Source organism: Diabrotica virgifera, chromosome 10 (genome assembly GCF_917563875.1).
Source record: "Diabrotica virgifera virgifera chromosome 10, PGI_DIABVI_V3a".
In the NCBI taxonomy this organism is placed as follows: domain Eukaryota; kingdom Metazoa; phylum Arthropoda; class Insecta; order Coleoptera; family Chrysomelidae; genus Diabrotica; species Diabrotica virgifera.
This window is the reverse complement of record NC_065452.1, coordinates 33,553,409-33,815,360: the sequence shown is the minus strand read 5'-3', so window position 1 is coordinate 33,815,360 and position 261,952 is coordinate 33,553,409. Positions and strand designations below refer to the sequence as shown.

Here is a 261,952-nt window from a genome sequence, read left to right as displayed (position 1 = left end):
TTTTATTGAGAAAAATGGTAATATTTGTAGGGCTGTGGATTATGTTTCCAAAATAATAAAAATTTAAGTGGTAGGTCAAAATTTTTATAATATAGTATCATTTTTAAATAATGTAATATCTTTTAATTATAGCCATAAAATATACAGTGTGATCACTATTTGCAAATACAAAATTTTCTCATTTTTTTTTAATGGAACACCCTGTATATTAGTATTGCATTTTGTAGTAAATATTACAACCTTTCTTTTGGTATAAGGTTTTATGTACACAGCATGTTTGGTTTTGTAAATATTTAAAAAAGAACTATAGATTTTACGTTTTGCGGATATTTTATATCCGCGATAATTTTAATTAAATTTTTTGGAAAAAAAAAGTATAATCTGATTTTAGAAACATACACTAAAATATCAAAGATGAAAATAAAAACGTAATTAAAGGTTAAAATAAAACGTATGCAAGTGCAACTTAATTGAATTTAATAACTTTAAAATTATGTTACAAACAATATTTTACCATACTAATAAGTAATTAATATGGATAAATTAATTATTAAATTAAATAACCAATTTTAAAATCTACCCTAGAAATTTTTCTACCCTAGTAACTTTATTGTACCCAATTTTGATAGTTAAATTGTATTTACGAGTAAGATCAGTTAATAACTTTTTAATTTACCTACATCTTGAGAACGTATAAAGTATGCTTTGAAACAAATGAACGTTATAGAAGTATAATATTATGAAGTAAATAATATCTTTGTAGTCGTGTCACAAAAGCTGGTAATAATTTCTAATGGTTTCGCCCAAAACAAATGTCATATTCACCAATTGTTCGGATGAAAAATTAAAATTTAAAATATAAAAAAGTGTTACAAAAATTTCAACTATAAAAGTATTACCAGCTTTTGTGACACCAGTTAATACTATTTATATTAATAATTTGGCTGATACATTTAACATTCATTTGTTTCAAAGCATACTTTATAATTATATTCTCAAGATGTAAGTAAATTTAAAAGGTAAATTAAAAGTTTAACTGATCTTACTCGTAAATACAATATAACTAACAATTAATTTGGTACAAGAAAGTTGCTGTGGTAGACAAATTACTAGGTTACATATCAAATTTGGTTGTTTATTTAATTTAGTAACTAATTTATGCATTCATTGGTATGGTAAAATATTTTTTGTAAAATAATTTTAAGATATTAAATTCAATTGAATTGTACTAGTATACGATTTATTTTAATCTTTAATTACGTTTATATTTTCATATTTAATATTTTAATGTATGTTTCTAAAACAAGATTATAATTATTCTTTTTGCAAAAAAATTTTTTAATAAGAAATCCGCAAAAAGGTAAAGTCTATAGTTTTCTTTAAATATCTACAAAACGAAACATGCTAGGTACATACATACCAAAAGAAAGGTTGTAATATTTACTACAAAAGGCAATACTAATATATACGGTGTCCCATTTAAAACAAATGAGAAAATTTTATATTTGCAAATAGTGATCACACTGTATATTTTATGGATATATGTCAAATATGTTAGTTTATTTAAAAATAACAGTATACTAAAAAAACTTTGACATGTCATAAAAATTTTTATTACCTTGAAAGCCTAATTCACAGCCCTTTGAATATTACCATTTTTCTCAATAAAAGTGTAAATATTTGGAAAATTTTTAACTTTAGGCCTATAATACCTTATATAAATTCTTAATATTTTTAAAAAATATATTAAAAAATGATTTAATATATAGGGTGTTCCATTTAAAAAAACAAAACTTTGGTTCCTACCGTCGTTCTGACTCACCCTGTATAATCTAAAATAATTTTAAATTATAGACGGCGTCGATGTACATTAATTTTGTTGAAAACATTTTTTGTATATCCCATAATTTAGCCATAATCAAAGAAAACCAGAGGTTTGGCGCACCCTGTATATAAATTGTGTAAAAGTGTTTTAATTTAAAATAAATGTAACACCTATTTTTGGATAGGGAAAAAGGATATTGATTCCGCGACTGTCATCGCTTCGACGAAATAAATTTTTGAAGTGAAAACTTCTTTAGGGACGTTGTGCACTTTTTGGATGGGGAAAAATATTAAATTAGCGACCATCATCGCTTCGGCGAAATAAATTTTTGACGCGAAAACTTTTTTAGGGACTTTAGTGTACTTTTTGGATGGGGAAAAAGTATTTAATTAGCGACCGTCATTACTTCGGAGAAATAAATTTTTTAAGTGAAAACTTCTTTGGGGATCTTGTGCACTTTTTGGATGGGGAAAAAGTATTAAATTAGCGACCGTCATCGCTTCGGCGAAATAAATTTTTGAAGTGAAAACTTCTTTAGGGACGTTGTGCACTTTTTGGATGGGGAAAAAGTATTAAATTAGCGACCGTCATAGCTTCGACGAAATAAATTTTTGAAGTAAAAACTTCTTTAGGGACGTTATGCACTTTTTATATGGGGAAAAAGTATTGCATTTGCGACCGTCATCACCTCGCCGAAATAAATTTTGTACGTATATATTTATATGTGTATGTATACATAAATAGCATACAACGTACGAAACGCGTATATAATATAGGTATATCACTTCTTTTTGGATGGAGAAAAGCATTGAGCTCGTAATTGATATACTATAAGTAGTTTTCATTTCTGTCGGCACTCCCACGAGTGCCCTAATTTTTTTTATTTCATCTTTTTCAAAATCGTAAAAGTCCTAATAAGTGTTATCTTCTTCTTCCTGTGGCTCATCATTTGAGGACATTGGCGATCATCATGGCCCATTTCACTCTATTTACAGCGGTTCTGAAGAGTTCTATTGTTGTTTTTCCACGCCACTGCTTTAAATTTTTCAACCCTTACGTGCGTCGTCTCCTCGGTCCTCTGCCCTCTTTTTCCTTAAAATTTCCCTTGTAAAACCAAAAGCATCAACTCATATTTTTCATTTCTTGGTATGTGACCAAATTAGCTCATTTTTCTTGTCTTCATAGTGTTTCTTTTTCTTTTTTCGTCTTTAATTTTCCGTGTTTGTTAGGTGTTTTGTCCATGATATTTTCCACATTATTCGATAATACCACATCTCAAAGCTAGCAAGCCTTTCTTTAATTTCGTCCGTAACCGTCCATGCTTCAACTGCATATAAAAGGACAGAGAATATGTAACATCTCAATACTCTAGTTCTAATTTCTATTCCCAATTTTCCATTGCATAATAATGTTTCATCTTATTGAAAGCGCTTCTGGCTATTAGTGATGTTGAAAAAGTAACTATTCGTTACAAAGTAATCGTTACTTACGAATACCGAAAGTAACGATTACTATACAGAGAGGCAAATCGTTACTTTGATTACTCTGATTACTTCGTACCAATCGTATCAGAGCGAGTAACGACTATTGTATCTACTTTGATTACTCTGATTACTTCGTACTTCGTGAAGGTCGTTATTATATCGGAATACGTATACAAAATACCTACCTATTGAGAAATATAATTTTCGATATGATTACTGGTACTCAAATACAAAAGTAATCATAGTAATCAAAGTAACGAATACTGTAAATGATTACTTTATACAAAAGTAACGATTTGTAACGAATACTCGAAAGTAACTATAATCAACATCACTACTGGCTATCTCAATGTGTCGTTTTATTTCAAGGCTGAAGTCCCATTGTTTATTTAGCTCACATCCCAAATAATTGTATCTGGGTACTTTGTTTAAAGCAGTTCCTTTAACGTTGATTGTTTCGTCTTCAATCTTGTTCTTACTGACAATCATAATTTTTGTTTTTTTTATGCTCAGAGGCATTCCATACCTCTCGCAGTACTGCGTAGTGCGATCAACCCAAATCTGCAGCCCTTCTCTGCTGTCCGTAAGGAGTATTCTATACTTTTTCTCAGAGGCTTCTTTCAGTGCGTCACAGTTTTTTGACTTCTTTCTAACGCAATAAGTTGGAAGTGACAGAAAAAAAAACGTCCGTGATTATACTCATTTATACATTTATTCTAGTTGTTGATAGATGGCGCTAAAATAAAAAAAATGATTTACGTATTCGCGAACTCAATCGACTATAGGTGGCAGTGCAGTTGCATGAAACTTGGTCCATAATAAACGATCTTCGTAATAAAACTCACACAGCTCAAACATTTTCCCTTCCAGACCCAGAAAATCTAAATGAATACTTTGTTAATGTGAGTAAAAATATAACATCAACTATTGTGTCACAACAAGATCCCATTTCCTATCTCCCTAATTCAGGAAAGGTCTCGAATTCATTCTTTATAAGACCGGTTGATAAATCTGAACTGATTCAGACAATCAATAATATCAAAAGCAAATCTTCCTGTAGTACCGATGGACTATCCATAAAAATTTTCTCAAATCTCCCAGACAGCGTGTTGGCAGTCCTTATCTCTCTAATTAATGATTCTTTTGAGAAAGGTAAATTTCCAGAGTGCCTAAAGACGGCCATCATTATTCCTCTTCATAAGGGTGGTGAAAAATCAAATGCCTGCAATTATAGACCTATTGCATTACTACCGGTACTCTCCAAAATTATTGAGAGACTCATAAAAGCCCGACTTATGTCCTTTCTCGTTGATAACAATATTTTATCACAAAATCAGTTCGGCTTTTTAAATAATAAATGTACCACAGATGCCATGTTTTCTGTACTGCATGAGGTTTATCAAGCATTAAACAATAATCTGCACACTGCCACTGTTTTTTGTGATTATGCCAAAGCTTTTGATTGTGTGAATCACGATATTTTGATAAAAAAACTAGATTTCTACGGAATTCGAGGTATTTCTTCGAACTGGTTTCAATCTTACTTGGATAATAGGAAACAACTGGTTAGAGCAAATGATACAGACTCTAGTCTCAAAAATGTTGTATGTGGGGTACCACAAGGTTCAGTATTGGGTCCTCTACTTTTCCTTATCTTTATTAATGACATTACTAGCTTAAAAATCGATGGAAAAGTTTTTCTTTTTGCTGATGATACCAGTATCACTTGGAGCAACTCAAATATCGCAACTCTTCATGCTACTATAACTTCTGATCTACTTACAATAAAATCTTGGTCCGATTCAAATTTACTCTCTTTTAACGTAGATAAAACAGTAGCATTGTCCTATAAAGGAGCTCTTCAACCCTTACCTCTTCATAACAGCCAGATCAGTATCGTTGATTCTGTAAAGTTTCTTGGTATTTTTTTAGATAGCAATCTGAAATGGTCCCTTCATATTGATGTGTTAAGCAAGAAACTATCCTCAGCTTGCTTTGCAATAAGATCTGTTTCGAAGGAAATGGATTTAGCCTCTTCCAAAATAACATATTTTTCTTTGTTCGAGTCACATCTTCGATATGGTCTCCCTTTTTGGGGTTCTGGTACGGCTGCCCAAACTGATGTTATTTTTAAATTACAAAAAAGAGCAATAAGATATCTGTTTGGCCTCAGAAGAACAACACATTGCAGAAGCTACTTCAAAGATCACAGGATTCTAACACTACCTTCTTTATATATTTTAGAAACTGTTTGCTTAATTCGTAAACATCTACATGTCTTTCCAGCAAGACCTAGACATGACTATTCCACCAGAAATTCTACCTTTGACATCTATTTACCGATCCCGTCCAGTGAGTTAGTAAAGAAATCTATATTATATTCTGCAAAAAAACTTTACAACCATCTCCCTCTACAACTTAAATCTGCAACATCTTTCCCCAAGTTCCGTAAAATGACTAAAGCCTATTTATCTGAAAGACCATATTATTCAACAGCAGAGTTTCTTTACCAATAACTAAGAAAGTACAGTATTCTTATTTATAAGTATAATCTTAATCTATATTTGAGTGTCATATGCAGCAGCTTAACTTAACTTATTAAATTTCTTAAGGTAGAATATGCAATTTGCAAATTTTTTTTTAAATTTTGCAATAGATTGTTACTGTTTTTTTTTTGTTTCTCTTTATTATTTTTATTTATATAGACGATTTATATCATTTTAGTAAATTGTATTTGTTATTTGTTATTGTTCTTATTTATGATTCTTGTAAGCTTTGTCTATAAAATTGTTAAATTTTTCATGACAATAAAGCATATTTCTATGAAAATGGTCGATGTAATTGGGATAACGTATTTTTCTATAATTAATATTGTTATTGATGTAATTAATTAATACAAATAAATTATTAATTAAATGAACACATCCGACAATCTTTCAAACGACGTTCATACATAGGTTAACGGATGATTGGTTTATATTTTCATCCCAATTTCTCTAGTTCCAAATAAGCGGCAGCACCCTCGCTTGAGTTCGCGAATAATCTATATGACCATAATCTGTACAATTTATATACGACTATACAAATCAAAGAACGTACCTTTTTATAAATGCAATAAAAACAATTGATTTGTTTCTATATTATACCAAATTGCAAATAAAAGGGTTATACGGCAATATCCTTTCCATATTTGGCTAATTACGATTCTGATAACTGTCAGATTTAACTAAAATGTCATGCATTGATCTCTACATTCTTAAAATCAAAATTAATGACACATTGAAAGACAAAAGAACTTTAGATTTTAGTCGTATATGTAATAGATAAATAATTTTTTTCCGATTATAACGCCAACTATCAACAACTAGAATAAATATTATAAATGTGTATAATCACGGACATACCTTTTTTGCTGTCACTTGTGACGCACTGAAAAAAGCCTCTGAGAAGCACCATATCGTCTGCATATCTGAGATTCACGGGCGGCATCTAAACATTCTGTGGAAGTATTTGGCACCTAGGACTTTTCTATTGGTTCTTTGCAGCGAGCGGTCATATTTCAACCAATAGGCGGCGAGGTGCCAAACGCGTATACGGAATGTTATTTGGTGCGAAATTCATATACGGGATGTTAAATATTCATAGACCGAAAAAAACAACTTTTTATTAGAGTCAGTTAAAAGGAGATTTATTAAAATACTTGTTAATGTATTATATTAAATAAAAATAAAACAATTATAGTACAGTAGAACCCCGATTATCCGTGTGCGGAATATCCGGGCAGCGGATTATCCGTGCTATGATTTTCTACTACTTAAATTGCATTTTTGAGGTTTTATCAAAATAGCGTCACCGTAAATCACTCGACGGAAACTTAATACGCGGAGTGGGAGACTCATAATGAAAGATTTATTTTTTCAGTCATTTTTTTATGGTAGGTACATAGGTATGTATGGATATACGTACATATGTGTTATAATAAGAAATAAATGTTCGGATTATCCGTGCTTTTCAATTATCCGTGCCAACGTCCGGTCCCGAGGAGCACGGATAATCGGGGTTCTACTGTATTTGGAATGTTATTTGGTGCGAAATTCAAATGCGGAATGTTAAATATTCGTAGACTAAAAAAGACGACTTTTTATTAAGGGCCGGTACTTTATATGTCCCGGTTAAACCTCAGTTAGCTAACCGGGGTTTAATCGGGACAGAAATATATGCATAATAATAAGTATAATTGCGTTTATGTCTATGTTATCCATATATTTCTGTCCCGATTAAACCCCGGTTATCTAACATACCTACATAGACATAAACGCAATTATACTTATTATTATAATCATATTCGCTCCGAGCGTTAACAAAGTGGCAAAGCAAAATTGACCGACCTGCTCATGGTGGCTGTTGCTTGAATCTTTGTAAGGACGCTTTATTTTATGTTTAAATGGGACATTTAAAAAAATGCTATATCACGCTATTTGTTGTGTTGTTCACTGTAAAAATACATGAAAAAATAGTGATGTGAAATACTTTTATTTTCCTCTTTCCCAAAAAAAAATTAGATCAAAGAATAAAATTAATTAACGCTGTTATAAGGATAAAGTGAGGTTAACTTTTTCTATATATACAAAAGATGTGGCAATATACACATGACATAAAAATATTATTTACGTTTTTATAAATTTTGTACATATTACATACACTTTTTAGCTCTGATAAATCCGAATTGACTCAAAAAGTACGGATACGGTATGTCCTATATAACCGCACTATCGCAAATTATGTCAATAAATCTTCATTAACGACAAAAATATTGTTGTTGAACTATAAATAACATTATAAAAGAATAACTAATGAATTCTAACAATTTATATTCGTTTATCACTAAAAAATAAAATATTCAAGTTAAACAAAATAATCCCATAAGAGTCAATACTAAAACGTCCTTACAAAACTGACAGCGTGTCACGTGTACTGTAAATTTCTGTAAATAAAGGGGAGACGCACGGAGCCATTGCATTTATTACAACGCAAAAGGCCCTAAAGCAGGAAACCCATTATGAACGCCCGGCACGGCACAGCAAGTACGGGACAGCACAGGCCGGCACGTCCAAAAACCCATTTGTAACGGCCGGCACGGCACGGCACCGGAAAAATGATCATTTGCCATGAAGACCTCGTCAGAAATTTGAAAATTTGTGAAAGGTGAAATTTGTGCTGAAATTGAAACAGACGAAAATGCAAAATTACGACGGAAACATCGGTTTTGGGTTCAGCAAATATTAAAAAAAGAAGAGAACATGGCGATTTTCATCATCTTTTCCCGCATAAAGATGATCCAAAATTTCTCAAATATTTTCGAATGTCTCAAACCAAATTTTATATTTCCATATTTCAAAACAAACAACGCGCTTTCAATTAAAAAGTCAACAATATATCTGCTTACTACCAACAATTATGACGCACTGGCGCCGACTGGCCGTTCAGGCTGTTCGACTTCAACGGATTTTATTCTCCTCGGAGAATTTTGGCCGTTCCGTTTGCGTGCTGGACTGTGCCGGGCCGAGCTGGCCGCTCATAATGGGTTACGTTGCATTTAAAACTATACAAATGAATTTGGACTGTCCTGTGCCGTGCCGGGCGGTGCCGGGCTGTGCCGTGCCGGGCGTTCATAATGGGTTTCTTGCTTAAAGCAAGAAACCCATTATGAACGGCCAGCACGGCACAGCCCGGCACGGCACAGCACAGGCCGGCCCGTCCAAAAACCCATTTGTAACGGCCAGCGCGGCACGGCACCGGAAAAATGATCATTTGCCATAAATGATAATGTATTTTTATTAATAAAATATATACAGAGAGGGGCTAAATTATCGAATAAATTCATTTTCTCTAAAATGGACGGCTTTGGAAGAAAATACCAAAACAGGTCTATTTTTACTTTTAAATTACAATTTTTTGGCATATACAGTGGAACCTCGATTATCCGTCACCTCTGTTAACCGTCAGGGTCCATTAAGTTATATTGTATACACAAGTAAAAATTGAGTCATCAATTCATTTTGTTTGAGCATTGCGATAAGCCAAACGAAATTCATTGAAATGTACACGTGCAGTTATGCCAACACCGCATTTTTTTATGTAAATAATTTTTGTTCTTATTCAGGGCTCTGGATTAAATTTATTTCAATTTAAATAGGTAATGATAAATGATACCATACTTTTAGAGTTCTATTTTTAGAATCGCAAGCCGAAAATAAAAATGTACATCACACAAATTATTAGTTAATATCTGTGTGTCACCATAACAGTATGATTTTTATTTTTTTAATGTTCTGTTAACCGTCTTCTCGATTATCCGTCATACCCTTGGTCCGGTGCCCTGACGGATAATCGAGGTTCCACTGTATTTCATACTAGAGACGTCATTCATCTGAGCTTAATGATGTAATCGATGATTTTTTTAAATGGGAATAGGGGTTGTGTGGCATCTCATTTGAAAGGGTGTTCAATCCTCTATTCAGTAATATAAACAATAATATCATTATTTATACAGGGTGGCCAAAACAATAATTTTTAAATTACATTAATTGACGCAAAAAGAAGAATGTATGTAATTTATTTAACTCAAAATACATTGTACTGCTGTCAGTAAATAGAAAAAAATGTTTATTTCACAAATAAACATTTCGTTTCACTTAAATTAAATCACAAACAGCCTCCCACCTACCTCTTGACAGTTTGAACATTTAATTTAAGCGAAAAGCAATGTTTTTTGCCAAATAAACATTTTTTTCTATTTTCTGACATCATTAGAAAGTATTTTGAGTTAAATAAATTGCATACATTCTTCTTTTTTCGTCAATTAATTTAATTAAAAAAGTATTTTTTGGCCACAAATGAGATGCCACACGACCCATATTCCCATTTAAAATAATCATAGATTACGTCATCACGCTCAGATGGATAACGTCACTAGTATGAAATATATGCCAAAAAATTGTAATTTAAAAATAAAAATCGACGTGTTTCGGGATTTTTCTCCAAAGCCGTCCATTTTAGAGAAAATGAATTTATTCCATAATTTAGCCCATCTCTATAATATATAGGAGAAAAATGTTATGTATTGTTTTAATTTTATTTTAGAAACGCATCATGTCATTTATGATATATTTTAAAAACTATCGTAAAATAAAAGTTTTTAAAAGACATAAACTACACAATTTTAATGAATATATCATGTTAAAAAAACGAATTCATGGTTAAAAGATAATGTACGTACCTGTCCATTGATCAGAATGTTCGGATATTTGTACCTATGCATTGTCCTTTTTCTTGCTATCGTGATAACCTGGGTCCGATGCATCATACAAAAATGGGTATTCTCTGACACTCTCAATTAAAAGTTCGTCCGTATTATTTCAAAAGAAACAATGCGCTTTCAATTAAAAAATCAACAATATAATATTTTATAACAATTATGACACACTGGCGCCGACTGGCCGTTCCTGGCCGTTCGACTCCAACGGATTTTATTCTACTCGGAGAATTTCGGCCGTTCCGTTTGCGTGCTGGCCTGTGCCGGGCCGGGCTGGCTGTTCATAATGGGTTACGTTGCATTTAAAACTATACAAATGAATTTGGTCTGTCCTGTGCCGTGCCGGGCTGTGCCGGGCTGTGCCGTGCTGGCTGTTCATAATGGGTTTCTTGCTTAAAGGTACTTTTTTGTCCCGATTAAACCCCGGTTAGCTAACTGAGGTTTAACCGGGACATAAAGTACTGGTCCTAAGTCAGTCAAAGAAGACTGATTTTAAAATATTTTGTTAACATATTATTAAATAAAAGTAAAACAATTATTACCTATATGGAATGCTATTTGGTGCGAAATTCATAAATGGAATGGTATAGATTTGAGAGACATTATTATTTCTTTATTTAACTAAGGTTTCGCTTTCGCAGAACTTTTAATGACCGTGTTGTTTAGTATGTTTCGATATGTTTCAGCTATTCAATTCTGTTGAAGTTTAGTGCTGTGCGCTACGAGACGAAAATAGTCGTCTTTTTTTATCTACGAACATTTAACATTCCGTATATGAATTTCCCACCAAATAACATTACATATGCTCTAACTGTTTTACTTTTATTTAATAATATGTTAACAAAATATTTTAAAATCAGTCTTCTTTAACTGACTTTAAGGTCGTCTTTTTTGGTCTACGAATATTTAACATTCCACATATGAATTTCGACCCAATTAACATTCCAAATACTATAATTGTTTTATTTTTATTTAATAATACATTAACAAGTATTTTAAAATCAATCTCCTTCTAACTGACTCTAATAAAAAGTAGTCTTTTTCCGTCTACGAATATTTAACATTCCGTATATGTATATGAATTTCGCACCGAATATCAATCCGTAAACGTGTTTGGCACCTCGCCGCCTATTGGTTGAAATATGGCCGCGTGCCGCAAGGAACCAATAGAAAACTCCTAGGTGCCAAATACATATACGGAATGTTTAGAAGCTCATGGGTGCCCATATAAAAATTTTTAGGGGGGGCAGACGTGAAAATGTTGCACATTATATTTTGTATACTTTGGATAACCATATATAATTTAAAGCATTCGAAAAGCCAGGGGGCACGCCCCCCGCCCATGCTGAGATTATTAACTATTCTAATTGGGAAATAAGCCACAATTTACTTGAAAAAATAATGTTATTAAGGTTTCTACTTCCACATCGGACGTCATTGTCAAAATACAAAATATTATTTATTTATTTAAATATTTAATATTTATTTTATTATTTATCCATATTATTACCTGTAAACAATATTTCTTCTGATTGTTAATTGTAAAGGATGGAAAAATTACCATTTATTTTAATTTTTTTTAGAATCAGCTGAGAGAAGTGGTCTACAAAAAAACCAGGAAGGAAACGGAATATGTGGCTACGAAAGGCAAAAGAAAGGTTTACAAAGCAAATGTGACACATTTTTTATAGGAATATCAGTAAATTACATTAAAAAAATGTATTAAAATATTTTGTGCAATAAAAATGTTTATATTTATCAAGGATGCATTATATGGTATGGCCACATATCGTCAGTGATGTGACAATAGCTCCTATCTGTTTTTTCATGAGATTTGTAAGAGAGACTAAACACTTGTTTGGGCCACCTCCTGTTTTCATATATTTTTTTACTTGTTTTGTAGTAAATTCAACTATCTATTTACTACAAAGCAAGTCAAAACTTACGTATGAAAACAGGAGGTGGCCTTAAAAAATGTTTCTCGTCTCCTGCAAAACTCATGAAAAAACATATAGGAGGTATTGTCACATCACTGACGATATATTTCAGAGAATGTCTAAAAAATATACTGTGAATGTCCTACGAACATTCGTGGACATTCATGGAATGTTCCAACAAGACATTCAGTCTAAAAAATATACTGTGAATGTCCAAAGAACATTCGTAGACATTCATGGAATGTTCCAACAAGACATTCAAGGAATGTTTAAAATGCTGACACAGCACTTTCCTGGGACTTTCCAAGGACATTCGTGTGCTTTTGGAGACATTCCAGGGATGTTTTCAATGTCCTGTGTGTACCTTCTAGGAACATTCCTGGAATGTTTTGTGTTATTAGGGGAGAGTACAGCAATGCTGTATTACTAGCATTATTTTTTATTAAATTTATTTTTATATAACTTAGGTATACTGATTTAATTAATTTAACTTTAATCTTTCTATTTGACGTTTCTTATTCAAAATTTAAAGAATATCATTTATTTTATCAAAAAAAAAACAAAACTTGAAAATAATGATTCGTTTTTTATTATATCGCTAGCTCTATGCCTATAATTTTGATTCGTCCCTGTTGCTGTTACGAGTTTGTATGTTCTGTGTACTATATGTATTCTGTGATAATAATAATAAATATTATATTTTATCTCTCTCTGTGACATCAAAACTGAATATCTTCTTTTTTAAGCAAAAACTAAAAATATAAGCTGTCATTTGTCACTGACAACTGACATGACATGAGTGTCACTGTCACCGTCACCGTGTCGCGTGTCACTACATTTGACAGAAAACATTTATTTACATTTATTTTTCAATTATAATTTTTAGACCAGATAAATAGAGAAGGAACAAACAGGTGAAACAGGTCAAATAATAATAACAGTATTAAAATATGCACACAGACTTATCTCCCCATTTGCATAGCGAAAATTGCAATGAGTTAATTAAACTTCTAAAGCAGTGCCATAATGAGGTAAGGTATTTAGACGAGTTTTAGCAAAAAAGTGTCTTATGTGGTTTTAAGTAATCTTCCATTCTACCGACTCCTAATTTTCAAAAATTTACAAATCTTTATAATATCAGGTTTATAAATACAATATCGCATTTCATAAATGCATTATTGCAGAAAGATTGCCTAAAAAAACATGGGAAAGAAACTAAAGGATCATGAATAATGAATAACTACTTTTAAGAAAAAAACAAATACTGGAAGCTAACGGCTCTTAAAATTAAAAGATATCTACATGGCTACACCAAAAGGTATTTTGTCCACAATTCTAGATCTCTAGAAAAGAAGATGCATATAGGGAACTCTTGCTGCATGAGATTTTCTAGATTCTTGCTCCACAGAAACATTCAGTTACACATGTAAAACGACCTCACTTTTCAAGAAACAAAACTGATAACCATCTGTGTTTGGCTGATAACTAAACTGTGCAAATTTTACCAATTAATGATTACACTTAAGGGGGGGGGGGCTATAGTTAATTCTGCGTTTTTTTGCATAATTTTAAAACGTTTTCCCTTGAAAGTGGTAGGGTTAAATTAAATGGGTAAAAGGATATCTTAAAGAACACCACTTGAAGATTATTCAGTTAAATTTTTATTGAAAAATATTAAAAAATGAAGCAGTGGCGTCATTTTTAAGTAGTAGATGATCCAAAAAAGAAGGTGATTTGCGGTGTACACAATAAGTTTGTTCCTACAGCAGGCGGATCACGAAACTCGATTATCGACTTTAGTCGATCGAGTTAACTCGATAATCGGGAACTTTGTTTCACGACACTCGATAAATCGACTCGACTCTACCAAAATCTCTCGACAACCCTAAAGGTGTCGAGTTAACCAGTTTTGAAGGTTATGCTAGTAATTATTAGTGTGTTTTATACGAAATGAAATTTTTATTTTATATAAAAACTCTATATTTGTAATTATTTTCTATAAAAACTTAATCTTATATAAAATCACAAGTGCTTTGGACCAAATTTGTTAATTTCTTAATTAAAATAACAAGTATGCTGCCAATTGTTCGAGAACATTTACTGAAAATTCAAAGAAGGCAAGAAAATCTTGCATTGGTTCGTAAACGTGGATAACTCAGACAAACTGCATTTGAACTGCCTGAAAATAGATTTATAGAGTTATTCAGACTCTCTAAGGACTTAGCATCAATACTCATCCAATTTGTAAGCCATCATGTAGCAGAGAGAAGAGTAGCTAGAGGAATAACTGTAGAAAGTATAGTTCTGTGTATGTAGTTTACGTTTTTACGCAACAGGGTCATATCAAAGGTGTTTGGGAGAGGAATTTAATTTTGGTATAGCCCAGAAAAAATGAATCTAATAAAATTTCCCACTGTTTTGGGGTTGGTCTAGTTGACATTGTTATTTCAATTTAAATCAACCGTAACAACAATAACGACAATTATTTTAACCTTAAACAACGAAAATAAACGTTTTGAACGAGTCTTCGGTTGCCTACATAAACTGAACAGAAGTTAGGTACAATCGAGAAACTCGATTTTCTACTCGTTCGAGGTTCGTGAACAACTCAATAGACTCGATAACGAGTTAAGTCGATTTAGTCGAGTCGAGTTTCGTGATCCGCCTGCAGAAGTTTCCAACTGTCACTGACTGTCAGACGCATGCGCAATAATAATTTCGCCGTTCCAACAAGATTTCTCTGATTACTAGTCAACAAAGTACACTGTTCCATGAAATATTTAATCAGTTTGAGATTAGTTTCTGACAGTTTGAAAAGTTTCCAAACTTTCTGCAAACTGGTAATCACGGACATGCGCAATTAGTCTAATTTTGATTCATTCACATGCTCACACTAAATAACTATTTATATTTATATCAAAGAGGTACCTTTACCTTTGTTTTGGTTATTTTGTTGATTTAAGTACATATTGTATTTTAGTGTTTTATACTTTTGTTATAATTTACGAAACAATGATTGACAGCAAATACTATGGACTGTCCATAGTATTTGTTAAAGGTGTGCTCGTTGCTCGTGTTGTGGTGTAAAGTAGTAAGGTTAAAGTTTCTGTTTTCCAGAATGCTTTCTTCTTGTTTCTTTTCTTTTCTCTGGGCACTGCTCTTAGGCAACTTGCCAGCTCGGTAGAATATTGTTACAACAAAAATCACAAACTAGTTCGCGGCTGGTTGAATTCGCACATGCGTATTGTGCAGCAGTCAGAAACTGTCATGAACTAGTTTGTGATTCTTTGTAGGAACAAACCTCATATCTTCGGACAGAATCATTTGAAACATATAAACCAAAAAGATTATTTTAATTTAAGAGTTTTTTGAGGTAGTGACGTCGAGTTTTTATAATTATATTGATTTTTAAATTCATGCTATAACTTTAAAGTGAAAAAATCGAAAAAAACAAAAAAAAAGTGTGTTCGGTAAAGAGAAAAATGGTAATATAAACAAAAAGAATATTAAAATAAGCAAAAACTCGACGTCACTACCTAGTAAAATATCTAAAAAAGAAGTGTGCAAAAGGACATCGCACACATCTTATGGAAAATATAATGTCACTCAAATTCAATAAAATTTATACCAATAGATTCGTTTTAAATTAACGATCAAATCTTATCATTGCGCCAACTCTCTATTTTCAAAAATAAGAGCAGAAATTGATATAAATAAATCTGAAATCAAATGGGTAGGTACATAAGTTAGAGAGAGAAAAAATATTTTAAAATACCCAGATTTTCGGTACTCCATAAATCAGCGGATTAGTTTCACTAATCCGCTTAGGCCCAGCGGGATTTAAGCTGTTATGAATAGCACTCAGAGCAATAATGATTGTAAACTAACATTTTATGGACTCCAAAAATGTGATTTCGATAAACTTTAATTGCAATTTGCGCCGTAATTAATCATAATTAAGAGTTGGCGCAATGATAAGAATTGATCGTTATATTAAAACGAATCTAATCGTATAAATTTTATTGAATTTGAGTGACATTATATTTTCCATAAGATGTGTGCGATGTCCTTTTCGAAAGATCGGTGCATTACTTTTTGAGTTATGATGTACACCGCCTCAAAAAAACATGTTTTTCAGAAAATGCGGTTAAAAAAATGTAGTTTTGTCAATATAATACTAAGAACATTTTTGTATATATCCATATCTCCGTCAATTTTGCTCGGATTAACTTGAAATTTTAATGGTATACTCTTGAAAATATTTACAATCAAATAAGCCAATAAAAAAAAAATAATCAAAAATACTATACCCCCCTTAATTGATTACGCAGAGAATAAGTAATAATACAAACATCTTGTATAAATAAAAATAGATTAGTAAGTGGTTCATTTTGTGGACCACTGTGCAACATGTAGCAAAAATTTGGTGGTTCAAATTTCAATCCGGTGTGCAGAAAAGAGTTAAAATAGCCAATTAACAAGCTTTGCAAACTTCTTCTTCTGACATAATAACCCTGAATGGGTCTTTGCTTATCTGACTATGCCCTTCAATTCAGATCTCTCTTATGACCTTTTTCTCCATAGTCTTACATTAATAATTTTCAGGTCATCGTCCATATCATCCAACCTTCTCGTGCTGAGCTTTCTTTTTTTGTCTTCATATTGGCTTCCATTGTTATATTTTCAATATCTTCTTGCTTTCAAACATGTTCCAGCCATGACAGTCATTGACTTTTCAAAAATCTTAAAACAGTTTTACATTATGCCATTTTCATGCTAGGCAAGAGCCATGCAAGACAGACCATGCAACTGCGCACGCCCACACGCTATTCAATTCTTTTCAATGCAATTCCTGTGCTAGACGAACAATTAAAATATCGAGGGGTTCGAGCGAAAACCCGATAACTAACAAAACCATTGTTTCGAGAGAATCACGATTAAAGATTTTAGGAAGTTTGAAGAAGATTTAAAATCGTCATAGGAAGTTTTATCAAATATTTGTTATAGCCAAATGGTAGAGAATTTAATATTTAGTTAGAATAATTTATTTTAAGTTTAATTTATAAAAACGTATTTACAAAAAAAAATAAAACGTGATATTTATCGGGTTTTACCTCGTTGAATGAGTATAACATTTGACTTTATTGGTTTTTATTTTGAATTTTTGTAATTATAAAATAAAAGTTAATTGTATATTATTCCAACAAAAATAAATTAATCTGCATTCTTTTTAGAAAATTAAAAGGTAAAATGTGTCTTCTTCCGATTTTTCTCACATCATTACGTCTGGAATTCGATCTACGATATAATTACCGGTTTTTAAATTTGTGATTCAAGCATGCACCTCCTCTGGAAAATATTTTCTTGGCACATCTTTATCAAATCCGTTTTCTCTGCTTCACTTATTGGAAAGATACTTTTATATAACTTTGGTAAATTGCCCGGAGTTGGTAAGTAAGTCTATGGTTGCTTTTTGGGTGAAATTTGTTTTAGCCTTTTAGGGCGTAGAGTAGGAGTTTTTTTTTTAATTCAAACCAATATCTTCTGATATTTTTATTAACTGGTTACCGTTTTCAGCTATTGTCTTCTTTAGAATATCATCCAGTAGAATCACTGTTAGCCACAACATTTATTATATAATCTGAGAATGTAGGTACACATACACAGCGTTTTTTTTAAAAACTTTTGACACACTAGAATTCATTCATGGTAAGCTATTGGAAAGAAACATTTCTTACTAAATGTTAGTTCCTTTCTTTGGGAAGTTTTAGGGTTTATGGAAGTCTAGTCCTAATTAGTTTGACAGTTATATTGTACAAAATAAAAATTTTTCTATACTATACTACTACTACTACTAGACTCCAGTAATTTCTACAGTTTCAATAGTCTTCAGACAACTTTTCAGTACACTTAAATTTAAATTTACTACAATTGATTTGCTCTGGTACCTTGGAAGCTATGAGTTTGTTTTTCATTATAAATATGGGCCCCATTCTAACCGCTTTTTTGTTTTCATAATATTCAATTGTCAATTTACGCCATCTTTTACTGGGTTTTCGCAGGAAAAAAGTGTGCTGAAATTCAATAAACTATCATAGTCTAAAATTCTTTATCGGATTTTCGCATGAATATATTTTGTCAAAATGAACAATTTTGTAATCTTCATCTCCGATAAAATTAATTATCAGTTTTTAACTTAGAAATATTTCTAATAAAATTAGTAACTTTACACAGGAAAAAGAAGATAAATGATTCTACCGGATTCTCATATTATAAATATGTTTACAACAAAGTATTTTTATCAGTAAAGTTATATATCTGGTTGGTGTTATTTAAAAATATGAGTTACCGGTTTTTACCATGTTTGGTTTTTATTAGTTATTGTGCTTAAAAATGTTAATATCAAATAATAACATTTACCAGTGGTAGGAGACGTGTTTTTACTACAGCAGAAATAAAAATACCGGATTTCATAATTTTGGTATTTATCGGGTTTTCGCTAGAACCCCTCGATATGTTCTATTTTTCATGCTATTTTGATAGTAAGTAAGTAAGTAAGTAAGTAAGTAAGTAAGTAAGTAAGTAGTATTTGATGTAAGTTGTCAAATTTCATGTTGCCAATATAACAAAATTTACAGTTTAGAATAAAACAACCTTATTTTGTAAATTTAAATGTTATTTATTGGAAGTAATAATAATTTGTGATTTATACTTGAATATATTTAATGTTAATTAACTAGTTTTTATGGGAAATAAGCCACAATTTTACTAAATAAATGATTTTATTAACGTTTCGACGCCCAAATCGGGTGTCGTTGTCAAAATACAAAAAATATTAATGAATTAAACAAAAATGTTGTTGCTTAGTAAAACAATTCTTCTAATAATTTATTTTATCGCCAACCGTCACTAAAGTCATTCATTATTGTACTCATTTGCGGCAGTAAAGTAACACTTTATTGTACTGAAAGAAGAATTTTACTTTACCTGCCGCGATTAATCAAATTAACTGAGATTGAATGTAATTGGTCGATGGCAGTAATAGATTATTTATTTGAGTGACCTTAAAATTTATTTACTTTAATTATTAAAAATATTGTACAAAATTTACGTTATTATTAATTAAATTTATGTCAGAAAATGAAATTCTGTAGTATTTTGCAATTATATTTATAAAACATAAATCAAAACTTTACAGATTTAGTAATTAGGTATTCAATATTGATACCTAACAACTATCGATTAAACATCAAAATCAGCCATCATGCAAGAGCCTACTGTCATTACTGTCACTGTCATACGAAATATTTATTTCGTGTAAAAGTAAAAGAATTCTTAAATCTTTTAAGTTTCGTATTAATGCAAATATATATAGTAATAAATGGTGTTTTTGTTAATTCGATTATATATAGGACGGTGATAAATATGTAGGTACTGATAATTTGTTAGCAAATATATTTATTTAGATTGTCTACTATTCATCACGGGAAACGCAACTTCGCTGCGGGAAGCTACATTTCATAAACAATGACGTAACTATTAAGGATATTTTTAATTTTTGGTATTTTACTTTAAGTATTAAAATTAGTATTATTTAAATATAAATACGATAAAACTGTTTAAAATATATTTATTTCATTGAAATCATGATAACAGAAATATAACTTCTTTGGTGCGTACAAAGTACACACACTTTTTGTCATTAAAAGGATGTAATTAAGTAAGTGTTAATGTTTTTTATGATTGGCGATAAAATTTTGTATGCACCACGTCAGTAAAGACTCTTTATCGAACTCGTCTGTTATTCGCCTTGCTTGCTACGCTCGCTCGGCTCATAATATCAGACTCTTTCGATAAAGAGTCACTTTACTGACTTGGTACATAAATAACTATAATCTGACTCATTTATATATCGGCAATTCAGACATATATTATACATTTTAAAGTAGAAGACTAAAATGATATTGCCAATATTTATGAGTTATTTATAAATATTGGCAACAAAGGAACAAAGCAGTCCCATTACATTAGACAATGGGGTAGAAATTAAACACTGCGATGAATACAAGTACCTGGGCATGAAGATAACTCAAGATGGAACACTCGATGCTGCTGTAAAAGACAGAAACATACAGGGTAGAAAAGCCATATCCATGATGAACGGCATTCTGTGGGACCAGACAATATCTAAAGCAAACAAACAGCTCATATACAATAATAGCATACTTAAAAGTATAATCACATATGGCAGTGAAGTTTGGCCACTGAAACAAAGAACGGAGAAAATGCTACTAGTAACAGAAATGGACTTCTGGAGAAGAGCAGCAGGCAAATTAAGAAGAGATCGGATACCAAATGAGAGAATACGAGAAATGATGGGAGTCACACATACAATAATTGATGACATAAAAACAAAACAACTAATATGGTACGGCCATGTACAGAGAATGCCAGATGACAGGATCCCTAAGCAGATTTTGGCATGGACACCACAAGGAAGAAGAAAAAGAGGAAGGCCGAGAAGAAGCTGGAGGGAGGGAATTGAAAAAGAACTAGAGGAAAGAGAAATTCCTCCAGGTCTATGGTTAAACAGAGAAGAATGGCGGTTAGGAGTCGGAAGGCGTCGCAGAACGCTGTAAACCGATAGTAGTAGTATAGTAGTATAAATAAATTATTAGAAGAATTTTTTTACTAAGCAACAACATTTTTGTTTAATGCATTAATATTTTTTGCATTCTGACAATGACACCCGATTTGGGCGTTGAAACGTTAATAAAATCATTTATTTAGTAAAATTGTGGCATATTTCCCATAAAAACTAGTTAATTGCAAAATTCCACAAGAAAATAGCTTCAGAACAATATTTAATGTTGGACTGAAATATCTAAAGTTAATATTTTGGTATATTTCTGTTGTTGGCAACAATGAAAGTTATATCAAAAATTGCACAGAAATAGCTCTGATGTAAAAAAGTCAGGTAAGGCAAGAGATATGCTATGCAAGACGGACTTGCATAGCATGAGACTTGCATAGCATTGATGTGAAGCTGCTTTTACAATATTGTACCCTTCATTTAATTAATTAGTTGCGTAGTTTCTCCTGATTCTGCCGTCTTCCTCTTGCACAAGGTTGTATACTTTTCTGAGTATCTTTCTCTTAAATTTCTTGAGTGGGCTTCATCTTTTTTTGTTATTACCCAGATTTCACAACCGTAGGTTACTACGGGTCTAATTAATATTCTGTGTATAGTCATTTGGTTCTTTGGAGAATCAAATACCTACCATCTGAATAGAAAGGAAGCTACCTCTCAGCTATTTTTTAAAATTACACAAATAAATGTGAAAACTATTGAGGCATCACAGTGAATAATACACTAGGTAAAGTATATGGAAAAAATTATTTATAGAAAACAAATTAGCCTATGATCAAGAACTTTTACATTTTCTATTTGTAGACCTAAAGATAGCCTGTGATAGTGTCCCCTTGACTACTATAGGGTTAATCCAAGCCAAGTGGCCAAAGGTGGTTGCTTGACTATTTTTAATATTTTTTATTTTTCTACCTTTTAAACTGCAGTCTGTAGAGAGTACAAAATTGCATTCATTTTATTTTAAAAAAATTTAGTTTGCCGATGACAGCCATTTTTGTTAAAGCGTGGCTTCGCTCTTTAGCCAATATTTTTACTGAGGTTTGTCCTAGACCAATAAATCAAAAACCAAACTTTTTAGAAAAGTATGCTCTAAAAAAATTAAAGGGCCTTAAATCAACCTCAGAGTTTGAAAAGGTAAACTGAAACTGATAAAATTCCATTTTCAGCATTTTTTTAACAGCATAAGGCAAGCCGATAATGGTTTGTAATTTTTTTCTGGAAAAGACAAACGTACATACTTTAAATAAAAAAAGTTTAAGCTTTGAGACTTAAGTAAATTTTTTTCAAAAAGAAATCTCAAAAATGTAATTTTTTGAAAAATCTCAAAATTTGACCCCTTATATCCCTGATGGGCACGGATGAAAAAATTTGAAATTTGGCTGAATGTTAGCCCCTAGCAAGTAGAATAAGAAGTAAAAATTTGGAGTTGCAGACTTAGGCCATATAGGAGTTACAGGCCTGAAAAGATGGTCAAAAATCAAAATGTTCAAAATTTGAGAGTTTGCGAGCAGGGTAATTAAAATTCAAATAAACTGTCTAATGAAATAAAAATTAATGTATTTTCACCAGATTTCACAATGAATACAAATTTATACAGGGTGGGCCAAAGAAAAGAGTCCACCTCGATATTTCACAATAGTTACCTATTAGATTTTAAGGAAATGCCGAAATAGGTTAATTTTTATTTTTATTATATTGCAACTCTTTGGGATATATTTCATACTATGTGACGTCATCCATCAGAGCGTGATGACGTAATCGATGATTTTTTTAAATGGGAATAGGGGTCTTGTGGAAACTAAAAATACATTGTACTGCTGTCAGAAAATAGAAAAAATGTTTATTTCACAAATAAACATTTCTTTTCGGTTAAATTAAATCACAAACAGCCTCCCACCTACCTCGTGATAGTTTGAACATTTAATTTAAGCGAAAAGCAATGTTTATTTGCCAAATAATATTTTTTTCTTCTATTTTATGACAGCAATAAAATGTATTTTGAGTTAAATAAATTACATACATTCTTCTTTTTGTGTCAATTAATTTAATTCAAAAATTATTTTTTGGCCATCTTGTATAAATAATTATATTATTGTTTATGCTACTGAACAGAGAATTGAACACTCTTTCAAATGAGATAACATATGACCCCTATTCCCATTTAAAAAATCATCGATTACGTAATCACGCCCAGATGGATGACGTCACTGAAGATGACACGTCATGGAGACGTATGAAATATATATATAAAAAAAAAATTAATTCAAAAATAAAAATTGTAAATAATCTAAAAAAATGTTTCGGCATTCCCTTAAAATCTAATAACTGACAAATATCAAGGTGAACTCTTTTCTTTGGCCCACCCTGTATACATTTTTATTCATTGTAAAATCTATTGAAAATAGATTAATTTTTATTTCATTAGACAGTTTATTTGAATTTGAATTACCCTGCCAGCAAACGCTCAAATTTTGACCATTTTTTCAGGCCTGTAACTCCTATATGAGGTAAGTCTGGAACTCCAAATTTTTACTCCTTATTCTACTTGCTAGGGGCTAACATTCAGCCAAATTTCAAATTTTTTCATCCGTGCCCATCAGAGATATAAGGGGTCAAACTTTCAGATTTTTCAAAAAATTACATTTTTGAGATTTTTTTTGAAAAAATTTACTCAAGTCTCAAAGCTCAAACTTTCTTTATTTAAGGTATGTACGTATGTCTTTTGGAGAAAAAAATTACAAACCAGTATCGGCTTGCCTTATGTTGCTAAAAAAATGCTGAAAATGGAATTTTATCAGTTTCCCTTTTCAAACTTTGAGGTTCATTTAAGACATTAAGGGTAGTTTGAAATTAAATTATGCTACAGGCGGATTTTTAGAGCATACTTTTCTAAAAAGTTTGGTTTTTGATTTATTGTTCTAGGACAAACCTCAGTGAAAATATTGGCTAAGGAGCGAAGCCATGTTTTCTATGAAAATGATAATACGCTTTAACAAAAACGGCCGTCATCGGCAAACTAAATTTTTTAAAAATAAAATAAATGGAATTCTGTAGTCTCCACAGACAGAAGTTTAAAAGGTAGAAAAATAAAAAATATTAAAAATAGTCAAGCAACCAACTTAATTTATATTGGACCACTTGGCATGGATTGACCCTATGGAAAGTGATGAAAAAACCATCATAACTATAAAACTAATAAACATTGTTGAAACAATTAATAACTACACAACAATAAACATTAACAGGAAAACATAAGGTAAGCAAATGCTTTATAACAATAAAAAGTCTTAAACAAGGTTGCTGGTTTTCTTCCACACTGTTTAACATATTTTTATAACAGTAAAAGAAATGCAGAAGTAGGGGGTGTTTGAATTTAATCAACCATCTGATCTTGGGAACAACGCTCATACCTCTTTCCCCTCGTAGCGCCACTATCTTGACCTGTTTTGGCCAACCTTTTTGAACCTACGAGTTTCCTGCACACCCAAAACTAGATCTCTTACACCTTCAACCGCCGACCGAACTGGTCGATCCAGAGCACACACACGATGTCAAAACTGTAAGTTGTACGTTTTCATTACGATTCAGAGCAAATAAATGATTTCAACCATTGTTAACATCGACATACCATTCGAATAATGTTTTGGTAGTAATATAATACATTCATATTGAAGTACTAGCAGTGTTTTGACTCATTACATAATAAAATTGAACCTTTACCTATGGAAATACACCACTATCGAAGAACCACACATCATCTGAGAAACAGCTACAACGGTTGTTTCTGTACCCTGGCTCCAGAAGTATAGCCACACTTGGACGATTAGAAGCCCTACTCGTTCAGGGGTCTCTCACTTAATAACTGCACTCTATAAACTTAATTTTATACACAACCAGGTAATAATTGCGCAAGAGTATGATAACCTTCAGAGTATATGATAAAGCTTGTAGAAAAAGTGGGGATTAGAAGGAAATTAAAAATCACAGTATAGAAGAAGAAGACAACAAATAAATCTTATACTCATTAAATGTAAAAGAAGTACAAAATTGTAGGAAATATAAAAATCTGGGAATAAAACTTATCTATAACTGAACATTAGATGGAACAATTAGAGAGAGGAATATTCAAGGAAAAAGAGCAATGGCACTATTGAAGAGTATTATGGGATAAAAATAAAACCAAAGAAAAAAATCAGCAGGGTCTATCAGATATTGTGTGTACCGGGTGTCCCAATAAGAATGGCTCTCGGCCATATCTCAGGAACCGTTTATAGTACAGCTTTGAGAAAAAAATATTTATAACAAAAGTTGCCTCGAGAAAAGTCTGGAAATTATTTTCATAATTATAGGTCCACCGCTAGAGGGCGTAATTGAATATCAAAAATTAAAAAATCAAAATTTTACAAAATTTACCTAATGAAAGGGCACTGGAAATCCAATCATCGTATTCTTCATAAAATTCTGCGCATATTTGATTTCACAAGTTTAAGTCTACCTTTGCAAATAAGAGGTGGGGGTGAGTGGGAACCTTCTTATGAAAAAATGGGTGTAAGTCCGGTTCTGCTAAATCGAATTTTGCATACTTAGTCTTGTTGAAAACAGCTCTTTTTCAAATAATAATATCTTCTTAATAAGTAATATGCCAGCTAGTAGGCGTTATTTAATTATTTTCGGAAATCTAGTTTTCTTTGAAGAATATTAAATACAAGCATGCATTTTTAATCCTGTATTGCAAAATTAGCAGCATAATACCGAAAACCGCATGTCGATACCTCTTTGCTATCTCGAGATATCTTAAGAAACATGTAAATTTTAAACAACTGTTAATGTCACCAGTAAACGAAGTTAAGGAAAAGTAGTGTGCTATGGAAAAAACAAAGAAACATTTTCCAGATGTAAACGTATATGATTAATTAAAACAACAATAAGACAAACAACACTATAAAATATAACAAAGAAATAAAAGCAACTGCTTACTTAGTGACGACCTAAATGTTTAAATTGTGGCTCATCATTTTCGATGCAAGCATTTACTCTTCGTTGCTTTTATTTCTTTGTTATATTTTGTAGTATTGTTTGTCTTATTGTTGTTTTAATTAATTATATACGTTTACATCTGGAAAATGTTTATTTGTTTTTTTCCATAGTTTCCTTACCTTTCCTTTTTAAAATTTACACATTTCTTAAGATATCTCGAGATAGAAAAACTGTATCGACATGCGGTTTTCGGTTTTATGTTGCTAATTTAGTCTAATTTTGTAATACAGGATAAAAAATGCATACTTGTATTAAATATTTTCCAAAGAAAATTAGATTTCTGAAAATAATTAAATAACGCCTCCTAGCTTGCATATTACTTATTAGGCTATTTCGAAAATAAGACAGTTACATAGACGAAAAAGAGCTGTTTTCAAAAAGACCAAGTATGCAAAATTCGATTTAGCAGAACCGGACTTACAGCCATTTTTTCATAAGAAGGTTCCCACTCACCACCACCTCTTATTTGCAAAGGTAGACTTAAACTTGTGAAATCAAATATGCGCAGAATATTATGAAGAATACGGTGATTGGATTTCCAGTGCCCTTTCATTAGGTAAATTTTGTAAAATTTTGATTTTTTAATTTTTGAGATTCAATTACGCCCTCTAGCGGTGGACCTACAATTATGAAAATAATTTCCAGGCTTTTCCCGAGGAAACTTTTGTTATAAATATTATTTTCTCAAAACTGTACTATAAACGGTTCCTGAGATATGGCCGAGAGCCATTCTTATTGGGACACCCGGTACACTGCTACTTCATCTTCTCACTGTCGAAGTCTTTGAAATTTAACCAATTCTAAGATCAGTGTCTCTTTGAACAGTTGGTAGAGTTCATGCATCTCCATATTCTGTTTTCGTTAATAGGTCCAAATATCTTCCTTAGGACTTTCTTTCAAAAACTTCCAGCTTTATTTTTGTGTTGTCTGTCATCACTTATGTCTCGCATCTGTAACATACTATTGGTCTGATCATAGTTTTGTAGACCCTGATTTTCAATATCCAGTGTATGTTTTGGGAGCAAAAGACATGGGCGAGTGAAAAATAAGCTTTGTTTCCCTTTACCATTCTCATTTGAATTACTGGTTCTTCTGTTTCATGCGTGTTTAACCTTTCCGTTACTTATTTGAGTGCTTTATTATATAACTTCCAAACAATAATGTATAATTTAAATGAATTATTGTAGTATTTTAGTGGGGTACCATAGTTACCCCGCACGGCCTGAAGCGTAAGTTTTTATGGCACGGTTCCGGAAAGGTTAATGCAACTCCCAAATATTTTTCCCCCTATTTTTAATTGTGAATATATTTCTGTCACCTCTTCTGTTCTGCAAGACATAACTGATGTCATCTGGATAGGCGGCAATCTGTATTGATTTATTTGTTAGGAGATTAACTCTTTCTATATAGCGCTTTTCATTCACAGTCATTTGTTTCGAGCTTCTGTCATATGTCGTATAATCCGTGTATATTAATATTATACACAGATTATACAATAAATGACAGAAGCTCGAAACAAATGACAATCGATGAAAAGCCCTATTTAACTGTCTTATCACATATTCCAGATTCAGTTTGAACAGTGTAGGAGGTGCCAGCCCGTCTCCTTGCTTTAATCCTCTGACTATTGAAAAGTTCTCAGTGAAATAACACCACACTGAAATTTTATATGCCGTGTAGTTTACTGTATATGGATTTTGTTGTGAAATGTCATATGATGTAGAAGTCAATAAATACTGTATTATTATACAGTGTGTCTGCGTAACTTAAAACCATATGGGAAACTTTTTCATTATCAATTTTACAAAAAAAAGTTATTCTTCATAAACTGCTCTGCATAGTTTAAAATCTAAGATGCAATCATCAGATATCAAATTTATCAACAGTATATGAGGTATGTCAAAAATATGAATTTCGCTGAAGAGTCTACAGAGTTTTAGTTCCTTTATATTTCACAATATCGAAAATTGTTATTAAGGAAAGTTGTTGGAAATTAAAAATTATATTATAATTTGCAATTACATTTCTATATTTAAAAAAATAATTTTGAAAATTTTCTTCAAATTACGGATAGGTACCCAACATCATTTTGATTTATGATAACTCCGTTATTATAAATTTTACTAAAATAAGTTATTCTTTATAAAAATGTCTGAATGGTCTAAAAACTAGAATGCAATCATAAGGTATCAAATTTATCAATTTTATACTAGGTATGTCAACAAATATGAATTTCACTCAAGAGTATAGTACAATATTTCAATTAGAATGATGTAGCTGCATATTGAAACAGAGTTTTTATTTGCGAACAACTTTTTATAATCACAATTTTAAATATTATGAAAAATAAAGGTACTTTACTCTTTAGCGAAATTTATATTTTTTGACATACCTCGTATAAAATTGATAAAACGTGATATCTTATAATTGAATCTTTTTTGTTAGACTATACAGAACTTTTTATAAAGAACAACTTTTTTCCTAAAATTAATAATAACTGGAGTTATAAAAAAATAATGTTGGGTATCCGTAATTTGAGAAAAATTTTTAATTTTTTTTTTTATTAGAAGAATGTACATAATTGCATATTATAACATAATTTTTAATCACAGACAACTTTTATTAATAACAATTTTTGATATTGTGAAATATAAAGGCACTTTACTCTTGACTGACATTCATATTTTTTGACATATTACGTATACCTACTGTTGATAAAAGACATCTGATGATTGCAGAGAGACTATGCAGAGCAGTTTATCAAGAATAACTTTTTTTCGTAAATTGATATTAAAAAAGTTTCCCATATGGCTCAAAGTTACGCAGACACACTGTATATAAATTTTCCTTTAATTGTCACTCCATATAATCATTGGAGTATATAAACAAAAACTGAATATTATCAGAAATACAATGTATTAATGTGTAATAATTTTTTAGCACCCATTTTTAAGAATTTTTGGGATATGTAATTCAGAGGATCATCAAATGATAAAATGTCTAAAGCAAGAAAGGCTCCAAAGGAGAAAAAGAAATTTCCAAAAATCGTTAGAGACCAAAGAAAAATTGAAAAATATGTTTAAAGATGATAGACAACAAAAAGAACAGTTGTAATGTTTTATTTTTATAATGTGTTATAGTATTTGTATATAGTTTCTTGTACAATAAAATATTTATTAGAAAATTATTAATTTCAATGAATATTGCATATGTGTTTATCAGGGTGGAAACAAAAGTTGGCATATGAAATCTATTGTGTACTTCCTTGATTTTTATTCGGGGTAAGACCAACGTGTATTTTGTTACTGCAAACAGCATGAACTGGGGTTTGTCTCACTGCGCAGCTGCGTGTGTGTGTCTCTGGCGCATACTGTTGCACGTCATTAGGTTTGTTCCAACTCGATACAAAATCGTTCTTGAATCGTTACGCGCATGCGCAATAACGAATAATTATGCGCAGTAACACATCTTTCATTACTGCGCATACTCGTAACGGTTCAAAAACGGTTTTGTATCGAGTTGGAACAAACCTAAATCTACATCAGAGATCTAAGTTGACATTGTTGCCCAATTACAAAAAAATCTTAGAATTCATTTTAAATCAAATATATCATAATTATTGCGGAAGTAGATTATACAACAAAACAAATTAATATTCAATGTAAATAAATAAAAACATTAGAAATAAAAAACAAGAATTAAGTTAGAATCTTACGTTAGTAAATAATAAAAACAATAAATATAATAAAACAAATTGCAAACTATCTCATCTGTTGAACTCAACTGACGCAGGTTTTAACATAAAAAATAACAACAATGCGGTGGTGAAGCTTCATCATCTGTTGTATGTATATGGATGATTTGAAATTAATGGCTTCCACTCGAAAACAACTAGATGATATTCTAAAAACTGTAGAATCATTTTCTAATGATATTAGTATGCACTTCGGACTAGACAAGTGCCGTGTTTTAAATATAGTCAGAGGAAAAGTACAGCCAGGAGGATTCTATATGCAAAATGGTCAGAATATCGAGGCCATGGGTGAAAATTATATGTATAAATATCTTGGAGTAAAGCAAGCGCGGAAAATTGACCATAAACAAATGAAAACAGAGATAACTACGGAGTTTATACGAAGGGCAAAACAGCTGCTTCGCTCACACCTTGACAGTAGAAATTTGTTTAAGGCACTAAACACCTACGCATGTTCCGCGCTTAGCTATTCATTTGGCATTGTTAAGTGGACAAAAACGGACATAGAAAATCTTAAGCGAAAAGTAAAAACACACCAAAGGCACAAAAACACCATTCTCGAAGTGCAGTAGAAAGAACGACATTACCACGGTATTTAGGAGTAAGAGGACTTACGGATATAGGTGAGCAATTAGATAAACAAATGCTAATTTAAGAACTTATTTTCAGATGCAGGCTGAGACATCTACTCTACATCGCGCTATCTGCGCAGTAGATGACACAATATCGATCAAACTGAGAGAACCTAGAAAATAGAAGACAAAAAGTAAAGATAACATCTAATGGACTTGTAAACGAATCAAACACATTGGGTATCCATTATGGTGTCCCTCAGGGTAGTGTATTGGGTCCTCTACTTTTTATAATATATATTAATGATATAGCTTTGGTAACTAATTCACTGAGTGTAGTTAACATCATCAGTTATGCGAATGATACCAAGATTCTAGTCACAGCAACATCCGATCAAAATTTGCAAAATAAAACTACACAGATACTATCCACCATCAACAGTTATTTCTTATCCAACAAACTAGTTTTAAATGAAGAGAAATCAAAGTATATGATTTTCACGTCAAATAATTTATTAAACCATCAAGCCACTATACAAGCAGCAATAGATAAAACAGACTGCACGAAGTTGCTGGGGGTCCTGTTAGACGGTAATTGTAAATGGTCAAACCACATTTCTAATTTGAAATCCAGATTAAGTAGCGAATGTTATGCATTGAGAATTCTTTCACGTCTCTTTAATACATCAATATTAAAAACAGTATACTTTGCCCATTTTTACTCAATAGCCAAATATGGCATTGAAGTCTGGGGTTGTACCTCTGAATTAGAGCAGATATTCGTACTTCAGAAAAGAGCTACTAGGATAATGTATAAAATGAAATTTAGAGATTCTTGTAGAGGCATATTTAGACAAAACAATATTCTTACAATTCCTGGTCTGTATATATTTTCGTGTATAATATATTTACATTGCAAAATTTATGAATTTAATAAATTTCAATTTAACCATGTTTATTTCAACAAGATTCAGAGACGATCACTTTATGCTTCCACAACATCGTTCTGTTTTGTTGGAAGGTAGCACACATTATGCAGCCATAAGTTTCTTTAACAAACTGCCAATAGATATACGAATGAATTTACATCAGCCAATATTTCGGAGGTGTGTACATCAATACATTTGTGAGCTAGAGCCATATTCTAAAAATAACTTTTAAGTATGTTTTGTCGTATTTATTAATTTATATACTTTAAGATGTATGTCTGTATCTTTGACTTGTCTCATACATATACTTTGTATAATGTCGCATGTGATGAATAAATTTGACTTGACAATTTATTGGGACCTAATTTGAGACAATGGTATATGGAGAATAAGGTTCAACCACGAGTTATACCAATATTACAAAGAATCTTCTATAGCAAATTATGCAAAAATACAAAGACTGCACTGGGCAGGTCACCTTATAATGGATAATGACAGAACACCTAGTAGAACACTAGCGGAACTATGGCTAAGTGTTCGGCCAGGAGGAATACCAAGGAAGACGTGGATAGACGAAGTGAGAAGCGATACTAAAGAGATATTGAGGGTGGATAACTGGAGGAGATGAGCAGCTAGGGACAGATGAGATAGTTGGAGGCGGATGCTGTGGGAGGCTAGGGTCCGACTTGGGTTGTAGCGCCGTGAGAGAGAGAGAGAGAGAGAGATCTTGTAGATATATAAAAATTAACGTAAGACGTTAAATACTTTACATGATTTAAGACAACTTGATGTCCGATACCATCTTAAGCCTCTTGGGCAATATTACAATCTTTCTAGCATTGTTTTCGACATTTTAAAAAACTGTCATATCTATCGTTGGCGTTTTATTGCTATTCAAACAAAATCGGATAATATAATATGTCTGATAAACATACATATCGTTTATTTGTGTAAGTATTAAGAGATATAATTGTTATCAAAATTTTGTGGTTGAAAGTAAACGAATTACAATCAATATTTTTAAAATCATAATTAAATATTGTGTTTTAAGTTTATTTTTTTTATGAATGATATGCTTTTGCCATGATGGTATTTTTATTTAGGTATATTTTTACACCAGGGCATTTCTCACTAAAAACACCGGAATCAGTGGCGTAGCGTGAGTGTCAGCCGCCCGGGGCGGAAGACAATTTTGCCGCCCTCTTATTTAGGTATTTTAATTTATTGTGTAACATTACATACATTAATTTATTATAGAGAACTTTTCGACGAGAACAGTCATAATTATTTTGTATTATACAGATTGGATTTTAAATAAAAAAGTTGATCTAAGTTTTACAATCACCAACCAATTAGATACGTTGATGTAACTTAGGTACCTATCACTTAAGATTAGGTACACCTTGATGATCGACAAAATTAAATAAAATCAATTTTTAATTAGAACTAGAACGGTACTATGTTAGATTTTTATTTTTAGTGAAAAGTAATATGAGTATTTGTTAGAATTAAAAACAAAACTTACGTCTTCAATTAAAAATTTATACGTCTACTTTTTTTAAGAGCAAAGTCTTTTATTGCACCATCAATGTCTATCGCACCACACACCTTTTGCATACATTGTCAATCTTAAATGATTGTTAATTATTTTCAATTTTGAAAAACTCCTCTCACAGCTGGCATTGCTTATAGCAACTGTGAAAAATATTCGGAACAATATTAAAATATTAGATAGAGTATCTTCCAGCTTGGATTTAACAATACATTTAAATGTTTAAAGTGAGTCTGCATTAATCAATTTCGTTGGCTGTAGCAGCAACGAAAGTCTGCAGTCGAAGTTTTTCCAGCTTGAAACCCTGCTCATCAATTTCGTCGGATGCGTAGTCTAGATTACATTCAGTGTTGTCTGGATCTAATAATTAGATAAACAAACTTATTCGTTAAATTCTGTTGCTTTTGAAAATGCTCACGAATTGCTACAATAACTCTATCTAACGAAGAAAACACCTTTCGTCTCAACTCATTTTTCCGTCATCGAAAATAAGCTTTCTTGTTATGCGCCTCCGAGGTTTTCTGGAAATTCCAAGTTCTTCACACATATTTTTCCATAACCTACAGCGCCATTTGCTCATTTCTCTGTCAATATCATCTGCAAAGCATTTACTTTCTGAGCGCACAATCTTATGTTAAGTCCCCTTGGTTGTAAATATTTTTGTGCATCATTCACTTCATGTAGCACCGGTTGCCCACAGGCCTAAAAAACAAAGAAAGGAAAAGGACTGCATCGAAACTAGTAAAGCACCTGCATCTGTCCTAGTGTTTAAGCTTTCACCTGCCTCTGTCAGTTTTTTCAAAGTGACGAGAATGTTTTTGTAATGATGTCATGTCACATTTACGGCATCTCCTCTGACACTCCACCGCGTGTCTTGAATCCTTCTTTGGCCTGTAGCTGCTATCAGAACTTCCCAACGATGTGTCGATGAGAAAAAAAAAAAAGAATAGCAACGTTCTCAAATGCCGAAAAACGTTCGTTGTGCTGATTGTTTGTTAGTCCTAAACGGGGAATTCCCACAAGTCAGTATAGACGTTGTTGCCAGTGGCTACAAAATATCATTCAAAGAAAAGGAATTCCCCGAATTCGTCACAAAATAAGTAATTAAAAATTCCGTGCTGCTTTCAATCAGTCCGAATTTGTAGTTGCGATAAAAATATAAAATGATTCAAATATTTACAAAATATTTTTATTATTTATTGTTAAATTTTGCCGCCCCCTAAAAAGTGCCGCCCCTGCCGCCCCCACTACGCTACGCCACTGACCGGAATAAATCGATTTTTAAATACAGCACCTAGAGACTTACAACTTTTTGAATTGTGCTCAGGATGACGTCAGGAAAAAAATTGACAATAGAAAAAGGGGTGGAAATGTACCTACAATTGCATTTTAAAGTGTACAACCTGTGTCCAAAAATACATACCTAAACATGTCAAAATCAGTATATTAGGGACTAGATTTTGTTTTTCGGGAGGTTTTGGGGTCACTAAACACTAATAACGCAATCCGCTAGCGTACTGATAGATCAGCGGACACTGGTTCCAGTTGGTATGCGGGCCCCCGCCCAAAACATTAAATATATAAATCATCATATTTATATCATAAAAACTCAAGCTAATTTATAGTCCATTTACTCACGTTTTTTCCTGTACCTTTTAAAGAACTGCTCGGATTGAGATGAAATTTGGCATAGTAGACCAGGGTAGAAAAGTAAATATGAGCGATTTCAGGGTAAAAATCAATACAGGTATTTGAAGGTGCTAAATGGTAGGATGGATATAGTTATTTAAAAATACATACAGAGGTACTCGTAAATCAACCTCATTTTTTTGTAAAAAAAGGCCAAAGTCAGAAAATATGGTTTTTTGCCTATAGCATTTTTAGTATCATATTTACAGCATAATTTGTTTTACAAAAGTTGTGTATCATGAAAAAACGATTAATTTGAATTTTAATAAGTTAAAATCCATAAAGAATTAACCGAGATAATTGCAAAAAACCACGTTTTTTGCACTATTTTGTAACTGTTAATAACTTTTAACAAGAAGGCCGTAAGGAACTTATTGTACCTTGATCACGAGGCAATTAAGTGCCTTTATTAGTGTACAAAATTTCAAGAAGATCTATTTGTTAGTTTACGAGTTATGTTAAATGTTTATCCCAGACATCGAATGTTTAAACAATCATTGTTGCCCTAGGAGTATTTTCAGGGCTTTTTGGCAAAGTGCAATGAGTTCTTAAAGACTCATAATGTACAAAGAAAGTTAAAAAAAGAATATATTTGTTTTTGAAATGTTGTTAAACAAGTCGCTAAAAAATGTTGAGTTTTTTTCTTATAAACAATTAGAATATCTTTGTATTTTTTCTGATAAATAATTATAATTGATTGTATCAAAAAGCTGGTAAAAAACACACATTAAAAAAGAAATACCAACTTTCTAGGACAAATAATAGTCAAGTTATACATTTTTTTTGAAAAATCACATCTCTATTGTTTATACCTAAATATTAAAAGTTGACATTTTTACAGAATGATAATAAATATCTATATTTTATATTTCAATTGATAAGTACGGAATATCTTTTATTTAAAACGAGTAATAACCCTTTAATTTAAAGTGAAGTTACACACGCTGACTGATCTGGAACCGTGTGATGGGGAAGATTGTCGGAGTCCAGTTTCGCGCGTCAAAATTTTGCTATAGAAAGTTCAATTTGGAGCGCTTGAAAATTTTTACAATATCTCAGCTTCCAGAGAACGTAGAGCCTTCATTTTTTTTTAATTGGAGTAACTCGACGAAAGAATAGCAACTAGCTAATTTTCATTTACCGGAAAAATCGGAAAATTCTGGAAAATGCACGTTTTTATTCAACATGCATTTACAACGTTAACACATATAATTTCATAAATATTGTCATAAAATATAAATTTGTGAATAATTATTAAAATAAAATTATAGTATATATCTATTTATATACAGGGTGGTTCATTTTATTGGCCTCGGTGTCTGTACGGAAAACAACTTGATTAAAAAAAATTTCTTCATAGAAATATACCGGGCCATTAACACTGCAATCTAAAAATAATGTGAATTATACAGGGTGCTTCAAAAAAGAGTGGTATATCAAAGACATATTTTTTTATGGAACACCCTACACCTGATGAAATTTTTAAATTGCCCTTAAAAAAGAAGCTAGACTATACCTAAGTACAGGGTGTTTTGATTTATTTCAATTTTTAGAAAAATGTAAAGATTTAGAAAAAAATAAATATTTACAAATCTAAGAATCGGTGACCATTTTTTTCTTGAATCTTCATAATAGACTATTCAGCATATTTAAACAGATGTTTATTGTAACAAAATTTATAATTACTTAATCGTACATTTTACATTCATAGATTTAAAAATTAATTGAAAACAAAAACGTTCTCAAATTAAAAAAAATTATGTATAGAATATAATTATTCATCTTCGTTAATTCTACACAGTTTTTGTACAGGTTCATTAATTTCTTCCACATTATCCATAATTTCTTGAAATAAATCAATTGTACCGAGCTTTGCATAAATTGCAAATATGACACTGGCGAAAAAAAGTGCTACAACTTTTTCGCAGTTATTATAGATGACGAAAGTGGAAGTTGAAGATTTGTTTCAAAAAATTAGGGATAATGTTGAAGAAGTAAGAAATTAATGAACCTCTACATAAACTGTGCAGAATTAACTAAGATCAATAATTATAATCTATACACACATTTTTTTTCAATGTTAGAAGGTTTTTGTTTTCAATTAGTTTTTAAATCTAAAAATGTACTATTAAGTAATTATAAATTTTTTTACAATAAACATTTGTTTAAAAATGCTGAATAGTCTATTATGAAGATTTAAGAAAAAATTTGCCACCGACTCTTAGATTGGTAAATATTTATTTTTTTCTAAAATTTCATATTTTTGTAAAAATTTAAATGAATCAAAATGCCCTGTACTTAGGTATAGTCTAGCTTATTTTTTAAGGGCAATTTAAAAATTTCATCAGTTGTAGAATGTTCCATAAAAAAATATATCTTTGATATACTTTTTTGTAGCACCCTGTATAATTCACATTACTTTTAGATTGTAGTATTAATTGCCCTGTATATGTCTATGAAGAATTTTTTTTAAATCAAGTCGTTTTCCGTACAGACACCGAGGCGAATAAAATGAATCACCCTGTATATAAATAGATATATACTATAATTATATTTTAATATTTATTTACAAATTTATAATATTTTATGAAAATATGTATCAAAATATATTAGTGTTAACATTGTAAATGAATGTTGAATAAAAATGTCCATTTTCCAGAATTTTCCGATTTTTTCGGTAAATGAAAATTAGCTAGTTGTTATTCTTTCGTCGAGTTACCCAAATTTAAAAAAAAAATGAAGCCTCTACGTTCTCTGGAAGCTGAGATATTATAAAAATTTTCAAACGCTCCAAATTGAACTTTCTATAGCAAAATCTCGACGCGCGAAACGACTCCGACAATCTTCCCCATCACATGGTCCCAGCTCAGTCAGCGTGAGTAACTTCACTTTAAAGGGTTATTACTCGTTTTAAAGAGAAGATATTTCGTACTTATCAATTGCAATATAAAATATAGATATTTAATATCATTCTGTAAAAATTTCAACTCTTAATAGGTACTTATAAACAATCGAGATGTGATTTTTCAAAAAAAAGTATAACTTGGCTATTATTGGTCCTAGAAAGTTGTTTTTTATTTTTTATTGGGTGTTTTTTTACCAGCTTTTTGATACAACCAATTATAATTATTTCTCAGAAAAAATAACAAAGATATTCTAATTGTTTATAAGGAAAAACTCACCATTTTTTCATCGACCTGTTCAACGACAATTAAGAAACAAATATATTCTTTTTTTTAACTTTCTTAGTAGGTACTTTTAGTCTTTAAGAACTCATTGCACTTTACCAAAAAGCTCTGAAAATACTCCTAGGGCAACAATGACTGTTTAAACATTCGATGTCTGGGATAAACATTTAACATAACTCAAAAACTGACAAACAGATCGTCTTGAAATTTTGTACACTAATAAAGGTAGGTACTTAATTGCCTCATGATCAAGGTATAATAAGTTCCTTACGACCTATTTGGTGAAAGTTACTAACATTTACAAAATAGTGCAAGAAACGTGGTTTTTTGCAATTATCTCGGTTAATTCTTTATGGATTTTAACTTGGTAAAAATTCAAAATAATCGTTTTTTCATAATACACAACTTTCATAAAATAACTTTTGCTGTAGATATGATAATAAAAATTCTATAGACAAGAAACAATATTTTCTGACTTTGGCCTTTGTTTAAAAAAAAATGAGGTCGATTTACGAGTACCTCTGTATGTATTTTTAATTAACTATATCCCCCCTACGATTTAGCACCTTCAAATACCTGTATTGCTTTTTTTCCCTTTTTTATTTTTCGGCCCTGGACTATAGGTACCTTCACATAGCTAACATGTCAAACAAAAAAAGTGATACCTATTGTGCCGATGTGCACTTCTGCCCTAGGTATGTTTTAGCCCTTCTCGGGTGAAAAACATACGTTCAAGATAAGTCCGGAATTGGATAAACTGACTAATTCTAAGTAACCTTTAAGTTCTATAGAGTTTTTTCACTAAGTCAATAATTTTCGAATTATTTGTGAGTGAATATGTTCATTTTTCAAAAAAAAACACGTTTTGAGACGGTTTTTCGCAAATACCCTCAAAAAGTAAGTAAGTATGTTTTTGAAAAAAATATTCTTAGTAAACATATAGCTTATAAAAAAGTGAAAAATATGGTGTATATACGAAGTCATTAAACCCAGTAGGTCGTGAAATGTAGGTTCTTATTCGGCAAATTCCAAATCGAATAATTCAACGTGAAATAATTAAAAATTAATCAATTTTCGAGAAAAAGTCATCACAACTTTTTTAATACATTTTTGGCATTTTTTAGTTTCCAGCATCAATATTAACTATATAACGATCAACACAAAGTTGGACATTTTTTTTGGTAAACAAGTCGTAAAAATCACCCCCTAATATTAGCATCCCAAATGAAATTACTCGTTACCGCTTCACAAGTTACTTGACTTATGTATTGCTTATGATCTGTAAGTTTTACCGCTTCAAAGTGCTCATTTTTGAAAACAATTTGGTTTAAAAAAAATTATAATTGTGAAAAAATTTTGTTTTTTCAAACGCTTTTATTTAGTTCAATCGTTTGCGTCAAATCTTTAGACGTTAATTTGACTGCCTTCTCTTCAATGGAAATGAATGCAATTTTGCAGACATATGGATTCGCGGGAACAATACACGAATAGTCGATCAAATTTTGTTTATTTATGAATTGTTTAAATAAAAAAACGATAAATGCTTAAATTCTCTTGTTTTTTACAATGTAGAAACTTGAAACTTTTACAGATTGTAGCTAATTATATGAACTATACAGAATTTCACTTTTTACGTTATTTGTTTACGTTATGCTTCATATATAAACAATAAAGTTTAAAGTTTATCCATTTTCTGTCCAATTTCTATCCAGATTTCAGCAAAAAAAGTTATGGCACCGCAGAGGGACGAATGCTGCCCTTAGTATTGTCGTGGGCTTCGACTGTTCATAAAACGCAAGGTTCGACTGTTGACTACGCTGCGCTGTCGTGAACTTGGGCCCGAAAATGTTTGCGTAAGGACAGGCTTAAAAGCCTGCATTGAGCCTGCAAAGCTTACGTTTCATTGAGCCGAGTGCGATCATTAAGGTACGTATCCACACAAGAGTGAACCCCGCTCGGTGTACTGCTCAAATGGATACAGCATGCGCTCCCTTACATATTAACCGCAAACCGGTTGAAACGAAGAGTGTACGCGCCAAGCGGCGATCACCGACGTATCCACTAAGTGGAGCTACTACACTGAGCGAGGTTTACCCTTGTATGGATACGTACCTTTAGACGGCTTGCGTATCGAAGAACTGCATTGCGAGAAATTAACAGCGTCTACACCGTGCAATAGTAAAGTATTACAAGAGATGGAAATACTGCGAACTAGTCGTAAATAATGATTTTGATTTAAGAAATGTATGAAGAAATTACAGAAAATGTACAATGTATGTATCAAAAGTTAAAATAAATGCAAAGAAGGTATCTGTCATATACCTACATGCTTTTTTTTAAACATGACGATATATTTTAGTGTTTGAAAAGTGCAAGACTAAAGAGTAAAAAATAAAACAATATGAAAAACATTTTTTTAAGAAACGCTTTTATTTAGTTACGAGTGACTAAAATTTGAAATATAAAAAAATCAACTAGAAAGCAAAAAATAAAAAAATCAAACTCGACGGATTATTCGAAAAAAACGTTCGTTAAAAAAATGAAAAAATCTAACACATTCGTTAAGGAAAAGCGTGGGGCGCGTCTTCATCGAATAAACGGTTTTTGTCCCATGCTTTTCTTTAACGAATGTGTTAGATTTTTTCATTTTTTTAACGAACGTTTTTTTCGAATAATCCGTCGAGTGTGATTTTTTTTATTTTTTGCTTTTTAGTTGATTTTTTTATATTTCAAATTTTAGTCACTCATAACTAAATAAAAGCGTTTCTTAAAAAAAAATTTTCATATTGTTTTATTTTCAAAATAACTTTATTAATTATTGGTTATACCAAAAATCTTAACTAGTATAAAAATATAGGTTTTGCTATTGTGAATATTTTGGACTTTTTGTTTTTCTGAAGACAAAAATTGGTTATAAGATATGTCTGTTCAAATTTTGCATACACTCGTGATTAGTGACTCGTTTAAGCCAATTTGACTACAGCCTTTTCAAAAATAGACATTTTGAACCAACGAATCTTACATATCTTATACACAATAAGCAAAGTAATTTGTGAAGCGGTAACATCATTTCGGATGCTAATTAGAAAGTGATTCTCACGACTTTTTTACCAACAGAAAAAGTTTCCAACATTTTTAGATCGAAATTTACTTATCTAATACCTATTCCTCAAAAAATTTGAAAACAAAATTTACTGAAATACAGGGAACCCTGTTGTAAGGTTCCTTACACGTTTTACCTGCTTTCCAAAGCCCATGTTTTAACATTTGTAAAGACTAACCGACAGGCCTTGCCTACACGTGATAACTCAAACACTTGTATATTAGCAAGATTCATGAATAAGATGTAGGTAAACTACAAAGTTGTAATATTATGCATTGCAAGTTTTATACGGCCATAAAAATAATCCCAATAGAATAGGCTCGATACTCGTGTTTATTGAACCGTCATCATTCAGCCTGTTCTTTTATAGGGGTAGGTAATTCTTAAAAATTGAAATTAAATTCTAAATATAGACACTAATTTCTTTTTAAGAAAATCTCATAGTGTGATAAAAGATATCAACCCCACCGATATACAGGGGTTTTTTTGATATATTTTTTAAGCGTTTTATCTCCCTAGAGGTTTGTATGTAATTATTTAACTTATTTATAAATGAATCATATTATGCAATTTCAGAATCTATTTTGTTGATATACATTTTATTCCAATGCTAATTTTTTAAAAGCTGTGTTAGTTTTCCGATATTAATGAGGTTTTTAATCATAAGGTTTTTAATTATGACTGGAATTTTGGATGTAGAAAATTTTTGAGTTTCATTATTTATGAAAACGGCTAGCGTAAAGTGATCAATCATGTGAGTATGAAAAACGATAGGATAAATATTAGTTTACTGTTTTAATAGTCTATTGTTTTTTTAAAAGTTTCTAACGTCAACAGTATCTACCTATTTGCGTGTGCTAATTTCATTGAATTCAGTATTTTGTACATTTCATGCAGTTATAATAATCGCCACTTATGAAGAACAGACGCCGAGGAGCAGTTAATAAGTGATTAATTAACTAATATTGACACGTGTTAACACAATTTTAGTAGGAACGACACGAAAATAAGAATTTGCGTTGTTTTTTTTCAGCGCGTCCAATGCGTCCATTATATTTATGATGATAGTATTCGTCAATTGGAAGACACAACTTCGTTTCATCACAGGAACAATGCAGTTTTTTAGGATTCTTAAATTAGTCCAATAAAATAAAATAAAATCAAAATGTAATTCCGTACAGGTTGGAATTTTTTTTTTAACTTTAGGTCAAGACAAGATATTTTCAAGAAAGTATATGATTCATATGACGGGATCATTGTTTAAATAATTAAAAATTAGTAATTTTTGCAGAAAATTTACTTTTTTAACTGCTGCGGCAATTCTTGTTTTTATTAAGCATTTTACAATATTTTTCTGCAAAGATGAAGAAACAGTCTTTTATATGAGACATACTTAAATAAATTTGACCCGTAATTTATTAAAATAATTTTAAATGAAAATTGAAAAACAAATTTCCAAAAAAATATTATTTGCAATATAAATAAGCACTATAAAATATTTTGTTTTGCAGAAAAAGTGGCGCTATGATATCACTATAAATTGACAAAAAATTTGGTTGATAAATATTGAGTAGTTTATGAGAGATTTAATTTGTTTATAAAAAATTACCATTTCTTCAATTGCAAAAACGCGGTTGTTGCCGATAGAGTATACAAGTTTTTAAGGCCTCATTTTTTTTGCTTTAATGTATATTTTCGATAAATGTATTGACAAATTAAAATTTTAATTAAGCACCCCTTCAAAATGGCGTTTGAAAATTGGTGTAATTTGTTTAAAACTTGTTTTTTTAAGAACATATAACCGGGACTAAAAATTTTGAATTTTTTTGATGTTCGTGTTCCTGGTAGTTTTTGACACACTTACAAAAGAAAAAAAAAATCTAGATCCCTTTTTTGCCGAGATAGCTTTTCCAAGTTTAAAAATTCGTAATTTATTTATTTATCAATATTAACATTTTAAAGTTCGTGAGTACATCTATTAACCCTACTACTTAACAATGCCATTTATACATAGTTTAAAATTTTAGAATATTTTAAAAAAAATTAGAATATTCGTAGCGACATGAACTGAAAACTTTTTGCATGAAGAGTGGTGCAGTAGTACTTTGCACTATCTTCGTTAAAATGGACCAATTTCAATGCTTTTTTTTATTTTATGGTAGCCTTTAAAAATAGTAACATCTAAATGACACTTTTAACAATAAATATTCGTCAATTTGTTATAAACATTGTTTTCAAATTTTTTTTCTCTAGATGTGATAAATAAATAAAAATTGACACAAAAGATTTTTTTATAAAAAATTAACAAAACAATACTGAAATTAGCATTAAAAATTTGTTAAAGAGTTTTTGCTTTGTACAATATTAAAATATACAGTGAGCACGTAAAGGTTGGAATAAATTAATTTTCTCGAGAATGGACAATTTAGGAAAAAATCCCGAAAGAAGACAATTTTTATTTTTAAATTACGACTTTTTGGCATATATATCATACTAGTGACGTCACCCACCTGTGCGTGATGACGTCATCGATGATTTTTTTAAATGAGAATAGGTGTTGTGTGATAGCTCATTTGAAAGGTAATTCAATTCTCTATTCAGTAGTATAAACATTAACATAATTATTTATACAGGGTGTCCAAAAATATTTTTGAATTAAATTTAATGAGATAAAAGAGGAATGTCTGTAATTTATTTACTTCTAAATACATTTTACCGCTCCCAGAAAACAAAAAAAAATGTTCATTTAACAAATATATATTGTTTTTTGCTTAAATTCAATATGAATGCAGCTACCCACCTGCCTCTTGACAGTTTAAACATTTAATTTAAGCGAAAAGCGATGATCATTTTTCAAATAAACAGGGTTTTCTGTTATCTGAGAGCAGTAAAATGTATTTTCAATTAAATAAATTACATACATTCCTCTTTTTATGTCAATAAATTTAATGCAAAAAAATTTTTTTTGGACGCCCTCTATAAATAATTATGTTTTTCTTTGTATTTATTGTATGTATTTCTTTTTGCACAATTATGTTAATGTTTATACTACTGAATAGAGGATTGAATTTTCTTTCAAATGAGCTTTCGCACGACCCCCATTCTGATTTAAAAAATCATCGATGGGTGACGTCACCAGTACCTATGATATATATGCCAAAAAGTCGTAATTCAAAAATAAAAATTGAACTGTTTCGGGATTTTTTTCCAAAATTGTCCATTCTCGAGAAAATGAATTAATTCCAACCCTTATGTGCTCACTGTATATGTATTTTACATTTAATTTTATAATCTTTTTAACAGGTAATATACTAAGAATTGTGTAGATGTTTGTCAATTTTTATTCACTTATATACATATATTTATGTAGAGGTTGTCCTCCATTTTTTATATATACCTATTATATTTTGTACCTATTCACATTATCTTTGCGAGATTTTGCCAATTATTTGTACAAAGAAAAAGTTTTTATGATTCTTTAAGAAAAATTTACTATTTTCTTAAATTTTTAAAATAAAAATTTGTTTTAATACTCTTTTGTGATTATCTTTGTTGCCAACTTTTGTTTATCACAATACTAGAGAAAAAAATTGTTTATAACTAATCATTGATTATTTATGGCAAAAAGGGTCATGCAGATGCTATTATGTTTATATGCTACCCCAAATTAAAAGAAAACATTGAAATTGGCCTATTATTAACAAAAATATTGAAAAGTACTCCTCCGCCAATTTTCAGACAAAATGTTTTCATTTAAGGTACAACGAAAATCATAATTTTCAAAATATTCTACAATTTTGAATATATGTATAAATGACCTTGTTAAGTAGTAGGGTTGATAGATGTCCTCACGAACTTTAAAATGTTAATATTGATAAATAAACAAATTATGAATTTTTAAACTGAGAAAAGCTATCTCGGCCAAAAATGCTTCTAGAAAATTTTTATTCTTTTGTGGATATGTCAAAAATTACCAACAATACGAATATCGAAAAATAATTTCAAAATTTTTAATCCCGGCGATGTTATTAAAAAAATAAGTTTTAAACAAATTACACCAATTTTCAAACGCCATTTTGGAAGGGTGTCTAATTGAAATTTTGATTTGTCAATACATTTATCAAAAACATACATAAAAGCAAAAGAAATGAGACCTTAAAAACTTGTGTACTTGTGTGGTTGTATCGGAAACAACCGCGTTTTTGCAATTGAAAAAATGCTAATTTTTTTATAAACAAATTAAGTATCTCATAAACTACTCAATATTTTTCGACCAATTTTTTTGTAAATTTATAGTGATATTATAGCGCAACTTTTTCTGTAAAACAAAATATTTTATAGAGCTTATTTATATTGCAAATAATATTTTTTTGGAAATTTGTTTTTCAATTTTAATTTACAATTATTTAAATAAATTAAGGGTCAAATTTAATTTAGTAAGTCTTATATAAAAAACTGATTCTTCATCTTTGCAGAAAAAAAATTGTAAAATCCTTAATAAAAACACGAATTACCGCAGCAGTTAAAAAAGTAAATTTCTTGCAAAAATTACCAATTTTTAATTATTTAAACAATGATCCCCTCATATGAATAATATACTTTATTGAAACTATCTTTTGTTTAGACCTAAACTTTGATAAAAAATGTATTCCAACCTGTACGGAATTACATTTTGATTTACATGTACTGTAATTTTATTTGATCGGTCTAAATACCTAATACCTATATAGAGCAGCCCAATAGATGTGGCATTTCACAAACCATATTGCTAAGTTTTTGTTTGCAACCTACCAAAGATATTTTAAATTTCAATCATCATCATTTAACCCGGATCTATCCACTGCTGGATATAGGTCTCCCTCAGTATTTCCCATGTATTTCTAATTTGTGCTGTTTGCATCCAATTTTTGTCGATCAGTTTTATGTCATCAGACCATCTTGTTATCGGAAGACCTCTACTTCAATATGCTTCTTGTCTTGGTCTCCCTCCAGTGTATTATTCGCTGTGTCCATCTGTTATCCGACATTCTAGCTATGTGTCCGGCCCAGTTCCACTTTAGGGTCATAATTCTTTCAATGGTATCTGTCGTCTGTTACTCCTGTTCTTCGTCTTATTTCCTTGTTCGTAATTCGATCCCTACGAGAAATGCCTAACATTGAGCGTTCCATGGCTCTTTGGGTAACGCCAATTTTATTTCTTACTTCCTTGGTTATGGTTAAAGTTTCTGCACTATATGTAAGTACTGGCAACATACACTGATCAAAGACTTTTCTTTTGAGACACATAGATATACTAAATTTCAATAGCATCATAGATATAAACGTTTTCTTTGATACTTAGGTACCACTTCATATAGTATATTTTAAGTTTTGTGATCCGTCATTACACCTTCCATTTTTATTGTATAGAGTATAGGTCATACAAAATTTCATGAACCTGACTCACTCATTTAGTACCCTTTCAGACTAAGTGAGCGCTCACAACGAGGCGCCGACCCTCGTTCCCTATACTATTGCTCGTACCATAGTATCGATCGCCAGGTAAAATAAATGCAATATTTTAAACTCGAGCGTTCACTAAAATGAAGAGTACGATACTTTGCTCTAGGGTAGGGGTTCCCAACTAAATTTTTCCAAGGACCCCTTCATCAAGGTACTACAATGACGAGGACCCCCCACTATTTCCTAAAGACCTAAACAAACCTAAAGTTACCTGAAAACAGCCAAAATATGTGACAACATAAATAAAACTAATGCTATTTAGTATGTGTGAAAATACAGAGTACCTACACAAGTACATTATTGGTTTTAATTTTCACTCCTCAATTAATGAGATACGTTGAATTTAACCTTAGAATCCATTATTTCTGTAATGTTAGGTTCCAAACTTGAAACTTTCACACCGATAGGTTGTTGCTAATGGAAGGATTTTTTTCATGGCCTTGTCTCCATGTTTTTTGTAATCCTTGCATGCTGTTGCCCAGAAGTCTTCTATTTTCTCGCCATTAAAAATGTCCTTCATCGTACAACTCGACGAATCCAAAAGCTTATCTTGTTCTTCTTCCTTCAGGCCTTGGATTTGTTCAATTGCTTGACAGCTGAAAGGATTTCGAATCCCACCATCGTCAGGGTCAGGTTCAGGGAAGTATATCCTAAAAGTCGTGGCTAGGCTGCGTAGGTGCTCGGCTGCGTTGATCTTTATCGGGTCAGGTAAACTCTGCTCTGCAGACTCCAAGAACTGTTTCAAATTAAGAAAGTTAGTGAACGACTCGTTTTCAATCCTTGCCGCCTACAGCTGGCACTTTTTTACCATAGCACTGATCTTATCTTCAACTTCGAACATGTCTACATTTTCCCTTGCAAACTTAAGTTTAATACATTCAAGTGTTCAAACACATCAGCTAAGTAGGCAGTTGAGCAAAGCTAAGAAAAGTCAGTGAGAACATCTGCGTACTTGGTGTCAAGAAGAAAAACACGAACTTAAATTCATCTCTAAGTTCAAAAAATCTTGTCAATATCCTCCCTCGAGAGAGCCACCTTACTTCCGTATGAATAAGAAGGTATTCATGCTCACTGCCAATCTCTTTGCACAACAAAGAAAATAATCTGGATTGCAGAGGTCGAGTTTTAATGTACTTAACGATTTGAACTACTTCGTTAAGTATCTTCTGCAAAGGTTCAGGCAATGTTTTGGCTACCAAGGCTTCACGATGAATACAACAGTGTGTTCATTTCACCTCAGGAGCTACTGATTTGACACGAGCTTGAAGTCCTGCTTTGTGGCCAGCCATTGATTTTGCTCCATCCGTAGACAAGCCCACACATTTTGTCCATGTGACGTCATGTTTATTGAAAAAATCATTCAATGCAGTAAAAATATCTGCTGCTGTTGTGTGAAGTAGTTCGCATGAAAAAAGAAAATCTTCCAATATCTGGTCCTCCCACAAAAATCGAACAAAACACAACATTATTGCTTTTTTTGATATGTCGGTGCTTTCGTCCAATTGAAGAGTAAACATGTCGCTCATGCTAAGTCTGACCAGCAATGTATCTTCAATGTTATTGGCCATTTCTGAAATTCGTCTTTGGACAGTATTGTTAGAGAGCGGAACAGTACTTATTATCTTAACAGCCGCATCACCCAACATTCTCTTGCATAGAATTATTGCTGATGGTAGTATAAGTTCTTCAGCAATTGTATGGTTTTTTCCACATTTAGCGACAAGCTGAGATACCTCATAAGATGCAAGGGTTGCATTTTCATTTACATTTGCACCATAGTGTTTAGTAATGTTTTTACGAGCTCTCCTAGTTTGTTTTAAAAAAAATCGAATGACTTACTCTTGTACTCTGGATGTTTTGTCTCAAGATGCCGACGGAGTTTTGCTGGCTTCATACACTCATTCGAAAGGCTTTCGTAGCAAATTACACATTGAGGTTTAGGCTGCTGCTCAGGGCCAGTGAACGTGAAACCCATTTCCAAGTAATCAGAGTTGTATTTTCTAATTTTTGCAACACTGATCTTGGTCGAATTAGGTTTAAGAGACGCCGACGAGTTGGGTTCAAGAGACACTGACAAGTTCGGTTCGAGAGTCATTGACTTTTTAACTTAAACATTTAATGCATTTTCTCCCTCTTCGTCTGTAGGTCTATCCCGTTTTAACGATCCACATTTTAACCAACGGTCCATAACGTATGCGTAATGTAACTTTCCGTGAAAAACAAAGCTTTAAAATGTTGCACAAAATCACACGTTTCAACACGGTCAGGGACCGCACTAGCAATGAACTAACTAACTTACTAACAATAGCCGATTGACATCTCTGAAATGCGAATTGGCTGTGTAACTGTAGACAGCGACAGCGACGCATTTTAACGGCATGAAGCCAAAGTAGGGTCCCATCTAGTTCCAGTGCCAGTGGTGGTGAAGAGGGGAGGCCGAATCTGTCTTACACGAAAATATTTTTTTAGGTATATAAACAAAATTATAGTTAACAATCTAAAATTTGATATAACTTTAAGTTTGCGCGATATATAGGGTGAGTCATGAGGAACTGTACATACTCCTACCTCTATAGAGGCCCCTATGGGGAATAACAAATGACCATTAAAAAGTGTCTGCTCCCATTGTTTAATAATATACAGGGCGAGTTTCGCATTTTGACAGAAATTTTTATTCGTCATAATTTTTGAACGGTCCGATCGATGTGTCTCTTATTTTGGTCAATCGTTACACTATTGCCACCTAATCAACTGATTTATTCAAACTAGAAAAAAATCAGGTCCCGCTTTAAAAAAATTAGTTCGTTTTGGTCTTAGAAAAAATTTCACCCTGTATAAGCTTTTTCAAAACTCTAATATGAATTTTACAAATTAGACAAATAGGCAATTAAAATAACATATTTATTTTTTTTCCGCACACGATTGCTTAATTTTTTATAAAAAAATCAAATTTGATTATGAATTAAAAGTGTGGTAAAGTGAACCATATATTTAACAAAATTAACTCTTACTAACAATAGCCGATTGACATCTCTGAAATGCGAATTGGCTGTGTAACTGTAGACAGCGACAGCGACGCATTTTAACGGCATGAAGCCAAAGTAGGGTCCCATCTAGTTCCAGTGCCAGTGGTGGTGAAGAGGGGAGGCCGAATCTGTCTTACACGAAAATATTTTTTTAGGTATATAAACAAAATTATAGTTAACAATCTAAAATTTGATATAACTTTAAGTTTGCGCGATATATAGGGTGAGTCATGAGGAACTGTACATACTCCTACCTCTATAGAGGCCCCTATGGGGAATAACAAATGACCATTAAAAAGTGTCTGCTCCCATTGTTTAATAATATACAGGGCGAGTTTCGCATTTTGACAGAAATTTTTATTCGTCATAATTTTTGAACGGTCCGATCGATGTGTCTCTTATTTTGGTCAATCGTTACACTATTGCCACCTAATCAACTGATTTATTCAAACTAGAAAAAAATCAGGTCCCGCTTTAAAAAAATTAGTTCGTTTTGGTCTTAGAAAAAATTTCACCCTGTATAAGCTTTTTCAAAACTCTAATATGAATTTTACAAATTAGACAAATAGGCATTTAAAATAACATATTTATTTTTTTTCCGCACACGATTGCTTAATTTTTTATAAAAAAATCAAATTTGATTATGAATTAAAAGTGTGGTAAAGTGAACCATATATTTAACAAAATTAACTTTTATTACCAAAATTAGTTTTTTTTAACAAATATTTAATTTATGTTACCACCAATCAACTGATTTATTCAAACAAGAAAAAATCAGGCCCGGATTTAAAAAATAAGTTCGTTTTTTCCTTAGAAAAAATTTCACCCTGTATACGCTTTTTGAAAACTCTAATATGATTTTACAAATTTGACAAATAGGCAATTAAAATGGCATATTTATTTTTTTCCCTACACGATTACTTAATTTTTTATAAAAAAAAATCAAATTTGACTATGAATAATTAAAAGTTTCGTAAAGTGAACCATAGATTAAAATAAAAATAACTTTTATTACAAAAATAATTTTTTTTTGAACAAATATTTAATTTATGTTATCACCCAATCAACTGATTTATTCAAACTAGAAAAAAATCAGGCCCGGATTTAAAAAATTAGTTTGTTTGGGTCTTAGGAAAAATTTCACCTCGTATACGTTTTTTGAAAACTCTAATATGAATTTTACAAATAAGACAAATAGGCAATTAAAATGGCATATTTATTTTTTCCCCACACGATTACTTATTTTTTTATTAAAAAATCAAATTTGACTATGCATAAAAAGTTTGGCAAAGTTTTTGCATAGATTAAAAAAAATTAATTTTTTTTACAAAAATTAATTTACAAAAACAACGTTTTTCTTAAAATTAAAAGTTTTATCATTTTTTTTTTCTATATCACGTCTACATCTAAAACTTCCCATAACACTTCTTTTGGACTCTATAGTTTAACATAGACGTGATCAAATTGATAAATTTTAAATTTTTCCACCTAATTTTTGCGATTTACAAGTTTGCAACTTTTACAAGAAGAAGACTGAAAGTCTACAACAATTTTCATAGTCTTCACAATGGTAAGAGGTATGTGCTGTAAAAATTTCAGAAAAAAAATATTAAAATGGAACAGAGTTGTAGCGAGTTAAACCGTGAGTTCATTTTTTTTCATTTTTAGGTTAAAATTCCGATTTTGACAAATTTGATTTTTTAATAAAAAATTAAGTAATCGTGTGGGGAAAAAAATAAATAGGTATGCCATTTTAATTGCCTATTTGTCTTATTTGTAAAATTCATATTAGAGTTTTCAAAAAGCGTATACAGGGTGAAATTTTTTCTAAGACCAAAACGAACTAATTTTTTAAATCTGGACCTGATTTTTCCCTAGTTTGAATAAATCAGTTGATTGGATGGTAAGTATGTAGGTGATGTAAGTAAGTAGGTCGCGGTAGATGCCACTAGTTAAGTCGCGGTCGATGTCGACAGCACATAGCAAGGAGGTCACCTGCGCTGCAGTCGAGCTAGAACCACTGTCAAGTGAAGTAGTTTAATGAAATTTGAATGACAAAAATACTGTGCTTTTGCGATGTTGTGTCAGTCAAGTGATGATAGTGATGAAATGTCAGCTGTAAATAATCAGATCCTCCTTGATATTTCAAAAATTTACTGAGTTTAATTACTTTAGAAATTCAAAAATAAACTGAATACAAAAAAGAGATTATATTATAAAAAGTATCAACTCAGATAGAGCAGTTAATGACAACTTGGCTTCGAACGGAACAATCACAGAAAAGCATCCTTGTAGGCCGCGCAGTAGACATCCATGGATCCATGTAAAACAAACTCATTTTATTTTCAAAAACATCGATGTAAACCTCCTAGATGGCATCGCGCTAAACCTCCACCGCGACTTACTTGCTCTGTTCTCTTTCATTCAGTACAATGTGTTTGTTTTACATGGATGTCGACATCGACCGCGACCTCCACCTCGACTTACTTGTTATGTTCTTACCCTAGGGTAAGCAGAGAACAAGTAAGTCGCGGTGGAGCTGTAGCTGTCGGTCGCGGTCGATGTCGACATCCATGTAAAACAAACACATTGTAATTAATGGAAGCGAACAGAGCAGGTAAGTCGCGGTGGAGGTTTAGCGCGATGCCATCCAGGAGGTTTACATCGATGCTTTTGAGTTTGTTTTACATGGATGTCTACTGCGCGGCCCTGTGATGCTTTCCTGTGATTGATTCGTTGTTAGAAGCCAAGTTGTTATTACCTGCGCTATCTGAGTTGATACTTTTTATATAATCCCTTTTTTGTATTTAGTTTATTTTTGAATTTCTAAAGTAATTAAATTCAGTAAATTTTTGAAATATGAAGGAGGATCTGATTATTTACAGCCAATTGATAGTGGTTCTAGCTCGACTGACAGCGCAGGTAACCTCCTTGCTATGTGCTGTCGATATCGACCGCGACTTAACTAGTGGCATCTACCGCGACCTACACATCCACCTCGACTTACTTGTTATGTCCTATGTTTTACATGGATGTCTACTGCGCGGCCTACAAGGATGATATGAGTTGATACTTTTTATATAATCCCTTTTTTGTATTCAGTTTATTTTTGAATTTCTAAAGTAATTAAATTCAGTAAATTTTTGAAACATGAAGGAGGATCTGATTATTTACAGCCAATTGATAGTGGTTCTAGCTCGACTGACAGCGCAGGTGACCTCCTTGCTATGTGCTGTCGACATCGACCGCGACTTAACTAGTAGCATCTACCGCGACCTACACCTCCACCGCGACTTACTTGTTCTGTGCTTACCCTAAGGGTGTGCTCATTACGGAGACCAAAGGATGGTATCCTAGCCTAGAGCATGGTATCGTACTCTTCATATTTGTGAAGTCTAGCATTTAAAATAATTCATTTATTTTACATAGCGATCGATATTATAGTTTCGATCGCCAGGTAAAATAATACATTATTTTAAATGCGAGAATTCACGAATATGAAGAGTAGGATACTATGCTATAGGCTAGGATACCATCCTTTGGTCTCCGTAGTGAGCACACGCTTAGACACCGGTGTTCAATTGCAGATTGCAGCAAAGCATTGTTGAGCCACTAAAATCAGCCAGACACTCAAAGTGGCTCGTCTGCACTGTAGTCGTTCAATGCTTTATTGCAGGTGGCGGACACCGGTGTCAGACAACAGTGTCTTAATCTGAAGGGTACTTATAGTAACGTCAATCTATGAACGAAACTATGAAATCCGATATTACCGAAAGACGGAGTCGAACTAGTGTGTTAATTAGTAAAATAGTTGTTTGTTTTTCTGCCAAGTCGTTTTTAGTACCTTATAGTGAATTCAGTATGAAATTAAAATAGTGAACGCTTTTAGAACTCATTTTTTTCAGGCAGCCGTATTTGGTCGGATACCTACCTGCAGTTTCCCTTTTATTTATGTATTCCAATAAATTTGTGACACTTCATTTATTTATTGTATTGTCCACTTATTACACTTTCAGCCATCCTGTAGGTACTGACATTATGAAGTAAAAAGAATTTCTGTTTCATAGGGTTTTGTATTAAATGTAAACTTCAAGGTCTGACGTTCACATTTACAGAAAATAAATCAGGAAGTCCATCCCACACACCTAGTTTTTTAAACTGACCGAGAAATCATACAGAAAATTAGTTAGTTTAAGGAAAATAAATTGTTATAAACGAGACAAAAGTAGGCTTTACACTCGTATGCAGGTCCACATACTTCGTCTTACTTCTTATAATCGCCTTACAGATGACTCTTGTTTCTCTTGGTAGAGATGGGCACACATATCAGTTAATAACCTAATTTTCATCCAAATATACAACCTATTGTATCGTTTTAAGTCTGAGTTATTGTTCCACCACCGGTTACTTTCTATTTTGTTTCCAAAACTATTGGCAATACATTGTAATTATTCTTTGTAAGTTACGTCATTAATACATTTAGTTATGCCAAATTTGCAAAACACAAAAAATAAAACAACTGTACCTAACTATACTGAAGAATTGGGAATTAATAAAGGAAGAGAATAATATAATAAACAGCATCATAGAAACTGCAGAACAAATAATATGACCAAAAAAAATCGAAAGCATAGATTGATGAAGAATGTCACACAACAATCAAATTAAAAACTTCGCGAGGAATATCTGGCTAGAGAATGGAAGGCAGGAACAACAAAAACAACACCAAACAGAAAAGCAAGAAGAAGCTCATAGACGAGAGAAATGGATTGAAAGAGACATGGATCTCCGAACAATAAATGCAACAGTTAGAAATAAATATAATAAGGACAACAAGAGACTTCGAATATACAGGGTGTAACACAAATGCAGGTCATAAATTAAATCACATATTCTGGGACCAAAAATATTTCCATTAAACCTAACTTACCTTGGTACAAATGTGCACATAAAAAAAGTTACAGCCCATTGAAGTTTCAAAATGAAAATCAATTTTTTCCAATATATCGAAAACTATGAGAGATTATTTATTGAAAATGGACATGTGGTCAGGGCTGCTTTATCCATTAGGCAATATAGGCAGTTGCCTAGGGCGGTACATTATGAGAGGGCGGCAAAAATACTGTACAAAAGATATTTTTACATTTGTACCTATATAAAAATTATGGATCTGGGTTCTGTCATTAAAGAGTATGAAGCTCTTTCAAATTACTTTACCGCAAGGAAGCCAAAAAATTGTGCACAAATAAAACATATAAAGAAATAAGAAAAAAACAAAGAAAAATTTAATTTGAAGAGGGGGTCGATGATGAACTAAACTTTTCAGCTAGTGATGAGATGAAAATCCACACATTCTATATTATAATCGACACTCTGATAAGAAACCTGAATAGACGTCTGGAATCTTATCGACTTATTTATCAACGTTTTCGTGTTTTTAAGAGATTTGGCAAAATTAAGTAATGAAGAAATTATTAAAGAAGCTGAAAATCTGATACAAAATAAAGACGATGAAGATACATCATGCATACATGAATGCATTCACTTAAAGGGTCATTTGGATACCAAAATAAAATCACCAATTGACATACGTATCTTAATATTTAAAGAAGAGTTAATGCAGTCACTGAAGGTGGATAGGAGCTATTAAAATTCTAAGCAAAATATGTTATATAAAGTTTTTAGATTTTTCATAAATAACTCAAAGACTTTACAAAAAGGTTATTACCAAAATTGAAGCTAATAAAAAATGAAATAAACTCCTTACTGGAAAAACCTTTTAATGTTAACTAAAAGTGAGTTATAGGTAATTGAATGTATACTTTTTTCGGCGAGTACCCAAATCTAAGTATTCAAGCTTAAGTAACGGGAAAATGATGCATTTTATAACATACTTTATTAAACATTTGTCAAAGTACTTGGAACTATCTATCAAGTGAGCCCCCGAACAAGTTGATAGCATTAAAATTTAAGCACCAAATATTTTTCAAAATTTATCTTTTCAAAATTTTTCCAAAAAGTTATTGTTTTTTTTTAATAACTGCGTTAATTTTTATGATATCAGATTTGCCTAAAAACCATTTGAAAATTAATTTTAATGGCTAATAAATCGCGCTGAATTTAATATTTTAAACCCCTTACTTTTTTAAAAATAAAAGTAGTTGAAAGACTGATAAGTTTGTACACACTTGAATGAATAAGGGAAAATGAAAATGTAGTATGTCAAAGTGTGTAAATAATTTTATTTCCTTAGCTGAGCGCTTTCGACATAAACGTCATCATCGGAGCTAATGCTAAAATAAAAAAAGAGATCTTGTAAGAACAAGAAGTACAAAACTCTTTTTTTACTTACGTCAAATACTAAAAAAGTACCGCTACATAGAGGTGTAAACAAGTGCATCTTAGGAATGTTAAAAATCAAATGTACATTCCTAAGATGCACTTGTTTACAGCTCTATGTAGCGGTACTTTTTTAGTATTTGACGTAAGTAAAAAAGAGTTTTGTACTTCTTGTTCTTACAAGATCTCTTTTTTTATTTTAGCATTAGCTCCGATGATGACGTTTATGTCGAAAGCGCTCAGCTAAGGAAATAAAATTATTTACACACTTTGACATACTACATTTTCATTTTCCCTTAAAAATAAAAGGTTAAATGGCCCCGGTTACATGATTCTCGCAGCAAAATTTAAGCTTTAAACGTTTCTATCTCGGTTATATTTTAGCCTACAGAAATAGTAAAAAGGTAAAATATTTGATACAGAAAAAACTAAAATTTTGTTATAAATATATCACTTTTTACATATATTGAATATTTTTGGAGTTATTATCAAAAGAAAACGAAAATTACGATAATTTTAGAAATTCTGATTTTTATAAATTATACCTTTTTTTCAAAAATATGCATTCTTAACCGGTAAAAATTGTTGAAATCATTACTTATGCTAATATAAAGAAATTCTTCTAAAGATTACTATAAATTTTAATTTTTGTGGAAATGGCGTATGTTTTATTTATCAATTTTTCCTAAAAAGTTCTAAAGGGTTCTTTTATTTTCATCATAACTTGCTTAATTATGATGCTATTAACTTCTACTGGAGCTCATTTGATAGGTACTCCGAAGTACTTTGACAAGTGCTAAGCAGGTATATTTTATAAAATGCATCGTTTTTCCGTTATTTAGCTTGAATACTCAGATTTGAGTACTCGTCGAAAAAAATATACATTCAATTACCCATAACTCACTATAAATTAAGATCAGTTTGGTTCTTTAAGTAAGGAGTGTATTCAGCTTTTTATTATCTTCAATTTTGGTAATATTAACTTTTTTGTAAAAGCTTACAGTTTTCGAGCTATACGTGAAAAACAGCTTTAAAACATGCATTTTTTACGAAAAAATAAAATCTGTGATCTCTAATAACTCAAAAAGTATTGATTTATATTAATAACTTTATATAACAAATTTTGCTTAGGATTTCTCTCTATATCGATTTATGGTATTATTAAAAATAATAATTTTCACCCCCGAGAAGGGGTGGCATCCACCACCACGGTAAAAGCGCAAGTTGGCATCATATCACCTTTGTTCCTTGAGGTATTCTCTAACTATTCACCGATTTTCATAAAAATTCAAGGTTCACCGAAATCGGAAGTGAAAACCTTCAGTGACTGCACTAAGTGGACTGAAAGTTATTTTCCCTAATTTTGACATTCCTTTGTACATTTATTTGTGCATCCCAGCTGCCAACGTGTCCGCTGAAAGGTCATTTTCGCAAATGTCAAGAATTAGGTAAAAATAATTTCTCATCCAGTATGACGCAAGAACGTGTTAACCAGTGGCGGCTCGTGATTTTTACCATAGGGGAGGCTATACCTAACTGTAAGCAAAAAAATCCGCCAAAAAAATCTAATTTAAGGCCCCATTTTTTGACCATTTTTTATTTTCATTTTATAATATCATCATAATTCATAATTTCATAATATCATATCATTTTAAAAATAGTTTGTGAAATTGTAAAAGTGTATTACCAAAGTTTGTGTCGTTTATTTGTTAACAATTCGATCTATAAGTAGATATGCATATCAAAATAAATACAGATTTGAACTTTTGCAGTCCATACAGGCTGAAGGTTCACATTTTTTAAGATACTCAACTGAATTTTTTTAATTCTAAAAGCGGCCTACTGCGAATCCAAAAACACGGTAAATTACTGATATTTTGCTTTGCATTACAGATATAGGAAAACGTTATTTGAACAAGTTGTTCCAAATATTATTATAACCCCACATACCAAATTTCATCACAAAATTCGCACTTTTAGTTTTTTCATTATTTGTAGCCAGGATCCTAAAATTGCAGAAGAGGCTGCTGGCCGATCAGCCGCCTTGCCCAATCTCCGGGCAGCGTGTGCGTTAAACTATAATGCAGCTCTATGGAGACCGGGTCTCCGTAAACGCTGCTGGGCTGCGCGGAGCAGCGGAGCATTAGACGGCATTAGCAAGTGAGATTTTCCGGCCAGGAGCCTCCTCTCCAGTTTTAGGATCCTGACTACAAATAATGAAAAAACTAAAAGTGCGAATTTTGTGATGAAATTTGGTATATGGGGTTAGAACATTATTTGGAACAACTTGTTCAAATAACTTTTTCCGATATCTCTAACGCAAAGCAAAATAGCAAAGTAAACAAAACCGTGTAGCATGTGTAAAAAATTTATGGGGAGGCTAAGCCTCCCTTGCCTCCTCTGACCAGCCGCCACTGGTGTTAACAGTTTGTCTATTTTGTCATGAAAAAAATTCCTATATTCCTATTTAAATAAAATTTTCTGCAATTTTTTTGGCAAAAATGGTACATGTTTTAAGGGCGGCTACTAGAGAATTGCCTAGGGCGTCAATTGACCTAAACGCGGCCCTGCATGTGGTATTCTTATGGTAGGGACATCTCAAAAAAAATAATAACATTAAAATTTGTGCACCCCATAAAAAATTTATGTGGGTTTTGTTCTCTTAAACCCCCCCAAACTTTTGTGTACGTTTCAATTAAATTATAACTGCGGTAACATTAGTTAAACACAATGTTTTAAAAAAAATTTTTTCTCTTATTATTTTTTCGATAAGCCAGTTTTTATCGAGATGCGGCTTCTTTTTTAATATGTTTACATACAATTTTTATGGGGGTTTTGTTCCTTTAACCGCCCCAAATTTTTGTGTACGTTCCAATTAAATTATTATTGTGGTACCATTAGTTAAACACAATGTTTTTAAAATTTTTTTGCCTCGTAGTATTTTTTCGATACACGATTTTTTAACGAGATATTAATATGTTTCAAAATATACCTAAAAAATGTAAATTCACAAATTTTCATATTATGTTTTATCAGGTCTCTATAATATTACTTACCATGTGAAATTTGTGTTGTAATTTACAAATGTTCAAAATATCTCGATAAAAACTGGCTTATCGAAAAATTATAAAGAGACAAAAAAGTTTTAAAAACATCTTGTTTACCTAATGTTACCATAATAATTTAATTGGAACGTACACAAATATTTGAGGGGTTTAAGGGAACGAAACCCCTACAATATTTTTATTGGGTGCAAAAATTTCACTTTTATTTACTTTTAAAGATGTTCCTGCCATAAGAATACCACATGTCCATTTTCAGTAAAAAATCTCCAATAGTTTTAAATATATTGGAAAAAATCGATTTTCATTTTGTAACTTCCAGGGGCTATAACTTTTTTTATGAGCACATTTGTACTAAGGTAAGTTAGGTTCAATCGAACTATTTTTGGTTCCAGAACATGTGATTTAATTTATGATCTGTTTTTTGTTACACCCTGTATAAAACAATATAGTACCAAAAAATATCTAAAAACAAAAAAAAATGGGGATAAACATTTTACAGCACTGTACAAAACCAGCCAAGAGACATAATATGCAAAAGGAATAAACAGATAATACACCTACACACACACCCAAACTTATATGGAATCACCATCTATTTCAAAGTAATATTTATTTCTTTTGAAAAAACTTGTTATTGTTGCGAAGAATAAAGGTTTTTATTGAAAATAAAGAAATATAAATATAAGACAATCGGACAGTTTATTTATTACAGCTCGGTACCTTACGGTATGTATAGGTTATTTGCTCGAGTTGCAAATTGAACGAAAATAAATAAACTAACTTTTGCGCCCAAAAACGAAAATATGCCTGATGTGGGGTTATAGAACTTACAACGAGGAAACATTATTGGTCTTGTGGAGAAAGTAATGTTCTCAGAGGGACATAGCTGTAGAGCTAAGCGTAATACAGGGCGTTCTGTCCAAAACCTAAGCTAGATAACAGGAACTAGGAAAGCTCGAAAATAAAGCAAGGAAAAGTCGCCAAAAGTAATAACGGCTCTCCAAGATCGTTTAATTGTCCAATCTGCTGGAAGACACCTAACCATTTCTCACCTGCAGCTCCAAAGGCAGTTTTTGGAAGCTACAGGTGTAACTGTTTCAGTTGAAACGATAAGAAGAGTTCGTACCAAGAAGTATACAGCAGGATACAGTTATGGGTTCCCGAGTTATTCAGGCAGCACAAGATTGATCGCCTAAATTGGTGTCTTCACCACCAAAATTGGAACATTTTGAATTGACAAAATGTGCTATTTTCAAAAAAAGTCAGGATTTGTGTAAAATCAGATGACCCATGAAATCGTGTACTTAGAGGTCGAGGAAGACAAGCAAGAACGAAAACTGTCAGATCTATTCACAAATATACAAGTGGAAGTGTAATGTTCTGGAGAGGAATTGTGATCCGTAAAAAACTCCTTTAATTTTCATCCAATCAACTTTAACTGCTCACAGGTATATTGATAACTGTAGTCAGGCTCTGGAGAGGTGCAATAGGAGAACATTTAATTTTATTGCATGATAATGGACCTCTACATACCATTAGAGTGACTACAGACATCATTGAAGCAGAAGGTATCCCTTGTTTGGAGTGGCCTGCTTGCTCACCCGAGCTTAATCCTATAGAGTATTTGTGGGATATGCTTAAAAGAAAAATTAGAGCTCGCCGGGATAATCCACAAAACACTGCACAATGTTGATAATTTGATTAGGGATAAGGACTAGAGATGATAACACTGACTACCACAAAATACAAAAAAATAAATAAAAAAAGAATGTGTGTGTACTTTGTACGCACGTAAGAAGTTATACTTCTATTATATGATTTCAACGAAATAAATATACTTTCAACAGGTTATTTGTATTTAAAGATTAAACTAATTTTTACTTACTAATTTCCAAAAATTTTTATTAAAACAATAATAAAAATAAAAAAAGTTAGATAACACATGGATTTGAACCGGGGAGCTATATTCCCTTTGCTTTGACAGGTTACAAGATTTCTCATACATACTGACAAATTTAATAGACCAACTGAAGTATAAAAATACTTTAAAATTTAAAGTAAATATACTTACTATTATTATAAAATATTTTATTCCCGAGGAAGACAAATCCAAAGACACAAAAATTATAATAAATAATACATTTACTAAAAACACTAATATATTCTTTTAATGACTTATTTGCGCCGATACATACATAATTTGAAAGATTAGCAACGAACTACATACTGTCTGTCTGCGCATGCGCCAGGGAATTACAAAATTTCACCGTCGATCGTAAAGAAGTATAACTTCAAAAACAATTTAAACATTATTCGCTTTACAGCGAAATTTTTGATGCTATTGACTTTAAAACAACTACTTTCAATTTGTTTGTTAAATACTTTATTGTTTTATTTAATTGTTATGTAGGTATTTGTTATTAAATTGCTTTAAAATAAATATTGTTTGACTTCGTGTGTTTGTTTTTTTAAATTCGCACGAAATAGTAAGAAATATCGGATGATTCCATGAAAGTTTGGGTGTGTGTACTTATCAAGAATTCATAGATGTCCTATACAGGGTGTTTCATTAATAATTGTCCATATAGTAACTGGAGAAACCTTAGCACAAAATACGAAGATTTAACCTAAAACACTTCAATAAAAATGTGGTCCCTTACTGAGTTACAGGGTGTTTTATCTAAAAATTTAAAAATTATTTTTGCACAGAATTTTAAAACTATTCGACGTATCCTTTTCATACTTGGCAGAAAGTGTGACTACTATACACCCTACCAAATTATGATAAACAAACGTTTCTAGCTACTACCAGAGGCGTACGACAGGGGATAGTGAATGGTTGACCCTTCTCAAATTCTACGCCACTGGAGGAATTACTATTTTAGTGCCCTTTTTAGATTCTCCAATACTTTCTATGTAAATCATATACTCTTCATTGGTAACGATAAAGTTATTAGTTTTCGAGATATTTGAAGTTAAATATGAAACGGCACAGTTATTTTGATTAATTTATGATATGATTCATATGATTAAAATTTAAAAATTATTTTTGTACCTAGTACTTTAATTCTATTTGTCGTATCCTTATCATACTTGGCAGAAAGTGTAGGTATTTGTATACCCTACTAAATTAAGATAAATAAACGTTTCTAGCTACTACCAGAGGCGTACGATAGTGGCTGGTTGGCCCTTCCCAAATTCTACGCCACTGACGAAATTGCTATTTTAGTGTATTTTTTTGATTTTTCAGTACTTTTTATTTAAATAATATATTCTTCATTCGGAACGATAAAATGATTAGTTTTCGAGATATTTGAAATTAAAAATGAAGCGACACAATACATTAATCAAAATAACCGTGTCGTTTCATTTTTAACTTCAAAGATCTCAAAAACTAATGACGTTATCGTTACGAATGAAGAGTATATTATTTTCAGAGAAAGTATTGGAGAATCCAATAATTGAACTAAAATAGCAATTCCGCCAGTGGCGTAGAATTTGAAAAGGGTCAGCCGTTCACTTTCCCCCGCTGTACGCCTCTGGTAATAGCCAGAAACGTTTGTTTAACATAATTTAGTAATTTGTAGAGTACCTATACTTCCTACCAAATATGAAAAGGATACGTCGAATAGTTTTAAAATGCTGAGCAAAAATAGTTTTTATATTTTTAGATAAAACACCCTGTAACTCAGTAAGGAACCACATTTTATTTAAGAGTTTTAGGTTAAATCTTCGTATTTTGAGCTAAGGTTTCTCCAGTTACTATATGGACAATTATTAATGAAACACCCTGTATATCAACATATAAGATCCTGACGACTACACAATTATAAAAAACCGACTAAATTATTGTATAGAAAAAATATAGAACACTATCAACACAAGAGTGGTAAGTGAAAGGGATTTAGAAGAGAGAGATCAACAATAGACGCGATACATGTTTTAATGAAAACCATCGAAAAAAAAACTATGAACATGACATATAAACTATACATATTGTTCATCGACTCATAACAGGCCTTAGACAGCATGTACAGACAACAATTATTAAAAGAAATGAAAAGGATGGAAATACCAGCAAAATTAATAAGACTGAGTAGAATAACAATGAAGGATTCATCAGCAAGAATTCAAACAACCAAAGGAGATATAGATGACATCCATATAGAACGTGGCGCAAGCCAAGGAGATACTCTGTCATCGGCTCTAGACTGGTGATAGCATATGAAGCTGAAGTAATCTGTCTTACACATAAAGATGAAGAAAAACTAAAAGAATAATTGAAGCAACATTTATGAGTACAATAAACGGAATAATACAGAACAAGGAGAAAATAGAGAACCATGAAATAATACATAAACTGAAGGGGAAAAATAGTCAAATTTATTAACACAGTAAACGCCACGTGAGTTGTATTTAACTCACACCCTGTTTGGACCAGGCGTTCTGTGAGTTAAATATAATTCACATTAACACTGAGATTCTGAATGTGGAGCCTGAAAGCAAAAACAAAAAATTTTAATGTGGCCGTTAATTTGTTAAAGCACAAAGACTAAGAGAGTTTGGATACATTCAAAGAATAGGAGAAGACAAACTAATTAGGAGCTTAAAGAACTAGAAACCAGTATACTGGTTATTATAATAGCCAGACTAAGTACTCCAGGGAAATAAGGCAAAAATATACCATGTTCGGGACACTTGAGCAGCCAGGTTTCAAATGGGTTTTTTGGGTACTATATACCTAATACATTATACATACAAAAATGCCCGTCACAGTTCGGACGAGAAATTTAGTTATTAAAAAATAAGTGTCAAAAATGGCAGTTTTTTCGTTTAAATCGCTACGGGTAAAAATAGGGTAATTAAATATCTTATTTATACTATTATTCTCATAGTAGATGAGCCAAGGTTTAAAACGGCAGTTTTTGAATTTCGGTTCTATCATTTGTTGCTTCAGAAATTGCAAAATAAGACTAAAATTTCGAAGATAAAAAATTGCTATAACTTTTGTGAAAACGACTGTAAGACTTTCATTTTGCACTAAAAGTTGAGACAAACAGTCCATATAATGCACAAAAAATTTTAAGTCGATTCGTCAATTAATTTAAATTTTATTCAATTTGTTTATCCCAATGAGCTTTTTTTTCGCAATATTATTGTTCAGAAAATAGTAATGTAATAGCAATTCTGTGAAAACCACAGGAAAGAACAAAAGTCATGATTTCAAAGTATTTAAAAAAAATCATCAAAAAGTCATTTTTATCATTCCGAAAACATTTTACTAAAGTAGGGTCATTTTTAGTTCATAAACAATTTGAATAACTTTGTTAATATTAACTGCAGATTAAAAATACTTTGGAATTTGAAAAGCTGGTATTTTTATACGAATTTTCAAAAAAACACTTTTTGCCTAGGTTAATTACAGTCAAAGTTCGTCACTTTTTTTATTTAATTGACAGCTACTTTGTTTATAACAATTAAGCAACCCAACTAGCGCCATTTCGAAGTTGAAGGTATATAGTTTATGTGTAAAAGTTTGAGTAAACTTTAAACTTCAACAGAGTTGTTAATAAAGCTTTAAAAATAACGTTCTAACGAAATCGATTTGTGGTCGGTGGAAATGAATTATTAAAATCCGTCCACTCAAAAAATGAAACTGATTCTTCAAAAATATGCTGCGAATAATATATCCAGAGCTTGTTGATGGATTTTGATCATAATTTTTTTAAATTGTATGTACTCGTAGTCTTGTAGATTACGTTAGGTACGTAAATCCCCACCTAACATTTCAAAATGTTAGGGGGAGTTCCCCTTATCACTCAGGGATATGAAAAACAGATTACAACCGATTCTAAGACCTACCGAATATACATATATAATTTCATAAAAATCGGTCAAACGGTCTCGGAGGAGTATGACAACTAACACTGTGACAGGAGAATTTTATAGATGTAAATATATAGATGGGTATTAACAAATAGGGGTTGGTGATGGAAAAGTGTAAATTAAGGGTTGTATGTATTTTTTAATCCTACATCATAAAAAATTAAGATAGACAATTTTGTCCAAAAAAATTAAAAAAATATCAGCGGGGCAACCCCCCTTATAACATATGGGTATGAAAAATAGATTAAAACGTATTCTCAGTCCCATGGGATACACTTGTAAAATTTCATAAAAATCGGCCAAGCCGTTTCGGAGTAATATGGTAACTAACACTGTTACAGGAGAATTTTATGTATATTAAAATAAATGTGAATTAAATAATAAAAGTGGCTAACTTTGACCGTAATTAACATAGCCGAAAAGTTTTTTTTTGAAAATTTGTGTAAAAATACCAGCTTTTGAAATTCCAAGGTAAATTTACTCTACAGTCAATATTAACAAAGATATTCAAATTGTTTTCAAGCCAAAAATGAGTCTACTTCAGTAAAATGTTTTCGTAGTGACAAAAATAACTTTTTAATGATTTTCTTCAATAATTAGAAAACAAGACAATTGTTCTTTCATGTGGTTTTCATAGAATTTCTATATAATTATTATTTTCTGAACAATAACATTACAAAGAAAAATCTGTTTGGGATAAACAAATTCAATAAAATTTAAACTAATTGACGAATCGTCTTATAATTTTTTGTTCAGTATATGGACTCTTTGACTCAACTTTTTGTGAAATATAAAAGTCGTAAGGTCACTTTCGCGAAAGTTATTAGCAAATTTTTTATTTTCGAAATTTTAGTTTTATTTTGCAATTTTCGAAGCAACAAATGATCGGCCCAAAATTAAAAAAGTGCCGTTTTAAACATTGGCTCATCTAATAAAAGAAGAGTACTATAAATAAGATATTTAATTATCCTATTTTTACCTGTAGCGATTTAAACGAAAAAACTGCCATTTTTGACCCTTATTTGTTAATAACTAAAATTCTCGTCCGAACTGTGACGGGCATTTTTGTATGTATAATGTATTAGGTATATAGTACCCAAAAAACCCATTTGCAACCTGGCTACTCAAGTGTCATGACAAAAACCTTATTTCCCTGGAGTAAAGAGAAAGATCCAAAATAAGATGGAAAGACCAACTAAAACAGAAAAAATATGATCTTTGAAAAATAGCCTAGAGGACATAATATGCAGTCTAATACATTGTGTTAAACAGATTACAAGAGCTCACAGAATATTGAGTGACCTATTCTTCTTCTTCTTCAGATGTCAATCCACGAATGGATGTTAGCGATCGCATTTTCCATTGCCTTATGTTTCGGAGTCAGGACATTTTCTTGCGTCCTATTCCTCTATTGCCTTCAATTTTACCCTCGATTTCAAGTTGAAGGAACTGGTATTTTCGTTTGGCACGATGTGACCCAGATCCGCCATTTTCCCTTTCTTGATGGTTTTGAAAAGTTGGCATTCTTGGTTAATTCTTTTAAGGACATCTACATTTGTGACTTCCGCCGTCCATGGTATCATAAGGATACGGCGATAAAGCCACATTTCAAAGGCTTTAAATCTGTTTATATTACTCGTTTTGACCTATTACTTTAGGTCATTTTGTCTATGTACAAATTTATTAGACTCACTAAGATTTTATAAAAAATTTTAATTATGAGGTGATACTAAATAGGTTTTTTGTATGTACATATGTTGTTCGGTTGTTCATTTAATTGTCTATATTTTATCACAAACGAAATATTATTATTAATGAACAAATATGTATTTATTGACCCTCGAAAGAAAACAGAAATAACGACAATTAAATACACTACTCCAAGAAATTAACAGATCATCTTAAAAATGGGTCATTTTTTATGTCTCGAATTTCCTAAACTTGTGATCCGATTTAAGTGATTTTTTTAAATGTTATAGCCTTATTCTTTAACAATATCGCTGTAATAAAATTTTTGCTAGACAGGTAAATTGTCACTGTATACCGGGTGTACCAATCAAACTGTTTTTTTCTCAAAGTTCAGCACACCCTGTGGAATATTCTACCATTTATAAAATACTGAAATTAAAACCCAACTATAGCCTCAGGTTTTCTTAACATTCTGTTTTTTTTTTTCATTCATTCGCTTATGTTGGATAATAAAAAAGTTAGGTACTTTAACAACTAGCCATGTTCTTCATCAATACAGGGTGTTTCTAAATATCTAAGTGCGGCAAACTTCAAGGGGCAATTCTTTTCCAAATTTCAAATATTTTACCAAATTTCATTTGCATAATATCTCAACCGGTTTTAGAGCAATAAGTAAATCGTCAGTTTTTAAGAAAAATTTCCACACCCCGTATTTCCGATATGAAACATTTGAGGACATAAGTTTATAAAGCAAAATGTCATTTTTTTTCATGTAGAATTACCCTTTAAAGTTAGTTGCACACCATGTATTGATGAAAAACATGCTTAATTGTTAAAGTACCCAACTTTTTTATCATCCAACATAAGCGATTGAATCAAAAACAGAATGTTAAGAAAACCTGAGGCTATATTTGGGTTTTAATTTCAGTATTTTATAAATGCTAGTTGTGACAATTTACTTGTCTAGCAACAATATTATTACAGCGATATTGTTAAAGAATAAGGCTAAAACATATTAAAAAAATCACTTAAATCGGACCACAAGTTTAGGAAATTCGAGACATAAAAATGACCCATTTTTAAGCTGTTGCGTTGATTTCTTGAAGTAATTTATTAATATTTTGTTGAGCCACTTTTGGGCGTTATTAGAGCTTGATTTTAACATGGGATAGCTACATGTTCTAATTAAAGCTCTAATAGCGGCCAAAAGGTGGCTAAACAAAATATAAATATTAATTAAAATAAACTCCTGGACAAAATTAACGCACCACTCCTATTTTTCTCAATAATATTTATTTATTGATAATTTACTGTACGACAAGTTGCCTATGGACCTTGTTTGACAGTGACAGTTGTTATGTAAGCTAATAATAGTCTTGTTTTAACAATAATTTGTATTAAACTTCGTTTTAGACCAAAAGTGTGTTAAACTTTTCATAAAAAGTGCCGATTAAAGCAAAGTGCTAGTGAGACACAAGCTTTTTATTGTGATATTTTTCATCACATGCATATTTGGAAGTTCATTTGCATAAAAATCAAATAAAAAATGAACCGCCAAAGAAATTTGTCAATGGAGGAGGCAGTGCGAGCATCGACTCTCCTAGATGAAGGATATTCAATGTGATACGTTGCAGGTTTATTAGGAAGACATCATTCCAGCATCAGTCGCAAGGTGAGGCGATATAATGAAACAGGGTCGTACCATCGAAGACCAGGGCAAGGGCGAAAACGTTGCACTAATCAAATTGATGATCGTTTTTTGAAACAAAGTGCTCTCAGAGAGAGGAGAGTCACCAACAATTTGCTAAAAACTGAACTAACAGATGTTCGAAATGTCGCGATATCGTCTCGAACAGTTAGAAGACGTTTACATGAAGCAGAATTGAGCAATAGGAAACCGGCCAAAAAACCCTTGCTTACCAGAGAACACAGGGTTCAGAGATTAAATTTTGCAAGATTGCATCAAAATTGGACCATCGATGATTGGAAACGAGTTCTTTTCTCCGATGAGACTAGAGTAAGCCTAAAAGCTCCAGAGGGTCGTGATAATGTCTGGCGAAAGCGAGGAGAAAGGTTTGCCAGCTGCAATATCTCTCCTAAAATACCTTTTAGTGGTGGCTCTGAAATGTTTTGGCGGGGAATTTGTTTTGAAGCTCGTACGGAGTTGGTCCCCATACGTACGAGGTCTATGAATGCCCATTATTACTTAGACAACATTATTGTCGAACTTGTAATGCATTTTGCTCCGTTTCTTGGACCTAATTTTTTATTCATGCAAGACAACGCTCGTCCTCATGTGGCTCGACAGGTTATTGGCTACCTAAATGATGTTGATACTCCATTATTAGAGTGGCCACCTAACATTCCGGACATAAATCTTATAGAGCATCTATGGGACTATCTAAAAAAAAAAGATTCGAAGTCGTAGACCCCTTATTGCCAATCACAACCAACTCATTGAGGCCGTTATTGAAGAATGGGAGAATATTCCGCAAGCTTTTGTTGAACATTTGACATCAAGCATGCCTCGACGCATAAATGCAGTCATAAGAAGTAGAGGAGGGCCTACACCGTATTAGTGTTGACCAAGATGCATTTTATTGTGTTACTTTACTGATTTTCTTCTTTTTGCAATTTGGAGTTATGCTAGCTTATTTACGCATTTCCAACAAAAACAATTTTTTAAAGAAACAATAAGGCAAATTAAGGTCATGATAAAGTCATGTTGGACTTATTTGTAGGTGTTTATTATTATTTCAATGTAACTTAGTTTTATTTTGTGTTCATATTGTAAATATTTAGATTAATTAAAAGTGGTGCGTTAATTTTGTCCAGGAGTTTATTAATATAATATTAGTCATTATGTCTGTTTTCTTTAAAGAGTCCATAATATTTGTTCATTCATAATAATGTTTTATTTGTGATAAAATATAGACAATTAAACACATGTACATTGTGTCTGGTACCTACAAAAACCTATTTAGTACCACCTGATAAATAACATTGTTTACAAAATCCTATAGTGTGACTAATAATTTGGCCAGGGACTGTACATACATGAAATATCTAGATAGTGAGCAATTAAAATAAAATGTCCTAAAGGAAAGTATTGATGATATGAAAATATGTGTGTACATATACTAAAAAAACTCATATAGACATTTAGGTTTATTATATGTATGACATTTATCTAAACATAGAAAGTTAAATTAACACTAATACAAATACTTAAAAAATGTGAAGTTGGAAACATATTTTCAGTGTACTATAAATTTTGTAACAAATTAATTATGTATTGATAATTATTCCATCTTGCCACATGCCATTTCACTGCTAATGTATAAAGAACGGTGCTCAAATTAAAATATCAATATTTTTGCAATGTAAAAATAAATTACAGCAAAGACAGAACAAAAATATATTTAATTTGTAGTAAAGCAATAACCATAATGCAAAGAAACTGCTCAAGAACTGTTTCATAAAAACATCTCTTCAACATAATTATGAATCAATATAATATAATATAAATTTTATATATACAACATTATCAGCTGCTACATGATGTTTGCAGAACACTTTGAAATTAATTATTAGTTTTTTAGGGAATATTTTTTAGAGAATCTTTGTTTAGATAATATTCGTCTAGAGCATGTAAGTGACAGACTATCACAGTTTATACAAATAATTAATTGAAAGGGCCAGTTAACATTATGGTATATGCTAATAAATATTGTTAAGTTTGCAGGCAACCTTGAAAATAACAGCAATTTAAAAATGTATCTATGTATTATGAATATTTTATTAAAAAATATTTTTTTGGAATACTGACAATACTAGTCTTTTAACTAAAACTTTTGTTTAATTCAGTAAATTTAGATATGTAGTCTAGAATCTAGCAAATATAGAGATAAGCACCACAAATAAATATGTATTATGTGATGATTGATTGTTTTTGAATTTTGATATTTAAACAGAACATATAAAAAATTTAATCATATGCATTATATACAGCACTATAGTATTTATAAATTAATTATTTGGAGCATACAGTCTCCAAAAGACTCAACATAAAAAATCAGTTAAGAAATTCCATCAGTTTTTATCACAAAACTGATAATTTGATATATCTATAGTATAGATTGAAGCTGTAAGCTTCAGTGATCTTTTTGAGTAACATACCATTGCTAGTATAGTTTTTAACAATATCTTCTAAATGTTAGCCAGTATTGAAATTTATTGTTTCAGAATTATCCTCACAAGTTCTTCCATATAGAAATCATTATAAAGAAATAAAGACTGACTTGTTAAAAACAGTAATGTTTATTTTGTCATATTAGTATCACACTATCTGGTAGCATACTAAAGTACTTTATCACATCTTCTATAAGGTAGCTTACAAGGACAGATTGTAATACAAACAGTAGGTTACTTTTTACAAAAAAATACTGATATAACTAACAATAATGGCTATTCCATGAATATACGACTGTTTTGGATTATCGCGACAACGAATATTTTAGTGGCCAACATAAGTATGAAAGTAAATTGGTTGTTCTAATTATTATTCCAATAAACAACAATGTAATTTGAAAATTACTTTCGGTATTCATATTTTTCACAGTGAAATATTGGTTTTCGCCCTAATTCAAGACAGTCATATATTCATGGAATAGGGTATATATAATTTGTTTACTATATTACTGTATAGAGTTAAAATATGGACTAGAAGTGTCAGCAGCACAATAAAACAAGATGTCTGTGATGAAATGATGATCATAGGCTAAAGATCTATTATATTAAAAATAATAAGTAATGCAAAACAGGATTCTAATAATAATAACACAATAAAAAATTCTTGGGGACTATAACATTGCACAAGGACCAGGACTTATCGATACAAAAGAAGAATTTGTTATGTTTTATAATGAAAGGATAAACTGAAAGTAAAGGTGAGGTTGCCACTGAGTAGAGCACTTAATAGTTACTATTAAATAACTGAAGACAATGTACGAAGATGTATTTTATGGTTTTTAAGTATACTGTAAAATTAAATAAGGTGTTTTCAATTAGTGATATAGGTGAACCAGAGAACTAAGAAAGTCATTAATATTCAGCTGAACGGGGTAGCTCAGCGAGTGAAATTCCACAAACAAGCGACCTACCTGTTTCATGAAATAATCCTTTGTTTGTATAATTTCACAAATCAAACAATAGCATTCCGCTGAACTGAATATTAAATGCGTCCTCTAGTGCTCTTGTTTAGGTATACCAAAATCTAATAATCTAAAAAGGGACTACCCTATTTTCAAGGTTACCTACAAATCTAAAACTCTAAATTAGATAATATGTTGTAAAATTACTCAATAATTCTAAACCTAACAAAAATTTACAAAATAAAAAGTTCAATATATATATATTCAAGGAAAAGTGTTATTTGGTAATCCTTTACCAAATAACATCCACCGAATTTTTAAATACATAATTTTTGAGGTACAGTATTTTCTTTATTTAAAAGTTGATCAATACTTTTCAGTAAGAGCAAATAACACGAGAGAATCAAGACTAAAATGTTGTTTCGTCTATATGATTATTAAAAAAATATATAATCCAATATTTACTTCAAAGAATCAAAATTATCACATCTCAATCAAAATCCTAGTCTTCCAGTACTGCTAAGCTTCCACGATTACTAGAGCATCTCTGTAATCTGGACAAGATTGAATACAGACTCAGACTGGAATAATTCTGGATCAAAGTTATATTCCCAAATGTTCCAAATAAAACCTGGAATACTGTTTAATAAAAAAGCTTATAACAATGTTGATACAAAAAAGACGAGGAATATACATATTTAAAAAAATGTAGAGAAAATTAAAGAAAAAGGATATTTTGAAGGAAAAAAGTTATTTCAAGAAATGAAATGACCATCTAGGGTCCAGTGTTAATAAAATTTGCTTGTGTACAAAGAAATGTCCCATAGTAAAAAAAACTACCCATAAAGAAATTAATATCCATGGTTTTGGAATCGAAAAATGCTCCTACTCAGTCAACAAGTTCATAAAACAACACTATTAACTGATATAGAAATTTAGAAAAATCAATTGGTTTAAATAACATGATACTAGCACTCTTTGTTCTCAGATTGATTTTTGAAGCTATATATTATATACTTTAAAATTTGTATTTAATAGTGATATTTCATAGACGTTATATTTTTGAAGGAATCTCAAAAATTATGCTATGTTAAATATGAAAATAAATATGTATAGTGGAACCAGCGAACTAAGAGTCATTAGTATTCAGCTGAGTGGTACTATTTTACAAGGTGTGAAAATCCATAAACAAGGGATCTAACTGTTTCATAAAATGATCCATTGTTTATATATAATTTCACAAATTGAGTAATAGCATCCCGCTGAACTGAATATTAATAAGTCTCTTAGTTCTCTTGTTTAGATATAAAGGTCCTAAAAGATGTGATACTTAGTAAAAAAATATAAAATACGAATGTTTTGCAAATGGGATGAAACTTTTATAGCAATTTTAATTTCCTCTAAGTCAAATGAGGCTTTACAGTAATGTCCCAAATATAGATTTTGGAAATAATACTTTATTTACCTGAGAACAAAGAGTTTTATAAAAAGCGGAGACATATATTGGACTATACGACCAGAAAATACATGAGAACAATATGTAGTTGTATAAGTACTTCAGCGTCCTAATGTTATTTCTAATCGTATCGTTAGTATGTAAACAATTATGAATACTATAAAAGTTACCTGTAAACCATCAAATAAACTTATAAGGTTTTAATTCTATACCTCAAAAGATCTAAAATTAGTTTCGATTTTGAGGTATTGGTCATTTGGCAAAAAATAACCATACTTGTTACACTTTTTATTTAGTAAAAGCAGCGAAAACAGCCCACAACACATCAGATGTGTTTGGTTTGTTGGCTTCTTCTTCGAAATTCAAATCTAGGAGTTTTCTTACTCGTTTAGTTGCTAATTCATAATCATCATCGTTGAGAGGTGCAAAAGCATTCTCGAGTACATCACTTGCGTGTGCTAGGAATATCAGAGCTAGCATCCGTTTATCCATCTGTTGAGGATTATTTACCCATTTGGAGAGAACGGCATCTTGAATTTTCTTGATTAATCGACTTTTTGTGACATTGTCTGTTAGGGGATGTGTGGTCATATCAAAAAATAAAAAATTTTGTTTTTCAGTGGTAAGCACACCTTTTTCAACTAAATTTTTTGCCAAACGTTCTCTAACATTCTTTAACTGATATCGCAGTTTCAATGGATTCCAGGTTTCTCCACTTAAGTATTCAATCCAACTTTGAACTGTTTCTGGTGGTTCCGTCTCCTTAAGATGTTTTAAAGCCTCGTCCAGAAGTACGTCTCCAATGGGGGTGTCACTTTTAATAATTAGTTTCCTCGCAAGAAGGCCTCTTCTTCTCATACCAGTTTTCTCCAGTTCGACCCGCCCTCGAAGCCCCAATTCGATTAGAATACATCCTCTTAAGCCACTGGAAATGCAGTCGTTCCAAAAAGACGTGTAACCCTCTTTATCTTTGAGACCAAGGAGCAAGACCTCTTCCATCAACGTCAACCTTGTTTCTTTAGAATCACCATCGTCGATATCTTCGTCGCGGCTCGATTTCTTATCATTATTTTGTTCTTCTTTGTTTAAACCCTCACTATTTTCCCTTGTTACATTCCTTCTTTTAACAAAACCCTCACTACGATTCATTTTCAGGGTACATATCTAAATAATGTTGACGTTTACTGATGTTGGTTGAAAGGATCCCCTCCCACATCACCTGTCAAAAGTCATTGCCAGTCAACAATTTTTCGCGATCACATACTTTCATTTTCAGAACGTCATAAAAAAATTTACGATATTTAAAATAATTATTTCTTCGCTGTGTCTAGGTACACGCTAACGTGTACGCAAATAAAAAAGTTAGGTACACGCTAAACGTCATCAATTTAGTGACGTCACTATTTAGCGTGCTCTGTTACTTGTTTCTTGCATACACGCTAACTTAAGCCGCGTTTATGCTGTGGTAAGTAGAGTGAGGCATGGATTTGTCTAATCGCGTTGTGTTTACACTTTAATATTGATTAGTAAAGAGATTTCTTATTTTTTATTTTAGTATTTGTTTTTAAATTAACTATATTAATTAAAATAAAATAAAAGGAAGACCTAAAGCTTCCACAATAATAATTAACTTAGGTATAAAAATTATTTTAACAATATTTTGTACATGTAATATCAACTAAATACATTATTTTGCTAACCTAAATATACAGGGTGTAACAAAAATACAGGTCATAAATTAAATCACATATTCTGAGTCTAAAAATAGTTCTATTGAACCTAACTTACTTTAGTACAAATTTGCACACAAAAAAAGTTACAGCCCTTTGAAGTTACAAAATGAAAATCGATTTTTTCCAATATATCGAAAACTATTAGCGATTTTTTATTGAAAATAGATATGTGCTATTCTTATGGTAGGGACGTCCCAAAAAAATAATAACAGTGAAATTTGTACACCCCATAAAAATTTTATGGGGGTTTTGTACCTCTAAACCCCCCAAACTTTTGTGTACGTTCTAATTAAATTATTACTGCAGTACCATTAGGTAAAGACGATGTTTTTAAAACTTTTTGCTTCTCAGTATTTTTTCGATAAGCCAGTTTTTATCGAGATGCGGCTTCTTTTTTAATATGTTTACATAAAAAAATTATGGGACTTTTGTTCCCTTAAACGCCCCAAATGTTTGTGTTCGTTCTAATTAAATTATTATTGTAGTACCATTAGTTAAACATAATGTTTCCAAAACTTTTTGCCTCTTTGTATTTTTTCGATAAACGATCTTTTATCGAGATATTAATATGTTTCAAAATATACCTAAAAAATGTAAATTCACAATAAATTTACATATTATTACCAGGTCTCTATAATCTCATTTACCATGTAAAAATTTGTGTTGGGTTTTACAAATGTTCAAAATATCTCGATAAAAACTGACTTAAACATTACAAAGAGACAAAAAAGTTTTAAAAATATTTTGTTTAACTAATGGTGCCACAATAATTGAATTGGAACGCAATTCAATTCAATTGGGAGGGGGCTTTAAGGGAACAAAACCCCCATAATTTTTTTATGGAGTGCACAAATTTCACTTTTATTCTTTTTTAAGATATTACTGCCATAAGAATGCCACATGTCCATTTTTAATAAAAAAATCTTTAATAGTTTTCAATATATTGGACAAAATCAATTTTTATTTTGTAACTTCAAGCGGCTATAACTTCTTTATGTGCACAATAATTGTACTAAGGTAAGTTAGGTTCAATGGAACTATTTTTGGTCCCAGAATGTTTGATTTAATTTATGACCTGTATTTTTGTTACACCCTGTATACTTTTATATTATATACACATTGATTTATTACAATTAAGTAGTGTGAAACATCTAAAGAGTTCTGCTAACCTTCCCTTTCCCTTAATAACAAATATTTTTCTATCAAACAAACACTTACGCCCGATTTCATATTTCATAATAAAGTTAAAGGAGACTTTAAATTAAAGCAGGCTTTAATCAATATAATATAATGAATTATTTAAAGCCTCCTTTAATTTAAAGTCTCCTTTAACTTTATTATTATGAAATTGGGCGTAAATAACATATCAAAATAGTATAGCGTGTATGTAAAAAACCAGTAACAGTGCACGCTAAATAGTGACGTCACTGACTTGATGACGTTTAGCGTGTAGGTACCTAACTTTTTTATTTGCGTACACGTTAGCGTGTACCTAGACACAGCGTTTTTAAAAAATATTTAGAAATTATGAATTATTCTTATCCAATAAAAACGAGGCAAAAGTATAAAAAGCAGGAATTTTAAAGTAAAAATAGAATGCAGATTAAAGTAATAAGAAATGTAAAACTAATAAAAGCATTGAAATTCAATAAAGGCTACTATAAAACTAACTAGAATATTAACGAAAAATCTTATGAGAAAAGTATAAAAAATCAAGAGATATGAGAAACGAAGATTGTATAATAGAACAAGCAATAAGAGAACAGAATAAGGGCCCTAATAGAGAAAATAGTTAAAACAAAGTAATGAACGATTTGTACCAAAGCTCCAAAGAAGAAATGTTATCGTCTTTCAAATAGCAGACTGATTCTTGCATGAGAGTTTAATGAAAGGGTAACAAATAAATTGGAAGTTATGTCCGACTCAACAGTATTATTATTATTTTAATGTGTCCTGATATAATGGTTAGCGGTTAGGTACTTATAACCGGCTGTCGATTTCCTCGATATACTCCAGGGAAGAGAGTAAGAAAATTACCATGTTCGGAACACACTGGCCCAACCAGGCTGCAAATGGGTTTTTGAGTGGGTTCTACCTACTACCCACATAACATGATGTTCGCATCATGTTCAAAGCATATACTACCAACCATGATACTATAAATAAAGAGATAGTATTTTCCCGTAGCTCAAATACGTCCGAGTTCGCGCATTGGTGACGTAACTGGAGACCGGAAGTTGAATTTGAATTCTTGTTAAAGTTAAATGGGATTTGTATGCATTATGTGATGAAATTATTCAATTAGCAAAATAACATTAAACTTCAATGTATTCGAAAAGAATTAAGTGTCGAGATTCCAGTCAAAATAACTGTCAAAGATAAAATATAAAATACAACCGCGAACAATTCAAAGTAATCGGACATTACGAATGATTACGAACCATTACGAACTTGCCGGTCTCCAGCTACGTCACGACTTCCGTATGTGCAATATATTATCTTGTTATTTATAGTATCATGGTACAAGCATAGCGTGTACCTTAAAAAACATTCTAAATTTCATGTTCTTTGCATATACTTCAAAGTATATTCTCGTACCGTATACTGAGTACATTCGTGTACGTAGGATCTCGGAATATTCGTAAAAGTTTATTCTTAGAATATACCTTTATCGAATATTATCAACACATACTTATAAGTACATTCTTAACACATACTTATAAGTAGATACTTTTAAAATATCTTAAAAATAAGATGTATGTATAGGAAGTATAATATTAAAAAAATCTAAACGGGAACTGGTGTATGTTTTCAAAAGACTGACTTATAGGTGTAAAAACCTCAAAAGAAGAGAAAACTTCGAACAAACACATTCTATAGTTTAAAATAAACCCAGGGATATAACCACTGGTTAGGGTAAAAACCCTTAAATGTTTAAAAAATCACATTTAATGTGTTTTTATAAAATGGCTACCATTCTTACAAACAGCTGTTACTGACTGACTGACTGTTACTGACTGTAAGAATGGTAGCCATTTTATAAAAACACATTAAATGTGATTTTTTAAACATTTAAGGGTTTTTACCCTAACCATTGGTTATATCCCTGGGTTTATTTTAAACTATAGAATGTGTTTGTTCGAAGTTTTCTCTTCTTTTGAGGTTTTTACACCTATAAGACGATAGCTCTGATGATGGCATTAATATGCTGAAAGTACTTAGCTGATTTAATAAATTTATTTACACACTATCAGTCTTTTGAAAACATACACCAGTTCCCGTTTAGATTTATATAGAAGTGTGTACAAGTCAAACAGTCTTTTTCTATTTAGTATAATATTAGCCTTATCGATTATCAACTTCGTTATTTTTTAGAATAATTAATAAAATTTATTTATGTAGGTAGTATATTGGACGAATTTCATTTCAAAATTGTTGTATGGTAAAAAAGTTTAAACATTAATTGTGTAAACGTTTACATACTATTAAAAAATCGTTTTCATAATTGAAATGACTTAATTCAATATGGGCCATTTCGCAGAACCAAAACGTGCCAAACCCCACAACCAAAGGCTTTGGTGTTGCCAACCGTCGCGTAAGCTTTTTCCGTCAACTTACCTTAAAAATTCCCACTTTTATAAAAAAACTTCCCTCTTGTTTACAAAATCTGAGAAGATATGCTTAATTAATTTCAAATATTTTGATTTTTTCTTAATATGTTACAATTTGGACTGGAACAAAAATTCCCTTTTGAGTTAACTTTTTCTCTTTATCACCGTTTATGTTGAAAATTCCCGCAAAAAGGGAAATTTCCCTCCGTTTGGCAACACTAACCACCGATGTTGTTATTCCACAATACTATCCCCCGTCTTATTCTGACCATTTCTTACCTGAATGCTGAATGGATCAGGGATAGGAAACAATCGTAAAATATGAAAACGAAAACAGAAAACAGGCATTATTTGTATCTGTGCAGTGTTAAGGGTGAAGACGAATGATGTAGTACTAGGACTAAAGAACACACATAATCTCTTTATTTTGTTTGCGGTACTTCAAGATACATATAATCTATTTTGGTAACTCAATATTACTTAAATAGTATTGTAACAAAATAATTAATGACCGACCCTCGTATAACAGATCCCATCTCCACATACACGGGACGGAAGACGAGAAATTCTCCGAATGTCTGGACAATAACTAGAGATGAGCGTCGATTGTTCCAGAATAACGACTGGGCTATAAATACGGATAAATTTTGTAAATAGAGTTAGTGTATAATATAAATCCGTCTCTAACTTGTATAAATAAATTCGTATAAACGAACCGAGAGTATTATTTTAAACCGTAATCACGCTACAGTTTGGTATCGGTGTGGAGTGTAAATAATTTTAAAAAGACTTTTGAACTTTATTCGGCGGGAATAATCGGAGTGCGTTAATTGTTCGGTATTCGGAAAGACTTTTAAAAGACTTTTGGGCTTTATTCGTCGGGAAGAATTAAAGTGCGTTAATTGTTCGGTATTCGGTAAGACTTTTAAAAGACATTTTGGAAAGTACGTGTGTGCCGACCAAGGATGTTGCTACAAGAACTTTCCGTAAAACAGCTCCGTGAACAACTAGAGGAACGGGATGAAGACAGCAGTGGGTCCAAGAAAGTCTTACAAGCACGACTCGAGGAAGTACTCACGAAGAAAGGAGATGATCCAGAGACGTTCCACTTCCAGTCAGCAGAACAAGCAATCTTATCGAAATTAAAAACTGTTTCTCAAACGATTGATGAGTCTCCTCAAAAGATCAATGGAACCTCTAGAAAAAGCGATGAGAAATTCGAAAACGTTGCTAAAAAATTCGACGAGACTTCTCAAATAATTAAAGACGTTTCTCAAAAGATCGATGAAACTTCTATAAAGAACAACGAAAAACTTGAAGAAGTTTGTAGACAGAACAACGAGAAACTTGAAGAAGTTAGTAGAAAAAGCGACGAGAAATTCGAAAACGTTGCTAAAAAATTTGACGAGACTTTTAAAGTAATTAAAGAGGTTTGTAGACAGAACAACGAAAAACTTGAAGAAGTTTGTAGACAGAACAACGAGAAATTCGAAGAAGTTTCTAGAACATTCGATAAGATGCAGAAAGGTGTAGACGACAATAAAGAAATGCTAGAAAAGAAGATCAAAGAATTAGAGAGCATGATAACCGTTACAAAATTATAACCGTCAGTTAATACAGTAGCTTTAGATCCTGTAGTGAAAGATGAACTACCGAGAGACGAAACGTCGCATAATATGAGATTCAAATTACCACCATTTGATGGAAAGTCCTCTTGGTCCATATACCTGAGGCAATTCGAAGCTATTGCGACCGCCAATCATTGGACCGAACAAGAAAAGGCTGTTTCCTTGACTGCTGCTCTACGAGGTGATGCTACAGACATATTAAGGTCAATTCCTAAGGGCCACGAAAAATGTTACCAGACCTTGTTCACTCGTCTAGAAAAACGCTATGGAGATGCCCATCTACAACAAGTATACAAAGCACAACTGCGAAGTAGAAGTCAACGAGCAAGTGAGAATCTGCAAGAATTTGAAGCAGATGTGGCTCTTGTGGTGAGGTTGGCTTATTCAGAGGTGCCAGATAGCATTTTAGAAGAAATTGCGGTAGATACCTTCGTCAATGGGCTAAAAGATAGTGAACTACAGAAAGCTTTACGACTAGCAAGACCGAAAGTTTTAGATGAAGCACTTGCTATTGCCTTGGAACACGAAGCAGCTAGCCAAGCTTCACGAAACAATCAAGTACTAACCGTGGAAAAAGGCGATAAGAGAAAAGATGAACGTTTGGTGGAAATGGTACGGAGGGTGATTCGTGACACGATGCCGAAGAGACGCGTGAAGAGGGCTGGAAGAGTTCGTTCAAATACAGATGCTTCCTCGATACGGCCATCCGGTAAAAGTTGTAATCACCAGCTTAAAGTAGAGGAACAGCTTTGCCCTGTAAGACGAACCACCGTCGTTAATGAGCAATGGCAGCCCCAACAGTTACAAGACGCCCAAGAAGATGATCCATGTATAAAAAAGAGTATTGGATTGGATGCGGCAAGGTGAGAGACCTAGTTGGCAAAACATTAGTGCATGTAGTCAGGAAGTCAAGGCCTACTGGAGCCAATGGAATTGCCTGGTACTAAAGGATGATCTTCTGTACAAGAGTGATGATGGTACAGAATCCAGGCTTCAGTTGATTGCAACTAAAAGTAAAGTGTCAGAAGTATTGCTTCAGTTGCATGACGCTGCATCAGGTGGACACTTTGGTATTACGAAGACTCTACAAAAGGTTCGAGAACGGTTCTATTGGGTGAACTGTAAAGATGATGTACGAAGATGGTGCCGGAAATGTGAACTGTGTGCATCCAGTAATTGTCCAGTTGGTAAAAAAAAAGCACCCATGAGACAGTACAACGTTGGCAGTCCTATGGAAAGAGTAGCAATCGACATTACAGGTCAATTTCCAGAAACCGATGCTTGAAATAAATACATCCTGGTAGCCATGGATTATTTTACGAAATGGACCGAGGCCTAGGCATTACCGAATCAAGAAGCTGCTACCGTTGCAGAGGTACTTGTTAAAGAATTCTTCAGCCGATTTGGTGTTCCCTTTGAGATCCACTCCGACCAAGAGCGAAACTTTGAGTCAGCTCTTTTCCAAAACGTTTGTAAATTGATTGGTGTCAATAAGACCAGAACAACACGCCTGCATCCTCAATCAGATGGGATGGCCGAGAGGATGAACCGAACGATGGGTAAACACTTGTCCAAAGTTGTATCTGAACATCAGCAAGATTGGGACCAACACATTCATTTATTCCTGATGGCCTACCGCTCGGCCGTGAATGAAACTACAGGTCGAACACCAACCTGCCTGATGTTGGGTCGTGAAGTTCGTTTGCCCTGCGACCTAGAGTTTGGCTGCAGACCTTCCGAGGAACATGTTGCAGGCGAAGAATACGTCGACCGCCTGAAGTTTCGAATGAACAACATTCATGAACTTGCCCGACAACACATCCAGATAGCCAGTGACAGAATGAAAGATCAATATGATTCTCGATGCAAGAATGAAAGCTTCGAAGTAGGTGATCTTGTCTGGCTGTATAATCCACAACGTCGTCGAGGCTTGTGTCCTAAACTGCAAAAACAATGGGAAGGTCCGTATGAAGTTAAGAAGAAAATAAATGACGTAATATACAGAATTAATAAGTTGCCAAACGGTAAACCAAAAGTTATTCACATAAATCGTCTTGCACCATATGCTGGCTCAAACCCAGATAGCAATATAAACTTGTTTCAAACTTGCAACAAGTTTGATACATCAAACATGAAAGCTTGCCATGGCAACTTTCCAAACTTGCAGCAAGTTTAAATCAAACTTGCTAGTTGGAGTGTGACAAACTTGCATGAAGTTTGTTTTTTCAAACTTGATACAAACTTGATATAATAAACTTGCTGAAGGTTTGTTTTTGTTTTGTTGCATGAAGTTTGTTTTTTCAAACTTGATACAAACTTGCTTAAGGTTTGTTTTGACATACTAGCCACAATTTGAATAAAACAATGTGAATAAAAAATACAATACCATTTTATATAACTATTTATTCAGTAATCACTCAACTAAAATACAATCTATTGTCTAAAATTATTTATTGGAACTTACATTAAACCCGTTAGCTTCAGATTCCGATGCTCAGTTTTGTCTATCAGCTCTAAAACAAATAAAAGAAATTGTTATAAACTCTTGCTGTGTGAACAGAATTAATATTTGCTATTAAAAGAGATAAAAAGATGTTAAAGTAACAATTTTACAATAAAACCTAAAACTTATTTACATATAATATTATTATAAATATAATTTATTTTAGATAGTAAATAGCTAGATAGTAATACAGCTAGAAGCTAAGAAAAATATAAAAAAACTTACCTACCTCAATTTCACCAAAGTAAAAAGAATACCAATCTGTACCTAATCACCACAACCAGGTGGGTCTATGAAAAACTGAAGAAAAGAAGCTTCGGCTTAGTAATTAAAGTAATAGTCTCGGAGAATTGTACGGTAAATGTTGTAAAAAACTAAAGAAATGTAAAGAAAAATATCCAATATCAACATAGGATAGGACAGGACATAACCACAAATTATCACCGCTTGGCACGGGCAGGTTACTTTTCCCGTGTTGCCAGCTGTCGAATAAGCTTTTTCCCTCAACGTAGGTACCTTAAAAATTCCCACTTTTCTGATAAAATTCCGTCCTATGCTCCTATTTAAAAAATCTGTGAAAATATGTTGAATTATTTTCAAATATTTTGATTTTTTTAAATATATTTTACAATTTGGACTGGATCAAAGATTCCCTTATAAGTTAACTTTTTCCCTTTTACATAAAAGCTTTATGTTGAAAATTCTCTCCGGCGGTGGCAACGCTTTCGTTTTCGTGGGCTGTGGACTGTAAGCTTGCAGCAAAGTTGCTACAAACTTGAATCATCATCTTTGTCATAACAATATTGCAGCAAACTTGACACAAACTTGCCTCGTCATATTTGACGCAGCAATTTAAAATCAAAGAAGAATCAAACTTGCCACAAGTTTACATGCTATCTTGGAGGCTATCTAATGAAACAGAAGAAGCCCGAGTCCTCCAACAGGAAATAAGAGATGCCGCACAGTCAAGTTTTAAGGAATTTATGTCAAATTACGCAGAGAGAAAGAGTGCTAGATTCGGCGTGACCACAGAAGTTCAGTAAGATCTGTTTGGTGTTCTAGAAAACGTCTCTCTAGCCCACTGTGTTGCCCAAGACCTCGAGATGACTAAAGGAATCTCGTCCGTATTCAATAGAAAGTTCGGCCGCCTGGACGAGTTAAGAAATCAGCAGCCTAAAATTGGAAGAGTACTGCGATTGGAAGATGGTCCTCGATCTTTGCTGTATATGGTGACCAGGAAGTCTTATACGGACACTCCAAGCTACGAGAACATATGGCGTGCTCTAACTAATTTGAAGAAAATCATGTGTACTTGAACTGAAGTAGCTTCAGCTATGTATTCAGCTTCTGTAGTTGAACGAGCAACACCGTTATGTTTCTGGGATAATCACGAACCTGGATTGCCACAATAAAATACAATACGGCCTGTAACACTTTTTATGTCAATTTTATTTGATCCTCAAGTTGAATCTGAATCACAAATGAAAGCCAGCGGTTTCTTTTTATATGCCAATGAAAAATTTTGTGTCTTTTTCGAATAGAGCCTTACTTTGGGCTATCATAATATGAGATTTCCATTTTCTATTGATATTGTCATTCCTAAAAGTTTTTTCACTGCACCCAGGTCCTTGGCATACACATTATTTTTAATATATATATATATATATATATATATATATATATATATATATATATATATATATATATATGTTGTTTTTTGATGGAATGTGTCTAAAGATATTCAACCTCTCATCTTTATTGATAAGCCCAGAGATGTTGAAGAGGGCGAAACACATTTCTAAGAACAGGTGTTTGGATCTTTGATTCTATTCAAGAAATTTTTCCCAACCTGAAATGGTGGATGTGTGAATTGTTCGTAAGGGGATTTTTCCACATTCTCTATTTCATTTGTTTGATATATATATATATATATATATATATATATATATATATACATGTATATATATATATATATATATATATATATATATATATATGTATATATATATATATATATATATATATATATATATATATATATATATATATATATATATATATATATATTGTTATATTTCTATTTGATATGAAAATCAAATTTTGATAATTATAAGCAGAATTCAATTTAATATAAAATATTTTCAATTTTCTCAACCACGGGCATATAAATTTAGAACAACCTGTATACAACAAATTGTTATATTTAATTTTAAGAAGTGATTAAACGAAACTCGGGAAAATGCGCTTAGAATAAACAAAGTGAATGGCGCGTACCATTATCGTTGTTCGCGGAAGGTTCGATCATTAGCCTATGCTAAATAAGACTCAGTTGGAATCGATAATAGGTCATTATCGTTGTTCGCGGAAGGTTCGATCATTAGCCGATGCTAAATAAGACTCAGTTGAAATAGAGAATAGGTCATTAAATTTTGTAAATAGTAGAAAGTAATTTTAGAATGGGAATTAACTATTTCTTTTTCGAAATCCATTAAGCATATTTAGAAAGATTAAAAATTGGTTTTGAGGAATACTGCGAATGAGAGTCGGTGGTGGAAGGTTGATTTGTGAATCTGGAAGGGATATTTAGAAAGTAGGGGAATGAATGAAAAGATAGATCAGAATGTTTTGAGCTGTCGAGAAGGGAAGTCCAGTAGTAGACGGTAGTGTACGGAGAGTGAGAAAGCCGGTGTAGTTCCGTGAGTGTGGAGTATCTATCGTGGAACGAGAGGTAGGCCAGGTTGAGAGTAAAAGAACCTCCTTGAGCCAAGAGTGTCCCGGTAGCTGATTGCAGTTTCGAAAAAGGTAGAATACAGCATCACGACAGAAGCAGGAACGAGAGCTATACGAGCTAGTTTTCAAAGGAGAACATTACTGAAAGCCAGGACGAGGTTTTGATCACAGCCAAGGATAGCAGGAAACGGGTCTTGTGTGAAGACATTCTCAGTTCACCAGAAAAAGGTCAGTCTCATTTGTTTGGACATGAATGTATGGGTTTTTCGTATTAAATACCAAATTATAAATTGAAGAACATAATAAATAATATCAGAAAAGCTTCATCAAACTTAAATAGAATTGTTGCTAATAAATCCTAATAGTTAAATGTTAATAAAAACTTTCAATTGGAAACCAAAAGGAAATAAGATTCCCATTTGTAAATGTTATGTTTAAGAATAATAAGATCTAGCAAATATTAAGCAGTGATTGCCATTTAAATAAAATAAACAATATTTTGATTATAATTGTAACCCATATGTGTGTATTATTTTACTCTTTTCTTTCCTATCCCGATTAGGAACCATTGAGAAATACTTAGAAACCACGAGAGTAAGTAATTAATTTTATAATTCGCCCTGAGATTGAAAACATATTGATATGTGATCTGGTAAATTAATTAGATTATGATTAATGCATTGATTAAATTAAATGACATATAAGAATATTATCTCATATCAATAATCAAGATCTCATCAACTGTCGTCCAACGTGGAAAGCATTGAAAAGTATTTCTAGTGGCAAATTTGAAGGATAGAAAGAGTAAAGCCGGTATTTGAAAATTTATATGCCTGTGGTAAAAAGTGAGATACTTACATTTGATAACATAAAATTTTAGATCTCTTTAGGTACAAATTTTACATAACTGATTTAATATTTTATTTTTACGATATTTACATTTCATATATTTATTGACAATTTATAATATTTGGGTGAGAAAAAGTCGTCTTGGTAACATAATAGTAAAATTTCATATTTGGCGGGGACAGTACTTCTTGAAAACAAATGTCTGTGACAAGAAGCCAAAGCAAAGACAACAAAAAACAAAAAGAACATTCAAATCAAGAGAATAATTCAGACCAAGAAGATATTTTAAACACAACAATCATGGAAACAGGAAAAAAATAATTGTCAGAATTAGAAAAGATATTACAACTTATGCAACTCCAGTCAAAAAAAATGGATGAAGCAAAACGAACAATGGATGACAATCAAAGAGAAACAAAACAAGCAATGGATGAAGCAAAAAGGACAATGGATAAAAATCAGGAGGAAACAAAACTAGCAATGGATGAAGCATCAAAGAAAATGGATAAAGTGGATCAAAAAATGGATGAAACACAACAAAAAATGGATGAAACACAACAAAAATTGGATCAAAAAATGGATGAAACACAACAAAAAATGAAACAAGCAATAGAAGAGAACAACAAGAAAATGGAGGAACGCATAGAAAAGTATGAAATGAAAATTAAAGACCACATGCAAGAACAAGAAATGAGAATGAAGGACCACATGAAAGAACAAGAAATGAAAATTCAAAATAAAATGAAGGAGTTAACGAATTGCCAGAAAAAAGAAATGGAAAGTTTGGAAAACAAGTTTGAAAACGCTATTCAAGCAATCAGAGAAGAAATGGAAAGAAAGATTGCGGAAATCAATATTCAACAAAATGTAGGAGAAAGAAGAGAAATGGTTATACATAGCACAGATGACGTGAAGATAAGGTTTGGCGGGGATGTAAGAAGATTACACCCAGTGCCGTTCATAAATAGCCTGAAAAAGAAAATACAGCACATCGGAAATTTCGAAACAGCAAAAGAAACTATCAGAAACCATCTAAAATATGAAGCAAGCCTATGGTTCGATTGCAAAGAAGAAGAATTTGACAGTTGGCAACAATTTGAACAAAAATTTTTGAATTATTTCTGGGGAAAAGTCCAACAATTGGAAATTAACAAGGAATTGCAAAATGGGAAATACAATGATAGGATGGGTATATCAGAAAGGACATATGCATTACAAATTTACTATAACGCAAAACATTTACAATATAATTACTCATCGGAACAATTAGTCGAACTGATTGCAAGACATTTCGAAGAAACGCTGGAAGACCATATCACATTGCAAAACTACAAAGACATAGATAGTTTATGCCAATTCCTACAAATAAGAGAATCACGTTTAAGAGAAAGAAAATCAAGAAGGTCGCGAGAAGATTACAGGCCCCGAGAAACACAGGATTACAGAGATAGAAATCAAAATAGGAGGGACTATACAAGACGAGATTTTAATCCCAGAAGGGAAAACGAAAATAGAGACAACGGAAGAGGAAATTATGAACAAAGAAATAGGCAATGGAATGAGGACAGAAATCGAGAATACCAGAATAGAAACACCACACGCTCAAATCAAGAAAACAGAAATAATGGTAGACAAAATGAACAGGGATATCGAGAAAACCGAAACAGATCCGACAGACCAAGAGAAAATAGAAGAGAAGTAAATAATACCCAGACAGATGAATATGACGGAGAGAGACATTATGACGAAAATATAAACAACGATGAGCAACCGGCGTCTTTTCACGACGGCGCTCACTAAAAACCAAAAATCAAACAGGAATCTTTTGTAACCCCAAGGAGTTTATTAAATTGGCAAGAAACAACGACAAGAAAAATGGAGTTAATTTAAAATTTGTGGATGGATTTATCAACGAGAAACCAATTAAAATTATGATAGACACTGGATCTGAAATAACATTGGTCAACAGAAAACTAATAGAAGAAGTTAACTTAACAAATTTAATTTACAAAATACCTAGGGTAAATTTAGTGGGCGCAAACAAACGGACATTGGCAACTATAAATGAAGGCATACGAGTAATGGTACGACTGGGTAAGAAGATGTATGCACTACAATGTGTAATAATGCCAAACATGTCACATGACATGATAGTAGGAGTTGACGAATTGGCAGAAAAACATGTAGTGATAGATTTTAAAAATAATACGATGAATCTAACAGAAGAAAAAGAAGAAGAACAGGACAAGGAACAGGAGAAACAAAATACGGACGAATCAGGTAAAGAACAAACAGTGGAAATGAATTTGGCAACGAAGCAAGGACAAAGAAGAAAAGGGAAAAAAAGTCAGAAAAAGACAAAAGAAAATTAAACCTGTGGCTCCTCAAAAGAAGAGTTGAGCCCAGAAGAAGAAAAATTGAGAGTATCAAAAGCAAAAGAAAACTGGGATTCCTCAAAAGAAGAGATGAGCTCAGGAGAAGAAGAAATAAAGCTAACAAATGAAAGCGAAAAAGATATGATCGAAACAGTGGCATTTGAAAAGGAGGCATATGAAAACGAGGATGCAGAATACACGGTAAAAGTATGTGAAAAATCTGAGGAAAAAGACAGAAGATTGATATGGGAAAAAGGGAAAGACAACACAGGATGAGGACACTGAAAATAAGGAAACAATTACTCTACAGGTGGGACTAATTAGAGTAATACAAGAAGAAGGGGTATAAGACGTAAATTAAAGTAAGGAAATATACAGGGAGTTGGTTTTGCCTCGAGAAAATTTATTTAAAAATGCAGATAAATTTTATCGAATACAAGGCGGGGATTTGTTATATTTCTATTTGATATGAAAATCAAATTTTGATAATTATAAGCAGAATTCAATTTAATATAAAATATTTTCAATTTTCTCAACCACGGGCATATAAATTTAGAACAACCTGTATACAACAAATTGTTATATTTAATTTTAAGAAGTGATTAAACGAAACTCGGGAAAATGCGCTTAGAATAAACAAAGTGAATGGCGCGTACCATTATCGTTGTTCGCGGAAGGTTCGATCATTAGCCTATGCTAAATAAGACTCAGTTGGAATCGATAATAGGTCATTATCGTTGTTCGCGGAAGGTTCGATCATTAGCCGATGCTAAATAAGACTCAGTTGAAATAGAGAATAGGTCATTAAATTTTGTAAATAGTAGAAAGTAATTTTAGAATGGGAATTAACTATTTCTTTTTCGAAATCCATTAAGCATATTTAGAAAGATTAAAAATTGGTTTTGAGGAATACTGCGAATGAGAGTCGGTGGTGGAAGGTTGATTTGTGAATCTGGAAGGGATATTTAGAAAGTAGGGGAATGAATGAAAAGATAGATCAGAATGTTTTGAGCTGTCGAGAAGGGAAGTCCAGTAGTAGACGGTAGTGTACGGAGAGTGAGAAAGCCGGTGTAGTTCCGTGAGTGTGGAGTATCTATCGTGGAACGAGAGGTAGGCCAGGTTGAGAGTAAAAGAACCTCCTTGAGCCAAGAGTGTCCCGGTAGCTGATTGCAGTTTCGAAAAAGGTAGAATACAGCATCACGACAGAAGCAGGAACGAGAGCTATACGAGCTAGTTTTCAAAGGAGAACATTACTGAAAGCCAGGACGAGGTTTTGATCGCAGCCAAGGATAGCAGGAAACGGGTCTTGTGTGAAGACATTCTCAGTTCACCAGAAAAAGGTCAGTCTCATTTGTTTGGACATGAATGTATGGGTTTTTCGTATTAAATACCACATTATAAATTGAAGAACATAATAAATAATATCAGAAAAGCTTCATCAAACTTAAATAGAATTGTTGCTAATAAATCCTAATAGTTAAATGTTAATAAAAACTTTCAATTGGAAACCAAAAGGAAATAAGATTCCCATTTGTAAATGTTATGTTTAAGAATAATAAGACCTAGCAAATATTAAGCAGTGATTGCCATTTAAATAAAATAAACAATATTTTGATTATAATTGTAACCCATATGTGTGTATTATTTTACTCTTTTCTTTCCTATCCCGATTAGGAACCATTGAGAAATACTTAGAAGCCACGAGAGTAAGTAATTAATTTTATAATTCGCCCTGAGATTGAAAACATATTGATATGTGATCTGGTAAATTAATTAGATTATGATTAATGCATTGATTAAATTAAATGACATATAAGAATATTATCTCATATCAATAATCAAGATCTCATCAATATATATATATATATATATATATATATATATATATATATATATATATATATATATATATGAAAAATAGATAATTGCATTTCAGTTAGATTCGAACCCCACCGGTGCCCCGACTAGTTTCGACTCATGTCAAGTCGTCATCAGGAGACACTAGGTAGGTGTTCGAAGCCAACTGATTTGCCGCTATTACTTCGTGAATTTATAAACTAAATCCACCAGAGTATACTTAGTACGAGTATACTCTGGTGGATTTAGTTTATAAATTCACGAAGTAATAGCGGCAAATCAGTTGGCTTCGAACACCTACCTAGTGTCTCCTGATGACGACTTGACATGAGTCGAAACTAGTCGGGGCACCGGTGGGGTTCGAATCTAACTGAAATGCAATTATCTATTTTTCATTTTACTGTATTCTCCAGTAAGAGACGAATTGGTTAGCCCAAACGGTGTTTGCATGATGTATTGTCGGAAAAAGGATTCCGTTACATCGCCTTTCATAGCTTTATTGTTATAAAGCTTGATTTTGCTATTCGCCGGGCTACCAAGAGAATAATTATTTTCTCTTTTCACATATAGAGCTCGTACTAAGTATACTCTGGTGGATTTAGTTTATAAATTCACGAAGTAATAGCGGCAAATCAGTTGGCTTCGAACACCTACCTAGTGTCTCCTGATGACGACTTGACATGAGTCGAAACTAGTCGGGGCACCGGTGGGGTTCGAATCTAACTGAAATGCAATTATCTATTTTTCATTTTACTGTATTCTCCAGTAAGAGACGAATTGGTTAGCCCAAACGGTGTTTGCATGATGTATTGTCGGAAAAAGGATTCCGTTACATCGCCTTTCATAGCTTTATTGTTATAAAGCTTGATTTTGCTATTCGCCGGGCTACCAAGAGAATAATTATTTTCTATTTTCACATATATATATATATATATATATATATATATATATATATATATATATATATATATATATAAATATATATATATATTTGTACAAATATTTTCGACCGTACTGTGTTATAGTGGTTTGAAGTTTCAGCAATTCGGTCATGTGAAATAAAAGTCTATTTGTTATTTCTCAATATTTCGTCACACTTTTGTGACTTCTTTAGGAGAAAACTGTAAATTTATTAAGATTAGAAATTAACAAAAGCTAAATATTTAATTACTTACAACTATAAGAGTATTAATTTAGATTTTTTTAACATATCGTAAGGGACATTGATTAATTTTGATTTTGACATTTATTATTTCGGAGTTATGGTAACTGCAATAAATTTTATATTCATAGAATATTGTCTGATATTTAAAATTTTTTTTTTTTAATAATAAATAGGTCAAAGTAAACCAAAGAAAATATTAACGGAATTTTAAGGTGGAAAGGTATGATTAATAGTAGAAAAATTTTAGAAAGAGACTAGAGTATATTAAATTGATCTATAAAATGTAAGTGATGGTACATAGTGAGTTAGTATAAGGTTGATATTTTTCGAAATTAAATAAAAATTAAGATGGATTAATTATTAGGTGAATAATTGAGTAATTTGTTTGAATTTTTACATTTTTTGAAAATATTTTAAAGGTTATTTATTATTTAGAATGTTACAGTAGATATTACTCTATTTAGATAGATATTATAGTTTATAATTTATAGTTATTTAGATAGATATTATAGTTTACTTTGACCTATTTATTATTAAAAAAAAAATAAAAAAAAAAATTTTAAATATCAGACAATATTCTATGAATATAAAATTTATTGCAGTTACCATAACTCCGAAATAATAAATGTCAAAATCAAAATTAATCAATGTCCCTTACGATATGTTAAAAAAATCTAAATTAATACTCTTATAGTTGTAAGTAATTAAATATTTAGCTTTTGTTAATTTCTAATCTTAATAAATTTACAGTTTTCTCCTGAAGAAGTCACAAAAGTGTGACGAAATATTGAGAAATAACAAATAGACTTTTATTTCACATGACCGAATTGCTGAAACTTCAAACCACTATATATATATATATATATATATATATATATATATATATATATAATTCCTTTTATTTTCTGTACATGTCCTATTAATAATATATCGTCCACATAAACAACCATAAATATGGCTTCTCCAATATATAAATTAAAAATCGTGTTTTGGTAAATCTAGTAAATCCATTATCTGTTACAACTGTATTAAAAATATGATTCCAGCATTTTGGCGATTCTTTTGATACCTGTAATGCTCTAGTTAGTTTTAAAACCTTCCCTCTGTCTATAGAATACTCGTCCTTGCGGAAATTATGAATGTTCTTGGGAAAAACACTTTTTTAAAAACTGAACTTCACAATTAAAAACTTTTATTTCGACAAAGATTTTAGTTACAACTCAATAATTAAAAATCAGACTTTACTTTAACATTTAAATCAGACTACTTTTTACTATTTTTTATCAGAAATCAGACTGAAAAATATTGATTTTTACATGGTGTTTTATAATTTTATAACTGCTGATCTTGCTGTCCAGTATTACGTCGCAATAGGTCCAGAATGTTAAACGCTGCGACAGGTGGTAGCCTCGTGTTGAATCCACGTGATAGAATTTATTGGATGGTAGCGGTCGTTGTACTATAACTCGGAGGATACATGTATATTTCTGAATTAAGTTTTCCATTTAAGAAAGCTGTGGGCACAAGAAGTTGATAAATTTTACAATCTCTTTGAAGTGTATGAGCCAGCATTATTCTCAGTCTCACTGTATTAGCTAATTACACTACCTTTACTATATTCGCGTAGATTAGAATAGCCTACCATTATTGTTGTTGCTGTTCTAATATATTAAATTTATTCTAATATATTATATTTATATTAAATATAAAAACTTAATTATTAATATTATTCTCACCATACCATATTTGAGAAGGCATTTTGCCACCATAAGCTGTTGTAGGACTTCTGTTCAATACAAAAGTCGAACATCTCATTGCTTCACCCACAGCGGCTGACGTAATTTAGTTTCTGCTAGTTAAATTTTTTCTTTTACTCTAACTTAATCCATTAATGTACGATTCATTCTTTCAGATATATACTTAGTTACTTAGGTACCTCTTTGTTGTGGAAAGTATGGTTGCGTGTACTGCAACTCAATACCCTTTCGTCTACAAACATTTTTAAACTCATTTGACGAGAATTCACCTCCCATTATATACTCTGATACTCCTAGTTTTAACTTAACAGTATGTTTAGTTTTAATTAAATTTATAAAATCAAGAACATTATCTTCAGCTTCACTTTTATATCTTAGATCTTAGTAATAGGAAGAAATTAATAACACCTGAAGATTGGAGAATGGGTCTAATAATGCCAATACACAAGAAAGGAGATAACAAAGATTGTAACAATTATAGAGGACTAACATTATTAAGCCCAATAACAAAAATATACGAGAAAATAATAGAGAAAATATTGAGATTGATCACAGAAAAAACACTAACAGAATCTCAAAGTGGATTTAGAGAAGGTAGAAGTACCCAGGATCATATATTTACTTTGAAAGAAATTATTAACATGAAGTGGATGGCGGAGAAATCAATATATTTAGCCTTTATGGATATGGAAAAGACATTTGATAAAGTAAATAGAGCAACGATTTGGAAATGTTTAAAAAAGAAAAATGTAAATCAGAAACTAATAAGGGTAATACAAAGTTTATATAAAGAAACAAATAATTGTGTGATAAGATATAATATGATATCAGAAAAATTTGCTACAAATGTAGGAGTTAGACAGGGAGGGGGATTGAGTCCACTCCTGTTCATAATATTTATGGACGAAATAATAAGAGAAAATAAACAAAGAACTAAACCAATATACATAGGATATAGGAAATTAGAACAAATAGGGATGGCAGAATGTGCATTTTCGGATGATGTGGTTATTACAGCAGGAAACGAGAAAGACCTAAGACAAAGCTTGATAGTATGGAATGCGGTATTAACAAAATACGGTATGAAATTGAACAAGAGTAAAACAAAGACAATGGTAATAAATAGAAATAGAAAAAGGATAAATATGCAAATAGATGGGGTAGAAATGGAGCAAGGCAGTAAATATATCAATACCTAGGTGTAATATTTGAAGAAAACCGAAAACAAGAAATAGATATAAACTATAGGATACAAAAACAAATAGACTATATTATGCAATAAACAGTGGATTTGTAAATAGACGAGAAATATCAAGAAAAACGAAAATGAGTGTATACAAAACTGTGTATAGACCTGTACTCACATATGGATGCGAATCGTGGATATTGTCAAAAAGGGATAAAAGTAAACTACAGGCAATAGTAACGAAATATCTAAGAAGAGTAATGGAAGTGACTAGAAGGGATTCATCATCATCATCATGCAACCTCTTCTGTCCACTGCTGGACATAGGTCTCTCCCATTCTTCGCCACTCTTTACGGTACTGTGCTTCTTGTTGCCATTTCTTGGATATTCGGTTAATGTCGTCCATCCAGCGTGTTGGTGGTCGTCCTCTGCTGACTTGGGCGCCAGTCAATTAGTTTTCTGGTCCATCTGGAGTTTTCACTCGCGCTATGTGACCTGCCCAATTCCATTTCAGCTTGGCTATACGTTCAACGACATCAGTGATACATGTTCTTTTCCTTAAGTCTTGGTTCCTTATTTTGTCTTTCTTTGTCACGCCAAGAATCGATCTTTCCATGCGCCTTTGTGCCACTCGCATTTTTAGTGCTGTTGTTTTTGTGAGCGTGAGAGTTTCTGCTCCGTATGTCATAATAGGAAGGCATTGGTCAAATGTCTTCCGTTTCATAGCTGTCGGGATGTTGCTCTTAAAGATGTCTCTTAGTGAACCATACGCCGCCCAAGCAAGTGTTATTCGTCGTTGAAATTCGCAAGTCTGATTGTCCTTGCCTATTCTGATTTCATGACCGAGATATAAGTATGTACTTTTCTGTCAATTCTACCACTTGGTTTTGGATGGTTAGGTGTTCGCTGGGAACTAAATTTGTCATAAATTTGGTCTTGCTGATGTTCATTTTTAGACCTATTGTTGAAGATACGTTTTCTAATTCTAGTAGCATTTGTTGTGCTTCACCCAGATCTTCGGTAATAAGTATTATATCGTCGGCAAAACGCAGATGATTGAGCATTTCTCCATCTATTTTTATTCCTCTATTTTCCCACTTTAGCATTTTAAAGGCGTATTCGAGGACCGCTATAAATAATTTAGGTGAGAGAGTGTCGCCTTCTCTCACACCCCGCTTGATATGAATTTCTCTGGTAGTATCATGTAGTTTTACACGCATTGTGGCGTTTTGGTATAATATTTGCACTAACTTTGTAAACCGGTAATATATTCTACTATTGTTCAGAGCAGTTATAATGCTGTCTAATTCCACAGTGTCGAAGGCTTTGTGAAAGTCTACGAAGATAAGTACCAGTGGTATATTATATTCTATCGCCTTTTCTATTAAGGTTTTTACTGTTTGTAGGTGATCGTTTGTTCCGAATTTTGAGAGGAATTCAGCTTGTTCTCGGAGTTGGTAGAAATCTAACTTCTTTTCTAGTCTTGTCGTAATCGTTCGGGTAGATAAACATTTTATAGATGTGGTTCAATAAGCTGATTGGTATATAGTTTTCTAGGTGCGCCTTGTCTCCTTTCTTGTGTAGTAAAATTGTTACTGCATTGTTTCCGGTATGCAACAATCTGTTAAACAAAGGTTAAACAAAATTTTTATTTGGTTGAGAACAGCACGTCCACCCATCTTTATAGCTTCTATTACGACTCCATCTTCTCCTGGCGCTTTGTTGTTTTTCATCTTTTTAATTGCGTCCTGGATTTCGCTTAGTGTGATCTCTGGCATGAGCTCTGAACCCTGGTTGATGATTTTGCGTGATGCAGCGGCTTCCAAATTCTCTTGGTCTTCTCTTTGGCTTGTGTATAGTTCTTGATAGAAGTCTTCAACTATGTGTAGTAGTTCTTCTCTATTCGATGTGGGGACTCCTTCTTTGTTCTTTAGTTTATGTATTTCGCATTTTCCATTGTTTAGCCGTCTTCTCAGGACTTTCAGACTTTTGTTCTCTTCTATAGTTCGCTGGACACTTTCATTCTTAAATTTCCTTAAATCTTTTCTTATAGCTTTTGATACTTCTTTTTTTATTTTTCGCAGTTCTTCTTCGTCAGTGCTTTCGTTTCCTTTGATTTTTCTTCTAGTTTCCATTAGTTGCAATGGTAATTTTTTCGTCTTGGCGTCTTTTAGGGCAGCATTTTACTTGAGCCTCTCGAATAACTTCTACGATATTTTCGTTTAGGGCATTTACATTATTCATGCATTCATTTTGTTGTAGGATTTTATTGATATTGTCTTGGTATTCATTTAAATTCGTTGGGTCGTTCCATATTGGGTTGGCTTTCTTCCTAATCATTTTGGATCTTTCTGTTATTAAGTCTAATTTTAGTTTGGCTCTTACAATTCTATGATCGCTACCTGTGGTAAAGCTATTAAGGACTATGACATCGTTGAATATATATTTTTTGTCACTGATTATGTAGTCTACCTCGTTTCTGGTCTTACCATCTGGGGTCTTCCACGTCCATCTTCTGTGATCTTTTTTAGAGAAGAAACTATTCATCTGGTATAGATTTTGTTGTAATAGAAATTTTAGTAGTGTTTGGCCACCCTCGTTTCTGCCTTTGGATCCAAATTTACCTAATGCTGTTTCCTGTTCATCCTGCTTTAGACCGATCTTTGCGTTAAAGTCGCCGCAAATAATCGTGCAATGTGTTGGTGTTTCTTTCAGTGCCGTTGAGATGTCATCGTAGAAGTCTTCAATCTCTTCATCCGGATGGTCCGTTGTTGGTGCGTATACCTGAATAATCTGTATTTTATAACTTCGGTTTAGCTTTACGATTAAATAGGCTACTCTTGTGGATATACTTCCTGTAATCACTATGTCATCTGCAAGTCTTTTGTGTATAAGGAATCCGACTCCCCCGATTGATTCGGTTTCACTACCTATACTATAAAATATATGCCCTGATTTTAGTGTTGTCAGGTTTTCTCCATGTCGTCTTACTTCACTGACTCCAATAATATCCTATTTTACTTTTGACATCTCGATTTCCATTTCAGTGACTTTTTCTTCAGATAATAATGTTCTGGCATTGTAGGTACAGATAAAGAGTGTTAGAGGTTTTTTCGTCTTTCGCGTCGTCAGTTTTTTGTCCACCCCAGAATCCTTGGGACAGACTGATAAATCATTGTGAGAGTTTCGATTTCTCGCTATACTCACCTGGGGTACATCCGCTTTTGTTTTAAAATCTGACATTTTGTTGGGAGGTATTTGCCTTGAAACACCACGCTGGCAAGGCGGGTTGGTGAGTTTTTAATTCAGCCGCTCATTGTGAGTACCGACGCTGTTTGAAGCCGCCCTCTCCGGGTCAGACACTAGAAGGGATAGAGTTAAGAATATAAAAATAAGAGAAGAATTAGAAATAGAACCATTCTTCTTAGCGTTCTATCGTCCACGTTTGGACATAGGCCTCTCCCAACTCCTTCCATCGGTCTCTATCCTGAGCAACATATTTCCAATTCGTTCCGGCTACTCTTTTAATATCATCAACCCATCTCATCTGTGGTCTTCCTCTCGGTCGTTTACTTTGGTAAGGTCTCCAATGTTGTATCGTGGCATTCCACCGTTGGTCTTTTTGTCTAACAGTGTGGTCTGCAAAGCTCCATTTAAGTTTGGCAACTTTTGTTGTTATGTCCTCGACTTTTGTTTTTGATCTTACCCAGTCGTTCCTCTTTTTATCTGACAGTCGTATACCTAACATTGTTCTTTCCATAGCTCTTTCTGTTGTGGCTAATTTATTCATATTTGCCTTGGTTAGGGTCCAGGTTTGACACCCATATGTCATGATAGGAAGGATGCACTGGTTGAACACTTTGGTCCTCAAATATTAAGGTATTTTGCGGTTCTTAAGTATCCAACCAAGTTTTCCAAATCCTGCCCATGCTAGTCTTGCTTTCCTATTAATTTCCGCACTTTGGTTTTCTTTGTCAAGTCTCAGGATTTGGCCTAGGTAGATATATTCCTGGACTTTTTCTATCTCACTGCCATTTATAGTTATGCGTCTGGGGTCATCTGTGTTTGTCATTATTTTTGTTTTCTTCATGTTCATTTTTAGGCCGACGTATTGGGAGCTGCCTGCGAGTTCCTCTATCATAATTTGCAGTTCCTCGAATGAGCTCGCTATAATCACAATGTCGTCAGCGAATCTGAGGTGATTTAGCTTCTTGCCATTAACGTTAATGCCATAGGTTGACCAATTTGTCGTTTTGAAGACGTCTTCTAGTGCTAGGTTGAAAAGCTTTGGCGATATTACGCCTCCTTGTCTCACGCCTCTCTTAATAGGGATGGGATTTGTATTTTCGCCTAGTCTAGTCTATAGAACCATTAGAATCTTATATAGAAGAAAGACAGCTGGGTTGGTGGGGACACTTACAAAGGATGAGTGATAATATGCCTGTTAAAAGAATCTAGGAAAGTAGAAATATAGAAAGGAAAAAACGTGGTAGACCAAGAAGACAGTGGAATGCAGTAATAATAGATATTTTAGAAAAGAGAGGAACAACATGGAACGATGCCAAAAAATTAACAGAGAATAGAAAGATATGGAAGAAATTTGCCAAGAACGAAAAATAATGAAAGAATCAGAAACAGATCCCTACACCTCAGGGTAGAAGGGATAAAGATTATATATATATATATATATATATATATATATATATATATATATATATATATACAGTATGTCCCTGTAAGTTGTATCCATATGGAAAACTTTTTTATTATTCATTTTACGAAAAAAAGTTATTCTTGATAAAAAGCTCTGCATGTTCCAAAACCTAAGATTCAACCATCAGATATAAAATTTTATGAATATTATACGAGGTATGTCAAAAAGTTTGAATTTCACTCAAGAGTAAAGTAGCTTTATTTTTCACAATATTTAAAATTGCTATTAAGAAAAGTTGTTTGGAATTAAAAACTATATTCTAATATGCAATTACATCCTTCTAATTGAAAAAAAAATTTTTGAAAAATTATGGATAACTAACATTATTTTCAGTTATTTCAATTCTGATAACTCTTTTATTATTAATTTTACGAAAAAAAGTGATTCTTAATAAAAAGTTCTGCATGGTCTGAAACCTAAAATACAACCATCTTATGTCAAATTTTATCAATTTTATACAAGGTATGTCAAAAAATATGAATTTGGCTCAAGAGTAAAATACCTTTATTTTTCACAATATCGAAAATTGTTAGTATGAATAGTTATTAAGAATTAAAACCCATGTTTCAGTATGTAATTATATCCTTTTAATTGAAATATTTTGAACTAAAAAGGTACTTTACTTTTGATCTAAATTTATCTTTTTTGACATACCTCGTATAAAATTGACATAAGATAGTTGTATTTTAGGTTTTCGAGTATTTTAGACCATGCAGAACTTTTTATTCAGAATCACTTTTTTCGTAAAATTAATAATAAAAGAGTTATTAGAATTAGAATTACTGAAAATAATGTTAGTTATCCATAATTTTTCAAAAAAATTTTTTTTAATTAGAAGGATGTAATTGCATATTAGAATATAGTTTTTAATTCCAAACAACTTTTCATAATAGCAATTTTCAATATTGTGAAAAATAAAGCTACTTTACTCTTGAGTGAAATTCAAACTGTTTGACATAACTCGTATAATATTTATAAAATTTTATATCTGATGGTTGAATCTTAGGTTTTGGATCATTCAGAGCATTTTATGAAGAATAACTTTTTTTCGTAAAATTAATAATAAAAAAGTTTTCCATATGGATACAACTTACAGGGACATACTGTATATATCATAGTAATTTTACAATTCAAAACTGTGAAAAATCATCAACTGATATCTGAAAATATTTTTCTCTAATCTAAAGTAGGGTTCGTCATTGGCCCTGCTATATCTGAATGTAGTAAATCACCAATTCTTTTGCTTTGCTTAACTTTTCCATGAAAACTTCGTCTTGTAATTTTCTTCTTCTTCTTACGGTGCCTATCCGTCCCGGATGTTGGTGATCAGCATGACTATCCTAAGTAATACTGCATCTCGAAAGCCTCGAGCATTCTTAAAAAGCTTCAGGAAATGACCACGCCTCTACTCCGTATAATAACGTAGAAAATACATACAGTCGGAAAAATGAAAGAACACACATGAACGATCACATCAATCACTGATTTTGTATTTGCTGTCTTTTTCTATAACAAACGTTTGTTATTTATAGAAAAAGACAGCAAATACAAAATAAGTGATTGATGTGATCGTTCATGGGTATTCTTTCATTTTTCCGACTGCAGCATCTGATTATAGAGAGTTTGGTAGCAAGTTGTAAATCGTGACTTCTGAAAAGAGACTTCATCCTTACGAACACCGATCTTGCTTTTCCTATACGATGTTGTAGGTATTTCAGTAAAGTGGTCCCATTGGCTGTTTAGGTTGGTACCAAGGTATATGTATCTGTTTACCCTGTATATTTATTGTTGATTAACCAAAAGCCGAATATTTAATATTTCGTGATTACTGACTACCACGTACCTTGATATTTTCGTGTTGAGAATAGGTTTATGTTCTTTACTGACATCTGATTGACTAATACGCCTTCCTGTAGTCCTGTAGTGCTTGCTCGAAGATATGTTTAAAGTACATATTAAATAACAACTGGGACACAATACATCCTTGTCTCACTCCTTTAGCTATGTAGACTAACTTGTATTTTTATATTGTCTAATGTCTCGCTCTCTTGGGTCTAATATTTCAATGACTGATAATATTAACTTCCTTTTTATCTAATACGGCCGTAACTTGAAATTTCCAACTGTTGAAATTCTCTCCTGTGAGAAGGAGAAGTTGACCTGTAAACATCCTTGAACGTAATCACTCTTACTTGATTTTTACTCTAGCTGTTTATCAAAGGGTCCTCTGGGCCCATAACCTTTTGAGTATTTAGTTTAGAAATGACTTAAATAATCATTATTGATGGACAACTTTTTTTAATAAACCTTTTTTGGCATAGACTTTTGGTCATTCAGCCAGACTCAACATGGTAGAAATGGTTGTCTGAGTTTACATTAAAATTTAATAGAATTAACATGCTGTAGTATTCTTTTTTAGTCAAAGTCGGCTTTTCCGCACTTACTACAATATAATCCCTTTCTGTCGCTGGGCCCATAACCTGATGAATCTATTGTATTTTGTTCGTAGAATAAATGTAGATGATGATGAATCTTTTAATTATTATTGATAACGTTAACAAAGATGAACAACTCATAACATTAATTGGCTTTCTTCCTTTTTACATACAAAAAAGAATTTCGTGTTTGAAATAATCCACAGATTACTCTTCTTGGTGACTCAAGGTCGAAGATTAATTCAGATTTGTGTATAGTATCTAGATATCATTGTAGGTATATATTTTAATTATAACTGATAAGAGAAGTAAATAAACTAATTCCTGGTGGAGGGCCAAAAGAAATAAAACATCTCGATACAAATGTAAACATATTTATTTTATTCATTTACTTAACCTATAATGTCTTCTTAAATGTTATTATTCATAAATAATTCGAATGAAAAAGAACAAATAAAATAACTAAGTTACACGGACTACAACAACGTATCAATTATCTGTACATTCAATATACACATAACAACAATAAATAAACCTTCGCAGTTTTTGAAATTTTAGTAAGGAATTGTACACCTGGTGTCAAAAATATATTAAATTGCCTACTCTCTTTGAAATCGACTGCTGGATGCAAGAACACTCCGATAGCAAGAACTCTTAAATGCGATCAACACACTGGCAGGAGACTATAGTAATATTCTTTCTTTTCAAGCTTACAAATAAAGAATGGGTTAAAGAATGGTGAGTTGTGAGTACGTTGGGATGCTTCAGTTTGCTCAAAACGAAAGAATACCATGAAAGCATAGCGCTAAAACGTCTTCGATGTTCACATAAGTTAGTTTACATCAGTCCATATGGCCACGTTAGCACAAAAGTCCTAAAAGTCATTTTTCGTATATAAGGAAGAAAAACATTTACCACAAAATTCGAAAATGGAAGATCTCATGATATTTTAACGCTGAATGCGTTTTTAAAGTCTTAAATAAAATTTGGATGTTTATCCCAAAACTTGGACTGTCATTGTAAGCCTCTTTCAGAATAAACGAGTCGTTTAGTCAATGTTTTGGGATAACATCAGTTTTCTCAGTATTCACAGGACTTGTATCTACAAGTTTGGTTAATACTTGGACTGTTACTATTAGCTCAACTACCAGGCGTTGTTGAAGTTTGTTGTTTTGAGCCAGACTTTTCTTCTGTTAATGCACTTTCTACCCGTTTCCTGTGCGTCCCCAACAGCTCTGGAAGATCGTACGCAATGGCGATATCTAACCTATTGATGGGACAGCCCCTGAAGTAGGTACATGTTGCTGATAGTTGCTGGAATTCATACAATGGGTTTAGTTTGAAGAAGTCTTTGTACACATCTGGATCTGGAAGATCGTAACGGGAAATGTTCGTGAGGGTAGAAAGCCCTTCGTAGATGTGGTAATCTTGAGGATGCTCTATGATTGCGTCAGCTACTTGTTTCCGGTTACCAAAGACCGATTTGTGATTATAGTAGGTTGTGAGATAACAGTCCACCATTTTGGCATGGTTGCGTACACGCACCTAAAAATAAAAAAAAAATAAGTAAAATAGCACAGAGCAGACAATACCACAGAATAAAAAACAATCCGACAAACCCCGCCATTCTTTACTTTAAAACCGTGACGTATTTTAGTAGAGGGTTTAATTTAAATTTTAAAATACATTCTTCTTCTTAACATGCCTTATGATTGAAAAGTTTAAGTTTTTAATCTAATAGCACATAAAATGATATTTAAAATACCATTTTTTTTCTTTCCATTTTTTTCTTACCATTTTTTTTATAGCAGATGTCGCTAGGCCATCCCTGCCATTTCGTTCGTTGCAATCCGTGACTGCACGCGGAGTATTATCCTGGTTCATTCAGAGAGAAGAGCATATGTATCTCCTGATGAGGGGCTATGAAGCCCCGAAACCGGTAGAGATGCTTGCTGTACTCTCCGATTGAACTAGAATATAATTACGGCTGAAGTTTTGGGTTGCAACGAAATTGAAAATGTTTATTCATTTTTAATTTAATTTATATATTGAGTTTGAGTTTGGCAGGCAAAGCGAGAGGTTGTGGGCCGGTGTGTTTGGCGATAAGGTAAATTCGGAATCGAAACCTATCACAATAAAAACACCGGTTTTTAAAAGACCTATCGTTATCGATAATCGTTAAAGATAAAAAGTGTACTTGTGCGAAATAAAAAATAGACTTTAAAGTGTATATAATAATATTTATATTAGTGCTGACGATAACATCTACTAATTTAATTTAAAATGGCCAGTGGCGGAACAATTCGAAAGGAAACCAATAGAAGGAACGAATATGGTAGCGACGAAGAATCGAAGAATAAAAAATATAAAGGGGATGCATTGTATTTTGAAAAGAGTAATATGACGAGACGAACACCGAATAAAAGCAACGATACAAATAAAGAGATGATAAAAATGATGCGGGAAGTTATGTGGAAAAATGATGAAATGATGGCAGAAATAAGAACCATACGGAAAGACCAAAAGGAAACGATGGAATATATTAAAGAGCTAAAAGAAAACAACAAAAAATTAGAAGAAGGTTTGAAAATGGCAACCAAAAGAATAGAACAATTGGAAAAAGATAGACGGAGAAATAATATAGTATTAAAGGGCCTAACACTGGATCCTAACGACAGCAAACCAGTAAAGGAGTCAGTAGAACACTTCATAGGAAGAAATCTGAAATTACAGGTCAAACTTAGAGGAGCGGTGAAGATCGGAGACCAAATTTTTGTAGCAGAAATGGAAAACCTAACGGATAAGCTAAGTGTACTAAAAAACAAAGGAAAACTGAAGAGTCTACAGGGACAAAAGGTGTATATAGAATCAGATTTAACAAGAAAGGAAAGGGAAATACAAGCAAAAATTAGGAAAATGGCAAAAGAAGAAAAAGACAAAGGTAATACTACGAAGATAGGATATGTGAAACTGGAGATTAATGGGAAGGAGTGGAAATGGGACCATAATAATGAGAAAATTATACAAATTCACAGAAACATCGGGGAAAGGACTCCAAAAAAGTAATAGAAAATAATGAGACCGGACACACAACAATGACGACCAAGGCAATGAATGGGAAAAGCGATAGGGGAAAAGATGATGCACAGGTAAACAAGGATGAAAATAAAAGAAGGGGAAAGCTATATTGCAGAAGGAAGGAGAGATAAAATGGGAACATGGAATTTGAGAAGCATCAACGGAAAAGAGGAAGAACTGGTAGAAGAAATGATAAAACAAAAAATAGAAATACTAGGAATATCGGAAACGAAGATGAAAGGAAAAGGTCTTAAGAAAATACACAAAGGATATTGGTTACTTTGGTTAGGAGCGGATACAAAAGAGAGAGCAAAAGAAGGAGTCGGGATAATAATTGCACCGAATAGACTACAACACGTTATAGAAGAAACATATGTTAACCAGAGAATATTATCGGTGAAAATGAAACTGATGGACGAAGAAATATGGACAATAATAACAGCCTACGGAGTAAATGAAGATGCAAGAAAGGAAGAGAAAGATAAATTTTTCGAGGAGCTCCAAATGCAAATTGATAATGGGGAAGAAAACATAATTGTAATGGGAGATCTAAACGGTAGAGTTGGAAACAACAACAGCGGAATAGAGGAGTGCATGGGAAAAGAAGGAGAAGAAATACTAAACAGATATGGTGAAAGAATAATAGAAATATGTATGGAGAACAAACTAGTTATAACAAATACAAAATTTAAACATAAAGAAGTACACAAATACACGAGAGTACAAGACAGCAGAAACGAAAAATCAATCTTAGATTACTTTTTGGTAACAAATGGAAAAGAGTACAGGATACGAAAGTGAAAAGAGGCTCAGAGATTGGCAGTGACCACCATCTAGTAATAATGAAAATTAGAACAACAGAAGAAAAAGAAGAAAAGAGAAGAAAAGGGAAGAAAGGTCTTCTTCTTCTTTAGGTGCCGTGTCTGTATTCAGACGTTGGCCGTCATCATGTTTACAATTTCCTGAAATCTCTCTCTATTGGCTGCTACGCGAAATAATTCTTCTACTGTGCAGCCACACCATTGTCTAATATTACGCAGCCATGAAAGTTTCTTTCGACCAATCCATCTCTTTCCCTCCACTTTTCCTTGTATTATAAGGCGAAGCAGATGGTATTTAGGTCCTCTAATTATATAGCCGAAGTATTCTGTTTTTCTCCTCTTTATGATGCTTATGAGCAGACGTTCCGAATTCATCATTTGAAGAAAATCTTCATTGGAAGTGTGCGAAACCCACGATATCTTTAGGATTCGTCGATAGCACCACAATTCGAATGCTTCTATTTTGTTTAGCATTGTGGTTTTTAACGTCCATGTCTCACAACCATACAATAGGATAGACCACACATAACATTTCAGCACCTTCTTTCGAATATTCATCGACAGGTTTCTATTACATAAAACTGGTTTCCAGGTCATAAAAGCCTTCCGTGATATTTCGATCCTAGTTATTATCTCTTCATCAGAGTCACAATTTACATTTAACCAGCTGCAGCCAGCTGCAATTTAACCAGAAGGAAGGTAGTAAACGAAAAAATAAAAAAATATACAAATTAAAACAGGAAAGATATAAGAAGAAATTCCAAGAAAAATTAGATAATACTCTGAAAAGTAGGGCAAAAAATACAAATATAGAAGAAAAATGGGAATATCTAAAAACCATCATAATCAAAGCAGCTGAGGAAACTTGCGGGAAAGCAAAAATAGCAAGTACTAACATGAGGAGAACGGAATGGTGGACGGAAGAAATACGAGAGAAAATAAAGAACAAAAAAGAAAAATGGAAGAGATACCTAAGTACAAAACACCCGGAAGATTACGAGGCATATAAACAAAAAAAGGAAAGAGGTTAAAATAGCGGTGAAAGCAGGAGAGGAAAGGTCATGGGAGAGATTTGGACAAAAAATGACAAAAAATTATAGGGAAAATCAAAAACTCTTCTACGGCGCATTAAAACAACTCAGACAAAAGAAAGAGCACACGATGCCGAATATAAAAGACAAGAATGGAAACGTACTAAAAGAAGAAAAACAAATAATGGAAAGATGGAGAGAACATTTCAAAGAGCTAACTCGTGCAGACACGGACAACATAGGGGAGATACAAGAAAGGAATGAAGAACAACAAGTGGAATCCATAACAAGAGAGGAATTAGAGAAAGCAATAGAAACAGTAAAATTGGGCAGAGCACCAGGCAAAGATCATATCACCCCGGAAATGATAAAATTCATGGGGACAGAGGGAACGGATAGCATGAAAGAACTAATGAAATCATAAATAGAGCAGAATTACCAAAGGACTGGAAGAAAGACATTATACTACCAATACACAAGAAAGGAGACCAGAGAAACTGTAATAACTACCGAGGTATCACCATATCAAGTATCCCTGGGAAGGTATTTGCAAGAATAATAGAGACAAGAATTAAAACCCAAATAGAAACAACTATGTAAGACACACAGTGTGGATTCAGGAAGGACAAAAGCACGCAAGACCTAATATTCACATTAAGACAAGTAAGTGAGAAGGTAATCAAGAAGAATAGAGAGATACATATGTGCTTCATTGACCTGGAAAAGGCGTTTGACAGAATCCGAAAAAAGGACGTATGGAAGACACTAAAAGAAAGGGGAGTCGACAGACATATAATAGAAGTAATAAAGGATATGTACAAAATAATACAAATACAATAAGAACCAATAACGAAGAATCCAGAGAATTTACTACAAGTCAAGGCGTCAAACAGGGATGCGTGCTGAGTCCACTGCTATTTTCAGGGGTACTGGATGAAGCGATAAAGAAAGCCAAGAGAAGAATGAGAAAACTAACATTAGGATACTGGCAAATGAAACGGACTCAACTATCGGAGCTACTATTCGCAGACGACATGGTATTGATAGCAGAAAACAGAGAAGACCTACAGAACAATCTTGAAATCCTAGAAGAAGAACTATCAAACATAAATATGAAAATTAATAGAGAATACAAAAACAATGATAATTTCAAATACGAGGAAGACAGACGCAATAGAATTAGACGGGAAACAACTAGAGCAAGTGGAATACTTTAAATACCTAGGAGTAATAATCGAAGCAAATGGTAAACAAGACATGGAAATAAACGAGAGAATAGGACGAACAGGAAGCTTATTTAACGCTATGAAAACAACATTTTTGGGGAAAAAAGAGATACCGGAGAAAGTAAAAACGGCAGTCGTTAAATCAGTAGTTAGACCAACAATTATGTATAGCAGTGAGACATGGACATTGACGGGGAGACAAAAATCCAGAGTCAATGCTATGGAAATGAGGTTCCTGAGGAAAATAGCAAACAGAAAGAGGACAGACAAAATACGAAACGAAACAATTAGACAAAACCTAAAACTGGAACCAATTAATGAAAAAATAGTGGAGGGACAACTTAGATGGTTCGGACACGTGTGTAGAATGTCAAACGAGAGTGCAGGGGAAAAACAAAAGAGGAAGACCAAGAGTTATGTGGGTAGATGAAATCAGGAAAGAAGTCGAGAAGAAGGGATTGACATTGGAAACTGCAAGAAACCTAACGCAAGATCGGAAAGCATGGAGACTACAATGCCAAACCCAACTCCACCAGCCTTACACCTAAAGGTAGAAAGGCTTAGGACTAAGTAAAAGTAAGTAATTTATATATTTACTCAATTTGGAGTACGAAGGGAACCATTCTCGCTGGAAATGTACCGCCTGAGCAGATGGGACGTAAATTGATGATATTTAATTAGCGTCGAATATTTTACTAAGTTGGTTCAACAAGCAGCATGGGAAGCTACGGCCCATGAGACTAAAAACAAAAGGCACCGAAGACAATGCCCACAAATCATTAGAACTGAAATACTAGAAAAGCGGAGGCTTATAAAAAGTTGGCAAATAACGAGACACCCAGATGACAAAACCAACTACAATCGAAAATGTAGACAACTAAAAGAATTAATAAAAAATCTTAAAAATGATTATTTTCAACGTTATATGCAGAATTTAACACCAACTGCGGATTCCGACTATTCACTATGGAAGGCCACAAAAAATTTGAAAAACCCAAAACAACAAATCCCGCCTATCAGGCATGATAACAAATGGTTACGAACAAACCAGGAAAATGCAAAAGCATTTGCAAACTATTTCGAAGAAATATTTCAGCCTTTACCTGCAGATGACAATATTATCGATGAAAGAATACATGGATTTTTAGGTAGTATATATCAAATGTCTCCACTTCCCAAACTAACAACACCTAAAGAAGTAGCTTCTTCTTCTTGTGCTACTCCTATCGGAGATTGGAAATCATCAAGGCTACCCTGACTTTGTTTACAGCTGACCTAAAAAGTTCATTAGTGGTGCAGCCAAACCACTCTCTCAAATTCCGCAACCATGACATTCTTCTACGGCCTGGATTCCGTTTTCCTTCTATTTTTCCTTGCATTATATTTTGAAGTAATGAGTATTTATGACCTCTCATCAGGTGACCCAAATACTTGAGTTACTTCGTTTTATCGTTAACAAAATTTCTGGGTCTCTTCCTATCCTTCGTATTACTTCAAGATTTGTGATTCTTTCAACCCAACTTATCTGCAGCCTTCTACGATAGCACCACATCTCGAAACTTTCAATATTTTTTATGTTGTTCTGTTTGAGAGTCCAGGCCTCTACACCGTATAATAGCGTGTTAAATACGTATCCTCTTAGCATGCTTAATCGTAGAGGGATGCTTATATCTCTGTTGCAGAAGAATTTTCTCATCTTTATGAAGGTGGCCCTGGCAATTTCGATACGTCTTTTTATTTCATTGTTTTGGTCTCCAGTTTCGTTTATTAAAGTTCCCAAGTATTTGTAACTTGATACTTTTTCAATTTGAATGCTGTTTATACTAATAGGTGCTGAAAACAAACAAACGAAATAGAGAATGCGGAAAAACCCCCTTACGAATAATTCACACATCCACTACTTCATTAATCACTGAGTGTGTTTCAAAGATCTACATCTTTTGTTTTTTTTATAATATGTGCTGGTTGTGTCATGATTTTACTGAAAACCATATACTTGGTTTTTTTGATATTAATGTTTATGCCATAATTGTTGCAAGCAATATTTATGTTTGTAAGTAATCTTTGTAATTCTTCTACTGTTCTTGCAACTAGTACAGTGTCATCTGCGTATCGAATATTATTTACAACCTCTCCATTGATTACGATTCCTTCATTTGCTTGCAAGTGGTGTATTAAATAGCAGTGGTGACAAAATGCATCCCTGTCTTACTCCTTTACGTATTTCTATTGCTATTGATATCTCATTTTCTACTTTGATGTTAGCTTTCGGATTCCAATATAAGTTTAGATTTATTCGCAAATCTTTATATAGAAGTAGCACAAATTATTAAATACGAAATTTGAACAAAAAAAAGCACCTGGACACGATCTTCATACTGGTGAGATAATCAAACAACTACCAAAAAAGGGATTACAATGGTAACACAACTAATAAATGCGACTTTATGTCTAGGATATTTTCCAGCACAATGGAAGTTAGCAGACATTATACTAACACAAAAACCAGGAAAACCTGCTAAAGAGATAAAATCATACAGACCAATAAGCTTGTTACCTGTTATGTCTAAAATTGCAGAGAAAATTATAAAAGAACGATTATTAATAGAAATAGATGAACATAAACTAGTCCCATCGCATCAATTTGGATTTCGCCTTAAACACTCGATCATCGAACAAGTGCACAGAGTCGTTGATATCAAACTACATTTCAGGAAAAGAGCTACTGCAATGCTGTATTCCTGGATATAAGTCAAGCTTTCGACAAGGTTTGGCACCTCGGATTGCTTTATAAACTAAAGAAAAACCTATCTCATCCACTTTAGATCTCGCTCAAATCTTATCTTGAAGAAAGGCGCTTCCAAATAAGATATGATGACTTTATAACAGACATTCATCCTATAAAAGCTGGTGTGCTCCAAGGAAGTATACTTGGCCCCATACTTTATACTTTGTTTACAGCTGACTTTCCAACCAATGACCATCATTTAACAGCTACATTTGCAGATGACACTGCAATTATGGTGAAAGACAAAAATCCCGAAATTGCGACTCGCACATTACAAACAAGATTAAACAAACAAAACACATAAGTGGGCTTGTAGATGGAGAATAAAAATAAACGACGAATAATCAGCCAATGTAACTTTCACAAAATGCCGAGGAGACACACCATCAATATACATATTACAACAACCACCTAATACCAAAAAAAGATAGTGCCAAGTACTTGGGATTGCATCTAGACAGAAGGCTAACTTGGAAAACACATAATCTGGAATAAACGTAAACAACTAGGAACTGTACTTAAAAAACACTACTGTCTACTTAGAAGTAACTAACCACTATCATTAAAAAATAAGCTCCTGGTCTACAGTTTCATCATAAAGCCTATTTGGACATACGGCGTACAACTCTGGGGTACAGCATCTGACAGCAACATAGCGATCCGAGAACGATTCCAGTCAAAGACATTAATAACTATAGCGACTGCCCCTTGGTTTATCTCAAACCAGGTCATTTACAGTGATTTAAAAATCCCTACAGTGAAACAAGTGATCGCGCAGTGTAGTGATAAATGTCTAAAGCGTCTTGAAGTGCACTCCAACAATCTTGTAATCGGTCTCCTTGACAACAGTGTACAAAACAACAGACTAAATATTCGTAGTCCACTGGATTTACTCTATAGACAATAGACAACAAGTAAAAGTTTAGAATAAGTTTAGATTAAGTAGTGAGGTAAATAGATATGTCATACCAAAGTATATATTATATCCAGTTAGAAAAAAAAAGAATGTGTGTGTACTTTGTACGCACGTAAGAAGTTATAGTTCTATTATATAATTTCAAAGAAATAAATATACATGACAGGTTATTTGTATTTTATTTAAATATAAACTAACTTTCATACCTACCACTTTTAAATTTTTTTTATTAAAACGATACCAAAAATTAAAAAAAAAAGAACACGAATCGTCCGGGATTTGAACCCAGGACCTCTCGATTTCCGGTCACACGCTCTATCACTGAGTTATATTACCTTCGCTTTGACAGGTTACAAGGTTTCTCATACATACTGACAAATTTAATAGACCAAGTGAAGTATACAAAAATACTTTAAATATAGGTACTTACTATTATTATAAAATATCTTATTCCCGACGAAGACAAATCCAAAGACATAAAAATTATAATAAATAATACATTTACTAAAAACACTAATATATCCTTTTAATGACTTACTTGCGCTGACAGCGCTGATACATACATATCTTGAAAGATTAGCAACGAACTACATACTGTCTGTGAGCGCATGCGCCCGGTATTATAAAATTTCACTCTCGATCGTAAAGAAGTATAACTTCAATAATATTCAACCAATAGAGTTATAGCCACTGGGCGATCACTCTAATGTTAAAATTCTGTTCAACAAAAATGCTTAGTGTTTATGGTTTGAAATAAACAGATGGCGTTTGTAACAATTCTGCCTGAGCAGATGGAACGTGAATTATAAATTGTAAAATTCCCTCGTCTTCCTATAGTTTCAGAATCCGTATGGCTTGCATTTTTAGAAGCCTCGGATGGTGTAACCAGAGAAGGTTTTCCATTGTTTTTAATCTGGTTTAACATTAAATGGTATTTTAAATATCATTTTATGTGCTATTAGATTAAAAACTTAAACTTTTTTCTAGCAGATGTCGCCATGGCATCCCTGCCATTTCGTTTGTTGCAATCCGTGACTGCACGCGGAGTATTATCCTGGTTCAGTCAGAGAGAAGAGCATATGTATCTCCTTATGAGGGGATAAGAAGCTCCAAAACCGGTAGAGATGCTTGATGTACTCTCTGATTGAACTACAATATAATATCACTGCAGTTTCGGGTTGCAACGAAATTGAAAATGTTCATTCATTTTTAATTTATACATTAAGCATCAAAATTAACGTATCACCTAGAAAATGGGACATTTTTGATGTCTTGTATTTCCTAAACCTGTTGTCCGATTTTAGTGATTTTTTTAGTATATTATAGCTTTATTCTTCAAGAATATAGATGTTATAATATTATTGCTAAACAGGTAAGTGTCATTGTATACTGGGTGTAACAATGATAGTGTGTTTTTTCCTCAAAGTTTGGAACACCCTTCTTCTTCTTCACGTGCCATATCAGAATTATCCGACGTTGGCGAACACCCTATGGAATATTTTAGCGTATATAAAATATTGAAATTAAAACTGAACTGTAGTCTTAGGCTTTCTTAACATTTTGCTTTTTGATTCATTCACTTATGTTGTATAATAAAAAAGTTAGGTACTTTAACAACTAGCAATATTATTCATCAATACAGGGTGTTTCTAAATAAGTGCAACAAACTTTAAGGGGTAATTCGGCATGAAAAAATAATGACCATTTGCTTTATAAACATATGTCCGCAAATGCTTTGTTTCTCTTGTCCAGGATGTTGAATTTTTTCTTACAAACTGACGATTTATTTATTGCTCTAAAACCGATTGAGATATGCAAATGAAATTTGGTAGGTATTAAGAGGTAGTAATTACGCATTTTTTGACATACAACTAAGAATTTTATATTCACCATTGGCGTGGGTACGGGTATAAACATTTTAGGAACATCCCGTATGCGCCAATGGTGAATATAAAATTCTTATTTGTATGTCAAAATATGCGCAAAAGTTACCTTTTAAAACTTACCAAATTTTATTTGCATATCTCAACCGGTTTTAGAGCAATAAATAAATTGTCATTTTGTAAGAAAAAAATCAACATCCCGTATCTCGGAAACGAAGCATTTGTAGACATATGTTTATAAGGTCAAAACGGCAAACAATAGTGTGTTCTCAAAAAAATTGATAGTGTGTAAAAATGTTTTATTATCAGCTAAGTACTTTCAACACATAACGTGCCATCATCAGAGCTTCGTCCTCTTAAGGCGCATTTAAATCAAAGCGAACACGAACGAACGAACGAATTCGTTCGTTAACTTTATTGTATTTGTACAGCGAATCGAGCACGACCGAACGAATTCGTTCGCATTCGCACATGTTCCAACCGATGTCGGTAAGTGAGCGAATCATCAAAGGAAATCGTTGTTCAATGTGGACAGTGGATAGACGGTAGCGAACGAATTCGTTTAGAAGTACTGATTTAATTTATTTACCAACATTAGTTTGAGAGAGTTGTTTATTGTGTAGTTGTGAAAACATAATTTTGCAATATGGAATATGCCTATGAAACCCAAAATCGAAGCTATATAAAATAATAAACAGAAAACCTGATGCTTGTTTTAACATTTCTATAGGAATGGGTTGTGATGTCTCTGAACTAAAAAAATGAATTAGCTTCTGGCATCATTTAGACGAGAAAGACAAAAAGAGGGTTCGAAGTGGTTTGCTTTTAAAAGCCTAATGTTTTTATTGGATAAATTTCAACCCAGAAACACTAATGAGGTAACCAAATCAAATTAATTGCTAAAATTAATTAAAAGCAAATTTATTTTGATACACCAATTTTACAATTTATTATTTGAACATAATATAGTCATAATATCAAGAGCAAGTAACTTTTTCGAGGAAGAATTTTAAGAAAGCTGGTTCTTTATTACATATGTTATTTTCTAAGCTCCCTCAAACAGCGTATACTACCTGCTACCTGCTATTTTTGTAAGCTATTATTGTATTAAAATTTACCCAGAAAATAAACTTAAACACAATGTGTGACTGGCACTGGCCATCAGCCCATCTTAAAAACATCTGCGGGCAATATGCACTCCGGATCATCAACGAATGCGAACGTTCGCTTCAATGTAAATGGCCCTACTTTGTAGCGAACGAATGACCAAGTAAACACCTACGAATTCGTTCCTTCGTTCGTTCGTTCGTGTTCGCTTTGATTTAAATGCGCCTTTATAAAACCTTCATAGAAGAGCAATTGCTAAACGACACAATAAAAAACATAGATTCTGGGCAAAAGCCACAGATATCGGGTATAACAACCCCTTAACCCGCCAGTGGTCGCTATATGAGATTTTCTCTCACGGTTTAAGAAAATTGCGCACAACTTTTTTTCTGGGAAATTATACGCGTTGTAGTTCCTTCTAGTCTCCTAACTATCCTCCCTCGACAATCTGATAGACTCGTCCGCTCAGATAGTGACTCAGTTTACTTAGTATCACCATATTGTTGAGTCAGTGCGCTTCATGTGTGAGATTCTCTCATCAAGCGACCATCGGCGTCACCAATTATGTATAAAAATTAATTTTATATTCCCCCTTAAAACCTAAAATAATATCCTTTTAGGATGTAATAAATGGCGCCGTGGATGTGGTCGATGATATGAAAATCCTATATTCTGATTCACGGGTTAGTTGTAGATGGTCACTTACCATATATTTTTCAATATTGGCGGCAAGTCACATTTTATATAATAATAACAATAATAATAAAACAGAACACTCTGACTCCCTCTAGGGGGCCTCACTCCTCTCTGAGTACGGCTCACACTCCCTCTAAGGGGGAAATTGACTCATCCCAGATACCTACGGTATCAAAAGGATTGAGCTCTGGTGGGACTCTTTCCGTGTTATCGAGCCCTAGGTGACTTGGTATGCAGGTGTATCTCCCAAAAATTTTCGTACACATCTGGCCGTTGCGAGTAGTACAGCTTTCTGCATGGTCTTGTAAAGATGTTCATTTAGACCCAGCTTTTTTATGCTTTCGAGGAGGTTCTTCGGAATGACTCCAGTAGTAGACATAACAATAGGTATCGTCTGGGTACTTTGCATTCTCCATTGCCTTCGTATTTGAATTTCTAGATCTCTGTACTTGGCGATCTTTTCAGTGAATTTACTACGTAGATTATTGTTGTTAGGTATCGCCAGATCTGAAACAGAACACTCTCAGAAATCAACTTTTCACGCCAGCTGCTCTTAACAACAATGCTGGATGGATAGAAGATACGACACAGAACTGTCAACACTACATTACAACCCTTTATGAACCATTCACTACTGAAGAAGTCTCAAATATCATCAAAGAGCTTCATAACTGGAAATGTCCTGGACTAGATGGAGTTTAAAACTTTTGGCTCAAGAAGTTTTGGAGTGTTCATGAATGCTTATCAGCACTAATTAATCATGTTATTTCTAATCCGCAGGATATACTAGCATTCCTAACTCAGGGTACCAGTTATTTAATGCCGAAGGATCAAAATAACACCCAAGATCCAGCCAAATACCGCCCAATTACTTGTCTTCCAACGTTGTATAAATTGGTCACATCCTGTGTAGCCCGACGTATCTACCAACACTGTGCTCTGAACAATATCATAGAGCCTCAACAGAAAGAATGCGCTAAGGGTTCCATGGGTTGCAAAGAACAACTCATCATCGACTCAGTCATTTCTAACCAGGCATATTCCAAAAAGAGGAATCTATTTACTGCCTTCATTGATTACAAGAAGGCCTTTGATTCAGTGCAGCATGAATGGCTTGTAGATGTATTGAGAATATATAAAGTCGATGATAGTATAGTGACCTTGTTAGAGCATATAATTACAGAGTGGAAAACTAGAATTCACCTTCAAATACCTGGTGAAATTAACATCGAAACTGAAAATATCGCAATCAGCCGGGGCCTGTTTCAAGGAGATTCGTTGAGTCCTTTATGGTTCTGTCTAGCTATGAACCCACTATTCAGCTATTGAACTCCACAGATACAGGTTTTACCATCAAAAATAACAACAATGTGGTGGCGAAGCTTAATCATTTATTGTACAAGGATGATTTAAAATTAATGGCTTGCACTCGAATCCAACTCGATGAGATGCTAAAAACTGTAGAAATTTTTCTAATGATATTAGTATGCACTTCGGACTAGACAAGTGCCGTATTTTAAATATAGCCAGAGGAAAAGTACAGCCCGGAGGATTCGATATGCAAAATGGCCAGAACATCGGGGTCATGGGTGAAAACGATATGTATAAATAAATTGGAGTAAAGCAAGCGCGGAAAATTGACCAAAAACAAACGAAAACAGAGATAACTACAGAGTTTATACGAAGGGTAAAACAGCTGCTTCGCTCACACCTTAACAGTAGAAATTTGTTTAAGGCACTAAACACCTACGTATGTTCCGCGCTTAGCTACTCATTTGGCATTGTTAAGTGGACAAAACGGACATAGACAATCTTCAGCGAAAAGTAAGAACGCACCTCACAAAGGCACAAAAACACCATCCCAAAAGTGCAGTGGAAAGAACGACATTACCACGGAATTTAGGAGGAAGAGGACTTATGGTTATAGGTGAGCAATTAGACAAACAAATTGCTAACTTAAAAACTTATTTTCAGATGCAGGCTGAGACATCTACTCTACATCGCGCTATCTGCGCAGTATATGACATGACACCGATCAAACTGAGGGAACCAGAAATGCGCATAAACCACCTTACTAAAGACGAAAAAATGTGCACCTGGATGGGTAAACCTCTACACGGGCGACATCCCAATGAGGTTAGCCAAGACAATGTCGACAATACAGCGTCGAACTATTGGTTGACATCAGAAAGGATGTTACCTGAAACGGAGGGATCAATACGGGCCATTCAGGATCAGATTATACCAACCAGAAATTACCTGAAATATATTGTCAAAGACCCTCAGGTTCAAAACAACAGATGCCGATATGGATGTCAATCCCAAGAAACCATCCAACATATTACCGGGGGCTGCCAGGCATTTGCTGCAACTGACTACAAGGAACGGCATGACTCAGTTGGAAAGATCCTTCATCAAGAGATAGCTATCAAACTGGGACTTCTCCAAACGGACCATCTCCCATATTGTCAATACGTCCCTGAGAGTATGCTTGAGGATGGCAACTACAAGCTATACTGGGACCGCACTGTGCTCACAGACCAAACAGTGGCACATAATAGACCACATCTCGTAGTAGTTAATAAATTAACAAAACAAACAACACTAATTGATGTGGCGATACCTAACAACAATAATCTACGTAGTGAATTTACTGAAAAGATCGCCAAGTACAGAGATCTGGAAATTCAAATACGAAGGCAATGGAGAATGCAAAGTACCCAGACGATACCGATTATCATGTCTACCACTGGAGTCATTCCGAAGACCCTCCTAGAAAGCATAAAAAGCTGGGTCTGAATGAACATCTTGATAAGGCCATGCAGAAAGCTCTACTACTCGCGACGGCCAGAAATGTACGAACATTTTTGAGAGATACACCTGCATTCCAAGTCACCTAGGGCTCGATAACACGGAAAGAGTCCCACCAGAGCTCAATCCTTTTGATACCGTAGGTATCTGGGATGAGTCAATTTTCCCCTAGAGAGAGTGTGAGCCGTATGGCTAAATCTGAATAAACAGAAAAACGTCGTGTCTTTTTAAAGCAAATGGCTTTATCGTTAATGAAACCTCATCTTTTTTGTAAAATTGTGTAAAGAAAGGCAAAAGTTGGATATGTGAGAGAAAATCTCACGCGCGACCACCCGCGTAACAACCTGCCTAGCGACCAATTCCGGGTTAAAATTAATAAATTCACATCTAATTTCTTTTTTATTTTAAAAAGACAACATGGATGAGTCAAACCATTTTGAGCCCACTGGTTTGACTCAGCCATGTTGTCTTTTTAAAATAAAAAAGAAATTAGATGTGAATTTATTCATTTTAAGGGGTTGTTATACCCGATATCAGTGGCTTTTGCCCAGAATCTATGTTTTTATTGTGTCATTTAGCAATTGCTCTTCTATGAAGGCTTTATAAGAGGACGAAGCTCTGATGATGGCACGTTATGTATTGAAAGTACTTAGCTGATAATAAAACACTTTTTACACACTATCAATTTTTTTGAGAACATAAACTTGTTTGCGGTTTTGACCTACTTAGAAATGTGTACAAGTCTTACAGTCTTTTCCAATTTATATGTTTATAAAGCAAACGGTCATTATTCTTTTTGCAGAATTACCCCTTAAAGTTGGTCGCACTTATTTAGAAACGCCCTGTATTGATGGATAACATGGCTAGTTGTTAAAGTACCTAACTTTTTTATTATCCCACATAAGGGAATGAATCAAAAATCAAAATGTTAAGAAAGCCTAAGGCTACAGTTGAGTTTTAATTTCAATATTTTATATACGCTAGAATATTCCACAGGGTGTTCCAAACTTGGAGGAAAAAACACACTATCATTGTTACACCCGGAATAAAATGACATTTACCTGGTTAGCAATAATATTATTATATCGATATTCTTGAAGAATAAAGCTATAATATACTAAAAAAATCACTAAAATCGGATAACAGGTTTAGGAAATACAAAACATCAAAAATGTCCCATTTTAAGGTGGTGCGTTAATTTTGATGCTTACTGTATATTTTCTCTATTTGGAGTACGAAGGGGACCATTCTCGCTGGAAATGTACCGCCTGAGCAGATGGGACGTGAATTATAAATTGTAAAATTCCCTCATCTTCCTATAGTCTCAGAATCCGTATCGCTTGCATTTTTAGAAACCTCGGATGGTGTAACCAGAGAAGGTTTTCCATTGTTTTTAATCTGGTAGGATATAAAATGGTGTTTTAAATATCATTTTATGTGCTATTAGATTTAAAACTTAAACTTTTTTCTAGCAGATGTCGCTAGGGCATCCCTGCTATATCGTTTGTTGCAATCCGTGACTGCACGCGGAGTATTATCCTGGTTCAATCAGAGAGAGGAGCATATGTATCTCCTGATGAGGGGCTAAAAAGCCCCGAAACCGGTAGAGATGCTTACTCTACTCTCTGATTGAACTAGAATATAATAGACTGCAGTAAAATAAAGTATTTGATACAGAAGAACATGAAACCTTCACAAAATTTGACACAATTTTCACTTTGTAATAAATTTTTTATACTTTTGATAAAATACTTTATACGATGGTGATGATGGTGACAATGATAGAGTCAACAAAAAGAAAATTATTTAAAATACTGTGAATCTATACTTACAGCGAATCTACGTGCGCTTGCTATTTTATTTTCAATTCTTTTGTCGACAGCCCCTCTTAAGTCTCTCAGAAAAGCTCTCTCCTGAGCTTGCAGTAGTCTCACAGGGGCCCAAGGTTCGTAAGGTCGTGACCATAATGAGGTTGTGTACATAATTGGAGGTTGCGGAGATGACATCAAAGGAGAAATGTTCCATATCAAGGCTCCTTGCACTCTCAAGAGCTCTTCTGGTTTGACTCGGTCGGCTTTGTTGAGAATAATACGGGTCTAAAATTGAATTTTCAATTAAACATGTTTTTAATATTCAAGTAGGCTTGTGTTATTCAAATTAAAAGTTACTAAACCTATACGTAATACAGTCGAACCCGCTTATTAGAGTACCGGTTGTAGGAATATCCCGGTTTATGGAATAAAAATTCCCGAAGGTCCCGAAACGTTTTCATTTACCTACTCCTTAATAAATTGATCCGTTTATGCGATACGTATTAATAAAATCATACCGCTTATTAGAATATTTTTCAGGCCGACGAATAAATTTTTACCTACAATTTCCTAAAAATTTAAATTATGTCTTGTATTATGGTTTCTCGCCAAGGGCCTTGACGGCCTGTAGTGCTGTTTTGTATTAGGGTTGTCAGGTAATAAATATTTTATTAGTTTGTTATAAGTACCAATTCAATCGGTCGTCGACAAATTCACGTTTTCAGCCACCCACTTGCCTGTTATAAAATTTTTTAAAAATAGTTCGCCCATCCTAATCGCTTGTAATGCTATAAGATAAGACGTTTTCTGAATGGCCAAACCAATGTAATTTTTTCTAATTTTTATAATTTAGAGTAACAAGTGACTAGTATTTTATGTAATAAAAAAACAAGCTACAATTGCCGATTAGTTTTCAAGACTAAATAAGTAACTTACTTATATCATGTATTTTAATACGAAAATATTTACATAATCTATACATATTTTGCATAAATTTCGTATTAATTACTGTATGCATCCACATAATATACTGACTTAATGTAATTTGGTCTTTTAATAAATAAGTTACACTAAAAAGACCTAAAACCATATGCATACATATTAACATGGTATGTACATATGGCCAGCAACCAATGATCGGTTATTAGAATATCTCGGTTATAAGATATCTCGAGAAAGAAAGCTAACTAAATCATGAAATTCGTTGCTACTTCCGGTTATACCGGAAATTGCTTATAACTTCGTTTTCTTAAACGGAACACCCTGTATATTTTTACATTTTTGGATTCTCCTCGATGTCTTCTTTCTTAAAATATGAGGTTTTTTAATAGTATACGAGGTGATTTAAAAGATAATTACGTTTTTTTTATTAATTTCGTAGCAACATTCACACCCTGTAGAATTGTACTGACTTTGAACTCTATTTATGTTCAAATCATTTTTAATATAGTCTACTATTGTTAAAACTTATTAATATAGTGAAATGTTTCATTTTAGTATACAGGGTTGGTCGAACCTCGGAATGAGTATTTTCTGAGTTTTCTGAAATGAAACACCCTATATTTTAGTATTGCAATGAAACGATATTTACGGTATCTTTTTATTTCTTAAGCATTCCCTATACCTAACTGCTTTAATTTGTAAGTTATTCGTGAGTTTTTAAGAAAAACATTAATTGCAACAAAAATTACCTGAAATTTCATTAGGTTGGCCGTAAAAATATTCAATAAAAAATAGTTTTTTGAAAATAAATGCATATTAACCTAGACTGATCCTTAATTTATTAATGTTGTATGAGGCATCAAAATACCTACGTTGTTAAGATTGTTGGTGCGTAAAATATTAATAAAAACATACAATATTCTACCTAGTTGGCTATGGCTATGACTTTAACACTAAATTAGCTTAAACATTTGATGTTATACTATTTTTATAGTTCCAGTTGCTTTGTTAACATTACTAATATGAATTTTTCTAATGGGGAACTTTTATAAAAAAGTTAGTGGTTGACTCTTTTGGGAACATAATATAGAATGAGTCCTGGAAAGATGCCAGATGCATGTCGAGATGAATGGCGAACAGCGCGTCGAGTATCCTGGCTAGCAGCGAGGTTTGACTATATTCGTGCGCTAATTTTATTAACATGAGATCCGGTCTAATATGTACCACTGGTTGGTCTGTGAGCACAGTGTGATCCCAGTATAGGATCCCCCAAACCAACGCGAAACTTTCGCAACCGCAACCTACGCGGAATCGCGGCGAATCGATAGGCACGGCGGATTATGAACGTGTTCAGACCACTTTGCGCGGAATCCGCAACGGTCGCGGCAGAACAGCGTTCCTTTCATGAAACGCTGCATGCACGGTTTTTTCCGCTACCGTTGTAGTTTCGCGTGTTTTAAAATGGTTGTTACAGAAAAACTCATTGAAATTGTTAAACAATATCCTATAATATATGATTTAATGGACGAAGATTATAAAAGTATAGGAAAAAAGGATAAAGTCTGGAATAGTATAGGGTCAGAATTAGGAGAAAATGATAAGTTTTCATTATATATTATAATATTATTATTAATTTGCGTGCATAGAGATTACGCCCAGTTAAAAATTTGGTCATTTTTGATGTCTTGTATTTCCTAAACCTGTTGGCCGATTTAAAAATATAATTTGTTCACATTTGTATGGCGAATAGTCGCGTCGGCTTTCGCGTCAATATGGGGAACCCTTGTCCGCTACCGCTCCGCCTGCGAATGTTCCGCTACGGAAAATTCGCGTCGCAAAAATTTCGCGTCGGTTTGGGGGATCCTTTGTAGTTGTCGTTTCAAGCATTCTATCAGGGACGTATTGATAATAAGGGAGATGGTCGGTCTGGGGAAGTCCAAGTTTGCTAGCTCTGGGTGAGTCAGTGAGTGGTGGTTAGTATATTATTATTATAATATTATTTATTAAATTAGTTATACAGTAGACTCTCTCTATAACGAACACGGGTATTACGAGGTTTCGCTTATAACGAGGTACACTAGATGTCCCATGAAATTCCTATTGAACTATAACGAGGCATATTTGGTTATAACGAGGAAAAATGAAATCCAACTATATGTTTCTTTACCTGTTTTTGGCGTGGTTATTGTTATAAATAAATACCCCACTGCCTGTATACAGGAATGCCCAACATCTGTGTGCTTACCGAGCCCACTGTAATAAATTCCACGCCTATAATAAACTTCTTCCTGTCTATTTATCTATCGACCGATATTGAATGTTACAATTTACGATGGCCAAGTTTCATTGTTGAAGTCGACCATCGACACCTAATAAACACCGTAAGAGGCATCAAACTATTTCAGTAGTGGTGGTATGCACAATATTATTGTTGTCTGATATAACGAGATCCGCTTATAACGAGGTAATTAGTCCGCCATTTCAGTTCTTGTTATAGAGGGAGTCTACTGTAATTAATTGTTTATTATTCACGGGTAATAGGTAATATACAAAATAAATACCTGGTGTTCTCGTCCCTTGAGTTGATCTAGGATTGCTTCAGTTTCTGGTCCTACGTCTAGTTTTGAGGGATCGTACACTAGGAATATAATGTCACCTCTATCGATAAACCACTGACAGGCATCATTAAATGGAAATACCCTTGAAACTTGCTTCCGAACTTCAAGAATACCAGGTATTTCCACAATGTTAACCTATAAAATACAGCAAAATATATTAAACATATTTTATATACAGTTAAGATTTGTTACAATGCTGATATACTAACTTTTTCTAGCAGTTTAGAAGGTAGCTTAACACCCCTAAGGCGTTCCTCTAATCCTTGTCCAAACTTTTGTAATCCAGAAAATGTGAAGTCAGCAGCTAACTCACTGCCATCAATTACCTCTGGTTCTTCACCATACATTAAAATGTTGAAATAAGCTGGGGATGGTTCAGCTCCTGATTGAAAACATTTAAATCAATATTAGCAAGTATTACAGCCCATAAACATATTAATATTCCGCTAATATAGTCCAGGGTAATATGGCTTTTTCCATGACACTTCAACAGCTAGGGTACTAAAGCAATTTTTGACAGATAATTCCTATAAGAACAAATTGTAACTATTTCCTGCGTAGGATCTGGCGGCCATTTTTAATTATAAACAATTTAGTGTTAAAAAACGGCCTTGTTTACTTTTTTTTTCCAAATTAATGGAAAACAGTAAAACTTACGGTTTTCTTAGTACAAACATCTTCGAGAGAATGGAAAAAGCTTTAAAATGGCATATTATAAAGTTTAATATACTCATTTTTTGTTAATATAATTGCGAAAAAAGGTCGAAATTTCAAAAAAATTAATTTCGCAACAACTATTTTAAAAATAAGTGTACAGCTTTGAAATTTTTGTCAAATGGGGGTTCTTTGATTCTTAATGTGTGACAAAAATTTCAAAGAGATTCATTCAATTGTTTAAATTTTATTAAAATTGTTTTTCCCAGAGAGCTTTTTTTTGCAATAACAGAAGTCAGAAAAGAATACTGTGAGAATCATTCTGCAGGTATCAAATGAAAGACCATGTGCCAAATTTTCAAATTGGTTTAAAAAAAGTGAATAAAGATGCATTTATTGGTAATAAATAATTATGCTAAAGTATGGTCAATTTTTCCTTATAGACTTTTTATTTTTTTATATCACAAATTAAATATATTACAATTTTTCATCAATTATCATATACATAACATTACTTGGTATTTGTGCACCTAAAACACGGTAAAAATAGATTTTTTTGAAAAAAGTTATTCAAAAAGTTTATAAGGAAGAAATGACGATACTTTTGCATGATTTTTTATTACTAATAAGTGCATTTTTATTTACATATTTTAAACCAATTTGAAAGTTTAACTCATGCTCTTTCATTTGACACCTATAGAATGGTTTTAAAATCATTTTTTTTCTGACTTATATTATTGCAAAAAAAGCGCTCTGGGATAAACAATTTGAATAAAATTTAAACAATTAATGAATCGCTTTGAAATTTTTATCACTCACCAAAGAGCCCTCATTTGACAAAAATTTCAAAGCTGTATACTTATTCTTATAATAGTTATTGCGAAATTAATTTTTTTGCTATTTCGACCTTTTTTCGCAATTATGTTTACAATAAATGAGTATATCAAACTTTGTAATACGTCATTTTAAAGCTTTTTCCATTCTCTTGAAGATGTTTGTACTAAGAAAACCATAACTCATAATGTTTTCCATTGATTTGAAAAAAAAAAAAGGAGAAAAGGCCGTTTTTTGACACTAAATTGTTTATAAATAAAAATTGCCGCCAGGTCCTACGCAGGAAATAGTTACAATTTAGTGGCTCTTGAAGTGTCACGAACAGGGTATATTTTTGTCTTTTTATTACCCTGGCCTAATATATTACCCATAAACATATAATAAAAGATGATAAGTACATATAACTAAGCCATACACTAAGGAAATGAAAACGACAAAAAATGGTATTTTGGTATGGTATCATGGATAAATGGAAAGCCTATGGAAGCATATTGCAGGATTTTCTACAAAAGCTACAAAATATATATATATATATATATATATACGACTGATTATAGTCATATTTTAATATTTTATATGTAAAGTATACAAGTAATCGTAAAAATTGAAAGCATAAGAGGTACACATACATGCAAGGTTGAAGACCTATAACTGGGTATTAGCAGGAAACAAATAGTGAAATAAATACATTAACAAGATGAAAGACAAAAAGTAGTGAGAACTGTTCGGAATAAAAATTATCACTAGGATTGTACAGCGAGGCCAATCCTCACTGCAAAAAAGAAATAGATTAATGACCTAAACATGGAGGTGGCAGGACTATGCAGATTGAACAATGTGCCTAAAATTAAGAAACAGGAAAAAGAAGAATCTGACATAAAAAATTAAAAAAGAAAAAGCTCTATACGTAAAATTCAGAGGTGTCTGACTGGATAGTGGAATTGGGTAGCTATTCAAAATGGCCTCACTCCCAGAATTCAATTATTTTTTATTGGTTTACGTTCAATGTGATTCAAAAGTAAGACTCTCCACTAAGCCCAATTTTAACTCTCCACCTCCTTACTCCTAGCCCCCCACCAAAAACTTCATTTTTTATTTTTTTTTGGGTGGGATGCAATCAATTTGAAAATTTAAAAAAATTCACACTTATAATTCAGGCTTTTACAAAGCATTCCTATTTTTCATAGACCCCTAGATTGAGTGTACATAACCTTAAAATGCATTTTTATTTTTTTTTTGGAAAAAAACGTATAAATTTTTTTTGGAGATGGTTACAGGTCTAATTTTCTTTAGTTTGCATATTTAATCAAAAACTATGTTACTAATTTTTTTCAGATGTTTTCGAGATGAGAAGTTGCGCCACAATCAAAAATCCGAAAAACTGTTTTTTAGGGGGTTTTCCCCAATTTATAAACTTCAAAATAGATCCAATCAAGTTTTTTTGTAATTAACTAGGTATTCTAATTGGGAAATAAACCGCAATTTAACTTGAAAACATAAGTTTATTAACGTTTCGACTTCCACATCGGACGTCATTAAATAAGCCGCAATTTAACTTGAAAACATAATTTTATTAACGTTTCGACTTCCACATCGGACGTCGTTGTCAAAATACAAAATATAAATGAAACAAAGATTTTGTTGCTTAGTAAACAATTTTTCTAATAATTTAATTTAATCTGACTCATTTATATCGGCAATTCAGACATATATTATACATTTTAAAGTAGAAGACTTTAAAATGATATTGGCAATATTTATGAGTTGCGTTCCTGTGACGACTTTATTGAAAGATAGTTCATTCGATTACATGAAATCAACTTTAACTCAAGAATATCCGTCACAAAAAAATCATAGCATGTGGTCTGTCTTTAAAAAGGCAACCACATGCAACGGTGACAGTAAAATTCTCGTGTTAGAGATTCAATAGTAAATCACAGTAAACTATATATTAAGACCAAATACTTACAATGTATTTCCTCGTCATCCTCGTGATTTACTATGGAATCTCTAACACGAGAATTTTGCTGTCACTGTTTCATGTGGTTGTCTTTTTAAAGACAGATCACAGGCTATGATTTTTTTGTGACGGATATTCTTGAGTTAAAGTTGATTTCATGTAATCGAATGAACTATCTTTCAATAAAGTCGTCACAGGAACGCAACTCATAAATATTGGCAATAACATTTTAAAGTCTTCTGCTTTAAAATGTATAACATATGTCTGAATTGCCGATATAATTATTGAGTCAGATTAAATTAAATTATTAGAAGAAATTTTTACTAAGCAACAATATTTTTGTTAAATTTATTAATATTTTGTATTTTGACAACGACGTCGGATGTGGAAGTCTAAGGGCCGGTTGTTCGAACGCTAATCAAAAATAATCATTATCAAATATTTAATTATTGTCACAACTGTCAATGTCAACTTTGATTGAGTTGCTGAAAACATAATTATTGATAACAATTATGAAATTAGTTAATCAATTATGTTAATTGATTAAATAATTTCATAATTATAATTAATTATGTTTTCAGCAACCCAACTTAAGTTGACATTGACAGTTGTGACAGTAATTAAATATTTGATAGTGATCATTGTTGATTATCGTTCGAACAACCGGCCCTAAATGTTAATAAAATGATTTTTTAAGTTAAATTGTGGCTTATTTCCCAATTTACAAAAGTTGTACAAAAGTTAATTACAAAAATGCCACAAAGAAATAGCTTCAGAACAACATTAAGTTTTTTATAGGTTACATATACTTAATTTAAAGTAACTGAGTCCTTTAGGACATTAAGAAATGGGAGAAAAACGTTCAAAACCCCCAACAAAGACCCCAAAAACTCACATTTTTGGGGAATTTGATCGTGCTTCTCCTGTTTTTGAATGTATAAAGGACTCGGTTACTTCAAATTATATATATCCTATAAAAAATCTTGATTTGATCTATTTTGAAATCTACAAAATGGGGAAAAACTCCCTAAAAATTCAGTGTTTCGGATTTTTTAAGGTAAAATTATTTTCACCTTAAGGAAAAATCCGAAAAAAAAATTAAAAACATACTTTTTGATAAATTCATTTTAAGAAAAAAGTTATAAGCTTTTTTCCAAATAAAAAAAATAAAAATAAAAAAGTAGACATAATTTATATAGAAGCCTGAACTATGCTTGTGCATTTTTTGAAATTTTTAAATTGATTGCATCGCACCTAAAAAACAAAAACGAAAAATAACATTTTTGGTGGTGGGGAGTGGGGGAAGGAAGATGGAGGGTTAAAATGATTCTTATTTTTAATCACATTTAACGTAAAAAATGAATTTGATATATTTTAAAGTCTATAAAATGGGGGAAATCCCCAAAACACCCCTAAAACATCAGTTTTTCGAATGTTTGAAGATGGTGAATCTTACGAAAAAATATTAAAAAAATTAGAAATATAGTTTTTGATAAAATACACAAAATAAATGCATTTTGAGGTTATGTACACTTAACCTAAGGGTATATAAAAAAATAGACATGTTTTGTAAAAGCCTTAACTATGCGTGTGAATTGTTTGAAATTTTTAAATTGATTCTATCGTACCTAAAAATAAATAAAAACGAAAAGATAACTTTTTGGGTGGTGAGGGGAGGGGTAAGGGGGTGAAGGGTTAAAATTGAGCCGAGTCTTATTTTTTTAATCACATTGAACGTAAAAAATGAAAAAAATTAAATTCTGAGTGTGAGGGCATTTTGCCTATCTTAGCATCCTTTAGCATGTATCCTTTACAAATATCACGAAGCTCACAATCTGGATCAAGTCATAATACAAGAAAAATTAAAGAAAATTAATTACCTGTCCTTAATGAGGTTTCGTTATATTCGTTGTTAGTCAGATAATTTATAATTGATGATTTTCCTCCACTCCATGGTCCCATAAATAAAATTAGTGGCTTGGAGAAAATTTCCGAATCACCAAAGTGCCTGTTACTTAAGTCTCTGTATTTATACAAAACTTCTAATGGCTTGATAGCATTTTCATACAGTTTCTTGAGATCTCTTAAGGTTATTTCAGAGACCCTGTTAATTATTGTTTCTGTATCTGAAGATTGCTCGTCGAGCTTAAGAAGTTGCTCCACGTGATCTCTGGGTCGTAAGTCGCTTGGAATTTCTGTGTCCAAGGATAGTTCCTCCACAGGAGCACCATCTTCTCCACTTTTATTATCATCAGTTGAATCATTTTCCCTGCTTTCGTCACCATCTTTTTCGGCTTCGACAGACTTATCATCCGCATTTTCTTCCCTACTGTCACCCTTAACATCTAAAATTACAAAATTATGTAAAATATTTACTACCTAAGTTGAAAACTTACCATCATCTTTATCATCCTTATCATCTTGTTCGGTTGATTTTGTGTCATCTTCTTTGCTATCTCCATCTTTTTGGTCATCATCCTTGTTTTCGGCACTTTCTTGTTTGTTATCCTCAGTGTTTTCGTCTGATTGAGGCTCTACTTTTTCATCAGACTTGTCAGCATCTTCTGTTGTACCTTCTTTAGAATCCACATCGTCTTCTTTGGACTCCGCGACCTCTTCGACTTCCTCTTGTTGTTTATCATCTACTTCTTCTTTTGTAGCTGCTTCATCCTCTTTTGAATCTTCCTTTGATGCATCTTCTTTTAAAGTAGCTTCTTCTTCCTTTGATTCTATTCCATCATCCTGAGCATCATCAATAGATCTTTTGTGGCGTTCATGTTCATCCTCTTTACTGTCATCGTCGGTTTCGTCCTTAGTAACTTCTTTTGACGCTTCTTTATCGTCTTCCGGATCATTTTTTTCATCTTCTTTTGAGTCACCATCTTTTCCATCATCTTCCTTTGAGTCATCCTCTTTTGTATCTTGTGTATCTTCTGTGTTTGTAGGTTGTTCCTCTTCACTCTGGGCTTGCTCTTCATCACTTTGAGCTTGATCTTCTATACTTTCCTTTTGATCTTCAACTTGTGCTGCTGGTTCGTCTTCTTTGCTTCCATCATCTTGATTTTGGGATTGTGTTAAATGCTCTATAATTTCGGCTTCTATCCTTTCCTCTAAACTGTCTCCATGTTCCTCACTCTTATCATCTTGTTGAGCTTGTTCCTCTTTACTTTCATCTTGTTGTGCACCGTCATCTTCAGTCGAGTCATCTGCGTTTTGTTGAGCTTCAGCTTCCTCTTTACTATCGTCAGTATCAGCTTTTTCTTCCTCACTCTCAGCCTGCGGTTCTTCACTCTCCCCATCTTCGCTCACATTATCATCAGCCTGCTGTTCTTTACTCTCCTCATCTTCGCTCGCCTTCTCATCAGCTTTCTCATCGTCCCCTTCATTGCTAGCTTCATCCTTACCATCGTCTTCTGCGCTTGCTGTTTCGTCTGTTTTGGTATCGTCTTCCTTCGAATCTTCTTTTTGTTCGTCTTCTTCAGCGTCCTTTCGATCGGCATCATTTACAGAAGCTTCATCTTGTTGTTCTTGGCTAGCATCATCTTGCTAAAAATATTAGAATTAGTAAAAGATATTAAAACTGTATCAAAGAAAACTCCATTGAAGCAGCAAATTATTTTAACTTGAATGAACTGAGTTAAAACAAATAGCATAACATGTATTTTGATTAGGTAATTCTGTTCTAATATTGTTTTCAAACTAAAAAATAAGTTTTCACAATAAAACGATGCAGGAATGGATGTTCAAATAAACTGGGGGCAGTTCATATGGGGTCTTAAGATAATTCATGTAGATTTTGAAGAGTGTTGGAGAATGATTGCAGCCTTGCCTTAGTCCCTTAATTACCCTAACATTCTCGAAGAACTGGTTGTTCGAAGATGGTTGTAGAATCTTTGTATTGCTTTCATAAGTACAATATTAACAGATGAGCTTTCCAGTACATGCCATAGTCCAAATAGTGGTATTGTCTCATAAGCTTTCGTCAAGTCTACAAATAATACATGAGTTGATCTATCGATATAGGATGGTGATGTTGAGGTATAAAATTTGAGTCAGCATCAGCTTGGAATTGTGAACAGTCTCTTAAGCAATTGGCGAAGTACCACAATGTAACTTTGATGGGCGCAGAGCATAAAGGACCGACAAGAATTCGATAGACTAGCGGATATAACAGTATCACACTGGTCATGAGTGCCAGGCAATTAAGGAATTATCATCATCAATCAGCCAATCGCGTCCACCGCTGGACATAGGCCTCCCTCAGTTCTTTCCATGTTCTCTACATTGGGCCGCTTGTAGCCAGTTTCCCGCTACTATTATAATGTCGTCGGTCCATCTAATCGGTGGTCGTCCTCGGTTTATTTTATAGTTTTTGGGCCTCTATTCCAGGATTCGTCTTGTACACCGTTCATCTTGTATTCTAGGTAAGTGACCTGCCCAGGTTCATATCAAGGAATACATGGTAATTAAAGAGCTGATGAAGTTAACTAAAAAAGAGGATCAGCTACAAAATACTTCGTTGCAGTATATTAAAAAATTTCAATACAGAGATTCTGCGTTGCTATTTATTTTTACTCAGAAACATTCAAATATGATCTTTAATTAAATTTTGAAAAACGAAATATTATTTTTACAAAAAATTTAGTACCTAATTCTAATTTGAATTGGTTAATAACTAATGTTCGATTATAACACAAATTTTTGAATCGTGATGATGAGAATTGATTATTACCATTCGTAATGGTTTGCAATGTAAGGGTAGTTGAGTGTAAAAATTTGGAATGTGATATTTTAATATTGTAGAGATTTAAGTTGAATGGTATATAGAGGTCTAGTTATTATTCATTGCCAGTGGTTGCCAATTTTTTAGCTTCCTTGGTTACATCATTCTTCCACCTTAGTCCAATCTTAGTCCGTGGTGAGGTTGCTAGATCCTCCATTGGGCGTCTTCACAGATATAGAATAGGGGAATACCTTTCAGACATGGATGGTACCGAAAAAATGAAATACTCAGAGTGGACCAAACCTAGCACAAAATGAGAAGTATCATTTAATTACTGTCTTAAACTGGAGAAGAATACTTTGAAACAGCTTTATAAATATAGGTTTAGGCAAGAATTACTGTATTAGATTTTAACGACGACTAAAACACTGCGATTGGAAGGCAACGAGAAACCTCCTCATTATATTTCCTAGTCTGCCGTCCTAAGAAAGAAGGCAGCATCTCCGCAAATGTAAGTTTCGAGATAATGCAGATTTTAATAGACAAGGCTGAGCCACCATGAAAATATTTATGGATTCTAGAATTGTTTAACTGCGTTGTAGTTCTTTTTCATATCATTGAATAAGTTAATTTTTTTTATAAGAATTTTTTATAAACATTAATGAAAATGGTGGTTACTGCTTATTATACGCAAGGTATGTTATTAGAACTTTGCTTAAAAATAAAGCAGCTGCTAGATTAAAAAGCAGTATCTCCATTTTTTTATGCAGGAGATACTGCCTTTTAGGTTTTATAAAATACTTACTGCCTTTTAACTAAGTAATGCCTAACAGCAAGTTGAGTTACTGCAATTTTAATAGTCTACCAGACCCAGGAATGAAGGCTTACTGCTTTCTAACTTTGTTAGGTATATTAATAATTGTATAAGAACCTATATAAAAGAGCAAACTCGAAAATTGTAAAAATTGGAGATACTGCCTTCTTGCTTAGGACGGCAGTAGTATAGACATCATGGCATTGATAAAAGAACGAATAACAATAATTATGATGAAAATATAAAAATAGAGATACCAACAAATACCATGAAGTCAATGAACTCATACAAAAATTAAACAAGTCAAAGAACTTATGGCTAGGTAATTTCTGTAAAGAAATAGGAAAGTATGGGAGACTAGGAAAAATCTTCACAAGAAACATAAATATACCTGCGGAATTAAGAGACCAAAAAATACTTACTTACTCAAAGATCTGAAATCACGAACAACAATGCGGCGAATGGTTGAGATACATCAGATCCCAGTATATTGAAATCGGAGGTCATATGAGCAATCTAACGAACCAAATTTTGGACGAGAAAAGTGTTTTAACTGTTTTACCTATTTAACTGTTTTATTTAATAAAATTCACAACGAAGGAACAATACCAAATACAATACTAGGAGTTATTTGAAATACACAATGGACTAAACAGGGAGATGCACTTTCATCATAACTCTGCAACTTAGTTCTGGAACATACAATCAGAAAAGCAATAATCGAAAAATCGACTACAGTATTCGATGTCGAAGGACCAAACTTACTGTCGGCATTTGCAGACGATATCGATCTAATAGGAAACACCAGATTAGATGAAGGAGGCTTTCGTCAGGTTTAAGAAGAAAGCAGAGAAGATGGGGCTCCTAATCAATGAAAACAAAACTAAATATATGTACCGGGTGTCCCAATACGAATGGCGCTCGGCCATATCTCAGGAACCGTTTATAGCACAGCTTTGTAACAGTGTAATTTGTACAGCATAATTGTAAGTCCACCGCTAGAGGGCGTAATTGAATATCAAAAATTAAAAAATCGAAATTTTACAAAATGTGCCTAATGAAAAGGCACTGGAAATCCGATTATCGTATTCTTCACAAAATTCTGCGCATATTTTATTTCACAAGTTTAGGTCTACCTGTGCAAATAAGAGGTGGGGGTGAGTGGGAACCTTGTTATGAAAACATCGCTGTAAGTCCGGTTCTGCTTAATCGATTTTTGCAAACTTGGTCTTGTTGAAAACAGCTCTTTTTCGTCAATGTAATAGTTATAATTTGGAAACAGCCTATTACGTAATATGCCGGCTAGGAGGCGCTATTTATTTTCTTTTTAGAAATCTAGTTTTCTTTGGAAAATATTAAATACAAGTATGTATTTTTTTCCTGTATTACAAAATTAGATCAAATTAGCAACAGAATACCGAAAACCGCATGTCTATACCTTTTTTCTATCTCGAGATATCTTAAGAAACGTGTAAATTTTAAACATTACTGTTGCTGTCATATAAGTTGAAATATATAGAAGCAAGTAGTATGCTATGGAAAAAAGCAAAGAAACATTTTCCAGATGTCACCATATATAATAAATCAAAACAAAATATGAAAAACTCTACTACTGGGGTGACGTCTTTTGGGATATTTCATTGCATATATTCTAGCCGCAACAGTTGCATTTCTTATGCATTCAAAGAATGTGGCTATCACGTCAAATGCTTATTAGTTTGTAAGAATCATCTTGAATTTCACTCTGTATAAATTTTATATAAAATTTAATAGAAACAAACCGCAACAAACCATCAATGAACAAATTTTTACGTTTTACTGATTTGACACATAATTTGACACATGATGACTTTTTGAAGTTAATACTTCTAATAGTTCTATTTTTTTCCATAGCACACTACTTGTTTCCACTTTGACTTCCTTAACTTAGTTTTTTTTTATTTATTAAGCTCAACAGGCCGTGAAGGCCTAGGGCTGAAAGATTTAATTTTTCCTTACAATTACTATTACATATTTATATATAATGCTATATCCTATACTACTATAATATATACAATATTACATTTGTTTGTATAAAACACTTAATACTACACTTAACATTATAGTCTTTCCATACATTTCTTCCAAACTTAGTTTACCGGTGACAATAACAGTTATGTATTTATCTTAGTTGGGAATGGAATAATTGATATTAAAATATAATCAAATAAAATTTAAAAATTTGTGTAGAAAATCTGACGTTTTTACATTTTCTACGATTCATCGAGAGAAAAGCAAATGCGCGGAGGCAACAATTCATAAAAATTTACATATTAACGCTATTTTTTTGGTATTATTTTAAGTATTAAAATTAGTGTAATATTTAAATAAAAATTAAATTAAACTGTTTAAATCATAATAATAGAAGTATAACTTCTTACTCGCGTACAAAGTACACACACTCTTTTTTTGTTATATTTTATAGTGTTATTTGTCTTATTGTTGTTTTGATTTATTATATACGGTGACATCTGGATAATGTTCCTTTGTTTTTTCCATAGCACACTACGTGCTACTATATATTTCCACTTATATGACAGCAACAGTTATGTTTAAAATTTACACGTTTCTTAAAATATCTCGAGATAGAAAAAAGATATCGACATGCGGTTTTCGGTATTCTGTTGCTAATTTGGTCCAATTTTGTAATACAGGAAAAAAATACATACTTGTATTTAATATTCTCTAAAGAAAACTAGATTTCTAAAAAACAATAAATAGCGCCTTCTAGCCGCCATATTACCTAATAGGCTGTTTCCAAATTATAACTATTACATTGACGAAAAAGAGATGTTTTCAACAAGACCAAGTTTGTAAAAATCGATTAAGCAGAACCGGACTTACAGCGATTTTTTCATAACAAGGTTCCCACTCACCCCACCTCTTATTTGAACAGGTAGACTTGTGAAATAAAATACGCACAGAAATGTATGAAGAATACGATGATTGGATTTTCAGTGCCCTTTCATTAGGCAAATTTTGTAAAATTTCGATTTTTTAATTTTTAATATTCAATTACGCCCTCTAGCGGTGGACTTACAATTATAAAAATAATTTCCAGGCTTTCTCGGGGCAACTTTTGTTATAATTTTTTTTTCTCAAAGCTGTATTATAAACTATTCCTGAGATATGGCCGAGAGCCATTCTTATTGGGACACCCGGTACATGAGTCCCAGTAACCGAAACAGAGATAGAGTCGGACCGAATATCACCATAGATGATTTTAACGTTGAGCCCGTCAGAGAATTTGTATCTTGGAACAACAATAACTGAACACAACGGACCACAAGAAATAAACAATAGGATACAAGCCGGCAACAGATATCTTTATGCCCTTCGACATCTTATAAAATCGAAACAACTAACAAAACAGACAAAGACACAACTATATAAAACAATTACACGACCCGTAGTGATGTATGATAGCGAAACGTGGACGATAACAAAGACAAACAAAGAAGATCTTTGGACCGATGCTTGATGGAGCAAAAGGACAATATAGGATAAGAACTAACAAACAGTTCGAAGAACTACATCCAGACGCTAACATAATAGAAATAAAATCAGAAGACTCCAATGTGCAGTACACCTCACAAGATGTTCTGACGAAAGAATAGTAAGGTTGGTATGGGGAGAAGGGGTCTACCCCAAAATCCCGACAGCCAAAATACCGACAGCCAAAATCCCGACGGCCAAAATCCCGCCAGATTTCCAAAAGTACTCGTACAATAGGTGCATAGTATCTATTATCTATTTTTGTTACGTTATTGTTTTGTTGTTTTGTTTAGTTTACCGTTTAATATGAACTAATTTTCTAAATAAAATTTCTAACATAGGTACATGAATTAAATTAATGTTGTTCTGAAGTTATTTCCTTGTGGCATTTTTATAATTAACTATTTCTATGGGAAATAAGCCAAAATTTTACTAAAAAAATGAATTTATTAACGTTTCGAAGCCCAAATCGGGTTTCGTTGTCAAAATACAAAATACTTCTAAAATATGAATTAAATTATTTTTCGTCGTCTCTTGTGATTATATATTGTAAAATCCGGAGATACGGGATGCAGCCAGAAAGCAGTTTATTAACGAAAAGTCTTAGATTTAAAATATTGTTTATTGTATTTTTATTTCAATTATTCTAATTGTTTAAAAGGTAGTAAACTTTGTATCTGGGGCTTTTCGTTGTTTTCCTCATAATACGTGAGATGTCGCTAAATTGCGTCTCAGAGGTGGGTTCATTGCATCGCGATGGTTTGCCTTAAATTGGCAGAATTGTTTGTATTTCCTTCAGAGTTGAGACTTCTGAGCTTCACTGATGAGGCATAAGGATGCTGAAATAGCTATATGGAGATGGTGGTCCAACTCTGAATCAAATATAAACAAAACCTGCCTTGACCTTTTTTAAATTATTTTTCTTTTTTTACCAATTTATAGTTCAATATATAATCAAATCCTCAATTCAAGTTTACTTTCGTATAATAGATATTATCAAGTCACTTACAACCGTCCATTTCAGTAAGTATAGCTTTTACATTATAAAATGAAGTGTTTAATAATTTTCTCTTTTAAAATACATAATAATTAGTACCCGCACTTATTAGTATGTAAGTAATTAATTTTTCAAAACCAATAACCTATATTTTGGTACTGCATTTAAAAAGGAAACAATAAATATTCAAAATATTATAGTGGTCGGGATTTTTACTTATGCGAGGATTGTGGCATGTTGGGATTTTGGCATGTCGAGATTTTGGTATGTCGGGATTTTGGGTGCCACCGGGGGAGAAGACCACATGGACGACCTCAACTTCGGTGGCGAGATAATATAGCGGAGACCTTAAAGCTATGGGTGTGGAAAATTGGATGGGAATGGCTCAAGATAGAGAGGAATGGAGGCAAGTTGTTAAGTCGTTCAGTTCTCCTATAAAAAAGTTGTCAATTCCGGAAGAACGTACACGTCTGTTTCATCGACTTCGAAAAGGCATTCGACCCCTAAAACCACACATTAAACATCTACCCTGGAAGGAGTAAGTGTAGGTGGAAAAATTGTTAACAATATTAGATACGCTGACAATACAGCCATTATCGTAGAAAACCTCTAAAATTAGTAAACTTGGTCAATGAATCAGTTATCGAAGTGGATGGTAGTTGGGAAGGTGAATGTAAATTAGTGTCAGCTTTAGCTAGATCGAGAGATGACGTGTAAACCATTTTAAATAACTTAACAGCTGGTTTAATGTGAATAGAGACTTTGATGAAGAGATAATAACCATAATTAAAATTACGAGAAACCTTTTATATCTTAGCAAACGTGCTAAGATATAAGATATGTAATTTATCGTGTTAACATGTCTTAGGACGTCTTAAAACAATTGTATGGCATGTTGATGATGTGCAGTAAACAAATGTAAATAGACATTTCTTCACTGCGCATAATCAGGAGTGCGGAGGATATGCTAGTACTTTCCTCATGATTAGCGAACATAACTTAATAGTCCAGAGAAATAAGGTTTTTGTCGTGACACTTGAGCAGCCAGGTTGCAAATGGATTTTTTGGGTACTATACACTGTGTCCGTAAAGTATGGAACAAATTCTTTTTTAGCTAAACAGAGCATTTTAAGAAATAATCCTGAAACACGTCGATTTTTGATTTTAATTTACCGTATTTTAAAATAATATTCTACTATACAGGGTGAATTACTTTCGAGTAATGACGTCACCGTCATTTTTTTTAAATGGAACACCCCCATTTTGTCTCAATTTTCGGATTACTCTAGCTGAGTTGATTCCAAAAATGTATCACATGTTGATTCAAATTGCTACAGGGTGGACAAAAATACAATAGCTTTGTGTGTGTTCAGAAAGTAACGCGTTAGTTAAATTAACAATATTATCAAAAATACTTATTGTATTTTTGATATTTTAATTATTTTTGATATTGTTTAATTTAATATTTTAATTTAATATCAAAATTAATTAAAATTTAATATTATGAGCACACACAAAACTATTGTATTTTTGTCCACCCTGTACCAATTTGAATCAACATGTGATACATTTTTGGAATCAGCTCAGCTAGGGTAATCTGAAAATTGAGACAAAATGGGGGTGTTCCATTAAAAAAAAAATGACGGTGACGTCATTACTCGAAAGTAATTCACCCTGTATGTTAGAATATTATTTTAAAATACGGTAAATTAAAATCAAAAATCGACGTGTTTCATGATTATTTCTTAAAATGCTCTGTTTAGCTAAAAAAGAATTTGTTCCATACTTTAAGGACACAGTGTATACCTAATACATTATAAATACAAAAGTGCCCGTCACAATTCGGACAAGAAACTTAGTTATTAACAAATAAGAGTCAAAAATGGCAGTTTTTTCGTTTAAATCGCTACAGGTAAAAATAAGGTAATTAAATATCTTATTTATAATATTTTTCTTTTAGTAGATCAGCCAAGGTTTAAAATGGCACTTTTTGAATTTTGGTCCGATCAGTTTTTGCTTCGGAAATTGCAAAATAAGACTAAAATTTAAAAAATAAAAAATGTGCTATAACTTTTTCGAAAATGGCCTTAAGACTTTCATATTGCACGAAAAGTTGAGTCAAGCATTCTACATAATCGTTGATTGAGGTATTAGGGGGTATCACCCAATACCTCAATCAACGATATAATGCACAAAAAATTTTAGGACGATTCGTAAATTAGTTTAAATTTTATTCAATTTGTTTATCGCAAAGAGCTTTTTTCGCAATGTTATTGTTCAAAAAATAATAATAATATAGCAATTCTGTGGAAACCACATGCAAGAAGAATATTTATGTTTTCAAAGTACTGAAAAAAATCATTAAAAAGTCGTTTTTATCACTCCGAAAATAGTTTAGTAAAATAGAGTAATTTTTGGCTTATAAACAATTTGAATAGCTTTGTTAATATTGACTATAGAGTTAATCTATTTTAGGATTTCAAAAGCTGGTATTTTTACACGAATTTTCAGAAAAAAAGTTTTTGCCTAGGTTAATTAGTGTCAAAGTTAGCCACTTTTATTATTTTTAATTCACAGTTACTTCTATATACATCAAATTCTCCTGTAACAGTGTTAGTTACCATACTACTCGGAAACAGCTTGGCCGATTTTTATGAAATTTTACACGTATATCCTATAGGATGGAGAATAGGTTTTAATCTATCTTTTATATCCATAAGTTTTAAGGGGGGTTGCCCCCCTGACACTTTTTTTTAAATTTTTTTGGACAAAATTATCTACCTTAATTTTATATGATGTAGAATTAAAAAATATATACAACCCTTAATTTTCACTCTTCTATCACCAACCCCTATTTGTTAATCGCCATCTATATACAGGGTGATCAACTTCTGTGACAAAGTCCAATATATCTGTTATTATACAATATATGAAAAAAAGTTGTTAATAAAAGTTATAGACACCTTTAATGTTCACATTTTAAAATTAGTGAGAAATATACAGGGTCCTCCATAACACGGTGCCAAACCAAAGTTATGTTTTTTAAATAGAACACCCTGTATTTTATTCAAAATCTGGTTTCTCTACATTTTTCTGATTCTAGAGATATAACACTTGTCTAGGGTTATACTGAGTGTTTCAAAGGTACGAGCACTTTTATTAAAAAATCATACTGATTTGATCGCCCTGTATGTTTCTAACGGTGTAATATAAACTTATTTTTTTAATGTTTTTCACTGTCAATATTAAAGTAGTTTTGCAACAACGTACAATTTTTTTATAACTACACAAATTGTATACAGGGTAAGTCAAAATGTAAATACCAGATTTTCTTCATAATTTTAAATGGAACACCCTATATTTTATATTATTTTCGAAAAGTTCTATCACTATACTTACATATCTTCTAAATATTCCCTATATCCAAAGTTATTAGTTTTCGAGATATTTTAGTTTGATTGTTGATAACAACATGTATTATTTAGTTATTATTAATAACAATACTTTCATTTATTAAAATTTATTAAAAAAACCACATTATATAAAGAAAATGTTCAACGTACTTCTTATGTTATAAAAGGTAAAACTACCTACTGATGTTTGTAAGCATTTGTTGTGTGACACTTTGAAAGGCGTTTTGAATCCTTATTTTCATATCGTCAACTATGGTTGGAGGTGTCCTATACACTACGTCTTTAATATAACCCCAAAAAAAGAAGTCAACTTAGTTTAATTCTGGTGATCTGGGTGGCCAGTAAACTGGCCCATCTCTTCCTATCCATCTTTCAGGAAATAGTTCATCGAGTTTACCGTTATCAAGCGCGTTGTGGTCAGCAGGGGATCCGCCGTGAAGGTACCACATATGTTGGCGAATGTTTAATGGTACACTTTCAAATAGAATAGGTAAATGATTCACTAGAAAATTTAAATAAACCTCACCATTTACCGATTCCTCAAAGAAAAAAGGACCTTTAACGTAATTGCCTATGATTCCACCCCAAACATTTAAGGACCATCTCGTTTGACTATGTGTCTGAGTACAGTACGGATTGGTTGTGGAATAATAATGAAAATTGTGTCTGTTTACACTACCATTTTTGTGGAATGTTGCCTCGTCTCCACAAAAAAAAAGAACAAACTCAAAAAAATCTCTCTGTATAACTATTTGTTGTTGTGACCATTGACAAAATTGTACTCTTCGTTCGAAATCATCCCCAACAAGTTCCTGATGTAATTGTATATGATATGGGTGCATGTTGTTTTTCTTGAGTATGTTTTGGATAGATCCATAACTTATATATTGCTCTCTTGTAATATTTCGAATACTTGTATGAGGATTTTCTGTAACAGGCAGTAAAACATTTAATTCATTTTCATCCGTAATAATGATTTTTGTTTTTTCCTTTGCTTTATAAACAGAACCAGTACGATTAAGCATGTCTAATAAGTTGTCAAATGCTCTCTTATTTGGTTGATGACGCTATGGACACCGTTCCTTATAAATTATTTTGGCAACTAATGAGTTTTTGAAACACTCTCCTAAAATCCATATCATATCTGTCATTTCTTCACGACTAAAATTCATTGTTAGGTAACAATTATAACAATATGGCAAACAATTATAATCAATAACAGAAATAAAAACGTACATATAATTAAAATCTTATATCTGACAGTTCTTGTGTCAATTATTTCAAAAGCCACCTTAAACAAGAACTTGCAGCAATTTATAGTTCCCATTTCTTCGCGGAAAATTAATATCATTTTGTTATTAAATATAAAATTGTCGTTATTGTATAGAATTTACCATAAACTTGGAGAAAAAATGAAATTTTAATTATCATTAACAAACTCATAATTAAGGGTAATAATATTAAGGTAATTAATTTATTGTAATAAACGCATCTATGAGTTATCAAAAATAAAACTAAAATATCTCGAAAACTAATAACTTTAGGTATAGGAAATATTTAAACTATATGCAAGTATAATGAAAGACATTTTCAATGGTAATATAAAATACAGGGTGTTCCATTTAAAAATATGAAGAAAATCTTTTATTTGCATTTTGACTTACCCTGTATACAATTTGTGTAGTGATAAAAAATTGTACGTTGTTGCAAAACTACTTTAATATTGACAGTTAACAGCAGTAAACAAATAAGTTTATATTATACTGTTAGAATCATACAGGGCGATCATATCAGAATGATTTTTTGATAAAAGTGCTCATAACCTTGAAACACTCAGTATAACCCTAGACAAGTGTTATATCTTTTTAAGCAGAAAAATGTACAGAAACCAGATTTTGAATAAAATACAGGGTGTTCCATTTAAAAAAAACAAAACTTTGGTTTGGCACCGTGTTATGGAGGACCTTGTATATTTCTCACTAATTTTAAAATGTGCATATTAAAGGTGTGTATAACTTTTATTAACAACTTTTTTTCATATATTTTATAATAACAGATATATTGGACTTTGTCACAGAAGTTGATCACCCTGTATTTACATCTATAAAATTCTTCTCACAGTGTTAGTTTCCATACTCCTCCGAGGCCGCTTAACCGATTTTTATGAAATTATAAAATTCGGTAGGTATGTATATTCGGTAGGTCTTAGAATCGGTCGTAATCTATTTTTCGTATCCCTGAGTGATAAGCGGAGTTCCCCCTAACATTTTGTAATGTTAGGTGGGGATGTGTGTACATAACGTACTCTATAAGACTACTTCTTCTTCAGGTGCCATCTCCGCTACGGAGGTTGGCAATCATCATAGCTATTTTAATTTTTGAGGCAGTAGCTCTAAATAGTTGTTTCGAGCTGCATCCAAACCACTCTCTCATGTTCTTCAACCATGAAATTCGTCTTCTTCCGATGCTTCTTCTGCCATCTATCTTTCCCTGCATTATGAGTCGTAGGATACCATACTTCTCGCCCCGCATCACATGTCCGAGATACTGTAGCTTCTTTTCTTTAATTGTAAGTTCAACTTCCTTTTCTTTACCTATTCTTCTATAAGACTACGAGTACATACAAATTAAAAAAATTATAATCAAAATCCATCAACAAGTTCCGGCAATATTAATCGCAGTTTCACTTTTTGAGTGCACGGATTTTAATAATTCCCCTCCACCGACCACGAATCCATTCAGTTAGGATGCCATTTTTAAAACTTTATTAACCACTCTGTTGAGGTTCAAAGTTTACTCAAACTTTTACACAAACTATATACCTTCAACTTCAAAATAAATGACACTAGTTAGGTTGCTTAATTGTTATAAACAAAGTAGCCGTCAATTAAATAAAAAAGTGGTTAACTTTGACCGTAATTAACTTAGAAGAAACGCTTTTCTTTGAAAATTCGTATAAAAATACCAGTTTTTCAAATCCCATTGTAGTTTTAGCCTACAGTCAATATTAACAAAGTTATTCAAATTGTTTATAAGTCAAAAATGACTCTATTTTAGTAAAATGTTTTCGGAGTGATAAAAATGACTTTTTAATGATTTTTTTAAATACTTTGAAAATATGACTATTCTTCTTTCATGTTGTTTCAGCAGAATTGCTATAACATTATTATTTTCTGAACAATAACATTGCGAAAAAAAGCTCTTAGGGATAAACAAATTGAATAAAATTTAAAATAATTGACGAATCGTCTTAAAATTTTTTGTGCATTGTGTGGACTGTTTGACTCAACTTTTCGTGCAATATGAAAGTCTTAAATTGATTTTCGCAGAAGTTATGGCAAATTTTTTATTTTCGAAATTTTAGTTTTATTTTGTAATATCCGAAGCAAGAAATGATCGAACCAAAATTCAAAAATCGATGTTTCAAACCCTGGCTCATCTGATAAAAGGAAGATATTATAAATAAGATATTTAGTTACCCTATTTTTACCTGTAGCGATTTAAAAGAAAAAACTTTCATTTTTGACCCGTATTTGTTAATAACTAAATTTCTCTTCCAAACTATGACGGGCATTTTTGTATTTATAATGTATTAGGACTATAGTACCCAAAAAAACCATTTGCCACCTGGCTGCTCAAGTGTCCCGAACATGGTATATTTTTGCCTTATTTCCCTGGCGTATAAATCTTAGCACGTTTGCCCTGCTATGGACTACCATGAAATATACACTTCGTCAGAATGATGATTAGTAAGTACATCAGTAACAGGTGCATATTTGTTTAGCTATAACAGTATGGCAGGAAACAAGGCAAACAAGGCAGGAAACTATTGAAAGAAAAATCCTAAAAACAATTTTTGAAGTGTCTGAATGAATATTCAAGGAGACAGATAAAAAATACAGAAATTACAGATTTATAATAGTGACAAAAAGTAGGTTTCGAAGATGAGACAATTTCTGGGTAACCAAAGATCCAATCTGCAAATCTGATATCGAATGGTAAAATGTTATATCCACTCTATTCTTCTTTATGATGCCGAAGCTTACGCCGTTGATTTAATGAGAAAGCTGGGAGCTTTTGAGATATGGCTTTTTAGTAGAATTTTGAAAATACCACGGGCCTATCATATTACGAACTATATGATGTTGCATAGAGTGGGAAGAGACAGAGAAATTTTGACCACCATTAAAAGGAGAAAGACACCATATTTGGAGTACATACGTATAAATGACAAGTACGAGTTGTTGTAGCTGATTATGAAGGGTAAATTCAAAGGAAAAAGAGGTAATGGTGGACGACAAATAAATATCCTGACTGAAAAACATTCTCGATTGGATCGGGTCAAACACAGACGTTTTTAAGAAAAGCAGAAGATAGAGTCGAACTTGCAATGGTTACAGCATCATTAGTGTAGTCGGCACTAGAATAAGAAGAAGAAAACAAAAAGTAAGAGAAAGAAAAGTGTACGAAACATATAAAAAAGTCATTGACAGTTATACAGGTAAACAGGTAGAGCTGTTTCACAGAAAAAGAATGATGAGTTGAATGATGTATAAGAAGAATTTTAATCATTTGGTGAATAAAATGAAGAGACACTCTTGATTGTGAAAGCTAAACTAACCTTATCTTCAGATTGCTTGCTTTCATTTGCTGCTTCTTCTTTTTTGCTTGGAGTTCTCTGAAAAACTTTTTGGAAAAATGAAGAAATTTTTTGAATAACAGTTGGTCGTACCTCTGGCTCGATTTTTTCGGAAACAGTTTGAACGTTCTCATTACTGTCTTGGTCTTGACCTGCTTCGTTAGTATCGTCTTTTTCTCCGTCGCCTTCTTGGTGAGCGGAGTCGTCAGTTATTTCTACAGTGGGAATATCTTCCTTGCTATCGCCGTCGCCATCTTCTGCCGATGATCCCGCGGGAACTTCGCCCGCCTCCAGCTCTTTCAAAGCCTTTTCGATATATGGCCTACATTCGGATTCGGAAGGACCTTCTGACTCGACCTCACCTTGCACACCTTTAAAACAAAAACTATATTCAATTTTAAATAAAAACCACTAAAATATAACGAAATAGTCATTTTATCCAAAATATATTTTAAATAAAAAAATATGAAAAAAATATTTTTAAAAAACGCTTTTCTTTAGTTACGAGTGACTAAAATTAAACATATTATAAAAAAATCAACTAAAAAGCAAAAAATAAAACAAATTGAAAAAATCTAACACATTCGTCAAAGAAAAGCGTGACGCGTCTTCATCGAATAAACGGTTGTCGCACCCTTAACGCTTTCCCTTAACGAATGTGTTAAATTTTTTCAATTTTTTTAATTATTCTTTTTAGTTGATTTTTATTTATAATATGTTTAATTTTAGTCACTCGTAACTAAAGAAAAGCGTTTCTTAAAAATATTATTTCATATTTTTTTATTTTTTACTTTTTAGTATTACACTTTTCAAACATTACAATATATAGTCATGTTTATTAAAATATGTATAAAACATACAATGTACAAACATGAAAAGTAGTCGGAATCGGCAAAAAATTTGAAACTTTATTGTTTATTTATGGTAAAAAGTGAAATTATATATAGTTCATATAATTAGCAACAATCTGTAAAAGTTTTAAGTTTCTTCATTGTAAAAAACAAGAGAATTTAAGCATTTTCCGTTAAAATCGTTTTTTTTATTTAAACAATTAATAAGCAAAACATTTTTTATTGACTATTCGTGTAATGTTCCCGCGAATGCATATGTCTGCAAATTTTCAGTCATTTGCATTGAAGAAAAGGCAGTTAAATTAACGTCCAAATATTTGACCCAAACGATTAAACTAAAGAAAAGCGTTTAATTGATTAATACGACAAAACGAATTCTAATGTTAATTGTAGCACAAAACGTCTCTACCGGTGGTTTTTCTAAGACTACGATAAAAACACGAATTTTTTGAATTCGAGTTTTGGTTGAAGTTTTGTTTCGTATCGTATTGAAATTTGACACGAATAAACGCCGATTTATACAGGGTGTTTCATTTGGAAACGGAAATACTTTAATGGTGAATAGAGGTCGCCGAGCCGGTTCTAGATATACTACATTTTTTGCCCTACCGCCTTTTATAACCGAGTTACAAGGTGTTTTATCGATTTTGCCCATTTCTTTCCTAAGCAATAACTTTGGAACCACCCTCTATATTTTTTTGACATTTGGTACACATATGTCTCATTCAAAACCCAAGCGACCGACATACTAACCATAAGAAAAATCCAGGTCCGGATTAACAAAAAATTATAAAGTATTTGTTACCTTAAAACAACACCCTGTATATTCAAATTTTGAAAATATGTTTGCATATTTAAGAAGAGCACAGAAAACTAAATTTAATGGTTTGCTCCAATTTTTCGGCCAGACAATTTTATGACTTTAATTTTGAAATTATATTGAGTTTTTTAAGAACTCTGACATTAAAAAGTTGGTATTATTAACTTTTAGTTATAAATTATTAAAGTTAATAAATAAATACTCATTTTAAAAATAATCAATACTTATTTACCACATTGGAACGACCCAATTACTAATCACAAGAAAAATCCAGGTCCGGATTAACAAAAAGAATATAAAGTAATTGTGGCCTTGTATATTGAAATTTTGAAAATTTGTTTGCATATTTTAAAAGAGAATAAACAACTGCGTTAAAAGGTGCATGTCAAATTTTTGCACAGATAATTTAATTACAGCAATTTTGAAATCATATTGATTAATTCTCTCACGGTGACAAGACGCTGCCAAAAAATTAAGGTAATTAGAAAATCGATTCGAAATCTTTTAAAACGAGCAAGTAAATGCATCGAACAGAATGGCGGACATTTTGAGCAACTGCTATAGTTCAAATATTTTTAATTTCTGTTAAATTGTTGAATTGTTTAAACGAATTTTTTTTATTAAATATAGCTGTTTTTTTAATTCTTTACTAAATCGCTAAAATATCCCAATTCTTGCAATCCTAATTTTTAATGATGTGCATACAGCTTCAAATCCAGAGAATCCATGAGGCCAGAGTAGTAAATAAGTATTAAGTATTTTTAAAATGAGTATTGATCCATTAACATTAAATTATTAAAAGTTAATAATACCGGGATTTTAATCTCAGGGTTCTTTAAAATTTCAATATAATTTCAAAATTGATGTAATTAAATCATCTGCGCAAAAAATTAAATTGAACCTTTAATCACAGCTTTTAGGCTCTTTTAAAATGCGCAGACAAATTTTCAAAATTTCAATATACAGGTTGTTGGTGCAAGGTCTAAATTACTTTAAGTTTTGTTGTTAATCCGGACCTGGATTTTTCCTGTCATTAGTAATTGGGTCGCTCTAATGTAGTAAATAATTATTTATTATTTTTAAAATGAGTATTTATTCATTAACTTTAATAATTTATAATTAAAAGTTAATAATACCTGCTTTTGAATGTCGGAGTTCTTAAAAAAATCAATATAATGTCAAAAACTTGTCTGGTCGAAAAATTGAAGCGAACCAGTAAATTTAGTTTTTTCTGCTCTTTTCAAATATGCAAACAGATTTTCAAAATTTCAATATACAGGGTGTTGTTTTAAGGTCGCAATTACTTTATAATTTTTTGTTAATCCGGACCTGGATTTTCCAGTGATTAATATGTCGGTCGCTTGGGTTTAGAATGAGACATATGTATACCAAATATCAAAAAAATATACAGGGTGGTTCTAAAGTTATGGCTTAGAAAAGAAATGAGCAAAATCGATAAAACACCCTGTAACTCAGTTATACAAGTCGGCAGGGCAAAAATATAGTACATCTAGAACCGCCTCAGTGACCTCTATTCACCATTTAAGTATTTCCGTTTCCCAAAAAAACACCCTGTATATAAACAAATATATGAGCGTTCAAAATTTGAACCTGTATTGTTTATTTATGAAGCATAACGTAAACAATTAATGTAAAACGTGAAATTATGTATAGTTCATATCATTAGCTACAATCCGTAAAAGTTTCAAGTTTCTACATTGTAAAAAACAAGAAAATTTAAGCATTTTCCATAAACATCGTTTTTTTTTATTTAAACAATTAATAAACATAATTTTTTTTATTGACTATTCGTGTATTGTTTCCGCGAATGCATATGTCTGCAAATTTTCATTCATTTGCATTGAAGAAAAGTCAGTCAAATTAACGTCTAAAGATTTGATGCAAACTATTGAAGTAAAGAAAAGCGTTTAATTATGATTATGAAACTATTTTCTTCTTGTATTTCTGTGGTATCTACTATATTTAATGGAAATACACAATAATTGTGTCTTCATTAAATACAGTAGATTATTTATAGATATACAAGAAGATATACGGAGATAGATATAAGGAGATAGTAAGGGTTTGCTCACTACCGAGAGCTATGGATTGTATCCTCGCCTAGTATCTATTGTTGTCGTCCCCCTTCGTATTTACTCAGTGTTTGTTGTACGTTTGCTTTGCCGACAGTATTTAAAATATTGCATATATTTTACCTGGTATTGGATACATGAGTACGATACATTGATCGGAGTAAGGCTTGGCGCCTCGTAATGAGCACAACTCAAGCCAACAACATAAGTTGCTTATGCTGGACATCGAAGTAAAAAAAACGAAACTAAACAAACATATCGGAAAAGGAAAAGACCACAAAAAATCAAGTGGTGGATGTTAATAGATGACAAAGAACGTATATCCAGGACAAAAATAGTAGAAAAAAACATAACAGGAAAACCTAATATCATTTCAAGAATGATGGCCAATATCATTAGAAATACTGCTATTGAAACACTTGGAAGAAGTTCTGGAAAGAAGTTTGGAAATAAAGAGACCTGATTAAACCAGGACAACAAAAAAAAACAAACGATTACCTAAGTGGTTCAAGTTCAAGCACTTCAAAAAATGAAGAAAGGAAAATCAGTTGAACCAGATGATAATCCTGGGGAACTGTGGAGACATTAGCAGAGACAGGAACAAGTTGGCTAACAAGTTTATTTAATATAATTATGGAAGTTGGACAAATGCCAGACGAGTAGAGAAGCAGTATATTAGTACTTGTACAAAACTAGTACAAAACAAGGGAGTAGAAATGGGAAAAACCTATCGGTTATAACCTAAAACCGGTTTTTTTACTAGGGATGGGAAAAACCTACCGGTCGAAACCTAAAACCGGTTTTTCACTCCACAATAATCGGTTTTTTCGGTTGTTTTTTTGTCCCGGTTATAACCGGTTTTTCTTTTTAAAGTAATAACCCGAAAAAACCGAATAAGTTACTTCTTCAATAAATAATGAATTCAGAGAAAAAATGGGTAACTTTTTTTTTAATATTATGGGGTTCATATAAATTAATCCGCCCTCATATATTTACTGAGAAACGTCTATAAGCTGATATAAAAACATCTATAAGCTATATTAAATTTACATTTAAGATTAAGATGCAGTAGAAATAAACAAACTAAGACACGTTAAATGCTACTAGGAGCACTCCTGAATCATAATTTGCAATGTATAAACTTTGGAAATCATGATTTGGGATTTACAATGTATACACATTGTAAATTATAATTGAAGAGTGCTCCTAGTAGCATTTAACGTGCCTTGGTTTGTTTATTTCTACTGCATCTTGATTGTAAATTTAGTATATATTTTTGCAATTAACCATTTTTAATGGGATATAAGCCACAATTTTACTAAAAAAAATGATTTTATTAACGTTTCAACGTCCAAATCGGATGCCGTTGTCAAAATACAAAAAATATTAATATTAAACAAAAATGTTGTTGCTTAGTAAAAAATTCTTCTAATAATAATTTATTTAATCTGACCCATTTATACCGTCAATTCAGACATATTATACATTTTAAAGTAGAAGACTTTAAAATGATATTGCCAATATTTATGAGTTGCGTTCCTGGGACGACATTACTGAAAGATAGTTCATTCGATTACATGAAATCAACCCTAACTCATGAATACCCGTCACAAAAAAATCATAGCATGTGATATGTCTTTAAAAAGACAACCACATGCAACGGTTACAGTAAAATTCCCGACATCGTAAGTATTAACGCGAGAATTTTACTGTCACCGTTGCATGTGGTTGTCTTTTTAAAGACAGATCACATGCTATGATTTTTTTGTGACGGATATTTTTGAGTTGGGGTTGATTTCATGTAATCGAATGAACTATCTTTCAGTAAAGTGATCCCAGGAACGCAACTCATAAATATTTGCAATATCATTTTTAAGTCTTCTACTTTAAAACGTATTATACAGGGTGTCCAGAAACTCTACCGACAAACGAAGACAGGAGATTCCTCAGATAATTTTATGACAATTTAACCCAATTCACCTAGTCCGAAAATGCTTCCTAAGGGAGCTAGAGCTCTTTGAAGATGGCGCCATGTAATTAGTTTTTCTTAAATACCTCCAGAACGCTTCTATTTAGAAAAACGAAAATTGGTATACATATTTACTTTCCTGAAATGAATCAATTCCGTCCATTGCGAATTTCTAGTACCGGTCATAGGCGTACGTTTTGGGTAGGGCAACGGTTATTTTATCGCATACCTTTTTTGTCTTCAACTTTTAAGCATTTTTGATACTGGATTATGAAATTGTGAGGTATTCTAGTACTAAAAGCTACTCTTACTTTAAGTCGATAGGATACACCGTTTTCTAGAAAAATCGATTTGAAAGTTTTTAGTTTTGGGAATTTGAAAAAAAAAGCTAAAAAAAATTTAAAAAAAAAACCGATGTATTTTACCAACTTAAAGCAAGAGTAACTTTTAGTACTCGAATATCTCATAATTGAATAATCTAGTGTCAAAAATACTTAAAAATTAAAGACAATAAAGGTACGCTATAAAATAACTGTTGACCTACCCAAAACGGACGCCTATGACCGGTACTAGAAATTCGCCATTAATGAAATCGATTAATCTCTGGAATATAAATAAATGTACCAGTTTTCATCTTTCTAAATAGTTTTTTTTGTATCTTTTTTTTTTAATTCAAGGAACGAAAAATTTTCAAATCGATTTTTCTAGCAAACGGTGTATCCTATCGACTTAAACTAAGAGTACCTTTTAGTACTAGAATAACTCACAATTAAATAATTCAGAGTCAAAAATGCTTAAAAATTAAAGACAAAAAAGTTAGGCGATAAAATAACCGTTGCCCTACCTAAAACGGACGCCTATGAGTTGTACTAGAAATTCGCAATGGATGGAATCGATTCATTTCTGGAAAGTAAATATGTATACCAATTTTCGTTTTTCTAAATAGAAGCGTTATGGAGGTATTTAAGAAAAACTAATTACATGACGCCATCTTCAAAGAGCTCTAGCTCCCTTAGGAAGCATTTTCGGACTAGGTGAATTGGATTCAATTATCTTAAAATTATCTGAGGAATCTCCTGTCTTCGTTTGTCGGTAGAGTTTCTGGACACCCTGTATATGTCTGAATTGCCGATATAAATGGGTTAGATTAAATAAATTATTAGAAGAATTTTTTACTAACAACATTTTGGTTTAATATTAATATTTTTTGTATTTTGACGACAGCATCCGATTTGGACGTCGAAACGTTAATAAAATCATTTTTTTAGTAAAGTTGCGGCTTATATCCCTTTAAAAATAATTAACTGCAAAAATACTACAAGAAAATAGCTTCAGAACAACAATAATATTTTTCTATATACAAAATACAGGTCATAAATTTAATTACATTGGGACCAAAAATAGTTCGATTGAACCTAACTTACCTTAGTACAAATGTGCACAGAAAAAAGGTACAGCCCTTTGAAGTTACAAAATGAAAATCGATTTTTTCCAATATACCGAAAACTATTAGAGATTTTATATTGAAAATGAACATGTGGCATTTTTATAGCAGTACCATCTTAAAAAAATTATTAGTGAAATTTGTGCACCCCATAAACATTTTATGGGGGTTTTGCTCCCTTAAACCCCCCCAAACTTTTGTGTACGTTGCAATTAAATTATTATTGTAGCACCATTAGTTAAACACAATGTTTTTAAAACTTTTTGGCCTCTTAGTACTTTTTCGAAAAGTCAGTTTTTATCGAAATATTTTGAATATTTATCAAATCCACCACATATTTGTATAATATGGTTAAATAGGATTATGGAGACTAGGTAATAATATGAAAATTATTTATTTATGATTTAAATTTTTGGTTATATTTTGAACCATATTAAAAAAGAAGACCCATCTCGATAAAAGGTGCCTTATCGAAAAAATACAAAGAGGCAAAAAAGTTTTAAAAAGACTGTGTTTAACTAATGGTACCGCAGAAATAGTTTAATTGGAACATACACAAACATTTGGAGGGTTTAAGGAAACAAAACCCCCCTAAAATTTTAATGTACACATATTAAAAAAGAAGCCGCAACTCGATAAAAACTGCCTTATCGAAAAATACTAAGATGCAAAAAGTTTTAAATATATTGAGTTTAACTAATAGTACCACAATAATAATTTAATTGGACCGTACACAAAAGTTTGGGGGGTTAAAGGGAACAAAACCCCCCAAAAATGTTTATGGGGTGTACAAATTTTTCTATAATTTTCTTTAAAATGTTCCTTTCATAAGTATGCCACATATCTAATTTCAATAAAAAATCTCTAATAGTTTTCGATATATTCGAAAAAATCTATTTTAATTTTATAACTTCGAAGGGCTGTAACTTTTTTATGTGCATATTTGTACCTACTAAGGTAAGTTAGGTTTATTCGAACTATTTTTGGTACCAGAATATGTGATTTAATTTATGACCTGTATTTTTGTTACACCCTGTATAAAAGCATCTATAAGCTAGACAGCTAGTACATAACATGTTTCTTCAAACCAAGTATTGGCTGCACAACAAACACAAATTTGTCTATTATTCTAGATCGATTGTCTTTTCATCAGTGTGTCGAAATTGTGGATTACTGTAAATATAAAGCACAAAGCTCATAATAATTAGTACGAAAAAATTACAGAAGGTCAAATTTACGTCAACCAAACCCCAGTAGAAAGAGTGATGAACTACAGCTACAGCTACCTAGGCACCATAACGAATGAAGAATAGACCAACAGCCAGGATATAAGAACGCTCATAGAAAAAGATTAATCCACCTTCAACCGGATGAGGGCCTCCTCCAAAAGCCACAACCTCGCTCTTAGTCTAAAAGTAAGAATGTGGCCATACTACATCTTTTCTGTCCTTTTTTGCGGTGTTGAATCGTGGATCTTGAACGAAGATGATGTGCAGAATATTGGAAGCAATTAAGATGCTGCTATATCGGAAAATACTTAAGATCTCGTGGACTGAGGAGTAGTAAACGTGGACATCCCCAGAAGAATAAAGAAAAATCGAGACCACCCGATTCGTCCTCCAAAAAATCAAGGTATTTTGAATGTTCATTTAAAGATGGAGTGACCACAAATAAAATGATTTCTTTGGATGATGAAATGATTGTGGAAAGTAATAGTTTGAAGTACCTAGGATCTATATTACATACGTAGTAATGGAAATGCATGCAAAATAATTAGGGTTGTATGGATAAATTGGAAGGAGGCGAATGGTTGATTTCCAATGAAGCTAAAGGAAAATTCTATAAAACATCGATGATACCAGCTGTGATGTACGGAACTGAATGTTGGGTAGTTAAAAAGAAAGAGGAAAAACGAATGACTGGCGGAAATGAGAATGCTTAGATGGATTAGTGGACTGACAAATAAGGATAAAATTAAAACTGTCCGAACAAATTATATAAAGCTACATATCAAATTTTTTACTCTTTTTATTATTTAAATATTTTTACAGTATTTGTATATTATTTCGTAATTAATTTATAGTATTTCGGATTTTATTTAGGTACTTTTGTTTTGAAATTGTTAGGTACTGATCGTTTAGTACAGTATCAAAAATAAAATATAGGAATTAATACTTAAAAGTTATTTATTACTATAATATATAGGTATAAATAATGTTGACTGTACCAGTTATCGATATAGAAAGACCGACAAAAATAAATTGTGGTGACGATAAAGAATGATTTAAACACTGACGTAAATTGTGACAAGTTGCCAAAAACATCATCGAAATTTATATTTTCTTATATTACTGTATAAAAAATCATATACACCATGACATAATACATGAACAGCTTGTTTCAGAAAGGTACTCTAGTCATGTTAACTAACTTTCGTGAAATATGTAAAAGATTGTCTGGATATGAAAATCCTTAGTTTTGTGTCATGATAATTTTTTCTTAAGTCAACCACATCTGTACGAGTATGGGAAAGGAGACGAGTAGACAGATGAAACTTAACAATGGCCTTCCACAGGGTTCTGTCCTTGCCCCTTTACTTTTCAGCCTGTATATTGCTGACATGCCTGAAACCGAATATCGAAAGTTTGGATATGCTGACGACTGGACCTTTGCATCAAGCCACCAATCTTTAGAAACTACAGAGATCACTCTCACGAATGACTTATCCATCCTCATCGAGTACCTTAAAAAATGGAGACTACAACCAACTACTACAAAAACTGAAGTATCAGCTTTTCATCTCAACAACAAGCTGGCAAACAGAGAATTGCGAATGTATTTTAAAAACAAGCTGTTGAAACACAATAAATACCCGAAATCCCTTGGGGTTACTCTAGACAGAACGCTCACATTCAGAGAACACCTGACGAAAACAGCAAGCAGCAAAATTGAAAATGTGAAACAATATAATACAGAAACTCTGCGGCACTACATGGGGGTCCACAGCATCAACTTTAAGATCCTCTGCTGTGCACCAGTGTAGCTAAATAGCAAGCACACTCACCTGGTCAACACCCAACTAAACGTTGTTCTGAAGCTATTTTCTTGTGGCATTTTTACAATTTTAACTATTTATAATGGGAAATAAGCCACAATATTATTAAAAAATGATTTTTATTAACGTTTCGACGCCCAAATCGCCGCGAACATGCATTGGTTAAAGAATATAACAAAATAATGGACAGTCGCCAGCTTCTAGTCCACAACGACATTCCCGATATTCTTGGAAACCGTCTCCGATCCAGGTTACTCCCTCTACAATCTGCTCAAGCGCTGCAGCAATCCAACTTTGAGTTAAATACCCGATGGAGAGAAGATTGGGAAAGTAAGACAGATCCGCATTACCATAGTCTACCGGACATCATAGGAAAACCTAGCGAATTTGAACATCCCCGTAAGATTTAGGCAGCCCCCCAAGTAGCAATTTTTCGACGCATTGGTTGTCAGTACAAACAAATGCACTGTATATAACGTTGCCACAGTGGACTTTCAGTTGTTTCGGCCAACGACCCCTAAACCGACTGACATTACGGTGTTACAACGTTAAGTAATATCTTTAGTTATATGGGCAACTAAGTTATTAGAGAGATATTGCATAGTCACTTTTGCACTTGCTGTATTACAGCAAGCGTTATTTTGACAGTAGAGCATGCGCAGATGTGATATTTGGCTTACGCTGCGTTATTGGAAATAGTGCCTGCCGTTATTAGGGGAGCCGTTACGCTGTGCGGTATTCGTTGCGCTATTTTCTTTTCAGGTTATGTTTGTTGTTTGTCTTTCATTTAAACCAAGTTTATTTGTAATAATTTTCTAAATTGCAAGTACCTGAGAGTAGCAAACTAATCAGATTTACATCTGATGACGATTTGTGTTTATTAAAATAAGTTTTAGGTCAAAATCAACTGACTTATTCAGAAAATTGGACGTTAGTTCAGGAAAACATGAAGTGTACAACAGAAATTTTTTTTATTTTAAGAACACTCAGGGATCATTTTGTTTCCCATGCTCGATATTTGGAAGGGAATTCAAACCTTCCTTCCATTTAAATCAAATTCTTTATTTTTAGCATGTAATACGAATAGGTGTATGTTCATCTTCCAGAATGTTATGCAAGATGATAAACTAGATGTCTTCATCATTAGCATTGGCCGAAATGAGAACTTCTAACTAAATCTTGATCCAAAATTGCATACAAATTACAAAAACAACTAATCTTAATCGAGCCGTAAAAATACCGCCACCAAAATGTTGAGCAATATCTGTATTTATGACACGTCTGAGAAATGTCAATTCTGTCTAAATAGCGCGGTGTAAATAGCGCAACGTAGGCTGTGTTAAATTTGCATTATCTCTCTATTACTATTGTGACAACTACATATCACAGTTAAGTTTTTTCAACAATCGCAACTACTTAAAAACGTTATAATGCTAAACTAATTTACGCCCATGGGTTTTCTGGCCGACTAGGTAGTTGTCTCTCACGACCCCAGGGCCTTTACGTATAGTTCTATAGATGTGTGACACGTTTACGGCAACTTCAGGAGCAAAAAAAGAATTTACTTTATAACCTTACTTTTTTCTTATTATTTTATATTTTATTTTGCTGGAAATTTTCGATTTATTTAACAACCTGTTTATTTGTTTTTTATTAGCTGGTTTCTCCATTGTCCATTGTTTTATCAGTAGATTTGATAAGCTTAAATCTTTGTATAAGCTTTGCTAGACAGGGTTGCCAGGCCAGTTCTTACTCTTTCATTTCAGTACTATATCCGTTGCAAGATAATTTGGCTGAAACTCCGACAAAATATGTACTTTTTGTACATATTTTGTCTGAATTCCATCCGAATTATCTTGCAGCGGATAGTAGTTTTGCTTTCAAAAAATCAATAGAAATCAGTAGACTCTTTTTAGGCCCTGTAAATACAGTAAAATCTGTGTTAACGGTTACCTGTCAAAATCGCCCGGTTTCATAATCAACTTAAAGTAAACATTAAGTAAAGTTCACATTAAAGTTGACATTTACCCATATATGAATTGTGATAAAGGTAGGTACCAACTTACTTAAAATTTAAAATCCACTTTAACTGATTATGAAACCGAGCGTTACAATCATTTTGAAAATTCTCCAAACCAATTATATGAAGATTTCCTTATTTAGATCTGGTATTTACCAGTTTCATTTCTCTGTCCATCTATTATCATCATCTACGTCCTGAATCTTATTTTCGGTAATGACATTGGGAAATTGTAACAAAATGTCTGAAAATTAGTTTAGAAATGGGGTGAATACTATTAAAAAGCAAATTTTATTTTAGTGATAACAAAATATTGAAATATACCAAACATCTAATAAAAAACATTGCCTACTAGAATTTTTTAAATAATATCAAAAATATACCAAAACAGTAGATATCTACTAAATGTGGCAACGCTGTTAAGGAGAATGATGCACTTCATTGCACTGGTCACATGACCTCTGTCACCCAATAAGAGGGTGCGTTCTAAAGTGGTTGGGATAGTCGGTCCAGGCCGTGTTTGGTCGGCGATTGGACTTCTCGGTAGTCTCATCCGTCTATAGTTGGTAATAAGGTATATTTTAAGTAATATTGGTAATGTTGTTTAATGCACCATTTTGGTTTTTTTGGGATGTAAAGAAAATAAAAACACAAAATATAAAAAATGCAGGCATTTTCTAATACCTTTAAAAGCACCATCAATACATTAAATTTATACAAAACATCTTTAACATAAATTCTGGCTTTTATATTAAAATTAGATTTTTTAAATTTGCATATTTTTTGTTAAAAAAGGTGATAAAAAATGAGCGCGTGTGTTTTTTAAAGGTGGAATATCCATATTTGACGGTAATCTGAGATGCGTTTATAAATTTCACATCAGGTAATTTTGTTTAAGTCCTTATTTATGTATTTATATAAATTTAAATACCTGATATGATGTCAAAATAGTTTACTTTTTATATAGGTAAAAAAACATAACCAGTCCGACTCTTTGAGCAACCATTGCACGCAGGCACTTTTTATAGTCGCTTCAGTTGTCTTATGCAACGCTTAAGGTTGCCTAGGCAACGTCAAGACAACTCAAAAATCGTCCACCAAATTAGTGCAGAATTGGGTCGTCTTCTAGACAATAACAACGTTGTAACAAAACGTTGCCACGCGGTAGACAACGTTGTCGCGTCGACAAATTGCTACTTGGGCCTTAATCGAATTCGAACAAACTGTGGAAGATGCGCCGACTCCCTCTACAGATGGGGTAAACTTCCCTCGCCTTCTTGTAACCGCGGCGCTGCAAGACAGACGATCAGTCACATTGTTCAGGACTGCCCACGCAGAGCATACACGGGAGACCCTATAGACTTTGTACTGGCAACCAAAGGGTCAATCAAATATATAAAAAAACTAGACAACTGTTTGTGATGCATTGCATAATGCATAAATTTAAATATATTCTGTGATGTACTTAAGCCATACGCTAAATAAAATAAATCTGTATGAGTAGATTAGAACTAATAATTTCCAATTTAATAATATTGTTCATTTATAAAAAAAGTATTAATGTGTGTTTTTCATCCACTTGGCTACCTTTCTGCAATAAAATTACAGACTCACTCCATTGAAAAATTTATTTTCATGTTTCACTCATAGTTCATTGTAACATATTACAGCATATATTGCTAAAACACTAAACATTGCTACAAGTTACTATAAACACTTATATTCAAATGACTCCTCAGTCACTGACTTGGGTCCTTTTCTGTAGTAAATGAAAAGTACGCCATACGATTTCTCTATTATAATGGAATGAATGGGGTCTCTTTCTGCCATAAACGATTTGTCTACCATTATAGTGAATGAATCCACTCTTAAAAAAAAATAACAAAAAACTGACTCAGGTCCCTTTCTGAAATAAGCTGTTCACATGTACCTACTGGAAAATGTCTAGGTCCTAAAATATATTGGATAGTATAATATTATGGAAGTATTTTATATTCATAGAATCATATAACTGTTATTAAAATGAGATGAATTAACAAGTATGTTTAGAGAGACGTAATTTTACTATTTTGATAAAATATAACAAATGTCTTGATGTAATGTCAAAAAAGAGCGGCCAGGCTCAGGGCCGCCGCTAAGGTGTTGGCCGCCCGTGTGCAACTTAATATTTGCCGCCCTCTTCCAATTTCAACACTTTAGAAAAATGTACCTTACTAGTATTTAAAGAAATGTGCAGAAGTAATATGTTGAGTAAATGTCTTGTTATTTTGAAAAGTCGAATTCATTGTCTTTCTAAAGAGACACTAATTGTATCTGAACGTCTGCTGTCCTTCCGGTGAGTACCGATTCCACAAGGATAGAATCTATTTTCACCTATTATTTTTAATAAATGAAATAAAATAATAAATAAAATCTCTCTGTCTGTTCTCTTCTCCCTCTTTTTCTCTTTCTGTTCTCTTTTTTCTTCCTCTCTCTTGGTTTGCTGTTTCTCTCTTCCTTCCCTCTTTTCCCTCTTATCTTCTCCGTCTTTTCCATTGCTTTTGATTGCACTGGTTCTAGATCCGATTTATTCCTTTTCGTCCACTTCTCGCCTCCAGCTTTTCTCCCCTCGACTTTCCCTTTTCCCGCCCTCTTTTGTTTTCTCTTTCGCCCCCGCTGCTCTCTCTTCCGCCTTTATTGTTTTTTTTTTGTTCCATTTTTCTTCCCACGAGTTGGGTCGCGCTGATCGGTTCAGTGAGGCAGTGCGCTCTTGCCCCTCCAAGGTTATTTTCCACTCGGGTTCGTCATCTCCCTTAGGCATTGCTTGTTACCCACTATATTACCCCTGGGCCATCACCCCTTCGGCATGATGGTGTTACACCTTGAGGTTAGGGTGGCGGTATATTAGGATGATACATAGCCGTCATCCCTATGCATATCCGTTTGTTTTCAGTAGTTTCCTCCACTGGTTTCAAAGGTTTTCTTCTCGGGTATAGGTTTGGGTATCAGGACGTGTACCTATGATGGGTAGGGGTGGGTGTCGTATGATAGTTGGAAGTATTAACTATCACACAGGGACAGGTTAGGAGCTTGGCTAGAGGAGAGCGGACAGCTGCTCCCATTTGTTGCCTTTTACGATGAGCTGGAGAAGCTGTGGAGGTATTCTATTTGAGTGGCCACCTCCACACGGGAACGAGAAAAATATCTAAAAGTCCTAAATATCTAAAAGCCGCCAGCCGCTTTGAATGAAAAAGTATTTCCGGAACTGCTTTATGACTAACTATACTTGCAAAAGGGCAGTGTATACAATAAATAATATGTTCTGATATTTTTGTATAGATTAGGATGAAAAAAAGAACTATAAATCAAACGCATTTTAGTATTATCAGGTAATAATAATAATAGTTTACAGAATTATCTGAATCATTACTATTTAATTATTTGAATTTATTTTCGTTTTAAAAAAAAGTATTATCATCAGTGGCCTGCTTTTGGCCGCCCCTATTGTTGGCCGCCCGTGTGCGATGCACACTTTGCACACATGGTAGCGGCGGCCCTGGCCAGGCTTATCAGAACCACTATTTTAATATAAGGGAGATGCTCCTTCTTTCTCTCTATAAGAAATAGGTACTGCTTGTTCATTTGCGGATTGATACCTATATTGTCACTCCATATTTTGCGTGGCGTTTTTTGCGGTCATCTTGTTTAGTTTCTGAGGCATACATCATCAGTGCCTGAGGCCCCTAGCAACCAAAGCTATGAGGCCCCTTAAGAAAAAGTTACTTTTTTTATGATTTGAGATTTTTGAGTGATTTTTATGGTTTGAGATCAAAATAAATCAATACTTTTTGAGTTATTAAAGAACAAAGATTTTAATTGTTAACTTTATATAACAAATGTTATTTTCAGTAATATAATTTTCAACCCCCAGGGTAAAATTTTACTTTCGTTTCTTGGCGTATTCTCTATCCTCTAACTCCTCACCAATTTGAATGAAAATCGACAGAGGTTCAACGAAATCGGAGGTAATGGTTGTTTTTTACCTTCAGTGACTGCTGATGTATAACAGGAATAAAAATATTGTTATTGCTATTACGGCCTACTAAAATTTTTTCCATTTTTTTATAGCGAAAATTGGTTAAATCCATTGAGTGTATACATCTTTTGTTAACTAGGTAACAATGCATTTAATTTTGAGATTGACTATAAATGATTTTGATTGAATTTTCTTTAATTAGATAATATTGTGACGTCTTTTGAAATAATTGTGTCAGATATCTCAATAGATGTTTGACCTTTCCTTAAAGAATAACGTATATTATTTTTATTTTATTTCGGGCATCATTTAAGCGTACAACTATTTATGACGGTGATCGTGCAGTATTATGGGGGGGGGGGGGGGTTGCAACCTTACGGGAAGCCTGCGGGATTTTAGTGCCGTCACTGATTTCTCTGACGAAGTAACGAACAACCGTTAATAGCCTGACTTACGCTAATTACACACATACACCGATTTTGGACGGTCGATTATATATCGGCCTTCCTAATTCCTATAGTGAACCACATGTGAGAATGGGACATTTCGGCGTATGTGCAATGTCCTCTTCTCCCTCATCTCACATCTGGTTCACTATATGAATTTGGAAGGTCGATATAAAAATTTACCGTCCAAAATCGGCGTGTGTAATTAGCGTTACAGGCATTGTATATTAGGCCAGCGTAATAAGATAAAAATATACCCTGTCCGTGACACTTCAACATCCAAGGTACTAAAGCGTTTTTTCGACAGGTAATAGGTACCTATAAGAACAAATTGTAACTATTTCCTGCGTAGGGTCTGGCGGCCATTTTTAGTTATAAACAATTTAGTGTCAAGAAGCGGCCTTTTTTTCTTTTTTTCAAATCAATAGAAAATATGGTTTTTCTAATATAAACATCTTCGAGAGCATGGAAAAAGTTTTAAAATGGCGTATTACAAAGTTTGATATGCTTATTTATTGTTAATATAATTGCGAAAAAATTCGAAATTGCAAAAAAATTAATTTCACAATAACTGGTATAAAAATTAGTGTACAGCTTTAAAATTTTTGTCAAATGAGGGTTCTTTGGTACTTAATAGGTGATAAAAATTTTACAGGTGTCAAATGAAAGAGCATGAGCTAGACTTTCAAATTGGTTTAAAAACAGTGAATAAAAAATGCATTCATTAGTAATAAGTAATTATGCAAAAGTATCGTCAATTTTTCCTTATAAACTTTTTGAATAACTTTTAAAAAATATATATATTTTTTTACTCTGTTTAAGATGCACAACTAATAAGTAATAATATTTATATATAATTGATAAAAAATTGTAATAAATATATATCATTTATTCTATAAAAAAATAAAAAGTTTATAAGGAAAGATTGATGATACTTTTGCATAATTATTTATTACTATCTAATTTTTTATTTACTTTTCTTTAAACCAAGTTGAAAATATAGCTCATGCTCTTTGATTATGGATTGGTTCTAACATAATTTTTTTTCTGACATGTTATTGCAAAAAAATGCTCTCTGGGATAAACAATTTGAATAGAATTTAAACGATTGAATGAATCGCTTTGAAATTTTTGTCATATATTAAGCACCAAAGAACCCTTTTTTTATGGCATGGACTTCATGTCATTCAGCCAGTCACAACATGAGATACTTAGTGTCATGTGTAGTGTGTGTGTGCTGAGTAAGTGTCTTGTTACTTTGCAAAGTCGACGTCATTGTCTTTGCAAAGAGACGTTAATTGTATCCGAATGTCTGCGGTCCCTCCAAAGAACCCTCATTTGACAATAATTTCAAAGCTGTACATTCATTTTTACAATAGTTATGCGAAATTAATTTCTTTGCAATTTTGATCTTTTTCGCAATTATATTAACCTTTGTAATAATCTATTAGTATATCAAACTTTGAGTATCAATTGAGTGTATCAAACCTTGTAATAATCCATTTTAAATCTTTTTCCATACTCTCGAAGATGTTTGTACTAAAAACCCATAAGTTTCACTGTTGATCAATTGATTTGAAAAAAAAAGGAAAAATGCCGTTTTTGACAATAAATTGTTTATAAATAAAAATGGCCGCCAGATCCTACGCAGGAAATAGTAACAATTTGCTCTTATAGGCATTACTTGTCGAAAAAACGCTTCAGTGTCCTTGCTCTTGAAGTATCATGGAAAAAACCTTAGGTAGTACCCTGGATTATATACATTTTATTGAAAATAACTTACCTGGTTTAAACATTGTAGAGATCAAAACAAATGCTTAAATTCCAATATTATACCAACCACAACAGATAAATACACTAAGTCAAAAATTAAGGTGTCTGGCGATCACTTAAAAGTGCCCTGGCACTGATTTAAAATGAGGAGTTAGAATAAAATATTAATCAATCTGCTGTGCAAATTTATAAAATCAACTATTGCACCTAACTACAAGATAACAATTATTCTCTTCCAAAGAACAAAACCAAACTAAGAAAAGATGACTTCGACATAAATATTAGATTGAAAGAACCATCTATGTTTAAATAAAACCACCCAACGCCAATAATATTAAGTTCTAGTATATACAATAGAATTATAAAACTTCATAGAATGTACGTGACAAATGTCCAAATTCAAATAAATTTATTATGGTTGATATAACCTTACCCCATTGTATATTGCTGAAATCTTGTATTTACTAGGTTACGTGAAATGTTTTTCAACAGTTTAGGTATAAAAATATTTTAGTAGGTATTACTCAAAACAGATACAACTCGTAGAAACATATTGTTTAGATTATATTGGCAGTTGGATAAAGGTAAAAATTTGGTAAATTTTTATATTTTAACAATTTTATAGTTTTCGTTTTGGACCCTGCGAGGGCTGCGAGGCCCCCTTTGGGGTCGAGGCCCCTAGGCAACTGCCTACTTTGCCTAATGGTTAATCCGGCACTGCATACATCATTATTGGAATACAACGACTGCGAATATGGAATTCCAACTTCAGTTACTAAAGACGAAACAATGACAAAATGACGCTCATTACAAGCGCGAGTTGACCAGCTATCTGCTTTTCAGAGGTAGCCTAATCTATTCTTCGCCATTTTCTGCCTCCCAGTCCACACAGTGTCACAGGTATCACAAGAAAATATATATAATTTTGGTTTAACACAGATAGCTCTAACAGAACCATAGATTCCTAATAATGAAATATTTAATGATCTTATAACTTATAACGAGCGCTTATAAGTTACACAAAAAGACACAAGGGCATGATAACTTTTCTGAATGGGAAAGTAGTCGACAAGATTGGCCATGTACTTATTGAAAATGATAAGTAAAATGTATTACTAATATCAGGTCATACAGAAGCCCGACGCACTTTATGGTAGGAGCGAGAATGAAACAGATCATACAGTTCTAAAGAACTTAAACAGAAAAATCAAGATTAAGGACGGAAACTATGAACAAGCATTCAACGAGGAAATGGTCAAGTCAAAATAAGAATGAAGAATTCCGAACAAATGTGGGAAGTAAAAGAGGCAAAGAGGCAAAGAGGCAAAGAGGCAAAAGATAACGAACTAAAAAAATATTAGGAGAAGAGAAATTAAGATATAATGAACTACTCTAAGCAAAAGTAAACAATGAAATATAAGAAAATTTCCTTAATGAAGGAGTAAGGCAAAGCGACCCACTTTCATATATATTTTCCTCAGTCTTCCTCAGAAAAACGTTCCTCAAAAAGCCAAAGTGAATTGAACAGGAATTTATATAGGTATCATAAAAAAACATCAATGCCCGGCATTATCTGATAAAAAATTAGAAGAGAAAGTTACAAAACAAGATATAAATATATTAATGACATAAAAACAAAATACATGGAATGCTCAGACCCAGAAAATGTAAGAAGGAAATATTTAACAGTACAAATAAATAAAAATACCTATAGAGTTAAGATTGGATTGCAATGTCTTTTAAATGCCATTGACATAGCGGGAAGATAGTTTGGCCTAAACATAAACTGTTTAAAAACAAAATACATGGTGTTTAGCCGTTAAGCACATCAAGATTCACGGTTATATGTTGATGGTCATATAATTAAAAAAGTACCCAGTTTTAAATATCTTCTTTGCCATATTACTGAACAACTAGATCCAGATGAAGTGATAAAATGTAGAATCGAGATAGCCCGCACAAAATTCTTAAAAATGAAGTCATTCTTCTGTAATGATAACTTCTAACTTCAACTTCGAAAGCGTATGATTAAATGTTACATTTGGTCAGTCCTCTTGTACGGTGTTGAAGCATGAACATTAAAAATATCCACCAATAATCGTTTGGAGGCCTTTGAAATGTGGCTGCACAGACGTACATTAAAAATACTATGGACGGCTATGCTGACAAATGTGGCAGTCCTTAAAGAGCAAATGCTACTCGCGAGCTGCTTGATAATATCAAATATAGAAAGATGGCCTATTTTGGACACGTAGTAAGGGGAGACCGCTAGATATAATATTCTTCAACTTATTATGATGGGTAAAATCGAAGGACGCAGAGGAATTGGTAGAATACAGGCCTTTTGGTTGAAGAATATCAGGGAGTGGACAGGTATAAAGAAAGCGGAGCAACTATTTAGAATAGCTCGAGACAGAGACAGTTTCGCCATGTTAATCGCCAAAGTCAAGGTGACTTGATAGGGCACGTTAAGAAGAAGATAGAGTTAAGAAAGTTGAAAGTTTGAATATTTAGGAACAATTATATCACGAAAACCAAACATAGAAGAGGACACTGACATAGGTTCCACGCCAGCGGAGAATGAAAGAGTTCCCTGAGTTCCATGGTAATGAAAGAGCTGATGCACTTTCTAGAAAATCATCAGTTACAAAATGCTTCAGTCCAGAACCAACCGTGGAAGTACCAAAATGCATTGTCTGCACCCGGAAAAAAGTCTGGATCCGAAGGCAAAACAACTCTCACTGGGAAAATATAACCCGCGAACTGGACGTAGGTACATGTGATAATAAGGCTAAAGTACTGCTGAAAACAAGCAGAAATCAGCTCAAAGACGTAACAGGCTTTCTTACTGGACATGCGCCAGTTAATGGGCACCTGTATACAATGGGACTCTTTTATGAAGAGTGAGCTGCAGACTCTGAAGCACAAAACCCGCAACTGTCAACCATATCTTGCATGGCTGCGAGGCATTAAATCGTCGGTGGCTGGAAAAACACAACACTTTTTGGATACTACCAAATACCTCCAAAAACATATAATACCCATCCACTAGACCTGTTTAAGCCAGTATAGGATTCCAGAATCCTGTAAGTGGTATTGTAAAGGAATGGAAGATAAACAATAAGCCAACTGGCTTCAGTGCTACAACAGACTGCTCCCATGAAGAAAAAACATGATTAATAAGAACACAGCGAATAAGAATTCTAGGACACATTCAGAGGATTTTAAAGAACAGATTATCGAAATAGATACTGTAAAGTACAATAGGTTCAATAGAAAGACAACATAAAAGAGGTACACCCAGAAAAAGGTGGACACCAGATGTAGAAGAAGATCTAAAGAGGGATGTCACAAATTGGACGACGAAAGCAATGGACAAGAGAGGATGGAGATCAAAGACTTGATTTTGTTATGTTTCAATGCTTTTTCATTTACTACTGACCATTATTGTGATGTTCTTTTCTAGCTGGGCCTCTTCTTCATGAATATCATCATTCTTAAAAGTCTCCTCAATTATCCTTCTTCTTTGTACTCTTTGTAAAGTTCACGAGCCTATAGAGATCTATAAACTTTAATTTTTGACACACAAATTAGTACAAATTATATTTTTTAATGTAAAGAATCACCTATTTTATGCTGTTATCCTTGCATTTACTTCTTATTGATGAAATGGTATCGCATTAGGTTTATGACTAGTGTGACCAACTCCAATTCAGTACAATTCGGGACAAGGCTGAAAAAAACATCTAAAATCCGGGACTTTTCAATAAAAATCGGGCCATTTTTTAAATGAAGAATTTTAATATCATTTTATTGATTATTTAACATTTTTATGTTGACAATGATATTTTTGTTAGTATTTGACGTTTCGACTTCCAATCAGGAAATCGTTCTCAAAAAAGGAAAAATTAGAAAATCAACTAATGTTGGATTTTCAGTAGTAATTGCACAAGAGCTCTAAAATTTGACACTTTGACAGTTTTAAATTCACGACCCGAAGGGGAGTGAAATTATGTCAAAGTGTCACGAGGGCAAAAATTCGATAATAATTTTAGGCAGGCCGCACATCAAAGAAACATGAAACGTAAATCACGTTTCATGGAAATAAAACACTGCTAAACAAATAGACGTTCGGTCATTTATGAAACTCTTCGAAAATAAAAATGTTATATGAGCATGAATCACACTCGTTTCATTGGTAGGTGGACTTCAAGATTGGTTTACCTGTGTTTTATTTTCATGAAACGTGTTTTACGTTTCATGTTTCATGTTTTACGTTTCATATTTCTTTGGTGTGCAGTGCCTTTGAGATCGAGTGCAATTTGTTGCGATTATTTCATGAATAAAGCTGTTCAAAACAAAAATTTTATTGTAATTTATTTATGTAAGTACAAATTAACACAATTAAACACACAGTTGTTATAAATATTTTACGGTTGAAAGTCATCACTTTTATAATTTTTAAAACATTAATTGTCATTAATGTCACTGAATGTATTTTTTCGTAGGAACGAAGGGCATATGACGTAATATACTTGACGAAGGGATATTATCAAAATTATCAGTTTATTTTTTATTTCTGTAGCTTTCTATTGGTCAGAATCTCCTGTGAATGGAATAATCATGTAAATACATATCACCTTAAGTTAATATAAAATTGTAATTATGATTACAACCAATTGTGGCTTAATCTTATCAAAAATACAATGTATGTCTTTTCATAAGACGATAATTAAAATACAGAAACGAAAAACGTCCACTAATAATTTTATTAGTATTACACTCTAGAAATTGTCGACTTTTTTCGCCCAAAAATTCAATTTGATGCGAATCCTTAGAAGAATAACGTATTCAGAACTTCAAAATATAATTTTACCAAATAGTTGAAAATTCGGATGGCCCGAAAGCCTTGTCCGGGACGCCGGGACACGACTTTGTAATTCGGGCCATGTCCCGGATTTTTCGGGCTAGTTGGTCACACTATTTATGACACATCTCTGAATAATTCACCACATTGTACTTGACTATGACTTTGAGACAATTACATACATTAGTATTATTAAAAGCAAAAATAACTGAGTAGTTTTAGCACCCACTAAAAATTTATAGGTGCATAAACCAAATGGTTTATTTGTGTATCTAATCGATAAATACAAAGGAAAATTGCAACTAACTGCTGTTTTATGTAGAAAATCGTAATTTTGTAGTTTATTATCTATGAATACCAAGCAAAACAAGCAAATAGCCAAAATTTTTAACAGAAATGTTAAGAAAAAAATATAGAGAGCGTTATAGACAGAAAAATAAACCTTTGAAATTGGTGACAATGGATTTGGTTTGTCGAAGATTGATTTGATTATCGCCATTTTAATATAATTTTAATAACAATTCAAATAATCTGTCTGTGTTACGGTTTTTTATACTTTGGTTATATTTTATGCAGGGCCGTAACTACGATTTTAGGGGCCCCGGGGCAAAGGTGATCTGGGGGCCCCCTGCCGGGGGTCTGGAGATTTACCCCCCAGCGGAAGGCGGGGTCCGGAAAAATTTCCTGAAGTTTCTTGAACCTAAATATTGCTATTTTAGTTGACCAACACAAAAATTTGGAAATCACCTTATTTTTTATTCGCTTTAAAAAATTTAAAAGGAAAACAACAAAATGAACAGATAGTAAAACAAAATGAGATAATATAAAACAAGGCGAATACCGTCACTGCTGTCAGATTTATTATGCTGTGGTACTGGTAGGGCTGATTCCAATGTGCTCGTTCCATCTTAGCCTTACCTTTCTTTTCAATATGTGGTACCATGTGGTTCCGTTCACGTACCAAGATGTGGTCTGGGTAAATTGGTTAAGTGAAAGTAACTGGGACCGGGGGCCGCTATTCCGGTTGCAATTTAGTTTTTATTTCACCAAAATAACTAATTTCCTCAGTAACAATTTATATCTTTACGAAAGGTTTCGGGGGCCCCAGCTTAGCTTGAGCCCCTCTTCCAATGGTATTTTAAGTTTTATTACGCCGAAATAACTAATTCCCTGAGTATTAATTTAAATTTTTATGTTAAGGTCTTGGGAGCCACAGCTCAGCTCAGGCCTCAGGGGCCCCTTTTAAGGGTTCTGTTCTAATTGCATTTTAGTCGAAAATACTAATTTCTCCAGTGAAAAATTGAAACTTTATGTTCAGTTCTAGGGTGCCCCTGTAAGGTCTTTTTAAAATTGTGTCACTTGAAAATATTTCGTTGGGATCGGCTTTTAAAATACATATTTTTATTTTCCTCGTTAAACTCTATGCACGGTCAAAAAAGGGGCACCTGCGGGGCCCCCCTTGGCCGCGGGCCCCGGGGCACTGTCCCGGTTGCCCCAATGGTAGTTACGGCCCTGATTTTATGTATCCTCCTTTGAGAGTAACAAATCCAGAAATGGTAGTGAGCTATCGATTTGCTAAAGTTTTTTTGATAAAGTGATAAAGTAAATTTTGATAAAGTTTTCTTTTATCAAGAATTTACTTAATGATTCTAGTCAAGCGGTTCTCAACCTTTTTGAGTAATGTACCACCTACAGTTCAAATAATTATTTTTGGTACCACCTACATTTTTAGATTACGTTATCAAGACTTTTAATTTTTTGTGTTTTGTGTACCACCGCAAATAATGATACGTACCACCAGCGGTACATGTACCACAGATTAAGAACCGCATTCTAGTCCATGTGGCCATATGGAGAACACATAATCTAGATGACGTAGTATGACGTGGTATGACGTAGATACCGTCATCATATTGTGGGTTTTAGATCTTGTTTGTACAAATTACTTGTTTTGGACACTTCCATGAAAATATCTGCTAATACTGAATACTGATGTATGATACTTACGTAATTTTAGCTCAGCGTCTTACGATTTCAGGTCTCAGGTGCATAGAACACTGTAGATATGGTTTTCTACTTTTTCTTTAGGTTTTCTATTCCACTTACCTATATGTTCCATCTCAAAACAGAGATACAATGGAGATCGAAAATCAGGGTCTGTAAAACTATTATCAGACCAATAGTATGTTATGGATGCGAGACATGGATGATGACAGAAAAAAAAAGAAAGCTGGAAATCTTTGAAAGAAAAGTCCGAAGGAAGATATTTCGATCTATTAACGAAACGAAGTATGGAGATCCAGGTACAACCATGAACTCTACCAACTATTCGACGGGGCAACGATCTCAGAATTCGTTAAACTTCAAAGACTTAGATGAACTGGTCCTGTAGTGAGAATGAAGGCCGAAAGATTGCCTGGTTTTAAACCTTAGTATCTGCTGTACACTAATGGAGTTCCTACTACCTTTGACCATCGTTGTCTCTATTTCTTGTTTTTGTTTTATTTGTGTTTGTTACTCCCAAATAATTCCACACTGCGAGCTGAAAGTTATTTTGTGTATACCATTAGTTTATGTTTGTACCGCGCAGCCTCTATTGATCTAAGCTTTGCTTCAACAAGTCTTTTCTAGGCTACGCCGCTCATTTTCACTCGTTGGACCTTTTCGGTCTTTATTAAACTCTTTGTCATTTTGTTGTTCATTTTTAGATATTCTCTCTTAATGTTTAGACGTACTAACTGTAACAATTTTAATTTCACATGAGTACTCTACGTTTTTTCTTTGTTTTGTTTATCTTCTTTTTTCCTGGTCAGTTCTTGTCTTACCAGAAGCTAGGAAATGGGAGGTCACTGCTTACATGAAACCTGTGTTTACCTGCGATACCTTACAAACAGTAAATAAAAATGAAAATATGCATAAAGGTTTCGTAAAAACGTATATTTCTTATAACGATAAGGAACGCGCTGCAATAAGGGGACAAGTTGAAAGTGTATTCAGTTGTGACGACCCTCTAGTAAATCATCGAAAATTTTTAGACACTATATTGCTATTATGTAACTATGATAAAAATATTAAAAACGTATAAAAATAAATTTATGAATGTAAGTACATTAGTTATAGGTGCTTATTAAGCAAGTTTTGAAAAAAAAAATGATATAGAGGAAGAGGTAGTCAATTAGACCTAATAGTTGCAGAAAGGGAGTCTTATTGACTACCAATCACCATGTTTTTCTCAAATTTTTTTAACAAGCCGAAACAGTTGGAAAATTACTCACAATTTTTAAAAATATATTGCAGTATCCAATACAAGAGAGTAGGTATACCTAACGGAGTATAAGAGACAATGAGAAACTCCTCTCCTTGGCTGATGTTGTTGTGATGGCTTGTGAAAGTTCATGGATTTAAATTAAAATTAAACTTAAAAAATCACAAATAATATTAGACCAGGGCGCATCTGTAAAAATATTAGTACATTTGGATGTTGAGAGGTGACTCATATGTTTATGTGAGAGGTGACTCATATAATAATATTTGAGCTATCCTCCCACTCAAAAAGGTCCGGAACATTGTTTAAATAATCAAAGTGTTAAAAATGAAGGAAAAATTCGATTCTTTTTTTCGTTTTTTGATCATAACTTTAGAAATATTCATTTCCGAGAAAAGTTGCACTGACATAAAAGTTGCGCAATTAAATTTTCTACAATATACGATTAGTTAAAAATTTTAAAAATTGTCACCCTTGTTGCAAAATAGCAATAATTGGGAAAAAACTATAAAAAAAGAAGTATTCGCATTTTACATTTTGTTATTTATGCTACACTTAGCCATATTTATGCTACACTTAGCTTTACATAGCCATTTATGCTACACTTAGTACCTTCTATTTCACCCAGAAAAACTTTATGATATAGAAAAAACAATGCTGTAAATTTTATTAAGATCGATTTAATAGATTTTGCAAAATAAATTTTGAAATCCAGCTTTCGCAAAAATAATTCATTTTTTCAAAATGTTTCAGAACTGAAAATAAAGCAGACAGCAAGTTGATTTTTTTTACATATAGAAGAATACTGTTCCTTTCATTTGCAATTTGCAAAATTAAAATCGGTTAACTACCAGGGCGTCAGGAATTTTTTTAAATAAACATTAATTTTTGGTGCTACGCGCAGGACAACGGATAGGTTTGCTCTGATTGGGCATTCCAATGACCTTTGATAATGATTGATAAATTTTAATGTTTAGTACATTTCGATATAAATAAAAAAAAATTGTTTATTGCAAAATAAAAACACATACTCTGTCCTTTGAAATTACACTTTTTTTAGCAAAATCTTTCTTTGTTCATATATTGTAACTTAGAAAATAAAAGTGTATTGTTTTTAAACATATGCAATTATTTAAACAATATTTCAGAAACAATAATCAAATTATTTTGATTTTTGTGGAATTAAAATATTAAAATACAACAAAATATAGATTAAGAAAATATATTAGAAAAAGGTTGGAAGAAATTTTGGTGGAAATCAACTTGTGTGTATCGAACACAGCTGTCCTGCGCGTAGCACCAAAAACTAACGTTTATTTAAAAAAAGATCCTGACGCCGTGGCAGTTAACCGATTTTAATTTTGCAAATTTCAAATGAAAGGTACAGTATTCTTCTATATGGAAAAAAAATTCAACCTGCTATCTGCTTTATTTTCAGTACTGCAACATTTTGAAAAAATGAATTATTTTTTTTGAGAAAGCTGGATTGCAAAATTTATTTTGCAAAATCTATTAAACCGATCTTAATAAAATACTGTATTATTTTATTATATCATAAAGTTTTTCTGGGTGAAATATGAAGGTCCTAAGTGTAGCATAAATGGTTGAAAAACGGAAAATACGAACACTTGTTTTTTCTGGTTTTTTCGCCATTATTGCTATTTTGCAACGAAGGGTGACAATTTTTAAAATTTTTAACCAATCCTATATTATAGAAATTTAATTACGCAACTTTTATGTCAGTACAACTTTTCTCGGAAGTGAATACTTTTAAAGTTATAAACAAAAAACGAAGAAAAAAATCGAATTTTTCTTTCATTTTTTGACATTTTGATTATTTAAACAATGTTCCGGACCTTTTTGAGTGGGAGGATAACTCAATTATTATTACATGAGTTCATTCCAAGCAATTTCTGCAAAAAAATATGAGTCACCTCTCAACGTCCATCTTAAAACAGATGCACCCTGGACTATATTAATTTACTTTGCATGCATTGGGATTAAAAAAAGTTTAATTTAACAATCTAAGTAGGCTTGGCGCCTTCCGTTTAGAGTTAAGGTTGGCGCCTTTTTTTCTGTCAGGCCGGCCCTGCTTCTTATATTAATTTTAGTGTTAGATTTAATAATTATATGTACATATCGAATTGCCAATTACTTTGCGGATTAGGTATTGTACCCTCGGAGATCCGTGGAAAAAATTTACACCAAAAATAACAAAATTCAGTTTGGCAACACTGTGTGAATGTTGATAGTAACATATCCTTTTTAAGATAAACACAACTGTAATTCAGTCCAAACAAATTAATATATTTTTTTGCCAACAAAAATGAGATTTTTCAACCAAATAATGTTTCAAATATGATGTGCAAAATAATTTTTAATTGGGTTCTGCTAATGGGCTTGCTTTTTTTGTCATTAAAGTAAAAAAAATTTAATTTAATTTATTAAATCATCATTGTCCGGTTATCGTCTTAATTATTTTAACTGTACTAATATCCGTCGAGCAATTCTGAATGATTAATAGGTTCTTTAAACATTTTATCTGTAGCGGCTTCTGGAATATCTTAAAAATATCAAATTTCATTGATAAAATGCGCATATCCCACCGATCTTCGCTCCGACCATACGTATATTTATGGAATTGTGTGATATCAAATGAATATTGCTAACTAGGCTGTTCAATAAGTTTTGCGGTTGGATAAGGGAGAGCATTGCTAATAGCCTTTTTTTTTTCGTTATGTTGGCACACTCTTCATACGAACGTGTGTGAAGTTTCATTTTAATCTGTCAATTAATTTTTTGTTTACAAGATATTTAGTATCAACGTGTCACAGTATTTGTTTCAATGAAAACAATCAAGTATCATGCAGTAATTAAATTTTTACAAAGTTAAAGGCAGATATCGAGCACTGAATTTATTTAATCTTGCCCAAGTATACTTTCGCTATCTAGAGCCTCTTCAGGGGCATTTCGTCAATAAAATGAAAGTATCCTCGAATGTCATTTATCATTTTTTAACAATGTAGAACCTTAGAGATACCCGGCACTCAAATTTTTATCTGTTTGTCTTTTGTTAAGTGTATTCGTAGTTATATGTTAATTTAAGTTTGCCACAAAACTATTTTTCAAAATAAATGACATTCGAGGATACCTTCATTTTATTGACGAAACGCCCCTGAAGATACTCTAGATAGCGAAAGTATACTTGGGCAAAAAGATTAAATAAATTCGGTGCTCGATATCTGCCTTTAACTTTGTAAAATTCATATATTCGAGCATTCAACCATTTCCTCTTTTAATTAAATTTTTATTTTTGAAAGGTTTAAAAGCAAAGGAAACTTATGGTGAAAGTGTATAAGGACTCTTCGCATTCGCCTCCAGTACAGTCCAGTACAATATAAATATAGGTTTCTGAATTTAAACGTGGTCGTCCAAGCCTTGAAGACAATCCACATCAAAGACGTCCAAAAACAGCAACAACACCAGAGATTGTAGAAAAAAATACAGGATATGGTATTGAAAAGTCGTCGAGTGACTGAAAGATATTTAGTAGAAACCCTAGGCATCTTATTGGGCAGTGTAAGAAATAAGAAATATTTTGACTGAAGTATTGGGTTCCAGAAAGCTGTGTTCACAATGGGTGCCGCATTCGGAATAAAATGGAACAAAAACACATTCGAATACGACTTTTGTCAGCAATATTTAGAGCGTTTTCGAAAGAATAAAGTACATTTTGTGCGTCGATTCATCACTATAGATGAGAATTATGTCTATCACCATGATCCTGAATCAAAACAAGAAGCTAAAGAGTAGCGTGAACCTGGTTGTTCGGCTCCGAAACGAGTCCGTGTCCAGAAAACGGCCAAGAAGGTGTTAGCACCAGTTTTTTGGGATGCGAGAGGAATTTTGTTTGTGGATTACTTGCAAGCTGATAAAAGAATAAATTCTGGATATTATTGTAACCTTTTAGACCAGATGAAGGAAACAAATCGTAAGAAAGACCCGGTTTGCAGAAGGGACAAATCAGGACAATGCACCGTGTCATATGATCATTTTTTTTAACAATTGCTAAAATCCATAAATTAAAGTTTTAATTATTGGAGCATCCACCATATTCATCAGATTTGGCCCCTAGTGACTTTCATCTATTTCAATACCTAAAAAAAATCATGCGTAGAGAGTGTTTTCGTCAACTGAGGTCATAACAGCTGTGGAAGTGTATATTGCAGCCCTTGTAGATTCTCGCTTGAGGGTTGGAATTTATAAATTGGATTCTCATTGAAACAAGTGTATTGATGTTCAGGGAGACTATACTGAATAATAAAGTGTATTTCAAGCCATGAAATTTTGTTTTTCTTATCGAACCGAAACAATTTTTTGAACAGCCTAGTACCTATAATACTTTTGAAAAATATTATTATACCGAAACAACTAGGAATTTAAACAGAACATATATTATAATATATAAATCAGGGGTAGGCCACGTATAATATATTTTCTACCCCTTTGTAATATATATTGCATGCCAATAAACATTTAGTACGGGCTAATTTCTCTAGATAATAAAGATAGAAAAACACCTTGGACACGTCGATTTTTATTTTTGAATTACCATTCAGGATTTAAATTTTTTTAAAGATTGGTTGCGCAGATTTAAAATCAGGTTTAAAGTTATTATTAAACGTTTTTCTTTAGTTCAGTAGTTTGCTTTTTCAGTCAACAGACTGCCTTTTCTTCAATGCAAATGAATAAAAATTTGCAGACATATGGATTCGCGGGAACAATACACGAATAGTCAATAATTTTTTTTATGTTTAATAATTATTTAAATAAAAAGAAACGATTTTAATGGAAAATGCTTAAATTCTCTTGTTTTTTACAATGTAGAAACTTGAAACTTTTACGGATTGTAGCTAATGATATGAACTATACATAATTTCACTTTTTCGTTAATTGTTTACGTTATGCTTCATAAATAAACAATAAAGTTTTTAATTTTGAACGTTCATATATTTGTTTATATAAACATCGGCGCTTATTCGTGTTAAATTTCAATACGATACGAAACAAAAATTCAACCAAAACTCGAATTCGAAAAATTCGTGTTTTTATCGTAGTCTTAGAAAAACCACCGGTAGAGACGTTTCGTGCTACAATTAACATTAGAATTTGTAATTCGCAAGAAATTAACAGGATCTACACCAGTGATACTCAACCTGCGGCCCACGGGCCGCATGCGGCCCTCTAGCGTTTCTTATGCGGCCCGAAGGCTAACTAAAGGGCCCTGTGTTCAACTTAGTTGTCAAATTTTACGTGTTTTATCTAATTATTTGATAGTGTGCCGATGTGTTTGAGGCGTGTTTGGGAGTGAGGCATACAATTTAATGACTTTAATTTTAAATTACATAAATTCAAACTTCTCAGAACTCTGGTTAAACAGCAAGGTATTATTAACTTTTAATTATAAATTAACAAAGTTGATGAACAAACACCTACTCATTTTAAAAATAATCAATACTTATTTACTACATTGCAACGACCCATTTAGTAATCACAAGTAAAATTCAGGTCCGGATTAAAAGAGCATAAAAACTAAATTTAATTTCTCGCTTCAATTTTTTGCGCAGACAATTTAATGATATTAATTTTGAAATAACTATATCGACATTTTTGTTTTGAAAGTATGAGTTCTTAAAAATGTCGACATAATTTCAAAATTAAAGTCATTGAATTGTCTGCGCAAAAAATTGAAGCTCCATTCAAGCTCTTTTCAAATGTGGAAACAGGTTTTGAAAATTTCAATATACAGGATGTTGTTTCAAGGTCACAATGGATTTAAAATTTTGTTTAATCCGGACCTGGATTTTTCTTGTGATTAGTAGTTAGGTGGTTTGTGTTCTAAATGTGTACCAAATATCAAAAAAATATACTAGGTGGTTCTAAAGTTATGGGTCTAGAAAGAAATGGGCAAATTCGATAAAACACCCTGTAACTCGGTTATAAAGTCGGTGGAGCAATAGATTTAGTATGTCTAGAACGGTCTCATTTACCTCTATTCGCCATTCAAGTATTTCCGTTTCTCAATGAAACACCAAGTATACTACTTCATCTTGATTGCGGCCCGCAAGCCGTGGCAATAGCTACTATGTGGCCCAGGAAAGAAAAAGGTTGAGTATCACTGATCTACACCGTGCAGTAGTAAAGCATTAGAAGAGATGGAAATACTACGAAAACTGTAATAGGTGTAAATAATGATTTTGATTTAAGAAATGTATAAAGAAATTACAGAAAATGTACAATGTATGTATCAAATGTTGAAATAAATGCAAAAAATTTGTCTATAATATGAAGACTACAGGGGAAAAACGCTGTAAGTCAATTTTTTAAATTTTTGGAAAACGCGATTTTTAGATTCAAAATAATTCATAAATAAACATGCTAAAACACTGTTGCATTGAGTATTTGATAACTCATATATACAGAGTATGATATTATAAAACTGAAATTGTCATGTACAGTAGGTAAAAAGAGAAATTAAAAAAAAAAAACAACCAAAGGTCTGGAGGAAAAAGGCAAAAACGCTATAATTGACAAAATATAATTTTAATTCAACGAAAGAAAAAAATTAACAGAACTAGACTTGTTTAACTTCTAAACCTAAAAACATTAATATTATATGTTAAGTGAATCAATAACATTGTAAAATTCTTAAGATAAAAAATAAGTCATGTTTTTTTTAGCTGATCAAAATACATTCTTTCTTTTTCTGAATATTGTTCTGAAGCTATTTCCTTGTGGCATTTTTACAATCAACTATTTTTAATGGGAAATTTCCTTTTTCTGAACAAAATTTTTTTAAAACTTGAGAGATCTTTGTATTTTGCCATTGGAATGGGCAGTGACTCAGTATAGGATCGAGAAGGAAAAACGAATTCTTTTCCAGTATACGGTGGTTCCCTACCAGTCACTTTTTTGTTAATGACAGCAGAAACCATTGTTCCATTGTAGGTGCTCTGAAATAAATTAGTCTGTGATGTTGCTTTGAAATGCTAAATTTTCTTATTGGTCTAGTTTTAAAAGGTGCTTTTGTAGCATACATAGGTGCAAGAAAAGTGTCCCAGCTACACACCAAGTAGTTATCAACCACTTCTACTTTATAAGGAGCAGGTTTTTGACGAGCCAATCGTAACACTACTTCCCAATCCTCTGGGGTTTCTGCTGTACTTTTTTGGTTAACGATACCAAAATCTTTATCCGTCTCCATGTAGGAGTGACCTCTTATAGGAAAGGTCACTAAAATAGAGTCAAATATATCAGAGCTACATCACGTATTCGCCCAAAACTTTTTCGTTTTCTTGTAGTTTTTGACTGTAAAGCCTCTTCAATTTCACTGTCCTCGCTTTCCATATTAATAAACAATAGTTCAAACTTACTAAACGTTAAAAAACAAACTGTGATTATGATAATAATGATACTAAAATAAACAACTTGTATGAATGCTGAACACTGACTGTGATTTTCCGTTGTAAATTGTCCCTACGGACAGGCGCATTGAGCACCTAAATCTGACTTATAGCATTGTTGCCCAGTTTAACCTTGACTTGCAGCGCTCTTCCATTGTACAGCATTATTTTATTCATTTGTAACGTTTGACTTATTGCACTTTTATTTTGTTTGATATTTGTGGATTGTACTACGTGTATCCAAGTATCAAAAAATGTATTCATCAAAAAATCGAGAAAAATTGACTTACATCGTTTTTCCCCTGTAGTCTTCATATATACATCCTTTTTTTAAACATGACGATATATTTTAATGTTAGAAAAGTAGTGTACGACTAAAAAGAAAAAATATGAAAAAAAAATTTTTAAGAAACGCTTTTCTTTAGTTACGAGTGACTAAAATTAAAAATATTATAAAAAATCAACTAAAAAGCAAAAAATAAAAAAAATTCAAACTCGAAGGATTATTCGAAAAAACTATTAGACAGATTAAATATACAAAAATCTCACACATTCGTTAAAAAATTGAAAAAATCTAACACATTCCTTAAAGAGAAGCGTGGGGCGCGAAAACTAAAAAAGTATCTATCCTCAAACCGTTTATTCTTTGAAGACGAGCCCCACGTTTTTCTTTAACGAATGTGTAGATTTTTTCAATTTTTTAACGAATGTGTGAGAATTTTGTATATTTAATTTGTCTAACAGTTTTTTCGAATAATCCTTCGAGTTTGAATTTTTTTAAATTTTTTGCTTTGTAGTTGATTTTTTTATAATATTTTTAATTTTAGTCACTCGTAACTAAAGAAAAGCGTTTCTTAAAATTTTTTTTTTTATATTTTTTTTACTTATAAAAAATGTACAAACCATGTAAGATCGATATTTCATTTTAAGTATTATGTAGAGGTGAAAATGAGTAAATTATATGTACCGGGTGTCCCAATAAGAATGGCTCTCGGCCATATCTCAGGAACCGTTTATACTACAGCTTTGAGAAAAAAAAATTTTTATAAAAAAAGTTGCCTTTAGAAAAGCCTGGAAATTATTTTCATAATTGTGAGTCCACCGCTAGAGGGCGTAATTGAATGTCAAAAATTAAAAAAATCGACATTTTACACAATTTGGCAAATGAAAGGGCACTGGAAATCCAATCATCGTATTCTTCATACAATTCTGTGTATATTTTATGTCACAACTTTAAGTCTACCTGTGCAAATAAGAGGTGGGGGTGAGTGGGAACCTTGTTATGAAATAATGGCTCTAAGTCCGGTTCTGCTTAATCGATTTTTACAAACTTGGTCTTGTTGAAAACAGCTCTTTTTCGTCAATGTAATAGTTATAATTTGGAAACAGCCTATTACGTAATATGCCGGCTAGAAGGCGCTATTTATTTTTTTTATAAATCTAGTTTTCCTTGGAAACTATTAAATACAAGTATGTATTTTTTTTCCTGTATTACAAAATTAGACCAAATTAGCAACAGAATACCGAAAACCGCATGTCTATACCTTTTTTCTATCTCGAGATATCTTAAAAAACGTGTAAATTTTAAACATAACTGTTGCTGTCATATAAGTGGAAATATATAGAAGCACGTAGTGTGCTATGGAAAAAAAACAGAGGAACATTGTCCAGATGTCACCGTATATAATGAATCAAAACAACAATAAGACAAATAACACTGTAAAATATAACAAAAAGAGTGTGTGTACTTTGTACGCGAGTAAGAATTTATACTTCTATTATTATGATTTTAACGAAATAAATATATTTTAAACAGTTTAATTTTATTTTTATTTAAATATTACACCAATTTTTGCCTCCGCGCATTTGCTTTTCTCTCGATGAATCGTAGAAAATGTAAAAACGTCAGATTTTCTACACAAATTTTTAATTTTTATTTCATTATATTTTAATATCAATTATCCTATTCCCAACTAAGATAAATACATAACTGTTATTGTCACCGGTAAACTAAGTTAAGGAAGTCAAAGTGGAAACAAGTAGTGTGCTATGGAAAAAAATAGAACTATTAGAAGTATTAACTTCAAGAAGTCATCATGTGTCAAATTATGTGTCAAATCAGTAAAACATAAAAATTTGTTCATTGATGGTTTGTTGTGGTTTGTTTCCATTAAATTTTATATAAAATTTATACAGAGTGAAATTCAAGATGATTCTTACAAACTAAGAAGCATTTGACATGATAGCCACATTCTTTGAATGCATAAGAAATGCAAATGTTGCGGCTAGAATATATGCAATGAAATATCCTCAAAGACGTCACCCCAGTAGTAGAGTTTTTCATATTTTGTTTTGATTTATTATATACGGTGACATCTGGAAAATGTTTCTTTGTTTTTTTCCATAGCACACTACTTGCTTCTATATATTTCCACTTATATGACAGCAACAGTTATGTTTAAAATTTACACGTTTTTTAAGATATCTCGAGATAGAAAAAAGGTATAGACATGCAGTTTTCGGTATTCTGTTGCTAATTTGGTCTAATTGTGTAATACAGGAAAAAAATACATAATTGTATTTAATAATTTCCAAAGAAAACTAGATGTCTAAAAAGAAAATAAATAGCGCCTCCTAGCCGGCATATTACGTAATAGGCTGTTTCCAAATTATAACTATTACATTGACGAAAAAGAGCTGTTTTCAACAAAACCAAGTTTGTAAAAATCGATTAAGCAGAACCGGACTTACAGCGATTTTTTCATAACAAGGTTCCCACTCACCCCCACCTCTTATTTGCACAGGTAGACTTAAATTTGTGAAATAAAATATGCGCAGAATTTTATGAAGAATACGATAATCGGATTTTCAGTGCCATTTCATAAGGCAAATTTTGTAAAATTTCGATTTGTTAATTTTTGATATACAATTACGCCCTCTAGCGGTGGACTTACAATTATGAAAATAATTTCCAGGCTTTTCTCGAGGCAACTTTTCTTATAAATTTTTTTTCCCAAAGCTGTACTTTAAACGGTTCCTGAGATATGGCCGAGCGCCATTCTTATTGGGACACCCGGTACAAAAGTGATACACTTTTACTGAAAAAGAATAGAAAATCCTTTAAAATGAGACTTAGTAATGATTTCGTATTTTTTTGCTTAAGGATTGCAAAAAAGCTTCAAAATCGATTCATAATTATTAATTACTTTTCTAAAGATGCACAAAAACACTTTAATTTCGCGTGATAATATCACATGTATTCAGCTATAAAAATAAATTATTTATCCCTGAACGCTTTTATCTACGTTATTATGCGTAAACTATTAGGACTACCTACATGAATTCTGAAAGCATCAAATTGAAATCTTTTTTGTCAAAAGCTGAACTTTTATTTTTTAAATAGTGCTTTTTAAATATCTTAATATTTATAAACAAAGCTCTGATGAATTTAAAAAAAGGTCTAACTCTAATTCTAAAGGTCGTAGGATATTGTGTTTTTTTATGCGTGTAAAAATGGATATATTTCGAATAAAAACAAATTACTTTCTACATGTTGATGCCTCTGAGTTATTTTAAATATTTATAAGCAGGGCCGCCGCTACCATGTGTGCAAAGTGTGCATCGCACACGGGCGGCCGATTATAGGGGCGGCCAAAAGCAGTCCACTGATGATAATTTTTTTTAAACGAAAATAAATTCAAAAACAAATAGCAATGATTCAGATATCTCTATAAACTCTAACATTCCAAACAATCTAAACAAAAATGCCAAAAAATGTTACTTATTATATGATTTGCCCTTTTGCAGCTGTAGTCATAAAGTAGTTCCGGGAATGCTTTTTAATTCAAAGTGGCTGGCGGTTTTCGGACTTAAAGAATATTTTTATTTACGTGGTCCATATGCGAATTTTTCAAATTCTGAACATTTATGATTTGTTAAGAAAGTACGACACGACAATAGGATACGTTCCGAGAATTTAGATAAGTGCTTGTTAAGTTGCTCTCATTGAGCAATAAAAAAATCTTTTTTATTACTCGATGGTTTAAAAATTTTTTTTATTACTCGATGGTTGCTTTGTTATAATATTGTTCCTTTATGCTTACGTATGGTTATAGATGGGTTATAGTTCAGCCTAAGTTGAGAATTTGATGATTTTAGACACGCTTTTGATAAACGATTTTGTTTGTAATATATGTATAGTTAGCGTGATAGGGAGAAAAGCTACAAAGCTACCCCTACAGTGAGGTGGCCTAACCACAACCATGCTAAAACGGAGGGTGTTTCCTTTTTCCAAATCACCCGACGTAAAAATCATAGCCTCCCCGCGTATGTCACACGTTGGTGAGGGGGGGAGGAAAAAACCTGGGGGTTAGATAGGTACCGATCGAAAACGATTTGCTCTTTTGGAGCGTGACCGGTTTGATCTTCGGACATGTGGGTCCCGCTGACTAGCAGCGGTACACACATGTCCCTAGGGGGTTGGGATGATCAGCGAGTGTGAGTGAGTGAGCGAGTAGTGTGACCGTTTCTTTTGCACACTACTGTATTTCAAATAGGCCTGGAACCCGCGTGCCAAAAAAAAGTCGATTAATAGCAAGCTGAAAATTTGTTAATAGCTTAACGGTGTCTAGTCATGCAAACTTTGATGTACGGGAACACTGGAACAGGGAAAGTTTTAATTGTGGAACAGCTTAAAAATTTGGAACGTCAGATTACGAAAACGTCCCATGTATTTTGTCGGACAGAACATCAGTGGCGGCTCGTGACCTCAGTATGCGGGTAGGCGACACATATACCTTTATAATATACTCTATACTCTACCATACTCTACATATTACATACTCGTATACATATATACACAGTGTGTCGGATTTAAGATGAAGACCCCCCTATATTGCGGCTATCAAAATAAATACAGATTTAAAATTTTGCAGTCAAGCAAGTGTGATGGTTCATTTTTTAAGATAGTCATAGTCAACTCAAATTAAAATTTTAAACGCTATCTACTGCGAATCTACAAACAGGGCGAATTTTCGATATTTTGCTTCACGTTAGAGATATCGGAAAAAGTAATTTGGAAAAGTTGTTCCAAATATTATTCTAACCTCACGTACCAAAATTCATGAGAAAATTCGCACTTTTAGTTTTTTCAGTATTTGTAGTCAGGATCCTAAAACATACAATTGGCTATCCCGAGATGCAGCTCGGGACAACCATTGTCGAAGGCGCAAAAAAATATAGCCTAACCTAGCCCCAAAAAGTTCTCGGAAATTCTCGTCCACTACGGCTAGACAATCCACAGTTACAGCGCTGTGCTTAGCGTAAATAATGAGAGACGCGTATCATTCTGTTCTGTTCTGTAGGCGGATTTGAAAAGTGCCTGAAAATTTATAGGGTAGTGCCATAATATAAGTGAGTAGCACTACTACGAGGAGCATACAATAATTATAACTTCGAAGAGAAATAAAAAGTAGCTTTTTTATTTTAGATACTTACGTATTGTGTAAAAATTTATAAAATACAATTTTGAAATAAGTAATTTATATTAATAAATAATTTATTATTGTATTGTACATTTGAAGAGGTTAGGCGGCGCCTACCTTGCCTACTCCGACGGGCCGCGCCTGCAGAACATCCAGTTGATTTGTTACCCTTTCAGTAAACTCTCATGCAAAAATCAGACTGCTATTACTAACCAACATGATTCCAGTCATTTGACATGTTCTTCGTGTTTCACTCATTAAAATGCCCAGTTGGTCATAGACACCAGTCTGATTTTTGCTTGAGAGTTTAATGAAATGGTAACAAATCAATTGGAAGTTATGTCCGACAAAATATATGGAACGTATTCGTAGTCTGACGTCCCAAATTTTTAACCTGCTCCACAATTAAAACTTCCCCTGTTCCAGTGTTCCCATACATCATAGTTTGTCCGACTAGACACCATTAAGCTATTAACAAATTTTCAGCTTGCTATTAATCAACTTTTTTATAACCGTAACCATAACTTACCCGTTATGGTTACGATGTATCTATTGCACATGTCTTTAAAAACTAGTACCTATGTTGAAAGGAATAAAGTGTTAAAAGGGGGGCGGCAAATATTAAGTTGCACACGGGCGGCCAACACTTTAGCGGCGGCCCTGTTTATAAGATAAAATCATAATACTTTTGTAAAGCTATTTTACAATATTTAGCATAAACTTTTTCATCGTTTAATTATTGTTTTTTTAATCGTTAAAGCATATAATGACTCTGTCACTGCATATGCAGACGATGTAGCTATCCTTAGCAGGAGCAAACAACGACTAATGGAAGCGTTCAAGGAAATTGATCCTGAATCCTGAAGCACAAAAAACAGGTCTTAAAATAAGCGAAACAAAAACGAAGTACATGACCGCCAAAAGAACGCCTGATAGTGAAAATAATATCGCAATAGACAACTATACCATCGAACGTGTGGATGCCTTCACATATCTAGGCACAAAAATCAACCAAATAATTCCGTAAGTAGCGAAATTAGTGCATGTACTTCCAGTGGGAATTGTACTATACCATCGAATGTGTGGATGCTTTCACATATCTGGGCACAAAAATCAACCAAAGAATGCCGTAGCGAAATTAATAGGTAGGTACATGTATTTCCAGTGGAAATTGTACATACTATGCTAATAAAATATGGGTGACATCGAAATTATTAGACGAAATAACCATAATGATTATCTACATAACATTAATTAGATCCGTAGGCACCTATGGTTGTGAAACCTGGGTAATGACAAAAAAAGATGAAGCCCAACTCAAGACATTTGAGAGAAAGATACTGAGAAAAGTATACAGCCCGGTGCAAGAGGAAGACGGCACATGGAGAATCAGGAGAAACGACGAAATTAATGAATTAAATGAAGGATATAATATTGGGTTTACTGTAAAGAGACCGAAATCATTAGACCGAAAGCAGTAGACCGAACTCATTAGACCGAAAAGCACTTTACCGAAACCTCACTAGACCGAACAGTAGCAGACCGAAAAGCATTTAAGTACATAATACAGGGTGCTCAAACAGGATTGTAATCTGAGCAAGGGTAACACCAACCTCCCTTCATCCTTTATCCATAATGGTTGTTGTCATAATTATTAAATTCAAATTAGAAGCAAATAAAATTTACCCTTAATTTCTTTTTACTTGTCGCAGTAAAAGAGATAAGACAAATATACAGGGTGGTTTATCTTATCCGCCTCGGTGTCTGTACGGAAAACCACTTGATATCTTAAAAAAATTTCTTCACAGAAATATACAGGGCCTTTAATACTACAATCTAAAAATAATGTGAATTATACAGGGTGCTCCAAAAAAGAGTGGTATATCAAAGTTATATTTTTTCTTATGGAATGTCATATCTGATGATATTACTGAATTGACCTTAAAAAATAAGCTATACTTTCATAAGGGTTCCCTATACCTAAATACAGGGTGTTTTGATTTATTTCGATTTTTATGAAAATGTAAGGTTTTAGAAAAAAATAAATATCTACGAATATAAGAATCAGTAACAAATTCGTTCTTGGATCTTAATAATAGACTATTTAGCATACTTAAACAGATGCTTATTGCAACAAAATTTCTTACAGGGTGGTCAAAATATGAGATTGTTCTATTAACAAATTCAAGCTGTAATAACTTACTTATTTAAAATGGAACACCCTGTGTCTTACTAAGCTATCGCGTAGAAAATTTACTTAGATTTCAATTCTTATTAGGGTTTCTTATACCTATCTCCCTTCTTTTTTTAAATATTTAAATATTTCCTAATTTGTAAGCTTTAAAAATTAGAATAAAGTACCTATGTCGTGGTTATGTACAACACATCATCAACACCGGCAATATACTTAAATATCTTAGTCAAGATACTTTAGTTAATAAAATTCATATTTTTATCATTTAATCACACAGAGTGTTCTTATTTTAAATGACATACTCGATATTCTATTCTTTATAATGGAAGATATTTAAAATCTCTTCAATTTCATGTAAACATTCTCAATACACATGTTATTCTGTAAATATAAACTCCCATGTAATTCTGTAAATACCCATTTTACATATTTTTGTACAATAGGCTCGTTTTCGTCATAGTAGCCATTGCATTTAATTGTTTGTAATTGCGATTCAAAGATTCAAACAAAAAGTGGTGTTCTTAAATTTACTTAATAACCATCGGTTTAAGATATGGAAAATACTTATACGAAATGAAATATAATTTAAATATCTTACAGAATACGACATCTAAGGGTATGTAGTTTAATATACACATATTATTCAATGTCACATGTAGGTCAAAATCAACTAAAATAATACAACACTCTGTGTGATTACATGATAACAATGAAAATTTTATTAATGACAGTATCTTGTCTAATTTTATTGCCGGTGTTGGTGATGTGTTGTACATAACCACGACATATTTACTTAATTCAAATTTTTAAAGCTTACAAATTAGGAAATCTTTAAATATTTAACAAATGAAGGCAGATAGGTATAGGAAACCCTAATAAGAATTGAAAGCTAAATAAATTTTCTACGCGATAGATTAGTAAGATACAGGGTGTTCTATTTAAAATAAGTAAGTTATTACAGCTTGAATTTGTTAATAGAACAATCTCATATTTTGACCACCCTGTAAGAAACTTTGCTGCAATAAGCATCTGCTTAAGTTTGCTAAATACTCAATTATTACGAACCAAGAAAGAATTTGTTACTGATTCTTAGATTCGTAGATATTTATTTTTTTCTAAAACCTTACACTTTTATAAAAATCGAAATAACTCAAATTACCCTGTATTTAGGTATAGGGAACCCGTATGAAAGTATAGCTTATTTTTCAAGGTTAATTCAATAAGGTCATCAGATATAGGGCATTCCATAAGAAAAAATATAACTTTGATATACCAGTCTTTTAGATTGTAGTATTAATGGCCCTGTATATTTCTGTGAAGAAATGTTTTTAAAATATTAAGTGGTTTTCCGTACAGACACCGAGGCGAATAAGATGAACCACCCTGTATAATTACAACTAAATGTTATTTGGATGGTTATTAGAAATAGTTAAAATGGTGTTAAAGTCACTCTATCCTTAATTTATTTTTACCTTCACTAATTTGTTTAACGGATGAAAATGATTTCATATCAGACTGTACAGTACAGTAGTGTACTGTACACGGTTTATATATAAAATAATACAAAAAAAAACACAATAAACAAAAAGACAGATATACAAAATCTTAGCATAATTTACTCCAATCTTTTTTAATTTATGTACCATTTTGGTCTAATGCTGTTCGGTCTAGTGAGGTTTCGGTAAAGTGCTTTTCGGTCTAATGAGTTCGGTCTAATTGTCGTGTACCACGATATTGTAAGATTTGTGAAAAGCCAAAAACTGTCATTATTGGGACATGTTCAGAGACAAGAAAATACAAAAACAACAAAGAAAATATTCCAATGGAAACCGATAGAAAGACGAAAAAAGGAAGGCCTAGAACTAGATGGATGGATGACGTGGATAGAGAAGTTGATGAGAAGAGCACAAAAGAGGTTTGAATGGAAGGACATAGTCAGACAGGCAAAGACCAATTCAAGGTTATAATAAAAAAAGAAGAAGAAATTCCAAATATTTATACAAACATAATTTATGAATTTTTTGAAAATAACGTTATATTACGTATATTCGTCGTTTTTACAATGAGCAGGATTATAATTTTTTTTCATATTTGAAAAATGCACCAAAGTAATATTTTTCAGTGTAAATTAAATATTTTTATAATGCTAAACACGCGTTATCATGTGAACGGCCTAAATAAAATATAGTAAAATGTATATAATTGTAATTACGCGTTATCAAAACGCGTGTTAAGCGCTTATCGTGTGAACAGGGTCTAAGGTAAGAGAATTAGAAAACTAGAGTTAAACAACGGCATAATAACAACCAGTGGCGTAGCTAGGGTAGGGCGGAGGAGGCGGTCTGCCCCTGGTGTCACCCGTTCGGGGGTGACACCCGAGAGACCGGATCACAAAAGAATGAATAGTTAATTTTGTAACTTTACTCACTTTACAATCAAAATAAAATTCGATATTAATTTGTGAACACACGAAACCGAGAAAAGTCAAGGTCAAAGTAACGAAATTCGATCTAAGTAACGAAATTCTCAAGAAGCTTGAAATTTATTCATTATTCAAAATAAACGTTTATCGGATTTTCGTTGATTTTACCAATCTTTATTTTTGGATTTGGGTTGACATCATCGATTACCGCCCCGGGTGCCGCCCATGACTACGTCACTGATAACAACGGCAAAATAAGAAAAGTTTATTTTAGAAAACAAATAATTCTCTAGTTTAAAATTAAAACTAAAATAAAAATGACCATTGAAGTTTTCAACCTATTTTTATTGGCTCGTTTCAAAAAAAGTAGCATAAATCTCTCTGAAAACATATGATCTTGACTCACTAACATACTGCAAAACGTTTACATTATGTAATTAGGAACATTTTTGTATTATAGTGTTTTACATAGGTGAACACAAAGTGTAGTAGCCAATAGGTACGTCCATTTTGGACAGACCCGTTTCCAAATGTATAAAATAGTGAGTGGTGATCAATCATAATTAATGAGGTTGGGGCAATAAAAATCACATTGGCTTTAATAGTATAGACTCACCTCCTAATTTCACTTCAAAAAAATCTACAGAAAAATGCTAAAAATATGCAATGATTCACAAATTATTGCTGTGATGAAATGTTTCCTGGAGGTCTGTTCGAAGATGAAATTATCAATTTTGTGAGTCATTTTTTTGCTCTATTTAAATAAATGAAGCACATGAAATGACCCACATTTATAGATAAGAATAAGAGAACGTGATATATAAAAAAGATACTAGAATACTATTTGCAGATAAAAGTCACGTAAATACTATCCAAATAGTAGTAAAACTGGATCAAAACTGATACACGATGGATATAAAAATGTATGTATCCAGCGGCGGATTTGAAGATTTGCCGCCCCTGGGCTATCCACAATTTGCGGCCCTCCCCCCGCATTTTTTAATTTTTTTACCAAAAATTGCCGCCCCCCTGGGCTATAGTCCATTCAACCCATATGTAAATCCAGCCCTGTATGTATCCTAAATCAAAAACATCTATGAGAATGCTACATCAAATGCCTATATGACTACATGAAGGCTTAGAAAAATTAAACTAAGAAAAGGTGACCAAAATTGTTCAAGGCAGTTCTAGAGTCAATATTTATGAACACTCAATGGCAAGATATGGGCATCAATATAGATGAAGAAGGATTAAATCATCTGACGTTTGCACATGATGTTGTATTAATCGCAGACAACTTACTCTAGGCGCCAAATAGAGGTCGCCGTGTCCTTTTCAATTCTGATGGACAAACTCAACGGTTTCTTATGGATTTTTTGCTGCTGATTACGAATTTAGAGGGTGTATTTCGTGGTCAAAAAATTGTTATAAACAATTAAATTGTTTATAAGGCTCTGGCTCATAAACTAAAAGAGATAAAAAATGTTTCAAATAAAGTTTATTCCTTAATAAAAAACGAAGAAAAACCCGTTTACTAAACTTAAATCCAACAATTAGACCTCAATATATTGTAAAATTAGTGCACAATGCAGATTGCAAAATAAGTATTTTTCGAAGCTTCATCGATCGTAACTCGGCTTCTACGCATGCAAATGAGCCTTAGAAGGTCTGATTTTAAAGCTTAATTAATAGGCTTAATATAATAATTTAACAAATAAAGTTTGTTAAATTACTTTATCTTCATTTGTTTTAAAGTTATACTTGTTTGGAGTTATAATTCTCTTAAAAAAATTGTACATTCATTTGTTTATAAGGGTTTCAAGCAAATTTGAGCTATCAAAATTTATACTTTAATTGACAATAATGATAAAAGAACTCAAAAGAAACAATTTGAACTTATGAAAATGTTTGTAAGTTTATTTTTGGTCAAGATATCGATATTTTTATGGTGCGCTATGGGGCGCAAGATCAGCTCACAGCGAAAAAGTTCGAGCGCTCACCTCTCGATCAATATTTGCTGCTTCAATTATACGTGCACAACCGTTGTCAATAGAAAATACTTTGATGTTGATATTTTTTTGACATATAATACGCATTAATTAAATTGTTCATTATTGCAACAAACTAAAATTTTAGGACATTGACAGACAAATTAAGAATTTAAGAATAGGCAAGGCCTCCTGAGCAATATAGTGTAACACAAGAACAGTGGATCGGTGTCTTTACCGTTATATTACTTAGCTGTGGGCTGTGAGCCGATGTTGAACCTCAGAGCGTGCTATTAAATTATCGATATTTTGGCCAAAAACAAACATACGAACACTTTCCTTAGCTCAAGATATTCCTTTTGAGTTCTTCTATTATTAATGTTAATTAAATTATAAAAATGTTTATTGCTCAAATTTACTAAAAACCCTTATAAACAAATTAATGTACAAATTGTGTAAGAAAATTATAATTTCAAACGAGTATGACTTTAAAACAAATAAAGATAAAGTAATTTGACAAACTTTGTTTGGAAGTCTATTAATTAAGCTTTAAAATGAGACCTTTTAAGGCTCATTTGCATGCGTAAAAGCCGAGTTATGATCGATAAAGCTTCGAAAAATACTTACTTGACTGTGAGCCAATCTTGCGTCTCATAACGCGCCATTAAAATATTGGTATCTTGGCCAAAAGTAAACTTACAAACATTTCATATGTTTTATAGTTCCAGTTGCTTTGTTACCATTACTAATATGAATTTTTCCCATCGTTTGCCAATAAGGAACTGATTAATATTGTTTTTGTGTTAGAAGAGTATAACAAAAATATGCTACTAGTAAACCAGCAATTTCCTGACAGACGACAACCAAGAAGAGAAACTTTTGAAAGTATGTATACTAAAACGGTTTCAACAGACTAGACACTTAGATTATGAGAACGGTCGTGCTAATATGCAGATTTCCAGTCACACTAAGGATTACATTTAATTCATTTTATTCATCTACAATAGTTTTTGTTCGATATGTTTTTTTCTCGTAATCTAAGTGTTCAGTCCGTTTAAACCGTTCTAGTAAACTTTCAAAAGTTTCTCTTCTTGGTTGTCGTCTATCAGGTAATTGCTGAAGATAAATTCTTATTGTTAGTAGCACATTTTTGTTCTACAGTTCTAGCACAAAATCTCATGATAAAAATTTATATTAGTAATGGTAACAAAGCAACTAGAACTATAAAAATAGTATAATGTCAAATTTTTAAGCAATTTAAATGTCATAGCCAACTAGGTAAAATTTTGTATATTTTTATTAAAATTTTACGCATCAGCAATTTTAATTACGAAGGTATTTTGATATCTCAATCTATATTGATAAATTAAGGATCAGTCTAGATTTATATGTATTTTTTTTTAATTATTTTTGATTGAATATTTTCACGGCACCTAATAAAATTTCACGTCGTTTTTGTTGCGATTAATGTTTGGTCTAAAGAATCACGAATAACTCATAAATTAAAGCACTTAGGTATAGGGAATGCTCAGGAAATAAAAAAGGACCATAAAATATCATTTCATTACAATACTAAAATACAGGGTGTTCCATTTAAGAAAACTCAGAAAATACTCAATCCGAGTTTCGACCAACCCTGTATACTAAAATTAAACGTTTCGCTATATTAATAATGTTTAACAATAGTAGCCTATATTAAAAATCGTTTGAACATAAATAGAAATTTTGATATCAAATCACTACAATTCTACCGGGTGTGAATATTGCTACGACATTAACAAAAAATCGTAATTATCTTTTAAAATACCTCGTATAATATAACAAAACCCTATATTTTTTTAAATAAGGTGTCGAGGAGAATCTAAAAATGTAAAAATATATAGGGTGTTCCATTTGAAAAAACATAAGTGTGTGTCACTTTGTCAATACGGGTAGCCCTCTATATTTGAAAATATTTTAAGTGATAGTCCCCAACTATCTGTACCCCAACTTTTACCTAAATAACTTTTTTTCGTATCTCTTTCGACAAACGAGTAATTGGACTTTGTCACACTAATGCCTTACCCTGTGCAACAGTGTTTTTAACAACAAGTATTTTCTATGCAACATTAATAGAGCTATTCCCCTATAACTATTGCATAAACTTTTGTCACCTTTTTTGTGAATTGGGCACAGTGTGGCTTCGGTCAATTTTTTTGGTATGTATGTTCATATATTTCTTTCAGCAACTTTTCCAAATGCTTAATTATTACTGGTCCTCCATATATGAACATTTCAGCTGTTACTTCATCTTTTCCTGGGCCCATATTTTTCTTTAGTTTTTCTATTATCTTTTTCATTATGCGGCCTTTCCCTTTTTGGTTTTTGATCGGTATTTTCCTTTCATTTTTTTATAGTCTGTTGTGGATATTTCATTTAAAAACCCTTCGAAGTATTATTTTCATCTGTTTAGTGCTCATTGTACTTTCTTTCTTTAATCTTATGATTCTGTTGGCTCTTTTCTTTTGGTCTTTGTATTTTTCTCTAACTCTGGTGTTTTTTCTTGCATTATTGTGAATCTTAATTTAATTTGTTCATCTAGTTTTAATTGAGCAACTGAAAAAACCAAAAACAACACACAATGAATTAGACAAAGAAATCATCTATGATGTTCATCTAGTTTTAATTCTGCAACTGAAAAAACCAAAAACAACACACAGTGAATTAGACAAAGAAATATTACAACAAATAGAAAAAAGGAAGATCATAAATAAATCTAAAAAAAAACGAACTCAAGAATATAGAGAACTTAATAAGGCAGATTAGAAAAGGAATCAGAAAACAAAAAAGAAAAGAAGAAGAAAAATTAATAACAACAACTATTGAAAAAAATTAGAAATGCCTCAGACCGGCACTAGGACGACGTCAGATAATATCATTAATGGGAAAAGACGAAAATGAAATCACAACTAGAGAAAGCATACTGAAACGAATTTGAGAATTTTACACGGAACTCTACAGAACACATCAACAAGACGATGAAATGAGACCAGCACGGAAATTAATAAAAAATGTTAATAAAAGAAACTATGAACCAAGCTACAGCTACATACTACCTAAATGAAAATGAATACACGAACCCTGTACCATTAAACAGGGGAGTCAAACAGGGAGACACTCTATCACCCAAACTGTTCACCTTAGTTTTGGAGGACGTTTTTAAAAATCTAAATTGGAAATATAAGGGAATAAACATCAATGGCCGCTACCTCAGTAATCTACGATTTGCGGATGACATAATCCTGATAGCTACTGACCTACAAGAACTGCAAACCATGCTTTCAGTACTACACACAGAATCTTCTAAAATAGGACTGAAAATGAATTTAAACAAAACAAAAGTCATGCACTCCGAAGAAACGATGACAATAATAAACAACAAAGTTATAGAAAAAGTTGAAGAATATAATATACTTAGGACAAAAAATAATACTAAATAGGGAAATTCAAACGGAAGAAATAAAAAGAAGAAGAAAGTTAGCATGGGCAGCATTCGGCAAACTGAACTATATACTCAGAAATCAGCAAATTCAACTACATCTTAGATCTAAAGTTTTTGATGCATGCATTATTCCGATATTAACATAATATGGGGCACAAACATGGACAATCACAAAAAAGAATATGAACATACTCAGAGTCACTCAACACGCGATGGAAAGAGCAATGCTTGGCATATCACTTAAGGACAGGAAAACAAACACATGGATAAGACAGAAAACCAAAGTCACCGATGTGGTACAAAAATCACTAAAATTGAAATGGGAATACGCTGGACATGTAGCTAGGAGCGATCTTAACAAATGGCACAGAACAATTCTAACCTGGAGACCATACGAACACAAAAGACCCAGAGGCAGACCTCCTATGAGATGGACAGATGATCTGAAACGAACTGCCGGGAAAATTGGCTACAAGTAGCGTACAACAAAAAACAATGGAAAGGAAGACTTGAAGAGGCTTATGTTCAGATGTGGACGTGAATGGCTAGATGATGAAGAAGTTTTAATTAACATTTCTCATCGAACCATTCTTTGTATTCATCTATTATATTTCTATTACTGGTTTGTGCTGCTTTGGTCATGCATATTTTTATTTGAACACCTCCACGTTTGTTCAATATTTTCGATATTTGAAATATTTTCTCTGATACCTATTATTCCATATTTATTTTGCTCCTCTTCTGGCAGTAGTCCAACAGTTTTAGTTATTTTATACTTTTTTTCTGTTATTTTCTAAGAACTGGTATAGGCTGCTTTATTTGTATTCCGACTATAAAGTGATCTGAGTCGGCATCTGGTCCTCTGTATGTTCTTATGTGTTTTAAACATTTTCAAAGTCTTTTTCAACGAGGAGATGGGACATGATCTATTTGGTGAAGTGTTTTCCCATCTGGCGATCTCCATGTTCCTTGATATATTCTGTTGTGTTGAAAGTACGTGCTCGTTATAAACACTTTAAGATGATTGGACACTTTTAGCTTAATAAAGAAAGATACTTATTTCCAACATAAAAAGATACAAACTATCTAATTTGGCCACGTTAGAAAATATAGTAGAGCAAAGTTTTTCACAAAGAGAACTGGAAGACTGGTTTGGATTCACATTCACTGTTTTCAGCTGCAGAAGATTACACTTCGCAGAGATTGTTTCCATCCTTCAAAGAATCGTAAGAAGAATGTGTGGCGTATAATTTTCAGCTATTATTCTTATATTTTTTAAATTAATATAAATGTATGAAAACAATTCCAACAGTCTAAAAAATTGTAAACAGAAACCAACCAAAAACATACATTATTTTAATTTAAGTATTTATCGTCTGCTAATACTTTCTAACACAGTTGTAGTGTTTTCATTTCCTTTATTATTTCTGTTTTGAGGCTGAAATCTGAAATCCAACAATTTTGGCAAATCAATTGCCCACTTGTGGTGTCAAGATCCAAAGTGTTTATTATGGTTAAGTTGACGTAATACAAAATTACTATATCGACGTATAAAGTGCAGTGCCAAATATTATGACAACTTAAGCGTAATGGAAAGCCAGGCAGAGAAATTGTTTTTCGAAATACTTTGAGAATACATAATACACGCACGTAAATAAAATACTTACCAAATAAACACATTAAATTGTAAGCACCAAATGCTTGGTTTTTGGAGACAAATGAAAACTTTATAGGTCTTGGGCTAACCATTAAAAAAAATTATTACCTCCTTCATGAGACTTTTTATTTAGTTATTCCTATCGATTTGGACAACTTTTTTATTTCTGAAAATTTTCGGGAGGGGGACGTTTCATAAATTTAGAGGTTTGTAAACCTTGGTGCGTCCGACCACTGGAGTACCCTTAACATTTATCAGACAATATTACCAGCTAATTGTAAATATTCTTATCAAACAATCCTGCAAAAATCAGCTGTAAGGGTATAAATTTTATGACTCTTTATGATGCGTGCGCCCGCCCCTATGGTGGGCGCACTATGGAGCCATAAATCGCATCTCCGCTCAAACAGTGTCATAAGTCAAAAATGTATCGAGAAAACGACGTTTAAAATTTGTGCTAGAACTTTACCGGGTTTAATTCAAAAACTATTAAAATTAGTATAATAACTATTTTAGTCAGTTACAAAGGTTTTTGAAGCTCTACAAAATAATCTATTAATTCTGCTAAAATATTAAAAAAAAATTTTTCAGTTGTGACACTATAAAGATAAAAAAACGAAAAATTTACGAAATATTATTTATCAAAAGTGACACTTGCAGTACAGAATATAAGATCATTATTATTATCTAGTTAACAGACTTATACTTTTTAATGATGTAACTTAAAATACAAGTAAAAACATTAAACAAAAAATACTGCAAAAAGAAAGATAAATCAGTGATAAATGTGTCACTTTTCTTGAGCACATACGCAGATTGTTTTGAATACAGTAATCACAATATACTGTCTTAACTCGACAAACGACGCTTTATACACATCTTAGATGGACAAATGCCTTGCACAAGTCGATATGTACTCCAGGGAAATAAGGTTTTTGTCGGGACACTTGAGCAGCCAGGTTGCAAATGGGTTTTTTGGGTACTATATACCTAATAATACAAAAATGCCCGTCGCAGTTCGGACGAGAATTTTAGTTATTAGTAAATAACGGTCAAAAATGGCAGTTTTTTCGTTTAAATCGCAAATAGGATAATTAAATATCTTATTTATAGTATTCTTCTTTTAGTAGATGAGCCAATGTTTAAAACGGCAGTTTTTTTAATTTTGGTCCGATCATTTGTGGCTTCGAAAATTGCAAAATAAAACTAAAATTTCGAAAATAAAAAATTTGCTATAACTTTCGCGAAAGTGACCTTACGACTTTTATATTTCACAAAAAGTTGAGTCAAAGAGTCCGTATACTGCACAAAAATTATAAGACGATTCGTCAATTAGTTTAAATTTTATTTAATTTGTTTATCCCAAAGAGCTTTTTTTGTAATGTTATTGTTCAGAAAATAATAATTATATAGAAATTCTGTGAAAACCACATTAAAGAACAATAGTCTTGTTTTCAAATTATTGAAGAAAATCATTAAAAAGTAATTTTTGTCACTACGAAAACATTTTACTAAAGTAGAGTCATTTTTGGCTTGAAAACAATTTGAATAGCGTTGTTAATATTGACTGTAGAGTAAATTTACCTTGGAATTTCAAAAGCTGGTATTTTTACACAAATTTTCAAAAAAAAATTTCGCCTATGTTAATTACGGTCAAAGTTAGCCACTTTTATTATTTAATTCACAGTTATTTCAATATACATAAAATTCTCCTGTAACAGTGTTAGTTACCATACTACTCCGAAACGGCTTGGCCGATTTTTATGAAATGTTACAAGTTTATCCTATGGGACTGAAAATAGGTTTTAATCTATTTTTCATACCCATAAGTTATAAGGGGGTTGCCCCCCTGACATTTTTTTTTATTTTTTTGGACAAAATTGTCTATCTTAATTTTATATGATTTAGGATTTAACAATACATACAACCCTTAATTTACACTTTTCCATCACCAACCCCTATTTGTTAATACCCATCTATATATTAACATCTATAAAATTCTCCTGTCACAGTGTTAGTTGTCATACTCCTCGGAGACCGCTTGACCGATTTTTACGAAATTATATATGTATATTCGGTAGGTCTTAGAATCGGTCGTAATCTATTTTTCATATCCCTGAGCGATAAGGGGAACTCCCCCTAATATTTTGAAATGTTACGTGGGGATTTACGTATATAACGTACTCTACAAGACTACGAGTACATACAATTTAAAAAAATTATGCTCAAAATCCATCAACAAGCTCTGGAGATATTAATCGCAGCATATGTTTGAAGAATCAGTTTCATTTTTTGAGTGCACGGATTTTAATAATCCATTTCCACCGACCACAAATCGATTTCGTTAGAACGTTATTTTTAAAGCTTTATTAACAACTCTGTTGAAGTTTAAAGTTTACTCAAACTTTTACGCATAAACTATATACCTTCAGCTTCGAAATGGCGCTAGTTGGGTTCCTTAATTGTTATAAACAAAGTAGCTGTCAATTAAATAAAAAAAGTTGCTAACTTTGACTGTAACTAACCTAGGCAAAAAGTATTTTTTTGAAAATTCGTATAAAAATACCAGCTTTTTAAATCCCAAAGTAATTTTAATCTACAGTCAATACTAACAAAGTTATTCAAATTGTTTATGAACTAAAAATGACCCTACTTTAGTAAAATGTTTTCGGAATGATAAAAATGACTTTTTGATGATTTTCTTAAATACTTTGAAATCATGACTTTTCTTCTTTCATGTGGTTTTCACAGAATTGCTATTACATTACTATCTTCTGAACAATAATATTGCGTAAAAAAGCTCATTGGGATAAACAAATTGAATAAAATTTAAATTAATTGACGAATCGTCTTAAAAATTTTTGTGCATTAATGGACTATTTGTCTCAACTTTTCGTGCAATATGAAAGTCTTAAGGTCATTTTCACAAAAGTTATAGCAATTTTTTTATTTTCAAAATTTTAGTTTTATTTTGCAATTTCTGAAACAACAAATGATCGAACCGAACATCAAATACTGCCATTTTAAACCTTGGCTCATCTACATACTAAAAGAATAATAGTATAAATAAGATATTTAATTACCCTATTTTTACCCGTAGCGATTTAAACGAAAAAACTGCAATTTTTGACACTTATTTGTTAATAACTAAATTTCTCGTCCGAACTGTGACGGGCATGTTTGTATGTATAATGTATTAGGTATATAGTACCCAAAAAACCCATTTGCAATCTGGCTGCTCAAGTGTCCCGAACATGGTATATTTTTGCCTTATTTCCCTGGAGTAATGTGACTCTGTTTATGTTCGGTTCACCTTTGATTTTGGTTAATCATATAATGACTCTAGTGTCATCTAACGATAAATACCTACTTGAACTATAAACGTAACACTTTTTGAGATAAGATTTTTTAGTTTTATTATTAAACTATTATTATTATTATAAAACTATAAAAATTATTATTAAACTACATTAAACTAAAATTATTTAGTTGGTGCAATAAAACCGTTTTTATTTTATTGTTTCAGTTGTGGCACTATTTGAGAGGAGGTGCGAAATTATGATTTTTTGCAGGATTATTTGGTAAAAATACTTACAATTTACGGTTAACCCAGATATGAAAATATCAAAAGGCACCGCTCGGAAGCGGTGTCCTAGCGGTGCCTTTTGATATATTCATATCTGGGTTAACAGAAAACTTGAATCGAGTCGACATCCATTTCACTTATTCCCCGTTAGAGGGCGTTCTAACCCTACTCCGGTATAAATAGTTTTATTGTATACCGAGAACTACGGAAGTTTTGATGTAAATTTGTCTTCCTTCTTGCATAGCCTCCTTGACAACAGGTAGACCTAGAAATAGCGCTATCGGGTGATAGCAGGAGACAGATTTAAATCAAAACGAAACCGTCTATTTTTCTATGTTTACTTACAATTTACTGGTAATATTGTCTGACAAATTGTTAGGGCACTGTTGTCGGACGCACCAATGTTTAGAAACCTCTATATTTACGAAACACCCACGTCCCGAAAGTAGAAAAGTTGTCCGAGACTCGACATTAATAACTGAATAAGAAAGTCTCATGAGGAAGGTAATAATTTTTTTAATGGTGGGCCCAATGACTATTAACAGATAGCAACAGGGCCGTAACTACCATTGGGGTAACAGGGGCACTGCCCCCGGGGCTCCCGGCAAAGTGGACCCCGCAGGGGCCTCCTTTTGGTTGACCGTGCATAGATTTTAACGAGGAAAATAAAAATATGTATTTTAAAAGCCGATCTTAACGAAATATTTTCAAATGACACCATTTTAAAAAGACCTTACACTTACAGGGGCACCCTAGACCTCAACATAAAGTTTTAATTTTTCATTGGGGAAATTAGTCTTTTCGACTAAAATGCAATTGAAACAGAACAGGGGGCCCCTGAGGCCTGGGCTAAGCTGAGGCCTCAAGACCTTAACATAAAAATTTTAAATTATTACTTAGGAAAGTAGTTATTTAAGAGCCTTGTATTGAGCCATTTGAAACTCATATTTTAATGACGTCATTGAAGAGTTTGCCGAGATGAAAGTAAGAAGGAAGGAGTTTTAATCGGGAAGCTGTAGTAACTCTAATGTCAATAGATAATGTAATTTTATTATAAATACATTATGTTGAAATGTAATCATGATTTCTATTTGTTAAAATAACAGAAGCTGCATCTTAGATTTTTGCTTCTAATTATTCCTCATTTTGTACTTTAATAATGTAAGAGCACTGCTAAACATACTAAATAAAGCTTCAAAATGTAATAAGTGATATATAGAGTGTATGCCAAACTACGTTTCACTTTGTGTCTCAAGTGATTTCAAACTAATAAAATTGAAACGGTAAAATAAAATTACAATCAATAAAGAAATCTTTTGATAATAACAGCATATTTATTGTACAAGAAACTACAAAAAACTTCAGTCTTGGAATGCGTTAATATGCGTTTTCAAGGGGTTAAATATCAAATATTTTTTCGGACCCCCTTCCGCTGGGGGTAAATTCCCAGTACGGAGCCCCCAGATCACGTTTGCCCCGGGCCCCCAGCATCGTACTTACGGCCCTGGATAGAAACAGTATTTTGAAGAACTATTAGATGAGCACAATATAAAGAAACAATGGAGATGCAAGACCTACGAGAAGAAATGGAACAAGAGGTAGAAAAGCTAAAAAGACAGCATATAATGGATGAAATAATAAAAATAAAAAGCAATGAGAACACCAAGGACAATGTAATAACTGCTGAAATTTTAATAGTCTAGTTTTCGGAGATGAAAATGTCACTGACCCTTTGTTCCATTATTGCTTATGTTTCGACACTTATTCTTTCGTTATATGTCTTTTGGCAGTGTATCTCCTGGCTTTCCTTTATATCTTCTCTTATAATGACATTCAGAGTGTTAACATTTAGGTATGTATTCTTATTGCTGTTTAGAATGCTTTTGATGTATTTTTCAAATGCATTTATATGTATTATTAGGCTCTCTCCAGGTAGGTGCAGACTTAATTTTGATCATGCGGTAACAATTTTTCCCAAGGTCTATTTCTATCAAGGCTTTTATAGTTCTGTGGTGGCTACCTGTTGAAAACTGGTTTTGGACTGTAATATCTCTAAAGATTGAATCTTGTCAGTGACCATAAAATACACTCACCGGCAGAGAAAACGGGCACCCCAAAAAATGGGTCATTTTTAATGTCTTGTATTTCCTAAACCTGATGTCCGATTTAAGTAAATTTTTTAATTTGTTATAGCCTTATTCTTTGTCAATATCGCTGTAATCATATTGTTGCTAGACAGGTACATTGTCATTGTATACAGGGTGTACGAATCAAACTGTGTTTTTTTCTCAAACTTTGGAACACCCTGTGGAATGTTCTAGCTTTTATAAAATACTAAAATTAAAACCCAACTATAGCCACAGATTTTATTAACATTCCGTTTTTTTATTCATTCGCTTATGTTGGATAATAAAAAAGTTAGGCACTTTAACAACTACCCCTGTTTTTCGTCAATACAGGGTGTTTTTCAATAAGCACGGCAAGCTTTAAGGGGTAATTCTGCATGATAAAATAATGACAGTTTGCTTTATAAACTTATGCCCGCAAATACTTCGTTTATGAGATAGGGGGTGTTGAAATTGTTCTTACAAACCGACGATTTATTTATTGCTCTAAAACGGTTTGTGATATGCAAATGAAATTTGGTAGATTTTAAGAGCTAGTTATTGCGCATTTTTTGGCATACAATTGAGAATTTTATATTCACCATTGGCGTGCATACGGGATATATCTAAAATATTTATACCCGTATGCACGCCAATGGTGAATATAAAATTCTTAATTGTGTGCCAAAAAATTCGCAATAACTACCTCTTAAAATCTACCAAATTTCATTTGCATATCACAAACCGTTTTAGAGAAATAAATAAATCGTCAGTTTGTAAGAAAAATTTCAACACCCCCTATCTCGGAAACGAAGCATTTGCGGGCATACGTTTATAAAGAAAACTGTCATTATTTTATCATGCAGAATTACTCCTTAAAGTTTGCCGTACTTATTTAAAAACACCCTGTATTAACGAAAAACAGGGGTAGTTGTTAAAGTGCTTAACTTTTTTATTATCCAACATAAGCAAATGAATTAAAAAACACAATGTTAAGAAAATCTGAAGCTATAGTTTGGTTATAATTTCAGTATTTTATAAAAGCTAGAACATTCCACAGGGTGTTCCAAAGTTTGAGAAAAAAACACAGTTTGATTCGTACACCCTGTATACAATGACAATGTACCTGTCTAGCAACAATATTATTACAGCGATATTGATAAAGAACAGGCTATAACATATTAAAAAAATACTTAAATCGGACATCAGGTTTAGGAAATACAAGACATTAAAAATGACCCATTTTTTGGGGTGCCCGTTTTCTCTGCCGGTGAGTGTAGATCTCGTTCATACTTTTTCCATTTGGTCTCTGCCATCCATATTCAATGTTCTTTTTGTAGAAGTATTAAAGCATATAAGTATAAAAAATGGTTCCGATTCCACAGAGAGAGAATCGTAGCTAGAAGAACACTTAGGCAAAAAAAGAGACAATATCTACAACAACAAATTGAAAAAGTAGAAGGAGAACACAGACGCAACCAAAGTAAAAATTTCTACAGAGAGGAAAGACAACATAAGAGAGGCTCGTATATAAGGACAACCAAGTTCGTGAGAGATAAAAATGGAGAAATGCTGGCTGCCGAAAACAAAATAATGGAAAGATGGGCTGAATATTTTGAAGAGCTCCTGAATATCTAAAATTTCACTGATGAAAATAATGAAAATGGTGGAAACAACGGAGAACATGTGTATCAAACGGCCGAATTAGAAATACCCCCACCAAGCATGGAAGGAATTACGCATGCCATAAAAACGCTTAAAAACGATAAATCCCCTGGTCTGGACAATATTGATGCCGAGCTAATTAAAACAGGCGGTCATGAACTCATAAGTAAAATCCATCAATTAATAGATAAGGCCTAACAACAAGAAATGATGCCGAAAGAATGGTGTGGTAGTATTATTGTACTAATACACAAGAAAGAAAAAAAGGAATCATGCATGAATTACCGAGGAATCTCACTGATCAACACTACGTATAAAATATTGGCTTCGATATTATTAAAAAGATTAGTACCATACGCCGAAGAAATAGTTGGTGACTACCAGTGTGGTTTCAGGCCGGGAAGATCGACTGTTGATCAAATATTTACAATTAGACAAATGCTTGAAAAGTATTGGGAATATAATCAGGACGTTCATCAGTTTAAACAGGTTTATGATTCAATTAATCGTACAACATTATGGAAGGCAATGATCGAGCTCGGCGTACCTAAGAAACTAGCTGCATTAACACAAATGTGTGTAAGTAACTCCTTTGCACAAGTTAAAATAGGGGGAAAAATATCAAATGTTTTCTGCGTAAATTCTGGACTAAGACAGGGAGATCCGTTGTCCCCATTGTTGTTTAACCTGGCCTTAGAATATGTCATGCGAAAAATGTATCCAAAACTCAAACCAGACATAACTGCTCGGGGAGTAAAAATCATACTCGCCTTTGCCGATGACGTAGACGCAGTAGCACAATTAACATTATAAATTAAGGATATTTTTTCGAGCTTTGAAGAAGCTGCATTAAACATCGGTCTAAAAATAAATGAAGACAAAACAAAATACATGGTCGTCTCAAAACAAGAACGACGGCGAATAAGGTAAAATATTACTATAAACGATCATAACTTCGAAGTGGTTAAAGAATTTAAATATCTAGGAGCAACAATCACAAATGACAACAAATTAGAGCGAGAAGTTTAAACGCGAATAATGGCAGGAAACAGATCTTTCTTTGCAATGAAACGTCTAATGACGTCAAAACTTCTTTCACGAGGTGCAAAAATCCAGATATATAAGACCATAATACGACCAGCAGTCGCGTATGGAAGCTAAACATGGACGCTAACAAAAAGAGAAGTAAATAAATTGCTGGTGTGGGAACGTAAAATCCTTCGAATGATATATGGCCTTTGCAGAGACAGCGTGACAAACGAATGGAGGCGCAGATACAATAACGAGCTAGAGTCTCTATTCGGAAAAGAAAATCTAGTCAGATATATAAAGGCTAATAGACTCAGATGGGCAGAGCATGTGATACGCAGTAACGACAATCGCCTTATAAACAATGTGTTCTGGGAAAGACCAGATGGAAGAAGGTCTGTAGGGCGGCCTACAAAAAGGTGGAAAGATGCAGTCAAAGAAGATCTAGAGAAAATGGGAGTGCGACAATGGGAATTAGTGGCACAGGACCGACAAACATGGAAGGCAATAGCAAACGCGGCAAAGACTCACGAATAGTTGTAGCGCCATTGATGATGATTGATGATGATTAAAGCATATATAAAAATAGTATTCGCGTGGAAGACATACACAAAATACATGGTAGAAATGTGATGATTTTGCTGCAGTTGGTTTGCACAACTTTCCATTATTTATACGGTAACATCAATCGTATTCGAATTTATTTACTTACGATTTACGTAATTAATTCGACTACTAAAAATATTTCTACAGTTTTTCCTCATAAGATGCTACTGTCTATTTAATAAAACATGTATTTCAAGTTGGAGCATATTTTTAGATTTTCTTTCATGGTTTCTAACTGGTTCGTGCGGAATGCATTTGTTTGCTAACTACATCAATGCAACTCTGACGTGCAGCCGATAGTATAAACATTTATACAGAATGTCCCACGTAGGTATACAAAATATACTCAGAACCTATTTTACTTCAAATCCGGCCACAGGCACTACACAATTTTCGGGCCCCTATATAAATATAAACGAAAGGAAACGAAATGAACATCAGATCGAAAAACTGAACAAAATGCGTGTTCAATATTTTCTAAAAATCTATCGAATGACACCAAACAGGACCTCCCACGGAGGGGAGTGGGGAGTGGGAAGTAACTTTAAAATCTTAAATAGGAACCCCCATTTTTTATTGCAGATTTGGATTCCTTGCTTAAAATTAAGTAAGTTTTATTCGAGATATTTTTTCGAATTATGGATAGATGGCGCTATAATCGGAAAAAACGATTGTTGGAAGTGGAACATTAAATTAAAAAATGGAAAATCCCCACTAAAATGGAAAACTTAACTTTTTCTGGTTTTAGAACCTAATCTTCACAATCTAATAGGTCCTTATGACGCTTAAGTAACTGCAAATTTAGCATCCAAGGCTCCCCTATTATTTGTACCAATAATACGACTAGTAATAACGGGTCTCAAAATAGATGCGAATGATGAAGCTGAACTAAAAGAAAAAATGACAAACTTCATCAAACAGCACTTGAAAGAGAACACAAAAATAGAGAAAGCAGTTAAACTGGGAGACAGAACTTGTCTATTGAAAATGGAAAGTATAGAAGAAAAAAATAAGGTAATGAAGAATAAAAGTAAATTGAGACATATCAAAGGGGAGAAGATTTTCATAAGCCAAGATATGACAGTCTTAGAAAGAAATATTCAGAAAGAAATAGGAGCAAAGTGTAAGGAATTAAGAGACATGGGGAGAAATGTTAAAAGGGACTACAATGGATTAACCGTGGATAGTAATGAAAAATGGAGATGGAGAAAAGACGGTAAAGTAGAAACATTCCCAAAAAACTAGCTGATGAAAATCAAAAGATAGTACCACTGGAAACAGACTCGGCAATGCAAACGGTTAACGAAAACAAAATAACGCACACAAAAGAAAGAAAGAATCTCAATAAGAAGAAAAGAACGAAACCCATTAGAATGGGATCTTGGAATATTAGAACCATGCTAGCAGTAGGTAAGATGCAAGAAATAGCCCTTGAAATGAAAAAATACGAACTAGAAATCCTAGCCCTACAAGAAATACGATGGAAGAAAGAAGGAAAAATTGAGAGAAAAACTTTAGCATATACTATGCGGGAGAAAACAAACAGGGAACCAATGGTACGGCATTTATGGTGAACAAAAAAATGAGGGAAAAAGTGATACAATTCAAAGCAGTTAATGGAAGGATATCTTACATAAGAATAGAAAATAAACAAGCCAACATCTCGATAGTCAATTGCTATGCACCCACGGAAGAAGCAAGCCAAGAAGATAAAGCAGAATTCTACGACATCCTGGAAGAAACCTGTGAAAGTATTCCGAGGAATGATATATTAATAATATTGGGTGACTTCAATGCAAAGATCGGAAAGGAGAACTATAATAGTAATGTAGCGGGCAAAGAAACCATTCATGACACTACGAACGACAATGGAGGAAAAATCTGCAACCTAGCAGCAGCAACAAACACATATATAGTTAGTACTAGGCATAAACATAAAAAAGAACACAAAGTAACATGGATGATACCAGGAAGAATGGATGGAAACCAAATAGATCATATTCTAATTTCGAAAAAGTGGACACAAATAGTACAAGACGTAAGGTCATATAGAGGGGCAAATGCGGACACTGATCACATATTGTTGATAGCAAAACTTAAGATGAAAATAATCAAAGCCAATAATCATAAGGAAAGAAAAAGGAGGAAATGGAATATAGCCAAACTGAAAACGCAAGAAAAAAAGCAACAATTTACAGAACAACTGGAACAGAAACTGGGCAGGTACGAGAACATAGAAATAGAAGAGGAATGGAAAAACATTAAGAACAGCATAATAGAGACAGCAGAACAAATAATAGGATTCCAAAAAAACAAAGAATCGAAAGAATGGTTTGATGACGAATGTCACCAAAAAAGTCAATTGAAGCACCTCGCAAGAAACAAATGGCTACAGAGTGCCGAACAGGAACAATTGGACCAATATAGAAAAGAAAAACAAGAAGCATTGAAACTCTATAGAAGAAAGAAGAACACATGGATCATTGAACAAATGCAAGAATTAGAATCGAATAATAAAGACAACAAGAAATTGTTCGAATACATAAAACAACAATACAACACCAAAAAAACTGTCACAAAAATAAACAAAAAAGATTGGGAAAAACATTTCACGAACCTATACAAAAACAACAACAAGGCAGATTCAGAGGATGAAGATATAAGAGATAACAGAGATGAAAAGGAAGGTGCACCTACTTATCAGAAATTCATGGAGGTACTAAAATAACTAAAAGTAAACAAAACGCCAGGGCCAGATGAAATCAACAACGAACTGATCATCAAAGGAGGAGAGGAGCTCACGAAGCGAATGCACAAGTTAATGGTTACAATTTGGAAGGACGAAAGCATGCCCATAGAATGGAAAAATGGGCATATCGCACCAATCTTCAAGAAAGGAGATCCAACTAAGTGCTGCAACTACAGAGCAATTATGCTACTAAATACAACGTATAAGATATTGACCACAATTATAAGAAACCGAGTAAATCAATACACAGAAAAAATTATAGGACCATACCAACAGGGCTTTAGAAAAGGAAGATCAACAATTGACGCAATACACGTCCTAACACAAACAATTGAAAAAAGCTATGAACATGACATAGAATTACACATACTATTCATCGATTTCCAACAGGCCTTCGATAGCATATACAGACAACAATTATTAAAAGAAATGAAAAAAATGGAGATATCGGCAAAATTAATCAGACTAACTAGAATGACAATGAAAGACTCAACAGCAAAAGTTAAAACAAATGAGGGAGATACAAACGACATCAAAATAGAACTTGGGGTAAGACAAGGAGACAGTCTGTCAACGACACTATTCAATATCGCTCTAGAAGGAGTAATTAGGGACACAGGCCTGAAAAAGACAATTATTCAAAGCTCAACATAGATCATAGGATATGCGGATGACCTAGGACTGATAGCACGAGATAAAAAAATACTAGAAGAGGCACTTTTAACCCTTGTAAGAGAAGCAAAGACGAGAGGATTAATAATCAATCAGAATAAAACAAAATACCTTATAAGCACAAGAGACAATGTAAACAGAATAACAGAAATAAAGATAGGTGAAAATACATTCCAGAGAGTAGATTGCTTCAAATACCTGGGGATGATGGTGGACGGCAAAAACGGAAGGAGTATAGAGATAAACTAAAGAATTAAAGCAGGTAATAGAGTATATTGGAAATACCACCGACTACTCAAGGACAAAAACCTGAGCAAAAAAACAAAATCAAAAATATATACAGCAGCAATTAGACCAGTGATAGCCTATGGAGCAGAAGTAATGTGCCTTACGAAAAAAGACGAAGAAAATTTAAGAATAATTGAGAGAAAAATTTTGAGAAGAATACATGGCCCAGTGATGACAGAAACAGGGGAATATAGAAGGCTGATGAACCATGAAATAATAAATATAACTGAAGGAGAAGATATAGTAAAATTCATTAAAGCACAAAGACTCAGATGGTTTGGACACACACAAAGAAGAGGGGTAGAAGAACTGATCAGGAAGATAGTGAACTGGAGGCCAGTAACAAATAGACCAAGAGGAAGACCAAAAATAAGATGGGAAGATCAACTGCTAAACGATATATCAAAGATGGAAATTGCAAACTGGAGAGAAAAGATTCAGGACCGGAGTGAGTGGAAGAAGATAGTAGAGAAGGCAAAAAAAACATCACAACCTATGAACGATGACCTAAAGGAAACTGCGGACTAATCCACCGCGTGAAATGGATTTAAAGAGCTCATAGTATTTGAGCGACCTATACTCTAACAAGAGTGAACGGTCCATATATCATACGACTTTACTCTTTTCAGTACCAAGAAAGATCTTTCACCTGAAGCGTTGCTGCGTTGATATTGCTAATGGGTATAGTTAAATAAATTTTAAGCAACGTTTCTACATTTGTAAACGTCGATATGATGGTATTTTCAATCAAAAAGGTCATCATACTTTACCGATTTTGTAAGATATATTTATTATGTGCTGAAAAGTTCTTTAAAATGTGCCACTTCTTCCACTAAATCATCAACATCGATATCGTTCTTTTAATATTCAGTAATAGTTTTCAAGTTTACTGTTTGACTATTATCTGTGAACAAGATGTTAAAAATATCGTTTACAGAATTATAAGCATCTTTTCGTCAAGATAGTTGAGTAATTAAAGTATCACAAATAGGTGAAAAACTACTTATTTTAAAATTTTCATCTCTTTTTTAAAAAATCATTTCTAGAACTCTTGAATTTTCATCAAAAAATTGTTTTCCGCCCTCGGAAAAGCTCATCTTTATATGAAACGCTTATCGGCTATAATTTTTTATCTCCATTTTCAATTTCTGAAAATGTTTGTCTTGTTTTCCGTATACATATTTAATTAAACTATTGTAAAGTTCACACACTACTGACTACTGAAACTTTTACTGGTTGCATTTATTCGGTCCAACATTTTATTCCAAATCGTCGTCATTAGAATAAACTCTAACGTATTCATTTTCCCTAATAAATAGTTTGCTTCAACTGACTTATCCTTTTTTTTTTGTTTGAATCTTCGCCTAATTGGTCCAACGTGATTTTAAATGAATGAAATGAAAGAATTTTGAAAATTTATTTTGTTATTGCAATAAAAATTTTTTAGTGATCTTTCCGGGCCCCAATAAAATGCGGGCCCGAGGCAGGTGCCTCATGGGCCTAGTGGTAAAATAGGGCCTGAATATACTGATGAACAAAAAACATATGGCCCATAGGCTACAGTTTTATTTTCCAGAGATATTTTTATTAAGTAAAAGGTTAATTTTTATCAGCCAAATATGTATTGAGTCTTTAATTGGATTTATAGAAAACAAGTAAGAGATGCCAGGGTGTAGTAGAAAATTGAAAGTTGAAAAAAGTGAAAAAAGCCTATGTCAGAGGAAATTGAAATTAAATGTGAGATGAGACAGGGATGCGTATTATCGCCAATTATTTTTTATGCCTACTGAGGATGAAAAAGCAATCTTATCCAAAAGCGTTGAAGATCTTCAAAGACTGGTAGCCATAATAGCGGAGTATGAAAAAGAATACGGTCTAACAATTAACTCCAAGAAGACAAAATTTATGAGAATATCGAAAGCTTAAAGAAATAACAAGAATCTTTTAATATACGGAACGAATGTCGAACGAATGGACAAATATGCATATTTCCGAACAATGATTAACTCCACAAATGGTCTCTTCCAGGAAATAAAAATTAGAATAGAAAAGTCTAGGAAAAATTTCATCAAAATGAGAAGAGTGTTTTGCACAGAATTATTTAAAGTTGGAGCTAAAAGTTAGATTGGCGAGGTGTTACGTTTTCTCGACATTTTTTTTATGGAATGGAAGCTTGGATCTTAAATGAGACATCAATGAAAAAGCTTTAACCATTCGAGTTGTGGGTGTATAGAAAATTTTTTGAAAATATCTTGAACAACACACTTCATAAACGAAGAGATTCTGAGAAGGATGAATAAAGAAAATTGGAATATCTCGCATATATTACACGTGGAGAAAGATACAACTTGCTCCAGCTGATTATGCACGGAAAGATCCAAGAGAAAGAGAAGCATAGGACGCAACCTGAGAGAACGATCTATGTATATGTACATAATATAATAATAATAATAATAATAATAATAAGAGATAGCTAACAAGCTGGGACTTCTTCAAACGGACCATCTCCCATATTATCAATACGTTCCTGAGAGTATGCTTGAGGATGGCAACTACAAGCTATACTGGAACTGCAGTGTGCTCACAGACCAAACAGTGGCACATAATAGACCAGATCTCGTACTAGTTAATAAATTAACAAGACAAACAACACTAATTGATGTGGCGATACCTAACAACAATAATCTACGTAGTAAATTTACTGAAAAGATCGCCAAGTATAGAGATCTGGAAATTCAAATACGGAGACAATGGAGAATGCAAAGTACCCAGACGATACCTATTGTTATGTCTACTACTGGAGTCATTCCGAAGACCCTCCTCGAAAGCATAAAAAAGCTGGGTCTCAATGAACATATTTATAAGACCATGCAGAAAGCTGTACTACTTGCGACGGCCAGAAGTGTAAGAAAATTTTTGGGAGATACACCTGCATTCCAAGTCACCTAGGGCTCGATAGCACGGAAAGAGTCCCACCAGAGGTCAATCCTTTTGATACCGTAGGTATCTGGGATGAGTCAATTTTCCCCTCAGAGGGAGTGTGAGCCGTATGGCTAAATCTGGAATAATAATAATAATGGAGTTTATTTATGGAAAATTGACCATAAGTAAATGAAAACTGAGATAACTACTGAGTTTATAAGAAGGGTAAAACAGCTGCTTTGTTCACAGCTTAACAGTAAAAATTTGTTTAAGGCACTAAACACCTACGCTTGTTCCGCGCTTAGCTATTCATTTGGTATTGTTAAGATCTGAGGGTTGCCTAGTCAAACAGGAGTGCCTGAAATTCGGGCTTTGACTATAACATCTATATGTTATAGTCAAAGTCCAAATTTCAGTTACTCCTATGTTTGACTAGGCAATCCTCAGGTCTGACTGACGGACTTAGTCACAGCCCGAAATAAATTACAGTTTAGGCCTTTGACTAGTCAAACCTAGGAGAGACTACGTTGGTCAGGCAAAGGTCGAAATTTAAGTTTATGAAATTGGGGTTTGACTAGTCAAACCCCGATCAGCTATTAAAATGTCGTAATTTGTTAGATTAGGTTTAATAAAACGTCATTTTTTAATTGTAATGTTTATTATTTTTATATTGTCGTAATTAAAATAAAAAAAAATAGTGTTTATTCTCTCATGTTGGGGCATTATGGCATTTAGAGTTGCACAATACGTTAGACCTTTTACACGTACATGGTTTTGAAGAGCACTTCTTATTGCAGTGGTATTTTATAAATCCTTGTCCTCCAAATTTAGAATCTTTTGTACTAATTTCTCTTAGAGACAGCTTAACGTCTGGAATATCTTCGAAATTAGGAAAATTTTCTTTGCATTCTCTTATTTGATTTTTTGAAAAAAGTATGTTTATTGTTCCGTATTTCGTAGCAACTCTACATAAACCGTCAATTATTGTTTTATTTTGTATGGTACTCAAAATATTTGTAGCATCTGCTTGGCACGCTTTCGATCATGAGTTGTGCACAGACAGAAAAGATTAAAATAAATAAAGGAAATGCGATTGAAGGTCTACATGCCCAGGCTAATGAAACAATTAAGTGAAATAAAATGTCCTTCAATTTCAATCGGAAAAACTGTAACAATACCTATCCCCAGCTTTGATAGAGCCAAAGAGAATGCCCGAAATATTTTGAGTAGCATACAAGATAAAACAATTGACGGTTTATATAGAGTTGGTACGAAATATGGAACAATAAACACTTTTTCAAGAAATCAAATAAAAGAATGCAAGGGGAAATTTCCTAATTTCGAAGATGTTCCAGACGTTAAGCTGTCTCTGCCTCTAATAGAAATTAGTACAAAAGATTCTAAATTTGGAGGACAAGAATTTGTAAAATGCTGCTGCACTAAGAAATGCTATTTCAAATTACGTAAGTGTAAAAGGTCTAACGTATTGTGCAACTCTAAATGCCATAATGCCTCAACATGTGAGAATAAACACTTTTTTTTAATTTTAATTGCGATAATATAAAAATAATAAACATTAAAATTAAAAAATGACGTTCTATTAAACATAATGCTAACAAATTACGACATTTTAATAGCTGATCGGGGTTTGACTAGTCAAACCCCAATTTCATAAAATTAAATTTCGACCTTTGCCTGACCAACGTAGTCTCTCCTAGGTTTGACTAGTCAAAGGCCGAAACTGTAATTTATTTCGGGCTTTGACTAAGACCGTCAGTCAGACCTGAGGATTGCCTAGTCAAACCTAGGAGTGCCTGAAATTCGGGCTTTGACTATAACATATAAATAATTACTAATTTAAAAATGTGTACCATTTTTATTCGGTTGCGATGCGAAGGCAAACCAATCTTACTTTTTAATTAGAATACGGAGTGCAGTCCACTTCCTTTAACCGCGATTTTCTGCTCTTATTGGAGCTTCATCAGAAGAAACGTAGGCACTGTTCTCCATACTCCAACTAAATTGCATCGAGAGGTTCTCCCACACATCGCAACCAAATGGATGATAATAGGTGGCTAGCGCCATCTGGCAATTGAAAGACGAAGCAAGTTTTCAATCCTAATAGTAAATTAATAATATTGAAAAATATTAAAAATCACTAAAAGATTTTTAAATTGAAAACTTTTTGGTACATTTTCATGGTAACACCTCCAAGACTTCTATAATTTGCAAGTCATATGGATGCTGCAGTGAAGACGAGAGGGAAGGAATTCTACACTTTGCAATTCACATCCCCCCTATTATCATCCATTTGGTTGCGATGTGTGGGAGAACCTCTCAATGCAATTTAGTTGGAGTATGGAGAACAGTGCCTACGTTTCTTCTGATGAAGCTCCAATAAGAGCAGAAAATCGCGGTTAAAGGAACTGGACTGCACTCCGTATTCTAATTAAAAAGTAAGATTGGTTTGCCTTCGCATCGCAACCGAATAAAAATGGTACACATTTTTATTTTATTTTCGTATTACTCCGTAGAGTAACCAGGTGCATCTTTCAGTTGGAATTTTGCCGGCTGCAGACGGGGGATGTGAATTGCAAAGTGTAGAATTACTTCCCTCTCGTCTTCACTGCAGCATCCATATGACTTGCAAATTATAGAAGTCTTGGAGATGTTACCATGAAAATGTACCAATAAGTTTTCAATTTAAAAATCTTTTAGTGATTTTTAATATTTTTCAATATTATTAATTTACTATTAGGAGTGAAAACTTGCTTCGTCTTTCAATTGCCAGATAGCGCTAGCCACCTATTATCATCCATTTGGTTGCGATGTGTGGGAGAACCTCTCGATGCAATTTAGTTGGAGTATGGAGAACAGTGCCTACGTTTCTTCTGATGAAGCTCCAATAAGAGCAGAAAATCGCGGTTAAAGGAACTGGACTGCACTCCGTATTCTAATTAAAAAGTAAGATTGGTTTGCCTTCGCATCGCAACCGAATAAAAATGGTACACATTTTTATTTTATTTTCGTATTACTCCGTAGAGTAACCAGGTGCATCTTTCAGTTGGAATTTTGCCGGCTGCAGACGGGGGATGTGAATTGCAAAGTGTAGAATTACTTCCCTCTCGTCTTCACTGCAGCATCCATATATGACTTGCAAATTATAGAAGTCTTGGAGATGTTACCATGAAAATGTACCAATAAGTTTTCAATTTAAAAATCTTTTAGTGATTTTTAATATTTTTCAATATTATTAATTTACTATTAGGAGTGAAAACTTGCTTCGTCTTTCAATTGCCAGATGGCGCTAGCCACCTCTTATCATCCATTTGGTTGCGATGTGTGGGAGAACCTCTCGATGCAATTTAGTTGGAGTATGGAGAACAGTGCCTACGTTTCTTCTGATGAAGCTCCAATAAGAGCAGAAAATCGCGGTTAAAGGAACTGGACTGCACTCCGTATTCTAATTAAAAAGTAAGATTGGTTTGCCTTCGCATCGCAACCGAATAAAAATGGTACACATTTTTATTTTATTTTCGTATTACTCCGTAGAGTAACCAGGTGCATCTTTCAGTTGGAATTTTGCCGGCTGCAGACGGGGGATGTGAATTGCAAAGTGTAGAATTCCTTCCCTCTCGTCTTCACTGCAGCATCCATATGACTTGCAAATTATAGAAGTCTTGGAGGTGTTACCATGAAAATGTACCAATAAGTTTTCAATTTAAAAATCTTTTAGTGATTTTTAATATTTTTCAATATTATTAATTTACTATTAGGATTGAAAACTTGCTTCGTCTTTCAATTGCCAGATGGCGCTAGCCACCTATTATCATCCATTTGGTTGCGATGTGTGGGAGAACCTCTCGATGCAATTTAGTTGGAGTATGGAGAACAGTGCCTACGTTTCTTCTGATGAAGCTCCAATAAGAGCAGAAAATCGCGGTTAAAGGAACTGGACTGCACTCCGTATTCTAATTAAAAAGTAAGATTGGTTTGCCTTCGCATCGCAACCGAATAAAAATGGTACACATGTTTATTTTATTTTCGTATTACTCCGTAGAGTAACCAGGTGCATCTTTCAGTTGGAATTTTGCCGGCTGCAGACGGGGGATGTGAATTGCAAAGTGTAGAATTCCTTCCCTCTCGTCTTCACTGCAGCATCCATATGACTTGCAAATTATAGAAGTCTTGGAGGTGTTACCATGAAAATGTACCAATAAGTTTTCAATTTAAAAATCTTTTAGTGATTTTTAATATTTTTCAATATTATTAATTTACTATTAGGATTGAAAACTTGCTTCGTCTTTCTAATTACTAATTTCTCGCCGTGTCGATCAAGATCCGTACCGAGGTCAATGCTTTTTCCCCATCCAAAAAGAAGATACGTATATTATATACGCGTGCGTCTTATATTATTTATATATAATTACACATAACATATAAACGCACAGAATTTATTTCGGCGAAGCGATGAAGGTCAGGATTTCAATGCTTTTCCCCATCCAGAAAATGCACAACGTCGCTAAAGAAGTTTCCACTTCAAAAATACTTAAAACACCAGTCACCTGATTGGAGTAGGGATAGTGTGGCCCCTCATGCGCTTGCTTCGCAAGCTCCTTCGGGTACAGACTCTATCCTTCCTCCAACCAATATAACTTCGATCGAATTTATACGCAATTCAGCCTTTAGTATATAAATTACTAATATCTTGCCGTAGCGATGACGGTCGTGAATTCGATGCTTTTTCTCCATCCAAAAAGTGCACAACGTCCCTAAAGAAGTTTTCACTTCAAAAATACTTAAGACACTAATCACTTATAATGATTGGAGTAGGGATAGTGCGGCCCCTCATGTACTTTCTTCGCAAACTCCTTCGGGTACACACTCTCTCCCTCCTTTAACCATTATACGCATTTCAAACTATAGTATATAGATTACTAATAGCTCACCATAGCGATGACGGTCGCAAATTCAATGCTTTTTCCCCATCCAAAAAGAAGTGCTATTCCTATGTTATATACGCGTTATGTGCGTCCTATAGTATTTATATACAGGGTGTTTGGTAAAGAATGGGCCATAGCTTAACCTTAGTACAAAAGTTGGTAATAACCGAAATACAGGGTGTCAAAGTTAAACTTTTATTTTATTTATTTTTGAATATTTCCTGACAGGCATGGGACAACAAACAACACGAAATTTGGTACGTGGTACTGGTATTGTACAATCTATTAAATTATGTTAAATAAACGTTTCTGGCTACTACCAGAGGCTTATGACGGGGGAACGTGATTGGTTGACCCTTCCCAAATTCTACGCCACTGGTGGAATTGATATTTTAGTGCAATTTTTTAATTCTCCAATACTTTCTATATAAAAGACATACTCTTCATTCGTAACGATAAAGCCATTAGTTTTCGAGATATTTGAAGCTAAAAACGAAGGAGCATAATACATTAATCAAAGTAACCGTTTTAAATAATCATTTTAACTTCAAACATCTCGAAAATTCATGACTTTATCATTACGAATGAAGAGTAAATTATTTGCATAGAAAGTATTGGAGAATCTAAAAAATATGCTAAAATAGCAGCTTCATCAGTGGCGTAGAATTTGGGAAGGATCAACCATTCACTTTCCCCTGTCGTACACCTCTGGTAGTAGCCAAAAACGATTATTCAACATAATTTAGTAGGGTGTACACAGTGTACAGTGCCTACACTTTCTGCCAAGTATCGCGCGGATATGTCAAATTATTTTAAAGTATTATTTTTTTTTAATAATTTATTCTTTATTTAAAACTTTAAGAACTATGTGTGCCCAATACTATAAAACTATTTGACATATCCTTATGGTACTTGGCAGAAAGTGTAGGTACTGTACATCCTACTAAATTATGTTAAATAATCGTTTGTGGTTAATACCAGAGGCATACGACAGGGGAAGTGAATGGTTGACCCTTCCCACATTTTACGCCACTGATGAAACTGCTATTTTAGCATAATTTTTAGATTCTCCAATACTTTCTATGCTATGCAAATAATATACTTTTCATTCGTAACGATAAAGTCATGAGTTTTCGAGATATTTGAAGTTAAAAATGAAAAGGCACACTTATTTTGATTAATGTATTATGCTCCTTCGTTTTTAGCTTTAAATATCTCGAAAACTAATGGCTTTATCGTTACGAATAAAGAGTGTGTTTTTTACATAAAAAGTATTATAGAATCAAAAAATTGCATTAAAATAGCAATTCCGCCAGTGGCCTAGAATTTGGGAAGGGTCAACCATTCATGTTCCCCCGTCGTACGTCTCTGGTAGTAGCCATAAACGTTTGTTTAACATAATTTAGTAGATTGTACAATACTAGCACCACTTACCAAATTTCGTGTTGTTGTTCCATGCCTGTCAGGAAATAACCAAAAATAAATAAAATAAAGGTTTAACTTTGACACCCTGTATTTAGGTTATTATTAACTTTTGTACTAAGGTACAAGGTTAAATCGGCCTATTTTAAGCTCAGGAATCTAAGGTTAAGCTATGGCCCATTCTTTACCAAACACCCTGTATATATACGTACAAAATTTATTTCGTCGAAGCGATGACGGTCGCGAATTCAATGCTTGTTCCCCATCTAAAAAGTGCACAACGTTCCTAAAGAAGTTTTCACTTCAAAAATTTATTTGGCCTAAGCGATGACGGTCGCGAATTAAATAATTTTTCCCCATCCAAAAAGTGCATAACGTCCATAAAGAAATTTCACTTCAAAAATTTATTCGAATACTTTGATTCACTTCAATGCTTTTCCCCCGTCCAAAAGGAAGTGCTATTCCTATATATTATATACGCGTTATGTGCGTCCTATACTATTTATATATACATACATATAATATATATAGAAAATGTATCTCGCGAAGCGATGACGGTCGCGAATCCAATGCTTGTTCCCCACCCAAAAAGTGCACAACGTCCCTAAAGAAGTTTTCACTTCAAAGCGTTTCAAAACACATTTATTTTCCCGAAGCGATGGCGGTCGCGATGACGGTCGCGAATTTAATACTTCTTCCAGATCCAAAAAGTGCACAACATCCCTAAAGAAGTTTTCATTTCAAAAATTTATTTCGCCGAAGAGATGACGGTCGCAATGACAGTCGCGAATTCAATACTTTTTCCCCATGCAAGAAGTGCACAACGTCCCTAAAGAAGTTTTCACTTCAAAAATGCATTTATTTTGTGTTCTTCAGAATTAAATTTTGAGTATTTTAAAATTATTAGGAATACTTTGTACCTTATAACGGTCCTTTTGAATATGCAGTGAGGCTAGATATTAAGAATACGATAGCTACATTTATACAGGGTTAAGATAATTAATATATCCACAATGCATTGTTAGTTCGATTTTGTTTTTCGGCCAAAAAATGTTCCTAGCATGAAAAACTAAAAATAAATTTCAGCAAACTAATTTTCAAGGATGAGCAGTGCTGACATAATTATATTACACATTTGTAAACGTTTGCAAATCGTTTAAGAAGTTTATTAGATAAAATAAGTATTTTAGATAGCAATTTTTATACAGGGTGTTTCAGGACAATAATTTACTCTAGTTTTACTACAGAATCTATAGTACAAAATATTTTTGTTGTCCAAAAGCTTTGAATTTAATAAAATATTAGTTATAAGTTATAGTAGTATCTACTGAGATACAGGGTGTTAAATTATAAAAAATTTCAGTAATATTGTTATTGTTCTGAAGCAATTGAAATTTCTTGCGGCAACTTAATGCCATTTACTATTTGCTTGGGAATAAGTCACAATTTTACGTTAAAATAAGTTTATTTTGACGTTTCGATTTCCACTTCGGAAATCAAGGATTTCTATATAACTTCTTGTTCTTTTTCTTCGTGCAACGCCGTTACTGTCCAAACAACTTTTATTGCCATTTATTATTCTCTTTTGGATTTGTGCTACCTCTTTTCCGTCTATAATTAATTAAACTCCTAGTTAATGTTTTTGCTGCATTCTCTAGTATTTGATTTTAATTTTCCCTTGTTTATATTATCTGTGTTAGTGTGCTTGTGTTTGGTATGTTTATTTATTATCCAATAGCATTTTCTGCTCTTTTCAGTTTTGCAAGCATTTCCATATTATTTGAAGCCGAAGAAGAGTTATCAATGGGTTACCACGGAATAGCTTTTTAATTTATTCGTGTCAGAAGCATCATACATTTTAAAGTAGACATCTGCTCTTAGAGACGTTGTAGATTAAAAGTGTGCTATGCATAAAATAAGACGATGACAATGATGTAACAAAAATATTCCAATAATTTGTAATCAGACTTTGTCTATTATGGGTCGTGATACAATATTTCCACTTTGTCAGCCCATCTGATCCATAATCATCCTCTATTTTTTTTTTCGTGCGGTTTTCTCTGGATAATTAGTCAATCTATCTAACTGCAGCGGGATATATGGCCAAATAAGTTCAATGCCCATGTAAAACATGAAGCTCTATACGTCGTTCGTATTTACGAGTATTTCATTATCATCATCACGTAGCGCTACAACCCTGGGTGGGTCCTGGCTGACTGTACAACTTTCTTCCAATTTGTTCGGTCTTCCATCAACCAAAGATCAAATGGAATGTTCATTTTTCGGAGATCTGATTGGATGTTACCTCTCCATCGCATTCTGGGACGTCCGAGTGGTCTTTTGCCTGTAGAAATCTCCTCCCATACCAGTCTTACAAGTCTCTTGTTATGAAGCCTGTGCACGTGGCCTGCCCATCTTAGTCGCTGTGATTTAATTTCTTGGAAAATATCGGTGTCATTGTAGAGTGTTTTTAATTCGATGTTGGTTCTGATCCTATACTGGTTTGTGTTAATGTCGTGGTGAGGTCTGAAAATCTTTCTAAGTATTTTTCGTTCAAAACGTCTGAGCTTTTCTTCGTTGGATTTGGTCATGGTCCACGTTTCGCATCCATATGTTAGTACAGGTCTGACGATGGATTTATAGATTTTTATCTTGGAACTTCTTGTAAGATTTTTTGATTTTACAAGCTTATCCACTACGAATAGACAGCGATTTGCTGATTGAATTATGTCTTTTATTTCTTCAGTAACATCGTTGTCACCTATGATTACGGCCCCCAGATACTTAAAACGTTGTCCTCTTTCGAAATTGAAGGTGTTGACCGTCACATTTTGTCCTATCCTGTCTCTACGTGTCGTTCTATTTATACACATATATTTCGTCTTCTTCTTCATTAATCCTCAGCCCTACTTCGCTTGTTGCTCCTTCCCTTGCTGAAAATGGCTTTTGGGGATAGGATGGAGTCTCCAACGAGATCAATGTCATCTGCGTAAGCTAGTAATAACTTGGGACCTTGAACCGATAGCAGTTCTGTTTTTATTTCGGCTGACCTCATGGCTTTCTCTAAAACAAGGTTAAAAAGTAGTGGAGATAACGCATCACCCTGTTTGAGTCCACTGTTGATTTCAAAGCTGTCAGACAGTTTATTATTTACACGTACTTTTGATATTCCACCCTCCATACAGACTTTAGTCATCCGAATGAGTTCCTTTGGTATTGAGAACTCGGCCATGGCATTCCATACTTGGCTTCTTTCTACGCTATCATATGCCTGTCGAAATTCTATGAAGAGATTGTGTATGGGTCTGTTATACTCCCATCCCTTTTCTAGAAGCTGTCTCAGCGTGAATAGTTGATCTATTGTGGATCTGTTTGCCCTAAAACCGGCTTGATATTCTCCTAGGACATTTTCAGCATAGGGGGTTAGTCTACTAAGAATGATGTTTGAGAGGATTTTATATGCAGTGTTTAGGAGTGAAATTCCTCTATAATTCGCGCATTTTGTTATATCCCCTTTTTTATGGATGGGCACTATGATGTTTTCCTTTCATCTTGCTGGTATCATTTCTTCTAACCATATTTGTGTTATTAACTGGTGGATTTGGCGATGTAGTGCGTCTCCACCATATTTAAGTTCTGCTGGTATCTCGTCCGTACCCGGTGCTTTGTGATTTTCCAGCTTATTTAAGGCCTTTTGGGTTTCTTCAAAAGAGGGATTTACGAGTATTTCCCTTCCAGAAATCCAATAAAAACAAAATTAACAAATGCCATACGAAACATTATTAAATTAAAGGGAAATTAGTCTAAACATTTTGCAACGTTGCCAGTAGAATAAGGAATAAAACGCAATACTAATTGAGACCATGCTTGCCTGATCAGAGGCTATCCGACAGTATAAAATACATAAGCTGAAACTGTATGCAAGTTGCTCAAGAACTGGAAACATAAACAGGCTCCGGAAAATCTAGGTCCAGAAGTGGATAACTTAGCACCAAATTTTGAATGCGGTAATTCTTCTCCTCTGATCTTCTTATGTTTCACAGTTTAGGGGACATAACTGAATATTAGGCAAACACAAGTCCATATAAAAGGTTTTTCCATAAGTATATTGTTGAGCTTGAAAAAAAACAAAAATATAAAGACCTTAGAAGAGAAGAGAAGTGCATTCATAGAAGAAAAAAGAGAATTTGTGAAAATAGAATACTGGAAGAACTTGAGACATTAAAACAGGAAAATCAAACAAGAAAATTCTATAAAACGCTGAATAATGTAAGAAAGGAATTCAAACCAAGGCTAAGACTATGTAAGGATAAGGAGGTGCACATACCACATATTCAATACAAAAGAATAAATATTGAAAAGGTGGTTGGAACACTATAAAGAACTACTTACCATCGAAGTAAAATATCAAAATCAACCAAACCCAAGAGCAACCAACAATACACCATTCGAGCCTGCAATACGATGCAATAAAACACCAAAAAATAATAAATCTCCAGGAAGTGATGGTATATCCGCTGAACTTATTAAATATGGAGGTGCTACTTTGACTAATCAAATATATAAAATAATACTGAGAGCCTGAAATGAGGAACAAATCCCGGAGAAGTGGAGTATTGTAATCGTTTGCCCGCTACACAAAAAGGGTGATCAATTGGAATGTAGAAACTATAGGGGAATAACCCTCCTTAATACAGCTTACAAAATATTTTCGAGTATCTTATATGGTCGCCTAAGTTCACATTCAGAGGAGCTTCTTGGAGAATATCAAAGTGGTTTTAATCCTGGTCGATCAACAACAGACCAGATCTTTGTGCTAAAGCAAATACTGGAAAAAACCAATGAATTCAATATCGACACATACCATCTTTTCGTAGATTTTAAATCGGCCTATGATAGTGTCCTAAGAAATAAATTGTATGAAGCCATGGATGAATTCCACATCCCTGATAAACTGATAAGATTGGTTAAGGCTACAATGCGTAAAGTCGTTTGCAAAGTCGAAATACAGGGCGAACAATCACAGACGTTTGAAATGAATGTTGGGCTGCGACAGGGAGATGCGCTGGCGTGTCTCCTCTTCAACATAGCTCTGGAAAAGGAGGAAATATTTTTAATAAATCATCCCAAATTTTGGCATATGCCGATGACGTGGACCTAGTTGCCTGCACAACACGCAAACTAGAAGAAATGTATACCACCTTCTCAAATGCCTCAAAAAATATGGGCCTGAAAGTAAACGAGGAGAAAACTAAGATGATGGCATCAGCACCCAACAATAGAGCCAGAAACATCGGTCACCAATTCACTGTTGATAACTCTACCTTTGAAGTGGTGGACAAATTCACATACTTAGGCTCCCTGATCAGCAAGGAGAACGTCATGACGGAAGAAATCAAGCGAAGGATAATCCTAGCGAACAAATGCTATTTTGGATTGAGTAGACATATGAGAAGCAGAAACTTAAGCCAAAAAACAAAAATAACCATATACAAAACCCTCATACAACCAGTGTTGACATATGGATCGGAGACATGGACCATGTCCAAGGCAGATGAAAACCTTCTGCTTATATTTGAACGAAGGATCCTGAGAGGAATATGCGGTGGCATCTGTGAACATGGTATTTGGAGGAGGAGGTACAACTACGACGTATACCACAGATATAAACATATATTTGGTGGTAAAGACGTATTATCTCTTATAAGAATAGGAATACTAAGATATGCAGGACATCTAGCAAGATCACAGCATAGCGTTACCAGGTGTCCCGATTTGCGCGGGACGTCCCGATTTTCAGGGGTCTGGGGGCGCGTACCGATTTGTACCTGATCGGGACACTAAATGTCCCAATTTTCACCCACGAAAACCATTTTCAGGAGGACTTGCAGTGAATTTTATAACTATGTTATAAAAACAAGGCACTCCAAAAAGCGGCAAAATCGAATGAAAAATATAATTTTAATAAAAAATTAATAATTTACTTAATCTACGATTTTTTTTTGTAATTTCATCTGATTATTATTATTATGTAGGATTAAATACAGATTATAGAAACACCTTGTAGTCCAGTAAATGAACTGGAAATACGGCGATACCGTGTAATTTCCAGGATCAACTCTGAATTGCATAAAAATTTGGACGACTTGTGCCGTTGGTTGCTTTTACTCGGGAGGTGACAGTCGTGAGGGTGAAATACCGCGCGTTTAAAATAAATCCGGAGATAGAAAAATTGACTATTTCTAAGCAATTTTAGCTCTATAGAATTTGAACTTAGTTAATACTTTTCTAGTTATTTACGATTGAAAATATTTATTTTTCGACAAAAAAATCACGTTGTCAGGCGATTTTCACAAATAACTCAAAAAGTAAGTATTTGATCGAAAAAAAATATTCTTAGTAAAAATGTAGCATAATATAAAAAAAATGAAAAAAATTGTGAACTCGTAAAGTCTATAGACCCAGCAAATGCAAAGTTGTAGCTCATGAAAAATACGTTCTTATTCCTCAAATTCCAAATCAAATATTTCAACGTGAAATAACCAAGAAATGAAGCACCTTTCGGGAAAAACCAATTAAAACTTTTTTACTTAATAAAGCTTTATTTTTATGTTTTAAAAAGGTTTCTAGCATCAAAACTAATAGGGTGATACTCAAAATCAAGTTGACTCCTTTTTTTTGTAAAAAAATCGTGAAAATCTCCCCCTACTTAGCACCCCAAATGAAATTAATTTTTACCGCTTTACAAACAATTTACTTTACTTATGTATTTTTTACATGATTGAAAGGGCCTGAACGAGTCACTAATCACGAGTGTATACAAAATATGAACAGCCATATTTGAACCAATTTTTGTCTAACAGAAAAACAAAATGAATCTATCATATTTATAAAAACAAAACCTACCTACTTTTTACTCCTTGAGATTTTTAGTATCCCTAATACTTTTTAAGTTGTTTTGAAAAAAAGGCATTTTCCAATATTTTAGGAATTTTTTTTTACTATAAAACCAATTTTTTTCAAAACTAAGCACTCCCAACCGGTAAATCTTACAGATCGTATAAACAATACACATATAAACTAAATGGTAAAGCGGTAACGATTAATTTTATTTACGGTGCTAAATAGGGGGAGATTTTCACGATTTTTTTTTTACCAAAAAAAGAAGACTTTTATATAAAACAAAATTAAAGATTTTTTTAAACACTTTAAAAAGTTTTAAAAAAATTTTGCTCGAAAATTGCTTAATTTTTTGGTTATTTCAAGTTGAAAAATTCGATTTGGAATTTGACGAATAAGAACGTATTTTTGATAAGCTACAATTTTGCTTTTACTGGTTGTATAGACTTTCTGAAAACACATTTTTTTTGCTTTTTTAAAAGCTACATTTTTGCTAAGAATATTTTTTTCGATAAAATTACTCGAAAAGTATTGACTTAGTTTAAAAATTATATAGAACAAAAGTTTTTTATAGTTAGTCAGTTGATCCATTTTGGGACTTACTTTAAACGCGCGTTTTTTTACCCGCGAGAAGGGGTAACTACCCCCCAAGTAAAAACAACCAACGATACAAGTTCAACTTTGAAGTAAACAGTAAGTAGAACCTAAAACCAGAATTTCATGCAATTCGGAGTTGACTCTGAAAATTAGGTACACTCCAAAACGGTCATTTACTGGGCTATTGTTGTTTATTTGTCCCGATCTACAACCCTAAATCCCGATTTGTTTTTGCTTATGTACCGATTAAAAACAAATCGGACCTGGCAACACTATCACAGCATAACAACCCTGCTAAAAGAATCCTTATGTCACAACCTGTGGGAAGTAGAAATAGGGGTAGGCCAAAACTTAGATGGAAGGATGGTGTAAATGAGGATGGGACAAAAATAGGCGCAGCAAACTGGCAACGGTGGCAATGGATAGGACTGACTGGCGTAATAAACTTGGGAAGGTCGAGGCTCTTGCATAGGACTGTAGCACCATTGATGATGATGATGATGATATTGTTGAGCTATTATGCTCATATAACAAACTTAACTAGGGCAAGGACTATAATAATACGTTATCAATACAGGCCTAGGAGGAGTACTAAAATGTTATGTATTTTCTGTTCTTTTGTATGATTTGGAGACATGGACTCTTAATAAACAATGTCTCAATAGATTGGAAGCATTTGAAATGTGGACATATCGTAGAATGCTGAGAATCTCGTGGACTGACAGAATAACCAATGAAGAAGTATTAAGAAGAATAGAGAACAGCAGGCAGGGAGATACTGGATTCCATCAAAATAAGAAAACTACAATATTTGGGTCATATATAACACGTGGTGACAGATATGAACTCCTAAAATTAATTATGCAGGGACAAATTCAAGGAAGGCGCAGCATAGGTAGGAGAAAAATGTCCTGGCTGAGAAATCTCAGAGAATGGTTTGGATGCAGCTCAACTGAACTCTTTCGGGCTGTAGTGTCAAAAGTTAGAATAGCAATGATGATTGCCAATCTTCGTCGCGGAGATGGCACGTACAGGAGAAGAAGCTGGTATTTGGTCAGTATAGTTAATGTCTCCTCATAAATAGGTACCGTTATTGTACCATTGCTTGTAGAGTTCGAAAATACTGCCTATCTCAATTTGTTACTGGGACATCCTGTATATAGGTAAATATCCGCTTTGGCAAATATTTTTTGCCTGGAATCTCGGTGCACACGAAAGATCCTGACCACACTACGTAGGTTTTTCTATTTTTATACTTTCTCCAGACATATAATAGTTTTTAAATAGCCGCAGATCAGTATTTACATTATCTGATGTACTGTAAGCGGATAAGTGGGTTCTTAAAATATATTGTATTAGGAAATAATAGAATTTATGTTCCCGACAATTGTTTTACTGAATGCTATCGGAAAGAAACAATAACCGATTCTATAAAAAATGTGGGGAACATATTTTTAGCATACGAGCAGTGTCTAAACATTGCTTCAATTTAATTCAATATCCAACGTGACGTTATATTGAGTACATGTGACTATGCACGTAACAGGTGTTATAATTTGACAGATTTTGATTTTTTTTTTTTTTTTTGAAGAAAACGTGAATTTAAATTCTTCTTCTTATACTTGTTGTAGATCTATCGATCTGTTAATTCCGACGTTAAAGTATTTCTTGAGAGGTAGACTGCCAGCTATCTCTCCATCTTTTTGGTGGTCTCCCCGATGGACGCTTTCCTGCTGGTTTTCCTTCTAGCGCAATTCTTGGTAGTATGTGCTCCTCTATTCTTTTTACATGACTGAACCATTCTCTTCGTCTTTGCCTGCCCCATCTGGCTACATCTTGCACGCCACATTGTTCCCTGATGATGTTGCTTCGTATTCTATCTCTTCTTGTCTTCCCTGCTTTTGCTCTTAGTGTTTTCATTTCGGCTGTTTGTAGCATATTTTTGGTTTTATTGGTGTCTTCTCTTGATTTAATGCCATAGGTCATAACAGGCCTGATGCAATTTTTATAAATTCTAACCTTGCTGTCCATTCTCATATATAGGTTATTCCAATCCACATCTCTGAAACATCCGGACAAGACAGCGGCCTTGTTAATTTGTCCTCTTAGGTCTCTGGCTGGGCCATGATAACTTGATAACTCTACACCTAGATATTTGAACTGGTTTAGCTGTTCAATGGGTTTCCCCTCTACCACGAGCTTGCATCTAATTGGGTCTTTCGCAATGGTAATGTATTTTGTTTTCTGCGTGGATATGTTCATGTTGAGTCGTCGACATGTTTGATAGAATCGATAAAGTTGTCTTTGTAGGTCATCCTCGTCCTCTTCAATCAGGGCTGCATCATCCGCATAGCACACTATACTGATTGTACTGTGGCCGAGTCTGTATCCTAGTTGTAGCGATTCCACATCTTCTATTATTTCATCCATTAGCATATTGAATAAATATAGACTGAGGCTGTCTCCCTGCCTGATTCTTCCTGGTGTTGGTATGTTGGCCGTAGTGGTGTAGTTTGTTTTAATTTTTGTCGTGTTTTTATTGTTCATTTGTTTTATGACTTCAACAATGTTTGCCGGTATCCTTTTTTGCTTAATTTTCTTTATTATATCGCTAAATCTGACTCTGTCAAATGCTTTCGTTAGGTCTACGAGGCAAATATATGCAGGTTTGTTATATTCTATCGACTTCTCTTTCACTTGTTTCATGACAAATATTGCGTCCGTCGTCGACCTGTCTTTTCTGAATCCTTGCTGTTCTTCTCTGTTCTTTATCTGTGATTCCAATTTATCCTTGAGTATGCTTGTGAATAACTTCATTGTCGTATTTAAGAGAGTTATTCCTCTGTAGTTGTCCGGGCATGATCTTTGTCCTTTCTTAAAAATCGGTATTGTGATACTGGTGTGCCAATCTTGTGGTATCTCTGCTGTATTTCAGCAGTTCGTTTGGTATTCCGTCAGTACCTGGCGATCGTCTATTCTTTAAGATCTTCATTCTCGCTTCTACTTCAGTTTCTGTAGTGATATACCTGTCTTCTGCATTGTAATCGTGTTCGTCATTGTCGTCTTCATCTTTGTAGAGTTCTCTGAAATATTTTTCCCATGTCTCAGTTGGTACCCCCTTTGTCTGTACAAATTCAGCTACTGGTTTTTTAATTACTGGTAATTTAAATTAAATCAGTAAAATGATTGAAGATCATAATATAACAGCACTACAGGCCTCAGGGGCTCATGACTTGAAATTTTTCAACTGTTTTTCTTCACTTTACTCTGTCAAGGGCAGATGCCTTCCAATTTACAACGCCTGCTCTTTGTAGATCCTCTTTGACTGCTTCCAGCCACTTTTTTCCCTCACCTCTTAACAATATACTTTTCGCCTATCGGTACCCTGACATCCTTTCCACATCTCCCAGCCAGCGAAGTCTTCTAGTTTTAACCATATGGCTAATTACTAGCTTCCCAAATAGTTCTTGAACTTCCACATTCGTCCGTCTTCTCTTTTCGTTCTCTCCTACTTTCACACAACTGAAAATTTTCCTCAGTACGCTCCATTTCAATATTTCCAATTCATTTTCTTCTTGACACTCACTACTATACAGTACTGTAGGTTGTATCCCCGTACTATATAACCCAATTTTGCTGCTTTTGCGATAAAACTACTCTTTAAAAGCTTGTTCAATGTTCCAACCGCTCACCTTCCCTTCGCAATTATTTTTTCAATTTCTGGAACTTCATCTCCTTTCTCCGTTATAGTCACCCCTAGGTGTTCAAATTCGTTCACTTTCTCGAAACAATATTCTTTTGCATCGTTATCAATTTTAATTTTCAAAACCTGATCTTCATTTGGTGTATCTCCCATTTCCATAAATTTTATTTTGTTTGTTAATAATAGTCAAACCGTACTGCTTAGATTTTCTTTCAAAAAGGTTAAAATAATCTTAGCAGTTCTATTTTTGTTCTTACTATGTCGTCTGCATATGCAACTACCTGAGTTCTATTGTGGATCGTACCTTGCGTTCTAATCCCGCTTTCCCTGAATATTGCCTCTAATAAACAATTGAAAAAGATTGTTGACAGAGGGTCTCCTTGCTTCAAACCCCTTCCTACTTGAGGAGTACCTACTTTAAACTTTTCTGAGAGGCAACTCTCCAGTGCTAGTCGATTTTCTGTTCTCTCCAGTGTCATTTTCACTAGTTTGACCAACTTCTCCGGAATCACAATTAACCAAAGTGCATAATAAAGACGTTTCCTTACGACTGTATCATATGCCTGCTTGAAATACATAAATAGGAGCTTCATGTTTAGCTGCTGTTCGTAGGTACTGCTGTGAAACATATTTAGTACGAAAATATGATTGATGGTAGATCTTCCTTTCTTAAAACCACCTAGATTTTCTCCTACCTGCACACTAAAATATCTGTCTAATTTTTCTCTTATAACCTTGGCAAGGACTTTATAAATTACATCAAGCAAAGCAATATCTCTGTAACTTTTACACTGAGATTTATCTCCTTTTTTAAATATCGGGCATATTACAGCCGTCTCCATTATTTCGGCATTTCTTCCTGATCCCATATCATCTTTAGTAGGCTACATATTCTCTATTCTAATATTTTACCCCCATGTTTAATCAACTCTCCAGGAATGTCGTTGATATCCGCACTCTTGTTATTCTGTATATTTCTTAAAACTTCCATTATTTCCTCGTCTGTTGGAGGCTCCACTACATCCTCTTGGTTGTAGTTTTCTTGTATCACTAGCCGTTTTCAGTGGTCTTTGTACTGTGGCTGTATCAGGTCTTGTTTCTGACTGCAGTTTTGTTGGGTGGATCGAGCAGCTCGACAGTAGTGATGTTGAAAAAGTAACTATTCGTTACAAATTACTCGTTACTTACGAATACCGAAAGTAACGATTACTATACAGAGAGGCAAATCGTTACTTTGATTACTCTGATTACTTCGTTACTTCGTACCAATCGTATCAGAGATAGTAACGACTATTGTATCTACTTTGATTACTTTGATTACTCTGGTCACTTCGTTACTTCATACCAATCGTATTAGAGCGAGTAACGACTATTGTATCTACTTTGATTACTCTGATTACTTCGTTACTTTGTACCAATCGTATCAGAGCGAATAACGAGTATTATATCTACTTTGGTTACTTTGATTACTCTGATTACTTTGTACCAGTCATAACAGAGCGAGTAACGACTATTGTATCTACTTTGATTACTTTGATTACTCTAATTACTTCGTACTTCGTGAAGGTCGTTATTATATCGGAATACCTATACAAAATACCTACCTACTGAGAAATACGATTCTCGATATGATTACCGGTATTCAAATGCAAGAGTAACAAAAGTAAACATACTAGTAATCAAATCATTTTTATCCCTTAAACAGATCGGTGAAGGTCGTTGTTATATCGGAATACCTATACAAAATACCTACCTACTGAGAAATACGATTGTTGATATGATTACCGGTACTCAAATACAAAAGTAAGAAAAGTAATCATAGTAATCAAATCATTTTTATCCCTTAAACAGATTGGTGAAGGTCGTTGTTATAACGGAATATCTATACAAAATAGCTACTTATTGAGAAATACGATTCTAGATATGATTACCGGTACTCAAATACAAAAGTAACAAAAGTAATCATAGTAATCAAAGTAACGAATACTGTAAATGATTACTTTATACAAAATACCTACCTACTGAGAAATACGATTCTCGATATGATTACCGGTACTCAAATACAAAAGTAACAAAAGTAATAATAGTAATCAAAGTAACGAATACTGTAAATGATTACTGTATACAAAATACCTACCTACTGAGAAATACGATTCTCGATATGATTACCGCTACTCAAATACAAAAGTAACAAAAGTAATCATAGTAATCAAAGTAACGAATACTGTAAATGATTACTTTATACAAAAGTAACGATATGTAACGAATACTCGAAAGTAACTATAATCAACATCACTACTCGACAGAACTGTTGCCGGTCCCAAGTTCGGATAAAGGAGGAGGGATCTACAGCCAGGTTAACACCCTACTGGTAGATTTTAGACCCATGGAGCTCATAGAAACAGGATTTATGCCTCGGAACAGGAATGATTTCATTACGCGACCGACGCGAGAAAGAGGACACATGACAAAATTTATACTGGAAAGAGATGCCAAAAAAAGGCTGAACTACTGCAGGCATGAATCAGCTCAGACTCTTAGAGGCTTTACTCACAAGTGACATCCCGTCTTTATGTGCAACTGTTGTATCCTTTAGCATTTCAAATGCTTTTGTGAACATCCTGTGTAGATTAACTTATTCATTTCTGGTTATTTCTATTGATTCTTATTATGTAATGTGTTGTCTCTCTGTATAGAGCTTCTTTGGATAGTTAATCCAAGTATTATTTTTATTTGATTTTATTTCCTCCACCTCCGTTCTATGATCTCTTATAAAACGTCATATTTCCCTTTGGTAAACCATAAAAATCATGCTTCATTTATTTTGAAAAACGTTTCTAGTGATCATTCTCGATTTTTTTTACCATATCATTGTGTTTCTTCTCATATTGTTTTTAATTTTGTCTTTGACATGGTTGACATGTATTTCAGATAATCTTTTTTCTTTTGAAGTGTTTTGACTTAGAAACAATATCTTTATTTTATCAAGAACTAAGCTAAGATATTTGAGTTATTTTCCACAGCTTTCTGTGTAATTGTAAATTACTTTTAAATCACTTTATATGATAATATATTTCTGCTTTTTTCTCTTCTTCTTTTTTGGAGTAGATATCTTGTTGAATCATCTTGCAGGTGATAAAACTGCTGAATGAAGAAAGCATTGTGTAACTCACGCAAGTCAATAAAAATATCTATAAAACAGTAGAAATACATCAAGATTACAGACCTATATTATGTAGTAGAAATCATGAATGTTTATAGATATCTCTTTATGAAAACAGAAATTTTGAAGCTATCAAGAGAGAAGTAATTGAAAGATTTGTATAAATTATTTTCAGCTGGACGAGTGCCAGGAAGGTCAACAATTGATATTGTATTTAGGTTATCACAGCTGATGGACTTGTTGCTTCACAGAAAACTAAACTAAACGATGAGTATACAGGCGAAGTATATTGTTTTTATTGTATTAAATTTCATTCAATAAAACAACAAGAGAGAATGAAAAAATTGGAATATTTGGGCCATCTAATGAGACGACAATACACATTTTTACAAAATATAATGCAAGGTAAGGTAGAAGAATAAACTGGCTATAGCTATGGAAAATATAGAGGCGTGGGCAAATCTAACAAGCCCTAAAGACTGGCAGAACATCATCGCGCTAACATATAAAAAAACATGTAAACTGCGATAACTATATAGCTATATGTCTGTCATCGAATGCTTTAAGATATATGCATACGAAAATAATAGAGAAGAAAGTAAAACAACAAGTAGAAAAAGAATTGGGTGAAGAACAAGCGGCATTTAGACCAGGAAGACAGGCAAATGACAACTATCATAACAGCATACATCACATCAAAATAATCTAGGGGACACTTATATTAATAATGTTAAATCAATGTTAGCTTGAAAATACAAAAATAAATTTATGTTTTTGATCTTTGTTGTTGTTTTGTCGATTATTGTACCAACTTGGACGGTAGTGCTAATAAGAATGGCTATAAATTTCATTCAAAACTTCAATATGCGTTTTCTGTCTATAAGATAAAAATATTTCTTTAGTGGTACCTGATTCTCGATGTCTCTGTGGATTTTTATTTAGTTTTGCAATTTATAATAATGAAGAGACATCATTTAACACCAGAGCGGTCATTTTGACTGCTTTGTATTTTTAACCCTCCGTATTACTTATGCATACTTAGTTGTTTTAGAAAGTTGATAATTTAGGACTTTTACTAGATCTATTTGAGGATTATAATTCTTCCTTTACAGGTACTTAGTGTAATTACTTTTTGAGATGTGTTAATCTATACCTAGAAGCACCAGGGCAGTCAATTTGACTGCTTTCTATTTTTGACCCTCTGTATTACTTATTCATAGTTATTTTAGAAACTTGATAATTTAGAACTTCGCTACATCTATTTAAAAAGTACAATTTTTCTTTTACAGGTAATTACTTAGTGTAATTACTTTTTGAATATGTTTATTCTACCTAGAAAAAATGCGGTGCTTATTACGGAGGAGAATTACCAAATCTGAGCGATTATCAACAGATAAATTTGCACTTGCGTCGGCAATATGGAACCCATTTATAGAGAATTTTATATTTTGCTGGCTTACTGCTAATGTCTAGTCCAAATATTTAACAAACGGATTTCCTTACCTACGGAAAGGTGAACAACGACCAGACAATCAACTTCTAGGGGAACATGTAGTTAGCCGTCTAAGAGGACCATTTATGAATAAAGGAAGAAATGTCACGACGCATAAAAAGTATTATGAAAGAAGGCTACCAGCAGTGTTGGAACAATAAACCGAGCAAGTAAGGACATTCCTCGGCCAATAAAAAAACGAAAAGATGAAGTTATACAAATCAAAAATTTTAATATAGGAAGATTGGAGCTAACCAGGGAAACCAGGTGTACCAGAGAAAAAGGATCAAAATGTTCAAGCGCTGAGTTCTCTATACTCAAACAATATTGAAATAGGTATGGGTAAAAAGGAGAAATCAGAAGCAATGACCTACTACAACCACACAAAATACGGAGTAGACGTTGTAGATCAGATGGCCATACAGTGTTTAACCAAATCAGCTTCAAGAAGATGGCAGTTGCAGGCTTTTTTAATATCTTAGATACGGCAGGAATAAATGCTTGGATTCTATATAAGGATGTCACTGGCTGCCAAATATCTAGGCAAACTTTCCTACTCCAGTTAGCAGAAGAATTGCGACAAGATCATATGACTAAGGGCAGGACAACGTCAACGGATACAAATTAGAGATACAACACCTCAATCAAATAATAGACATAGGCAGTGGCAAACAGGGAACTACAACAAAAATAAAACATGTGAAATTTGTTTTATACCTATGTAAAAAATTTGTGTGTAGGTCTTGTACAACAAGTATATTATGCAACGAGCATTTAATGATGGTCATTATGAAGAGTGTATGAGGGATACGAAATGAGCCACCTAGCGGCGAATTTCGTATTGAGTACGAGCTTCATAATGATAATTAAATGCAAGTTGTATACATGATTTTTTCTATGATCATTCACAACAAAAAATATATTCAAATTTATTAATTTTGTGACGCAAACAAATTATGTAGTTTGTAAGTTTGACAGTTTGTTTACATATTGAGAAGGACGGGGTCGAGTTCGCTCCCAATGGTAAGAATTTTACCTGAACTAAAAAAGGTAGAGTCCCAATTGGCTCCCATAGACAACATTTATTTTACCTAAACATGTCGAAAATATCACCCAGCGTTGTCACTTCTTTCAAATTTTCTCTTTTTGTTAGAAACAGGTACCTTCCTAGAAATATGTATGGGAAAGGAGGAAGACCTAACCCTTCGGTCCTAACTTAACTTTCGGGTATTAGAGTGTAGAGCGCAAACCGGCCGTTTTCTGGTAAGAGCGCAAAACGGTCGAGCGCATACCGGCCGACACCGATAATTTGTGTTAAAATTTAAAATTTAATATGCCAATGTTGAACTAAAACAAACTCTAAAAGTATTTGTCTAAAAGTATAATTTTCCTATAAAAAGTCTATATCACTATGTAAATTTCCTAAGCAGTATAAATATTGCACGATTTGGCAACAATGTCTAATGTTTCCGCGATTATATGAGAGCCTACCCGCATTCATGCGGGAGCCAATTCGTACCCTTCTAAAATAAACCTGAACGAAGCGGAGCGAACTCGACTTCACCCATTGAGAACTGTCAAAGTGTATGTATTTGACTCACCATTGGTCACAGCGCGTTTGCCACCTTTATCGCGAATGCCATATCGCGATTATATTGGTTAAAACTATGTAACTTAATGAAAATCTGTATCATAAAGAAGTTCATTATGATACAGGTAATGACATCTTAATTGATATATTATAGTATGAGAATAGAAAAATTAACCAAATATGTCTTTCATTAGTAGGTATTAACTCAATATAGGTTTTTTTCAAGTAAAAAATGATACGCTAGTAAAAAATGAAAACGACTGGCGATAGAAAATTCTAATACCCGTCATCTTGACCGCTCCGGTGCTTCTAGGTATGCAAAAATGCTGGTGCTTCTAGTGTTAAATCGCAAAGCGCAGTGGCATGCTATTTGAATACTTCAAGCTGGCAGAAGTCAAAGAGACATTGCTAAGGTCCTTCACACGAACAGAAGTGTCATTAATCGTTTGTGGTTAAGTTTCAAAAAACGGGTGATGTTGCTGAACGTCATATAGGCCGTACGACGATAACCAACCAGATAATAATAATAATAATAATATCGTATGGCATTTTTGCCGGGGAGATCCTTTCGGATAGTTCCAGCGCCAATTACATCTTTAACCCTGTTTCAAGTAACTAGTGTCGATGTACACTAGCCCAGGGGGACCGACGGCTTAATGTACTCTCCGAGGCACGGTGAGACGGCTCGTGTCATTATTGGAAATGAAAATGGTTTGTCTTTGGCAGGGATCGAACCCACGTCTACTGGCGTATGAGGCCAGCGTTTATGCCGTTACCCACGGCCGCTCACACCAACCAGATTGAAGATCGTTTTATTAGGTTGCATGCTTTGCGAAACGAGGCTACCAAAGACCCATAAAGTATTTGTAAGTGGCCAATCCATTACAAATAGACTGCATGAGGTAGTGTTAAATGTTTGAAGACCTGTGAGAGTGCCTGTGTTTTCCAGAGGAAATCACGCTCATCGACTTTAGTGGGCACAAGAACACGCAAATTGGGTAAGACGTGAGCGGGCCACTATTTTGTTCACAGATGAGTCCCGATTTAGATTTGCACCAGATACAAGACGGACAAGAATTTACAGACGATCTGGCAGTGCTGAACCATTGGCAACCGCGCAGGAGGTTGATAAACAAGGTGGCAGTATAATGATACGGGGTGGCATCAATCTTGGTGGAAGAACCAATCTCGTTTGTCTGGAACAGTTTCTAAATGCAACAGACTACCGCGATAATATTCTCGAACCTATTGTTTTATCCTTTGTACCACAAGCTGGTCCTCAATTTCAATTAATGCACGACAATGTGCGTCCGCATACTGCCAGGGCCGTGCGAATATTCCTTGAAGATAATGAAATGGACGTTTTACCATGGCCTGCACAATAGCCAGATTTAAACCCAATTGAGCATGTATGGGACATATTGGGCAGACGCATTTTATAACAAAATATTGCGTTTAATACAAGACAGCAACTGTTTAGGGCCTTTCAATGGAGTGGAACAGAATACCGCAGCAAGAGATGAAGGACAGTAATCAACAACTGTGGAGGTCATACACTATACTAACTCATCCTAAAGACTACTTTGTAGGAAGTTGAGGGGCAACAAATTGGTTTTTTATTTATTTTTTTTTTTTTGTTCCCAGTTTTTGACTTATGGAGTTCTCTTTTACTATTCTTAAGAGCTATTGCAATAATTAAAAAAAAACATGTTTATTTTATATTCGGGACACTTTTTTTTAAATGTTTGAAATAAATTATTTGAAATACTTCTTTAATCTCGCATTTTGTTTTTATCCCCTAGATTATTTTGATGTGTGTATATCGTTAGGAACCTAATGGAAAGGACCATAGACACAGGGGGAAACTAGTATTAGCATTCATACACCAAAGAGCAGCATTTGACATTGACACAATAGAAAGAGAAATTATGAGAAATGTTTGAGGAAAATAAATGTACCAAATACATTGATAAAAATTATAGAAGGTACTACAAACAGATAAAAGGAAGAGTACAAATAACAGGGAAACGATCGGAAGAATTTAATTGGAAGAGATAGGTATATTAAACAAGGAGATAGTGTCAGCCCTTTGCTGTTCATAATAATAATGAACCAATTGATAAGAAATACTAGAGTAGGAGTAGGAACCAACCACCTACAAACAATAATAGGATACCATAGATTACAACCGGTACCAATAGAGTCCTTAATGTATACGGACGATAAAGTACTAAAAGCAGATTCCGAGAATAAAATGCAGAAACGAATGGATATATGGGTAGGACCAATAGAATAACTAAAAATGGAAATAAACGAGGAAAAAGGTAAGAGAATAATAATCAGCAGCAAAAAAAGATAAGAAAGATAATGAAATAGAGATAAAATGTAACAACCTGGAATTGGAAATAGTTACAACTTACGAATACCAGGAAAGTATAATTACTAATGACGGAAAAATAGACTAGGAAATAATAGATAGAGCAAAGAAATCAAACAAGTTATACTATGCATTAGCCCCAATACTTTCAGAAAGTAAAGTTACTGGCTCCGGATTTCAAACCCAGAAATTACGCTATAGAGTATAGAGGATGAAATAGGTAATATAGTAAGCGATATGGATGCGGTTCTGGGGACTTGGATGAAATACTGCACAGAACTCTATAAAGCTGAAACCTCTAACATTAATCATATAACAGCACTGCAAGTCTCAACAACAACCCTAGAACCAGATATTCTAACGTCTGAAGTCGATGAAGCCATAAGACACCTTAAAAGAAATAAATCACCTGGTTGAGATGACATCACGGCAGAACTTTTACAGAACATGGGTGAACATGGTCTCTAATTAATGTGAAGACTGTGCAATCATGTATGGAGAATCGGCAAATGGCCCAGTGATTGGTGTACCGCACTATTTACTCCCATTCATAAGAAAGGCGTAACCACAAAATGTAGTAACTACCGAACCATTTCACTAATTTCACACCCAAGTAAAATTCGGTTGAGAATAATCAAGTGTCGCATGCAGACATACCTGGATAGACAAATACCACAAGAACAGGCAGGCTTCGTGAAGTGTAAAGGCACAAGGGAGCAAATTCTTAATATGCGACAACTCATTGAGAAAGCACGAGAATTCAAAATTCCGATGATCATCTGCTTTCTGGATTATCAGAAGGCATTTGACTGTGTAGACTGGACAGTTTTGTGGAAAGTTCTACATGAGATGGGGGTTCCTGATCATCTGTCAGCTCTGGTGAAAAGCCTATATGAGAACAGTGAAACCAGAATAAGAATTGAAAACCATAAGTCCGATCCTTTTAAAATAGGTAGAGGAGTCCGACAAGGATGTATTCTATCTCCAAGTCTTTTTAATTTTTATGGGGAATATATAATGAGAAAAGCACTCGACAAATGGAATGGCGGTATTTCCATCGCAGGAAAGAAGATCTCAAATCTCAGATATGCAGATGATACAACATTAATAACTGCATCCGAAGAAGAAATGTCCAGCCTGCTGCAGCTACTGGAAGCCGAAAGCAATAGATATGTGGTCTCAAGATCAATAAACAAAAAACAAAAATTATGATAGTAGATTATTCAAATTCACTTCAGACAACAGGAGCCTTAGACCAGTTTGAAGTGGTTAACGAGTTCAATTATCTAGGATCCTACATCAGTAATACAGGATCTTGTGAAACAGAAATACGCAGGAGAATAGGCATGGCCAAAAACGCTATGAGTCGATTATCGAAAATCTGGAAAGATCGCTCCTTGTCGAAGAACACCAAAATAATATTAGTGCGTGCCTTAATTTTTCCCATATCTGGACCTCGGAGGTAAACTACACTTATGTCATTTCAAGCAACTGCGTTTAGCCTGTGTTTGCAACAAAGTTTAGAGCACTTAGGATGTTAATAAAAATCTGATATATACCATAATTGGTTGAAAGACAATATGACCATATTTTAATGATAATATATAACCAATTTGTATAATCCAACTAATAAAATAAGTGGATTAAAGGAACTTGTTCAAAATAACACCATGTCGACATAGTGTAGTTTACCTCCGAGGTCCAGATATTTAATTACGGATCCGAGACATGGACAATGAAATCGGACGACAGAAAAAGGATTGACGCCTTTGAAATTTGGTGCTGGAGAAGAAGAGGTGTGGTGCAGAACAAATCACTCAATCCTCCAAGAGCTTAATATTCAGACTCGACTTTCCTCTATTTGCCTCTCCACCGTCTTAAAATTTTTCGGCCATATTGCAAGAAGAAGTGATGATAATCTTGAGAGACTTATAATTTCGGCAAACGTTGAAGGGCGCAGAAGTAGAGGGCGCTTACAGAAAGCCAGTGGAAAAACATTCTCTGAATCCATGAGGGAAGTTCAGGACAGAAGCCGATGAAAAGAGATAGTTGCTCGTATTATAGGAAATCACGACACTCAGCAATGAGGAAACGACTGAGGAGGAGGAGGAGGAGTCCCAATACTGGGAAAAAGAGATCTTACACGAGAGACAACGATAAAAATATATAACACAATAATGATACAGACTGTACTCTATTCAAGTGCAAACTGGACAATTCTGAAAAAACATATGAGCAGGATAAATGCAATGGAGATGAGACACCTAAGAAGGATAGTTGGAAAGACAAAATGGGACAGATTAAGCAACGAGACTATTAGGAGGATGGCCAACCAAAAACCAATAATGAATAAAATAGTAAAGAGACAAATGAACTAGTATGGGCATCTGATGAGGATGCAACCCAGCAGAATTAAAAAAAAAGCAAAAAACATCCTAAAAAGAACAAGAGGAAGTCCAAGAAAAAAATGGATACAGCAAGTAATAGAGGCGGAAAAGCTAAATAAAAATCACTCGAGCAATTGAAAATACTGGCAGGAAATAGAAAAGGAATGGAAGAGTTGGGTGAATGGAAATTAACATAGCTACCCAAATCCAACAAAAAGAAGGGGAGAAGAATTCCGGTAGGTATATAGACATTTAGAATATTTCAAAGTTAATTAAAGCCTGAGACAAGGATGTTGTCTATTATCTACCCTCTTCAAACTCGGTAAAACAAAAAACAATAGCGTTCAACTGTTTCAGATGAAGCAAATATTTAATTTTTGAAATGATTAATAGATTAAACACTATCGCCCACTTGGATGTGACTCAAGCCATCGCCAGTTCAGGATTGACAAGGAGATCAAAATTATTTATGAAATATCTGAGTCATTTTCTTTTCTGGAGTTCTTGTATAAACACATCTTGTTTATGACATGCTACACAAGATGAAACAGCCTTGTCACATGCGGTAATATGAAGTTTTGTGTGAAATAGTGTCATGAATTCATAATGTTGACTTTTCTGTGCAATGAAACTTTTGTATTAACAAGATGAACTTCTGGATAAAATTAGAGCACTATTTTCAAATGAGAAAACTAATTTATGGTATAATTTAAGTGCAGAGTGTAAAAACTATCGGGGAATATCACTGTCAGATGTGGCCTATAAAATAATAGCGACAATCATTAAAATTAGTCTGGAGGTAGTAGTTGAACCACAAATAGGGGAATATCAAGCAGGGTTTAGGAAAGGTAGAGGAACGACCGATCGAATATTTATAATGAAAGAGATACTGACCAGTTGCTATAAATACAAAATCTCGGCGATAGTATTATTCACGACTCTGTCAAGAGAAAAAATTGTGGAAGTTATGGAAGAATTTGAAATACCTACGAAGCTAAAGAAAGTAGTGACGATGACATTGAAGAAACCTCAGAAGATTTTGCAGTCAGATCATAACTTAGGCAAGAAGACCAGCTATCAACGCTAATATTTAACATGATACTAGAAAAAATCATTAGGAATAGCAACTTAAATAGAAATGGGCACATATTGTACAAGAGTGATCAATTAGTGGGATATGCAGATGATATGGCAATTGTAGCGACGAGTGAAAAGATACTGAAAGAAATAACAGAAATATTAGTAAATGAAACGTATAAGCTGGGTCTACAAATAAATCAAAAGAAAAGCAAGGTTATGAAAGTAGGAAGAGAAATGAGAAATGGGACAGAGTTCAAGGTAGGCACACAATTTAGGAGAGTTTAAGTTTGAGGAAATAGACAAATCTATCTATCTAGGAGCAGGGATAACAAACAAGTGTGAAAAAATGAAAGCCAGATTAAGTAAAGCCAATCGATCTGCGGGAGCTATGAAGTATTTACTACGATCAAAGCAGTTGTCTTGGAATACGAAATTCATAATTTAAAAGACTATAATAAGACCAACAGCGATATGAGGAAGTTTATAATATTTACAAATAACCACAAGTAGATAACGTAATAAAATCAAGAAGGTTGCAGTGGCTGGGTCATATAGAAAGAATGAACGATGACAGAGTGGTCAAGAAAATAGCATGGAGAGTACCAGATTATAAAAGACAGAGAAGAAGACCATGAAAAGGTAATAACAGACTGGAAGAAGTTAAAAAAGCTATAGATATATAATTTAAGTATTAGGTATGTTTATGTATATGGGCTTGTTGCAACTCATTCTTCAAGGCAAGGTATTTGGAAAGAGAGGACCAGGGAGAAGAAGAATATCTTGGCTTCAAAACCTGAGAAAGTGGTTTAATACATCGACAACCGGACTATTCAGAATAGCAGCAAGCAAAGTTAGGATAGCCATGCTGATCGCCAACATCCGGAACGGATAGGCACCTTAAGAAGAAGAAGATGTATATGGGATTGAGCCACAATTATGGGTGTAATAATAATTACATTTTTAATTAATTAATGTTTGACGTTTGGATTTCCACTCCGCAAATCGTTCTCAAAAAATTTCTTAAAATTCTGGGAAGATTGTATCTAGATTTCTTAGGTTTTGTATGTCTTCTCTAAAATTGGCATATTTGGCTTAGATCTAACAGGCCACACAAGTGTGTGGTTAAAAAAATTGTTTGAAAGTCATGTTATTACTGTAGGGGTGTCAAGTTTTGAATGCTTTTTGTGTGATTTTGTGTTAACAGGGCCCCCGCTACCATATGTGCAAAGTGTGCAACGCACACGGGCGCCATCCTTTAGGGGCGCCAAAGCCCGGGGTCAAAAATTGCAAAAAAAGCAAAGAAACAAAAAAACAAAAAGTTTTAAAATAAAAGTTGAGAAATTAAATAGGATTCAGTTTCAACACACACGAAATTTTATTAGTATATCATCCAGTTACTGCCGATTCCCATTTGCGAGAACATATCAGAAGTCAGGCATTTTAATTTATTTTGTTATGCTTTTATTCTGTTTCATTTTGATATTTTAGCCTACTAATAATAGTCCATTTACTCACGGTTTTTGTTGTAAATTTTAAAGAACCGCTTATATTGACATAAAATTGGTCATACACATACCTAACAAGAAAAGAAGTAATACCTACTGTGCCGATGGGGTACTCTCGCGGGTGAGAAAACATGCGTTCAAAATAAGTCCGGAATTGGATAAACTGACTAATTCTAAGAAACTTTTGTTGTATAGAGATTTTCACTAAGTCAATTCTTTTCGAGTTATTTGCGAGTGAGTATGTTCATTTTTCAACAAAAAATCCCGTTTTAGACGGTTTTTCGCAATTAAAAATAATTATTTTATCGAAAAAATACTCTTAGCAAAAATATAGCTTACAAGAAAGTGAAAAAAATAATTTATATGAAGTCTGTAAAACCCAGTAGAAGCAGAGTTGTAGCTAATGAAAAGTAGGTTCTTATTCGTCAAATTCCAAATCGAATGTCATTACAACTTCTTTAAAATGTTTAAGAAAAACTTTATTTATATGATCTGTAAGTTTCATCGGTTTAAAGTGCTCATTTTTGAAAAAATTTGGTTTTAAAATAATTTTTTTTTCAATCTTGAAAAATTTCTTTTTCCAAATAACTTTAAAAGTAATTAGTGATACCAAAAATCTTAACAGTAAAAAATGTAGATTTTGCTTTTCTGAGTATTTAGGATGTTTAGTTTTCCTTCACGACAAAAATTGGAAGATACTGCTGTTCAAATTTTGCATACACTCATGATTAGTAACTCGTTCAGCCCTTTCGCCCATTTAACTACAGCCTTTTAAAAAATAAGCACTTTGAACCGATGAAATTTCAGATCATATAAACAATACATTAGTAAAGTAACTTGTGGTGAAGCGGTAACGAATAATTTCATTTGGGATACTAGGGGGTGGGTTTCATGATTTTTTTACCAAAAAAGGGACCAACATCATTTTTAACTTACTTACTTTTGATATTAAAAAAAATATAGCTTCTTTTAAACACTTTAAAGTTGTAATGAGTTTTCCCTGAAAAGTGCTTGATTTTTTCGTTATTTCACGTTGAAATATTTGATTTGTAATTTGACGAATAAGAACCTTCTTTCCATCAGCTACAACTCTGCTTCTACTGGGTCTGCAGTATAGGTACTTACACCGTTTTTTTTTTTTTGTTTTTTTATAAGCTATATTTTTTTGATAAAATACTAACTTATTGAGTTATTTGCGAAAATCCGTCTAAAAACTTATTTTTTTTGTTGAAAAATTATCATAAATTGACTCGCACATAACTTGAAAACTATTGAAAAATCTTTATAGAAGAAAAGTTATTTAACATTAGTCATTTTATCCAATTCCGTACTTTTTTGAACTTATGTTTTTTCACCCCCGAGAAGGGGCGAAACTCACATTCCAAAGTTCAGTTTTCTGGTTTATTTCAAGCACCTACCTAACTTCAAAAAATAAATAAAAAACACGATCCAAAATGCCTTAAGGGGCTTACGGGCGCCAAAATCCTTTTTTGCACACAGGCGCCAGTAACCCTTACGGGGGCCCTGTGTGTTAATTTGTTTGTGGAGTCAGTATCATAGATGTGGTTGTATAAATTAAGTTTTTTAAAGTTTTGTAGGTAGAGTGTGGTTCGTGTATTGTGTGTTGTATATGTATTGTGTTGTCCTTATTACAACCAACCAAGAAGAACTAGCCACAATGCTGGCTCAATTAGCACACGCATCAGAGAAGATAGGATTACAAATGAACATGAGTAAAACCAAAATCATGACAATTACAAACGACAGAATAAATATAAATATAAATAATGTCAATATTGAGATTGTTGACGATTATATATACCTGGGTCAAATAATCAAAGCTAATAAAGAGAATCAAACAATTGAAGTACAGAGAAGAATCCGACTGGCGCATGGCGTGGGCAGCATTTGGAAAGTTAGATTGATACTAAAAAGCACAAAGATACAACAGTACCTAAAAACCCGTGTATTTGACCAGTGCATCCTTCCTGTTCTGATCTATGGCTCAGAAACATGGACATTAAGAAAGGCCAACATAAACAAAATTGAAATAACTCAGAGAAAAATGGAAAGATCCATGTTGGGAATAAAACTACAAGACAGAAAAACCCACAAATGGATAAGAGAGAAAACAAAAGTAAAAAATGTAACTGAACATATATTATAACAGGGTTAAAATGGAGATTTTCTGGCCACAATGCGAGACAGGAAGATAAAAGATGGAATGTTGAAATACAAAACTGGAGACCGTGGATGGGAAGAAGAGGAAGAGGAAGACCTCAGGATACGATGGAAGGACGATATTAGGAAGGACGATTAGTAATCAGAGGTTGGAAGCTGACAGCTAAAAACAGTAAACGATGGAAATTATCTATCCAGCAATGGGTCTAAAAGGCCTGTTAACGCTACACATACATACACGAGATGGTTGTGATTTGTTCTTAGACTTCTTTTATTTCGCTATTGTTGGTATGTTCTTGTTGTTGACTTCTTCTTTTAGAATTGGCAACCAAAGCCTGCTACATTCTGCTGTTTGATACACATTTTTCTTTATTAAGTAGGATCAGAGCTGCTTCTTTGACTTTTCCCTTTTTTTAGGTCTGTTTCTTTTATGATCATTGACGATATTAAGGGTTTAGCAGTAAAATTATAAAGGGAGCTTTAGATATACCTAATTATTGAACCACTCACAGTCATACACCAAATGTATTATTATGTGTACTTGGCTCGATTTTTTAAAAATACCAAAATAATTAATTAAGATTCATAAGTAAGGAAATTTAAATATACCAGATAACTAAAGACCATAACTATAAAAATCAAAACGGGAACTGGTGTATGTTTTCAAAAAACTGATAGTGTGTAAATAAATTTACTAAAATCAGCTAAGTACTTTCAGCATTTTTCATGCCATCATCAGAGCTATCGTCTTATTGTAACTACCTCAAATGAAGAGAAAACTTCGAGCAAACACATTCTAATTTTAAAAATAACCCAGGGATCATACCACTGGTCAGGGTAAAAACCCTTAAATATATAAAATAATCACATTTAATGTGTTTTAAAAAATGGCTACCATTTTTACAATCAACAGCTGTTACTGACAATATATTGTCAGTAACACATTAAATGTGATTATTTTATATATTTAAGGGTTTTTACCCTGACCAGTGGTGTGATCCCTGGGTTAATTTTTAAAATTAGAATGTGTTTGTTCAAAGTTTTCTCTTCATTTGAGGTAGTTACAATTATAAGACGATAGCTCTGATGATGGCATTAAAAATGCTGAAAGTACTTAGCTGATTTTAATAAATTTATTTACACACTATCAGTTTTTTGAAAACATTCGCCAGTTCCCGTTTTGATTTATATACATAGAAGTGTGTACAAGTCAAACAGTCTGTTTCTATTCATAACTATAAAGACCGCATAAAATACTATGGATAGTAAATCAAGATCTAGGATACAGTCTGGTTTGAGGAAAAACGATTCAACGGCTAAAGTTTTACTGGAATTAATTGAACTTATTGTTCAGGGTGTTGATATAGAAGAACCTACAAATGGATTAATGTGCGACCTAACAAAGGCATTTGATTGTGTGAATATTCAAATAGTATTGATACAAATATAGTACTACGCTGGTACCTATGATTAATGTGATTCCTAATACATTTCCAGTGAAAAAAATAACTCTTTGATAAGTGTTGGCGATACAATAATTGTTTTTTATATGCGTGTCCGCGAAGATTATAACTACCAAAATATTTATAACGAAAAGATTTAGTCCATAATAAATGCCGACGAAAACAATTATTTCTGAGAACTTTTTAGTAATTATAATTTTCGTGGACCCACAAATAGAAATGATGTTTTTTGTTGATTCTCCTCAAAAATAGGGATTATAATGTTCACAATCATATAATCGAAAATAATATTTTTCGCGGCGTTCATTGAAAGTTCTACTCTTAACGGCATTTTTCGGAGTTATACTTTTCGTAGGTGGCGGCGTGAAGAACACATATTGTTCGTATCGTTTTCGAGGTCTACCCATTGATCGTCTTCCTGTTGTGGAACCAACATTCGCCATCTTTATTACTCTATTTGTTGTATTTTTTTTATTATTCCGGTTTTTTTATAGCGTTCTCCGCCTTTTGGTTCCTAGTTTCCAGCTTCGTCGGCCGTTCCATTCGCCAGGGTGAAGGTTCCTTTTCGACATTGCCATGTGAATGCCGCCTAGCCAGGATTGTTTCGGCCTTCCTCTCGTCCTTTTTTTCGTTAGCATCCATTTTTAAATTTGTTTTGGCAGTCTGGCGTCGTCAATTCTTTCAACAGGACCATACCAGATCAGTTGGTTCCTTTGAATTTCATCTATGATGGTTGACTTGACTCCCAATATATTTCTAATTTGGCCATTTTGTATTCTTTCAAGCCTTGATTTTCTAGCTGATCTTCTCCAAAAGTCCATTTCCAATGCAAGTAGGCGTTGTTCCAGGTATTTAATAAGATGCCATGTTTCGCATTCATAGAGCACTATACTTTTAAAGATGAGATGAGAGTTAAGGATGAGATGTTTTCTTTGATTTCATAATTCTTTTAACCATAGCATCGGGTTTAGGCATCCAATCACCCTTTTTCCTTTTACAATCCTTTGCTCTATCTCTTTTTCGGTGCGCCCACTCTGGTTGATTGTTGTTCCTAAATATAAACAAAAATACAGGTCATAAATTTAATCACATATTCTGGGACCAAAAATAGTTCGACTGAACCTAACTTACCTTAGTACAAATATGCACATAAAAAAAGTTACCCCTTTGAAGTTACCAAATTAAAATCTAGAGACTAACATCTAAAACTATTAGAGATTTTTTATTGAAAATGGACATGTGGCATTCTTATGGCAGTAGCATCTTAAGAAAAAATTATAGTGAAATTTGGACACCCCTTAAAAATTTTATAGGGGTTTTGTTCCTTTAAACCCCCCCAAATTTAATTATTATTGTAGTACCATTACACAATGTTATAAAAACTTTTTTGCGTCTTAGTACTTTTTCTAAAAGTCAGTTTTTATCGAGATATTTGGAATATTTGTCAAATCCACCACATATTTGTATATTATGGTTAAGTACGATTATGGAGACTTGGCAATAACAGGTAATAATATGAAAATTTATTTATGATTTACAATTTTTGGTATACGAGTATTTTGAACAACGTTAAAAAAGAAGCCACATCTCGATAAAAGGTGCCTTATCGAAAAAATACAAAGAGGCAAAAAAGTTTTAAAAATACTGTGTTTAACTAATGGTACCGCAGTAATACTTTAATTGGAACGTACACAAACATTTGGGGGTTTAAAGGCACAAAACCCCCATAAATTTTTTATGTAAACATATTAAAAAAGAAGCCGTATCTCGATAAGAACTGCCTTATCGAAAAAATATTAAGAGGCAAAAAAGTTTTGAAAATATTTAATTTAACTAATGGTACCACAATAATAATTTAATTGGCACGTACACAAAAGTTTGGGGGGGTTTAAGGGAATAAAACCCCTTAAAAAATTTTAAGGGGTGAACAAATTTCACTATAATTTTTCGTCAAGATGTTCCTACCATAATAATGCCACATGCCCATTTTCAATAAAAAATATCTAATAGTTTTCGATATTTTCGAGAAAATGGATTTTCATTTTGTAACTTCAAAGGGCTGTAACTGTTTTTATGTGCATATTGTACTATATATGTACTAAGGTAGGTTAGGTTAATTCGAACTAATTTTGGTCCCAGAATATGTACTTTAATTTACGACCTGTATTTTTGTTACACCCTATATATATTCCTCACAGTTCTTGATTGTTTCATGTTCGTTGACAATTAGATCTTCTACTTCATTCATCTACTTCTATTTGTTGTCGTTCGGTTAATATGATCGTTCCATTCCATTATTCTATTTCTGATCCAGTCCTGATATTTTTCACCTTCCATCTCCGTCGTGTGTTTGTAATTCTAGCTCTGTCCCATAGTGTCTTACCATCACCATCGATTTCATCCCTACTGTTTCAAGTAATCTGTTTGTCCTCTCCGTGTCAGGTCGTATCTCTTACTCTTGATAAACATAAATACTTTACAACAAATTCGTTAGGTAACAATAACTATGTCTAAAAATGGTATACATTTTTATTTTTACTTTAATTTAATAACTATGTCCTTTCTACAGATGACATAATCTTCTTGTGTATGGGTAAAACAGATCGCAGTAAGGAACTTCTACAAAAAGCTAAATCCTGGTTTAATTATAATAAACTTAAATTAAATGAACAAAAAACTTAAACAATAGTATTTAGTTCTGATAGATGGGTTAAACCTTCTGAACCAGTACAGTTACTATGTGTTACAGTGGATACAAGGTTGAATTGGTCTCAAAACCTTGGAGGACTGTGTTAGAAACTCGCCTCACAGGTTTTTGCCATAAGTAGCCTGGCTACTTTGAGTCGAAATATCCTTAAATCAGTTGATTTTGGAATGGTTCATTCTCCTTTTAGTGCCTATTTGTTTCGAATATTGGCGATCTTTCTGGTTATAATTATTTTATTAACTGATGCTTTAAATATATTAGTTGTTGTTGTGGAGAACCATTTCTTCAGGATCTTTAACCATGATATTCTTCTTCTCCCAATTCCTTGCTTTCCGAATACTTTATCTTAAAGGATTACCTTCAGCAATCTGTATTTAGTGCCGTTTCTCATTATGTGTCCGAGATATTCTAACTTTCTCCTTTTAATGGTATACATCACCTCTCTTTATTTCTCCACTCTTCGTAATAAAGTGTCGTCGGTTATCTTGTCCGTCCATGATATCCTTAGGATTCGCCTGTATAGTTACATCTCGAAGGCTTCAAGTTTTTTCTCCATTACTTCAGTGAGTGTCCAGGATTCAACTTCGTAATGCAATATTGAGAAGATATAACATCGTAGGAGACTTACTTTTATCTCCAGATTAAGGTTGTGGCTTTTAAAGAGTTTGGCCATGTTATTGAATGCACTCCTAGTCTTCTTTATTGAATGGTTCATAATGTAGGTACTGAAATTCTTCATCCTCTGCTATACAAAACTTTTCTATCAATAATTTTCAAACGGGGTATAGAGTATAACACTTTAGCTGCCGTAATGTTAAAAAAAGTGGGTCCCTACGGCCACAAGTCTCCCGTTTCTATGCTTTTGAGACAACTACGGTATGTCACACGGCTGTTATTAACAACATCATGAGATTTCATGAGACACAATATTTGTGTCTCACGGCAGCTAATGTGTTAAGCCTAAGAATTCGTTCTAAGACAGTTGTAAATAGCATTGTCTGCCACCTCTTTAGATACCTATATCGAAAGAGGTGGCAATGTAAAGAATACTCATGAATAGAGCTTAAAGTGAATATATATAGTCCAGCTCAACAGGCCTCAGGGGCCCAAGGCTTCAATAGTTTTCTTCCATTTTTTTCTGTCTTGTGCTAGGTTTTTCCAATCTTGTACCCTCAGCGACTTCAGATATTCTTTTGCCGATTCCAACCATCTTCTTCGGGGGCGTCCTCTTTTTCTTTTTGTACCAGCCTCCGTGTTTATTAGTTCATTGGGAACCCTTCCTTCTTCCATTCTTGCTATATACGCAAGCCATCTTAATCTTTGTATTTTGGCGAGTGTTGTCATTTTTGGTTGTCCATATATTTGCATTATTTCTTCATTCGTTCTTCTTCGCCAGATATTCCACTCTTTTAGACCTCCGTACATCCTTCTGAGGAGCTTAAAGTGTAGAGATGGAAAAATTTAGAAAAGCAAAAATCGTATGAAACACAAAAAATACGAATCTACCATCCTAATTTGATTAAAAACTAGGTTAAAATATATGTATCATTTCTTTTAGTTTTAATAAATATTAATATGTTGGCATAATTCCACCTTAACAGCTGTGGAGTTTTTTAAATTAAATATATATTAACAGATAGCGTGTAGGTTTATTATTGGAATTTTTTCCCGTGCTTCTAAAATATTCTCCAGGTATATTAATACATCCGAATAGATTGATCTATAAACTTATTTTCGTACATTTTTGTTCTAAAACAGTATAATCTGTGTAGGATATATATGTAAGAAACAGGATAGTGTAAATAATTTGTAAATGGCAATATAAAAATATTGAATGAAAAGTGGTTTCTATATTTAAACATATCTACAGGGTGTAACAAAAAACTCATAAATTAAATCACTTATTCTAAGAACAAAAATATTTTGATTGCACTTAAGTTACTTTAGTGCAAATGTGCACATAAAAAAGGTATAGCCCTTTGAAGTTACAAAATGAAAATCGATTTTTTACAACATATCGAAAACTATTAGAGATTTCTTATTGAAAATGGACATGTGGCATTCTTATCGCAGGAACGTCTTAAAAAAATAACAGTATCTAAAATGTGTGCATCCCATAAAAATTTTATGGGGATTTTGTTCCATTAAATCTCCCCAAATATTTGTGTACGTTCGAATTAAATTATTATTGTGGTACCATTAGTTAAACACAAGTTTTTAAAACTTTTTTACATCTTGGTATTTTTCGATTAGCAAGTTTTATCGAGATATTTTGATTATTTGTAAAATCCACTACCTATTTTTACATTGTTAAGTAAGATTGTAGACAGCTCCAAGGTCTGTATAACTTCACTTTAATATTTACAAATATGTGGTGGATTTTACAAATGTTCAAAATATCTCGATTAAAACTGGCTTATCAAAAAAGTACTATGAGGCAAAAAAGTTGTAAAAACATTGTTTACCTAATGGTACCACAATAATTATTTAATTGGAACGTACACAAATATTGGGGGGTGGGAGTTAAGGGAACAAAACCCCCTTAAAATTTTAAGGGGGTGCACAAATGTCACTTTTATTTTTTTAAGATGTTCCTGCCATAAGAATGCCACATGTCCATTTTTTTAATAAAAAATTTGTAATAGTTTTCGATATGTTGGGAAAAATCGATTTTCATTTTGTAACATCAAAGGGCTGTAACTTTTTTTATGTGCACATTTATACTAAGGTAAGTTAGGTTCAATCGAAATATTTTTGGCCCCAGAATATGTGTGTTTTAGTTTATGATCTGCATTTTTGTTACACCCTGTATACTGATAATTTATGATTTTCATGGTCATACACGATGATCTAAATATGTAACAGTCTAGGGTATCCTAGTGTTGGCTTGTTGCCTGTGATGCACTACTATCTTTTCTGCTACTTTTAGATCAACAAGAGTTGAACTTACTTATTTCTGTCTTTTAAAAGTAAAATGAAAATGAAATAAAATATGTGGTGTAAAAATGGCATCTTTCGAGAATGTTTGCGAGACGATTTTTTTAGTTATTTTTAGAGTAAAATTATATGAAGCGAATTTTTATTATTAGATCCTTGCTTCATCCAAAAATAACGTATCATATGTTTTAGAGGAAAATCTGGTTTATGCCAAATTATATAACATTAAAAACATGCTAAACAACTTAAGACACTTTTTTAAAAAAATCACCGTAACTGGAACCTTAAAACGACTTTGATTCCCACGCACATAAACACTTGAGTAATAATTCTTTTTCGGTGAATTTTTTCTTAGTGAAGAAGAGAAGAGAACATTTTTTTAAAACGTACCCTGCAAGGTAGTGGCGAGAAGAAACAATCCAAGGAGCAGCACCAGCCCAGAGGATCTTCGGTAGACCTCCATGGCTTCTTGTCACTACACCGGTCACATAAAAGTCCCGCACTGAGGCACTGAGCGCCCAGATTACGCTGGACCATCGCATATCATCGCAGCGGTAGTCAGTAGCGCCGAACCGAACGTGCCAAAAATACACATTTGCGAAAATCGAATTCACTTTGTGTATTAGCCACTTTCTGAGCACTGATAAATGACCCTAACCTTTCTTTACATGCCAATTAAACACTGGCGTTACATTTTTCAGTTTATCCGCACCGATCTCAAGCTTCGGTGTTTCAAATTATTCTCTTCGCCTGATCGAAAATTATACTTCCTCAAAAGTCGTCTCTGCTTTGCAATCCTCTCGGTCACTGTATTCTAAAGTTGGTTTGAAATCTTTTTCTCAGGTTCCTCAATCAAAATATTCATTCTTCCTCAAGTTCTTTCCTCCACTTCAAAGTTATGCTTCCTCAAGGGTCATCTCTGCTTTGCAATCCTCTCGGTCACTGTATTCTAACGTTGGTTTGAAATCTTTCTCTCAGGATCCTCAATCAAAATATTCATTCTTCCTCAAGTTCTTTCCTCCACTTCAAAAGTATGCTTCCTCAAGTGTCATCTCCGCTTTGCAATCCTCTTCTTTCTCTTAGGTTCCTCGTTCGATCAAGATATTCATTCCTTCTCAAGTTCTTTCCTCCACTTCAAAATTATGTTTCCTCAAGTGTCATCTCCGCTTTACGATCCTCTTGGTCACTGTGTTCTTAAATTGCTTTGAAATTTTTCTCTTAGGTTCCTCGCTCGATCAAGATATTCATTTTTTCCTCAAGTTCTTTCCTCCACTTCAAAATTATGCTTCCTCAAGTGTCATCTCCGCTTTGCGATCCTCTAGGCCACTGTGTTCTTAAGTTGCTTTAAAATCTTTCTCTCAGGTTCCTCAATCAAAATATTCATTCTTCCTCAAGTTATTTCCTCCACTTCAAAATTATGCTTCCTCAAGTGTCATCTCCTCTTTGCAATCCTCTCGGTCACTGTATTCTAAACTTGGTTTGAAATCTTTCTCTCAGGTTCCTCAATCAAAATATTCATTCTTCCTCAAGTTCTTTCCTCGACTTCAAATTATGCTTCCTCAAGTGTCATCTCCGCTTTGCGATCCTCCTCTTGGCCACTGTGTTCTTAAGTTGCTTTGAAATCTTTCTCTCAGGTTCCTCAATCAAAATATTCATTCTTCCTCAAGTTCTTTCCTCCACTTCAAAATTATGCTTCCTCAAGTGTCATCTCCTCTTTGCAATCCTCTCGGTCACTGTATTCTAAAGTTGGTTTGAAATCTTTCTCTCGGATTCCACAATCAAAATATTCATTCTTCCTCAAGTTCTTTCCTCCACTTCAAAATTATGCTTCCTCAAGTGTCATCTCCTCTTTGCAATCCTCTCGGTCACTGTATTCTAAACTTGGTTTGAAATCTTTCTCTCAGGTTCCTCAGTCAAAATATTCATTCTTCCTCAAGTTCTTTCCTCGACTTCAAATTATGCTTCCTCAAGTGTCATCTCCGCTTTGCGATCCTCCTCTTGGCCACTGTGTTCTTAAGTTGCTTTGAAATCTTTCTCTCAGGTTCCTCAATCAAAATATTCATTCTTCCTCAAGTTCTTTCCTCCACTTCAAAATTATGCTTCCTCAAGTGTCATCTCCTCTTTGCAATCCTCTCGGTCACTGTATTCTAAAGTTGGTTTGAAATCTTTCTCTCGGATTCCACAATCAAAATATTCATTCTTCCTCAAGTTCTTTCCTCGACTTCAAATTATGCTTCCTCAAGTGTCATCTCCGCTTTGCGATCCTCTTGGCCACTGTGTTCTTAAGTTGCTTTGAAATCTTTCTCTCAGGTTTCTCAATCAAAATAATCATTCTTCCTCAAGTTCTTTCCTCCACTTCAAAATTATGCTTCCTCAAGTGTCATTTCCGCTTTGCGATCGTCCTCTTGGCCACTGTGTTCTTAAGTTGCTTTGAAATCTTTCTCTCAGGTTCCTCAATCAAAATAATCATTCTTCCTCAAGTTCTTTCCTCCACTTCAAAATTATGCTTTCTCAAGGGTCATCTCTGCTTTGCAATCCTCTCGGTCACTGTATTCTAACGTTGGTTTGAAATCTTTCTCTCAGGTTCCTCAACCAAAATATTCATTCTTCCTCAAGTTCTTTCCTCCACTTCAAAATTATGCTTCCTCAAGTATCATCTCCGCTTTGCGATCCTCTTGGCCACTGTGTTCTTAAGTTGCTTTGAAATCTTTCTCTCAGGTTCCTCAATCAAAATATTTATTCTTCCTCAAGTTCTTTCCTCCAATTCAAAATTATGCTTCCTCAAAAGTGTCATCTCCGCTTTGCAATCCTCTCGGTCACTGTATTCTAAAGTTGGTTTGAAATCTTTCTCTCAGGTTCCTCAATCAAAATATTCATTCTTCCTCAAGTTCTTTCCTCCACTTCAAAATTATGCTTCCTCAAGTGTCATCTCCGCTTTGCAATCCTCTTGGCCACTGTGTTCATAAGTTGCTTTGAAATCTTTCTCTTAGGTTCCTCGTTCGATCAAGATATTCATTCTTCCTCAAGTTCTTTCCTCCACTTCAAAATTATGCTTCCTCTAGTGTCATCTCTGCTTTGCGATCCTCTTGGTCACTGTGTTCTTAAGTTGCTTTGAAATCTTTCTCTTAGGTTCCTGGATCAAGATATTCTGATATTCATCCTTCCTCAAGTTCCTTCCTATATTAAATCGGTTTTATAGGATTTCTATGCCTTTCCGTTCCTACTCGCCACTCCTTTCTATTGTGGCAGTCTTCCTCTCTTAAATTTCTTTCCGACATCGCCTTGGAGATTCCCTTTATCCATGTAGTTGCTGGTCTTCCTAGTTTTTGTTTTTCTGTGGGGGTCCATTCTAACACTTTTTTTGGGATTCTTCTTTCCTCCATTCGTCTTAGGTGTCCGTACCAAGCTAGCTGTTGTCTTTCGATGTCATCTATGATTGTTCTTTTTATTTCCATTTGTTGTCTAATGTCTTTAAAACCCTTAAAACTTATGGACTACTACGGCATAAAATGGTTCACAAATATATTTAACAATATACACACACCCAAACTTATATGGAATCAGCTGATATTTCTTATTATTTCGTGCGAATTTAAAAAAACGAACACACGAAGTCAAACAATATTTATTTTAAAGCAATTTAATAACAAATACATAACAGTTAAATAAATCAATAAACTATTTAACACAAGCAAATTGAAATCGTTGCTTTAAAGTCAATAGCATAAAAAATTTCAATGTAAAACGAATAATGTTTAAATTGTTTTTATTTATTCTTTTTGTTTTTTTTTTTTTGTAGTCAGCGTTATCACCTCTAGTCATTATGCAAGCTTCAGTTTGCGTGGGCACGCTCCTAATCAAATTATCAACATTTTGTTGTGATAGGTTGCTCCACCCTTCAAGAGCAGCTTGTACTAGCCGCGAGGTGTTTTGTGGATTATGCTGGCGAGCTCTAATTTTTCTTTTAAGCATATTCCACAAATTCTCTATAGGGTTAAGCTCGGGTGAGCAAGCAGGCCACTCCAAACAAGGGATACCTTCTGCTTCAATGATGTCTCTAGTCACTCTAATGGTATGCGGAGGTCCATTATCATGTAAGAAAATTAAATTCTCTACTGTTGTACCTCTCCAAAGCCTAACTACAGGTTATCAACATACCTGTAAGCAGTTAAATTTGATTGGATGAAAATTAAAGAGTTTTTTACGGATCATAAGCGAAGTGGTCTCCCACCACTTCGCTTGTCTGCCCTTGGCCGCCACTATAAAATCTTCTTTGTCCATCTGTTGTCTCTCTGTCTTGCGACGTGTCCTGACCATTTCCACTTCAACTTCGTAATGCGTTTTATGATGTCTTGCACTCCAGTTCTCTGCCGTAACTCATCATTTCGTATTCTGTCTCTCAAAGTTAGGCCAATATTGGATCTTTCCATTTTTCGTTGTGCTACTTGTAATTTTCTTATTGATGCTTTAGTCATTGTGTTTCAGCTCCATAAGTGAGCACCGGAAGTACGTTTTTTTAGCTTCAAAAAAGTTTCGGTTATAAGGTTATTCAAATCATCAATATCATTGGAGTTTATCTGCTGCATGTTAACTTGATTTAATGCATGCATTATCTTTTTATTAAATTCACTATTTTTTATTTTTTCAGATGTCCATCTTTGTATGTATCTTTTTTCATGTATTCTTTTTCTTTCTAGTTTTTTGTTTATTATTAGTTTTGTTCTTATTAGTCTATGGTCGCTTCCTAGGTCAAACTGATTTAATACCGATACGTCTTCTAATAGGTTTCTATTTTTCGTTAAGATATAATCTATTTCATTTTTCATTCTTTGTCTTTTTATTGGGGCTCATCCATGTCCATTTTCGGCTTGGTTTTTTATTGAAAAAGGAGTTCATTCATTACATGTTCTGTTCATTCATGAAATTGAGAAGCATTTCTCCTCTATCGTTTCTTTTCCGTTAGCCACAATTACCAATTAAATGTTCATAATCTTTTATTTCGTAATTTCGCTTTATTTGTTTCTATAGCTGTTCGTATTTCATCATAAAATATTTCTACTTCTTCTTCATCGTGGCTTTTGGTTGAGGCGTATAATTGGATCACTTTCAGAGTGGTTCTTTTATTAATTATGATGATGAAACATGCTACTCTGTCTGATATAGGCTTGAATTCTTTTTTACACTGTGTGAGACTTTGTTTTACCAAGAATCCTACTCCAGTGTATTCGCCACCTTTATGCATAAAATGTGTGCCATTTTTTAGTATTATATACTCATCACTTTTCCTTCTGGTTTCGCATATGACCAGGATATTCCATTTTATATCCTTTATTCTGGGAATCATTGTCGTCCGTCAGTGTTCGAATATCGTAAGAGCATAACCAAATTGTCATCTTGTGGCAGCCGGGTCCTGCCCAGGGATTCTTGGCACCCCCTCTTCCGTCAGTTGTTTGATCACTGCTGTGATCAAGACTTGGGAAGTGTGGGGACTGGGGGCCTTTTATTTTTTTTTTTCATATACATTGACTTGAAGGTTTGGACCGCTATCTCCTCACGCTGGTGTAGTGCGGATTGAGGAGGGAAGGATTTGGGTAGGTTTGGGTTGGTGGGTATGATTTAGGGATTAGGATCCGCTTCTCTCCTGGAAGAGGAATGGGAGAAAATGCTGAGTTCGCGTAGGCAGGGCAGCGGCGCATCCCTGAAGCAGACCTATCTTTACCGGGATCGTAGAGTGTCTACTCGCTACCCTTCTCTACCTTCTCTCTACTACTTAGTTTATGGTAATTTTGGTGTTAATTCCAACGTCATTTGTAGTTCCTCTGTATATACCCTATTAAGATAGTTGATCCATGATCCATGCATACTTTTCCATGTGTTTCGGGTCTATTAATTCCTTCACCTACGCTCTTTGACCTGTTATAAAGCGCCATATATCTATTTGTACACCATAAAAGTCATGCTCTAGAATCTAGAAGAAGCGTCCCAGTGCTTCTTTTTAATTCTTCTTACAAAGCAATATCGAACATTATAGTAATAACAGTAAATTCTACAGAAGCTGTGTTACTGATTGGGATAATTAAGACTCATTTGGGCAGAAACTGAACCCACAACCAACTTTCAATCAACAAAGGGCCTAGCCGGGTAAGATGGTGAAAAGTGCCCCCAACTCAGTTTAAATTCCATATAGGTCACTTTTTAGCACATATAGAGGAACTCACTTTCTGAAATTTTTAGCCCCCTAGGTGGTCACGTGACCCCCTAGAGCCTAATTAGGCTTTTTATGTTTTTATTTTTTATCTCAGCCGTGTCAAGAGCTAGCCAAAAACTTTATTTAAAAAAGTTGTAAGTTTCAAAAAGGTATATATGAAAATTTTTTTTTTATTTTTTGGCGGGAAATTCGTATTTTTAGAACAATTTTAAACTTTTAAATAACTCTGAAAAAAAACTAAGACACTCGTTTTTATGAATATCAATTATAATATGTATTTTTGCACAATATCTCACCATGAATTTTTTCAGATTTTTAAAATTGGTGATACCTTTAAAAATAAAAAACCGCATTTTTTCAATTTTTTTTTCGTTTTTTGATACAATTTTATACATATTTTTCCAAAAAGGTAACACCGTTACTAGAATAGGTAAAAAACTGAAAAATAATTGGGGTTTGCTTTATAAAATTTTTTTGTAGCGCCATCCATTTTTAAGATACAGGGCGTTGAAGAAAACCAAATTTTACACATTTTTTATGATTTTGCTGAAACTACTGGCAACATTGTAATAAAACTTGGCGGGTTTTAAGAGGTAGTTATTGTGCATGTTTTGACATACAATTAAGGATTTGATATTCATCATTGGCGCGCATACGGGTAATGGTCTAAATTTTTAAAGAAAAAAAGATGGTACGCCACTGACATATTTCAAATTAACAATCAATTTTGAACTCCTCGTTCCATTTGTGACAAAAAATCTATCTTCCCATTTTTTCATGCGACGCGCCGTTTTGTTGCAAAAAATAAAATATCTTAACGCTTCCAAAGTATTCAAATTAATTTTTATAATGGATGTACGAGTTTATGTAGGTATGTAGATATACTAGAAGTTCGAATGCTTTGTAAGGATTAAGATCTTTTATTTTTTAAAGAAAAATGGTGCGTCGTATGAAAAAATAAGAAGATAGATTTTTTGTCACAAATCGAACGAGGAATTCAAAAACGATTGTTAATTTAAAATATGTCAGTGGCGTACTATCTTTATTCTTTAAAAAGTTCAGACCATTACCCCTATGCGCGCCAATGATGAATATCAATCCTTAATTGTATGTCAAAACATGCACAATAACTACCTCTTAAAACCCGCCAAGTTTTATTACAATGTTGCCAGTAGTTTCAGCAAAATCATAAAAAATGTGTAAAATTTTGTTTTCTTCAACGCCCTGTATCTTAAAAATGGATGGCGTTACAAAAAATTTTTATAAAGCAAACCCCAATTATTTCTCAGCTTTTTACCTATTCTAGTGACGGTGTTACCTTTTTGGAAAAATATGTATAAAATTGTATCAAAAAACGAAAAAAAAAACCGAAAAAATGCGGTTTTTTATTTTTAAAGGTACGTTTCACCAATTTTAAAAATCTGAAAAAATTCAGGGTGAAAGATTGAGCAAAAATACACGTTATAATTTATTTTCGTAAAAACGAGTGTCTTAGTTTTTTTTTCAGAGTTATTTAAAAGTTTAAAATTGTTCTAAAAATTCGAATTTCCCGCCAAAAAAATAAAAAAAATTTTATATAGATCTTTTTGAAACTTATAACTTTTTTAAATAAAGTTTTTGGCTAGCTCTTGATGTTGCTGAGATAAAAAATAAAAACATAAAAAGACTTATTTAGCTCTAGGGGGGTCACGTGACCACCTAGGGGGCTAAAAAATTTCAGAAAGTGAGTTCCTCTATATGTGCTAAAAAGTGGCCTATATGGAATTTAAATCGAGTTGGGGGCACTTTTCACCATCTTACCCGGCTAGGCCCTTTACAATTAATGAGAACTAGAGCCTCTACGTTATATTCTCAATTGAGCCGCGGTAGTAACTTTTATTAAACCTTATTTACACCTATCATATTGTCCTATATATCCATAGGACGCCAAGTCAGGGATGAGAACTTTCCCTGCTGAGTACTAGAGAGCTAAGACTTACAGTCTCAGGCTAGCACAGAAACAGAGACTTGGTTATTCTACCCAGTATTGTATCATTTTTATTTATACAATTCCTAGAATATTTTCCCATAAAATATTCCCACTAATGTCTTGAAACAATAATTAAAAATCTCTATTTATAGAGCTTATACAAGTCAGCAATTTCCTAATTCAAATCATTAAAAAATTTTACTGCGAGTAGTATGATTGTTTTATATACATATGTAGTTGTATATTTGTATGTTTTATTAGTTGTTTAGATATTGTAAGGTTTTGAAGGGTATAAAGACATCTGTTGCCGGTTTGTATCGTATTGTTTATTTATTGTGATCCGTTATTGTCTTCAGTTACTGTTGTTCCAAGATACTTAAATTCCCTGACGCGCTCAAAGTTAAAATCATCGATGGTGATTAGGGATTGCAATCCAGCAGCATTTTCAATCCAGCTGGAATTTTGCAAGATTGGCCTGAATCCAGCTGGATCCAGCGAGGATCCAGTAAAATGTGGAATCAAATTAAAAACACGATTTTAATGTTTTTTTTTTGTCTGTATGCTAAATTTCTAAAGTTCTAAAACAACAGAAACATGAATTATTTAGTTTTATGTAAGTGATATCTTGAAAACATAGGCCTTACCTACTTCGCACAGACTGCACATATAGCCGGTTGCGGAGAAAGCCCTTCCGGCCTCTGTGCTGGTCGGTTTTAAGGTCATCAAATAGTCATAGACCATTGACAAACGATCGCCTTTCACTCCTTCGGGCACATAAACTGCCATATCCTTTTCCAAAATATTTTCGTAATCTTTTTAAGAATCAGTTTTTTGGTTATAAATGTTTGCTCTTTCTCGTTTCAATTTAATCTCAAGTTCTTGTTCCAAAATAAAATTCACAGGCTCCGGATTAGTTGGCCCATCTTCTTCCATTATCTCTTGCACTGGTTCCACAGTTACTTGTTTATTTATCTTCTTCATGTGCCATCTCCGCGACGGAGGTTGGCAATCATCATGGCTATTCTGATCTTAGATGCTGCTGTTCTGAATAGTTCGGTTGATGTGCATCCCTACCATTCCCTCAAGTTACGCAACCACGAGATTCGTCTCCTTCCTACACTTCTCTTGCCCTGGATTTTCCCCTGTATAATCAACTGAAGTATGTTGTATCTCTCATTACGCATAACATGCCCCAGGTACTGCAGCTTTCGTGTCTTGATGGTTTCCAATATTTCCAGTCTAACGTTTATTTATACGAATCAACAAATTTTTCATCTCTTGTCGCATTGCATTCTTTTTCGGCATGGGGAAGTAACCAGGATTGTTTAGTCCTTCGTCATACTTTTCTGATTTTGTAAATACACTAATGTACCTGTAATCTCATAGAGACGCCGTTAAGGCTAGAGCC

General features: G+C 33.1%; 4 protein-coding genes across 5 annotated transcripts; 1 reads left to right on the top strand and 3 right to left on the bottom strand.

Annotated features, from left to right (window-relative positions):
- The first annotated feature begins 13,353 nt into the window (after positions 1–13,353).
- On the top strand, positions 13,354–29,432 carry LOC126893206 (COX assembly mitochondrial protein 2 homolog). The gene is made up of 2 exons (XM_050663171.1): positions 13,354–13,592; positions 29,189–29,432. Exons 1-2 carry the CDS (start codon positions 13,512–13,514, stop codon positions 29,360–29,362), a joined length of 255 nt encoding a protein of 84 aa, XP_050519128.1. The 5' UTR covers positions 13,354–13,511; the 3' UTR covers positions 29,363–29,432.
- A 17,478-nt stretch (positions 29,433–46,910) lies between these two features.
- Positions 46,911–47,378, bottom strand: LOC126893010 (zinc finger BED domain-containing protein 5-like). The gene is made up of 2 exons (XM_050662947.1): positions 47,346–47,378; positions 46,911–47,273 (listed from the first exon to the last, which is right to left on the bottom strand). Exons 1-2 carry the CDS (start codon positions 47,376–47,378, stop codon positions 46,911–46,913), a joined length of 396 nt encoding a protein of 131 aa, XP_050518904.1.
- A 22,319-nt stretch (positions 47,379–69,697) lies between these two features.
- On the bottom strand, positions 69,698–74,368 carry LOC126893205 (Golgi phosphoprotein 3 homolog sauron). Its single transcript, XM_050663170.1, has one exon. The coding sequence runs from the start codon at positions 74,298–74,300 to the stop codon at positions 73,440–73,442; it is 861 nt and encodes a 286-aa protein (XP_050519127.1). The 5' UTR covers positions 74,301–74,368; the 3' UTR covers positions 69,698–73,439.
- Positions 74,369–102,053: 27,685 nt separating this feature from the next.
- On the bottom strand, positions 102,054–252,926 carry LOC126893200 (otolith matrix protein OMM-64). Of its 2 annotated transcripts, none has more exons than XM_050663162.1 (8): positions 252,758–252,926; positions 144,974–145,362; positions 129,268–130,417; positions 128,752–129,216; positions 123,633–123,805; positions 123,367–123,558; positions 119,885–120,148; positions 102,054–103,240 (listed from the first exon to the last, which is right to left on the bottom strand). In XM_050663162.1, the coding sequence occupies exons 1-8, from the start codon at positions 252,828–252,830 to the stop codon at positions 102,836–102,838; spliced, it is 3,111 nt and encodes a 1,036-aa protein (XP_050519119.1). In that variant the 5' UTR covers positions 252,831–252,926; the 3' UTR covers positions 102,054–102,835. The 2 variants fall into 2 exon arrangements, with proteins under 2 accessions (XP_050519119.1, XP_050519121.1); XM_050663164.1 differs by having other exon boundaries at positions 145,085–145,362.
- Between the last annotated feature and the right edge of the window lie 9,026 nt (positions 252,927–261,952).

Coding starts and splice junctions, on each gene's coding strand:
- LOC126893205 (XM_050663170.1), bottom strand. CDS start 74,300: ATGAATCGTAGTGAGGGTTTTGTTAAAAGAAGGAATGTAACAAGGGAA.
- LOC126893010 (XM_050662947.1), bottom strand. CDS start 47,378: ATGTTCGAAGTTGAAGATAAGATCAGTGCTATG. Junction 47,274..47,345: donor AAGATAAGATCAGTGCTATG/GTAAAAAAGTGC, acceptor AATTTGAAACAG/TTCTTGGAGTCTGCAGAGCA.
- LOC126893200 (XM_050663162.1), bottom strand. CDS start 252,830: ATGGAGGTCTACCGAAGATCCTCTGGGCTGGTGCTGCTCCTTGGATTG. Junction 123,806..128,751: donor CGAAACCTCATTAAGGACAG/GTAATTAATTTT, acceptor GTTTTCAATCAG/GAGCTGAACCATCCCCAGCT. Junction 123,559..123,632: donor CTTCTAAACTGCTAGAAAAA/GTTAGTATATCA, acceptor TGTATTTTATAG/GTTAACATTGTGGAAATACC.
- LOC126893206 (XM_050663171.1), top strand. CDS start 13,512: ATGCACACAGACTTATCTCCCCATTTGCATAGCGAAAATTGCAATGAG. Junction 13,593..29,188: donor TAAAGCAGTGCCATAATGAG/GTAAGGTATTTA, acceptor ATAATTTTTTAG/CACCCATTTTTAAGAATTTT.